General features: G+C 41.3%; 2 protein-coding genes and 1 long non-coding RNA gene across 3 annotated transcripts; 2 read left to right on the top strand and 1 right to left on the bottom strand.

The window, feature by feature from the left end:
- Positions 1-3,672: 3,672 nt before the first annotated feature.
- Positions 3,673-218,316, bottom strand: nrxn2a (neurexin 2a; the record flags this gene model as incomplete). The annotated part of the gene is made up of 21 exons (XM_084075179.1): positions 3,673-4,493; positions 6,016-6,100; positions 8,148-8,476; positions 12,549-12,638; positions 15,271-15,442; positions 32,491-32,672; positions 105,057-105,176; positions 105,964-106,137; positions 108,585-108,775; positions 112,944-113,325; positions 114,214-114,333; positions 126,316-126,342; positions 130,386-130,589; positions 133,610-133,993; positions 137,516-137,948; positions 158,872-159,033; positions 170,319-170,620; positions 178,594-178,635; positions 178,861-178,890; positions 185,472-185,492; positions 217,608-218,316. 21 exons carry the CDS (start codon positions 218,314-218,316, stop codon positions 3,673-3,675), a joined length of 4,980 nt encoding a protein of 1,659 aa, XP_083931305.1.
- Positions 154,701-155,447, top strand: LOC311057981. Its single transcript, XR_014602019.1, has 3 exons — positions 154,701-154,817; positions 154,963-155,059; positions 155,195-155,447. It is a non-coding gene; the product is annotated as an uncharacterized lncRNA (long non-coding RNA).
- Positions 218,317-231,229: 12,913 nt separating the features above from the next.
- On the top strand, positions 231,230-233,786 carry LOC311057200 (putative ATP-dependent DNA helicase Q1; the record flags this gene model as incomplete). The annotated part of the gene is made up of 3 exons (XM_084074149.1): positions 231,230-231,714; positions 232,018-232,097; positions 232,582-233,786. 3 exons carry the CDS (start codon positions 231,230-231,232, stop codon positions 233,784-233,786), a joined length of 1,770 nt encoding a protein of 589 aa, XP_083930275.1.
- Between the last annotated feature and the right edge of the window lie 47,871 nt (positions 233,787-281,657).

Raw genomic sequence — 281,657 nt, forward strand, 5'->3', positions numbered from 1 at the left:
AGCACACACACACACACACACACACACACACACACACACACACACACACACACACACACACACACACACACACACACACACACACACACACACACACACACACACACACACACACACACACATCCATAGCAGTCTTCCTGTAGCATCCCTTTAAAAGATTTAAGAGAGGGAGAGAGAGAGAGAGAGAGGGGAGCAAGATGATGAAACTCAAGTGTAAGAGACATGTTTAAAACATGACGTGCCCTGTAATTTGGGTGATATGGTAATTAATGCAACAGAAGAAAAGGGGGAAAAAGGCATGCACTGCATTCATATAGAAACATTTTGCTGCAGTATGTCTGATCTGAATAACAGCAAGTAGACGTTTTCGGTGCTCAAACATGAGGGGTGAGATACAGCAGTGGGCCAGCGTAGTGCTTAATTTAGACTCCATCGTATGACCGTGTCGCATGCCGAAAATAGCAGCTCTACAAGAATGATGCCCTGTGAGCTTGTAGATGGGCTATTTTCGTGGAGCAACACCGTTGCTGATAGACTGATAGGGAGTACATGACTTGCAGTGTCAGAATAACGCCTGCATGTGTTCTACTTTCTGTTGCAATTTAAAGCAAATCCCCTTCAGCACCGGATGTTATTTCTATTACCTTGGACAAATCGACCTGGATTCACGGATAGAGACAATTAATATAGACACATATTATTTCCCAAAGCTAGAAATAGGATTTTCATATTAAGTGGTTTTACGGGCTGGTACAAAAGGAGCCTGATAATGTCTACACTGATTAAGTGGATATAGGTGCATCTATCTGTAACAGCTGGTCATTTTGTCATACAATATTATGCACTGTCCATACAGTCTGCCAGAGCGTCCATAGCATTGCACTGATTGTAATGGACACTTTATCTTTTCTGTATAGTGCAGGATAGTTGCATAGGTTACAGTCGTTCTGTATTGACAGTGCTTTGTATTGATTGTCTTGCCTTTGTATTGCTGTACACGACTTACTCTGAACCTGCAACTCTGTAACCCTCTGGGCGACTGAAGTTCCCCCACGGAATCAATATAGGCATCTATCTATCTATCTATAGTTAGAGAGTGCTTCTCAGCACTTGTGTAACAAGTCTTGGCCAGGAACAAGCCTGCATTTTGTGTTCAGTTCTTGGCCTGGTTTGAACCACAACCTCTTCACTCACCACCAGCACCACATGGCCATGAGAACCTAAAAAGCCCTACAGCCTAAAAAGTATTCAAAGTTTCCCAAAGGTAATATGGGATTTTTAATTACATGATATAGATTTTATTGAGTTTAATGGCAACTGCCTTGTGAACTTTATTGACCCTTTGAAATCCCTCATTGTGCTTTATTATTAACCCATTTTGGGTGGGAACCCCTTTTTGTAACTATACCTTTCAGGACGGGAACCCCTTTTGGGGTTCCTGTTGCTAAGTACAGTATATAGCAACATAATGTTTTTTGTAATTTTTGAATAAATATTTGAAGTTTTTCAGAAAACTTATGTATAATTGTTACTATTGCAGTAACTTTACAAGTATGGACATTTAATAGTTTTGAGCTGTTTGTTTTGCACCTGTGATCCTTCACCATGGTTTCTTCCTTTTCTTTTCTGCAGTTTCTTTGCTCGCCTAATTTAGTGTCTAATGACAGGGGGTGCTGTTTCATTTGCTTTGTGGAATGTGGGTCTCTAAAGTCCGTTGAGACTGTAACAGTGATTAAGGCCTCTACAAATACATGTGACTTGTCACATGACAATGTAAATCTTGGACTGAATCTATAAAGAAGCAGCACAACACAGTTGCGTACAAAGTATATAATCAAGTGTATTTTCCTCTTTATCCATGATCTGTACACATATTAAGATCCATTTCACAGGAACACTATAGTACAATAGCAATGAGTGAGGACTTGAGTAGACTCTGAATAGTCCATGTTGAATGGCACTTTTATATAAAACAAACAAACAAATAAAAAAAAACAGGAAATCACAGAGATCGAATAAGTAAATGTAGACATATTTCAACAGAGACACCAGTGAGCCATGATTTTTAGCACATAAGATGGCCGAACAAAGAAAACGTTTGCACACTTCCATTGTGTCGTCTCTGCATAACATCAAGCCTGCTGTCATGAAGGAAAGAAAAGAACTATTTGCAGCTGCGAGAGGAAAGTGTGCTTTTTCTCTGGATTTAAAAGGCAACATAAATGTCATGTTTTAAGAGGAGTGGCAACAAGATATACACCGAAATATCAGAGAAATACCAATACAATTCACAAACTTTCAATAATTCATCTCACAGAATAGTCTTTTTAGTAACTGGTAGAAAAAACAATACGTGTTTGGCCGATTTACAAGGAATAGCTATGTCTTAAAGATATGTTGATTTTTCTGTGTGCTTTATCATTTTTCCCATGACAATTTTGAGGAGGAAAAAGTAAAGAGAGAGAGAGAGATAGAGAGACTGCCTCCTGACATGAGGTCGGTAAGTTCTCTCTTTCCAAGGAGCAATAGGAGAAATGTCCTCAAAAGTGATTCCCCCGTTCCACCCCCAAGAAATCCACCGATATTCAGGCTGCAGCGTTTTGACAGTGAAACTGTTTGGGGTGGCGATGGGGGGGGGGGGGGGGGGGCGGCCTCTTTCATGTAATGTCTTTTTCACGCCCTTTCCCTGCATTCTCCCAGAAATGAACATACACGACACTCCTTCGGTCCGCTAAACCTCTATGTACATACAAACAAATTATGTTTTACAGAGAAACACCCACACTAAGAGTGGCATGAATGATGCTGAGATTATTCCTACATTGAACGGCATGGCACATTGACTGTGATATCTCACCGAAAGTAAAAGAAAAGATTTTTCATTCTCATCCATCCAAATATAAGTTTCATTGGCTAGAGTAACGCTGTATAATTTTATAGTCCATTTTAAATTCTGTGTTTTCCATTAAGAGTGCTATACTTCATGCTTCAAAAATATGGTTTATGACATTGTACCAGTAACATAAAGCCATAGCCATGGGTAATCCGAGAGAACTGGGTAGTGACTGGAAAGTTGTAAACCTGCATGGCATAAAATGGAAATTTGTAGGGGCGACTATTCAAGTATGAATAACCAAGTAAATGTGGCTATGGCCTTCTTTTTAATTGTAGTCAGAATTGGTGGATTGCTCTGTGCTTGTCTACCATAAATATTACACTATTCTACATCGAGCCTGTCCTGCCTTATATTATGACATTATCATAATGAGGACATGTAGAAGTGAGACAGATCTTTATGAACAAAAACACTGACACAGAACTGTTCAGTATTTCTGTACTGGGATCATATCCATGCTATATACAAAACCAAAACGGGATATGCTTCTTCTGAACTGGTGCATAACGCAAAATAAATAAATAAATGGTATGCCAGCAAAGATTGGGTGAATTCAGACCAAGTTTTAACCCAGGTGACATACTTCAGAAGAGGCCTTGACCACTTCTACCTGTAAAGGAGCGGAGCAAGTAATACTCAAAACAAATGTAGCCGTTAAAACATCGCTCTTCCCTTTTGTTTTTCTCGTTTTAACCCAGTGAGGTGTATCTGGAAGGTGGACCTGGTAAATAAGGGGCACGAAATGAAGAAAATAATGACCCGTTAAGTGCCTGGTCTCAGACGTAGTACTCCTTATCTTTGTTCTTCTTGCCCTTTGTGGCGGCCTTGGCCACGGCTGCCGTTGCCGTACCCGTCACCGCTTTGTCTTTAACCACCGCCCCGTTGCCCTCTGTGGGGGAGCCAGTGGCAAAGCCGTTGCCTTGGTCCGCCTGGTACGAGCCTTCGTCGCGGTTGCGGTACTTGTACATGGCATAGAGCAGGATGAGGATGCACAGCGCTGCCGCCGCCACGATGCCCACCACCATGCCCGTCGTGCTGCTCGACTCCCGGATCACCTCCACGGCGCCCGGGTGGGCCCTCTCGTCGGGGGCGGTCGGGTCGGCTGTGGGCACATGGGGAAAATTGGGGGGGTACGTTAGTCCCGGCGTGTTTCGGGAGGATGGGGGGGCGGCGGGAGGCAGAAGCACCTGGTCGCGGGTGTTCATTTTGCCCGCCGGGATGTGGAGCTGGTCGGGGTTGGTCGTGGGGGTGTAAGGGGGTATGGGGCGGGGTTTCTGGACTCCACCCTCGCCGGCGGCCGCGGCAGGGGGCGGAGGAAGGACTGTCCTGTCAGTGACCATGGGGGAGTTGTTGCTGTAAAAGTCCTCGTCGTCAGATTCCGTCATTTCCCCGGAGCCGAAGGCCGATACCTCCACGGGGTCACCGCAGTCTTCTTGGTCTGGAGGACAGGGAGGGTGGGGCGGGAGGATCAGGGACTCTTTGGTGGTCTCGAGGGGTGACAGGAGGGTGGGAGGAGGTGGAATAGCAGGGTAATGGGTGGCGATGGACGGAGGCTCAAGGGAGTCCACTGTTATTATGGGCAACACTAGTTCCCCTCCTGGAAAGGGAAACAGAGAAGGTAGGGTAAGGCTACATTAGAGCAGCGTTAGGAAATTCTAGCTGGGAGTAATGAGCAATTGTGATCTGCGCAAGCAGAGAGAAACAATGTACTCATTATGCAGAATATTCCTAAAACATCACATTAATGCTATTACTAAGTATTGCATTTTGTTCTGTGTCATGAAGTATGTTACCTGAACATCTTCTCAGATCTCAAATTCAAAAGAAAAACTTTTGTTTTTGAAAGGAGTAAATATCTTTCATTCTCATGTCTCGTGTGTATTCATTGATCACAGTGCACCTGCTCAAGAGGTTATTTTGATTTACCCCGTTGAACATACACTGACACTAGTCATTATAATAAGAGTGCAATACAGACTTAATACAAGAGGTACAAACATTTTAGATCACGGTTTCTCAACGTTGGATCCGGGGACCACCAAGGGTAACGCTGAGATTATACAAATGAAACCAAATGGACCTGTATTTGTACATTCTCAGAGTAAAAAAACACTGAGAATGTTACAGTGTAGATTGGGCTTTCAGTATAGTTCAGTTCAGTGATTCTCTTACTTTTTCATTTCCAGGAACCCCATTTGATACAATTGTTTATCTCTGCACTCTTCACACGGTAAAATCCTCATTGTTAATTTAAATCTGACCCGTAAGGGTCTATTTGTGTTTATTTACTCTCAGAGTTACAGAACAAACATTGAGAACCATTGCTTTATATGAGACACCACGAGAGCACAGAGGAAAGCAATACGATGTACTGTAACAAAGAGAAAACATAAACCTTTAAAAGGACCATGATGGTCTAAACATGTTGTCTACTCACAGCTTTGCCATGATATATCGCACATGAACACAAACCATTTAACCATTAATTGCTTCATTTTTGGACGTTGTTGTAATTTGATTGCATTTTGTCCAAAGTCATTGAAATGCCGCTGAACAAACCTGAATCATTGTTAACTTAACAAATATGCACGGTAAATAAGTTACTGACATTTGCATTTGTAAATCAATCCGTTCTCCGGGGACTGACTATTTTCGGCTATTCTTTTCAAATCAATCCATGCAGTAAAATGCATTAGAACTCAACTATAATGTAACTTTGATAAGAAAAACTAATGGTGCAATAGATCTTGTATGTTAGATTACCCATCTCAAGCATGTTTCAAGTCCCTGCAAGTTGGTTTTCATATCATATGAAATTAATGGAAAACGTTGGCATCCTCAAAGACAAACAAACAATGATATGCTTTGGAAAATGATCAGCAGTAATGTTAAGTATACAGTGAGTTGTAGTTGATAAGCTTAACTTACCAGACCACCAGTAGTTAACCATTAACAGTAAATTGCAGAGATGCTACAGTATGTGAAAATCACTTTGTTTGAGAGAAAATAAAACAAATATTTATCTAGAGAAAACCCATGGGACATTTGGGCTACAGAAACCTGCATATTATAATAAACCTTGTTTCAGACTCCAACAGGCACAAAGATGTCCGACTCACCTGTTCCTGGTTCACACTCTTCCAGGTCTTCATCGTCACTAGGGCACTCGGCTGACGCTACTAAAATATCATCAGAGTTCTGGGGCTGGAGAGGAAATGACGGGACAATGTGTTACTGTTTATACATTTACACACATTTGTATCCATCAATCTACCTATTAACCTACCTGCCTACCTACCTACCTACCTACCTTTCTATAGCTCTATCTATAGAAATTTGAATGTCACAAAGCTGGAGAGAGATAGGTTATGTACTATGTGTATGAGAGAGAGGGAGGAAGACAGTAGCGACAATCTACATTACAACTGGTAATCACATGCCACACTAGTGTTTCATGGCTCTAGGTAGTAATTGCACATACTGTACATTGCTATAGACGGGTTTCCGAGCGACGTCATCACAGAGCAGAATGCGCAATCTGCGCATGCCTGGGGGTGGAAGGCGCGTTCGAAAATACAGCCCTGAGCGGCAGTGAGCGCACTGGCCAATACAAACTAATAGCCGAGTGTGCTCCGGTGCGTAATTTCCAAACGCACCCATAGGCTTCCCCCCGCAGCTGCGCGGTCATATTCCTCTCAATGTTTACTAACAGGAAACCTGTCTATAGTCATTAGGGCATGCCTCCTGGTGAAGATTTGCCACCTTTCTATTTTGATATAATTTGCAATCACATTACTATAGAATGACTAAGGACATTTCCACTCATGACAATACGCATCACCAAAATGAGTTCACAACTACAAAGGTGGCAAATAAACCGATGTTTTGGTTATACAATGAAAGGAGCAGTGGCTGCTTAAAGCAGTCTTTATTCTAAGCTTTAAAAGGGACCTTTTTCTCGAGGACAACCAACTTTGCTGCATCAAATACTACAAAGCACACCTTCAAAGGGAATTGAATTTCACAGTCCCTTTTTCCAATTTCAATGAGATTTTAATAACAGTAAAGCCTTAGTAGAGAGCTAAATTCAAAGAATTACTTTACTTCTGAAAAGCTTAGAATTTTAATAAGCAACACTCATTTTCAAAGGTAAGGTAAGTCATGGATATGCCTAAAAGGCAGACAAGAACAAATGACAATATACTGGAACTTTAATGTTCTTTTTTTCAAACACTGGAAAGTGATTTGTATCTGTGGCAGAATCAAGAATGATAGACGACCCGCCCCCTGGTGTTTAATGTCTTAAAATAGTGGGATTCAATTAAACACTATACCTGTTCAGTTAATTACTCCCTTAATAAGAGAGGGTGGAACTAATTAGTGAAATCAGTGGTGCAGTTTTGACGTTGGGTTGGGCTGAAACCCTTACCCAATTACACTAATCAATACTAATTAGCCAAGTCACCCATTGTAGTGTTGCACTGAAATAAAAACCTGGATGCACTCAGCCCTTCACATTGTAGCTCATACCTTCAGCTTACTGTACACAGAGGTCTGAGCAATCTAACTGTCAATCCAGCCCTCTCTGGTTTACAGTGTGCAACACCGTGAAAGTGAAATCGCCTGGTGTAGCGTTGTGTCGGAGTGAAAACCAGTGGCGTAGGGTTAGGGTTAGGGTTAAGTAACTAAGTACATGTACTCAAGTAATGTACTTACTTGTAAGTACAACTTTGAGGTACTTTTACTGTACCAGAGTATTTCCAGTTGTCTATACTTTTACTTCTACCCCATAACATCTCAGAGGCAAATATTGTACTTTTACTCCACTACAATTATTTGAAAACTTTAGTTACTAGTTACTTTGCAGATGTAAATGATTACATTATTTAACATACATTAACCACTTTAGCCCTATTTTATACCTAGGCTATTTGAAAATAGCCGATCTACAAGCTCACAACACGTCGCATCGCGACACGTTGAGAGCTTTTAGATCTGCTATTTTCAAACATTTTAGTACTTTTACTTTTGGTACTTTTTAAGTACATTTTGATACCGATACTTTTGTACTTTTACCCAAGTCAATTTTTAATTCCGGACTTTTACTTGTAACAGAGTACTTCTACATTGCAGTATTGATACTTTTACTTAAGTATAACATTTGAGTACTTTTTCCACCACTGGTGAAAACCTGAACAAGAACACACACGCACACACTCCTTCGATGGCCATCGTAAATACACCCTCTGACCTTTGAGATGCTCTCCCTCAGGCTGGGAGAGCGCTGACGTCGAGTGGTGGTGGTCGCCATGGTGGTGGTGGTCTCCATGATCGTGGTGGACATGTCGGAGGCGGCCAGTGGTGTAGCAGAGGTGGTGTCGGTGGTCAACACGGACAGAGAGTCTCCGACCAGACGTAGGTTGCCCTCTGCCAGGACGCTGGGGTCGTTCTCGGCTGCCAGCTTCAGGACCTGCAGGCCATTGTAGTAGAGCCCAGATACCTGACCCTGGAAAGGACGGCCTTTGTCGCTACCACCGATCCTTATGGCCGCCTGACTGTTGAAGATGGTCAGCTGTCTCCCTTTTGGGTTGGGAGAGACAGAGTGAGAAGGAAGGGAGTGGGGAGAGAGAGAAAGAGGATAGGGAGGGAGGGGGAGAAAAAGGAGGGAACGAAAATAGGGAGAGAGGGAGAGAGACAAGGGAGGCAGAGAGAAACAAGGGGGAGAAAGAAAGGAGGGAGAGAGAGACGAGGGAGAAAGAGAGGGAGAGCGAGAAGAGTGAGGGAGAGAAAGAGAGGGATAGAGAGAAAGAGGGGAGGAGAGAGGGGGAGATGGTGACAGAGGGGGAAAATGGCAGAAATAAAGACAGAGGAAGAAAAAGAGCGAGAATGAGAGAGCGTTAAAGAGAGAGAGTGTATGAGAGAGAAGGAGAGAGAGAAGGGGGGATAAATAATAACATGGGACGGTATATTCTTCAACCCAGATGGGCCTCTGAGATTCTAGGTATGGCTTTAGTTAAACTATTTTTTATTTACTTTATAGCTGAACTTAATGGTTCATTCGAAAGACAAACTATTTATATCTGGTAACTGATGAATGTTTCCAACTTATGACTTTAGGTTACAGGTTACAATGACGGGCTAGCCTTACAGACATTATTTAGGTGCCTATTTAAGGGTTTCTAATATAACAACGGTAGTGGTCTGGAGTTGACTGCAGACGTAGTAGGACACATTATGTGCTGGGGAGAAAGGACCAGCATGTAATACCTTTTCCTAATAGGCCGGGAGACAGGTCCAGCCCTCAGGATGTTTTCTGCTACTTTTTTCAGACTATTATTTCCTGTTCACAAGTTGATAACGAACACCCCGAAATCAGGGCAGCTGGGGATTTAGGGCCCTAAATCCCCCTTTTGCAACATGTTTTTGGTGACAATGATGAAAATTGGAAATATGAAGGTACTACAATCGCATACATAGTCATGACATTTGGCAGGGAGTATCCTGAAATAAAGAAAGTAGCTAAATAAGTTTATCGTATTGACTGCCATTCTATTTTTAAAATATCATCCACAACATCCCCACATTTAAAAAAATAAAATAAAGACTGTCTGCTTGGAAGATTGTCAATAAAGAATGATTATTTTCCAGCACTTTATAGTGAACATCACTGCCTCCCTTGTAGTTTATAGAAAAAGTTCATAAGCTTCAATTTCACAAGATGACCTTTCGTTCTTAAAAATTGCAGTATAGTGAAATTCTTCACTATACTGTACCTCGAATCAGAGAAAAAAATATTTTCAGTCACTACCCTTCCAGATGTGAAGCATATTTCTTGCATCTAACAAGTTCATACAGCATACATATTGCTACTACTGCCATTTGAAGTGAAGAACATGAATCAATACTGCGGTAGGGAAACAAATGATATTCCAAATATTTTATGTTGTACACAGTATGCACAGATAGCTTGTTCAAAATTTTAGTTGATGGTGTCACTGGCAGCCCCTCAATTTAAAGAAGTTAATCATCACTGTCCATACCCAGTGATATGGGCACTCAGGTGAAAGTAGCCTTAAAAGCACATAGGCCAGTAAGGCCACCACTAAGGCTTTAGGAATTAAAATGTACTGTCCTGACTGTGTGTCACTCTTCCACCCATCTCTTCACTGAGACTGAGGCATCTTCAGAGGAGGACATCTACATTGCGAGGCGTTGTGAGCTTGTAGATCGGCTATTTTCAAAAACATTGCCTCTTTCTTATATCATTTCTCAATTTGGCCAATGTTTGACCAGTTTTTATAGTATAGTTTGTTGATAACGTTTGATGCAGTAATGGTCTTTTTTCATTTCATTTCATTTTCACTTTTGTGTCTTCTGGGGACCCCTCCAAAATCATGTGGGTCCCGACCCTCAGGTTGAGAACCACTGCTCTATAGCAGCACTGAGCACAGGCTCATTAAGCTTAAGATATGCATGAACGTAGGATTCTGATACAGAAACGTGATCAGTTGCACCTTTCCTTTGCCTTTGAATGCTGAAATGCAGTTGGCACTAGTGAAGGCTGGCCAGCAGAGCTGAAATGTGTTCCTGTGAATAATCTTCAGCCATCTGGTTGATACTGATCAGCATATTTCCCAGGTCAAAGAGGATGTCAACTGTGAATGATTTGGAGTAATAGAAGAGGAGAAAGAAGAAAATGTATTTTGCTTGAGGTAGATAATAAGCCTCAAATCAAGCTATTCATGGTTTGAAAAAGGTAGAATTACTTTTGACATCAATCCAGCATGAAATTCAACGTTGAAAGCTTGACTAGCGTCTGTGAAGATGACAGGACTTAGGAGGATCTCTTCCACCGTAGCTGGTGAACTTGAGAAGTACAGTGAATTAATTCGGGATGTCTTGTTATCATCACTTGTGAGGAAAGCGTTCTAATCCGCAGGTCGGTGAACATCCAAACCATTAACTATAAACCGCTCACCACACGACCGCTACGATCCATTTCAGCTCATTTTGGAGAAGAAAGACGATGCAGATCTACAAGCTCACAACGCATCGCATTGCATTTTTATATAGTAGGCCTATACAAGTATAGTATAAAATAAGGCTTAAGTGATTAAAACCAGGAAAAGACAATACTAATACACATCACAATATTACGATATCCTGTAAAATCTCTAGTCTCATATCACAATATTGATATACTGTAATCAATATATTGCCTTGTCCTATGAACTTTCAACATACAAGGGAGACAGTGACATTCACCACAACCTGCTGGAAAAAACATTTTTTGATGATAATTTGTCAGTAATTGAGGTGGGTAATACTTAAAAATACAATGGCAGCAAGCCCCAGAATATTACTTTGAGAATAGAATCTTCTTTATTTTCGGGATACGCCAAACATTATACTTGATGACTATTTATGCAATCGTAGTTTACATAATTTCACCAGAAACAAGAAGGGGTTTCATATTGGGGAAACGTGTGATGGCCCAAGGTTAAAAGGAACTAATAGTGTGGGAAAAAAAGCAGCAAGAAACATCCTGATGGCTGGACCTGGCTCCCAGCCTATCGCACATTGTCTGCTCACATTATACAGTAGGGCCACCATTTAATACGATGTCTTTTACCATCGACTTGAAATTACATAATTACTGTGCTTCAGACTGAAGCTTTGTCAATTCAAGAACTTGACTGACAACTTGGCCCTCTTAGGCGGGCACATTAAAATGATGAAAATGTTCTGGATGGACTCGCCATTGTTTCTGTTCCCTGGCTGCAGCTACAGCATCTGACACCACTGTTGTCAGCAGCTTTGCTGATAAGAAGTATAATATCATAGGTGGGGGATTGCAGTATTCAGCTTGTCTCACGAGAATACTGATTAGCATAGCTAATAGCTGCAGGACAGCAATCCAGTGTAACAGCCTGTCAGGGCCTGATCCCCTTCGCTGTCGCTGCGAAACTCTTCAACAACAACAAAGAAACATCTATTGGAACTGCAGATGGCTGTCTGGGTACAGGCAGCACAAGGTATGAAATTACAGGGAGGGGAACAGCTGAAGTTAGCAATAAAGATATGATTGGGAGGTTAGGGTTATTAATATCAGTTTAGGAGTAATAAATGAGGCCATGTTAGCATAGTTAAAAGGTACTGCGTATTAGTTTCATGTATGGAATAATGTTACCTAGAATATTTTTATTTTTTACATATTTTACCATAAATGAGCCACAGAGTAGGAATTGCAGCATCTAATTACATACAGAGATTAAGAGGGTTGGAGGGTTAGTCAGGGATTATGTGTTTTTAATTAACAGGTTTAAAATCTCTGAAAAGGTGCAGCTTTTCCACAAGTGGTAAGGATGACAAGGGAGGGCTAACACATTACATCTTAAGGGCATTTACTGCATTATTTCAAATTCTGTTTGACGTTGTCTGCTTTGCGGAGATCAAAATGGACTCTGTCCACATTTACATGAAATATGAGCTGCAAATTGAAACGCTGACATTTGGAGCAGCATTTGGTTGACAGCATTTGGTCCTCGTCACCCTTGTCTCCTGGCACTGCACCTCTCATGGGGGACGGGTGTAAGGGTTTAGGAAATATTTAATGGATTAATTAATCAATTAATTAATTAATTATTTTTACCTTTATCGAGTAGCCATTCGTCAACTACTCGACCGAGTCTGTATGGGATTCTTTGCCTGGCTATAGCCAGTCGTTCATTATCAAAGTGCCCTTCAGAAGAGTTTGGAGAGACAGGTTATAGGTTAATGTCTGGAAGTTGAAAGATCACAAGGTTAGAAACAGGATTATCAAGACTAACAGGTTTAACAAGTTGTACATTTTAACCCAGATCTGAGTTAAAAAGAAACTTGTGCTTTACTTAGTATCTAGTTAGAGGTATCTGTAGCAGCGGTACACTAATTAGGGTAATGTTTAGGCTATTTATAAAATTCTAGCCTAGTTAGTGATGATTGGCTAGTTACAACGTCTTTTAGCAAAGCTCCAGTTTTCAGAAAACACATATATAAAGATGTATACAAAAGTAACAACTAATTGAATAAAACAATAGATTATTACAATAATAGATCATTATAAATGATTATTATTTAGTCACACGTGCATTAAAAATAGCAAGCAGTTCAACACAGTATATGAACAACCAGGAAGGCATTCAATGTTCTGGACAGTAACATACAGTGCATATTTATAACAGCAAAAGATAAAGTGATTTTATAGATACTGACAGGTATGGATGTCACAAACAGGGGAGATAGGTGAGACAAACACAACCAAAGTCCAAACACCCCCCCCCCCCTCCCTTCAGTCATAATATGTGTTGCCTGTTGAGGTATAGATGTGTATTATCCATTATGTCCTGATATTAATGGCATCCCTGAAGTTTAACAACATTTTTCAACAATGGTTTTTAAAATGTACCATTGAAACACAGTGTTGGTCTTGCCAGATGAAGCACTAAAGAGCCATCTTAATACCACTGTCTCTGAAGGAAGGCATGTTATTTTTGATTGGAACTGAGTGTTGTAAAAGAGTTGTTGTCTCAGCTGTTGTCTTGGTCTCGTCATGGGAACACATATAGACTAGATCCAGGCATGATGGTATTTACCACTTGAACCACAGGGATCTGGTCATGTCATAATAGGCGAACATTCTTCAAAAATAGCCAATCTATAAGCTTACAATGCGATGCGTTAAGAAGCTTTTAGATATCGGCTATTTCCGGGAAAGAGGTTTGGTGTGGAGGGAAAAAAGGAGGGGCCAAGTGTACTTCAATGAAGTATATAGGGTTTAAATGGATAAGAAAATAATGAAGTAAGTGTAGGGATGAGGAAGGAGTTATGTCTGTGATTAGTCACCAGGTTTCCATTGACATTGACACTTGTGTATTTTTCACAGAATTGACAATATTCACATGGCAACGATCTTAGTGTCCATTAGTGTCCATTTAGTCCTGAGTTGGTGTCGGCTAGTCCACACCTTTGCATCGCACATGGCGACCATTTTGTGACAGAGGCAGACAGGCAGACAGACAGACAGACAGACAGACAGACAGACAGACAGACAGACAGACAGACAGACAGACAGACAGACAGACAGACAGACAGACAGACAGACAGATAGATAGATAGATAGATAGATAGATAGATAGATACTATTGATCCCAAAGAAAGGACAGTTGGCACACTATCAATGTTGTTTTCATTTAATATGGACACACTGTAGAAAGCAATCGTAGAAAGCAATCCAATTTTCATAGTTGTCAATTTGAATTCACAAATAGAATAGAGACGAAAAACCTAATGTTTTTTGTCAGCATGTATATTCCTCGTTGAGAAAACTGGGTCAATGGAAGACTGTCTACAGGAAAAATACACAATGTCACAGCGAATGTTTTGCAACAAATAAATAAGAAAAGAAGAAATCAAAAACGTCTGCAGAGATTTTGTATGGGTTATGTTTATAAACTCAAGATAATGCCATGAAGTGATAGATACATGCATGCACGCACACACACACACACACACACACACACACACACACACACACACACACACACACACACACACACACACACACACACACACACACACACACACACACACACACACACACACACACACACACACACACACACACACACACACACACACACACACGTGCATTCTATAAAAGCCCATTGGGCAGAAAATTGGAGAGAATAAAGTAGCCACAGAGATTTGGTTTAAGTGGCCACTTTCCAGACGGTTCTGTAAAGACCTTATTCTCAGCCCAGTCTCAACTTAACCACCACCCTTCACGGTAGCAAATAAAAAATAACTGCTAGAAGTACTAAGCAGGGTGACTTGAAGTAAATCTCTTCATTTAAGATAGTTATTTGTTGTGTTGTGTTGTGTGGTATGTCCCTGTGGCTGCTTCATAAAGAGTTTGAAATATATTGGGTCATAAAACGTCTCGCATTAATATTGATCTGTATGTGGGAAACAAAAGAGTGTTGACTTGCAATTTGTCAAAAGGCACATTTTCATTTCCATTGTGACCTTCTTCCAAGTACACTGCGAAACTATCTTCAAAGTTATGAGACTTGTGTGACGAACATACCTAGAAGTCCCTCTCACTATTCAAGGCTGTCACCCTCACTTCTCATTGTACATTCTCTATCTTGCTCTATCTCTCTCTTCCTCTCAGACTTGTCAAGGGTGTTCTCTCTTTATGAGCAATCGTTCTTGTCTCTTTTCCCTGCTTTTTCAGAAACACACCTACCACGTACGCACACGCACACGCACACACACACTCCGACTCGAGGTCATCGCTCTATCTACAGCATAGTTCCTCACTATGATCTTACCTGGTGGATAGCGCTCTATGACTGGCTGGTTGTCCACCTGGAGAGTGGCGTTGCCACCACTGCGCGTGAAGCGCACAACGTGGTACTTGCCATCATTTACTATGACCGCAGGCTCATCGATGGTGATATCATCTGTTCCCACGTTGAAGATAACGCCAATCTTTCCTTGATCCTGCAGGTGAAAGAAAAGGGAAGAGACAGAGAAAGCAAGAGTGAGAGAATGGGTAAGATATAGCAGAGTGGAAGAGATCTGTTTTAAAAGATACCCTCTTTCGAAACAACTAAACAAAAACAAATTACTTGATAGAATGAGATGAAAACAAATGCAGCTTTTTAAAAGCTAGAAGGTCTCATAAGTCCTGACATTTTAACTCCTCTTGCTCCTCTATTATCTAGTTATCATGATTTTTTTTTCTTTCAATAAGAGAACCTAGCATTTGATAACCCTCTCCAAAGAGCACTTGGTCTCAGTTGGCTATAATTACTGACCCACGCAGCGCTCCCATATCTCTTAAATGTGAAAGAGTACCTAGCATTTGGGCAACAGATTGGATGGTTATTATTTCTTTGGACACCATCTAAAAAAAAAGGGTGCAGGCTCATAGGTGTGGAACATAAAGGTTAAGTGAGAGAAGGTTGCCGTTTCTTGGCTGCTGCAGGCCTGGTGAGGCAATAAAGCCACTTCTTGTGTGGAATGGTCTATAGGTTTTCTCCTTTGTTTGGGATTGTCCTCCCAAGGTGGCTAACTCAGATTCCCTGACGTGGATGACTGTTGACAGAGTCCTGCTGTTTCCCTTTTGGTTGGCCAAGTTTACTTTCATCTGTCTTTCTCTCCTCATAGACCGTTAGCAATTCTTTGAAAGGTCAGAGCTGCTTCCCCAGCCAATCCTCTGGGTGGCAGAGAATCCCCTGTTTGTGTGTGGTGGTCCATATTTGCTAAAATGTGGCAACGTTTTAAAAGATTGAGAGCAAAAAGTTACTGCTGTACTTCTAAAAGTTTTGACAAAATAACCCCTGCTTTTTCCACAATGTATATTATATATTTTTACAGATACTAAATGATGAACTTCAGATGGGGTGTGTTTACGATAAAGGACTACTGTAATCCCATGCATCTGATTCTGTATTATTTTATGTACTCTATTTTCTTTTCTTTTTTTTGTCACAAGAGCTATTTTGAGAGAGAACAGAGACGTTTCTTTTTGTATTACATTCACCTCTGATAGTCCCTTCAAATGACTCTGCTACAACTTATGTTTTAATAGCCTTTTCAAGTTCCAGAAATGTAAGAATAAATACATGGCAAATTAGAATAGCAAGTTCCTGACCAGAAATCAGGAACTTGCTGATTTCTGGACACTTAGGTATCATATTTCACTAAGAACTTAAGTACATTACATAAATAGTTTTCTGGTAATATGTTAATACTGGTTATCTGTCTTCCAGTGAGTTCCAAGGATATTAACAATAGATGAATATAATTGGTCCTGGCTTCAATATTTTGCATCCTGTTGCAAAACAGTTGAAAATAATTATCTTAACACTGTCATTACCTTGAAGTGGTAGAATGTGGGGGTGGAGATGAGATAAGAGGAGCTACAATGAGATGAAAACAAATGTAATATGATGAAAGGTAATGAGATATGGTCAAATGAGATGAGATGAGATAAGATGAGGTGAGATGCGATGAGATGAAACAGGATTAGAGAATGTGAGGTGAGGTACAGTTATGTAAGGTAATGCAAGATGAGGTAAACCAACCTAAGCTGAGTAGGAGCCATGGTATGTAATCAGGTTGTTCGTCATTCATAGCATTGAATTAGCATCGAGATTAAAAAGGACATTTAATTCGAGGCATTCAACTGATGCTTTTTATCCGGTGTTTACAGCAGCCTATAAAGTGAACAAGCTAGGGCTGTTTGTCCAAAATGCCCAGACAACATTTGTGTGATCCTTGAACGATCAGGTAAGAGCAAAGTGCCAGGATAAGAAATGTCAGACAAGAGACTGGTAGAGAGAAGCATAAGCTGTTATCGAGACAAGGGGAAATGTAAGTGAACAAAGCAGGATGGTACAGACGTGAGGACTCGATTCAGAGGGGAGCGCATGCAGAAAGATGACTTAAACCATGCAGACGAAAACACATCTCTCTCGCTGTGACAGTGGCACCTACTGGGCTGTGTAAACCTGGCCTCAGTGCCTTACTGTCATCCCGTTATCTCTGCCTCCAAAATCCCACTGCCCTTTTATTCGGGGCTGACAGTAAAATGGAGTTGGCAGGTGTTCCGTATTAAAAACAGTGGCACCGTCGGTGCTCATGGAGACCTGCGGCGTCTCATTAATCACTTTCTAGGCCACAGATGGCACCTTTTGACTTCTGCGGAGGGAGAGCTCTCCCTCCCAACAGTGCCTGTGTAACTGGGGGTGATGCTACACACTGCCGTCACCATGCTCGGCTTCACTTCGCTGGTCGAAACACTCCCAGCGCACCACCTCTTAATTTGGCCTTCGGCTTCAACTGCTAGACTGGATTAGATGGTGCCTGTTCAACCTGCGAGGTCACAAGAGGGGGGTGGGGGGGTGGGGGTCATTTGAGCCAGGCAGGCCGGCCTAAATGCACTGAACACCAAAAGGTGATCATCGGTTATCCTGGCACAATTTCTTAGGGCAGCCACAGGGCAGCTGCAGGCATAATGCCACTCCCAAACAGTGCATGGTCTTTGGGAATATTGCAATATTGCATTGCTTGAATTTCTCATGGCTCTCATGGAAGTAGCAACCACGGGATGAGATTTACAAATGTGCACTTTGTGCATAATGCATGAGCCATGCACAGCTGGTATAATCAGGTGTGGGCGGCTCATATCCAGTCCAGTTCTAATGCAGATAATTCTTAGTTAAATATTGTACAAAACAATGGGTTGCTATAAAAACAGATCATCCATTGTCACTGTTGATGATGTGTGAAAAGAGAGCATGGATTTCTTGTGCAGCATAAGGCAGGTATGCAGTAAAAAAAAAAGTGCTACGTCTACAAGGGCTCTGTCCATATTTAGTATTCATAAGGCAGTAACGGAGCGCTGGGGCCATTAGACCAAGGAGGAGGCCACAGGGTTTCCTTATGCTAAAATGTAGGTCTGTCCTCATTGTGCTGACTCAGTTTCACAGTGGAATCGCAATATGGCCCCAATCCACCTGGTTGACTGCTGACTCAAAGTAGACCCTCTTCACTCCGTTAAAAGCTTGAATAAACAAGTGCCCGGCCTTTTGCAGTTTTCTATTTCCTGGGTACTACTTCAATATCCATGTGTTTTGGTACATTAAGCTAGTCTGGCACATTCTGTCACGGCTACCCAGCCTCCTACCTACTTGTTTTGACAGAGGGCATTAGCTCTGCGAGAGGCATTTCCAGGGAGCATCTGGCTTCCTACTTGAGCTGCATGGAGAGTCAGTGTGAGGGGGTTCTTAGATTTCTGCAACCTGCAGCTTCCCTTTTGATGCACAGCGCTGTGCATTCCCATAGCCGTGGGCCATGACTAAAAACATCGGAATAAATTTGAGAGGGAAAAAAAGGATACCTTGAAACTTAAAATACAGGAAAACACACAGCTGAAGTGAAACACACAGGAATAATGGCTTCTGTTTTGGGCTATGCAGTTCAATTTCAGCATTGAAAATGTACTGGGGACATGATGAGCCTTATTATCATAGACACCGCACACCGTATCTGACTGCGTCCATTTTATGCCATCTCACTGTCTCCATCTACTGAGACTAATTCAGACCATTTTATTTTCCGCTTGATTAGAAACCTGCACATGTTCCGGCTTGTAGTATATCTAATTGAAAACATAAACGTACATGCTACTAAATATACAGTAAAATCCTCATTGTTAGCGGCACCAATTTGTGCTGGAAAGGGTTTACTTCAACCCTTACTTCTTGGTTTTGAGCCGCCACCCTCAGTGGTCATGACATTGTCTGTGTTTACAGACAAATATCGATCTTGACTTCATAAAATATGAGTCAGGATGATGTAATGAATGACCATAGTCCATATCAGCATGCCAGCCCTGTACTTGCCGGCAAAATGCATCATGGGAATTAGGTATACTGAAGAAGGCAGAAAGAGACAGAATGTTGTCTGATTGTTTCGGTGTTCTTGTTAGTGTCTAATGTGTATGTGTTGATATTGACTTTAGGTTATTGCTGTGCTTATCTATTTGTTGTGTGTACTTTTTTTTTATTCAATAAAAATGGACATATGTTATGGTAAATAGCCTACAATAGATAGGGGTGTGCCGATATATCGTCCCGCGATATATCGCGATACGTTTTCGTGACGATATGTATCGTTTTGGAAAAAATAAATATTGTTTTGAAAGAAATAAGTATTTGTTTGCATTAGCTCCCCCCCCCCATATATTTTCATAAGCTTTTTTCCCCCCCATATATTTTCATAATAAAAAAGTGCCATATATCATATCGTATCGTATCGTATCGTATCGATGTCGTGAGCCAAATATCGTAGCTTATCGTATCATGAAATTAGTGTACGGCACATCCCTAATATAGACTATGATAACAATCAACAACTACAGTCATTGAAAGGCACAGCCAAAGCATGATACTGTCCCCTTAATGTAACTGCACATACTGCTGCATGCATTTGAGTATAAGGGGACACGTCTTGCATGCCTCCACAGGCCTGTTATCCTTGGTCCCTCCATGCTGCAGAGGGTACCGCGCTTGCCAGCTGTGGCAGTGTTGGATCTGTCCTGTATTCCCTGGTGCATTCATTTCCCAACTTCCGTGCATGCACTGCATGTACTGCTGTTTAACCAATTCAATCCGGGAAAGCATCTGTGTCATTTTAGATTTCTTTGGCTAGTCAAAAATAGCAGATCAACAAGCTCATAGATCTGATCGAGTGCCGTGCTATGAGCTTGTATATCTTCTATTTTTGAAAAATCGTGTCATTTTTCTTCTGAATATATATTCCAAGATTAGCAAAAAGTTTCACGATAAAAAAAAAGCAGATCTACAAGCTCATAGCATATATATGTTTGTATATCTGCTATTGTTGAAGCCAAATAAATCTGAAAATGACACATGCGTTCCCGCTCATAATGGGTTGAGATAGATACGTGTTATTCGCCAATCGCCAAAAGGAAATTCGGCCTTGTAATGTTCTCGTATATTTTACGTTGTTACGAATTGTTCTTGTCTTCCATTTTAATCGTACTTAGTCTAGTAATTATTATAGGGTTATGGTGTTCTACTCTATCCCATCCTTTTTTCTTTGTGGACAGCCGTCTTCTGTCTCAACCTGGCTTTAACAAAGGCTCTAAAGACAGAGGTCACACAAAGTGCAGAGGGCTAATGCTTATTCCCAAAGTGGTGTTCCTATTAACGAGGCAAGACGACAAGAAACGGAATGCGGAAACTATCAATGACACACATCAGTTCTTGTAAGACTCGGGGATCTTCAGCCATATTGCACCGACAACAGAGTGGGCCTGTGAATGATATGAACAGAGAGAACGAATAACAGTCAGCATTCTGGTTTGAAATGAAATTTGAAGGGCGGTCGGACAGCCATCCAAAGAGAAATTAGATAGGAAATGGAAAGAAGGTGTGGAGAAGATAAAAGCCTTATTTAAATAGAAAAAAGATTGGGCAATTACTGTCAGACGGCTGGCTGGGAGGTGGAGAAAAGATTCGGTATGAATGCTGTAGAGCACTTTCCTGAATGAATCTGATACAAACAGTGTTACACACCAATAAGACTGATAAAAGGAAATGTACTGTATATCAAAATATCTATTGAGCTATGTCCAACAGGCTTGAATTGGTCCATAATTCCCTCTTTGCAACACATCACACCATGACAGCAGAAGCCAGCGGCAGCAGTGTTCCTGTAAGACTTTACTGTAAAATCACCGATCTGACCTTTAATGTTTCATTCCATATACGATGACCAGTCATGCAACATACTCTCACTGCCAAAACCAGCCTAATGAGATACTGACAGCTGTTGAGCCTCAGATGTTAATACTTGCTAATATGAACTAATCACTAAGATTCTCATGGTGACACTGTGATTCTTACAGTTTAGGCATTTAGCAGACGCTCTTAACCAGAGCGACTTACAATAAGTAAGGTAATCACATACATCAAATGCAGGGAGACAGTGTAGTGCCTCAGTAAACTAGGATCACGAGTAAACCAAGAACCTAGCTTCAGTCTAAACAGTTACTATCAAAATAATAATCTGTACATCTAAACTAATAGGATAAAAGGATAACAAACCTAGCATCTGTCTAAAAATAACATGCAATCTTTTCCCCAGTGCATTACTTTGTTTCATACATTTAATTTGTCAATTCTTGTCATTTCATTTGATGCAATCTGGAGACATTTATTTTATTTTATTGTCTTATCATGCTGATATTTTTTTTTAAATCATTGCACCGCATAAGTAAGTCTGAATTATGAATTCACTGGTTCAGTCTATATAAGTTGTTTTCATAGAATACAATAACAGTCGGTTGTCCACTAGATGCCACTCATTAACCACATGTTAACCTTCTCCTGTTACACTCGTTAAGATACCAGCTGATGTAGATCCAAGGGTGATAAAAGTCACATTATCAGACCATGCACATCCCGTTTCACTGTTTTGAACAGTGTTAAATACATCTCTGGAACTTGAGTTATAATGGCCATATGGTATTCTATAAAATGTTCATGTTCGGTAGTTATATATTAATTATGAGTTTATATTAATGACACAGGCCTCTTGTGAGTAAAAAACGAAAAGAAAAAGAAAATCACAATTATGACTGACTAATTTAGAATATTTTTGCACCTCATATACTAATATAAACCCTTGAGATTACATTAACTCACACTGCAATTATTCATCATCTTGCAGCATTGAATAAAACAAAGCCAAGCAGTCCATTTAGGTCAGTTCAGTCCTGTAACAGCTCATCTGAAAACCCAATGAACCCTGACAAGAATCCTTACGTGATTTCCTCACACTGTCCAAAGCCACAAGTGCCAGTAGATAATACTCATATATCATTTTTCTTCATGTTCAACTCTGCCTTGAGGCAGGCTTTATAGAGATTGACCAGTGCAACCTAAAAATCCTTCCAATGTCTTTTTATTCCTAAGAAACAGCAATATGATGGCAATGACATTTTAATGTGACACTCAGCAGATGGTGGTGAATTTTGGACTCATTTTGTGAGCATTTACATGCCTTCTCAAGGCTACATCTGCAAACCGCCTAGTTTCAGACCAAGGTGACGATAAAAAAGTAAGGCACAAAAAGACGCAAAAGAAATCCATATCAAACTCATCCACCATTTTTTGTAAAACGTTCCTCTTTTCCTCGTTATGCTAATTCCCTGATTTCTTCCCCAAATATTAATGTCCTCTTGTCATTGCTGACCCTTACTGGTTGGTCCTATAGGGATGGTATTGAAACCACATGCCTCCTCCGATACACATGGAATCACGACGCCACCACAGCCCGCCAAATTACATTTTAGTCGACTAAATCAACTGTAGATCTAGTCGACTAAAATCCTCTGATATCTAGTCCATGAAAACAAGACTCAAACTAAAACATTTCAGATGACTAAAATATGACTAAAACTAAATTAAATTGTATTCCAAAGACTAGGACTAAAACTAAATCTGAATTTGCTGTCAAAATTAACACTAATTGGAATTTTAAAAATGATACATTTTCTTCCTCCGACCCCCCCCCCCCCCCAATCCGGTCTTCTGTGGTTGTCAAATCATGTAATATATAAAATGGGCAGCATCCAATAAGAGCAGCTCAAGCTTTAGTGCACCTGTCGTACAGTATGTAACTCTACACTAACTCTACACTCAGTCTGTTAAATTAGATTCGATTACTGATCGATTAGATGGCCCACAAAAAGGGCAAAATACAATGCACTTAGAAAGGACAATAGATTCATTTAGCTATTACGGTCTCTTTTCAAACAGTAGACATAGTCTGAGATTTCAGTTATAATTTTTTTGTAAAGAAGTAGTGAGTACTAGTCCATTAGGCATTTTCAGTCAATAATTCAAGCAATTTCTTTTTGTGTTGTGGACTCAGACACACAGAGGGTGCGTTCGGAAATACAGCACTGAGCGCACTGGCCAATACAAGCTAATAGGCGAGTGCGCTCCGGTGCGCAATTTCCGAACGCACCCAGAGTGCGACACAGCTTAAGTGCAAGCTGGCTTACTTGTGTCTCATTTTGGGACTTTTCTACAACTGACAGAGGTACAACATCATCCCACTGTGCACAAAATATTCACAACCTGAACCTACTGTGTATGATACTGAAATGATACACAAACACATATACATAGAAGGTGCTTTCTGCCGCGTTATCAGCATGCCCAGCTTTGCCGATGTAATTTTGCATCGAGGAGTGATGCTTCAAAGAAACAAACTGATTTTGGTAACCAGCATTAGCTGCGTTGTTGTGTGCATGAAATAGGCTCTCTCTCTCCCCCTCTCCTTCCCTCTCACACTTCCTCAGGCCCTCTCTCTCCCTCCATCCCCCTCTCACTCACCCCCCCTCCCTCTCTCTTTCTCTTTCTCTTTTTTGCTGATAAAGCTCTGGTCTGACATCGAAAACAAAATTGTTGCCTAACAACGCTAATTTGTGCCAGCAACACCAATTCCTGGCATAAATTGGGGTATAATCTGGGCCCACAGACAGACAAGACACAGGCAACTCTCTGCGCCTTAAATGGACGTCTTCGAACTCATTTAAGACATAGGTACTGCACTAGTATATACAGTCAGTATACAGTATACTGTATGCACATGCCAAATGCGTATTTCACAACAAGTGAAAACAAGTACAATTTTGTGCAAAGATATTTTCAACTCACTATGCAGATAACGTCTACATTTACTGCCAGCAGCCTTTGGCTGGGAAGGCCAATTGTGCAAATTAGAAAAGTGTAGTACTACTTAAACGAGACCACATCAAAAGAAGTTCAGTGAGGCACGGGGATATGCCTGCTGTGCCAAGTCTGTATAGTTACTTGCGTCGCCAATTAACTAGGAATAGGATGGAGCACGTTTTTTACTGCATTGCCTTGTGTTGTTGTTAACAGCTCCCAGCATTTGCTGGGCTAATTGTGCTGCCTGTTTAATGGCTATTTTTGTTTACATTGATATGGCCATTAAGCTGCCTTGGATTTTCCACACAAACCACTTAACCAGAAAAAAAATGCAAATTCAGATTTGGAAATGAGCTGATCATACACGGCATCACATGCATGCACATAGCCAATGCTACTGTTGTCGACTACACTCACCACCTCACTAAACCAGACATTTATTTTCTCAGTTTGAAGGCCTGCCCTTGTCTGTGGTGCAGTAGTCTTCACTTCACTTCATTCAAGGTTCAAGTTCAACTTGAACGTCTAGACTCTGTCGGAGTCCAAACAAAAAGGAGAACGAGGAGAGAGAGAGAGAGAGAGAGAGAGAGAGAGAGAGAGAGAGAGAGAGAGAGAGAGAGAGAGAGAGAGAGAGATGGAATGATGGAGGTGCACAACAAAGTGGGTGTACCTCTCCCTCTCTAGCCTCTAAGCCTCGATATCCAGGGTTTTATTTTCCTTCATGTTTTGCTTAAAAATTAAAAAAATAAAGTACTCTCTCTCTAGCGCTGGAGAGAAGTAGCGTAGAGAGGCCACCTGGTAATCATAAGGTCCCGCAATGTTTAAAGTGTGCAAAACAAATACCAACAAAATCAGTGCGAGAGCAAATGTCCTTTCAATGCAAAAAAGGCAGTGAACCAAGTAATGTTGCCATATACCCTTTTGAGTGATTGTTGGTTCTGACTATCGTGAACTTTCTTTTAAATCATTTCAGGGCTACTCATTTGTTTTTAATTAGTAGCCTAAAATCCTCAGCACCCTCGTCCTCATCTACCTCAAGAAAAAATTCCAAACAAATTGCAATTCTTCTGTTATTTAACATGGTGATAGGTAAACGTATTAAGCTAAATACCAATGAATGTAGAACTGCTAGTCCGAGTTGATGGTTGCCTTCGAAACGAAATATGCATCACGTGAACCCCCCCCCCCCCCCCCCCCCGCTCTATAGGCAGGGCTTTTTCTTCTTAAGAGGCGGACAGTGTGAACATACCCTAATGCTTTTTTCCTTTTACTGATTGCATTTATATTCAGGCATTTCTACTTTATCAGATCGTTCAGTGAAGAGAGACTTCATGTACGTGTTCAATCAATTAGGTCTGTAAAAGGTGCGCCACCAGGGCATGCCTGTTATCCATTTAATCTTAATGTTAATCTGAATATTGGAAACAGCAGCATCTGACAGCAAGACTCGTATCAGGCTGCAATCAGAAAGCTCTGCAAGTGGTAATGACAGTCAGGAGGTAGAGTAGCCGTCTTGAAATCTGAAGGTTCTTGGTTCGATCTCCAGTTCCATGTCAAAGTGTCCTTGAGCAAGACACTTAACCCCTAACTGCTCCCAATGAGCAGGTTGGTGCCTTGCTTAGTGTGTGTGAAAATGTGGGTGAATGTGTGAAGGTACTTTGTAAAGCCCAGTGAAGAACGGTGCTAAATAAATGCATCATTTGCAATTGTTGTATTTGCTGAGAATGTCTCGACATTTTTAAAGAAGCAGCCATCTAAACTACAGAAGTTCATCCAACTTTGAAAGTGTAAAAATGTGCCCATAAGGGTCATACATGAAGACTTTTGCTGTGCAATAGTGTTATATCCTGACTGGATGCAACATAACTTGGCATGGGAACGGCACTGCCCTCAATCGCAAAGAGCTGCAGAGGGTCGTGCGTAGAGCCCAGAGCATCAGAGGTGTGAGTAAAGCCCGTAGGATTATCAAAGACCCCAGCCACCCCAACCATAGACTGTTTCATGCTGCTACCATCTGGCAAGCGGTCGCCCAGACCAGCAAGTTCTGGGATAACATTTTCCTCCACGCTACCAGACTTATGAACAACAGACAGACTCAGAAGCGGCTGTGCATGCACAATCACACACAAACAGGCAAACAATCACATACAGTATGTACATTCATTAAGGCAGGACCTACACACACACACACACACACACACACACACACACACACACACACACACACACACACACACACACACACACACACACACACACACACACACACACACACACACACACACACACACACACACACACACACACACACACACACACACACACACACACACACACCTGTATAACTCACCCCCAAAAGGCATATTCTGACTTAAGGCCCCGTTTAGACTGCAGTCAAATCCGATTTATTTCTCAAATCCGATCTTTTGGCCCGACTGTTCACACTGCATTTGCAAGTGACCAGATCTGATCTGTCACATATCTGTGTGACTGATTTAAAAAAAAGTCAACCCAAAGCCGCCCTGCGTCGACATATCTGCTTTGGTTACCTTGGTAACGATGTAGACGTCATGACTTTTATCTCTATATATGTGTTCTTGAAATTCTTTATTTTCCTCTGACACTGCAGATAGGACCTTGTGAACCCATTTTCTGCCATACCGCGAGATATGTCTTCATATATTGCATATTCTCTGACCGGAGTCTATTATTTCATACGCGATTACTCAAACCACTGTTGCACCGAGGTCCCTTCCTCACATTGACTTTTCGGGACTTCCGCACTCCAGGAATGCGGAAGTCTCCAGTTCTCAGCGTTTTTGACGGTGCAACAAACAAACTGTTTAAACGACGGAGGCGCCGTCTCACGTGGACTTGAGCCACGGGAGGCACCGCCGACCGAGCTAAGGCGAGCGAGTCGCCCTGCCGAACGTTGCGAAGTCCGCGTGAGCCGACTCACCGCCGTCCGAGTTATGTCCCGATAGGGACAGAATCGTAAATCATATATTCCCCAAAAGTGACATGTTGACTTTTTTGCCCCCCCCCTTCAAGTCACATGTTTTTGGTGAAATTTCTCCCAAAAAGTCACACTATGCCTTTTGGGGGTGAGACAGTGTTATGTCAAGGAGCCAAAACCCAAGAATTTCTCGTATAGTTGTATGAAATGGAACAAGCTAAAATATTGAATATTGATAAAGGTAATCATGGACCATGCGATAAAATCAGGGAATTAATTGATTCCCCTATTGTGTATAAAATTGTGGATGACCTGCATGTGTATAATGTAATTGTCATGGATTATTATGCACATTTAGTGACCTCCACCTTTTTGTATTGTTGTTAAGTTATGTGCCACTGCTGTTTTCTTATTGCTTTGTGTTGTCTGTATGTAAGTATTCGACTTTAAAAAGATAAACAATGAATATAAATTAAAAAATAATCATAAAGATGTATTAATAAACTGTAAAGCCTGTGGGTTTAACATACCATCACAGCCAATCATTTTCAAATAGTTCTATAATCCTCAGTATAGCAAAATGGAACACGTAAACCAGAGATTGTACTACTGTTTGGAGGCCTAGGGTTTGGGAAGAGGTTTGAGTTGAATTATTACACCAGTCACGGCCGTTTGACAGATGTCCCTTCTGGTTTTCATCATATGGCACATCTGTCTCTGGGCTACACGCTGCTAAAAAGGCTGATTTCCCCTGAGAAGGGACATGTTTGCTGCCAGCTGCCAAACAGTTACTGAGTTTACGAAGTCGCATGTGTTTAAGGAGGCTCGTCCCTACATCTGAACCCTGTGTCTACTTACAGATAACAAACCGTCTATTTTATACTGCAGCGGGAGGGTGATGAGTTATTTCTTTTCTTCGAAGCCTCAAGGGATCACATTTAAATGTCATTTATTTGTGAACCATCATGGCTGGGGCAAAATGTTTACTGAAATGTATTGTCTGTTATGCTGGCGCTGCGTTCTGGTTTCTCTGAATCGCAAATGAGATCAACTGGAATTGTCCTCTTCTCACACATCAATGCACAAGCTCAGATATGTTCAGGCACTCTTGACACAATCAGTACAGTTATTATACAAATAATAACATAGTAGCTCAAAAACAGCTCCACTGATACAACAGCCATATGTGCGTCATTCTATAGAGGATGCATCCCATCAAATAAAGAATGAGGTTATAAGCCCTATTTGAGTCAGTTGAGAACATTATTATTATTAAAGTAATTATGTTATGTAATTTAACTCTGAGAGGGTACAAATGGAACCGAATGGACAGGTGGTCCATGTATTTGTACCCTCTCGCTCTCGAATGTTTCAAAAACTTGTTTAAAGGGGCTACACCATGAATTTCATTTTTTTTTTGGTTTTTAGTATTTTTTGGGCTCCCCAGTGTCTCTTGTACCCAAAAAAATATATTTTTTTAACATTCAGTCATTCATACTCATTTCATGGATTTCCTGAATGGGCGTGTCTTAACAGGCCATTTCAGAATGGCTGTGCAAGTGATGTCACTTGCACTGATTTTGCATTGACGGTGGCCAGACAGAATTGCTCAGTAGCTCCCCCCTGCCCAATAGGACGTTTTGGTATTGCAGCTGAAAAAGCTTGGAATGACAGACAGTCAGATTGTGAGAAAAAATATCTGGATGTTTTTCAGGCTTACAACCTGTTTAAAACGTATTAGGGGGCAATATTTATATATAATATATTTTTTTTTAATTCATGGTGTAGCCCCTTTAAGCCACCTGGCACCCGCTCATATTGAACTTCATTCCTGCTATGAACAGCTACTGTACATCAGTTCTGTGTGCCTCTTCAAGGGCTTGTGTGTGTGTGTTGTCTCTTTCCTGTGTTGCTGCTCTGTTGGTTCTCGGTTGGTTGGAGCTGTATGTGTGTATGAGGAGTCAAGTGGCCGTCTTTGACATCAACTCTCACGCTGGTCATGACGACGGCACTTTTTTTGGTAGCCAATGCCCCAACGGCACCTTCCCGCGACCCATATTTTGAGAACTGCTGCATTAGATGATCCAGTGTACGGTCAAGTTTAGAAGTGGTATCATAAGTGGAGCTTCAATGGGTGCTGTGCGTGACTAACAATCTAGACAGTCTAGAATACAGTTTGTTTATGAAACAATAACGCATACTCATATGTTGGACAAATATGCTTTAAATATGCTTTAATTATCTACCATTTTCCATGCTAGAATCGGCCTCTGCTAATTCGGTCTTTAACATTTTTTAGAGACAGAGCTTAATGTGCAGGCAGTGCGTAGGCTGAACACTCTTTCAGCAGACTCTAATACATTTATATTAAAACGTAGGTCTAGCACTCAACTATGAGCATCTCTCAAAGCTTTTGTTGTGCTCTTTTATGAGTGCTATATTCCTATTGCCTGATGGTCAAGATGTTCTTACTGTAATATCACTATTGTAGCTCACCCATTCTTGAGAATTGGGACAAATTTTATACAATATTTATACAATATTTTGGTCTGGTTTCCTTTTTTAGCGGCGCTAGCCGCTCTATACCTTTAGGTATAGAGCGGATCCTGCTCTATACCTGACTTTGTCCGTGTTCACCGTCAACGCTCTGATTGGTCAGACCCGTCAACGCTCTGATTGGTCAGACCCGTCAACGCTCTGATTGGTCAGACCCGTCAACGCTCTGATTGGTCAGACCCGTCAACGCTCTGACCCGTCAACGCTCTGATCCTGCTCTATACCTGACTTTGTCCGTGTTCACCGCCAACGCTCTGATTGGTCAGACCCGTCAACGCTCTGATTGGTCAGACCCGTCAACGCTCTGATTGGTCAGACCCGTCAACGCTCTGATTGGTCAGACCCGGCAACGCTCTGATTGGTCAGACCCGTCAACAAAGTGATTGGTCAAGCTTCACGTGACATATGGCTATAAACACATTATAAACACATATCGATGACAAAATGTATCAAAGGCGCCGCTACCTTCACACAGGGTGTGATTTTTTAACATCTAAACTTGCACTCCCAGAAAACACCCTGGGCTAAGACAAGGAATCACAACTTCAAACATTTTTCTTTTTTTTTGTTAAAAGCATTAAAAAACTAACCATGTGTATTGATAACATAGGTGTAAGAATGTACTTTTGCCTTTTTATTTAAATGTGTTTTTTTAATAAATAAATTGACAACTCACTACGGCTGTGCTGTGGAATGAAAAAAAAACCATAGCATTTTGTCAACTATGCCATTTTATGGAGATGACACCAAAAAAAAACTGTGGGAGATTGGCCCATTACATGGTTTAATAGTCAACACTTTGATCTTTTAAAATATATTTTTCTGGCATAATTGAAGTTAATGTGATGAAATTATAAAAATAAAGGTTTTGTCCCGATTCTCAAGAATGGGTGAGCTACATTTTAGTCGCTGGCAACCATATGCCATTATGCTCGAGTGACCTCGTTCAAACATTTAATGTTCAGCAACTTTAAATGTCAAATGTTGGTGTGAATCTACTCGAATATTCAGTAAGTAGACACTATAACATTTAGTTTAGTAAAATAGTGTATATACCGTTGTTGTCTGGCTCCATATTTAAACTTTTGTAAATGAATGCCCTACTTTGTCAAGTGCCTCATAAAAGTAGCAAAAATAGCAGATAGCACATCGGCATTTTTTCTTTACATTTTTGAAGTGAAAGTGGTTAAGTGTGTTTGTGGGTTTTGGGATTGGATCCATTGGAACGCAGGTTCTTTTTCCAATTTTCTGAAAAGGAACAGTTTTGGACGACATACAAGGTTTCTACCCGACAGCGATGATATGCATCTAGTGACTGACATATAGGCTACGCTATGTTTCATTGACAACATGTCAGTTCAAAGTGCTATAGAACAGCAATCTGATTACATTCTAAACGGAGTGTTAGAATGAAGGTGCAATTAATAATGTTCTAAAGTTCATCAGATAAGCAGCCCGAGTATCCGACACTGATCCAATACTGTCTGTCGGCACATCCCACTTTAATTGGAGCTATAACATTTTCATTGCACATCTGCATATCAGCTTGTTCTCAGCTGCAAAAGAAGAAAAGAAAAAAAGAAAAGAAACGCAACCTGTTCAGTTGACAGTAAGTACGCCTACTGTACTGTAGTTATTGGAATCTGACCCTAAAAGATGAAGGTCTAACAGACCGAAACGTTGTTATTCCCATTTAAACCTTTTTAATTGCATTTGAAAACAATGTGCGGGAGTTTTGTCTTTCATTGGAATCTGACCGAAAATATAAATGAAGAGGCTGTAATTAAATGTGCCAGTAATATTTTTAGTTTTTCATGTAAATACTGTAGCTAATTATAGTAGCCGTCCACCCCCTGAAGCGCTCTGTGTACAGACCCACTAGAGCTCACCCTCCTCACAAATCTTAATTTAACCCCTGTTGATTTGTCGCTTATTTCTCTGGTCTCTGGCTGTGGAAGAGAAGTGTTTACGTTCACAGCTAATGAGTGGTGGGCCAATATGCATCAGACCACAGGAATAACACATGGGACATTTTGAGCGATGTCAGCCCGTAATCCTGTTTTATACGTGACTGCATGCCGGTGTCGTGCACTTCAAATAGAGGGTCCTTCCCTCAAGGAAGGACCAGGGGTCCTTCCTTGAGGGGGTACAGGGGGTCCCCAGCTAAATGATGGATAGTTAGGAACAAAATGGACCCTTATGGGTCTGTATGTTAAATTAACATACTGTAGATTTTCCAATATAAATTGGGGTCACAGAGATAGAAATGTCATTAAATGGGGGTCCGTAGCCCTAATGCATGTCAAACTGGGGGTCCTTGAAACTGAAATGGTTGAGAATCACTGCTAAAGCCGTAACAATCTTCTCTTATCCCATTTTGGGCGGCAACCCCTTTTTGTAACTATATCTTTCAGGACGGGAACCCCTTTTGGGGTTCTTGTTGCTATGTACAGTATAGCAACATACATCTTTTGTAATTTTTGAATAAATATTTGAAGTTTTTCAGAAAACTTAGGTCAGGATTTAGAAGGCGTTTTTAGAATCGGCCCCTGGTCTAAATGGGTTATGGGGGTCCCTGGCATATCTTTTCAAATGGGGGTCCGCGGGCTAATAAGTGTCAATTTGGGGGCGCTTGATATGAAAAAGTTTGAGAACCACTGAAATAGACGATCTATAAGCTGACAGCTTCTATTTTCGGCACGCGGCACCGGTGCACGACAAAATATAAATGAAGCATCAGAAACCAGCGTCATCCTTACAATGTGCAGCTGAAGAAAGTCTCCGAGCCCATGGGTGCTCTCCACCCGCACCAAGATGGCGTCCTTCTGCTGCGTGCTGAACCCCACGGCTAGGCGGTCTGCGCGGGTGCTTGGCCGTTCGTTGGGGGCCCAGGTGTATGTGATGAGAGCCCCTCCTTTTCCGAAGATATATGTCGTCCCAGCTAGGAAGAAGAGAGGCAGAAATGTAAATGTTATTGGGCGATAAGCACTTCATTTAAAAGCTTGTCCTGTTTCCGCTTGGTTTGGAGAATACTGTGTCTTTACAGCTGGCATTAAACAGTCACTTTGTTTTAACCTGTTTTTCTCGAGCCTTTGAGAGTGAGTTTTATGTCAGATGTCACCAGCAACCCACAGAAAAGGACGATAGGATTCAGTTGTAAAAACGGAATATTTGAGTGTTGCGAATTCTATTCTTTTTCTCAAATGCACCCAAGACACATAGCTGATATGATCAACAGAATGACCCCCTAAAGGCGGTCATTTGACCTCATTTCTTAATAATGCGTAAATGTAACGCATCTCAAATTCACACACTATAACTGTGTGGGAAAAAATAAAATAAATGTACGCAAATTCAACTAGGAAGTGCATGTAAAGCGTAAAAGGTAAAAGGCGACATATCATAGTTTAAGCAAGCAGTACATTTCTAAGTTGTAACTTATTACACCATGACTGAAAGATGACAGCAAGGATAAAGCGTCTTCTTTCTAAAGGATATAAATATTACAAGGAAGAGATGAGCGCAGCAATTTGCGTTTTCCCCCCGGAAAGACAGATCTCCCTTCAATGTTTATACTGGGAATGTGGGGTAAATGTGATCTGTAAACACCATATCTAAGCACAATCTGGATACAAGACGCATTTTAACTTTTCTCACCAATATACCACGTAAAAGGTTGTTGCAACACTATGGCTGCCAGCAGGCTGGACTAGCAGGCAGATTCAAAGTGGGCGTGTCAGCAGGGATAGCGAGGGAAGGTGCTGATGGGATTCATTAACACTTTATTTGAAGCACATTGTGGAGAGAATGAGAGAATCAGAGACGCTTCATTGCTAAATATGAGACTCATACATAGAATTAGCCTTGGTCTGTGGCGCAGTGACAACCCACCATTAAGCGTTGATGCAGTATCAACAATGATATGCAGGAGTCAAACCTAATGCAGATGGACATTGCAGAACAAGCGTTAGACAATACTTGTAACTTCAAGACTCAAGCAATGTTTTACTGAACTGTGAAAATGGTCTGCCTTACTCTTAAATTACAGTCAAGTGAAGCCCATTTAAAAACTATTAGTTTTACATTCAAAAATGTTAAATTTGCGAACAAGTGAGCACTTGGTGGTGCAAGATGTTCCCAATAATCATAGCTGTTTATCACAGCATTTGGCTGGCCCCAGACATTGGCAGATAAAACCATGCGAATGATTCTCTATGCATGAGCTGGCACCTCCTGGGGCAGAGCAGGGCTTCACCACGAGCGGGGGTGAACATTTTGTAGTGAGGCCCTAATTTGGAGAAAATGAAACTTGAAAAATGAAAAATTAATCAGATCCTTCAGGGGATATTGGGGAAATACACTCTACAAATAAAACTTGACACGATTTTCTAAATAGCAATTAGGTACACTACAATGGCAGCAACAGAGGAAAGAAGCAACAAAATAAGAAGGGTGTATAATGTCTGCATCTGATGCAGCAAGGATAGCACAGAAAATGTATCTGGGTAAAATATAGGCAGAATTAATAGACAACGTGTTAATAATGTTGGACTATGGAAGTATTGTTGCAGTCTTAGCTTCAACTTCATGAAACACTTAATCAGTATAGTCTTCCATTCCACGTAATGGACCACTCGGCCTCAAAGTTGGTTATAGACAGGAACTTGTTACTGGTTGGATGAATAGTTAACATTAAACAGCTCTTAAAATCCTTACTGCCTCAGAATTTAATTAATGAGGCACCTGCTCTTCTAAACTCCTGGTATTGTTTGTTTCTGTGCAGATTATGCCTTGTTGAAGTCGTCTTAATTAATGCCTGGGATTTGCAGTCAATTGTGAGTCAATGGCCGTAATTAAATGAAGAGTCTCAATGAGTAAGCTTTATTGGTTTCTTCCTCTTTTTCCCTGCGGCTGGGTTTGCTACCTCTGGTCTCCCCGACCCTTCTGTTCACTCAAATCACTTTTCATGCTGTTTGGAGGAGATTATGACTAGACCTGCTCTGTTACACCCAGATTCTGTCATGGACTTTGAAGCAGTGCTTTTAAAATCCAGCTATTTCTGTGTGTTAATCTTAAACATGGATTCCATCAATTCAAAATATATGGCTTTATCAGATATTTCCAAAACATAGCAGTCTGACGCCCCGCTTTTCTAGGATTGCAAAGCATGAGAAAACCTTTTCAACAAGCAACATGACAAGGTCAACAGCTTTAGAGACATTTTATCTGAATAAACTGTTGGAACACATTTCTTATCTCTACTGCCATCCAAACTTTGGTTCACAGCCATCTAAAAAAAACAAGAAAAAAAACAAGATTGGTCTCCTGCAATAGATCATTCCGATCTTTCACCAATGTGATGTAAGAAAAAGGAAACCAGAGCAGAACACTGGCATGTCAGTGGCTATAACTGCACAGCTGAGAAAATGATGGATCTTCTGTTGCCAAAGGAAATGTCTTGTCATTGTTAAAAGTAAGAAAATATATTAAAAAAATATACCTGACTACAAAGAGCGCCAGTATTGGCCAGCAATTATATAAAAATATCACACTCTCCTCTTTTACCGGCGCCGCAGCATAGAACAGTAACAAGGGGAGATAGGTAAAGTGCACAGTACAATCCTGAGTGTTAATGAAACAAGACAGTCTTATGGCTTCCATGTGGATCTCAGATGTCATATGGCCAGTCTCATCAGTCAGATCTACAACTATGTCCTCAGAAATGCATATTAAATTCATTTGGACCGCCATTGACTTTTAGTATAAAATAAAAGGTTAAAAAAGGAAAATAAATCACAATATGGGAAGAAAAGAAAACAACGTTTTTGGGCCTGATTGGTCCAGCTTTGCAAGATTAGTTTTGAACAGACTCACAGACAGACACACATACAGACAGACCTTCTTCTAGATAGCTCGCCCCATATGAGTACATTTTATTTATTTATTTTCTTTCAGAGTCAGTCAAATTAGCCTCAGGATTTAGCAGTGTGGTGGGAGGTATAAAAGGCGACATATGTGCAACAGTAATACAGAGCATGAAATATGGAGGGCTGGTGCACCGATGACAACGTGTAGACACATCTGTGTATCAAAGGCACAAGCTCCTGCATTAGTCATGACATCCCAGTAGTTCATTGACTCCCCCACGCCTTTCGTCTCTCGGAGCATCTCTCAGTGGCGGACCCGGGTCAGATCCGTAATGAGGTTGTAAGTTAGTAGCAGAGAAGGTCAGGATTGGTCAGTGTGGCTGGGTGTGTCAGCCTTGTAGCAGATAGGTCCCTGCCTGGTTCAGTCCTTTTGTCTTGTCAAAGTGTCCTTGGGGCAGGACACACAACCCCTAACAGCTTCTGGTTTAACGGTGTCTGCAGAATGCATGAAATGTGTATGCAAATCAGGCCTATTAAGATTTCTAATATGAACCACAGCGTTCTCCCCTCCTTTTTTTTTTTATCTCGGCACCTCCCTCTAGCTGACTCTAACTAGGCGTCCCGTGGGAGTACACTGTTCTCTCATGGTCATGCAGAACATCTGAGCAAAAGAAATACGGTGCCCTTGTTGAGTTTCTCTACTGCAATATAATATGTATATTGTATCATTACCAGCAGGAACCTTGGGTCTTAATTAGATCAGTATACACATGTGTTGTAATACTCCTGCCACTGGTCGGTCTCCTGTAGCGGAGCCTGTGCTCGAGGTGGCCCCTCAAGTGCTTGAGAACATGGTTTAAGCATTCTCTGTGTATTTTCTTTATGTATAATATATTGGACCAACATGTGTATCACATATGCTGTCATCTCCTCTGATACCTTTCTGGCTGGTGTTTTGTTTTGTTTTTTTGTTTTTCCCTTTTTGTCTTTTTTTCCACTTTTTTCCCTCTTCATTGTACATTTTTATTTGATGTCAATTGTATTATTATTACAAGTAAGACGCGCGAACGCTGGAAGCGAACGCAGCTCGAAAATATTGTGTATTTACGGTGTGTGTGTGTGTGTGTGTGTGTGTGTGTGTGTGTGTGTGTGTGTGTGTGTGTGTGTGTGTGTGTGTGTGTGTGTGTGTGTGTGTGTGTGTGTTTCCCCCCCCCCCCAGGAAACTAGAAGGGTTTCTTTTTATGACTGTAAACTGTGACAATCCTTCAATAAAAAATATGTAAAAACATAATAATAAATAATCCTGCCACTTAGTTAACAGAAGGGTGATAAATACTGCATGGGAATGGCATGTGGTTGCATTTTTTATTCAAAACTGTAATAAGAGTGGGGTTTTGTGGAGTTGGTTATGGAGAAGTAAATTCAACTCAGTCAGTAGAGTGGTATAGCAGATTTATGCTCTTTTGCAACAGTCCCTATCAGGTTCCCTGCAGCTTCCTAAGATGTGACTACAGTTATAGCAGATACTATAATGTCCCACTACCCGCTGATGTTTGCACAGATAGATAATCCATAGGTCTATACTACCAACCTCTTAGTTCTCGTAATAAAGCTCTTCAGTACATGTTACCTGGCTTGCTGGATACAGCAATAGACACTAGGCAACATTCTCAAAGGACTCTATTTACTGGCTATTAGGTGATAAGTAGCATTACATTAACTGTTTGGGGTGTGGAAGACCTTTAATGAAGCAAATGTAAGTGTAGTCGGTAGGCTTAGTGTAAGTGAGAATTAGAGATTTTCTCTGGCTTTCGCTTTCGAAAAGATGTCTGATTTGACGCAAGAAAGGTTGCACATGCTCTTTAATGCAAATCCTGTCTTTTCATGCAGTAGCAAGTAAACAGCAAATGTCAATGACTGCTAATAATATGCATAACATTATAGCTCTGAAGCTGTAGAACAAACAGTGATTAACTCTGATATCAGATTCCTGATGACATTTAGATCATTTCAATGTTTCTGATGATGATAATTAACCCCACAGACTGGGGAAATACTAAGTACATTATATGTGGACTTGGTGCTTTATAAACATTTGGCCAGTAAATACAAAACGGGTGTAATGTGCTCTACCGGCAGCCAGATGTTGTCAGTGGTGTTTAAGAGGAGCTTTACTTGGAACAGCATTAACATTAATGACAGATTACTGTTCTAGATTATACTGTGTATATAGATACCATAAAGAGCTTTTGATGCGATGGACCATAACTTATTGCGACAATTTTACACATAATACTGTCACTTGGCTACCATGAAAGTTAATTGTCCAATAGTAAACAGCATGTTTTTGTTAATAGCAGTTTCTCAAAGGTATAACAGTTACATTGTGGTGGGTTGACACAACTTTGTATATGCCAGCATTGTCGGCTAATGTTCTGGTCTGTGTGGTGAGATACAAACTTATCTGAGCTTTAAATGTAAGGTGACTACAGCCTAGATATTGTTTTATGTATTCTTATTTCAACTCATTACGCTGTTTCTTGTCTATTACTGTTAGATAATTAGCCTACTGTGATATTATGTGTGGATTGCAATTTGCAACCCAGGAAGATGAGCTGCTACATGAGTAGTAGCTAATGGGGATCGTAATAAACAATAAACGGGTGTTCTCATCAAGACAAGTTGCCTGCTGTTGAGTGCTATGAACATGAGTCCATGCTGTGGTAGCTGATAAAACAAAAAATATATTCTGAGGGAATTAATAAAGTAATAGTTATTCCACTAATCAATCAATCTATCTATCAATCTATCCATCCATATACATACATAAAAATATACTGTAAGCTACTAATACTAGTGTATGCTAAATGGACATTGATTTATTGGTCACAGTTATTGTTTGACATTACTCTTTTCCTCCCAATTTAGTCGATATTCCAATGAAATCCTCCCCACATACATTTGTGTGTTGTCACTACTGTTGTATCCTACTGGCTCACCTCCCAGTGAGGAACCCCCACCGGGAGGACGCAGAGCCTCCGTCCTACTCCTCCCGCCCAACACTCCCTGCTGACAAGTGCCGCTCCCGCCCGTAGGAGTACATGCAGTGACAAATATCACCCTCCCTGCCCGGCTTCCCTTGAGTTCGTATAGCCGGATGCACCGCGGTGGATTCGAACCCCTAGACCCCTAGGTACTTTACCACTGCGCCACTTGAGCGCCCTGATATTACATTTTTGAGTGAAGATTAGAGGGTGCTGTGACAGCCACACAAACACAAGCACACACACACACACACACACACACACACACACACACACACACACACACACACACACACACACACACACACACACACACACACACACACACACACACAATCAGATGAGAGGGCGATACACAGCATTACAAAGATGGAGAGACTGGCATTGACGCATATGACAAGCACTGTGTGGGACTATAATGAAAAACGAAATAAAAATCAGATAAAATGAAAGCTGTGCCAAGAAATTGAAAGACAAGTCGTAAGAGCAGTGGATTTGTTTTTAAATATGCTTTTGGTGAGTCATGCACATCCCTTCTTTCAAGTACTTAATACACCACTAGACACTATGTGCTGTTCAAAACACATACCAGATTTTGTAATAAAGACCAGCAGCAAATTGGGCTCCTAGCCTTTTAATGATGTTTACATCTTGTAGGCCACATTTCAGAGAGATACGGCATGTGACATTGTGTATCAACTGCCACCAGTCTCTGGCTTTGAAAACTCATTGGGCTTATGCTTTAAAGTTCTGAGTCTGCCAACAAACTCTATCGATGAGTCCTGCCAATCAGGGAGGCGGTACAGAACAGAAAAAGTACCCAAAGCAGTCATGAGGACAGCTCTTGACAAACTCGTTAGCTCACTACACTAAATCTTTCTCTTCTAGCACGTAAGCTTCGATTCAAAAGAAGATTACTGTATGTTACTTCAACTTAATTAGGAAATGACATTTACAAGTTATAAAAGATAAGACTTCAAACAAAACCAAAAACCTCTCTGCATGTTTCCCCCCACATCCTGACAGGAAATCTTGGTAGGAGGTCACAGTTGTAAAACACCCAGCAGACACCTTGAATGAAGATAAAAGTAACAGTTGCAAAGCTGGGTATGGGTTTCGGAGGTAAAGGTGGCAGACAGACTATAATTTTTCACTCAAGTCCCAAAACCTGTTAGCAGCCGTGCACATAAATACTGTATAGTTTTCAGGTTAACCACTTGAACCCCAGAAACCATATACTGGGAGCAAAAATAGCAGATCTACAAGCCAGTGGCGTAGCCAGAACGCTAGCGTAGGCTGGGCCTAGGCAGGAGCGGGTGGGCACCATAGACTGGTGGGCACGCATGCACGCGCGCAATTTTATGCGGGTTTTGGGTACTTTTTTTGTGGGTTTGTGGCCCACAAAAAAAGTATATATATATATATATATATATATATATATATATATATACAGACCACCCGTGGCTACACCCCTGCTACAAGATATTTTAGATATTTTTGACAAAGAGATTTGGTATAGACGTAAAAAAAGCAGTGTAAGTACATACTATTTTTTAGGTTACTAGGTTTAAGTGGTTAATGAATTAGTCCCTACAGAACAATAGGAATTAGGGGCATCCGCTGGCCTAGCGGTCCAGGCACATAACAAACCATTGCTGATCTGATAGATGTGCTATTTTATTATTACTATATATATATATATATATATATTTTACCTTTGCATTATTTATTTATTTGTAAGAAAGGTAATAAAAACAAAAGAAAGAAAGAAAAACAGCATAAAAATGTGTCTGTATCCCAAAATGGGTCATGACCCTTTGTATGGGAAACACAATAGTGAAGCTTTTACAGGAGACACACTAGGCTGGTGCAAAAATAGACCTCAGATGCACTTAGACTGAAAAGCCCTTCTGAATTACTCTTGGCAATATGTCTGAACAGTCAATTAGACTTCACAAGATAGTGTGCCTTAACGGCTTTCTCTCAAATTAAAACAATATTTAGGCTTTTTCCATCTTCGTAATCTAATGAAATCATAGTCAGTTTTCTGAATATCTGGACGAGGCTGTAAATTTAATGACTCATAATCTGAAAAAGAAGAGAAGAAAAAAAAAAGATCACATAGTGCTTCTGGCTACTGCAGTGCCTTCAACATCATTGAAATTAAAGAAAACATAATCACTACCATTTGAAAAGAACAGCAGTTACATTTCCAAGTAAAGGGGTCCTAACACACATGTTTTTGTGCGACAAATTCTCAGGAAAATATATTTTTGTTGTTAGTGCCATATGACTCACACAGAATGTGAATATTATGCGCTGATAAAGCAACGTAATTTTTATTCTGAACATGTTTGACTTTTCTGAGCTTCCGCACCACAAATAAAGACATCATTCTGTATGAGTAGTTTTGATGCGAAATATTTGCCGGCGTGTATTTTGCATTTACTTATAGTTTATTCATCCCCAGATGTCTTCATTTTTTAAATGTGTGACCCCAGTGGGAATTCAACCCCCACCTGCCTCGCCGTATTAAATGAATGCACTGACCCTTGAGTTAATGAGCAGCACAATGGGGGGGTTCATGTTTGTGTGTGAGTGTATCTTCTGCCATTTTGTGAGTCAGTTTTGTGAGATTTGTTTGAATCAATATCATTTTAAATGTATTCATGACTGTACGAATTTTAAAGGAATAGTTCACCCCCAAAATGAAACGATTCATTGATTTTCAATCGATTAGTCACCCCATGGAGACTTGCATTCATAGATATTTTTTAGTTTTTGTCGCATTCCTAAGCTAATCAATTGATGACCACAGCGGACCGGTAGGCAGCGGTTCTGGGAGACACAATTTTTACCTTTATTTATCCAGCATAGGTTTGCTGAGCACAAACAAATATTTGCAGAATAAATACTGTTTGTCTTCACTTCAGTGCATGTCCTATCCACCTGTTTCCTAGGCTTTTCACTGTGTTCCACTTCCTGTCTCTTGATCCAATGAAATCCAATGAAACCGGTCAGATGACTAATGATATCCAATGAAATCCGACAGGAAGTGGAACACACAAGGCCTAGGAAACAGGTGGATAAGCAAAGCATTCCTTGTACCTGCATTGATGGGTGTGAATGAATAAAAGTCTTGAACATAACTAGTTGACGTTTTATAACATCAGCTGGTAAACAGCACAGATCTGTATATTTGAACTGACATACTTTGTCGTATGATGGTGTCTCGTTCCAAAGATAACTTACAAGCCCACAATGCGTTGCAAGCTTGTACAGTAGATCTGCTCATTTTGTTTTGTTTTGTTTTTGAGACACTGAAGTATAACTACATGTAAACATTAACCAGTGAAGAGGGAGAGAGAACGAGAGACAGCCCACGGATGAAAGACTGAATACCTTTAATGGACCACAATGGAAACTAGCTTAGGCTTTTTTGTGTTCAATCCATTTGGCGCTTTTAATTGGCGATAATGTGTTGTTTAATCGTTGCCAATAAAGTATTCCACTCAAATACACTTCCAAGCCAGTCCTTCCGTTTTCACGTTGATGGATACAATATTAACATCACTGTGAATGTGTGAGGAAATCTCCCACATTATAAGTCCTAAACTTGCGGGAATCAATTAAATAACACCCACAATCGATTCCGCACTGAAATTCAGGACATGAAGGCATAGGGAGCGCTCTATGGGTGGAGCACAAATTCAAAATGTCAATAATCGGACGTTCATGTTAATTCAATCATGGGAAGCCAAAATCGTGATCCCGCTTGAAATGGGACTAATTGTGCAGCCCTACCCTGCTTGTCAGGGTAAGCGTGGTTACGGGCAATACTCATGGTATATTGCCCATAACAACCACAGTATGTTACTGTTGGCCACTTAACAGCTCCACGCGCAGTTGGGAATTAAAAGTGCCTTGCCCGAGGGCACTACAGCAGAGGGCATCCCCACTAAGGTTTTTCCTGTCTGTCAGGGATCAAATCAGGAACCTTGCGGCCACAAGCACGCTCCTCTAAGCTAAATGCTATATTCATTGTACAGTAGGACTGTGACCAAAAATACATAAGCAAACACATTGAAACATAACAAATATAAGTTTCGACTACAATGAATATGCTTCAGAAAGATTTCATGCTCAACAATATTACATCAATTTAAGAGATGCTAGTTGCCCACATTGACAAAAAGGTGAATGGATTCATCATACTGCAAATGTCAGACGGTGTCGGAGGATGCAGGCACTGACATTGTGTGCAAAATCAGAGAGGGGCTAATACAGCTAGCCCTTTAACAGTTAGGCTAAACCATAAGCCAGAATTTAATTTCAGTCAATGAAGGGGCCCACAGTCAAGGTGACTCTGTCATGTCCTTCAGTCACTTTTTTATTCACTTTATTATTTTAGGAAACCAAAGAAAGAAATACTTTCTCAAAAGAGCAAAGCGAAGGAAACATCTGTCACCTCCAACCCTAAAACAATCTGTAGAGAAATAATGTCAGTTTTGGTTGACCTATGTTTGTTCACTTGAGTTCTCTGAGAGGAAAAGCGTGGTGTCAAAACACCATAGAAAATAAGTCTGTGAAAACAAGCCAATTTATAAATAACTATGTTCACAGATGGTGTTGTGCACACACAGTTGGCTTTTATCAGCATCAAAATTCTAGAATGTTAAGTATTCCGGCCAAATAAGGTCAAACATTACTAAACAAAAAATGATTAAAATCAATTCCATTTAATTGACACAGTCGGTCAAGGACAAACTCTTTCCCGCGTTTTTCCAGGCTTGCTGTTCAGCATTCAAATTAGTTAAGTGTTTAATTCTGAGAATTATTTGAGCAAATACACAATATAGAAGAAAATAAAGAATGAAACGAATTATCTATTCATGTGTCTGTTTCGTTGTGTTAGTAAAAGCAGATAACAGTTTTATTATATTTTTCCTCTTTCAAGAGGAAATCCTATTACAGCTAGATCAAAACACTGCCAGGGGTCAGCAAGAGGTGTAGACCTGATATGAGCCATGTATTTATTCTCCCTTTGTAGCGAGCGAACATGACACCAAACTCCATGCTGTAATGTGGCACTTTAATGTTAACATTGCTTTTTAGCAAACATACATAGCTCTGAGAGAATGACCTAATGGGAAAATAAATGTGAAAAGATCATACATATAGTTGGAAAAAATATCATATTGGCTTCTGTGTATTTCTCTGCGAAATGCATAAATGTACTCCCAATGATGTCCAACGTGTCGTTTTGGCCGACCAAAAAAAAACAAAAGTCCACTGGTGAGTGTAGCAATATATGATCAACCGAATACCACTCAATTCAATGAAATGTTAGCCTTTAAATTAAGGGTGCGTTTGGAAATACAGCACTGAGTGCACTGGCCAATACAAACTAATAGGCGAGTGTGCTCGAGTGCGCAATTTCCGAACGCACCCTAAAACTGATCTGCATTGGGGCGTCCACGTGGCACAGGGGAAATTTCCTGCCCAGTGCCCACCACCATGGAGACTGGTGTTAGGATTTGGCAAGGCACTACAACAAACATTGTCCATGTTATTGTTCAGACTAGAGTCAGGACGCATTTTCAGCAGGGAGCTGAACTGGGGTAGTCCAGTGACACTCCTCACTGTCAGGTGAAAATAAGTGGCTGGTGATGTCATATGTACCAGAGTGGTTGTCTACAGTGCCCGAGACCAACAAGTAGGGGTTAACTATGACCGGGATATACACTTGGTATGAAGCACAACTCTCCTTTCCCCACAGTGATAGCAGTTGCTGTTGGTTTGCTGTTGGTTTGTTTGTTTGAGGCTAGTTATTACAACCACAGTTAGAAAAAGAGGATGTGCTTCAACAGTGGGATTCTCAGTGGAGTTCTAAACCCAAAATCCAGTAAACATATTCCAAAAGATATGAAAAAGGTAGCTGAAACCTCAAGTCAAAGAGGACAAAATATTCACATTTCCACGTATTTATTTGGCTCACATGGCACACACTTATGCGTTTCGGCAAACAGTCTTCCCAGAGGGCTCTTTGGCTTTCTCTGAGCCTTTGAACGCTCTGAGGAAGGCTGTGAGCGTAGGCCTAAGTGTTAGTTTTTGGTGTGTGATGTGAAAATGTTAACATTTTGTCCTCTTTGGCTTGAAGTTTGAGATGTGCTACCCTTTTCATATCTTTCGGAATATTATTTATTACAACTACAGTTGGAAACGTTTCCAAGAGAGCGACTTCAACAGATTGTTGCTAATTGTATGTCACTTCGATTAAATCTATTTATTTTAATGCAAGAGTCGTTTTATGTCTTCGCGGCTTGATTATTGCCTTGTCTTAAGCAAAATACACGCAACAGGCTCCAAACTGCATTGAACACTGCTGCTAGACTTTTAACTAAAACCAGGAGATGAGAACATATCTCCTATTTTAACTTCCCTACAATGGTTTGCCTGTCTCTTTTAAGACTAAAGGTTTAATGACATCAAAATCAATGTTTACATGTTTTTTTAATCCCTTATTTCTTGTGCTACTAGACATAATATCTGTCTGCCCCAAACGTGACACTTTAAAAAAAAAAGTTTTATTAGGTAGCTGCCATTGTATTTAAAAATTGCCCTGCTAAAAAGGAGATAAAATGCAGCTTGCCCCAAATTTTTAATTTGGGGTCCAGTTGAATATTTTCATTGCATTATTATTGAATATTACATCCTGTCCCCATTTATACTGTAAACTCTTATCTGTGGCGACATCAATCCCCCCTCTTAACTATGGCTCCACACACCAGAGAAAGCATTCTCCCCCTGCCTGCCGCCGTACCCCTCACACCCCTTTGTGGCAGCGGTGGCCTAGTGGTTAGAGGGGCGGCCTTGATACCGGAAGGTCCCTAGTTCGATTCCCCAATTCATCACATCGATCATGAATCACCGCTGAATAGCCCTTGAGCAAGGCTTCCATGCAGGGTCCGGCTGGAAACAAGTTTCGTACTTAGTCCGACACCCTGGGTAAACAACAAACTTTGCTTTGCTTTGCTTTGTACAACACTAAAACCAGGAAATAAGACTTAATCTGTGTATATAAAATATATATTCCCTAGCAAATCTCTCTTGGCCCTGAACAGAGTAACTACCACACAAATGTACTGTGCAAAAGTATCTCAGCTACCAGGTGGGAGATGTTACTCATCCAACACATTTTCACCTGTTCTCCCCTGCCGGCAAATGGCAACACCTCGCACGATACTGTACGCAGAGTGATGTCAGCTCTGCAATGCACAGCGTCATTTCATCGCTGCCGGGTGGAAACCTAGCTTGTACTGTATGTCCAAAACTGTTACTTTTCAGGGAATGGTAAAAAATAACCTGTGTTTTAATGGATTCAATGTAGTTATTACATTGGTTAAATATTTATAAACCCCACAGACACACTTGCACTTTCAACTTAAAACAATTCTAAACAGCAAAAATAGTAGAGCGCCGTGGTGAGCTTGTAGATTGTCTATTTTTGCTACTTTTGTGTGAGGCTAGTATGACGAAGAAGGGCATTCATTTACCCCCCAAAAAATTGGATACAAGGCTTCTGCCCGACAGCAACGATTTCCTTTTGCATAGGGCCTAACCAGGCTGTCAGCTACATTAACATCTCTGCCTGGTATGTATTGTCGGAAGCTGTAAGCAGAATTTGGGCTCTATGAAGATTTTCAATTGTGCTCAGTATAACTGATGTGGCTTTGAGGCAGAGAGAAGAACCATTGCAGCTTTCCCAATAGTCTGGGACATGTAGGAAACTGGGGCACTAACATAGGTGTATTGGAACCAGTTGGAACTACTAAATTTAATTGAACCCTCTGGAAGTGTGAGTGACATATTTGATTTTCTATTTACTAAAGTGCTGGAGAGACAGGGAGAACCGTGTTACTGAACACTCTATGCTATCTATAAGAATGTAGAGCTATTTAACACTTTTAGAAAATATCACTTACAGCACCTTTAAATGTTTTGAGAAATACCTTATGGGATCTCGAATTACAACCAATAGGTTTTTTAGCTTATAGAAACAAAGTGAACTAGACAAAGTGCTCCTCGGAGCACAGGTCTCCGCCAGATCAGTTGGTTATTGTGGCCTGCTGGTTCCGCTACAACAGGCCAATGTGAAAAGAGTGGCATTTCTTCCTCGGCCTAGTGGGAATGTGCGTGCAACATTTCACGGAAATTGCACACTGCGTTCATGATTTGAGACTAATCCTGCAAACTTTGGCAGCCAATCTTAGCCAATCAGGATGGAATATGAAAAATCTGACAGATCCGTCTTGATCACATGACTATAGAGATACTGTGTACCGATGTGCGTGCTGTTTGCACAAAATCTGTAGGAGTAATAAAAAGAAATGTGTTTTGCGCTTGGTGGCGCTGTAACAGGCCGATCTAAACAATTTGGGCCAGAGGTTCTGCTCTGGCATCCACGTAGTGTGTGTGCACAGTTTCGTTGCGATCGGGCCAACCGTGCCGGAGATTAGCTGCTCGTAGACAGACGGACGGACGGACGGACGGACGGACAGGGTCCAAAACTTAGTCTCGGCCATGCCTTCGGCCTGGCGGAGACCATTAATAGGTGGGAGCTACTAGCCAACAGGTTAGTTGTGGTGGACACTGTAGCCAGCAGTTTAGCTGTGGCAGCTGCTAGTAAGTTAGCAGGTTAGCTGTGGTAGCCACTACTTGCCACCTTGTACTGTATGTGGAGAAATAAGGGACGCCCAAAATCACAAAGATTTATGGGGCAGGTAACAAGCACTGACATTTAAATGATTTGCTTGTAAATACACAACCAGATAGGAAATCTAATTGATCAGAACAAGATGTTCAGTCTAGTTAGATGCTTGGGGTATAAAGAACTGTGACACTGCTGCTTGGGTGTTCTGACGTTATGGGAGTGTTGCTCTCCAGGTGTGCTGTGCAGTGACAGTCCACCATGCGCGATGCAATGATTGTTCCCACTAGCACTAATGCCTGTACCTTTGCATGCGTTTACTCTTCAGTTGTAGACGCGTGGTGGAGCTGGGGCTACTAGATGTTCTAAAATGCCCAGGCAGACATCGGGCGTACAGCACTGCCGTCTGTAACTAGGGGCAACCCGACATTACAGGGCAGCAGGCACAGACAGGATTTGGCACAGATAATATTTTTTCTGTTTTGTTCATTATTATTGTTCATTCAGTTGTGATGTGTGTGTGACAGACAATGGGGGACGTTAATGACAATACGGAACAAAGCGTGTCCCGTATTGGTTCAAAACTGGACGCAAGATTTCATTGTCAATTAAAGGACGATTCCGTATTTTTCGGGCTGGGTTGTAACCCTGCTACTATGAGCCAAGAGATACAATGTGGTGGAGTGAGCAACAAGCTACTGTAGGTTCAATTAACAGCTCTTGGCAAGCAGCTCCCAGTGCTTTTTTTTTCTTCGTAAGTATGAGTTTTAAGTTCCTTTCACCTCGGCAGGTATACACCCTGGTACACTTGGGCAGACAATCAGTGTAACCTGACCAATCACAGATAAGGTAAAACTATGTTGGAACACTGCTTGTTGGAACTGGGGAGGACCGTCTAGAGGAGGCCCACGAGAGAAAAATGAACAGGTGTGGAGAGCTGGTCATCGACTGTCGAAAGCAGGGCTGGTAGGCAGAGTGCATCATGCATGCCCATCGAGGTTAGCTGCTGAGGGTTTGCGGGGCAAACGCTCTATGAAGGCTTGAGAGCACTGGGCATCACCGTAAATGGGAGGAAGAGAGCCATCAAGAACACCCCAGAAGCAGTCTCCCGAGACAGACTATTGGCTCACACAATTTACAAATGCTTCCGCCATACAGTCGGAAGCGCTGAAAAAACACAGACTGTAAAGCAGAATGTCCATACCCCCACCCCCACTTCCATTTCGTCTTTGCAGTTGTGTAGAAATTGAAAGATATTTTAAAATATATATTTGTGAATGGAAATGACGAATGATAACAGCTTCCTGTGCGCTGCCGACAGGGGGCGTAGTTACAGACTCAATATAGCATTCAAAAATCTAGGAATAACTGGCTTGTGAGACTACCAGAGGCAGCAGGGAAAGCATCAAAATATCCCTGGATTAGGAGAGGAGATCCATGGGGAGTAGAGAAAGCCACCTGAACACAGGCCGGGGTATACTATAATCAGCCTCGGCTGGGTCACCTGGGCGAGAGCGTCTGATGTGGAAAGACCAGAAACACCCAGGTTCCTTCACTGACGATGTGCTCAGGAACATCAATAGATGTATGTTATCAATCCTCAATATTCAGCGATGTGGATGTTAAGTTTACATTTGGCCTTGCCCACATGTCTACCACAGTGGGAGTTAACCACATGAACCTCGTGAAGATATCTAATGTAGAGGGAATAAAGGAGGCGGCCTACTATACCCATGGGAGACTCCCGTCAACTAAGTATATACGGTTTAAGTGGTTGAGTAATTACATACCACAGTTATATTATATACAGTGGTCCATGTAATATTATACCTTTAATGGGGATCTTTTTTCTTATTATTTTTTACCAGAATGAGGGTGTTTGAAATAATGACAATTGTAAGTACATTGGGCAGAGGAACTACATCTATGGTCACGATTAGGAGTAGGAGCAGATTTCCGCTGTGAGAGGGGGTCAATGAGACATGACCACATGGTCTCTGAGGCTCTGACCCTGAGGGAACACAACCATGGAGGCTGCAGAAAAGGTGCATAGATATATCTAAATTGTTCAGCTCACTTAAAATAACAGATGGAAAAGATAATAGATGGTTGTCCTTTCTTTTCTGACCGTCACTTGAACAATTCACACCTCGGGGTTGAGTTGATCTTATGAATAGTGCTATTTATATCTGAACGTCATTATAGCCCTGCTCTTTAAATTTCCTTTGCATAATGAGCAATTTTGCAGTTCAAATCTGCTAATGAGTGGGAGTAGGAGAGGAAAAGAGAGGGAAAGTTTCAGCTGCATGTAATGCAGCTAATAATTGAATCTAGACAGATTTGCAAATCAGTGCTGACATATGCGGACAAGTAAGTGAAGTATAGAAAAGATAAGATATCCTAGTCTCGCTAGGGTAGTGTCACAGCAGGATGCGCACACATTGTAGACTAATGACTTGCTAATCTCTTCTGATGTGTACATAAATCATCAGGTCTACCATATCAGCCTATAGTATAACTTATAGACCCAGTCCAAATGTCTATGCTGTGTATGATAGTCATGCTAGCATAATCCCAACACAGGGCTAACAGCATACCGAGTCATTACATTTCTACCTGCTGGCAACAAAAATGCATTATCAAAATAAATAAAGTTGCTGTTCAGCAATGAGTCGGGCCGACATTTTGAGGAGGAAATTAAGAAGGAGGAAGGAGAAAAACTATGAGAAATACAGGAGGGTCGATCAGCAGACCTGTCTGGATAAAAAATATGAATTAAACCTGGAAATCATGTGTCTCTAATTCCAGCACATATCTTAGTTAATTAACCAATCTTTGTTAGTCATTATGTAGAGTTGGCAGTGCCAAACCAGAACCTATAGTGGTTAGACGAGTTGTCTACTGACTGAGGTACCCGGGAACACATACTGTACTACTAGTTAATGTTCAGTACTGTACATGGATCGAGTGAGAAGAAATATAACTAAGAAAAGAGAAATATACAGCATTGTTTAAGGGAATCTTCTGCAGAGTTGTAAAACACTTTAGCATCAAGTCTCTTGCATTACTCAAGCCATTATATACCACAGTATAAAACTCATCTATACATATTATATATATATACTATATAGTTGACATTCTGAGGGTTCACAGAATTTTCGAACGGCAAGGCACCGACTGCTCAGAATTTCTGTACGACCAGAGAGCACTCCAGATCTCTTGGGTGCGTATTTCTGAATGCACCCATAGTAGTAATAATAACAAGTGCCAGGCAGAGTACCAGAGTTGTGCAGAATTACAGTTAACACCTGTAGTTCTGTTTACCATACGTTATCGCTTACACTAAACCATTTTACATGTTTGACATTTCAAAAGTGTGGCTATAACTATTGTGGAGGACAGTCTGATTTGATGCAGAGTACAGTAGATCGTTTCTTGTCAATTGAGGGAAAGAATTTGTGAGGAAAAAGGTAACATTTGTTTTATACTTTTTGAAAGAAAAAACAAACACAGAGCATGATCTTCTTCATCATTCCTGCCAGCTCAATCATCTGAACATTTCTTGTCACTTGGGCCTACATTTTGGTGAAAGTTGCAAAGTGGTAGCACACTGATAGGAATTTTTAAAGGTTTTAGATGGTTGCTGTAGCACCACCATCAGGACTAATAGCCTACAATGCCAGTTTAAGAAGTTTGGCATAAGACTGGACCAATGGGCAATGTTTTTTTTCTTCTCCTTTTCATTATAGAAATGTGTAGTCGCTAGTTATAGTAGTTACTGTAGATATTTACTTACTTACACATGATATGGAACAGGCAGCAGATGTGAGTTTTTTGCTTGAATATTGTAGGGATTCTTCACTCTTCCAGGGCCAGGTAACAGAATGCTCCGCAAGGTTTGACCCACATGAAAACAGTGTCTCACTGAGGCACAAGGCAGTTAATGAACCAAGCGGCCATAGCTGAATGGGTAGAGAGGCCGTCTGGGAATCAGAAGTTCTCTGGTTCTCCCCGTCTATGTGTTAAAGTATACCTGAGAAAGACACTTAACCCCTAACAGCTCCCCGGGTGCTGTATTAATTGCACCCACTGCTCCTAATAGTTAGGATAAGTAAATGCAGAGGACACATTATGAGCAAAAGTGACAAAGATTCCCCTAAGAAGTTATCAATGTATTCATTATTAATTATTAATATTACCGTACTATTATTATCATTATTATTAGACACCGTAAGCTGGGGTACATCTTTGGTTTTTAAATGTTTGTATCACTGCTTTCTTCCTTACGCCGTAAATTCTAGACTGTTATTTGACAAATCAAAAGTAAGTCAGTGAATGGTTACAATAATGGGGCCAGTGATATTGAAACGCCCAGTGGTAAATTTAACTTAATGTCAAACCCTGCCATTAGATGCAAAAAATATTACATATTGTACCCAATGACCCTGTTACTTCTCTATGCTATGTGGGTATTGAAAAGGTTTCTGTCGTAGAACAGGGAGGCGTAAATGCCTTATTATTGATTCATGAGGCAGCATGGATCTATAACTTTAAAACCCCTGGCCTGCACCTCTGCTCTTAATGTTGACTTTAGTGTTTCAGCAGCTTAGCTGCTGAAACATTGTTTTTTTCTTTAGTGCCAAATAAAGTATTGCATCCAAGCTACGGGTGTGTGGCTACTTTTTTACATTCTTATGCTTGTTTTTGTTGGCTGGCACCTCATCACTATAGATGTGTTTCAACTATTTACAACCAGCAAGCTAACTTCTCAGCAACAAAAAAATAGAGAGTCAACCGTATTGGTCAAACCAGTTAACTCCAATGTTAACTCATCACCATTGTAAATGACAGTCTAGCTTGTTGTGTGTTATGTTCACAGCACTTTTACTGACCACCTAGCTGAGCTTTATGGTCAAGATGCTTCTCTAAGCCTGTCCTCAGTCGGTGTACTATAAATATTCGTCATAAAAGTACCAATTGGGAAAACCAAAATAAAAACACTTGTTCTTTCCCTTCAGTTGACTAAAACTCTTTCATTCCATTAATGACGGCAATACTGAAATAGGCTATTCTCTTTTTAAGCTGTCACATTAAAACATCATTTCCCATGTAAAGTAATCCAGATAAACATTTAATTACTTACTTACTTACTTACTTACTTACTTACTTACTTACTTACTTACTTACTATAAGTAAGTAAGTAAGTATTACTATGTTCTCTGGTAACCTACCCCTGGTTCTTGTAGTCAGTGTGACCTCATCATCTGGAATTTACTTAGCCATCTGGAGAGGCAGATATAGGTATGTGATCAAGAATGTTTAACGATGCTGCTGACAAAACTCTTTTTCCTTTTGATTTTTCTAGATTTGAAGTGCAGAAATCCATCTATTTTCAGAGGTACATTCAGACAAGCTCTATCGTGCAGGTCTCAGCATTTATGTTTTGACAAATCCTCCGCTATGCAACGCCTGTGCTCTTTGAGCCGGTATCATTTAATTCAGAAGCGTAGGTACAACATATCAATCAGGATCCAACTTATTCTTCATAATTGATTATCCGAAACTAGAACACTAAATGAAAGTGTACGATGTGGGCCTCATACCACACACTATAGCACTTACTACTACAACTACTCTCTGTAGTTTAACCGTACATGATCTATCCTGTGCTTCACATAGGGAGTGTGAGGCACTGCAGCAGGGTGTAGGTAGCCTATAAATAGTAATGGCCCTCAGGCCATTAGAAGTCTTTGTCCAGCCCTGACGCACCACACACACACCTTATGTTATTATAAGGACTGTAAACCAAGCTAATGTTTCATTTACTGTAAGCACTGGCAGCAATTAATTGACACCCAGCTTTGTATTGCCACTGTTAGAAAGGTTACTATGCTATTGCATGACAGATCTGACACACAGATATAACAGCGGCTCCAAACCTTTTCTAGATCAGGGTCCACTTGAAAGACTCATGAACATGTTTACTTTACGGATCAATCGATTGGGCTTGGATCAATGGAACTATACAGTATATTTTAAGTACCTATCTATCTATAGTACCTACAGTATATTGAAAACTGATTTTTCAATATTTCAAAATATTTGGGGGCCCGCTTGCATTATCCTCCCACCAGTTGGCCTCGCCCCACAGATTGGGAATAGCTGCATAATATACAGGGTTGCATGATTATGATAAAGTTTATTTAATCAGTTTGTCAGGGCAACACAATCATGATCATACTGTGTGACCAACATTGGAAACTACGATGCTGAAAGAAAGTATGGTAGCCAAGATTATCTTGTATCCAGTGCATTACTGCAAGCATGCATGCAACTAAGAGACATCAAGAAAGCCATGTTGTAAGCTTTCACAACAATTAAAGGATTCATTCAACAATTAGAAATATCTAATTGCTGATACTACACTGTGTTTTACTTGATTGTGTGTCATCCTAGGTTGATAGGTGATATTGTGTTGAATTTCCTGCTCTATGCATATAATTCAGTCTGAGGCACAAAAGCTACAATTAAGGCTGCACTACGTAACTTTCCTCTTCTACCCCGGATTTGAACTTGGTTTCCTGGACCTTTTTGTGTTATGCTTCTAGCTCAAATGTCTGACTGTTCCTCGTGCTGTTTACATTTATGTCTAATAAAGTATTCAATCAATCAATCAATCAATCCTGTGCAAGTGCAGCATTTTTTTGTCTTCCATTGAGCTAATAGACTCGAGCTTGCCTGCTTGCTCAGGGGATCAAATTTAATCTTGATCATCAGGTCAACATTTGTGTCAGATCCTGTGTCTAGGTGAGACATGACCTTTGACATGATCTAAATGTCTCAATAGAAGAGCAGGGAGACAAAATACAACCACCCCAATTGTATAAGTTATATTCTATCTACTAACACAGATTGGATAACATTTTATTCTTCAAACAAAAGTTACATACTGTAGTGCCACTTTAGGGTAATTAATTAATTGCTTTGATAGGGCTTTCTATATGCTTGAGTGATCAGAGTGTTGCATGCAAGGGTACAGTCTAGTACAATATGGCTGTAATACAGACAATGTAATTTATCACATTTGTAGACCCCATTACAAATGTCAGAGCTGCTATTGAGAGATAAGGCAGCACATGCATTGCTCTCCTTTTCATATAGCAGATACAAGTGAGTCTTCAATAGTCAGAGGGAGGAGGCAGAACATGATTTTCAAAGAGCAATACAAAAGAGAGCTATCATTCTGATGCCAGCACTTAGAAAGTGCCAATTCAAGAGCTGGAACAAATTTGGTATAGATTTTCATAGAGGATAAGTCAATACTTTACTGTGTACGACTCAGTCGAAGTGTTCTGCAAAATAATGTTCTATGTTGTACTGTTGTATTGCGGTCAATGCTTTGATTAGTGTTTTATGGATGGAATCATTCAAGGAGAACATAAGATGGATGCTCAAATGTCTTCTTACTGTTTTTAACAGTTTTTGCGTGCAACAACAAGTTAAATGCTATCGATCACTTTTGAAGGACGCAAGAGAAGCACCATTATAATAAGTGAATTATGTTGTATAGGCAGCCAAGCCAATCCCAGAAAGGTCACATATAAGACATAGTGATTGGCAATAATGAGTGGCCACACCAGGCTGATAAGCATTTTCAATACCATCAATCAATCTGGTGATTAAAGAGCCTTTGGAGAGCTGAGCGTCATGAACAGCGACCCGAGGAAAGGGCAACTAAGACTGATGGGAGTTTAACCAAGATGAGGGAACTCACTGATGGAAAGCAGCAATGGCGTGTCCATATAATGCCGTTACTGAGGGATCCGTTAAACCTATCACAACCAAACCATTGGCGCCAGAGCGTTGCCAAAGTAAATGCTTAACAGAGATGGCAATCGAAACCACTTCTATGTCATAACTACACAGTACAATCTTCACTGAGAGGGTACAAATGCAACATCTGTACCCTGTCAGAGTTACAAATGGATAAAGTAACGCTAAGGATTTTACTGTCTACCACAAATAATGCAAGGGCTAGAAGGGTCAGCGACAGGGCCAGAGCCATGCATATGAATTACACTGAGTGATAACTACTTCAAACCCTGAGCACTGACTTTGATCAGGGATCCTGCGTGCACTAGTCTTAAGACAAACTGCTTTTGAAGGGTCTTACCATGGCCCCCCCTGGTGAGGAAAGGCATCCTGTTGATGGCAATGGGAGCTGTGCCATGCTTATTGTGGAAATGGTGGACGTGGTGGGTCGTACTCAGACTGGAAGACACGCGGGCTGACCCCGTCTGGATGGGCAGGACGGTAAGCAAGGCGAACCAGAAGGTCAGTCTTGAATAATGACTTAAGCTTGACCGGCTGGTTCGTCGTCCCAGCACACGGGCACCTGCCGAGAGTCTGCCCACATACGTAAGATCCACATGGACCCACGAGGGCCAACAGGGCCCCTCTCGGGCCTCCCTCGGTCCCGCTCCAAGATGAGAGGGCATCTCAGTTGCAACCTGAGCCCGTTTCCTCCATAATCCACTGGAGTGCGTAAATGTGTTGACAGAGAATCGGAAAGATATCCTCGGAAACTGAGATAAAACACAAAACACACAAAAAAAAAAAAAAAAACACACCAAGAATCCTTTTCAAGAAACCAGACAAAATGTAATTACTGCTCACAGAGAGGAAGCTGGAAGGAGACACGTTCGTCTATTTTGTGGTCAACATTTTGACGAGATGTTAACATTTACGTTGCACAGCAAAAGTTGACATCAGAGCCTGGGTAGAAAAGCATCCCAAAACATGACGTTCAAGCCTCCAAGCAACGCAGACGGTATCCCACCAAAAAATGCAGGATGAACAAACGTCCCGAGTATGGAAACAGAGATGATTCCGATGCCGATTTCAAACAGGCGGTGGGGTGCCTCAGACGCGATATTAGGGCATTAAAACCAGCGAGGACAAGGCTGCATGTGACAGGAATCCTGATAGGAGTCTCCATTGCCCACAGGTAAAGCTGGAGGCTAGCTGACACTGCCCATGAAGACGAGAGGCTCTCTCCCCACCACGGTGGGAGAGATAACATGTCTCCCCGCCACACTGGATCATTTCATTAAGTCTCATAGAAAAAAAACAAAAAAACAATTGATATATATGCATATAAAAAAGAAAGGAACAGAAGAGGAAAAAAAAAAGAAAACCTGACAAGACGACGAAATGAAGGAGAGAGATCCGGGCTGCGACGCGGAGGTCGGGGCGATGCAGAATCCAGCGCTTTTGTTCCCCCCCTTTTCGGCAGAGGAAGAGGGAGAGAACACAGAGACAGAGAGAGAGAGAGAGAGAGAGAGGAGAGAGATAGGGGAGGGAAGCAAGAGGAGAGGAGGGGTGGTGATGGGGTGGGGGGTGGGGGGGAGAAGAGAGAGAGAGAGAGAGACTGAAAGAGAAGGGGAGCAATATCTGCAGCAGCGGCGCGGTAAGGGAAAAATCCAGAAAATAAATAAATAATAGCCCAGCAGCTCCTCGTGTGCTCTCTCTCTCTCTCTCTCTCCCTCTCTCGCTCACAGAACAGACGCAGCAAAAAAAATAATCTGCGCAAATGGTCAGCTCTGTAGCGTGACAGAGCTCTGTCTCCACTCGGCTGTTCTCCTTTCAACAGCAGAGCCTCTCAGCCTTTATCTCATGGCTTCTCTCTCTCTCTCTCTCTCTCGTCCAGTGTCATTGTGACTATGAGACTACACTGCTGCATACCAACATCAACACTGCTGCTGCTCCTCCTGGCTTCATCTTCTCCCGCTATAGATATCTCCTCTGTTCGCTACCATCTGACTTGAGGATGCTCAACGTGACAAATTGCGCGCGCTGTCTGGGTGTCTCTGTAAGAGAAAGGAAGTGGCTGGATTTTGTCCCCCTGGCTAATGAGTTGGATACTGGGACAGATGGCTGAGACTGAGATGTAGACTCAGAATGCTGCAGTAGAAAATATATGCTTTTATTTTTTTTTAAAGCTTAAAAATTGTTAATTAAAAAGCACAGTAGTGGCCGTATGAAAAATCTTGGGAGGGGGTTAAAAAACAATCCTAGGATGAATCCCTGGATGCCGGTGGGGGAGAATAATAACCTTGGGGTACGCAGCGCTCCGGAATAATGGAGGAGAGGGAAGGGCATGCTTCTAAAGGCATACAGTAGTCAGGGACTTGTATACAGCACAGACACAGCAAGAGCCTGTGTATGTATGTAGGGGTATGTGTATGTGAGAAAGAACCTGTGAGCAAATGAGTGAGGAGGAGGAGGGGTAGAACGGGTGGGTGAAGATGAGAGAGAGGGACAGACAGACAGACAGACAGACAGACAGACAGACAGACCAAAAGGGAGAGGGGAAGAGAGAGAGTGAGAGAGAGAGAGAGAGAGAGAGAGAGAGAGAGAGAGAGAGAGAGAGAGAGAGAGAGAGAGAGAGACACCAGACACAGTAAAAATACACAAGGAAATACTGAAGACAGAAAACAGGGTTGTGTGAATAAATACAGGGTACAGATCCACAGCTGACTGGCTCACAGGTCCAGGCAATAACGAGTCACACTCGTGCTGCAGAGGAGGAGCTTGATTTAGGTGAGCTGTCACAGCTCTTGCAGAATGAGTACGCACAGGCCAGTGGAATCAAGGAGTTCTCAATAGTGACACAGAGAATGTTACATTTGTAACAGGTATTGGGGGAAATAAATGCAATGCAGGACACTTCACACTCTGTCTTGTTCAAAGCAGAAGAAAGCCATATGGGCTGCTCTGGGCTCAAAGGGACTCAGTATTACCTTATCGCTCCTCTCTCAAAAGTGGTATGATGGTTTATATATAACATTTGCAATAGGTGACAGAGGCGCACATCGGATGTGCACCTTAGCCCTCCTTTTAAACCAGGAAAGCAGTGGCTGCTCTTTTATTGTCTTGAATCATTTATGGACCAGCCGCGCACGGACACGCACACACACACACACACACACACACACACACACACACACACACACACACACACACACACACACACACACACACACACACACACACACACACACACACACACACACACACACACACACACACACACACACACACACACACACACACACGTGCACACACGCACACACACACACGCACATCTTCTGTGCGTTGCCAATTTGCCACATTCACTTGCCATTCCGAATCAATCCACACCGTTCCATCAGCCCTATGTAGGTCCACCTCTCTATCCGTGCCTAAGCCACCCCAGCCAGTGCTACAGCACTCAGTTCTACAGCCTCTGTGCACTTATGTGGTTTAGCCATGCAGAACTTATTCCTGCACTGTGACTGATCTTAGCACGGAGATATTCTGACAGCCGGAGACCTGCTGGGGACCGGGGAGGGGGTGGCTGGGTGAGTAGGGGTGCGTTGTGTGTGTGTGTGTGTGTGTGTGTGTGTGTGTGTGTGTGTGTGTGTGTGTGTGTGTGTGTGTGTGTGTGTGTGTGTGTGTGGGGGGGGGGGGGGGTGCAAGATAAAGATAAATATGTCGACACCTACAAGGATCAACACCTTAGCGGGGGAGTGGTGCCAGATGAAGCTGGAGGGGGGGTGGGGGGGGGGGGGGGGGGTAAGGGTATGGATGGAGATGGCGAGAGAGAGAGAGAGAGAGAGAGAGAGAGAGAGAGAGAGCGGTAAGAGGGGGAGGGGAGGTGTGTGTGTGTGTGTGTGGGCTGTGGGGGGGATCTGCAATGTTATCAGCTAAATCATGGTCGATAGAGATATCAGCTTGGGATTAGCTGGTTGGCCGAAAGGACACGCATCGAAAGAGGAGCACAGAGAGGCGAGCTGCACAGCATCACCTCTCATAGTGACAAGGAGTCGACGCGGCCCATTACTCAAGCAGGAGGAGGGTGGGGTGGATGAGAGTGTGGGGGGTGGGGGCTGGAGTGGTGCTGCCTGTGGCCAATTAGCTTGGCTGATTGAACAGAAATAAAGCAGAGATGTAGTCGAGTTTACACGAGCGCGTTTGCCAAAGAAGAAAACATGCACGAATAATAACAGGTGCGATACTTATTAACTTGGTGGGATCACATCCAGCCTATTTTAAGGCCCACAGGCTTTTTAAATCCTTTATGAGGTGCTAACCGCTCGAGTGTAAAGAAACAACCTAGAAATATTTACAGACGGGATGAAGAACAGACAGTGCTCCTGGTGCTGCCTGGTGATAACCATGCAGCCACAGTTACATTACTAGTCTCGACTTTCATACAGCATGGATGCTGGAGTACACCCCAAAGCGGACCTGATGTGTAGAACAAAAGTTTTCAGATGTTACAAAGATTGTGTAGTCCTGGAGCAGAATAATTGTGTTCTACTGTGTGGCAGTGGTGTATTGAAAATTGTAAATAACCTTATAGTTTGCAAAAAAACGTTGCATTTTCCATGGTTTACTGAAGTAGGACATACAACTATATGCTGCAGCGAGAGGAAAATAATTACACAGAAAAAGGATAATTAGAATATAAATGGGAGAATTAATTATTAACAGAATATACGCAGCAGGATGGCCAAAGTACTGAACACTCAAAGGCATGCAGTATATATGTGCTGAACTGTAGCGATCGTGAACTAGATACTGTACAGACCAAAAACGAACAATATGTGCAAGGGAAAAATCACAACGGAGCACCTGTTGTGACAATTGACCTGGAAGTTTGGTCATTGTTCAGGGCTTTGATAGCCTGAGGGAAACGGCACATTCTGTGTCTCTCTGTACTGGCTTTGCCTTTACAGGGCTCGCTGGTCACAGGGGGAGCTATTCCCGTACCAAACGGTGATAGCCCCATCGGAAAGCTTTGAGTGGAAGCCAAGTACAAGGATTTCTGGACCTTCTGTGAGACTTTGAAGGCAGTGAGGCAGTACAGGTGCTGCCTAGTCACCACAGTGTCCGTGTGCATGAGCACACTGAGGTATTTGAAACTTCTCACCTCTCCATCGATGTCCTATTGATCATAAGGCGGGGTGCAGGCAGTGGTGTGTTCTAGTTTTTTTCGGAGGGCATACTATAATTATTCCCTCCCACGCGCACGGCACACGCATGCGCACATGCACGTGTATGTACGCGCACGTGGTCGCCGAATTAAGTAACCGCACCGTAGTTAATGTGTGAATTACTTCCAAACTGCAACGGCCGGCGGTCATTATCACCTCAAGACAATAACCACACATAAGCCTTCACCTCAGACGCCACATTATCACATGAAAAAGGCTTTTTGAACTGAAGTTTGCATTCTTGCTGCCGCCAGCCCCTCCTCCATCAGATATGCTTTCTCGGACGTTTTTTTGGATGGCTATGCTTGGCTACAAAACAATTCCGCAGGTCACTCTACGTATATAGTGTAACACTGTAGAACACACCACTGGGTGTAGGTCCTCTGCCATCGCATACAAAAATCCAAGATCGTCTCCTTGGTTTTACAGATGTTCTGGAAGAGGCTGTTTTCCTCGCATCACAGCAAGAGATCACCTCCTCCAGAGAAGTCTTGTTGTTACCGTTTGTGATCGGGACCACCACCAGAGTGTCAGTGTCAAACTTGATCATAGTGTCGGCAATCTGGGAACCCATCGCCAAGTAAAAAATGAAAAACAACGCCCTCTGCTGTTTTTACATTTTCACTTAGCTCTGGGGGGAGCAAAATGGAGCACACGTGCGCAAGGAAAGCGGGGTTTTGGTCTGCCTTCAGCCTTTCACTTCCGGTGGTGCGACTATGTTTTCATTCCCACTAACAATATTTCTACACGGAACACTAACACCACTTCTCCCAGAGAACATGGATCGTTTTGGTTATAAGCCCACTTGTTTCTATGATGAAAGAGCAAGTTAAAATGTGAATATCTTTCTGTTGTTTTGTCTGCTCTGAGGACGCTATTGTTAAATGAGTTTAGGTTTGTTTCTAGTGGGGAAGGATTGGCACACACGTAAATCCCGCCCACTACATTTGATTGGGTAAAGCGCGGCCTGCTTCCTGATCTGAAGGCACGCCCAATTGTAGGCCAGTGCGTACGCGATATGACGGACCCCCCCGACAGATTCAAGCGGAGAGCAGAATCTGTTCTTGAGAGATTATAGTGTTGGTGGAGCTATTCCTGAAACACACATATATGTGTAATAATGATAATAATAATACGTTTTATTTGCATTGCACTTTTCATTCACAGGGAATCCCAGAGTGCTACATGGTAAAAACACATTATCAATCATAGAAGGTTAAAATGCAGGGTTTAAAAACAAATGAAAGGGTTTAAAAACAAGTTGAACAATAATTCAACACGAAAAGCCTTCCGAAATAAAAAAGTTTTCAAGCCAATTTTAAAAGAGTCTAGTGTCTGCGGTGCTCTCAAATCGATAGGAAGGCTGTTCCACAGGTGTGGTGCTGCTGAGCAGAAGGCCCGGTCCCCCATAGTGTGTAGATTGGTACCAGGGACATCGAGGAGGAATCTGCTCGCAGATCTGAGAATGCGGGTGGAAGTTTGTGAGGCTTAATTTGTTTCTGTAGGTAGGGGGCATGTCCGTTTATGCAGTTATGAGTGATTAGTAGGACCTTGTAGTCGATCCTGGCTGAAACGGGGAGCCAGTGGAGTGAGAACAGGATGGGTTTTATGTGATCGTGCTTACGGACTCTCATTAGGATCCTGGCAGCGCTGTTCTGGATGTTTTGCAGCTTCTGAATACTCTTGCCAGGAATCAAAATGAAAAGTGCGTTGCAGTAGTCCAGTCTAGAGGAGACAAAGGCATGGACAAGCTTCTCTGCATCTGACAGGGTTAGAAGGGGGCGGAGTTTGGGGATGTTTATACTAAATGTGTACAGTGAATACAGGAGAGGGCTCAATACGCAACCCTTGGGGGGCTCCAATGTTAAGGCCATGTTTGAGGTCTGTCCGCTCACTTTAAAACCTGGGGTCTGGCAGTCACGAAATGTAGAATCTAGGCACACACAGAGGAATTCAGTCTATGGTCAAGGTCACTTTAGACCTTAGCGTTGGCTATTCAAAAATAGCAGATATACAAGCTCAGCGCGTATAATTATGCTTGACGCTTCTGTGGAGCTTAGAGAATTCTATGGAATAAACCATCTTGATTGAATTATCAGTCAGCGAGTTGCTTTTAATTTGGCTCCGCGTTTCTTATTAGTATTATTTGCAGTCTTATGCACACCTGATCAGCTCAGCGCAGACGTATAGAAGTACAAACGTTGCTTAAATAAAGTTGTGCCTATTGTGCAAGTGTAGACGGTGTGTGGTTGTTTTATTCTATTTTATTAGTATTATTTAAAACGTGATCTTTATCTATCAGAGAGGTATTTCATATTTTTTATGCAACATGAGTATACAATATACAAAATAACAGGTTAAAAGTACTATGGAAAAGGTAAACTACGTATCTCTGCTCCTCGCCTTGATGGGTCTGTCACTGTCCAGTTCAGGGGCAGCCCCGTCTGTTGTTTATCACATAGGGTAATTATTGCTGTGCGAATGGCAATCGGTCACAGCTCGGTTCCTGGGTGCGGACTGTCAAGTTGCAAACCCCAGTTTTAGGATTCTATTGCAAGTAGTTGCAAGTGGTTGCTGCGTTGAAAATATTTGTTGTGGGCCATAGCCTCCCTTGTTGTCAAGGTGGGAGAGGATGGCCTGCATAACCTGGGAGATGTTATGTCGTTGGTAGGCAAACTGCTGTGCGTCATATAGGAAACTAACCGCTCATAAGATAGACTGGAAAAGAAGTCACGGCACTCTTGTGTGAAAATGCTTTCCATCAAACTTTCAGATGCAGCTTTCCTCCCAGTGCGGAGGAAGAAGACTTTATTTACTGTGATCTCTCCCTCTTGAGATGCTCCTTGGTTTCTGTTGGGTGTAAGCGATAATAGCGCTACAAATAACCAGTTGTCCTCAAAACCCCGCCTCCACTCGCTGTAATTAGCCGTGAGAGCCTTGAAGGCAGCGCTCCACTCTGCTTGCTGGGCACAGCTAGCCCAGTGGGCAGTCACTCTGGCAGCATCTCGCTCGGGAGTGCCTTGAATGAACCGAAACAGTTGGAAGGAAGGTGCGCAAAGCATTCTGGTAGTTGTAGTGATATGCTGTGGACAGCAATTCCATCAACCCGACTCAAACCCGACTGCATTTGTTTTCCAGTCATACGCCGCCAATGTTGTACTTTTTCGCTGCCTATTCTGTGCTGTCCCCCTCTATAGTGCTAACTTTGCGTGATTGCAGTGACTTCCAGCAGAGAAGTGCCCCTTTAACTAGCATCCCAAAGCACTTCATGAGTTAACTACGGTCACTAAGGTCAGCGCTACCGGGTGATAGTCATTCAGCCAGGCTGGGGAAACGTTCTTTCATGGGCACAGGGACAATGGTGGGCCTCTTGACCAAGGACTGGGCCAAAGAGAGGTTATAAATGGTGAACACTGGCGTCAGTAGATCAGCGCAGGTCAAGAGAATTGCTCAGCTGGGGTTATCGCTCGGTCCGGTACCAGTAGTGTTAGCCATGTTTACGACAAACAGAAGATGTTACAATCCCTTACCTCCCTAAAACCTTCCATTCTATTATCCAAAGATTGCATTTTCACAAGCAGGATACTGGGCAGAGGAGGTCGATTCTCAACCTATTTTGTGTTTCTTTCTTCTCTTCCCTAGGGACATGGCGTTGTTGGCATTGTTCTCTCGTAGAATCTCTGCCAGCCACAACAAAGCAGTGGATAACAGATCCACCAAGGCAGGATAGATAAAATATAAATGAAGGAAGACCTCTACTTTGGTTACCGATATGCAAAATACTGATGTAGGATGGAGGACTAGATTTACTTGAGTAATGCTGTCCGATAACATTTGGAAATCTTTTCATTTGTTTAACAATATACATTTCTGTCTTTCGTAACTTGACATAAAGTGATAAAGTATATATACACCGCGCGCATACGCATGCACGCATACAGTCTATGCTGCATATATAATGCAATAGGGGTGCCTCTTCTTGTACAATTGTTAGCACTGTATACAGTACTAACATGCAGGATACATGCAGACGACTACCTTTGTATAGTACTACTAATTCAATATAGATGCAGGATGAATGCATGTACAATACAGATTGAATCATCATGACATCACCACAAACAAACATGTATTTCCGGGTAGATAATGCCAGCAGCGTGGCATTAGAGCAGTATTATCAATTAACCTTATTTCTGGAAGAACAGGACATACATTATTATTGACTATTAGAAATATATTATTTTGTTATAAATATCCACAGGATGAGACAAATTAGACATAGCTAATGTTCTGGACACTTTATTTTATATTGTGAAAACGTCCACAGACATTCTACCTGGAAATTTCCGTTTGTTTACAAACATTCTGATCTGGTCTATACAGTGGCAAAATAAAATATGCACTATAGGTAATTCATTCTCTGACGTCAAGAGAAATTCTTCAAATACATTTCTTTCTTTCAAAGACAGAGCCAATGCAAATTTCTGTCGGACTGTAGGTGTGAAGGTCATAGATAAAGCATTGTAACCATGTAAGGCATTCTAAATTATACATATGAGCTGGGAAAGCCATTAATTCATTCAGCATGTCAGGAAGTGCCAAGCGAGGGGACCGGAGGGGTTGGGGGGCGTTTGACTGGAATATTGTGACAATTGTGATTTATAGCCGGTGACTTGCAGTGTCATATACGGCAGCATTTGAGGCATCTTTTAGTGCCAGTGATGATATCTTTGGAGAGCTTGTCTAGAATAAAGGGTCTGCATTAATCAATTTTTCAGCTCCAGGGTTGCTCGACATAATGAAAGCAAAGTGGTGTGTGTGTGTGTGTGTGTGTGTGTGTGTGTGTGTGTGTGTGTGTGTGTGTGTGTGTGTGTGTGTGTGTGTGTGTGTGTGTGTGTGTGCCTGTGTGCGTGCGACGTGCGTGCATGCGTGCGTGCTCGCCAGTGTGCGTTTCTATTGCATGTGTGTATCTCTACGTGCATGTGTGCTTTGGAGGGAGGTGGGGGGACTTGGCACAGGGTAGCAGTGGTGATTGTAACCTTCTGTTGTCCTTGCTGATTCAACAGCTGGCCATCTCACCCTGCCCTTCCTATTAACCACTTTCAACCTGGCATCACTTTATAGGCAAATTGTGAAAATAGCGGATCTACAAGCTCACATTGCATCGCTGTGCGACTCGTTGTAAGCTTGCAGATCAGCTATTTCCACCGTGTGATCATCTAATTTCTGATCTCCGTGGAAATGCTGGACTATCGCATACAGTAGCTTGCACAAATTATGCAGATGGGCATTAAAATGCCAGAATTTCAGCCTTTCTAAACCGTTGCATACATTTCTATAGCGTATAATTCTTTTGGTTACATTAAACATATATATATATATATATATATACACATAAAAGCACAGTGTTTTGTTGTCTTTAACAGGTTTTATTCAGACGTCCAGCCTAGCCCCGGGAGGTAAAGTAGCAGGACTAATCATAGCACTTTCAGATTAATTACTCATAATGCTAGCATCCTCTGAAAGGAATCGCCTGCAGTTGTGATATTTGTGTGAGTTTATAGGGCTTAAAATTACAGCACCTAAAATAATCCTGGGGTTGGGTGGTAGACGTGAAGGACAGAGGAGGGAAGTGATGAAAATAAGGGGAGAGGCAGCACAAAAGAATGTATAGCAAATGCTAAAATCCTGTAAAATGATCTTTATTTAACAGAGTGTAATGGACCCATAAGGGGGCCTGTATCTCCTTCTTGCTGCAATTACTGTTGCGGTCCAAACCACAACCTTCCTTTAATATACCTGCACTATTTTGTGACCCAAAATAACATACCTGATCATTCGAAATGTTTGAATTTTTGTTTCTTCATGTTAGATACAAGTATAGACTCTCAGAGCTATAAAATGAGGTATTACACATTTATATTAACTCAACAGTTTTGGAACCACAGCTGCAAGAATGCGTGTGAATTTAAAACCTGGTAACAGGGAAAAACGCAGTGAATGGTAAAAGACAATCATTCTTTCTTTCTTTTGTGAGCTGTAATGTGTGGCCAGGGCCATCTCAGACTCCAATGCATTGAATTCAAGGTGGGAATTCTTTCCTTTGTTTGGGTTGCACCTACCAGCTGGCTGTGTTGCGCAACTGCCACTTCCTGGATGCTTTGTTACTCAAAAGAAGAAGAAAACTGACTCTTTTGTTTCTAAACTAGGTAATTTTTATCGACTTGACATGACAGAAGGGATTATTTCCTGTAAACTGAGCACTGAGAGGATATCGTCCAGTGTTTACTACCTGGTTACATTTGCACTCTTTAGAGAGAACTGATCCTTGCAAATTGTGATAATCGATAATCAAATTGCTTAAATGCACAAAGGAGAGGATTGCACTTTGCGTGATTACATGCAAGGCCTGCTTAAGATGACAACTAAACGAGCAGTGATGTTAAGTGGGGTATTTTGCACATTACCACAAGGTCAGAGCCAGAGAATCAACTCCAGTTCCTAAATGATCAACATTACAAGCAGTTGATAGGAAGTTTGGTTCAAATGTCAGAGCCATAGTGCTCAGACAATGTTTCTGTGATCCTACAATAATCATATCAGGAAAGGGAAGTGTTGGTGTAAGTTTATGGCCAAAGAACAGGGGTAAAGGGGTATCCTACTACTTTAATTGAAATGACCTCCAAAATATGTCCGGGGTTGCTCAACACACGATCACTCCATTTGCCCCGAAACTTGCCACAGACTGTTGATCAGAGCTCTGGGGCTTCTTTCCCCGCCTTCAATGTACATATTGTACGGTTAATAAAAAAAAACTACATTTCCTACTACATCCTAACATTTTAGCCACAGCAGCATTCCTTTTATCTGGCCGCAGTATCTTTTGATCGGGCCCGAACCTCTAGTTTTATTAATTTGTTTCATATGAAATAACATGCCTTATGCCTGATTATGTCATTTGCCCATGTGTGGTCTAGCCCTATGGAATTTATGGAATGCATGTGCAAAAAAAAAAAAATCAAAATATTGATTTGATGCTCATATTAACCTTAGGAAGTATTAAGTTGTTTTTTATTTTCACATGCATTCCATAAATTCCATAAGGCTATATATACCACACATGGGCAAATGACATCATCAACTTGCGACGGGCATTGCCCCTATTGAGTGAAAGATTATTTAAAATATTAGAATATTTAAGGTGTTTTACTTTTTTTTATTTTAGTTATACAGGGCAATTATAATGTATAAAGGCATATTTGACTTATTAGCCAGGGATCCTTTTAAAGTGTATGGCTACATCCTGCTAAACCATGCTCCTCAGGGAGCATGGTTTAGCTGTTTCACCAGTTTTTTTATTGAGTGTATAGTTTGTCAAGTATATCGTCTGCCACCCACATGGGATAGTGGTCTTTTAACTATCGCAATTAATCATGTATTCGTACAGTGACACGGACAGTGTCTTGTGGTTAATGTGGTTGCAATTTCTAACTTTAATCATCTGGAACATTACTTTGATCCACCACAAAGCCTATGCAGGCAACATATCCAAAAGTGAAAAAAATCCAAAAGTACGTACATACAGAGATTCGGTGCATTTATTGTAAGATGATTGGACACTAAATTGATTAGACATGATTTGGAAAGGCATACACCTATCTAAACAAGGCCCCACAGTTGACAGTGCATGTGAGAACACAAACCAGGCCATGAAGTCAAAGGAATTGTCAGTAGACCTCCGAGACAGGAGGTCTCGGAGTCAAGGCACAGATCCGGGGACGGGTACAAAACAATGTCTGAAACATTGAAGGTCCCAACAAGCACAGATGGTCTAATGGAAGAAGTCTAGAACCACCAGGACTCTTCTTCGAGCTGGCTGCCCGGCCAAACATTTGGCCGAGCAATCGGGGGAGATGGGCCTTGGTCAAGGAGGTGACCAAGAACCAGATGGTCATTCTGACAGAGCTCCAGTGGTCTTCTGTGGAGATGGGATCACCTTACAATGCTCCGCGTTACCTAACTTGCTGGATCCATGGCAATTTGCATATCATCTAAACAGATTCACCTATGATGCAATTGCCATGGCTCATCATACAGTCCTCTCGCACAAGGACAATTATTTACTGTACGCATCTTGTTAGTGGACAACAGCTCCGCTTTCAACAGCATAGTCCCAGCAAGACACATAAAGCTCGGAGACCTCGGGCTGCACCCAAGCATGTGTGACTGGATACTAGACTTCTGATGAACCCGACATGACAGTGATAGGCCGGATTGTCAACAATGAAGAGTCTGCCTACAGGGATGAGGTCAGATCACTGGCACTCTGGTGTAAGGAGAACAACCTCACCCACAACAAACCAAGGAGCTGATCGTGGACTTCAGGAAGCCAGGGAGAGAGCACGCACCTATCTTCATCGATGTCGCAGCAGTGGAAAGGGTCAGTTGCTTCTCCAAACAGGCCTTCGTGGTACTGTAGAGTGGCCAGAGTGGAAGCCACTCATCAGCAAAAGGCACATGAGAGCCCACTTGGAAAAGTGCACGTAAAGGACTGTCAGACATTCTCTGGTCCGATTAAACCAAGATTGAACTCTTTGGCCTGAATGCCAAGGGTCATGTCTGACACTGCCAATACTATGAAGCATGGTGGCAGCATCATGCTGTGTGGATGTTTTTCAGCGGCAGGAACTGTGTAATCTCTCAAGACAAAAAAAAAAAAAGTGAAATCAAAACCTGCTCCAGAGCACTCTGGACCTCAGACTGGGGTGACGGTTCACCTTCCAACAGGACAATGACCTTAACTCATTCAGTGCCATTGACGTGTTTAACGTGATTTTTCCCCCAAAGGCCCTCGGTGCCAATGACGTGTTTTTGTATTTTAGTGGTTTTATAAAAGATTGCGTTGTTCTCTATCACCTTCACCTATCACCTGATCACTTTCACTTTCTACTCAAAAGGATCCGGAAACAACGTCATCCAAAGATTTCCGCCTCTGTCCACTTCCTGTTTAGCTTTTACATGGAAACGGCTGTATCTTGAGTTGACTTTTTTTTGCCCTGGATTTCGCGATACATGTTATTTTCAACGTGCTGCTAAAAGAGAAGGGGCCGTCGCGGTTGAAATGTTTGTTCTCTGGGCAACGCACACGGATACCGTGTGTGTTTACAAACGGTCAGACAAGTGATAATAACGGATATACATTTTCTGTGACCAGTTGAAAAGGTATAAAAAAAACGAAAATCTCTGGCACTGGGCAAACAGCCAGAAATAAGTCTGCCACTGAATGAGTTAAGCACACAGCCAAGATAACAAAGGAGTGGGACAAGTCGGGACAAAGTCTTTGAATGTCCTTGAGTGGTCTAGCCAGAGCCCAGACTTGAACCCTGAAAATGGCTGTGCACCGACACTCCGCATTCAACCTGATGAAGCTGGAGAGGATCTGCAAAGAAGAATGGGAGAAACGGCCCCCCAAAATACTGTAGGTGTGCCAAACTTGTAGCATACTCAAGAAGCCTTGAGGCTGTAATTGCTGCCAAAGGTGCTTCAAGAAAGTATTGCGTAAACGGTGTGAATACTTATGTACATAATGATATTTGACAGTATCTGAATAAAGCTTAAAAAGAAAAAGAGAAGGAAATGTGAGAGGGATTTTACAGATTCTGTAACTCTGAACAAACATTTTTTCATTTCTCAGTTGAGATCGTTGACACCACGTCAAGTATTTCAAGCAGTTCACTCGGTGCATCGAAGGACGAATATATTTTCATGCGACTCATTCTTCCAAGAGAAACAGTAAATAGGCGACACTCTACTTCAGAAACCTAGCAGCACTGAGTATTTCAGTCCAGCCTAGTATTTCAGTCCCCTATTCTGCGTATGTTAAAATAGGCAAACATTTGACAAAAATAGCAGATCTACAACCTCACATCGCTGCACGTTGTGAGCTTGTAGAGCTTGTAGCAACTTTTGGTAAACTAATTTGGTGCAGAAGGAAAAAAGGAGGGGACCAAGTACCCTGGGCGACCCCAGTCAACTAAGTATTTTATATACACTAGGTATTTTCTCCTGGATTCCAATCTAACTTTCCCATGAATAATAACAAAGCCGAAATGCCTACAAATCCTGAAACAAAGAAGAACTCCTACTGGCATCAGAGTCCAAGCCCAAAATAAAACTGTATTGATCCACGACATGAATCACTTTGTGGATCAATAGTCTTATTTTAGTTGGGTATAAACTTTTACTGTATTCGATTTAGATGGGTCTCACAACAGACAGTCAGACCATGCATGTGAGCTATAATAGTGTAAAATCATTCAACAGGGAGGGACACGCTATCTCCTACTGTCTGTGATGTGTGCCTTGATGATTTACAGCTATATACTGCAGATCACTCAGGGCAACTTGTGTCTCGATTGATGAATGTACATGCTTCAAATGCAATCCATTCATAATGGAATGGAGATTACAACATACAGCAACAATAACAACAAAAAAAACCTTCCTTTCACTTTCAAAATATAAAAAAAAGACCCAGAATGACTAAAATATATTTATCAAAATATGGCTATGAAATCAACTTTTGCCGCAACATTTTGAGGTACAAACATATTGATATTATAGCCCTGCTACATCTGGAAAAAAAAAGTAAAGTACATTTACTAAGTACAGTAGAAGCAAGAACTTATATTAGGCCTATATACTGTACTTTTACTTAAGTATAAATGTCAATAGTAATTTCACATTTACTACTACTAGAGTAGTTTTGTGTCAGGGTATTTGTACTTTTATTTCAATAAAAAAGATTGAGCACTCCACCACAGGCTGTATGTGGGTGGTATCCCTGCTATGGCAACGTAGCTAGCATCAATGCCCCCTGCATTTTAGTACCATCACAATAAAAGCAAGCAGGAGCACACTAGGGAGCTCTAGAGCTCTTAGTCGTGCGTAGTCAGACTATCAGAGCTCTCTGCCTACTGATAAGTCTGGGGAATTCTAAATTTAATAATGTAGGGGCTATAACAGTGGCAGGAACAGCCACTAACAAACCAACGCCTACTGCGTTGAAAACTAATCATATCACTGTCTCAATATTAAGAACCACCATTAAGACTTTGCATTGGTTATGCAATGCAGTTATTTTCTAAATCTCTGAATCGTTTCCGGACGGCTTTATCCCCTACGTTGAATTTAGATGTCAGTCACCAGATTTAATGCTGGGCAGAGATCTCTGATCGTCTGGCTACGCGAGACTACAGAATAGTGCCCTGAAAATAGTTCTGCTTTATAAACCTGTGAAGGATTTTACAGATTCTATAAACATCTTCTTTTTTCACTTCTCGGTTGAGATTGTTGACAAACACCATGTCAAGTATTTGAAGCAGTTCACTCGGTACATTGGATCAGAATCGATGGTGAAGGATGAATATATTTTCATGTGACTCATTCTTCCAACAAACACAGAAAATAGGTAATGCGTTCTGTCAGGAACCTTCCAGCACAGAGTATCCCCATCTAGTCCAGTCCAAGCCTAAATGCACCACAAGAGCTCCAGATAGCAGCGTCATATCAACTGGACACTACAGTAGTTGAGCACATAAATCAAATGTACATCTAGAAAGGTACTAAATTAACCTGTTCTAGACCAGTTAAACTCTATATACGTTGTTGATCGGACTCTCAGGGGTCTATGTTAGGTCCCTCCTGTTTCCCTCTACACCAAATCTCTGAAGAAATAGCCAAAAATAGGCGATCTACAAGCTCCGAACTTGCAGTGTTGCGCCCCTTGTGAGCTTGTAAATCTGCGATTTTCGCAGAATATTCTCCCCAGAATAGGGATGCTACGGTTCATATGATTCATGCAGGTAATTCCTCTAACATGGTTAGTGGGTTGTCAGGCCTTCTCTCAGGATCACAGCCAGGCACCCCACATAGATCAGAGAAAAGTGAGTTGTCTCATGTTGTGTTTAGATGACACCATGACGGTATAATGTAGTCATGAGCTAAAACCGTTTGACAATCCACAGCTTTAACATACCAGTGACTGAATGCATTACTAAACGTGTTTCCCACAGCAGAGCTCATTCAGTCTGTACTGGGCAGGGACCAGAGTGGATCAAGAGAAGAAAATCAATTCTAGTGCCTCTCTGTATGAAATATGCCAATTATTGGTCTAGTGTACCAGCAATGTGGGGTGTGCTTGAACGTGACGACTCGAGATTAAGGGGAAATGTGCTTCCGTGGTCCAGAACTGCAGAATATCATGGGTTTTCCTTCTAACTGTTCAGCTTTCCATCAGAACCTGGCTAGAACCTACACAGCAAGCTCGTCTGTGTTAATTTAACTCAGAGTATGAACATTGTTATACAAACTCATACCAGTGTTCACATTCAGTACTAAGGACACACCATTAAAGTTAATTAAACACTTATCATAGCCACAACTCTCTTGAGGAAGCCAGCCCTAGAGCCGTATCTATGAGTAAACAAACAACACTCACTTCAACACTGGTCAGCTCCAAATAATACAGATGCAATTTGCTGTGTAGGAGCTCTGTTTATCCCAATGGCATACATTTGAACAATGGTACGAAGCACTGTAAAATATTCCTCTAACTTTCATTTATCAATATCCTCATGGTCCTGGAGAGGCAGTCAGACCAAGATTGCAGTTTTATATCAATAATCTGTCACGACACATGGCAAATGGGAATCAATGGTTCATCAGGAACACACCATCTGGTGTGTGCACATGCGACACTTGGCCTGCGCATGTTAACTACATATTTACTACTGTATACATGGCTGAAAGCATTCACAAATAAAAGCCAACACTGTGTGTGTCATTTTCTATGAGCCAGTAAGTAAAAGCAATCATTTTCATTGCCGTTTTTAAATAGCGATGGTGCAGTTTACTCTATGTGAGAGCTTTTACTTATGTGTCAAAAGTAGGACAGGTTGGATCCCGCATGAATAATAGATCAGTACATGTGTCATGAATATATCATAATCCTGACTACAATTAGATAAATCTATGGTATAGAACAACAGCCTAATTCAAAGCAGTGCAAGCTTAGCACAGCCCTTTATTATTCATTGGACATAGGGAGATAGCAAGGGAATGATCCATCAAAATGAATTGGCAGCGAAGTGGAAAATGTAAAGGTTTTCTTTTGCTGAGCACGCAAAGTCTGGTGAATTGTTGAATAATGACCAGTTTCTCAGAGAGAAAGACAGAAAGAATGAAAGAAAGAGGGAGCGAGAGAGAGACTGACTGATTTCAAAGCCACCTGACATGGATTTAGAGATACATTTTCAACATCCGTCGACGCAGGGAGGACTTTACACGCTGAATTGTACATCTGCTTCACAAGTTCCGTTGGCTGAATGCATACATGCGCGGTATGTCCGGTCATCTGTTACAGTATGAGCCGAGTAGTTTTTTTCTAAAGCCATTATAAGTTTGTCACTTGAAATTCAGTTCCCACTGCGGGAACTGCCATCCTCTCAACAAAGAATTACCTTCCACTACTAGACCATACCCGGTGAAGTGCGCAGGCGAAAGTAGTTGCAAACGTGGGGTTATTGCACGTCCTGTCGCGCGTCGTCCCCCCCCCGCATGTCCCGTCAAAAAAAAAAAAGAAGAAGAAAGAATGAATTCAGTACAAAACTAAAAACATAGGAGCAGAATTCAGAACGTGGTGAGACGCAGAGTTGACATCTCATTGTTTCTACTGGACATGATGAAGGTTGTGGGGAAGCTGGGGGGTAGGGGGTTGGGGACATTTTTCAAAACATTGCAAACGTTGCACAAAGCTGTGAAATGCCACTTTAACCTGGCTAATATTATTCTACTTGAATATTGGAATATTGACTGCCTGCCCCATAGGTGCAGGTGCAGTGCAGTTGCACAAAGGCAGGTAAGTCAAGTTTTGTCATAAAACAGGGATTTATTTTCTAATGTGATTTTGAAGATTAGGTTAAATTATACAACTTCTGTGAATAATACAACAAGCCGTATTTACAAAAAATAATCTCAGACCTTATGATCAGTTACTGAACCGGTAAATCATGCTTTTGGAATGGGTCTTTAACACTATTAATTAACACAAGCCATGGTCACTAAAACTGCTACTTGCATTTATGATATCATATCATTAACATGTCAAATCCAGAAGAGTTCCATAGACATTGAATGTTTAACTTTTTATACTCCTCCATAGCGTTCCTGCTCCCCTTCTTTCTCTTCGATTTTATTGATTTCTTTAAGGTTCTGCTGGTAAAACAGGATTCCTTCATTTAGTGAGAACCATGCTGTACCTTTATCACTTTAAAAAAAACATACTGAACAAATCAATATCTAAGTACTTCACTGATTCGACAAGGAGCACAAGGTAATGACTATGTGGTATAAGAGTTTTTTGACAACTTTTTGTGTAATGACAGATGATATCAGTTGCTATAGTCCCGGTCTACCCCACAAACTGAATTAGATTCTGTTGGTGTGGAGTGTCCCCTTGTGCTGTATAAAGTTAGATAGTGCATCGTCCAATATCTATATATTGCTTGTTGATACAATGTGGTTTATGAGCAGATGATGAATCGGTCATTTAACGAGAGAAGAGGTTAGGGGGGAAATTACTTTTACTGCTTCTCCCAGCAAGTGGCTGCATACAATAGATGGCTCAGACGGAGTTAAGTGTCTTGCACGGGGACACTTTGACACATAGACCTCCTGATTCCCAGAGGGGCCTCTCTACCCGTTGAGCTAAGGCTGAGTAAAGGTTGCTCTGTAAACGTTGGCAAAATGCAGTTTCTCACTGACACTTCAGTTCTTCAGTGAGCCAGTTGGATTGTTATGTTGAGAAATGGGCAAGGTGAATGCAAACCAAAGTGTACCGTAAGTGTCGTGCAAATAACCTAAAATCACACACTGCCAGCAGTCACGGCCACTCCACAAGTTCTGTTCCCCGAATTTTGTCTTTCTCTCTCATGAAAACATGCAACTGAGGACGAGATTTTGATTTGGTGAAAGTGAATATGCATGATTGCAAGACCGAGTGGGAGAATGAGACCGAGGAGTGAGAGAAAGAGAGAGGGGGAGGCATATGAGGCTAGAGGGGCAGACAGAAAGCGACCCCTTTTACACAGGCTGTTCAAGGCAGGAATATACAACATTCATTCGACAGCCATTATGCCGCCTCGACATTCAGCATGAAAGGTATACAGACATGGATGGGGTGCATTGAGGTTCTGCCGTAGAGCCGGCAGCGGAGGTGCGCCGACTCGACCTCTGTGTAAAAAGGGCAGGGCAGGACAGCTGCTTCTCTTCCATTTCTCCTCCAATGTGTTTCTGATCACCAAAGATGTTACTCGCACCCATCCGCCCTTGTAATGGTTGCGCGGAATGGGTGCCATCAACATGTTGTCCCTCTCTCTCGCTCACACACGTACGCTAGTGATTCAAAGTTCCGTGTTTTTATTTATTTTATTTGTTTGTTTGTTTGTGAGAAAATGGTTGAGATGCGCGTCAGTCCTGACCGTACGTACAGTAGCAACAACAGATTTTAATCACTTACTCTAAAGGAATAGGCCTAATAAATAAACAAATGCGTGGGGAATAGGCTAGTGTTGCAAATGTCTACCAAGAGCTGTTATCTCAAGTGTGTGTGTGTGTGTGTGTGTGTGTGTGTGTGTGTGTGTGTGTGTGTGTGTGTGTGTGTGTGTGTGTGTGTGTGTGTGTGTGTGTGTGTGTGTGTGCGTGTGTGCGTGTGTGCGACAGGGAGAGAAAGAGATTGAACGTATACGAGACGAAGGGAAAGAGTGAAATACGTTATGAAGCATGTTTTGTAACTTCAGAATTGAACTCTTTGACAGCTGAACGGGTTAAACAATTTTTGCATGCTGCTCTTATATGGAAAATAAAAATAAAAATGCTTCAATAGTCCTGAGATGTTATTACTGCAGTCTGCTACGTCATCAGTCCATTTTGTGTCTGAATTATGTTAAACTAGAAAAAGTGCTCCTCGGAGCACAGGTCTCCATCCGGTCAGGTACGTTATTGTGTCCTCCTGGTGGCGCTATAATAGGCCAATGTGAAAAGGGTGCCATTTATTCTTACGCCTTTCACGGCAATCGGACACTGCATTCATGATTTGAGGCATTTTGTTCCAAAAATTAGTGGTAGCACTTTACAATAATGACCCGTTATAAAGCATTTATAAACGTTTATAAGTAGTTTGTAGACTATTAACAAATCATTAACAACCTGTTTGTTGACATTTGTAAATGATTACTAAAACCTTTATAACTACAGTTACAAATCATTTATAAAGTATTAGTAAGTAGTGAACTATTCATGAATAAGCCATTTATATACATCTGTAAAAGATTATTAAATCGTTTGTAACGACCCATTCTAAAGCATCTATAAACGTTTATAAGCAGTTTGTAGACTATTAACAAATCATTAACAACCTGTTTATTGACATTCGTAAATGATTACTAAAACCTTTATAACTTCGGTTACAAATCATCTATAAAGGTATTTTATGACTATTCATAAATAAGACATGTATAATACATCTGTAAATGATTATTAAATCATTTGTAACTGATGTTACATAATATATACAAGCTATTGGTAGCTTGTTCATGTTTAACATATGCTTTGTTAAACATTCCTAAAGTATCTATAAATCCTTAATACATGTTATTATGTGCCCTATAGTAAAGTGAAGACAGTTCATCATTTACAACTGTCTGTTAATGTGTTTGTTCATGTTTAACATGCTTTGTAAAACATTCCTAAAATATCTAAGACTATGCATTATTATACTCTACCAGGAAGGCTGTACTTGTCAGCCATCTGTTAGCTCAATGGGTTGAGACGCAGTATTCATGATCCAGAGGCCATGAGTTCAAATCCCACTGATGTCATTCCTATGATTCTTTCCTTTGCAAACTGGCTTCCAGAAGATCAACTGAAAACTACCAGGAAGGCTATATTTGTCATCCAACTGTTAGCTCAATGGGTTGAGACACAGTATACATGATCCAGAGGCCATGAGTTCAAATCCCATTGACGTCTTTCCTATAATTCTTTCCTTTGCAGACTGGCTTCCAGAAGATCAACTGAAAACTACCAGGAAGGCTGTACTTGTCAGCCATCTGTTAGCTCAATGGGTTGAGACGCAGTATGCATGATCCAGAGGCCATGAGTTCAAATCCCACTGGTGTCTTTACTGTGATGCTTTCCTTTGCAGACTAACTTCTAGAAAAACAAGTTAAAACCACCAGGAAACCTGTAACTCTCAGCCAACAGCTTAGCTCAACTGGTAGAGCGTCTGTCCAATAACATGACTTGACTTGAGTGGGTTCGATTCCCACTCGAGTCAAGTGTCCCCGGTAACTTGAGGCAACGGATAAATTGACTGATATCCTTAGTGATGCTTCCCTTTGCAGAATAACTTCTAGAAAAACAAGTTAAAACCACCAGGAAAGCTGTAACTCTCAGCCAACAGCATAACTCAACTGGTAGAGCGTCTGTCCAATAACATGACTTGACTTGAGTGGGTTCGATTCCCACTCGAGTCAAGTGTCCCCGGTAACTTGGGGCAACGGATAAACTGACTGATATCCTTAGTGATGCTTCCCTTTGCAGACTAACTTCTAGAAAAACAAGTTAAAACCACCAGGAAACCTGTAACTCTCAGCCAACAGCATAGCTCGACTGGTAGCCAATGAGGTAGCCCAACCTTAGCCAATGAGGATGGAACATGGGAAATCAGACAGATCCGTGTTGATCACATGACTATAGAGATACTACCAATTTGCATGACGTTTGGATAAAATCTGTAGGAGTAACATAAAAAAATGGGTTTTGCACAAATCGGCCTCCTGGTGACGCAATAACAGGTGAAAAATCTGGGGCAGAGGTTCTGAATTGGTATCCAGCGAGTGTGTGTGCACAGCTTCACAGCGACCGGGCCAACGGTGCCGGAGATTAGCTGCTCGTGGACGGTCAGGACACACGGACAGGGTGCAAAACATACTCTCTTGCCATGCCTTTCGGCCTGGCGGAGACAATGAAGGCTTATACTATAGATATAAATGTATATAATCTACCAACAACTGCCTCTGATTCCAGAACACTGGCATGCTATGTAAAAGCACACGCAGGGGGGGCGGCACTCTTCGGCCGGCATTAATGACGGATCTTATTTAAGCCGCTATTGCGAGATCTTTGTATAAAAGTGGCTTGTGAGTGCCTCTGTACTTCCAGCCTTTATGATGTAAACTGAATGTAACCCTTCTCCCCTTACACAGCTCCTTGCAGTTGAGGGCCAGGAAGCCCCCAGCCTCCTGGGAGCCCGCCCAGAGCAGCAACTGCATTCATCTGAGCTCTCGGCTGCTGCGTGGTCTGAGTGCAAAAACCCCAAACCCTTCCATGTATCTGTGCAGAGCGGGGTGCAGAGGGGGACAGGAGGTAGGAGAATGGCTGGGACTGTTTGCTATGTGTTGAAGCCTAATTTATGCGTTTGGCTCGATAAAGTGGTGGTGCAACCAGTGGTGTAAAGTAACTAAGTACATTTACTCAAGTACTGTACTTAAGTACAATTTTGAGGTACTTTTACTTTTACTGAAGTATTTCCAATTGTCTATACTTTTACTTTTACTCTACTACGTCTCAGAGGCAAATGTTGTACTTTTACCCCACTACAATGAATTGAAGACTTTTGTAGATATACATTATTACATTATAAAACATACGTTAACCACTTTAGCCAATATTTTACACATAGGCTATTTGAAAATAGCCGATCTACAAGCTCACAACGCGTTGCATCGCGACGCGTTGTGAGCTTGTAGATCGGCTATTTTCAAACATTTTAGTACTTTTACTTTTGGTACTTTAAGTACATTTTGATACCAATACTTTAGTACTTTCACACAAGTACATTTTGAATTCCGGACTTGTAACAGCGTACTTCTACATTGCTGTATTGATACTTTTACTTAAGTAAAACATTTGAGTACTTTTTCCACCACTGGGTACAACATGTCAGTTGACAAAAATGTACGTATTTTTCAACTGAAGAAAGTGTCAATACAGAGTACAGAGGGACGGATGGCCAGAGAAGGGTGAGGATTGTGCGCTTGTTGGTATTAGGGCCCTTGCACAATATCAGTCAGTCACAAAACTGGACATTGTCTTGAGGACAGGAATCTGTACTTCTTTCTAATTAGACGGAGAGAAGACACTGTGGCAGCTCCGACTTGACACAATTTCACAACTTTGTCCTCACATCACGAAGCATCGCTGATGCTCACTCCTTATTACAAACTCCCACTGACAGCCTCTGGCCCCACTTGTCTTTCACACCATTTATTGGCTTAACCACTTTCAACCGAAGAAAGGAGCTCACACGTGTTGTGAGCTTGTAGATCGGCTATTTTCGCTGTTTTTGTGCAACACCATCGTAATGACCAAGTAAAAAATGTGTCTTAACCACATTCAAACTGGCATCCCTATTTTAGGCATATAATTATAGGCAAACATTTAGTAAAATATGCCAAAGAAATGCAACAATGTTGCTTTAAAAAAAACGAAAAACATTTGCAACCATCGTATATTAAAATTGGCTAATGGGAGGGCGGGCCAGCGGGCGGATCTCTGACATCACATTGACTCAGCCATAACCATATAAGGAGTTCCCAATGCAGCAACGCCCAAATATGGAGTGTGTTGTCTAACATCAATGTGTCGTCATGGCATCGGCCGCAAAACAAATCAGTCAGCTCAGTATATGGGCACAAAAGGGGGCATGCCAATATATGTCATCGGCGATTGCCATATATGGGCATAAAAGGGCCAAGGACTGACAGAAACAGAGATCCGGTCGTCCAGAGCCACAGATCCGACCGCTATGTGCAAATATGGGACCGACCGACTTCAGTTGTCCAGAACCAACCCGATCCAACCAATATGCCCATATATGGGCATTACAATATGGGAACTGCACTGCACCTGCACCTATGGGGCAGGCAGTCAATATTCCAATATTCAAGTAGAATAATATTAGCCAGGTTAAAGTGGCATTTCACAGCTTTGTGCAACGTTCGCAATGTTTTGAAAAATGTCCCCAACCCCCTACCCCCCAGCTTCCCCACAACCCTCATCATGTCCAGTAGAAACAATGAGATGTCTACTCTGCATCTCTCCACCTTCTGAATTCTCATCATCATCATCATCATCATTTATTTAACTCACGACCATGTTCACATGGTATGGAGCACAGATATCATAAATCATACAATACATACAGTAACACAATGCATACAGACGTAGCAAAGGGCATGGCAAGCATTATTTGAACAGAGGAAGAACATTTTTCAGAAAAGCACCCAATTTATAAATAACTTTTGGCTTATCAGATTGCAATAATACAATTTATTTCAGCATAGATGGGTGAGTTATATTATAGCTAAATTTCATAATGTTAGTATTTTTGCACTCAAACATAACGTGAAACTTGATCGTCATTACATAAATTGCATAGCCTCTGGCTTCTTTCCAGGCCTTTATATTCTGCTCCTATGTTTTTAGTTGTGTACTGAATGAATTATTTCCTCTTCTTTGACATCAGGGATCTCCATATATGGGCATGAAAGGGACAAGGACTGAGAGAGAAATTCTCCATATACTGAATGGGCATAAAAGGGACACAGGTAGACAGACAGATGGGTACAACGGGTACTCTGACAAGGCTCCCCAAACTAGACTCAGTATTGGTCGGATCGGCAGTGCGACGTAGGCGTGAGGGCTGCGAAGCCCGCACACAAAAAAAATTGCAAAAATAGACGATCTACAAGCTCGTAAGCTTCTACTTTCCTCTGTTATTGCAGCATCTGAACCTGCCAGAAGCTGCTTCAGTCTGTCCTCTCACTGAGGCTGTTTGGAGCTGATATATTATGGCTGCACCGTTTAGGATAATTCCTTACCTTTGTTATTCATTTGCTGTACCACAGTAGGGGCTTCACTCACAGCTCTCTCTGACACACACAACGAGAGAGAGAGAGAGGATGAGATAGCTCCCACATTATGCCCTTTTCAGAGCAATTTCGACTGATATATATATCTCATCTACTTTTATCAGTAGGAGACATTCTTTGCCTCTCATTTTGAATATCTATTGCAAGCAATATATGGGTGCAGCAGGTGGCTGCCCATATTTCAATGCAATACAAGCCCATCCCACACCCATACTGCTATTCCTAGGAAGGGCCATTAGGCATAGGTAGAGCCAACAGTATTTATTTGAGTGTATGCATAATTATACAGGATAGCAGTAGATCAGAAACTATCAAAGCAGTGGGTTGGGACCCAAAATGGAAATCCCAGTTAAAGAAAAACAGATCAACTACAAAAAAGAAAAGAAAAGTACAGTACATCCTACCTTCAAAAAGAGAAAGTCTCTACTGTAAAAACACTCCAAATGTGAAGCTTATGCAATTCAACGCTATAGACCTGTAAGCCCCAACGCTTACAAGTCTGCCACAAACCAGTAATCACGTTAGAGAGGGTAACTGTACTGTATTTTGTATATACATTTCCAAAACTCTTTAACCTTAAAATGCTGGAATTGTCTTTCATATCAATAAGCGCTGTACTTTCTAGACCAGAGCAGTCCTGGACCAACTACACTCCGAGCTCATTTCAGCCAGTCCTGGACCAACTACAGTCCTGGACCAACTACACTCCAAGCTCATTTCAGCCACATCATAAAAACGCTGGAACCTGCATATTTTCCTCGGTTCACAAAATTAATCTGTCGGTTGCTTTTTTCTGAAAGACCATATCGACTTTTGTCCCCATAAAGTACATTTTCTGCTATTCAGCCTCGGTCTATATCAACTTGTCACCTACAAACAAAAGCCTATTACTGTAAGTGGCTACTGCTCTGATAGAGCAAATAACGTTTTTAACTATTTATAAACCCATAGTTGATACTGCTGGCGGGAACATATCAACTGCTGTAAGTGAACAAAAGCAGATATTTACTGCAATTAGCTTACAGTAGAAAGAGTATTGCAAACATGGAAATCAATAGAAAGGCAAAAAAGAGATTTGAAATCACATCCTTGCTCTAAATCAGTGGTGTGTGTCAGTTGGTTCATGCAGTTCAAGGACCAAGCCACGCAAGTGCTTGTGCAACCAGGTAATCTAACTGACACAGCAGCGTTATAAAAAATACCCTTTTTCTCCGAGAGGAGTTGAAGAGGGTGTTAAAACACGTTCACAAACACACATTAGATATACTAGTCCACGTAAAAGCAGTTAACAAGGAAAATCTGCATTCATGTATTATGCTCCACACAAATGGAACAAACTTCAGGACTCTCTGAAACTGGTGCGATTGGTCTCAATAGAGACATCCAGGGTGCTTCTTGAGGACACACTACATAGTGACTGCACCTGTTTCATGTAACACTGTTTATTTGCATCTGATTTTTAAATCTCTGTGTTGTTATCCATGTCCTCACTGTATTGTCTGATTCACCACCTTTTGCGATTATTTTAATGTTGTTTTATGCTTCTGCTTTTCTTTTTTGCTTTATTGTTAAATTAGACATTGTAATGTGATTTGTTTGTTATCAGGGCGTCCTTGAAAAAGAGAGCTTGCTCTCAATGGGTTTCCCTGAATAAATAAAGGAAAAAGAAAGAAAGAAAGAAAAAACAACAATACAACTGAATCAATTACTCCTAACAAACGCTAATAGAGAGTTAGAATGAACACTCAAAGCTTGGACATGTTCTTTATTACCACAATTGCTGTAACTCAATAATTGTCTGTATGTTTTTTATATCTCTGCTGGCGGGCAGAAACCAGCTATGTCCAAAATATGAACTCTCAGGAAATGAAAAAAAGAACATTGTTTTTAGAACAACACAATACTGCCTCATCAAAGTTGGTATGGTGACTTTATACATTGTCAGATACTTGAATGTGACCTTATATTATCATCACTTTACCCAAATACAGCTCAAATGGAGTTAGGAGGTTTTTCAACATTAATGTGGAGTTTTTTTTCCCCCGTCTGACTTCATCATTCTAATCAATGATAGACAAAACATCTCCAAAGTTGGAGTTAGGTGTTTTCTGTTTCTCACACACACACACACACACACACACACACACACACACACACACACACACACACACACACACACACACACACACACACACACACACACACACACACACACACACACACACACATACGCGTAAATGTGTTCAATAGCACTGATTTATTTTAGAAAATAGAAGCGTAAAAAAATGGAGATTTCTGCCCGACAGCGACGATTTATAAATGATATATACAGTATAAACCACAATAGATAGTGGCGGCTCTCGATAATAATGCTGGTCCAAATGTAGTGCTTGTGGCAGGTTTTAGTTTATCGCTAACCTGTTATTATTATTATTTTTAACTGCGCTAAATATGACCCTTGAGCAGCCATCATCTGGGTGAAGCTGAAACTGAATTTCTGAAGGTCTATAATTTATCATTATTATTACTGTCTTGAGATGCATTCTTAATGACATGTTACAATTGGTGCAGAGACTACTGCTGTTACAATAGGCTTTACGGTCAATGCAAAACCAATGAATTAGATAGGACGGAGACAAGGAAGAGAGGTAATATAGTGAGGGGGTGACCTGCGATAAAGGCTTTGAGTTACAGTAGAGTACATGGGAACTCATGACATTGTGATGTCTGGTGAATGTACCTTTATCCCATTCAACCCGGGGACGCATGATCTGTCGTTTTAGATTTCTTTGGGCTATTCAAAAAATAGCAGATATACAAGCTCGTAGATCTGCTATTTTTAATGTTTTTTTGTTTGTGTTTTTTAATATTTGGATATCTGTTATTTTAGAATGTTTTAAAGGTTTTTTTGGCATATTTCTTTATTATTTTATGTGAAAAATCATGAAAATGTGTGCAAATCTTTGAATATATATATTTTTAAGCGAACATTCGTAACTCAAATCTTTGCTTCTGGGGGGGGGGGGGGGGGGGGTCCCTGGAACGCAAATATTTTACAAATGTTCGCTTTAAAAAATACAAATATTTAAATATTTGTAAAAAATGCATGATTTAAAAAAAATTAGCAGATCTACAAGCTCATAGCGTGGCACTCAGTGCCGTGCTATGAGCTTGTAGATCTGCTATATTTGAAATCTTAAAATGACACAGATGTGTTCCCGGATTGAATGGGTTAAGAGGCAGAGTCACCAGAAAATGCCTGTTTCAACACAATAGAACATTATGGCCCTACTTTGCAAAAACAAATTTCCCCAGGTCAATTAACTTTGGCTTGCTTATCTCTTATCTTGTAATAAAGAGAGCCTACATGAGGAGGAATTGGATAAGCAGAGATGAGTTCACTGCAGCGTACGATAAAAAAAACATTAATCAATACCTCATTATGTCATTTGCATTTCACATTTTAGGCATTAAGCTGATGCCCAACAACAATTGACGCCATAGAATACGCTTCAGCTCCCAGGAGTCCAACGATATAAATCACCAATAATAATAAATTCAAGGGTCAATCCATACAAACCATACTGCTCCCACAATGCATCCGAGATCCCAGAATAATGATAGCGACAAGAACTAAGCCACTCAAAGCCATAAAAAGTTATGTGTATTTTATCTAAAAGGGTTAGTGAAAGTTACAGGTATGGTGTATGCGATATGAAATGTGAGCTTACCATAATCACAGTAATCCTTAATCATATTATTCCATCATATTCAAGGGCTTTTGCAGAGAAATGAGACAGCCTCCAGTCACTTTAGAGCACTGCAGATGTGCTGGGGAGGTGTGTTTCTTTGTCCAGCTGATGCTCGTTGACGCTCGTTAATGTCAAGGCACTTATGTTTCTGCACTGTCAAATAGGCCAATACATCTATTCTAAGATTTTTACAAGCGACCCTCTCTGGCTTATAGATATTTTGTTAAAGCTGTTGTTAATAACGAGGCTACACTTGGTTGGTAAAGTCCAGATGACAAGAATATGACTATGACATTAGCGGAATTTATATTTATGCAGTATTTATATTATATTTGTTATTAGTGTCTATATGTCCTCTGAAACAATGTGGTTTATAGTGAGAACTTACTCCACTTGTTTATGTACTTTTAAACTGAAGATGATGGCCAATGTTGATGATAATTTGGGGAAAATAATAATAATAGTATCGTATCGATATTGTGAACCTAATATTGTGTATCGTATCCTGAAATGAGTGACAGCAATGGTACAAAAAATACATAATAATAATAATAATAAGGGTAATAATAATAATAATAATAACAGTATTCGATTTTCAGCCGTTTTTCAAGTGTCTCCCTTCCTGTCCAAGAATGTTCCGTTTAGTCCTAAAAAAACGCTGCTTATCAAACCATCGATGATTGATCGATATGGTTATCAACTATCAATTAATTTCCCTGTCCCGACGTGCACTGGAGGAGTGACACATGCTTAATTGATTTGACCTACTTTAGTGCAATGTAGCCTAATTAATTATTGGAAGCAGCTGTATTCCAGAATATTTGGGGACACTCCACTCTGTCTGTATTCCTACCAGGGGCGGTTAACCATGATTAACCCTTCATGGTGCCCACTGGCCAGTGCGTTCTGGTGCCCCTTTTTCCAGCAGGACTTGGCACGAGGGCTGGCAACTACCTGAAATTCAAATAAGAGACACAGTTCCGGGCATCCCTTATTTCCAAGAAAAATAAGGGCTGTCAAAGCTGTTTACAGCAGATCCAGTGATTTCCAGTAAATTACTCTCTAAACACAAGTCAAAGTGAAAGTTTTCAGCTGTCTGCCTTGTTATGACAATACAATGTTCAGTGTTCATTACACAACCTCTGCTTTACAGCAGATCAGGCCATTTCCAGTAAATGACTCTCGACACAACAAAAAGTCAAAGTATGCAGTTGTTACTGACACAATGTACACAAAGTATGGGCTAGATACTCCGGGTCAGTACTTCTCTCCAAATAAAAGTACTGGAGTATGGTCATCAATGACCATACTCCCGCGCACGGGGCCCAGCGTGGCCGCGTGTATATTGGGGTACTCAAATTGCTGGAGTAAAACTGTGGAAAAGTTAAAAAAAAAAAAAAAAAAAATTGAAAAAAATATATTTTTGATGTTTGAGGGGGACCCCCGCGGACCCCCTGCTGGTCGACGGACCCCCTGTGGAGTGTTGGGATGCGCGGGGACCCCCCTGGAACATGGCGGACCCCTTCGGTGTTTTTTTTTTTTTCATGAAGGTGGTTGCTTGTTTCTGGCGCTTGTTTTTAGAGAACCTGGCATGCCAACCTGAACTTGGCAACCCGACTTGTTTGTTTTTGTGTTTGGGATGAACATGGCACGTGAAGGACGGACATAGTGTGATCGAGACATGAGTGAACTGAAAGTAACGGCCTGGGTGGAACAAAGGAGGTACGTAAGAAGGGGGGGGGGGGGTTGAAGCAAAGGAGCTGCGTGTGTGTTGGTGTGGAGGAGATGGGCAGAGTGCAATGGCGGCGCAACCCAGCGCATGCTGGCGGTGGCGTTACACCAGAAATGGTTCCTGGAGAAAATGGTGACCAAAAAAATTTTTGGGAAAAAAAGGAAAAAACTCCCGCACCGGCTGCCTGCTGTTGTGGTGATTAGGTCGTGCGCACGGTAAACGGTACGACATTTGGCGAGTAGAATTAATTATGTTGCGCGGTGGAAAAGGTGTAGTGAGCAATGAGATGTCCCCTACGCGACGCGTAAATTCAGCGCGGCCGCCGTGGCGACTCAGTTGGCGACATGTGGTCTGGCGGTGCGTTGTTTATTCGATAACAGAGCTGTGGGGTGTCCGCACCGAGGGTGCGGAAGTCGGTCGCCATTTATATAGTTAGATATATATATTTAGATAAAACTGTCTGTACACACGATGACCACAATAAAAACAAAATTAAAAAAATTAAAAGTACTGAAGTAGCCTACTTACTTAAAATATTTAGGTATCCAAAAGTATAATAGTTTTAGTATCAATGAATTGCTGTATTGATAATGCAGTTACTTAATAACCCTCTGAAACCACCTTCAGAGTGAGTCAATATTGTCCTTATAAAGGTGTGACATAGATGCTATAAGCTTTTAGAATGCCTATAAAAAAATACAGTCTAATCAACAAAACAGCATGGCCATGTTCTGAGGGGGGGGGGGGCTGCAGCACGGAAAATGTACGCTTCACCGACAAGTTTCACTGCCAATTATTTGGGGGCCCACTTGCAATGTCCTCACGGCCCACAGGTTGGGAATTATTCTTGCCTCTTGTAAACAGCTCAAGACACAACAGCTTGGCGAGCAAGGCGTCTATCGGTAGCACATGGTGATGTCTGCTTCCTGCCACCAGTGGAGAGTGGCAACTGGCAAGGCCACCCCACAGTTTACCCATTCATTAATTCCCATCTCCCTTAATCCATTAAGACCGGGAACGCATTATGTGTCATTTTAAGATTTCTTTGGCTATTGAAAAATAGCAGATCTACAAGCTTATAGATCTGCTTTTTTGAAAATCTTTGAATATATATACTGTATTTTAAAGCGAACATTTTTTACTCCGATCTGTGCTTCTGGGGGTCCCTGGAACAACAAATACATATCTAAAACGCTTTCTAAATCCTAACAGTATGTTGCTATATATTTTCCATGTGAAGGACCCCCAAAATTATATCATATTTAGCTGCGGACCCCTCATCTGAAAATATTTAGTTCCAGGGAGGGACCCCCAGAGGCAAATATTTGAGTTACAAATGTTCACTTTAAAAAATATATATTCAAAGATTTGCACACATTTTCACTAAAATGACATACTGTAGATGCGTTCCCGGATTGAATGGGTTAATATGGATCAGATGTGAGTGTGGCTTCATGCAGAGTGAAGTGCTAGTGAGGAGAGACACCTTTTTGTGGCTCATATGAGGGAGTGACAAATAAAAGAACACTCTCGATTCTCTTGATTCTCTCTCTCTGTCAGCAACAACCAGTTCTTCAGGGAAATAGTCATTGTTTGCATCAATCCCTGGTTGTTTGTGTTCCCTCTAAGCCGATGTCGTGACAGTTATTTAGATGATAAATGGTTAAACAAAACTGTTAAATAGCAACGCCAGCTTATAGCATCTATGTCACACCTGTATAAGGATAATATTGACTCCCTCTGAATAAAAATAACTGTTGACTTCAGCAGCGCAGACAGCCGCAGCAGTGTACTCAGAGATCAATGACTAAAGATAAGTACAGAAAACAGAGATATATATTATCACACAAATATGTGCCAGACTGGTAAACAAGGTTTCATTTCAGATTTAAAGAGAGAGGAGTTACATACAATGGCAGACTCTACAGCAGTGATACCAACAACTCAAGGTCTTTACTAACTGTCACATGATAAATGGACAGCATACATGTAGCAGTTTTTCTAGTCTTCTGGCCACTTAAAATTCCTTTGCAATGAATGCCGCACGCACGCACGCACACACACGCAAACGCACACGCACACACACACAAGCGCACACACACACACACACACACACACACACACACACACACACACACACACACACACACACACACACACACACACACACACACACACACACACACACACACACACACACACACACACACACACACACACGAAGGGCAGCCATACAAGACGGCAACTTTTCTCGTTGGGAGTAGTTAGGGTTTAAGTGTCTTGCCCAAGGACATTGCGACGCAATGCCATGGTGTAACCAACCAGGAGTCATGTAATTCCAGGATCACCACTCTGAGCAACTGCTTTCCCCAATACAAATACAAAATAAATACAGGGCCTGAGTTATAAGGAGCAAATAGGGATATCTTGTCCCTTTCCGTCTCTAAGACAACCTGGCCAAAAGTACTACTAAAAGTAGCCAAGACTCTTCTCCCTCCTGACTTCCAAGCTGTGAACTGAACCTAAGTATTAAAGGACTGCACAATCACTCCCCATCTCCCACCGTAGTCTGAAAGCCTCCTCATCCACTAGCACTCCCTATTTCTTAGCGTCTGCAGATCTCACCTATTAAGATAGATGCTAGTTATGTTCTTCAGATGTATGCTTGTCCACGGATGCTAACGTTATGTTCCTTAGATTCTGTTCTTCAACTGGGCTTGCATTGGGACCAACAAGTATGTTAAATCACTGGTTCTCAAAGGGATTTAATAACACAAATCCTCTCTTATGGAGGCTCCTGGCCCAAAATCTTTTCAGATGGGGGGCCGTGGCCGTGAGGGGGTCCTAGACATGACAATATTTGAGCACCACTGTGTTGAATACCCCTGAAACCCTGTCAGATCATTACAGAATCATCAGGATGAATACAAGAAACTGGAAAATACAAGGAACATAGAAGGAACTGTGACCCAATTTTGGGGTTCTGACCTATTGATCGAGAAACACTGGTTAAGAACACACATGTTGTATCAACTCAGCCCTCCGACATTGGTACAACATTACAGCCTGCCTCCAGCTGTCAGTGCGTGAAGACTGAAGACTGAAGTCTCATTTATGCTCCAAAAATAGCAGACCTACAAGCTCACAAGGCATCACATCCGCAACGCCTAGTGAGCTTGTAGGTCGGCTATTTCCGACACGCGACACTGTCATGTGACAAAGGATGAATCGGGCTTGAGTCACCAGCATCTGTCACTAATTGGGAAATAATCCTGTCTCATATGAATGTGAACACAGGCTGTGCAGCTTGTATTTTCCAATCTGTTTAACACTGCCTCCGCCTATCTGCACTTTAATGAGCTCTCAGGCTTGTATTGGCTTGCAATGCATTACATTATTTCTACCTGTGACATTTTAACCAAAGTTTCGAAAATATCTATATGGAGTGGTATTTGGTATAGCTCTGCTAATGAACAGGTTTATTTGTGGGCGAGGAAATTCTCACTTCTATCAAAGTGCAAGTGCTGTATAATGCAAGCATTCTGCCTTATTCTGCTCTTACCTCATGTGTATAATTAAAATATAAAAAAACATGTGTATAATTATCTACATGTGTATAATTATATACGTGTTTAATATACAGTCATACATATGCATGTAATCACATGAAGAATATACATGTGTCACACACACACACACACACACGCACACGCACACGCACACGCACACACACACACACACACACACACACACACACGCACTCACACACGCACGCGCACGCACACACACACACACACACACACACACACACACAATGTGACAACAAGAGCTCAATACACGCTGTATCATCCCCTCAGCCATCTGAAGAGGATTGAATTCAAGTGGTGGACTGATGTATACTTCGTCTGAGAAGTGAGTTTCCACCACCAGGAGACTACACCATGTGATCTCAATCACGTTACACAAACTTTGCTCCTACAGAGATTCATCTCTGGGGACGTACACAAACAGGCTCTTGAGCACAGAGTGAGCAGAGAATGGGAAAAAAAAGAGTTCATTTACACTTCATCGCATGACCACGTGGCTTCATGAAAAGACATTTTCTACTGGGGTTTCAGCTGAAAACCAATAGTCATTTCATTTCATTTCTGTCAACTGAAAAGAAAACATATCTTTGAAAAAGCAGTCTTTGTTGAGCGACACGGTCATGCGATGACGTTTAATATAGGCTTTTTTCCCAAAACAATTTAGTCATGCTAAAGTCGCCCTTCTGTCTACTGTGGTCCCTGCCAACCCCCCACTGTTCACCTGGCGAGGGTGTGGAGTAGACAACCATATGTCTCCTCCGATACACATAGACTCGCCCGCCATTTCTTTTCACCTGGCGGCGGGGAGTTTCACCGGGAGAGTGTAACACACATGGAGGTTCACGTTAGCTCCCCCAGTTCCGTTCCCTGCCGAACAGATGCCCTGACTGACCAGTAGGAGTCACTAATGCAGCGACACGCACACCATCCCCTGCCTACCTCCCATTATGTGAACACTGTCAGCTGTGTTCCTTTGGATTAAAGGTTGTTGTAATGTCCTTTGCTCACTGGCACAACTACAGGAAGAACATACTGGCCGTTGTGGGGATTGACTCTGTGACCCTCCAGTTTTGGGGTTGTACTGTATCTCGTGTCTCTAACCCCTAGGCCACCCTGGCAACAGACAGCCTTTACAATGAACAAAGCTAGCAGAGAGGGACAGGAGGCTCACATACTTAATAATGGCACTGGTGAGTGATGGAAATGACCTAAAGAGACACAGTTTGAAATTTGACATTGGAGTTTGCACACAGTTCCTCAGACACCTAGCTTGTTTGTGTGGGTGCGGGGGTTATAAACAACAGCTCTTATTTTGGATGAAGCATTACTTAGGGTAAGCGGTTTATGTACTGTACATATGCAAATCCTTGTTGTGTGGAAATGATTGAATAAATGAATAAACTCAACATTCTGAATATTAGTATGGAAATTGAACTTGCATGGACAAAAAACAAAACAATACTAGGGATGAGGTGTATGCAAACATAAGGACCCTGGACAAGGTCAGTTTATCACCGTATTTTATTTACATTTATCTTCCCATAGTTACTGCCACTGGGTTACAACATTCGCATGCACCAACCACAAAACTAAACCCCACTTTTGCCATATATAAGTACACTTATTGAGTACATGAGCCAGTTACTCACTGAGGGCATTAAGAGGTAAATATATCTTGAGTTTGAATGTTATTTGAGTTTGATGGAGCCCAATAATGGCTCTAGCCTCGGGATAATGTTGCGAAGATAAATCTCAGCTATGTAATAGGCATCGATCGGACGACAGCTCAGACACTGAGGTACTGTAGAACAATATCAAGGATCTTGGGCAATAATAACACTGGGAACAAAAGGGATGACATTAAGTATCGTACTCTTGTAACATCGTGCTTACAATTATTCAGTTTGGGTTTACTACTATTCTGTCAATCCGGTAAACAAAGATGTTGTCTTGTTAATGCCTATGTATATATACTACAGTACAATTGAATATCTGTCTATCATTTCTGTATGTGACCAAACCTATTAAGACTTACATGAGGGCTTTTTCCATATTTGAATCAGGTTTTCCAATTTATCAATGCAAAAACATTAGTTTTGGCTTGATAACGGAATACACATTATGTGGAAGAAGTTTAAATCTCAAGAGTTCAAAACTTAGATATTACTTTATTAATCAAACTTATATTTCTTATTGACGTAACGTTTGCTGAGATAATTCTATGATCACAGATCGGATATCAAAGTGATCCCAAATGATGCTGTTTTTTGGTTTTGAACTACCCGATCTTGATCGTCTCAGATAAAGGTTTTGAACTCTTCAGCCCTGTTAAAAGAAGAAATATATTGATATAAAAAAAATAACTGGTCATCTTTGATATTTGTATTGCAATTCCCCATACCCCCCGAGGGAGGTGTGTGCCCCAACTACGTGTACTTGACAAAATTGGCAATAAACTGCTTACATTTGGGAAAATGTTAAATTCTGTTTTGTCAGTTTTACCCACAGTATGCCAATGCTCAATCCCCATGTTTAATTTCAGATTGTTTGGCCAACCCATTGAGGAGAGATTGTTACAGACGGACAGACAGAGTTTTGTAAATTTTATAGTAGAAGTAACACTTTTTATCCTCCTATAATTTGACTAACCTCTGTGGCGGTGGTGGTGTCTTGGGGCGCGCGACTTGGAGCGCGCGACTTGGGGCGCGCGACACACTGTTGCCGTGAGTGTTTGGTGCGCCCGCTCGCTCCCGACACACTGTTGCCGTGTTGCCGTCTGCGTGGTGTGTGTGTGTGTGTGTGTGTGTGTGTGTGTGTGTGTGTGTGTGTGTGCCTGTCTGTTCGCGCGACGGCCGTGTGTGTGTCTGCGTCGCATCTCCGTGGTGTGTGTGTGTGTGTGTGTGTGTGTGTGTGTGTGTGTGTGTGTGTGTGTGTGTGTGTGCGCGCGCGCGCACGCTCACTCGCGACGGCTCGTGCCTAGCAGCAAGGTCTGTACTTTCGCCTGTGCCCTTCACCGGGGCTTGGGTGCTCATATCCCCCTACGGGTATGGTCTAGTTGATTTAACTACTACTCATTTAGAGTTCTTGCAAATGTGTCTTTCTGAAATGACTTCCAAATTCACTTCTGAATCCATCAAATGTCCCAAAAGTTAAAAGCTTAGGAACAGACAGTGACATCTTAATAAAGAAAACCAACCAGATATGTTATATTTCATTGAAAACAAGATATGGAGCCTATCTCTGTGGGAGCACAGGTTTAAAAACAAAGTCTGGAAAATCGGTTATAGTTCAGAGAGACATATTTATAAAGCAGAGCGATCTATAATGCAGCTCAGCACTTTCTAGGATAACGGGAACATTATCCGTATGACCTCAAAGTAATTACTTTTGACTGCCGGTAATTTAGGCAATTTAGTCATTGAAGCATTCTTCAGTTGTCCTGGCTACAGTAGCCACTTTGGATAAGAGCACCTGGCTAAATTCCAAAATGTAGATAGCAGCTAGGAAAGTAAATTTACAGTACCAGCGTGTAAAGCAGACAGTTGATTTCAAATAGCAAAATCAATGTGAATGTGATTGAATGAACGTGTCGCCCCCTTCTGAATTCTTATTTTGCCATTTTCAGAATGGCCAAGATAGATGAGAGCCTATTGTTTTTGAAACAATTGGTGTGGAGTGTTGTACGGGGACCATGTGGACAGAGAATTGTCTATTTGTTGTTGAATTTGGTTTAGAGTTCAGTGGTACACACAATGGTTACAGGCAGTAACACAGAAACATGTAGGCATATCGCCACGAATATCAAATAGTAAACACATAGAAATGTGCAGAGGGTACAAAGACCTATCCCCACGCGCACGCACGCACACGCACACAATGAAAACAATTAGGTGGGTGGCGAGGCATAGGAATACGCCAAGAACCTTGAGCACAAAGAACCCTGGAAAATGCTGTATCTAGCACAACCTCTTTATCACATTAAAACACATTTTGTGGCCATTGACCATATCACTATAAGCAATGGTACTTCCCACGCCGTCGCTGTCGGGCAGAAACCTGTATCTCCATATTTCAACTTTTGACCGCAAATTAATGCCCTACTTCCTCTATGACAGTGTCGCGCAAAAGTAGCGTAATTAGCCGATCTACAACCTCACGCAACATGTCAAATCACGACACATTGTGAGCTTGTAGATCTGCTAATTCCACAAATGTTTTTGCAAAGATTTTTAAAGTGAGAAGGTTTTCCGAATAGTTAACCAATGAATATAATTAAGCGCTTGTGACTAAATAATAATTACATTGGATGCATTGGAACAATTGTTTTCCATTTCCTTAAAAACAGTGGTTTTGGACGTAAAAGGTTTCCGCCTGACAGAGGCGACGATGTGATACTGGTTGTGTTGGGCCTCGAGATGATGTGTCAGAACCTTTTAATTCTAGCAGGTCTCCATGTGACACGAATAGCGGTCTGCTCTCAGAAGCCACGGTCCCGGGGCGAGAGCTTATTTTTCTCATTTAGATCCCTTCTTAAAATAGTTTAATAACGCTCTCCCTAGCTAATCCCGCTGGTGGCCTTTGGGACATACAGTAGTGGTAATCTGGAAAGACACCACCTGAAAGGAAGGTCAAAGCTAAAGTGCATTTGAGGAAGTCCTCAAAAGTTCTACCATTAAAAAAAAGAACTGATCTTTACATTTAGGTATAATGGTGAATAGCCTAGGATAGGAAATGTTGCATTTATCCCATCCAATCCGGGAACGCATTTGTGTCATTTTAGATTTTAGCTATAGCCATTATTCTATACTTTGGCTATTCAAAAATAGCAGATATGCAAGCTCATGGCGCGGCACCGAGTGCCGCGCCATGAGCTTGTAGATCTGCTATTTTTGAAAAATCATGACAATTTGTGCAAATCTTTGAATCTATATTTTTTCAAGCGAACATTTGTAACTCAAATCTTTGCTTCTGACAAGTTCTGGGGGTCCCTGGAACAAAATTATTTTCTGATGGGGGTCCGAGGCCAAATACGTATCATTTTGGGGATGCTTGACATGGAAAAGTTGGAGCGCCACTGATTTCTTTAGATAGAATGGTGCTGCTGTGAATCTAATCTAAGAAAATGAATTAAGAAATTAACTGAAGAGAGTGCGGATAATCCTTTCATTGTATGTATCTCAAGAATCTGCACCCAGTTCAATTACAAGAGACTATATTCTTCAAGAGCACGCCTTCTCCTGACGGTATTATCCGGTAGGAGAGTTGTCCTCATAGCACCACTGATAAAACATACGTTTTTCAGAAAACTGTTAGGATTTAGAAGACATTTGTAGAAGCGTTTCCCGGATTGAATGGGTCATGTATAGCGCCTTCATCCAAAGCGCTTTACAATGTGCGTTACATTCACACAAACATTCACACACCGACAGCGGAGGCAACAATGCAAGACACCAACCTGCTCATCGGGAGCAGTGAGAGGTTCAGTGCTGTGCTCACAAAACACTTCAACATTAACCCAGGGGAGAGCGAACAGAGGAAGCGGGACCCTGCCGATTCTCAAGCAGCCGCTCTACTTCCTGAGCCACATATTTTCATGGGGGGGAAAAAAAACGAAACGAAAAAAGGACAGTGGCAATTCAAAGTGTGTTCAGGATTTTCTGACATCTGGGGGTTGAGTGAACATTGCATTTATCTTTATCATACGCCATAGCTGAATGGTTAGTGAACCCGCCTAGGGAGCCAGAGGGCCTGGTTGCCCCAGGTTCGATTCCAGGCCAGGTCAGCAAATGTGTCGATGAAATGAAATTTGTCCCTGAGCAAGACTCTTAACCCCTAATTGCTCACAGGTTCTCATTGGAAACAAGACCGCAAGGACTTTCATGAACGACCTGTTAAAAGGAATTATCCTTATCCTACATGTACGTAGATAGCATCTTATGTAGACTAGCCAGGTTCATTTATAGACCTGCTGGCATTCTATAGTGTGTATAGTTTCAATGTATAGATTATTTATTTTTAGATATTATACTGTTCAGACTGACGATAGGTTCTAGGTTTAACTAGACCACTATTTCTATGCATTTGATGTATTACCTCGTATTACCTGCTTACTGTAAATCGCTCTGGATTAAGAGCGTCTGCCAAATGTCAAAATCGATGTAACATATTTTGTACTGCTGATTGCAGTTAACAGTTCAACAGGAATATCAACTTCAAACTTCAAAGAGCAAGCGAGATGGCGTGCTTGTTAGAGTGTCATTCAGGTCTTTTACAGAAGTGCAACAACATTAGATTTTCACCACCAAAAGAAATGAAGGCGACACACAAGCAGGAACAGCTGCATGTCAATGTTATCTTAGCCACACGCAGAGGGGCTACAGGCACAACTTACATGGCTGCACTTGCTGGTAAAGGGATTTAAACAAGTCAAAGATGTATTTACTTTAACCACTTAAGCCCTATTTTATGCTTCACCGTGCAATGGTGCGGCATGGCTGAAATAGCCAATCTACAAGCTCACAACGTGTCCCCATCATGATGTTTTGTGAGCTTGTAGATCTGCTATTTTTTGAAAATGGCAAAAATCTGCTGTCCAAAATAAGGACGCCAGGGTTAATGTAAACACATGTATACATTTGAACCAAACGTATAATATATTCTCTCTGCTTGTGAGAGGCACTAGCGTTTTGTCCAGAACCAGCTACTGTAAGGCAGGATTTGCAAGGCTGATTAAAAGGGTTCATGATGGGAAGGCAGGCATGCATGTTGTTCTCTTGCAGCCTACAGTCCCAGAATGTGTCACACAGACAAACAAGTCATACCCTGCAGAGCTTCTTTTTTTTTCACACATAGCTCCTTGTGATGACAGTAATGGTTCCATTTGTTGCCAGAAATGTGAAATTTGTTGCCAGAAATAGTTCAGCATTATGCGCACGCAAGCATGAACAAACACGCACGCATGCACACAATGACAAACACTCTCACACCCGCAGTACACACCCGCTCTCGCACACATGGACGCACACACACGGACGCAGAACGCACGCACGCACGCACGCACGCACGCACGCACGCACACACACACACGCACACGCACACGCACACGCACACACACACACACACACACACACACACACGCGCCACATCTCTACATATTTCTTAAACACACGTTGATGAGAGTTTCAAAGTCATAATAATGTAATCATGGAGGTTAACTAGATCACTGCAATTTCCATATTTTCACTCTACAGAAACATTGGTGCAGAAAATGTGGCACGGAACAGCATTATTTGGAGGGCATTGGCGATGAGACGAGGATCCAAATTATTTATACAGATGTCTGCAGCATACCCGCCACATATGGTATGACTTCATTTGCAAAAGCACTATAGGAGCAAAAAAGGCTTTCAGATTCCTTCAGATGCTCTTTGAAGTCTATTGTATCTGAAGTGCAGGCGTTCCATTTCATTAATAGTCTATCACGTTTCATAAACACTTGAACAATGAAGCACATATTCTTCTCTACCGACGGCTGTTTTGGAATAGGTAATGATAATACATAAGGCAGTAATACATTTCATTTCACAACAGTAGAGACGTCAACATAGAAATCAAGCCAAAGAATGACTATTGCAGCCACTCTGAATGTGGTGGGTCCTCAAATGACATGGCAGTAGAAACACAAAGGAGAATTGGGTTGTCTGCCAGGCCTGCAGGGTGTTTGTGGTTTATTCAAGGAAACAGTGTTGGTGTATGATGCATATAATATAATAATAATACATTAGTATTAGTATTAATACTAATAATAATAATACTAATACTAATAATAATAATAATACATTTTATTTGTAACGCACTTTTCACAAATGTCAAAGTGCCACATATGGGACAAGCTTTACATCTCTGGTAGGGTATGAACCACATACCAATTTTGCTTGATAGAAAGCCACCACGGAATTTACAATACGTTAACTTCAAAGGCAGGGGATAGGCGGCTTTGTTATCTATTCTATATATAAATCCCACTCCCAGTTAGGTGTTAGAAGTGACAGATGACTAACTCTATTTGAACGCTGTTCCTCTTGTAGGCCCCGTCTGCTCACTGCAGTCAAGTACATCAGTTGCTTCATTTATGCTGTTGGTGCGTCAAGGCTTGTGATGAGTTATATTGCGTTAAACTATGTTACTTACAAAATAAGTCTTAAATGTTATGAAATATTCACTTTTCAATACATATTAAATTAACAACACTGGTTTTGGGATAGGGAATAGCTGCAAAATAGCTGCAACACGTTATTTAACACCGTATTTTCGGCGAGGATGTTTGGTGTAGAGGGGAAGAAAAGAAAAAAAGTGTCCCCCCAGCTAATGTGGTTAATGACCCTCAAACATAGAATATTCTTCAATTGCCACTCAGATTGGACTCGCTTATATTCTTGGGACAGTTTAAATCTATGATTTTAAATATTGGTTGCTGATTGTTGTTGTACAGTAAGGGTATCATGTGATAATTTGTCATTTTCACTGCAACTGTTTTTGTTTTAGTTTTCTGCAGTTATTATTGTGTCTAAACTTTGTCATTCTGGCACCGTTGAAAATGAGGGCTCAACCTTCTATAACCTCATTTCCATTATCAAGTGCCTGGGCCGCGCTGGGCCATGCAGGGCTTTTCAGGCTGTGCAGGGCTGTGAGGGGCTGAGTCCATCATCATATCATATCCTTTATTTTACCAAGTAATACTCATTGAGATTAAAATCTCTTATCCAAGAGTGACCTGGCCAAGAGAGAGGCATGAAACACTATTACAATAATAAACAAACAATACAACAAAAAAACATATTTCCATTACAATCATGGAAAATGGGGCTGTCTTCAGTGCAATGGTGTTGCTATAACTCAATGCCGCAGACAGCTGTTATCTATGCTAGCCGGCTAAATGTGAGCTTATACTTCGTAGAATGTCTTTGCTGTGTGACAAAATGACTTATTTTCAACCGTGTGGCATTGTGACTAATGTTGACACTTTGAAAAACAGTAAAAAAAAATATATATATATGACGTTTTTGACAAGCGACGTAAGTGTAACTGTGTATGAGTTAGGATTTAAACCTCGCCTTCACAGCCCCATTCTAAAAAGTCCAGCACCAGGAGCCAAGCGGGGCTGAGAAGGACTGAAATCATTCACAGTTGGAATCTGTGCCCAAGTGGACTGATTATTGTGATTTTCACAACACAGCATGGCATGGCACTGCCCTGTAGTGGAAACGAGGGTAAACGAGTCCTCCAAGAGTCCATTGTTCAGGATCATTTACTCAAAAACGAATTCTCCATCGACATCTCTTGTCTTTCCCCTATCCTTATATTCATATAGTCTACCCCAGTGGTTCTCAAACTTTTTCGCGTCAAGGACCCCCAAATTGATAAATATTTGTCCACGGACCCCCATCTGAAAATATGTTGTGCCAGGGACCCCCAGAAGCAAAGATTTGTGTTAAAAATGTTCACTAATGTTCAAGATTTTTGAAAAAAAATATACAAGCTTTTTGAGCTTGTATATCTGCTATTTTTGAATAGCCAACGGATAAAAGGTTAAAGTGGTTAAAATGATTGTGATGCTATGTTAACTACTTTTGCTGGGGACCCCCTGGAACCCCCCCAAGGACGGACCCCTGGGGGTCCCCGGACCCCACTTTCAGAACCAATGGTGTACCCTACATCTTGGGTTATACTCTAAGATGACCAGAACACTGCCCTAACACTGTAGCTCTGACCCCTATATTACTATAAAGTAGGTTGCTTGTAATATAGAAACTTGTTTTCACTTGTTGAAAGTTACTCTGGAGAAGTGCATCAGCACAAAAAGCCTAAACTGTAACACACAGTACCCCCTGACACTGAGGACTCACCACTGAAGACTGGCCTACATGTACAGTGTGCAGGCCTATGTTTACCCTGTTTGTTTTTATTTTGATGACTCACCTTTCTACAATAAGAAACCTTGAATGGAGAAAGACTCCTCTGAGGAAGGTTTCTAGAGCACCATACTATTATTTCTTATAGTATAGCATGTATTGTGGTGTTTTACAGTACAGTATGTACTGTATGTATTGATGCTTTACAACAGTATGCACTGTGATCATTTACAGCATAATAATAATATTTTTTAGAAAGGCTATTCAAAACTGGGTCACAACGTGCTTTACAATAAAATACAGCCAGGTAAAAACAACAACTATAAAGTACAAATCTAAAGGTAACATTAAGTAACGGTAAAAACAAATGAAGACAACAAACCTGAAAAAAGTATGCAAGGAAATAAACGTGGATAAAAGAGGCAGTACCTGTAGTATGAACTGTGTATTCCCCATACAAGATTTGTGTTGTTAAAATGTTTCCAAACGTAAAAAATAGCAGATCTACAAATTGGCCATGTATATAAGATTAAAGTTATTAAACATACATTTTGCAGGGGACCCCCTGGAACCCACTTTGAGAGCCTCTGACCTACAGTATTCAATCTAAATATCAAGCTGTGAGTCTTACCAAGTCTCAGTCTAGTTTTGGCCTTCATTTTGCAAGGTGCACTGCACTAATGAGAGTCTTGTATATTTACTAATTCAGCAATCTGGGAACCAATTCAGTAAAAAAAAAAAAAGGGACACAAATACTGTATGTATTTTCCCCGTTTTTCTCCTTTTTTTGTGAAGAAACAGGAACTCGGTTTGGCCCCTTCCCTTTCTTTGTCCACTTTCTCTCTGGGGCTGTTAATTCCTATTGACAACAACAGTACATGTTTAGGGCAGTGGTTTTACTAATTCAGAGATGAACCACATGAACCTATGTGCCCCTATTCTGGGTACGTCGTAATGTGCGAACGTTCGGGGCAAAAAAACACATATCTACAAGCTACAGTGTAGTTCCGCTATTTGCATCGTAGAGATTTGGTGTATAGAGAAAAAATGGTTTATAGGATTTAAGTGGTTTAAATACAACACCTTGTGCTCACGTTATCCGCTGTTAACTAGCAAAATAGGAGTTGGCCACCAAGGCATTTGCGGCATGCATTTTAGACCATGTCGCAAATGTAAACAGGGCCACAAGGGTGCAACCCTACATTTGGACAGGAATATCATAAAGGAACTAACGCCTGCTGAAAAAAAAAAAAAAAAAGCTTTGATAGAGTATCCAACGGGCTTTCCTGTGCTCACAAAATTGAAATGCCACCCAAGACATCAAAATCTCAACGATAAGAAAATGACAGCCTGGATGATGTTGCAGCAACTTCAACTTTGCACTGAAAGCAGTGAGATAACGCTGTTGAAATGTCATCCCTTCCCCTCTGTGTATACATTCTCCGAGTGAGCTTTCCTTCAGCTGATGTTTGTCAAGCTGAAAATGCTGCAGTCGTACAGCAGAAAATGGAGGAGAGAGTGATATATATTTTCTTAAAGATGATTTTAAAGGCATTTCGGTCTTGTTGATAGCATAGCACGGAGACAGACAGGGGAGGGAGAGATTGGAGGTTGGCGAAAGTGGTAGACATGGGAAAACAGGGCCATGAGCTAGATTCAAACCCACGACGACAGTGGCAGAGCTCTGCCTATGTGGTATGCACACTAAGTGGGTGAGCCTCCATAGCTCAGCTGCTCTGCAATGTGCCACTGCAAAATTTAGTGTCGCTAATGGCTGAGTCACATGTAATTAATTACTCCCCAACACTAATCTACAGTATGTAATCAAACATTCAGATTGATCTTTTCACGGGCTGTCTCTCGAGGGTTTAGAGCTACTCAGACTCCATCAACAGAAACGCTGTTTAAAGTGCCAAATGCCCCAAATTCCTGAGAATGTGACTTTTGTTATCTTTTTTTATTTTTTCCCCCCTTCATTGTTTAAGAAAATGACCATTGATTGTGGACATTTACGTAATGGCCCTACTCTGTGTATAAAACTGTGTTTAATACAGTATTAAACATCCTATTATTAGGATATGGGCATTAACACATTGTTTAATTATTTCTGAACACCTCTGCAACAAGGGGGGCTCAATTTGTCATGAGCACACATTTAATGTTACCTTTTTCTTTCTGTAGCAATACTTTATTTTGGACAAAAGTGGTCCTTAAGAGAAGTCACCTTAGTTACACATTGATCCTTAAGAGAAGTCACCTTAGTTGCACAATGATCAAGTCACCTTAGTTGCACAATGAAAGCAGAGAGCATTGGGTCTACTGACTCAAGCAACACTCACTAAAACACAAACTAGAATAGGGTCTTTGGCAGGTCTTCGCCAGAATGGGTGCCCTACCTATGGCTGTGTATACGAGCATGATTTATACTTAGTTAATCTTAGCCAATCTACAACCTGACCCGTGCAGTGCACCGCGTTGTCAGCTTGCAGATCTGCTATTTTTGGTGCGCGACACCAGCGTACAACCAAGTATGAATGAGGCCTTAGTTGTGAGATGCAGCCGTAAAGACACGAGGAAGCGATGGGGGACAAATGCCCTATGACAAACGCTTCAACTTTTTGCATTTGTGGCACTCCCTACGGGCAGAACAGAAAGTGCTATTGAAGGTGCGCTTTATAGAGGCCCCTCAACATGCAGTTCCAGTGTGGGGTTGATTGAATGGTTTTGTTCGAAAATGTATTCAAATGTTTGAAAGGCAATTACAGGCAAACAGCATGGAGCATCAAAACCCTGTTGACTGTCATTGTCAAATTACAACTAATGTTAACCCAAAAAAAAATCATGTTTCTGCTACAAACTGACATTTATAGCATTTGCAAATTGGGGCGCATGCACCTACTGTATGTGGATGTGAAATTGCTTTTGACTCTGCGTTGTTGAGAGGACCCTCAATGTGTGATTCCATTTGGGGTAGATTGGATGCTGCTTTCATAATTGCTGCCATTTCTATTGGAAAATGGGCTACTCCCACAAATCCTGTAAGCCAAAAATCTGAATGGTATGTTCATCACATTAAAAAAGCTAAAAGTGTGTTATGATGAAAAAAAAACTGTGGTGGAAACAAGCAAGGCCTATTATAGAGCTCAGAAGTCCTGGAGTCACTTGAGTTGTGGGAAAGCGAGTTGTTTTCCCCATTCTAAATCCAATAGACTGTTTTAACATCACTTCTGTGTTGTTGTTCCACAATTAAACCAATGAGTTGGGCAAAACTGTCAGGGAGATGATTCTGTGTCGTTTATGATATTTAGTTATATTTGATACCGTGGGATTAAGAATGGGGTAAATAACTCTGTGACTTCAGGGGGTTATGGAAGTGACGGTTTGACCTACAGGGAGTGTGCATACAAAGTATTTCAATCAGGATCTAACATAGCAGACACATCACACAACAAAGCAGATCACACATCACAACATAATGGTTTCATCTTACCTGCTGAGGTGTTTGTCGTTCTGGAATTTACCGGTGCAAATTGACTGAATAAGATTGTCTAAATCCAAGTCCTTGACTAGTTTCATAAAACATTTGATTCTGTGTCAAAACATATTTGAATATTTAATAATTGTATCCACTATATTTAATAGATTTTTTTTTTGTGGTTTTCAAATATGTTTTGACACAGAAAATGGCCGCCATTGCTATGCCCTATAGTCATGATTAGAGCGAGGGAGGGAGTTTGGTAGCCTAGTCTATTTCTATGCAGCGAAAAGCGGAACTTACTATACATGGGTTTCCTTTTTCTTTCTCTTTTTTACTCACAGTCACGTAGGCATTGGCGGCCCCCATGGCCCCCTTTGGCATGCAGGGTGCCTGTGCCCAGGTTGCCCTTTTGGTAGATGCAGCTCCCAAACCATATATTCCATGCTGTCAGAGACTTTCTATTGTGGCTGCTATACTGGGTCTTCCTCTCAGCTTTCGTACTGACAATAATACTAAGACGAGTATAGTGGAATGTCCACTTCCTATACGTAATGATCATTTTAAATCTTCCCTGTCAATCTCCCTGTCTCTTCAGGGAGATTGACAGAGAGTGACAGTATCTTCACGCTCACAGGGAAACTATATTTTCTCTTCTATACTGTGTTTCAGAAGACAAACAAACAATCAACCAACTTCATAAACAACCAACTGTCCAACAAACCAACAAATCACCTAACCCACTGTTTCTCAAACTGATTATATTGATTATTATTATTTCAAAAGATTTTAAAAACAAAATATTAATTATTCATAATTCTTCATGAATTAAAAACAAATTTTTCAAAAGAATTCAGAAGAATTTTAATCAAATAAATTCCATAAATTAGAAAACAAATGTTTAAGAAGTAGTGAAAATAGCCGGTCTATAAGGCGATCTGCTATTTTCACTAGCTTGGGTCCTGGGGTAGACGTCGCATTTCACTTTTGGGTCTCGAGCTAAAAGGTTTGGGAACCACTGACCTAAAACCAACTGATCGACCAAAGCATCAACTCAACGGGAGCACTTCAAAAACCATGAAGATAAAACCATACGAAAAATAATGGCAATTCTATACTGTTGCAGTCAATATAAAATAAGGCAGTGTACTCACGGTCATTGCAGAATGGACCTCCATAGGTGGTCATGGTGCAGTCACAGGAGAAGCCCTCCCACAGCTGAAGACACACCCCCTGGTGGTGGCAGGAGTCCTCTGTGCAGGTGGTGCTGGGGCCTGAAGGAGGAGGAGAGGTGGAAACAAGGCCCAAGAATCACGTATTTCAGTTACAGTTTTGACATTTAACCCCATTAAGGGGGGTTTAATAGCCCATTTCTTTGGCTATTAAAAAAATAGCAGAGCTTGTAGATTTGCTATTTTTGAAAGATCTTTGAATATATATATTGTTAAGCGAACATTTGTGAACTCAAATCTTTGCTTCTGGGTATTCTACAAATGTCTTCTAAATCCTAACAGTTTTCTGAAAAACCTTATGTTTCTATATCAGGACCTCCCAAAATTATATGTATTTGCCCGCCGACCCCCATCTCAAAATATTTAGTTCCAGGGACCCGCAGAAGCAAAGATTTGAGTTAAAAACGCTTTAAAAATATATATATTCAAAGAGAATTTTTCAATTTTTTTTTCCAGATCTACAAGCTCATTGCACGGCACTCTGTATATAATAATGGTTATAGATAAAAATCTAAAATGAAACAGATAGGTTCCCGGATTGAATGGGTTCATCATTTTCAAGGGTACATCAGCACTATGGAATATATAATTAATTTCACTTAGAATGTCTTCTGTAGGATAATAATAATAATGTAACAAACTACAAGTCAAGTAAAATAATCATGCTCTGTAAATAGACACTGTGATTAATAACCCTGGCAATAGCAAACTGACCACAATTATAAATGTAGCCATAATCATGCAGCCCTAATAGAAATGCATACCCTCCACCCCTTCCAGCTAGATTGTTGTTCAACACCCTCCCCCCCAGAACTGGACCCTGTCTCACCTCCACAGCCACGCTCCACCTGCCCCACCTTGTGTAGGGCATCGGCCAGCAGGTCTGGGAGCCTCCCGTTCATGTCAACAGATGCCAGGCAACCCTGGTATCCCTCTCTGGACGCGATCAGCCTGGGCAGACTGTTGTACATGCCCTTACCAACACCACCTACGTACAGCTCCCCTGTGGAGGACAATAAGGAGCAGTGATCATCACTGTCGCGAGCTCAGAATGGTATTTGTTCATTTATAGATGCTTGTTGAAGTACTGCTGCACTTTGACACCATCACCAAGAGGAACAAATACAGTTACTGCCCCTATAGAACAGAGTTAGAGTAGAGCAGTGGTTTTCAACCCTTTTCACATCAAGGTCCATTAATTATTGGACATTTGAGCCACGTTGATCAAAAATAACAATTCTTTCATTAAGTAATGCAGATGTTTAACAGAATGTAACACTTGAGAGCATAAAATGACGGGTCCATTTGGTTTCATTTTACACTCTCAAGAGTTAAACATCTAATAAGGGTCCATTTGGTTACCAACTCTCCATCATTTAGCTGGAGACCACCTGGAATCCCCTTAAGGTCCACTGGTGGTCCCCGGACCACTGGTTGAGAACCACTGCACTAGAGTAATATCGGCACAGACAGACAAACAGACATACAGTGGATAGATAGATTGAGATCAATTGATCGATCGATAGAGTACATATCTGTAGATAGATGCAATGATAGCTAGATAGATAAGACCGATACAGACAAATGTAAACCCAAAATAAAGTGTCTTGTCTCATGTTTCTGGAACACTACTGGAAGTATTAAAGGACGACTTCACCCATTGAAGATCAATCTATCTTCATATAATAGGTTCTCACTAATGCTCATGATATGATACCATTTTTGTCGACTCGGTCTGTGTCTCAGAGGAGGGCTGTGGACAGTTCGCAATCACCCCTCCCAGTGATATCATCGATGGCGAATCCAAGCTAATAGAAAATGCAGGCTTTCTATTCCTGGACATTTTTGCATGCTACAATGAAAGCCATTGATCGTGCGTTAAAGGTCGGGTGCAATGGCTTTTTCGGTCATTTCATTTTGAAGTCAGTTTGAACCGTCGTCTCAACCAATCAGAAGGTCCCATCCCTTCAGGCTATGGGACGTTGGCATCTCGATCACTGCACCCGTGTGCAGCAGAGTTTGTGTTTGTTTAGAAGAGAAAGAGAGATGGCCAGCTAAGCATTGCTATATGTGGCTTATTTCTAACCTATAGTGTTTTCAGATACATGTTTTAGTGTGTTGATTAAGTTTAAAATGAGTAATACACCGTCTGGATGTCATCTTGACAGTAGCTCTGTAATTAAAATCAGCTGTGTGTGAAGAGTGTGCAGCTATGGGAATCACACAGGTGAATGTAATCAAGATTCATTTATATTCATAAGAGTGATCTATGTCATCACGCAGTACGTTTTTGTTTACAGGAAGTAATTAAGATTGGCTTTTTAGGGACTTTTGATATAAAAATACACAAAAATGGATCCTATGAGACACAGAAAAATTGTAACATTACTGAGGACCAATGATATGAAGATAAACGGGTGAAGTCCTCCTTTAACACTATTCAAACGCTATTCCTTCATTTGGCGTTTTGGAGATGGTGGTGGAGAGAGCGCTCTCTTAACACGTTGGTCCCACAGGTGGGTTGAGACATGATGACTGTGAAGGCCACGGCATACCTCATGCCTTATGGATGGGGGGACATTGTCCTCCTGGAAGAGACCACTACAATCAGGATAGAAGTGATTCATCATACTGTAGGATAAAGGTGATCACTCAGAATAACTTTGTATTGATTTGCAGTGTGCCTCTTCCCTATAAGAGAACAATTGGCTCCCCAACAGCATAACAGAGCCACTCTCAGGGTCAAGCATTCAGGCCTGTACTGTTCCCTGTGTGTATAGTACACTACACACACTCGCCCACTTGTGGAGGAACAATGGTGAAGGATGACTCATCATCGGACCAGATCACTTTTTTGCACATCTCTGTAGACCAGTGCATGTTTTTTTTGCACCACTGAACTCTCAAATGTGCATTTGTCTTTGCAATGTGGGTCAAGCACTATCTCTCTATGTAGTTGTTGAAGGACTGTTCTTGTCTGATCATGTCCTGCATTGACCAAAGGATGCATTAGTGTGATCATGTAAGTTTTTCCTTACATATCACACTAATGCACGAGCATCACAGTCATCAAATGTGCACTTACGGCTGCAATTTCCAACCCCATTTACTGAAGCATTTGCCACAGATCGAAACACAGATGTCAACTTTTGTCACTTTTTCCTATTGAACCATTAGCAGTCTCCGTGACTGAAGTTGTGGCACATGCCATAGAGAATGACTGGATGTTAATTGCTTAATTGTATCATGCGGTCCACCTGTGTGGAGGCATCTGCATTCATTGTTTCTCCACTCATTTATTCCGATTTGTCCTTTAATGTGTCACCTGTCGGTCGATCGAAAGACAGACAGACAGACAGACAGACAGACAGACAGACAGACAGACAGACAGACAGACAGACAGACAGCTACTGTAAAATAGAATAATTTAGAGCAACCATTCTACAGTACCTTTCAGGTCCAGGTTGCGGGCTCCGTTGGCGTGTTGGGTGACAGTACGGGAGTCAATCTTAAGGATGTGTACATTGTTGTTGTCACGTGAAACCACCACATTGTGCCACTGGTTGTCGTTAAGGGGCTTGTCAGAGTTCCCCTTCATTAGTGACGGTCCGTTGCCCAAGTCGAAGACATAATGAATGTACCTGCAACAAAACCATTTCAAGGTATGGATTGATTACAAATTAGGACAAATTAGCAGTATTTTACACTGTGTATTTGTGTACTATTATGCAATGCTTTTTCTACACACAAAGTATCCTTACATTAGTACACAATTTAAAATATATATATTTAGCAAAAATGTTGCTATAATATCAGTGGTTCTCAGGTTTTTTCATCTGACATCCTCATTTTGAGGGTCACCACCCCCAAAATGTATTTGTCCGCGGACCCCCCCCTCCAATCTCAAAATATTGTGTTCCAGGGACCCCCCTGAAGCAAAGATTTGAGTTAAAAATGTATATTACATATTCAAAGAGTTGCACACATTTTCACGTTTTTATTTTTGAATAGCCAAAGAAATCTTAAAATGTCACACAGATGCGTTCTGTTCCCGGTCTTACGTAATGGGTAAAGATAAAACAAACTAAGGCGGAACAGCTCCTCCTGTAGTCTCTCATGTCTGCAGCGGTGTCTGCTGACTAAGTGCTTACTGTGTGGTTGAAAACCTCAGAGAAAGTGTGACTGTGGATCAAACACTAACTGTTATCTCCTACGCCGGCTTCCTCTGGATAGAAAACACTTTCTCTCTCAAAACCAAATTATTTGCCAGGAATAAAACTTTTTTTTAAAGGATATGCCTGTTTCATTATTTACACAACAGAGCTGCGAGAGAGAGAGAAAGTGTGAGAGATCTCAGGGAAACAATTACCATTTCACTCTAGGAGAAAACATCGAATCACAGCGTACGGCACTAGCAATACTTATCTAGGGCTGACAATGAGCTCATCGGGGAGCTTCAACACAGCAATCACATCATTTACAGAAAAAAAGCACGGCGAGCCTATTATGCACTTTGAATAGACATTTCTAAATTCAATCCCCCATAACAATTTGGCTTAAAATATTTCAATCCTCTATTCAACTGATTTTAATGTATGGCAATGAAGTCTGGGGACCTTTACTAAAGAGTAATTACAAAACATGGGACAAAAAACCCGCCAGCAGAATTTACTGCATCTAGAATTCTGCAAGAACATTCTGAGTAACAACAGAACCTGGCCAGACCTGGCAACCAGGGCTGAGATTTGCAGATTTCAAGTGATGCTTGCGATGGAGAAAAGAGCTTGTAAAGTAAATGCTACTCAGAAGGCAATGTTAATTGAAATGAATAACAAAAGTGACTATAGCCATAATTGGCTAAATCAAATTAAACACAACAAATTAGAATATACATTTACAAAGAGAATATCAGCCTGCAAGTAGGCCTGTCACAAATATTACATAATCGTCTGGTCGCAATTATTTGAGATAATCGTCATAATCGTTTCCAAATGTTCACACATTTTCACACAGTTTCAAATGCAGAAATAGCAGATCTACAAGCTTATATCTACAAGCTTATATCTACAAGCAGATCTACATAGCAGATCTACAAGCTTACAATGCTTCACTTTGTGACGCATTGTAAGCTGGTAGATCAGCTATTTCTGCGTTTTTTACATCATTTTTTTTACATAATTATTAATGTCAATAATTTCTTTATATGTTTAAGTTATTTGTCATATCTTCCTTGTGCATTTTTTTATTACGAAGCCTGAAGGGCTTCATATGTTCCAATGTTTGATGCCAAACACACAATTAAATCGTTAATCACAATTATTTGAGTGACAAATAATCGTCAACTTAAATTTGTAATCGTGACAGCCCTACCTGCAAGCCATCTCGTTAAAATAAAGATGCTAAACAACGGCAAAACTTTACAAAATACAGGGTCAGTGACCTCGGTCTCGCCATTGAGATGGCGTGGTAAAAAAACATGGTTAGCCAAAGAAAATAGAATCAGGAGATATAAAACAGAAAGTCACTTCTCGTTACATTGCGAACAGCAGAACTACAAAAAAAGACACTCCCATATACTCCCAATTGTAATTTGTTTAGGTGTGCTCAGAGATAACAACAAGAACAAGAAGAATGCGGGATTAACACTTGCCCCCAATAGTTCCCAAAACTACTGTATAGTTCCAAACACTGAATCCTCATAATCGGTGTTTAAGTACGTGCAATACATGAACCACATGATCACATTGCAGCAACATCAAAGAGTGCTCCAACTCTCTTTTTCAATGGGTCTTGTGAAAAGTATCAGAAAGCCGGCGATTTCCATCAACCAAACATTATGGTAAAGATTCCAAATATTCTCTTTACATAACAAAAAAAGCTATTAGGAGGGAATATAAACACCGTGGAACTTATTTAGAAGCCTTTGTTTATTACTTTGTCATCAGATGTGAAAAGAAATGTAAATGCAAAAGTAATACCCTTCTGCCCCCTACCACTGTATTCGCCTATTCTTAGTTCTTTTTAGTTTTTATGGAGTTATTTTAACACCGTGGCTAGCCGTCTATAAAAGGGTCTGTGTGGGTGTGTGTGTGTGTGTGTGTGTGTGTGTGTGAGTGTATGTGCGACACATTTTCCGCCCACGTATGTTTTATACTTCTACTAAATATTAAACTTTTATTTCACCTTTTTCTCCCCAATTTGGTGGTTATGCCAATTGTTTCCTCCCCGCACACATTTCTGTGCTGTCACTGGAGTTGTATCCCACTGACTCACCTGCCTGTGAGGAGCCCCCACCGGGAGGACATAGAGCCTTTGTCCTATTCCTCCCGCCCAACACTCCCTGCTGACACATGCCGCCCCAGCCCATAGGATTACATGCAGAGACAATTATCATCCTCCCCCTGACCGGCTTCCACCCCCCGAACAAGGGCCACTTGTGTTTGTATAGACACTCGACAAAGCCGGATGCACCGCGGTGGATTCGAACCCACAACCTCGGCGGTTGGTCGGCGGGCTCTTTAGCACTTGCGCCACCCAAACGATCTAAATATTTAACTTTAAATGTATAACAATGGAGCTCTGGTCTGGTTGAATCCTTTGCCCAATTGTTTTTCTCCCCTTTTATTATGGACAACATTCTTTGTTCTATCTTATCAAATTAATTGCATTGCACTGTTTTTAGCAGCATTTGATTATTGTTGTTGATGATTGTTGATATTTTGTAGAACCATTTATTGCAAACACATTAATTGGTTCAATTGCCAGGGGCAATGAATCATTTTTGACATTGTTGTTCTTAATATGCAGCACACTGAATAAGTCATTAATAGTGAAGAAATAGGTTTGAGTGGTAGAAAGAATGATAATGGTACTATGGCACTAACTGTTGTTTATCACTGCTGCTTCCACTCTGGCCACTCCCACTCTGTGCTTCATATCAACTATTAATTTGTGATAAACAAAACATTTATGACATGTTTTTCTTTTTAATATATGGCAGGCCCAAATAATGGAGATATTAATCTCTATCTAAGAAGATGCTACTTATCCCTTCAATCTGGGACAGCATTTGTGTCATTTTAGATGTTGCTGAATATATAGCAACATAAGTTTTTCAGAAAACTGTTAGGATTTAGAAGGCGTTTTTAGAATCAGCCTCAGGTCTAGATACTAGATTTGATTCTTTAATAAATATTGGTGATCCATTGTGCCATGTTGTTATAGGGCCCGGAATTTCTAGTGGCTTCTCTGCATGAGCACATGTTATGACAGAATACAATGCAGTGCTTTACTTGGCCCAGTTCCACTGCCTACTACTCTTACTTATTACCATTCCATGTCCTGTAGTGAAGTAATATCCTACAAATAAACGCAGATAAAGGGTTTATCTAAGCTGATCAGACACAAGTTTGGCATTTGGTTGACATTTTGATTCGGCAATCAATTCAGTTTTACTTTGTTTACAACAATTTTTCTTTTGGTTTATCTTTGGTTTTGTCTTTTTGTTTTTAGAGAGAGAGAGAGAGAGAGAGAGAGAGAGAGAGAGAGAGAGAGAGAGAGAGAGAGACACAGAAACAGAGAGAGAGCGAGCAAGACAGAAACAGAGTGAGCGAGAGAGAGAGAGAGATATCTCTATCTCTTGGTTCTCTGCACAAATTATTCATTTGCTTTTCATCATTATTTTATCATTGCTGTATCACTTTGAGCGCATACTATTTATCATCTTTCTGCTAAAAAAAACGAAACAATAAAAAACCCTTCAAGTTCGAATTGATTTCCACATTCCAAGCCCCTCACAATACAACTCACCCTTTAACTAGCTCCACCACTATAAAGTCGCTGCCATCTCCGGAGTTGTAAAGTATGAGCCCGTCTGTGCTGGTGGTCTTAAACTGGAAGAACAGGTGCATGGAGGCGTAGGCCTGCAAGGTGGAGAAGGCGAGGTAGCTGGCTTGGGTGACGAAGCTCACAGGATCGGCCACGATGCTCCGCATGCCGAAGCGGGCGTTCAGCTCGCAGTACGAGATGTCCCCGTTCTTGCACTGGTCCAGATATGGCATCCCGTTGAAGACGAGGGCTTGCAGGTGGCCAATGAAATTGGAAGGTACCACGGAGATGAATCTCCTCTCCGTCATGATGCCGGTCTCGATGCTGTTGAACTCCAGTCGCGTGTGGGCACCGGTCATAAAACCTATAAGTGCGAATAAATGCATGTTAAACTGCAAATATACACACATCATTGTCTACGGCAGCAGTGGTACGAGGTAGATGCTAGGAACTGGGAGGTTCTGCGCTATGGGCTTGTAGATCTGCTATGTTTGAAAAAATCGTGAAAATGTGTGCAAATCTTTGAATATATATTTTTCAAGGCGAACATTTTCCAGAAGCAAAGATTTGCACAAACGTTCAAAAATTGTAGATCTACAAGCTCGTAGCGCGGCACGCTATGAGCTTGTAGATCTGCAATTTTTGCAAAGCCAAAATATAAAATAATGGTTATCGCTCAAATTTTAAATGACACAGATGCGTTCCCGGATTGAATGGGCTTGCATAGTTGCCTCTGACGTTGTTGTTGTGTGTGAATGTGTGTGTGAATGGGTGAATGTAACGCACATTGTAAAGTGCTTTGGATAAGCAACATTTGCTGTATATAGCTTGGCTAATGCTCCCCCTTCAGCCTCAGAGTCAGGAGGGTCAAGCATTGGCCAGGAGATGCAGAGAAGTATTTATGTATGTATTTGCACACACAAGGACTTTATCTCTGAGACCCAAACTCTAATGACTCAGTATGTAGCGTGACAAACTAACGCACTGAAATGATGCCACATGAGCTAACGCTGGCTTAAAAAAACCCAAAAGCATTTGGACTCTCGCCACAAAAGGGGAACAGCGTTATTTGTGGGATTGCTTTTGCTTTTTTTTAATTTTTGGTCTGGGGAAGAGTGCCAGGAGGAGCACCCGTGGTGTGAGGATTTATGCTGGCCTGTTTTGTTTGGACAATAAAAGGCTCTCTGCTAAATCTGAAGCCATTTCGAAATGTCATTTCCTTGCCAAGGCTGTTAGGGTGCTTTCCACTTACCTTCCACGGTCACATTGTCCACAGACAGCTGCAAATTCTTCCCGCGGCGCACCACCTTCACCGTGTGCCACTCATTGTCATTCAGCTTCTGGCCTACCAGGAGCATCTCTGGTCCCTTGCCTGGGAGGCACAGTAAGGACATTCCCAAGTGACTACAAATCAGTTCTTTATGGATTCATCTAGGGGTGCAACAGTTAATTGAACTAATCGAGTTGATTGATTATAAAATACAATCCATTTGAATGAGATAATAGATTTTCAAAAATAAGCCGAATAAAATAGCCGAGCTCACAACGCTTCGCGATGCAACACGTTATGAGTTTGTAGATCGGATATTTTCACAATTTTTGCGTGACACTGTTGTATAAAGACTCTAAAAACAAATATTTAAAAAAAAAACACGTGCTTCTCGATTATTCAAAAACGTAATTTACAGAATAATCGTTAAGAAAATAATCAATAGTTGCAGCCCTAGATTCATCCTCTCAGTAGAGAAGCACCTCCTAGTCCTACAAAATATAATATAATATGTTCTGTATCACATGCACACAGGCATGAATGAACCAGTCAGCCCACTGCAAGTCTCACTTTTTGGAACCACTCAGAAATCAGTATACTGTAGGTGCAATACCAGCGAGGTGAATAAAAGCTACACATTGTGTCTTACTTCTGACGAGCCATGTTCATTTCTATTGAGAAATATGTCTCCTACTCAACATGAATATCACAATATCTGCGCTGAACAATCTCAGCATGCAAATCAATTTTATAGATTGATTTGACGGAATGTCTCACTAGCAAAAAACACTGGTATATCCTTACAGAGAACCAGAAAATAAACACATCTGCACAATGCCTTGGTTTAGATTTGTACTCTAGAAGGTTTGATTCTGTTCCTCAATTATTCCTTTTCTTTCCTCAACCCAAGGGTGCTTGAAGATCCAGACACATTGAAAAAGTCTTGTGTTGTTCTTTTCGCTATAAATTATTCCGGTACAGTACTCCTTTGCCCTTTTTCTACTGGTCTTAAGATTATAAAATAGGTCACAGCGCAAAAGCTTGCCACTGCAGCCAGCACCATCAGCCACAATCAGTGCCGATGCAACAGGCCGACGCCGCAGTTCAAAGGAGTTCTGACATCGCTTGGGAAGCTAATTGGCCATGCCTAAGCCAGCTGGGCCTTTAGGGGTTTGCCTGTCTAATTGAGCTTGGGGTGTAGGAGAATTCCAAGGGACATCGAAAGGACAAGTGGATGCGGCTGAAAACAATAATAAACAATAAAGGCAGTGAAATTGGCTCTAACGCAGGTTCTTCATACTGTATCCTCATCTGATGTGCATTTTTGCAGGTGTCAGGGTCCAAAAACTCTGCTCTGTTTACCAGCTAAATCCTCATGCAGAGGTAGAAAATTGTTTAGATAGTGGGCAGTTCATTATATTTTCTTTATTTGAACAGTAGGGAGGCTGAGAGGGAGACACAGTAATCACAAAAGTATTACATTCTAAGCACGATCAGGAACAGCTTCCAGACACCTTTTGAAAAAGCAGTAAATGCTAATGCCTCTCTACAATTTGGAACTTTTCTCTTTTAAAACTGTTAACACGCCACTTCCAAAGTAGAACATTCTACATTTCAGTAATCCAATCAACACCTCCTTTTTCTAAACAAAATCAGTTGTATACAGTTGTACTAGGGGTGTAACGATACAGTAACCGTATCGATGCATCAATTTTAATTCATCGATTCAACTGTATCAATATGCAAACAGCAACAAATTGTATCGCTTGACTTTGTATCGTATCGTAATGCAAATAATCGATTGAGTTGATACTAAGTACTTGTGTGTTTTTATGAAGAAAATAATAATTAATTACTTTTCCATTCTATATCGCTATACTTGGTCTATCGATAAATGTGTGTAATCTGTCAAGGTGCGAGTTTGACCATAATGTGTTCAAATATTACAATGTCCATGTATTTGCCAGATAATCACCGTGTTTGCTTATATCCATAATAATATTGTTTTCCCTTAAAAAATATGCACTATCCACATTGTTTTAGTTAGTAGTCACTGTATTAATTTCAAGTCATTGAATCATATCGTATCACCATGAATGAACCAATATCATCCATGTATCGTATCGTCAACGAACTATGTATCGTGATGCGTATCGTATCGCAGTTAAAATCATTACACCCCTAAGTTGTACACAGTCAACTGCTCCCAATAAAGAACACTACCAGTTCTATGAGCTAAGGCCATAAACCTTACAGAGGCAGGTCCTTTTTAAGAGTAAGTAATGAGGCAAACCAGCTGTCTTTGGCGGCATTGTTTGATCTGGGCACAGATTTCGTGACATTAAATAATTTAAACTAGGTCAGCCTGTTGGGTGTAAATTTGTACAAAAAGTCAATTGTGGATCCTTGTTATTCAATCCCTCTTGGTACTATCAAACAAAAACATTCTGTATAAATCAAGTCACTGATTGGATGCACAATGAATTCAAACTATTGATAATTTGCATCAGCTAACAGATAAAAGACAAAGATCATTTCCATCAGCTAACAGATAAAAAGACAAAGATACTTGTTATACAATCAGAAAAAGAGAAAGGAAATCCCTTTGCACTTAGGTTTAATGTATCTAAGTGATTCAACATTCTACAGTCACAACATCACAATGATTCTATACTATGGCAAAAAAGGTGTTCTCGTTGATTCGAGAAACAGAAAATTGTTGTCATTGTCAATGAACATGAAGTGCAGACCCAGACAGAGCATACAGTACGGATGACAGATTAGTAGCCTAGCTATTTTAAGTACTCCTTATCGGCACATAACTTTGCATAATTTGTGCACATCTTTGTCTGCAATCTTTTGAAGTATGCTGATTTTTCCTGTGCGTACCATGGCCTATACAAATTGACTTATGCAATATTTTAACGCCTATCTACTGTACTAACCAGCATTTTTTGGCGCTCGCCGACAAAGCCCCCGATCTGAGGCAGATAGGGGTTCCAAATATCTGGCAGAGATGTGCTACGAGGGCACAGGACAGGTGGACATGGGTGCTTGTTTGATTGTATAAACTATTTTCTTTTTTTTAACAGACAAACTGTCTGTCTGTCTGATAGATTTATAGAATAGACCTTTATTGATGAGCAGGTGTCATAAATATTGGTAGCAATGTTGATAATTGATATTGCAGTGATAGTCTATAAGACTGGCTGGAACACTGTGCCTACAATTGCCCGCGTGTAATTATTTGGGAACGTTTGTCCTGCGCTCAAACTGCACGGATTGCCAGATTCTGTGAGGGGATAAATTCTTAAATCGGCACCTACAGTATGGTAGTAGCCTACATAATGTTCGTCACGATTGGCATCCTTTTTGAATAATAATTTCACTGAACACAGACCGAGAAAATTACTAAGTCCCTTCCCTATATGGCACACTAGGTTGGTTGAATTAGTTCATTAGATAAACGTTGCACAAATCATTATCCTCGACCCACATGGCCTTAATAATGCAAATGAAGAGGGACAAACTAATTGAACTAATAGAGCTGTAATCATTATTCAAATAACAATCATTATATAAGCAACTGTTATATTTACATTAAAAAAAAAGGAACAAATTAAAGCGGGAAATTGTATAGCACAGTTGCTCTCATCAAGAAAAACAAACATGCAAGACAATAAGCAATAAGGACGTCTGAGGACGACCTAGAGAGAGAATAAGGATGGAAGTACATTAAAATGCACTAGAATAAAGACAATAGTGTGATCACTCATGCAGTTTCAGAAACCACAACGACTTAAGACACGCTATTTCAAGAGAGTTGTGTAGTGTGAACTGCACAGCGATCTGACGACTTTGAATGTCGTGCAGTGTATAGGTGACATTTCCTTACCAGAGGCAGCTACTGTATATTAAAGATTCCAGTTTAATCTATACAAATGTAATGTGTTTCACATAATATATTTAACAAGATACACTTCAAAGGCACCGCAATGTTATACAGTTCAGAATAATGAGTGAGCTGAGACTTTGAACAGGAGCTGGGGCGCGTTAATCAAAGCATGTTAATTATGCTATTTTGTAAAACAAATGCCTCATTTTAAATTGGAAAATATAACAATGCACTCAGTATACAATTCCACAGATGAATCATTCTTGACTCAAGGACACTGCTGTAATATGTGTTCTTGTAAATTGCAAGGCCCCCGCTGCCCTTTTGTTATTGAGCTGATCATTGCTCTGGGCATCTCCTTGGCAGATGCTCCAGATGGTCTGCATCTCTCATTCCATCCCAAATGAAGGCCGATTAAAGACAATAATGCATCGTATAAACTCATCAGAAAAGCTAGTTATGGCTGCATCCTTGAATTTTCAATGCCCTAAACAGAATTTTCTGTCCAGTCTTGGCAAATGGCACTGAACAATTTGCACCAACTTCCTTTGAAATGTGTTAATTTTCCTTGCCTATGACTACATATTGAATTGATGCAAATGAATACAAACTAGGTCAGCTATAGAATATAGCTCATGAATATTAGGTGGAAGTCACGAAGACACCCACCTTACTGCAGACTTCAACACTGGAATGATGTGCCATTGTAAATGACAGCTTATTCCTCAACATGCACCCAAGTAATCAATATCAACTCAATTCAATTAATGAGTAAGATAACATGTCCAACAGAGCCTAGTACAGCATTACAAGTCCGAATTTCTATGAATCAATGTCTTGTTGTTCCTGACAAGTCCCTTTCATAAACACTATTTCTCTTGGGTCCCACCCTGTGCAGCTATGGCATAATGATGTTGCAATGCCATCTGCTGGTAGGTACAGCAAGTGGAAGAGGCAAAGACTAGAAGCCATCTATGACAGGGTGGGCGTTTGTCCGTCCGTCCGTCCGTCCGTCCGTCCAGAGCAAATTTCACAAACCGCTGGACCGATCAGTGCCAAACCGTATATATGCACACTACCAGTAGACAGTTCAAGTTTTATACTTTTTCAAATATTTAACATAGCTAAGTCATGGATGACTGCCATCATAGTTGACATAATGGTCACATGAAGTCCAAGATCCACACTGGAGCCACACAGTTTCCCGAGCTCCACATCATTTCCTAGTTTAAATATCATGTATCAGATTTGTTATCAGTCCTACTGTGGCAGTCATGTTATAAAAGTGTCTTGCCACTTAAGTCACCTCAAAATTATTTAACATACACATGGGTTTGCTTGTTTGTTTGTGCAGGACTCTTTTGATTTTAACATATTAACTCATCATTTTAGCTGGGTCTCACCGCAAATGAGGCTTGGACCTCCCTTCATAAATTTTGATTTAATCTGATTTAAATTGGCAAAGACTGGGGAGTCATGTGGCATAAAACAACGCCTATTTTTGCACAACACCGTTGTACAACAAAGTATAAAATAGGGCTTAAGTGGTTATTCCGAGTAGAGTAGTTGTATTGTAGTTCATTATAAAAATTCTATTTGAATGTTTTTGTGTTGATTCGTTATAATTATATTTTGTAATGTATACAGTAAGTATATACTCGATGTATACTGTATACAAAAAACACACACAAAAAAAGTAACCAATAGAATAATCACAAAGACAGTAAACAATAGCTGCAGCCTTATACTTCTTCTTTTGGGATGTTTTGTCCAATATGTATGTTGTACACTGCTATTATAATGCTAACAGGGTAAGCAGGGTAATAACATGTTAGCATCATGAACTCTGTCCTATACAGGCAGAAGATGGAATTTTGGGAGACTTGTGAAAATAACTACGCCCTGACTATTCATTTAAGAATACAATCGATAAACCACAGCTTCTTGGAAACCGCCCGTCATTCACAGGACAGAGGCCCCTTGGCCGACAGGGGATTTCAAAGACGTTGTGGTCTATTGATTGTACCAGCCAACAATCACTGCTTTCACACACAACCACCCACCAACACCCACACCCACACACACTCTTACCCTATCTAACCCAGTGGTTCTCAAAGTGGGGTCCGGGGACCCCCAGGGGTACTTGAGGGGGTTCCAGGGGGTCCCCAGCTAAATGATAGATAGTTAGGAACCAAATGGACCCTTATGGGTCTGTAACTCTGAGAGTGTACAAATGGAACCAAATGGACCCTAACGGGTCCATTTGGTTCCATTTGTACACTCTCAGAGTTAAATTAACATTGATTTTACAATATGAATTGGGGTCCCAGAGACAGAAATGCCATTAAATGGGGGTCTGTAGCCATAATGCATGTCAAACTGGGGGTCCTTGAAATTAAAATGGTTGAAAATCACTGCTAGAGCCGTAAAAAAAATCTTCTCTTATGTGGGTCCCTGGCATATCTTATCAAATGGGGGTCCGCGGGCGAATAAGTGTCAATTTGGGGGTCCTTGACATGAATACGTTTGAGAACCACTGATCTAACCAACCAAGTTCATGTCCAGTCTAATTTTATTCATGATGAAGTTGCTTATTTTAACTTTACTTCACTTTGTATTTTCTTGTACACAGTGAGTAGAGTAAGGACCATCCACACAAAGCACTGTAACTATGGTCCTCGTTATAGTTGTGGTGTGGTCTCTGCCATCCACTTGAGCTAGAATTACTTAAAACAACATCTTTAAATATTTAGTTATAGTGTTTGGTGTGCAAGAACTCATAAAATCCACAACTCACGCTAATGGACTCAGATCTGAAGTTTAAGAGCCACATTAACACAATTACAAGTCAGCCCATCACCATAAGAACATATCAAGGATTACCAACTGCATTCATCTTCAGTAGACTGAACTAAGGTAAACCCCGATCAGACGACTAACGTTGATTCAAACCTCTTCTGCTCGAGTCCTTACAAATACTTACTAATCGCATCGCTCTAGAGCTTTCTTAGATCTTTACACTGGCTGTCCGTCTGTCAAAGAACTGATTCAAAATACTACCGTTTGGTTTATAAAGCATTGAATGCTTTAGGGCCAATCTACAACATGAATCATCCACACGTCTCAGGTTGCCTGGGACAGGTCTGCTTTCATCCCAGGAATCAGAACTAAACGTGGAGACGCAGCATTCCGTTTTTATGCACCACATTAGCTGGAACAAACTCCCGGAAAAATGCAAGTCTGATACAACTCGCAGGGCCCTATCTTCCGCCCAGCACAAAGCAGTGCTGGCCGCAGCACAACTGCCATTGCTATTTTCCAACCGATGCAGTTGTAATTTTTACACCCAGTGCCCATGTTATCTAAATACCAAAAGATTTTGCGCCTATTTAGCAGTGGTGGAAAAAGTACTCAAATGTTTGACTTAAGTAAACGTATCAATACTGAAATGTAGAAGTACTCTATGACAAGTAAAAGTCCGTAATTAAAAATTTCCGGAATTCCACGACAGTCACCATTCTTTAATTGGTGGTTTAATTAAAGAAGAAAATAACTGATAATGTGAGTGATTTTTAAGTTGATATGTAAAGATATTACGGATGTGACATTACAATACTGCTAGATGGTCCCAGACTTTTTAACAACAGAAGATTATCTGTCATCGCGCATCATCTCGTAAAGGGAAAGGGAGAACACTCTCTGACTGGTTGATTAATGATCAAACCACACTCATGACTAATTCAGAGGTACAAACCCTTAACACTGTGCGCCGACCTCAGCGGCCAGATAGCGCGCCGTCTAACTAGCAAAATTGGCGTGGTGGACACACCCGATGCGCTTCGACTGTCTAAATAGACATAGTTCTTTTGAATCAAAGCTAAAGGACCTCTCTTTTTGTGCCTTTTTAATTAGGTTTTATAATCATTTCTTCAACACAGACATTTTATTCTCTTATTTTTCTAAGCACAAGTCCACTGAGCTGTGTACAATAAATATATGTCTTCATTTAACTCTGATAGTGGACAAATGTAACCAAATGGACCCGTCTCGGTTACAAATTAGATAAATTAGCACTTAGGATGGTAATGCACTATATGGACACTCAAACCATGTCCTACAAAGCATTAAAAGAGAAAAATACATTTCATTTAGTTAGCATTTCAGCGCAGAATCCATCCTGATGTGTATTCCACACATTCATGTATCCTGAGCTACTTGAAAAGAACTATAATGTAAAATCCAGCCACAGATAACAAAAGTTATCATCTTCTCAAATCAAAAACGCAATTTAAAAGGAAGGAACAGAAACTCTGCTGGTGATGATGATGGATGCACTGTATGAAAGGAGAATCTTACCAAGTGTTGACAAAGTAGTGGTTCTAAATTATGTCTCTGGGGACCATGACTACTGTAGGTTTTCATTCTAGCTCCGGGTTAATTAATTAGTGATGAAATAATCACGGATAATTAATCTGGGATTAACTTTACACCCGAGGCACCATATAAACTGAACTACATGTTACAAGAAATCTAGTAACACTCTCCGTCTCCAGTACTGAAGTCGAGAACCACTGATGAGTAAATACTCATCAAATGCTCTTAATAGAAAGTATGCTCAGGCAGTTTCAGTAGTTGACAGTCTTATGTTTTGTTCGGCTATTCACCTTTTACTCAGGAATGTGAGCCAACATCAATGTAATGGCTCTCAATTTGTTTGGGACCCAGAGTTTGGATTGGTTATGTGTCTAGCACAATACTCTCATATTCTAAGTTCTTTGTCCACAACCATGTCAGAACATCTCACAACTCGCTTATTTTGGGCAAGTGACTTGGTCCTACAACAAAGTATAAATTCCTGTATATAATACTAGAGTTTCGGGGGGCTACGCCCCCCTCAACCCCAGCCGCGCACGGGGCCCAGCGTGGCCGTGTGTATATTGGGGGACCCAAATCGCCGGAGTGAAACTGTGGAAAAGTTTTTTTGAAAAAGGAAAAAATTTGAAGAAATAATATTTGTTATGTTTCAGGGGGTCCACAGGGGGTCCGCGGACCCCCTGATGGTCCACTGACCCCCTGTGGAGTGTTGGGACGCGCGGGGACACCCCTGGAACATTGCGGACCATTTCGTTTTTTTTTTTTTTTTCATGAAGGTGGTTGCTTGTTTCTGGCGCAGGCTGTGCAAACCTGGCAACCCAGCGCATGCTGCCGCACGTTTAAGTGGCGTAGCGTCATGAGGGTCAGTGGGGCCGTGGCTCGGTCAGTGAAGACCCTGTAGTGCGGATGATATGTGGCATAGAGGGGCAGATTGTAAATCCACAGAGGAAACATCCGTGGGCTACCATTGGTTCAGCGATGTGTGCGGTCGCCCTGCGGCCCCTCCTCCTCCACCAATGTGCAGTATTGAGAGCCCTGACGTCACAACAATTGGAGCGATGGGCACTGCACTGTGGTTGGTTAGGGTACACCTAGGGCCCAGGTAGAACCCAGTTAAAGCCTGCATGGGCAAACCCAGTTAGGACCCGCCTTGGTCCCACATAAACATGGCTAGTTGGGGCGCACCTAAGGGGCAGGTAGAAGCTACTTATAGGCTGCATGGGCATCGCAGTTGGGACTGAAGTGGATGCCGCTGACATTGCTGACATGGGGTCCATATGGTTTAGGCCACCTTGAAACCATATGGGAACTACGCTGGCATGCTGGCTGTAATGCAAACGCTGCATCATACCTGCAGTGTGTAGTTTGATGTTGTGTGTGTAGCAGATATACCTGCAGTGTGTAGATCAATGTCCATAGGAAAGTCAATGCCCAGCAGTGTTTTTTTTCCCCAGCAGAGTTTCTAGTGTCTCTGTGTCTCTCTGGAAGAGGTTGCACATGAACTCTGCAGCCGCACTGAGGCGCTCCAACACAAACACTCTGACATTAAGCTGCTTCACACAACAAACATCAGCACCACGCTGCTGTTTGTCCAAAAGACACAATGTCTCCTCTCCCACCGACGTCATGTGTTCATTTATCGACAGCCGTACAGACTCCTTTTGACACATTTTACGTCGTTTATCCAGCTCTCACTGACTCTCCACATGGGGCTGTTATTTTGCTGCGATCAAGTCAACGATGTGAGAGATTAGCTATCACAGACGGACGGACAGGGGGTGAAACATAGTCTTGCGCCATGCCTTTCGGCCTGGCGGAGACAATAAAAAAGCGAAAGTAAAGGAAATGGCCATTTCTGCAACAGAAGTAGTCAATAAACTATGCTATGAAAACATGGGCCACATTGGCAAAGAATGTAAGAAAGAGGCAATGATGTAGAAAATAGCCGATCTCCAAGCTTACAAAGCCTCTCAACGTGAGGCGTTTCGAGCTTGTAGATCGGCTATTTTCACAATATTTACTTGTGGAACGGAGTCAAACAGAATGGGGGGGTCCCAGATCAAGTACGTGTATTTGGGGGGGGGGGGGGGGCGGCGTGAAAGGGTTGATAAACACTGCTCTAATCGGAGCGAAATTATCTGAAATTACTACATGACCATAATGCAGGCTAACATGCGTTGCACGGGGCGGTCCTGCCATTACGTTAGTTACTGTAGTTGCTGTGGAGCTACATAGTTCTCCAGAAGACACACACAAACATACAGCATGTACAATGGACGAACTGAGCAGCAATATAGACATTCACCACACGAACGTGCATTGTTGACAAAGTGATTGCACAGCCGCTGCAGGCATGACAACCAGGTTAGCGTTAGCGACATGGCAGCTATCACAGCAGCCCTGTCCGTCGTGCTGCAACTGCCTGTGATGGCTACAGGAGTAACAGCAAGCTGTCTGCGATGCCATTGTCTGGAGACTGCTCTTAGCGTGACACGACCAATGAGAGTGAGCGCTGTAGTTGTTGCTAAGATAAGGTGGCGTCTCTGCCCCATAGCTTGTAGATCTCTCACACATGATTGGCGTAGGCTGCGTTGCCAGGTCTGACTTTGTGTCTAAGCAATGGTCGGCTTATTTTTGCGCGCCTTTGGGCTCGTTTGCATTGTGCGCACGGCAGCGCTTGTTTAGCGTACGTCAGCGCGACGTGGCAACGGACGTGGCAACGTGAAAGGTCATTGGCTGGTGAAAAGAAACACCCGACGTTACACCAGAAATGGTGCCTGGAGAAAATGGTGACCAAAAAAAAAGTTTGGAAAAAAAGGAAAAAAACCCCGCAGCGGCTGCCTGCTGTTGTGGTGATGAGGTCGTGCGCACGGTAAACGGTACGAAGCTGCCTCCCCTTCCGTTTTGTCCGACATTTGGTGAGTAGAATTAATTATGTTGCGCGGTGGAAAAGGTGTAGTGAACAGTGAGATGTCCCCTACGCGAGGCGTAAATTCAGCGCGGCCGCCGTGGCGAGTCAGTTGCCGACATGTGGTCTGGCGGTGCGTTGTTTATTCGATAACAGAGCTGTGGGGTGTGGACACCGAGGGTGCGGAAGTCGGTCGCCATTTATATAGTTAGATAAAGTCCTGTTTGCCTAGTTGGGAAACACTACAAAAGACCTACAGTTCGGTTAACCACGTTCAACTGGCCCTATTTTGGGCATTTCATTATATATCGTCTGTTTTCGCTCAACATTATAATATACTACAAAAAACAACAACTTTTAAGCAGAAACTGCTATTACTGCATAGACAGAGATAAATTGCATACTGCTGTTCTTTCAAACAGCTTATTCAGGTGAAACCGAATTATACAATTCATTCAATTAAGTCAGGGCAAAATGAATGATATGCCTATTTTAGGAACACAGTGGTATCCTTCAAATTCCGTTACATTTCATCACTGTACAATTACACAGTACCAAATGGGACAAACGGAAGGGTACAGCATATCACATTTTCTTCTCCTTAATATGAGGAATACAGTATAGCTTGTGAGCCGACTACCAGCATTAACCACTTAAACCCCCAGTGTCGGTATTGTGGGGAAAGCTTCCGCTGAAAATAGTAGATCGACAAGCTCACTGTCCAGCAGATCGAGCTTGTCGGTCTGCTATTGTGGGGAAAGCTTTCCCCACAGTAATATTTTAAGATATGTTTTTGGTGTCACACTGCAGTGGTGCGTGAGGCAAGGTTGGCACAGTGATTTTGTTTTCAAAATGTAGTTTCTTAAAATCACAGTAAATAATCAATAATCAATGAGAAAACACTTACTGAGGTTACAGTCTATCCTGATACAATCTGGCGAGAGAGAGAGTGAAATGGTGAGATTAAAAGGAAGAGAAAAAGAGCAGCATAAAAAAGGAGAGAAGAGACAGAGAACAGCATTTCACATCCTTCAAGGTACATTCTGCAGACAGATGAAATCGTTTTTCTAAACCCACCATCCGGGGACAAGCTTGAGAGCCTAAACCACCCTTTACTCTCTTTTGGTGCACATGAAAGCCCTTGCATGCGCATACACAAGAAGAGCGAGAGGAGGACCTCAATATTTGATGCTGTCTCGTACAGCAGGATATATATATATTTTAAACAAGCAGAGGCTGTCCACTCCTCGTGACTGTATCCTTTTCTTTACTCAGACAAATCAGCGGTTAACCCATTCAATCCGGGAACGCATCTCTGTCATTTGGCAATTTAAAAATAGCAGATCTACAAGCTCATAGCGCGGCACCGAGTGCCGCGCTATGAGCTTGTAGATCTGCTATTTTTGAAAAATCGTGAAAATGATTCAAAGATTTTCACAAAAGTTCCAAAAAAAAAAAAAAAAAAATCTGCAACCTCGTAGCTTGAGCTTGTAGATCTGCTATTTTTGAATAGCCAAAGTATAAACTAATGGTTATGCTGTAGCTCAAATCTAAGATATCACAGATGCATTCCCGGATTGAATGGGTTAAAGAATAGAGGGGGACAGAAGGGATTGGACAGAACACTGTGGCCGCATTTAATCCTGTTAAGTCTATCAAGGGTACGTGATTCCAGAGATAGAGGTCTTAACCCTGACATGGTCTCTCTGGGCTCACTGCGGGAAGCATTATAGTGCAGTAGGTTAGGTCTGGATTAGGTCTGGGCTGAGAGATCAAGTTGAATTAACTCATCACGCCCCAACCTTGACTCCCGCCTTGAATACAAAGTGAATGGTGGACGATTACACAGCGTTTTGCCTTGCTTGAACAAGCCTCATGGGAGTAGCATCTCTAAGTAGAAAGACAGAGGTAAAGGGTGATTTGCACACCTTCAGCCACAGTAGACCTTACACATGGGGATCTACAGCACAATGTATTTCCTATCAGTTTGTTAATGGTTCTAAGGGCAATACATTCACTTACAATCATTTCTACACCTTATTATATGTTTCCATAATTAGCTATTGCTGCCGTTTACAGAAGATGAATTTTGCCTGTCTCTATGCTATGTCAGCTGAACATCTGTGTCCACTTTGTATGAATTATAGTTCTTCAGAGCATACTGGACTCTGTGCGGCACCGTCAATTAGCCTCAGCCTAGCATAAACATACATACACCAAAGTCTGCTATTGGTTGGTTAAAAGAAAGTGTCTGGCGGAAACTTGACTATGTGCAGGTAATGTTTTCACTATTGTGCGCAAAACAACCCTTGTCCTAGGACAGCGGTGGGAATTGAACTTATAACACAGTGCTGAATTATGTTGTGTTAACATCACCCTAGGACCTCTGCTGAAGTTATGCTAATCTCTAATATGCTAATACGATTCCTCCGGCTTGACCTCTAACAAGTAGGACCTGAGGCAGAGGAATCACCAGACGTCTGAGGACGGACAGATAATAGCGTGTCTTCAGTAAGACAGGACAGGGGCTGGCCTCATTAAGCTGACTCTACAGGGGGCACATGGTAAAGTTGTTGTGGCTGAGGCGTGCTCTCAAGCTGTCAACCAGCACAGACCAGTGGATGCAGACAGCCAGGGACCAGAGCAAATGTCTCGTTTAAAGCCCGACCGATGCCAGATTTTGGATTGTTCGTAGATCACTGCATAATTGGCAAAACCGATGGCGTCAAAAAAGTCAAATAATGGCCAAAATATCGGCCAGACAGATAAATCAGTCTGGCTCTAGTCAAGGTGCGTGTGTGTATGTGCGCATGTGTGAGGGAGAACGTGTGTGTGTGTGTGTGTGTGTGTGTGTGCGTGTGCGTGTGCGTGTGCGTGTGCGTGTGTGTGTGTGTGTGTGTGTGCTGTGTGTGACAGTTCCTCATGGCTGGCTGCCAGTGCTTAATGAAACGGCTGTAAATTGATGGACAGGCCAGTAACTGAAGAACAGCATGGTGAGCAGCATGTCAGCGTCATGGAGAATGACAGCTCTGGTCTCTGACTGTCTCCTCCTGGAACTGCAGAAGACGAAGCCCTTGAAGGGCTGAAAGGGTTGAAATGGTCAGACTGGGTCTGCCCAGTGGAGGAGGAACTGATAAGGAGGGAGAGGGAGAGAGAGAGAGAGAGAGAGAGAGAGAGAGAGAGAGAGAGAGAGAGAGAGAGAGAGAGAGAGAGAGAGAGAGAGAGAGAGAGAGAGATAGAGACGTGAATAGTGAATGAGCAAGAGAGATACATACAGACAGACCGAGAGGAGAGACCAGAGCAAAGACAATGATAGAGAGAGGAAGAAGACTGAAATACATAAAGATACAGAGACTGGCAGTGGGAGAGAGAAAAACAGAAATAGCAAGGGAGAGAGTGACGAAAAGAGTGAGAGAGAAGAGAGACAGACACACTGATGGACATAGAGTGAGAGTGAGGGATAGATGGAGAGAGAAACAGACATACGGTATATACAGTAGAGAGAGAGAGAGAGAGAGAGAGAGAGAGAGAGAGAGAGAGAGAGAGAGAGAGAGAGAGAGAGAGAGAGAGAGAGAGAGAGAGAGAGAGAGAGAGAAAGTGATGGTATAGTAAAAGGAGGAACAAGGGTAGTATGTATGTTTGTATGTATGTATGCAGCACATACAGTCACTCAAAACTGTGCTTGCCACCATCAGGCTTTTGACTCATTTTGTTAAAAGAAAAGAAAAGAAAAGAAAAGAAAAGGAAATTACAATGGATTACATTTTATTTTGTCTTTGATTTATTCAAAGTAGTTTATTCTAATGAAAAAACAGAGCTAAATAGAGTATACTGTTTTCACTTCAAACCTCTGTTTGTTTGTTTGTTTCTCTCTCAAAATGTGCAATTCCTTTTGCCCTCCATCATTCGATGTATGCCTATTTATGCACTGAGTAGACAGAAAATTCTGGTTTATTCTGCCAGAAGACCAATAAATTGGAGTTATGTCACCCATAGAGGAAGCACCTACTCCACACTGATCTACAGTACAGATGACTATCAAACTAATCTTATATCACATCCTAGAATCCCACTGACGGTTGAAGATTACTTAAAATAGGGTGTATTTAACAAAATGTTGCAATATTTACATTTGGCACATGGCTTAATGCTTGGCTGATACTTAAATGTAAAACTACTACTGTACCTCAAGAAATCTGAAGGAACTGGATTAACATACTATATGAAATGTTGACGTCTGTATTACAAAAGATTAGCACTGCTTTCACTTGCAGATTAAACAGCCAGCTTCCTTCAAACAGCTGGCAAACAACTAAACAATTTTCCCTTGGCTTTTTATGTGCAGGTCGAAGTGCACAGTTGTTAAACAGCCATTGTTTGGTTGTTTGCCTCAGATGGCTTGCTTTTATCTCCCAGTTGAAGTGCCTTGGTATTGATCTTTTGAAATACAGCCACAGCCCTCGCAGACAAACAGCATTGTCTTAGCATGACACCCAGCCAAGTGTTCTTGAAAATTACATGAATTCCACTTAGTTTTTACAGCTATTAGGTGTTTCCATAATTTTGCATAATCCTATACTTTCACCTTAAATTCAATTAAGTTCTTTACATAAATTAAACGCAAAACAAATCCGCAAGAGCAGAACAAAATGGGATGAAATGAAAGGAGGGGCAGTCCATGTTTTGAGCGACTGTAGTCATTATTAATGCTGACAAGTATGGGAGGAGTTGGACCGAACTGAGAGCATTGTAATAAGAACTGGCTAAATGACGAGACAAGAGAGGTCCTGAGAGGACCAAACGTATGCTCCATCGCACGAAAGCATCACGCCACGAAAATAGCCGACCTACAAGCTCACAACGCGACGCGTTGTGAGTTTGCAGGTCGCCTACATTTCCGGGCCGCGACGCCCGTCGTGCGACTAAGCGTGAATCGGCGCTCGAACCCCGCTGCCGTCATCACTGCGGCGACATTACCCAGGTTTACGGTGAGCTTCACCCGTCCGCCGTCCAGCTCCAGGCGCAGCGTGTCGGCAGACTCCTGCGAGGTGGTGGCCATCAGCAGCCCGTAGGCCCTCTGGGACATGAAACGCAGCGACACGTCCTCCGCCTCCATGTGCAGGGTCGCCGGCAGGACCACCTTCAGGTACATGCTGCCGTCGTAACTCAGCACCGTGCCCTCTGGGGTGAAATCCACGGGATAGAGAAGTGTTAAGAGATCAGTGGTGTAAAGTAACTAGGTACATGTACTCAAGTACTGTACTTAAGTAACATTTTGAGGTACTTTTACTTTACTGGAGTATTTCCAATTTTCTATACTTTTACTTCTACTCCACTACATCTCGGAGGCAAATATTTGAAAACTTTAGTTACTTGTTACTTTGCAGATATAAATCATTACATTATAAAACATTATACATTAACCACTTTAGCCCTATTTTATACCTGCGCTATTTTCAAACATTTTAGTACTTCTACTTTTGGTACTTTAAGTACATTTTGATACCAATACTTAAATGTTTTATTCCGGACTTTTACTTGTAACAGAGTACTTCTACATTGCAGTACTGATACTTTTACTTAAGTAAAACATTTGAGTACTTTTTCCACCACTGTACCTAGGCAGGGACCTTCTTTATCAGGGAGCTGATTTGTCCGAAGGGTTTAAAGAAGAAAACCTTCTTCTCACAGCAGCCATTTTTACAAAATAACTTAAATAGTGGGGTAAACGCAGGTGTTAACAATGCTGCTAATTAAAGTTACGCTCCATTCAAGGTGAAACAGAGCCAGGGTGCTGTTATTTCACATTTTGGCTCAGCAGAGGGGTTCACTAAATGGAACAGAACTTTAATTAGCCTCAAATGGTAACATCTGGTACCCTACCGTGAAAAGGGTGTATTGCGGGTTGAACTTCAAAAAGACAGGTTATGTTTTCTTCAAAGACATCACTTTCTTTCAACCAGAAGGCATTGAAGATGACTCATAACTTTCACAGCAGTGGTGGAAAGTAACTAGAGTAAGTACATTTACTTAAGTACTGTACTTAGTAATTATTTTTGGTAATTGTACTTTACTTGAGTATTTCCAATTTCCAACACTTTTACTTCTACTCCACTACATCTCAGAGGCAAATATAGTACTTTTACTCCACTACAATTATTTGAAAACTTTAGTTACTTGTTACTTTTCAGATATGACTTATGATATTATGAAACATACATTAACCACCACTCAGCCCTAATTTATACCTAAGCTATTTGAAAATAGCCGATCTACAAGCTCACAACGCGGTGCATCGCGTTGTGAGCTTGTAGATCTGCTATTTTCAAACATTTTAGTACTTTTACTTTTGGTACTTTAAGTTTTATACCATTTTGATACCAATACTTTTGTACTTTTTTTAAGTACATTTTGAATTCCGGACTTTTACTTGTAACAGAGTACTTCTACATTGCAGCATTGATACTTTTACTAAGTCAAACATTAGAGTACTTTTTCCGCCACTGTTTAACAGTAACTAATTTATATTCCATGTCCAGAATCAGTAGGTGTCAATTTCAAACCGGTCACTATCTCATTTTGGGACGCAACTCCATTTCAGACTGCAGTTTTATTCTGCTGCACCAGAGGGCAGAGAAAGCCTGGAGCATAAAAACAATCTGCCGAGGAGATAGATGATGAAGACAGAGTATCATAATCTTTTCCAATGATTCTTTTTTTCTCTCATATCTCAATACGATGGATTCAACACATCCCTCATGCTATTAGCAGGCAGTGTTTGTTTGCCTCTGCGAGAGAGGGATCCGATTTAAGCTGAGGAGGAATCATGGCATTTCTATTGGTGCAATGATAGGCTCCAGGCGGTAGTTCCACAATTCATCAGTTTATTCAGCCACCACGCTGACAGCTCATCAATAAATCACTAAAGGAATGGTCCTGTAATTTAACTTTTAGATGCCTCACGTAAAATTCTTCCACTTTCATTGTTATTTGAGGATATATCCCAATCAATCCTATTCGCTGATGTATGTGAGCTGTATAACAGTGTTTTTGTGTTTCCTCCCTTCCTTTAGTCCAGTGGTTCTCAACATGGGGTCTGGGGACACCCTGGGGTCCTTGAGGGGGTTCCAGGGGGTCCCCAGCAAAATGAGGAACAGTTTAAACCGTTTTTAGCATAAATAAGCTTTGAGCTTCAGCCTATGCCTTTTCGATCAAACAACATGAATTATTGGATTATAGTGTGGTATTTTTTCGTGTAACTGTTGATGTGGATCGAAATAAACTAAACTAAAATGATACGTAGCCTGCAAGTTAGTTCAGGCAGCATACACTCCATGTGGCTGTATGCAGCGTCATGCAAGACCCATACGTCATACACTGCCGTGGCTGTCCAATCGGGCGGGTTATTTAAGCTCACCTAAATCTGCGTTCTTTCCGCTTTGTGTGTTCTGGTTTGTTGTCATGTGGCGTTTGCTCCCACCACCACCCCAGCACCCCCATGGGGGTCTGTTCCCCATGGGGGGTTGTTATTATATATCTATCTAAAAATATAGCAGAGCCTGAACGCCAAGATAAAATATTACATCCACACTTGTATTCTCATTCTATATATTTGTTCAATACATATTCGGTCTATAATATTGGTTCAATCTATTCGTGAGTTATCTGACTGAACTAAATTAAACACTTATGCACAATTCATTTTTTTGCCTATTTAAAAATAGCCGATCTACAAGCTCACAATGCGTTGTGATACAATACGGTGTGAGCTTAATAGATCTGCTATTTTTGAAAAATCGTGAAAAAAATTCTCTTATGGAGGTCCCTAATAATAATAATAACAATAGCTTGAATTTATATAGCGCCTTTCATAAACCCAAGGACGCTTTACATCAAAAACAATGAACAACCAACAAACAAACAACCAAACAAAGTACCAAAAGAGTCCGATCATTAAACTGTGCAAATGATCCAGATGTAGAGTGACATTCGCAGTGAACGGATCGTTGAAAAGACACCAAAAAAACACAGGTTTTAGCTCAGGTTGAGGAGCGGCGAAATTCACGCCAGCGTCCCCTCACGAACATCCTTTCAAATGGGGGTCCGTGGGCCAAATACATATCAATTCGGGGGCCCTTGACGTGAAAATGCTTCGCGAAACCACTGCTTTAGTCAACGCCGCCTCAGCAACCACCTCTTACCATTTTCACAGCTGGGCCCCAGGAAGCCGGTGCCGGCGCAGTCGCAGATGTGCCTGTTCCAGCCTTCCCTGCACTGCCCGCCGTTGGCGCACGTGTCCCGGGAACAGCGGACGTGGGTCTCCCGGGTGCAGAAGCTGCTCACGCCGGCGGCGCTCTGGACCTCGGCCAGCTTCCACAGGTTGCGGCTCTGCCCGTCGATGAAGAGGTCCCTCACGCAGCCCACGTAGCCCAGGTTAAGGGTGGCCGACCACACCTCCGGGGGCAACGTCAGGCCCGGGTTCTCCTCGGGCAGACCGCCCAGGTACATGTCCCCGTCCAGGTCTAGGACCTCGCTGCCTTCGTTGGCAGTGAAGGGGCTGCTGTGGCCGTTTACGGAGATGAAGCCTGCGGGGCAAGGTGGTGAGTTAGCGTTATATGAGTCAATCTGATCTCACGCTGCGAATGTATCGCTTTGTTGCGAGAGTAAGCGAGGACAGGTGGCTGTGTGGGCTGTATTAAGTATTCAAGGGAGACTGTGTTAACAAAGGGTGAGATTTGAGGATGCCGGAGATGCTTTGCCTCTGCGTTGTTTTGTTTTTTTCCGGGAGAGAGAGCCACTGCCTAGCAACCATCAGACCATGACCTTATGAACGGAACAGAGACTGGAAACTGAAACTTATCGTTAACCCATTAAGACCGGGAACGGATCTGTGTAATTTTTTTTGATTTCTTTGGGCTATTCAAAAATAGCAGATACACAACATATACGAGCTTGGAGATCAGATTTTTTTCATTTTTAAATTGTGGAATATTTGTGAAAATCTTTGAATATATATATACATTTTTAACTCAAATCTTTGCTTCTGGGGGTCCCTGGAACAAAATATTTTGAGATGGGGGGGTCCAAGGACAAATCCATTTTGGGTGGTCCTTGACATGACAAAGGTTGAGAACCACTGATATTATAGAAACATAAGTGAAAAGAATAAAACTGTTAGGATTTAGAAGACATTTGTAGAATCCCCAAAAGCAAAGATTTGAGTTAAAAATGTTCGCTTTAGAAAATATATAATTATATTCAAAGATTTGGACACATTTTCACGATTTGTCAAAAATAGCAGATCTACAAGCTCATAGCACGGCACTCGGTGCCGTGCTATGAGCTTGTATATCTGCTATTTTTGAATAGCCCAAAGAAACACTGATGCGTTCCCGGTCTTAATGGGTTAAAGTAAATCTACCCGGATCTTTGTGACAGTTTCCCCCCAACATGAAGTGGGTGTCTTCCGTAATTGGCCACTTGTGTAATAGGTTAAGACAATTTTCTAAAATGTCATACATAAGATTACGGTGACTAAAAATAATTCTGTAATTAAAACTGGATACGCATGCATGTGTCAAGGCGACTGAAGACAACGCAAGAACAAGCCAATGAGCTGGCACAATGATTGCGATTTCACAGCTCAGAGCGCTCTCTACTCCAGCATTCAGCATAGGACCAGAGGGACAAGGGGACACAAAGAACAGTAGGCTTCAAACAAACGCGTAACAGAAGGCTTTCCCCTGTTGCGTTCGTATTTTTAGGTGTTTAGCAGATGCTGTTTTCCAGTGCAACTTGCAACTTGTGCGTTGCCACAGTCTGACAACTCAACACTCCAACTCATCTCCCACGAGTCCTTACAGTATTTCTTCTATTTAGATAAAAGCTAGTTTTGTTATGCATGTTTTGCTGTGTGTTTGTTTACTTGTTCACAGATGCCATGTATGTTATTTAGATAGATGTGTGTTGTTTGCTTGTGCTTAGATGCAAAGAAGGCCTACAGTATGTTATAGTACTGTATGTTATAGTATGTTATTTGGATAGATGTTAGGTTTGATGTCTACTAGCAATGTTAGTTAAATTGTAGCACTTACTTTATTTTTGGCAAACTATTTATTCAGCCGTTTTCCTGTTGATTAGGGGACGTGTCGCTTCACTCGAGTGTTGCACTTCCTAAGTCGCTCTGGCTAAAAGCATCTGCTAAATGCCTTCATTGTATTCGTAAGTAACTCTCTCACCACAATAATGCATAATAATTACTACAACACCAAAATTACAAGAGAACATATCCGCGGAATTAAACCTACCCTACAGTGCTTCCCAAACAGTGTGCAGAGGCACATTGTTGTGCCTGAAACAAGTCCAAGTGTGCCTTGGGCTTTTGTGACAACAACATATTGTTTAAAGCGTATTTATATGCCGTTTTTATTGGTGATAGAATGCACACAATACCTACGCCTCTATTTCCACCTACATGATGGCCTATATATGCCATCAGCCATCAGCGCAGAGGGCCATATCGCGCAGAGGGCCATATCGGATGTTAAGTCATATTTTACTGCCTTTTATGTTATATTGTTATCCTATTTTTACTAGTGTTACTACTTAATCTGTACTTCTCTACCCTTACCTTTTCGTATCTTTGTTTCAACCTTCTCTGTCTGTCTGTCTGTTAGTCTGATTGCAATATATACTGTAAAACTTGTGCGCACTCATTTCCCAATACAAATTCTATTCCCTACTTCTTTCTTCTCAGTACTTTATCAAAACAAACCCAAGGTACCGCTGTTCACACATAGTTGTCATTGTCAGTGCAATCTCTATTCTTAGCTTGATCTCTCTCTTCTTGCATGCACGCACGCACATGCACGCAGACACACGCACACGCACACACGCACCCACACACACACACACACACGCACACGCACACACACACACACACACACACACACACACACACACACACACACACACACACACACACGCACAGTCTCTCCATCTTTTAATTACCTCATATTTAAATGTATGACCTGTCCGGTAGAAATTTGTTTTGTTACTTCTTTGAAGTCATTTTGAAAGTTTCAAATGTCAGCTTTTATTTGCCCAGTAAGTTAGTAAATAAAAATAAACGTTTACAGAGTGATAAGTGAGATAACATGTGTTATAGAGGCTATTTTGACATGAATACAGGTGTGCAGAGAGATTTTGACTTGCCCTTTGGTGTGCCTTGGGCACATAAAACCACTGAGCTAGAATGATGATGTAACACAGAGTCACAGTAGGACAGGCTACAGGGTCGGAAAAGGTAGAAGAGGGTGGAAGTTGTTTTAATAACGGCTGAAAAGGGTCACAAACTTTCGGATTAATTCCGGGGCACCTTCCGGTAAATTACCATGGAAGGTTCTGCTTGGAATTATTATATTTATATTTTTAATTTTCACATTTTCAGTAGAACATTATTTTGTTTTGTTTGAGAGGAAAATAAACATGGCTTGATAGGTTAATCACTTAAACCCTATATACTCCATTGAACATCACACAGCAAAAATAACCAATCTACAAGCTCACAATGCAATGCAATGTGTTGTGAACTTGTAGTTATTCTATTTTTGTAGAATGTTTGCCAAATGTTAGTCAATTTAGCCAAATATTCATAAATTGTTGCTGAATGTTAGCCTAGTATGCCCAGAATAGGGATGCTAGGGTTCAAGTGGAAAAAATCTCAATAGGCTCTATGCACAGCAGCCATATTGGAAGGAAATTGGGCCTCTTCTTTACTTCCTTCACAGGTTACCAATGATACTAATGAAGGCTCTGTTCTATTTCGTGTAGCACAGTGGTTCTCAAACTTTTTTTTATTTCAAGGACCCCTATAACTCTGAGAGTGTACAAATGGGAGTGTACAAACTCTGATAGTGTACAAATGGAACCAAATGAACCCTTACGGGTTCATTTGGTTCCATTTGTACACTCTCAGAGCTACACAGCAGCAAGGGGCCATTTTGGAACCCCCTCAAGGAACCATGAGGATCCCTGGACCACACCTTGAGACCACACTGGTGTAGCGATCAAATATTCCACGATTGGAGAACACACAAGGCTCTTACCTTTGCGTCCCTCCCTCTGGAAGTCCACGTGGCACCACTCGCCGTCGTTCAGCCTCTTGTTGCTGGCTTTCATTTTGAAGCCGCCGGAGCCCATGTCCAAGAGCAGGTACAGGAACCCATCCATCAGCTCCAGAGCAAAGTAGTCCGCCCGGGGCTTCCTGTCGACGAGCTGCGGGCCCTGCAGTCGGCCCTGGCTGAATAATAGCAGGCCGCTGGGCTCACTGGTGCGGAAGTCGAAGGATATGGAGCCTGTTCTCTTGACGTTCCACCGGGGCAGAGTCAGGTGAGCGGACGGCGTGTCAAAGGTCACCGGCTCCAGGGCTTCCACGTCTTCGCAGTGGAAGATCAGATCGCCGTGGCTGCTGACCCTCGGGTCCTGCGTGGCGGCCAGATGCGACAACTCCAGTCTGAACTCATTATTCTTGTAGACCACCTTGAAAAAGGGCAAGAGAGAGACTTCACACTGAGACGACTCCCGGAGAGAGACTTACCGGAGATTAAAACCGGCCATTTAATGTCTCCGGTTTCTAAACGTTGAAACCGATACGACAGGGTTATTTACCAGGCATTTCCCGGTTTAATCAAGCTTGAATTCACGGCAGAAATTGAAATGATTCACATGGATTCACTTCATTGTCATGCAGCGAGCGGAGTCGACCAAGCTGAAGCTATTGATAAGATAAAGTGAGATGCCCGCCGTCCCCATGCTCTGTAAAGGAACATGCAAGTCACATGCACGCTGTGGCCTCACATTCAGATAGAAGCAGCAGGCAGGCAGAACTGAGCGTTTTTCATTTTCACACCACTCGCATTTGGCGACAAGAGACTGACTGACAGGCCGCTCCAAACCCCAGGGTGTGAACATAACTAGCTGAAAATACACCAAACAACTTTAGTGCAAAGCAAACAAACAGTGCTACATCACAGAGATCCCACAGGACGACTGCAAAACAGCGGTATTAAAAGAAAACACAATTGCAAATGCATTATTTCAGCGCATTTACATTTTCGACATTTAGCTGATAGCCTTTTAACAAACATAAACAATAATTACAATAATTATAAATTCCTACAGTAGATGACAAACAGCACAAGTACCCAATAATACAGAGTACATGGATCGTAAGCCATTGAATACACAACTAACTTTAAGGGTGCAGGGTGCAGCAGTTAATCAAAGTAATCGATTTCATCAGAAAAAAATTGTGATTCAAATCAAATAATCTACAAACAAAACAAGCAATTACAAAAAAAATACTGAAGCCCATATACAAGCTCACGATATGCTATATTTGCTATTTCAGTGTAACACTGTTGTACAACAAAGTATAAAATATGGCTTAGGTGGTCCATCAGACAGATTTAGTAAAAAAAAAATCTATTGACATTTTTTCACGTTAATTCATGTGTAATATGTATATGTTATTGTTACAGTACAAGCGCGAAACCAGTAGGATCGAAAAAGGCTTGCCCGTTTTGCCCGCCGATGGCCGCAACCGACGGAATAAAAACAAAAACGTCCAATTTCGTCAGCTCGTTTACTGCGTGCGACGCCATCGGTGCGGGTGACAAAGCGAAAATTCGGGGCTTATTAAAACAAGCCGCATGCTATCCGGCGGCTAAGCCGACAGCCAACTGTTCAGGGTCCGTCCGTCCCCCGGCCACCGGGGAAAGGACAGGCTTTTCTTTTCCGACCGCGTCTGCGCGAAGGAGGGAGCGTTCGTGTGTCTCGTGGCCGTGAGCCCCGCCTGGCAGCGTCGACTTGCGCCTAAAACGAGCACTTTTTCCCCCATCTTACTGATTTCTCGAACCTACTGTAACATATCGTTGCTGTCCGGCAGAAACCGGCTCCATTTTGATGCTTTTTCATTTTGTTCCATAAATTAGTGCTATTGAACTTTAGGTCTGTGTGTTGGTAAAAAAAAAGTGCTTCTGTTGTAGCTTCATGCAGGTTTCACAGAAAACTGATCACCACTGGGAGGCACTTACTGTATGTATGTAGCGTAAAACGGTAGAACACACAACTGCCTTAAGCCCTACAGCATATACTTTGTTGTACGACGAATAGCGAAAATAGACGATCTACAAGCACACAGCACGTTGATTGTAGTTATTTTTTCGACATCTTCACGTTTCTTTTAATTCTTTGAAGAATTTTGAAAAATGTGGTCTTCAAAGCCAGAGTGGAAGTGGTTAACACTTAGTGAGCAGAGTGAATGGGGAAAGACAGGACAGGAGGTAGAGGGAAGGGGTTAGGGGAGCAGGGGATATGAAGCACGTCGTGAGCTCATTAATTCCAGCATGGTGTTATGTTCATGCATCTTTTTTTTACGCTTGGCATCTCAATTCTGTTACACGTGCACTGACACCTATTTTAATGGGATTTCCACTCAAATAAAAAGGGAAAAGGGATTAAGCTCTGGTTTTGACATGCTTTTATGTCAGTCATGTGAGAGCTTTGCTCAATGAGATGCCCCGCGCTCTCACAGGTGAATCTTGTATGAATTTGCCAGCGCAATTTTTAAGGGTAATTTATACTTTGTCGCATGACCCCTTTGACAAGCGCTCCTCGACAGAATTGACATTTTCAACAGCAAAGTGTCGCGCTGTACTTTTCACTCAACGACTACAAAACAAAAGGTTGCAACCGTCGCGTTACCACTTTTTTTCCCCCCATTGTGGTGTATTGTGCTTTTGTAATGTGGGGATGTTTTCACTATAATTCTCCAGGGCAAAAATGTAGAAAGATGCTAGGGCTCCCTGACGTGTAAAGTATTTTAGTTTTTTAATTAAGCACTGGAGGTCCAGAGTACTATGTTTGTCGCGGGGGCCACAAATCCCACGCAAAACGAACCATCTAAATGTCTGCCTTTACATACATTACGTTGTTGCTTCATGCAGGTTTCACAGAAAACTGATCACCACTGGGAGGCACTTCCCATTCAACATTTGCCAGCATTCAAACAGGAAATCTATTTTATCTGACAACATCATATGAAAAGCATCCAACGCGGGGATTTATCAACCCAGAGAGGATTTACACTAGGTGCCACATACTGTAGTAAAGAAAAAGATGAATAACCACTCTCTCAGCTCCATAGAGATGATTTATTCACCTCACCAACGTTTTCTGTGCTTTCCATCAAAACACCTTGACAAAGGACAGGTTTTGGCTAAAACGCTGGTGACATGAATAAATCATCTGAGACCAGAGAGTGTGGTTATTTGTCTTTTCCTTTATTGGTGCTCACAACATAACAGCACCTGTATTAGATGGTACAATGCTTTTAACACCTCACGTAAATGCAACATGCAAATTTGGAGTATACATTAACACATTCATATTTCTACATGTTTAACCCATTCTAACGATTCTGTGTGTCATTTTTTGATTTCTTTGGCTATTCAAAAACAGCAGATCTATGAGCTCATAGCGCCGCACCGAGTGCCACGTTATGAGCTTGTAGATCTGCAATTCTTTTTTAAATCATGACATATTTTGCAAATCTTTGAATATCTATATATTTTTAAAGAGATCATTTTTAACTGAAATCTTTGCTTCTGGGTATTCTACAAATGTCTTCTAAATCCTAACAGTTTTTTTTTTTTAAACTTACGTTGCTATAATCAGTGGTTCTCAAACTTCTTTCATGTCAAAGGGTTAGCCAAAACCCAAAATGATATGTATTTGGCCACGGACCCCCATCTCAAAATATTTTGTTCCAGGGACCCCCCCAGAAGCAAAGATTTTAGTTAACATTTTTCGCTTTAAAAGAAAAAAAATATATATATATTCAATGATTTACACAAATTGTCAAGATTAAACAAATAGCCAAATAAATCTTATGATGACACACAGATGTGCTCCCGGTCTCTATGTGTTAAGAAAGGTAAGTAGTCCAGTACCTGCCCTGTAGACCTGTTCGCAATTTGGTGTTGGGGGAATTTCTTACCTGAACATTGTCAGTGGGTCCCTAGACATGAAAAATCACGGAGGTGCTTGTCCGCCAGAGTGGCACGAATGGCGCAATGGCCAAATCAAAAATGGCCGCCATCGGCTATGATGAAAATCCAACTCATTTGTTTTTGAGTGGATATACACATGTAATACCTCCATTTTGACTAATTGGGGTGTGTGGAATTCATTTTTGATATTGTTATGACCATTCTGGGTGATTTTGACCTTGGAAGGTCATGGTCACGGTCATTTTGCTATTCCAAAGACATTGGCCATAACTTGGCCATTGTTAGGAGTAAAAACAGGTGCAATAAGTCTATTTCAACTAATTCTGACATTTAGAATTCCTTTCTGATATTGTTTTGACCATTAAGGATCATCTTGGCATTGAAATACCAATATCAAGGTCATTATTCAATAACTCCATTGGTTTCTTTAGTCACTTTTATTGTATTTCTTTCATAATTATTTGTTTTATTTATAACAAAAGACATGAACATGAAAAATATAACAATTCTAAATACCCCCCTTAACTTTTATTTCATTTGGGTGCTTTAACTAGAAAATAAGACAAGATAAGAAAATAAAAGTGATATACAAATAAAATCATATATTTTTTTTACAATTTCTCTTACAGTGCACCATATATGTGTGCATGCTGGTTAGTGTGATGGGTTTTTACATGAAGGCTTTTCCAGTTTTCCATGGCAGAACATGATGCACGGAACTCCAGCAGCACGGCAGCCACATCGCCGAGTGTCGCACTTGCCTGCACACTTGCATACTCGGTGGTAAGGGCTTCAGACATTTTGATGGCAGTAGCGTACCAAAGTGCTCCTACCATCCATGTTCCGCTCTAATATTGCCTCAGGTTCCTTGGCTGTCGCAAGCAGGTGGCAAGCCCTATGCACCAGAAAAGCACCATGTTTGATGTGACCTCTGATCACACTACTTGTGGGAGGGATAGCATCAATTCCAGCGTTGGCACTGGTATAGCTTTCCCTGAGGTCATCAAACGTCTCAGCAGTTGTACTTGACCTGGCCCCTGTCCGGACACGTACCAAGTACTTCTCTGCCAACGCTGTGTCTTATTCTGTCAAGGTGTCTGCCTCTCCAAAGTTTGTTAAATATTGTACTGGGTCAGAAGCCATAGCTGCATGTTTGGTCCCCGCCTTGCTCATGCAGTCTTCTCCAGTCAGGATATGCGCCTTGATCACTGTCTTGGCTCCACGATGAGAGACTGCTTGATGCAGTGGAAGCATGCGCCGCTTCTCACCAGTGCTATACTGCTGCCAGATCTCCTTCACCCCCAGTGCTTGGAAGTATGGGGTGTGGTATAGCAGTAATGCGAAGGTGTCTGTATCATTGGAGACTATGACAACTCTCTTGCTCTGTTTCACACGAACACACCACTCCAAATGCAACACCAATCTGGTCTCAGCATCCTCAATCCAGTTCAAGAGGTCTGGGATCTTTTCACCACCAGCCACCTTTGCTGGGAGCACCTCATCTTCAGAGACAACAGAGCTGACAATGATGGTAGCATTGCCACAGGCTTGACTGGCTTGACTGCGCACCATATCCCGAACTAGCAGTTGGAGATTCCGCTTGTTCTCCTTAGACGCCCAGAACTTGTCAAGTTGCTGAGGGATGGGTGTGTCTCTGTTCATGCCAATGATGTCGATTCCTGTTCTTGAGTCTGTGTGCCGCATGCGCTCCCCTTCCTTTAGAGACATCTCAATGTAGGAATCGAGTATGAGATGGATGTACCCTGGCTCTTGGCAGAGGGATAATGTTGAGCTGATGATGGCGTTGATGACAGCACCTAAAGTAGGGAATCGTGCAAGTGGCATCTGCTGCATTTTCGACATGAAATCTACCACAACATGAGTGGCAAGAGTAGACTTTGGACTCCATTGGGTGAGGTCAAGTTCAGGCTTAATCTCACTGACAAGTTTGGACTTGTTGACATGAGCTGGAAGGTCACCATCAAAGAGGGGAGATGCTGATAGCATATCATGAGTAAGTATCTGGCGGATGTTCATGCCCCGCTCCTTAGCAATGTCCAACTAACTTCTGCTCCTTCAGAATGGTTGTTGGCGTCTTCTGCGGTTGCTCGTTGAACTGAGGTAACTTCCGCTTTGGTATGGTTGTGCTCATTTTCTTGGTCTTCTCAACTAACCTCTCCTGTCTGTATGAGCTGTAGACACGCTCCCCATTTTTTAGACAATTGAGCTGGCGTGGAGTGACCCCCTCGGTCAACAGCTTGCTTTGTGAGTAGATTGTGCTGTGGCACAGGCACATTGACCATCATTGAGTATGGATTCTGACGCTCTAGCACGAAGTCCAGCAGCTTCGCCACATTCCGGTTGAATGTAAGGCAGCGAGTGGTACTCAGTGCATGCTGAAGATGGCATTCTGTATCTTTCATGGTGTGGTTGTTGGTCAGAAAGTTGAGGACATTGGTGATTGACCCAATCTCGTGGAACAAGAGCTCGAACTCTGCCACAGAATTTGCATTGTGTGTGGCTCCTACTACAGAGTGACCCAGCCTGGGCGATCCCGAATAACCCACTGGCCTATAGAGAAGCGCCGGTAGAGCTCAGGATGTGTGAACTCTAGCACCTTGATTTGTTCAAGATACCATGAGCCATGACGCAGGTAGTTTATGCAATCACATTCTGCAAAGATTGGCATAGAGTCCGCATGTAGATTCCAGTTTCCTTCTCTTTCGGAGACTACAGCATTCTTGATGACGGCCACCAACAAAATTATTATTTGATTTTGTGGTATGGTTTTATTTGTATATCACTTTTATTCCTACATAGTCTTGTTTGCTAATTTCAACACCCAATTAAAATAAAAGTTAAACAGAGATGTTTAGAATTGTTATTTATCTCATGTACATGTCTTTTGCTGTAAATAAAACAAATTATTATGAAAAAGAATACAATAAAAGGGATAGTAAAGTACAAAATCGTAATTGAATTATTGAAAAATGACATTGACATTGATATTTCAATGACAAGATGATCCTTAATGGTCAAAACAATATCATAAATGAATTCTAAATGTCAGAATTAGTTGAAATAGACTTATTGCACCTGTTTTTACTCCTAACAATGGCCAAGTTATGGCCAATGTCTTTGGAATAGCAAAATGACCTTGACCATGACCTTTCAAGGTCAAAATCACCCAAAATGGTCATAACAATATCAGAAATGAATTCCACACACCCCAATTAGTCAAAATGGAGGTATTACATTTGTTTATACATTCAGAAACAAAAAGGTTGGATTTTCATCATAGCCGATGGCGGCCATTTTTGATTTGGCCATTGTGCCATTCGTGCCACTCTGGCGAACAAGCACCTCCGTGATTTTTCATGTCTAGGGACCCACTGACTCAGTTCAGGTGAGAAATTCCCCCAACACCAAATTGCGAACAGGTCTACAGGCCAGGTACAGGACTAAAGGGAGTGTTTTCTGCTTTTACAGCTTCAGCCAGCTCATGGCTGCTCAGATGGCTATGATGGGCCGGGCCGGGGGCCCAACCTTCTGATTCCCCAATGGCCTTTCTACCTACTCAGCTATGGCTGCCCTTTAAATCTAAACGTAAATAGTAATTTGGTGGTGATCAGCCTCCTCCCAAGCCTCAATTTGTTTTTTTTATTACCTATGAAATGTAGCCTACACTTTATGTTACTACAAAATTGACTAAACTAAACTAAACTAAACTAAACTAAACTAAACTAAACTAAACTAAACTAAACTAAACTAAACTAAACTAAAACAATAATAATGTGCCAATTTACTGTATTTTAGCACCATCACTCATCTCATTTTCTTTCTCTCTGATCACGTTCGCTTTTTAGCTGGCATATAAACGCTTGCCATTCAGGTCACTAACTACTGTAGTGCCTTTGAATTTTCGACGATCACAGGCGAACAAAGTAATACAAAAAAATATTATAACAGTCATCACTGCAAATTGAAGCCAAGTCAGAGACGTGTGTCACCAGCACTTCTGCTACTGGCACGGTAAAACCAGATCCCCATTCTTTTCACTGTTGCAGAAAAGACAAGAGAACACTGTCCTACTTTCCCCTCTGGCAATACTAGTCTAAGAATCTTTTTAAATAACATGGACTAGAAGAGACACACGCTCAACCTGTCAACGGCACCTCACACATGAATTAAGCCTGATTTATACTTAGTTGTGCGTCGGTGTCCCGCACTGAAAATAGACGATCTACAAGCAACAATATGTCACAATGGGACATGATGCGATCTTGCGGGACACCTTCATATTAACTCTTTGCCTGCCAACGACGAGATTTCTCGTCAAATTCTGCCAAGGCGCAGCTTGTTTACTTCCTGTTTAATTCCTGTGGGGAAATCGCTATACCTCCGTTCCTCTTACTTTACGGCAAAAACAAGCCACATTCAAATGGCCACAGCTGTGCAATGCATTACCACGAGCGGACAATGTTTTCCCCTCTATACTACGAGAACCCTGTGCGTGTAATGAGGCGATGTCCGTGAGCACGGAGGTCACGGAGAATATTCCATGATTTTTCAAAGGTACAGTAAAATCGCTTGTTTTTTGCTGGCAGCACTATTACACTACTTACTCTGGAAGTTAAAGAGTTAAGTATCAATCAGGCTTTACATGCCTATGCAATGTAGATGGTGGTCACTAGGCACTGAGCTCGGGTTTCCAGGCATCAGAAAACCACAACGTTACCTATGTGGACAGTTGACTCACTTTTATAGTTTTGTTGTTTAGTGATTTTGTTTTTACATTCAGAAAGCTGAGAGGGAGGCACTGTGTGGGAGACACAGGAGGAGGCCTCTGGCGGATTTCAATTCTAGGCCACAATAGATAAATATGACTCTACAGGAAAGGACCTTAGTCACTGTACTATAAGTCACTATATTGAAATATTACATATTTGCGAAACTTATTTGGCGGAGTTTCCCACATTGAGCAGAAGTAAACTATTTCAGTCCTCTACCTAACTGGTACCGCATACTACTTGTTCTACATGTTGTGCACATACAGTATCTTGTAGCGCAAGTTCTATATACTGGTATATACTACTTGTGCACTTAGTAGTGTACATGTTTTACTGGTATATACTACGTGTGCACTTAGTAGTGTACATGTTTTACTGGTATATACTACTTGTGCACTTAGTAGTGTACATGTTTTACTGGTATATACTACTTGTGCACTTAGTAGTGTACATGTTTTACTGGTATATACTACTTGTGCACTTAGTAGTGTATATGTTTTACTGGTATATACCACTTGTAAACTTAGTAGTGTACTGGTACATTACATACTACTTGTGCACTTGTGTTCTATTTTGTATTGATTGACTGATTGATTGATTGATTGATTGATTAATTATGATTATAGCAGAGACATACAGAAAAATATAATCAATACTACATACATTCATAAAAATGTACTAGACAAGTAAAATAGCAAAGAACAACATGAGTACTGTCTGTAAACAAACCTGTTACAAGTAAACAAATTCATGGTTAAGTCCAGCAGCTGCTATCCTGTCAGCTCTTTATGGAGGACTTGAAGTTAACAATGGGGCTAATCGACTTTTGGCGTGCAGGTAACCCATTTAAAACCATGTGTAATATACACTCAGGGTTCAAGCCCTGGCCGAGTCATACCAAAGACTATAAATATGGGACCCAGTGCCTCCCTGCTTGGCACTCAGCATCAAGGGTTGGATTGGGGGGTAAGTCCATATATACAGTATAGAAACCTAGATACCTCATTGGCCTCTGCAGTTCATTGGAGCGACCTGTATCGCAATACCTCGTATTGCTTCCGCCCTCCCTCGGGAGGTTTTCGCGTGCGTCACAGAAGGGGACGTTCGCTAGGCCTCTGATTGGCCTACCGAACGTCCCCTTCTGTGACGCACACGGAAACCTCCCGAGGGAGGGCGGAAGCTGGTGCGCGCCCGAGATACAGACGCCTCAGAGCCGGAGGAGGCGTCTACCTTTATACTGTATGTCTATGGGTAAGTCCCTGTGACATACTAGTGTCATGTCCAGGGGGTATACGTGTACATCAAGCTGCCTCACGCTACAGAAACAGGAGATAGGCTCCTGACCTATGGGCCGTTGGTTCCCAAATCCCACGACTACTTACTTTCATGTTCTACTTCATATACTGTATCTTGACTACACTGCAACCCCCTCCATGCTGCAGCATTAACCCATTAAGACCTGAAGCCCATTCTACAAATGTCTTCTAAATCCAAAAAAAAAAAAACATATGTTGCTAGATCAGTGGTTCTCAAACTTTTTCATAATTATAATAATGTATTTAGCCCCCTATCTCAAAATATTTGGTTCCAGGGACCCCCCAGAAGCAAATATTTGAGTTAAAGAATTTTCGCTTTAAAAGAATATATATATTCACAGATTTTCACACATCTTCATTTTTTTTTCTAAAATAGCAGATGTACAAGCTCGTAGTGCGGCACTCGGTGCCACGCTATGAGCTTGCATATATGCTATTTTTGAATAGCCAAAGTGTAAAATAATGCTTTTTTTAGCTCAAATCTAAAAATGACACAGATGCGTTCCCGGTCTTAATTGGTTAATTAATTACATATTGCACCTCTGAGGTGGTTCTTTTATTTATTTACTTTTCAAATGCTTTGTTAGTCTTACTGTACTTATCTACATTATGTTGTTGATTTATTATCAATATAGCCAGGTCAAAGGCAAGAGGGGAGAATATATTGTTTTGCCCATGTCTGGTTCTGTTTATCTGTCCGGTTTGCTGCAAACCACTGGACCAATCGGCTGCAAATTGCTTGTGCATGCTGCCAGTAGACTGAGGAAGTATCTCCACACATTTCTATATCGTCTCTGTCGGGTGGAAACCATGGATGTCCAAAACTGTTCCTTAAAAAATAAAGTCAAATATTGAAAATAACAGATCTACAAGCTCACGGCACATCACATTGTGAGCTTGTAGATCTGCTATTTTCACTACTTTTGTGCGACACTCTTGTATGACAAAGTAGGATATTAATTTACCACAAAAACATAAAAAGTTGTAATGTGGGGATACAAGGTCTCTGCCCGACAGCAATGATATATATTTTTTTATACTTAAAGGAGCTATAAGTGATATTTGTTGTTAAAGCAAAAAGGGTTTTTGTTATAAAGTTAAAGCTTCATATTCTGTAGTAATAATGACTATAGAGTGTTTGTTCGGGGTCTCCACATCTCTCCAGCTCTTGAGTAAACAGAAAATATATATTGAGGTGTTTCAATTCCAAATGTGTCTGCTCTTTATGTTTTTGTTTCATCACTTCCAATTTCACTTGTTTACTATATCCTGTATGAGTTGTCTACCTCGCACGCACACACGCACGCACGCACACGCACACACACACACACACACACACACACACACACACACACACACACACACACACACACACACACACACACACACACACACACGTCTAAGCCTTCTGCAGAGTCGCACCATTAGGATCGGCCGTGTAGTGATATTGTTTAACAGGTGTGAAGTGATGATGGGGGATTCAAGGACAATACACAATTGTTTTGGTTTGGTTTCTAGCAGAAACTCATATGTTGCTTCCCTGCGCAGTGTGCCGCACACACACGGTGCTGCAGCCTGACAGCTACAGAACATGTTCCTCTCCTTCACACACTGTAAAGAATCAATACCGATACAAGGGGTGATTTCCTACATGCAGTACTGCACATGCTCTGCTTCTAGGAAGGGGCCGAGTGTGCTACCTTCAGTAAGAAAGAGCAGATCGTGTTTCCAGTCCTCTGCCGAGGTCAAGGACTGAGTGCGCACACAGACTGTGTTCACAGTCCAGCTTTATCCTGCCTATCTGGTGGCTGCAGTGTGCACGGACTCTGCTGCTGTGAAAGCATCTGCTCCCCACTCATTATTATCCATTTTCAACCCATTCTGAGCATAGGTCAATAGGCGAAAATATTCAAAGGCTAGCGAGTGCCGCGCTATGAGCTTGTAGATCTGCCATTTTAGAAAAATCGTGAAAATTGGTGCAAATATTTGATTTTTATTTTTTTTGTATCGGATATTTGTAACTCAAATCTTTGCTTTTGGGGGGGGGGGGGGGGGTCCCTGGAACAAAATATTTTACAAATGTTGGCTTTAAAAAATATATTTAAAGATTTGCAAAAAATTACGAAATTTTTCAAAAATTGCAGATCTACAAGCTCATAGCGTGGCACTTGGTGCCGAGCTATGAGCTTGTAGATCTGCTATTTTTGAATAGCCAAATAAATCTAAAATAACAGAGATGCGTTCCTGGATTGAATGGGTTAAGAAAAATCAACAGCACATCAACAGTATGCCAGCTTGTAGATCGGCTATTTTCGCCGTCATACGACACAATCATACGACAAAGTATAAAATTGGGTTTAAAGTAAGTGGTTAATCTATCAATTCTTATTTTCAGTAATGGCCACCGTTGTTTTTCGATTGCGGCCACCTCACATCAATGTTAATCTGTGTCCAACCCATTAAAATAGTAAAGGCCAACTTCTCCGACTTTAGCCTGAATTCCATTGCTCTTTTGGCGAGGAGGACGTGAACATTTCAATGTGTTCTACGCGTCGAGTGCTTGCTCTCTCGTCACAGTGCTGGAGAATCTCGGCCAGCGTAATCCATTGAGACCGGGAACTCATCTGTGTCATTTTAAGATTTCTTTGACTATTAAATAAAAATCACACCCAGTGTGAAGTGGGCGGTGTGTGGTCATCACAACATGACTCACTTGAAAAAGGATAAATTACTTTTTTTAAAGTCCATACTGCTATTCATAGGGCTGCACATGTGTCATGTGTTTCGCTAGCCAATCACAGTCCTGAATTTGCAAAGTCAGCCAATCACATTACAGTTAGTGGTGATGACACTAGCTGTAATGTGATTGGCTGATATGAAAAAAAGTATCGATTTGCATTAACAATGGAAGGGTTAGGGGGTACACAAATTTTTTGGTCGGTGTCCAAAACTCACTTATAGGGGGCGGCTACACCGCCCCAAAAATAGCAGATCTACAAGCTCATAGCACGGCACTGAGTGCCACGCTACGAGCTTGTAGATCTGCTATTTTTGAAAAATCGGGAAAATGTGTACAAATATTTGAATATATATACATTTTTAAATCAAATCTTTGCTTCTGGGGGTCCCTGGAGAAAAATATTTTGAGATGGGGGTCCACGGCCAAATACATATAATTTTGTGGGTTAAGTAAAACGGCGCATTTTTGCGCATCTTTACATACAGTGGGTTGGCAGAGATTTTCTCCTCCACACAACAGAACCATATAGGACAACCCACATGGAAAGAATCTATATGTTCCATATATGCAACTATATGTAACCTATATGCTACATATAAGGATCATATATGTGCATATATACCACATATATGCCTGGTATAAGCTCCATATAGGCTGCATATATCTCACATATAGGTCAAAATCAGGTGCATATATGTGCATATACAGGGTATATAGGTCTCCTATATAGCTTGTTTATACCCTCATATAGGTCATATATGTTGATAATACAAGCCATATAGGTCTCCTATATAGCTTCTTTATCCATATATAGGCTCTATATGTTCATAATACAGGACATATAAGTCTCCTATTATAGCTTCTTAATATGTACCCAGAGGAAAGCATAATCCAAGTTTGAGCTCTCATCTCGTGCATGTCCCGTTGCAGGCCAGCACAGTTGCCTGGGAGGCTAAGCCCCCAACCTAGTAGAGACCTAGCGACGCGTCTGCTATCTATCTATCTATCTATCTATCTATCTATCTATCTATCTACACTGTAACACATTTCTGTAATTTCTACAGTAAAAATGTACAGTAACTTATTGTTCTGTCATTTTACAATGTTTAACTGTATTTTGCAATGCATCATGGAAAACAAATCATTACAGAAACTTACTGCATTTTTACACAGTAACATAATGTAGAAATTACAGTCAGGTTATAATCTAACTGTAGAAGTTAGTTTTACAGTAATGTAAAGTATACATAATAATGATAATAATAATAATAATACATTTTATTTATAATGCACTTTACATTTTTGGAAATAACAAAGTGCTACAGGGTTTAAAAACAAAAGGCACAACAATTTAACAAATGTTTTACATGATGTGAACATCATCATCATTATCAGTTATTTTTATTGTTATTAATTTTATCCTTCAACTTCTTGTTTATGCCCCAAAATGACTGCTATACAGGTTTTCTTGCAATTTCTAGCAATTATAGAAATATTAGACCTTAATTGTCAAATGTTTAAGAATGTTCTAATCATGTATACTTTGTTTTGAAACATTTTCCAAATATTTCATTTTTTAACATTTTGGACAAAATTGCCAATTTTACATTGAGGTGTGCAGATGTCCGAGTGCCCACCTATCCTGTTACTTCACTGGTTCTCAACCTTTTCAGGCCACGACCCCCCAAAATAATCATATTTGAACTGGGGACCCCCAACCCTGATATGCACTTGTAATGTAGGAGTTGAGGCATTTAATTTGATTCCGTTCCACAGATCAATATTTTGAAAATAGCCGATCTACAAGCTCACAACGCCTTGAGTCGATGGGCTGTTTTTGCCTCTTTCTTATATTATTTGACAATTTGACCAACGTTTGACCATTTTTTTTTGTATAGTTTGTTGATTACTTTTGATGCAGTAATTCTTTTTTTTTTAGGTATTAAAAGGGTTACTTAAATTGTCATTTCACTGTCACTGCCACCTACAGATCCCCCCAATCATGTGGGGATCCCCCTGCGGGGTCCCGACCCACAGGTTGAGAACCTGACCAGACCTACAGTTACGTCACGCAGCTGCTCAAGGCGGAGCTTATCAGTTTGAACCGGGGAGCGCGAGAAACGGAACTAACTAACCGTCGGCTAAGCGAACATTTATTTACAAACCAGTTGCTTCCGTGCTACTCTACCATATAACAGGTAAGTTTAATTAGTTTATGGAATTAAAGTGTTATCCAACTTGTTAGTATCGTAAACGGTGTGCAGTTGTCGTGTATTAGCTATGGATCACACGACGCTCGTCCGTCACGAGCGTCACGGCCGAACTTCAACCGGTGTTTTGCACTTTCTCCATTTACAACCTGTACATCTGCATAAACGTTCAGATTTTAAATATAAAGTGCTTACTCTATGGTCACGGATGTTACAAGTCTACTCGGCCACTCAGCAATACCCGTATCGTCTGTATTGTTCAATAAAAAGCATTTAAATTCGATCGATGGCCATTTTCTCCGTATTTCTGTACGCTTTCAACTACTTGACCCTATCGGTTGGGAGGAGTACTGCACTCTGTTACATTATAACTCTATGACAAAATGGCCACCGATCGGATTAACATGCTTTTTTTTTAACAATCCGGAATATACGGGTACTTACACCGACCCAAAGTGAATTGTAACATCCGTGGCCATGGGGTAAGCACTTTATATTTGAAATCTGAACGTTAATGTAGATGTAGGGCTTTACATGGAGAACGTGCAAACACCAGGTTGAAGTTTCGTCATGACTGTCATAATACAGGGGGTTATAGAGACTCGCTCTGGTTCTAAAGCGTCTATTTGTTTCGTCGTAAGACTGTGTTGCATGCCCAAACATCACTGATCTACAAGCTCACAGCGACGCATTGTGAGCTTTTAGATCAGTTTTTTTGGGGGTGGGGCGTGCAACACAGTCTTAGACATGGCATTAGCATATTAATTTCCATGTGGTGCATGATGTCATTGTTTATTTCAGGTATAAATCAGACCACATCAGTGAGAGCTAATGTTGGCCTCGTTTGTTTTGACTGTAATTCATTATTATTATTATTATTATTATTATTATTATTATTATTATTATTATTATTATTATATCTATGAATTTTGTTTTGAACCTACAGTACAAAGTAAAATCATTTCATTTAGGGAAAGAGAGTACAAATGGTATGGATCCTTAAGACCAGGGGTCTTCAACGTTTTCAGGCCATGGACCCCCTAGCTGAGAGAGAGATGAAGCAGGGACCCCCTCTATATTGTATAAAATTGTGTTTCAGATTCAACTTTTTTTCTTTACTTGGTCTGCTCTTTTTCCCTCTTTGCCAAAAATAGCAGATCTACAAGCTCACAACGCCTTGTTGTGAGCTTGTAGATCTGCTATTTTTGGCTAAAGTTCTCCTCAGAAAAGGGATGCTAAGGTTCAAGTGGTTAAGGTAAAATAAATAATCATATCACACAAAGATTTGGCGGACCCCCTGTAGTAATTCTGAGGACCCCCTTGGGGTCCCGGACCCCCTGTTGAAGACCCCTGCTTAATACAGTTAAATTAACACTGAGTTGCACACTTTTTACTGTTTTTTTTACTGTTTTAAAGCATTGCAAATACGGATACTATATGGAGGTCATGTTTTAGTTTAACAGTCTATTGTTATGTGGAAAGCAACAGACAAACACTGTTAACATGCAAACCATATATGTCAAATTATCTTTAGGTGAAGTTCTCACAGCTACACAATGGATGCTGAGCATTGAGGTCGGTCGTTGTGGCTCCACAGATCAACTTCCTGGCTGGAATGGCAGCTTTTCCAGTTATTACAACTTTGGTGTACCAGGAGGAGCACGCCCGTTACACACTGGAATTCATTCAAAGGTAACTTTCTGCTTTAAGTAGAACCATCATGTGTAACTCGAATGATGTGCTCTCTTGTAGAACGGCTGTGAGTGCACCTTTTCCATTTGTGTTTTGTGATTTCAGATGTTTCGTTGGGATCAACCCATTGGCGGTGGCACCAAACAACAAAGCTGCTCAGCCAGAAAAGTGGGTTTGTCCTCCTGTCTCCTCCCTCCTGAAGCAATTGATGGACTTTGATTGGCTTTGAGTGTAAGTTATGTGCAAAACATTTGGACCATTCTCTTCCCCACTATATGAATGACATTGTCATGGTCATATTTTAGTAAAGTTTTATTACTTATTTAGTTTTTTTTAGATCTCTATCTCAGGCTCTGATTTTAGGAGTTGTTCAGAAGTAAAGAAGTGGTCAGAACACTGTCTTAAGGGGTTTTCTATCTAAAATCCACAATGCATTGCATAAAGGCATAGCTATTTTTTAAAGATCTTTGACAGACTACAAACTAAGGTTACTTTTCTATGTCTCTGCAACCTTGTGATACCTTTTACCCCGATCTACAGCCATACCCTCCAGCCTCTTCTACACAGGCCTGCTGACCTGTTGATGAGGTATGTTTTCTTTAGATTTAACCCATTTAGACCTATAAGCTCATAGCACAGCACTCGGTGCTGCGCTATGAGCTTGTATAGTAGCCTATAGTTTTGATGATTTTTGACCAAGTACAATTAAGGGCCTTTTCTCTTTTCTGCACAGCCGTATGCAGCTACATATATGGACTTGGATCAGTGGAACCAAGAAACACCCAGTGTACTGCAACCTCCATCTCCGTCCAGTGATGCTCCAGTAGAAGGTGTGGTTCCTCAGCTAAGTGTCAGCAGACTTGCACTGTTGTCCTTCAAATTCAGGATTCATAGATGAGTTTTGCATTCTACTTTTTTTTTTTTACTTTTCTTTACAGTTTTTGACGTGCTTTCAATCTTTCTAGGTCAACCAAATCCATCTGACCAGAGCATACCAGAGGGTCAAGGGTGGCAGCCTTGCGACTCTTGTCGGTCTGAGGTGGAGAAGCTCCAGCTCCTGTTGAGGAGGATAACCACTGTGCTCTCCAGTATCAGTAAGTTTTATTGCCTGTAATGTTGCAGTTTTCAGTTGTCTGCTAATTTCTTTGTCTCACTTGAAACTTTACTTTATCCTGTACCTCTTTTGTGAGTTCTCTGACATGACTGGAAAACTTTGGTATCCCAAAATAAAACTGTTTTCTGTTTACTGGGAAATCGACCCCTGCTACTGAACAAATACTCATCAATGACTGCTATCAGAATATACTGTAGAGCTATATAGAACAGTACTCAATCTTATTGTTTTACAAATACACTCAGTAGACTCTGATTTTTTTGTCTTTGTTCTAGGCTCTGAGCAACTACACGCACTGAAGGGCTTTATCACCCTGGTCGGTGACCTAGAGTCTGGAGTGTCCAGTCTCAGGCAGCAGGAGCTATATCCAGGTATGGATGTATACGTTTGCCATACATTTCACACTGAACCTGACGTTCTTGGTAGCGAGTGATCCGTGTTGTGAGCTGCAACTAGATAGTGAAGTTTTCAGAAGGTCACAGTTGTCTGTTTTCATGGTGCACTGAGCGCAGAAAGGGGTCAATGTAGCTGAGCCTTACAAGTGCAAAACTGATGTCTTAAAATGCAGTTTGTTAATTGCTCGCTGTCTATTCACAGGCTGTGGACAGTTGATTTCCTCTGTGCAGCTGGCAGCCATACACCAGCGTGCCAGGAAGGACTGCAAGAGGCTATTCCACGCGTTGTTCGAGGTGTTCTTAACCCATGAGGAGTGCCACAATGCCGTCGTATACGGAAAGCATGGTGTCATCCCAGAGGGGAAGAACAAACTGGATGAGGCGAAGAGGGATGCACTGTTCAGTAAGTATTTGTCACACCACTAGTTCCTCAGAGTAGTGTTATAGATGGCCAGTCAGTGGAGTTGGTAACCACTTATAGATATCTTGGGACCATAATCGACAATCGTCTGAAATTCGATTCCAATACTGAAATTGTTTGCAAGAAAGGCCAGCAGTGCCTTTTCTGTTTAAGGAAATTAGCCAGGTTTCAGGTAAACAAATCAATGATATAGAGCCTTCATTGAATCTGTCATCTACTTTTCTGCCATTTGCTGGTATGGTAATCTAGGTATTAGACAGAAAAATGCCCTTAAAGGAGAATTCCATACTAAAAGGCTTTCTTACCTTTCTTTGTAGTTGTTAAGTACACACCAAAGAGGTCCAGGTGTTATTTTGTGCAAAAGCTCCTTATTGGCTATGTCCCCTACCATGAGCCCTAAATGAATTGCATTGAATGGGGCTATGGGGTGTTGTGCTAATTCGCTTATTTCTTTTGCTCAAAATTATTATTATTTTTGTATATATTCTCTTTTCATAATGTAAATAATATCCCAAGCGGCACACTTTACTACTTATTTCGATGGAAATAAGCGAATTAGCACAACACCCCATAGCCCCATTCAATTCCCATTCCATTCAATGCAATTCATTGAGGGCCTATGGTAGGGGAAATGGGCAATAAGGAGTTTTTGCACAAAAAAACACCTGGACCTCTTTGGAGGGGACGTAACAACTACAAAGAAAGGTAAGAAAGCATTCTAGCATGGACTTCTCCTTTAAGGGGGCTAGAAAGATTGTGGGGGGTATCTTGTGACAATGTATACACATGTCTGTCTTACTGTATTGTGTTTTTAGGGCTTTTATTATCTGCTGTAAAAGGCCCAGCTAGGGACATATAAATATACTTGATCCTTGGCAAATCTTGGTTTTGTAAATGATATTCTCAATTTATGATGTCACCAATACATTATCATTGGGCAATTTGGCTGCCTTTGTGCAGTAAAGAAATGCAGGTTCCAACATGTTGCGCTGGTGGGACGTACAGTACACTCTGAACCAGGTTGGCCTCATTTGTGGCTATGCTGTGCTCAGTCTGTAGAGAGTCATATAGTCTTTAAATGTATATATTTAATCGGGGGAAACCCATGTTGACTGACTTGTGTCATGTCATCTTCTCTGTCTGCAGACTACGTCTTGCGGTGTTCCTCTCTGGCATCATGGACCAATGTTTTCACTGCAGAGGGCTTGAAGAAAGCCATGACCAATAAGTGCCGAAGCCGTGCTGCAAAGGACTAGGTACTCCCCAGTGTTTTTGGCAGCAGATTTTTGTCCACTAGTCCCTTCCTAACATTTTAGTCTAGTTATTTGTTGACGAAATTGTCAGTACATTTAGTCGTCATAGCTTTTATTTAGTTTGTCAGTGGAAAAAGGTAGAACATTTTTCGTCTTAGTTTTAGTCGACGAACAACACTATGTTAAAAAAAAATGCACTGTTTTGGTTGTGGCCATTTGTTTATTACACATGCAAAATGTTAAACATGATGCACTTTTGCACTTAAAGGACCACTTTTCAACCGGCTTTCATAAAATTGGTCCTCACTAATGTTCATGATAAAATACTACCCTTTTTTTCCTACTCGGTCTGTCTCAGGAGGGCTGTGGGCAGTTCAGAAACCTGTCCACCAGTGACATCATCAATGTTGAATTCAAGCTAATAGAAACTGTAACTTACTATTCATAATAATATTTGTGAAAAGTTGCAATGCAATAATGGAAGCCATCGTTCTCACGATAATACAAATCTAAATGTGTTTTAAAAATATCTTGTTTAATAAAAAAAAACGGCCAAACGATGATGTCACTGGTGGATGGGTTTCTGAACTACCCACAGCCCTCCTATGAGACACAGACAGAGTAGAAAAAAATGGTAGTATTTTATCATGAACATTAGTGAGTACTAATTGTATGAAAAGTGGTGAAGTGGTCCTTTCAACTTTTATGTCAATTTTGATGCCAATACATTTTTGTTTTTTTATATACTGTTAAAGCTGCCTGCTATGTTTGTTCATTAATAAAACATCAATGATGAGTAACTAACTTCTGTCTGTCTATTCTCTTGGGTCTGTGTCCTTCCTGGGTTTTGGCATTTCCAAAAGCCTGGCAGGGGAAAAGGAGTGTTAACCATGTCCCGGAGCTTAATTTGATTTAAATTTTATATATATTTTTTTTATCCAGCTGTTTGCCACTTTAAAAGCCATAATGTTTCATGTTTGCATATTATAACTTGTTTAAATAAAGTGTTAAAGTTCTACATTTGGGTTTCTATTGGATTTGATTAATGTGTACATGTAAAACAAACTTATCACCTATTTCACCTATTTTATAGGTGATATAGGTATCATATAATTATGTTTCATTGCATATATGTATATAGGTACATACAGGTCATATATGTACCTATATGTTACATACAGGTCATATGTACCTATATGTTACATACATAAAATTGGCACCTTTCCTATATGTATATGCACATATATGTACATATATGCACATATATATATACATATATGCACATATATGTACATATATGTACATATACATATAGGAAAGGTGCCAATTTTATGTATGCGGTCCTATATTACAAACATATATGACGCATATAAGTTCTTTCCATGTGGGAACAATCTGTAACATAACCATAACCTGTTAACATATCATTGTTATCATTATTAGTAGTAGCAGTACTCACGTCTTTCAAACAACCCATGAAGTTGTTGCTGACCGGGGAGCCTGGGAGGTCAGCTGTGCTGAGGCTGCCCCCAATGTAGAAGAGGTCATCGGAGCCCAACATGGTGTAATCCTCCTGAGTGTAGCCTGTAGTGGTCAGGATCCCATCCACCAAGATAGTGACCTTGAGGAATCACATGGAGGGAGGGACACATAGAGAGAGAGAGAGAGAGAGAGAGAGAGAGAGAGAGAGAGAGAGAGAGAGGGACAGACACAGAGAGGGAAGATGTCTGAATCAGTCACATAAGGGATCGCCATAAATATTTCACACCTTTTATTTATTTATGAGAGCTGGCGGTCCACCCCCGTTTGTATCGCTTTTTCGGTCCTTTTATTGACAGCAGGAAAGGTGAGAGGGGGGCGCTGTAAAGTGAGCATGGCAGAAACGTCTCTGCATAGATTGGATCCTATAGGAGAGGTACTTTCTGCAACTCTACCTTCCAAGTGGCTACAAGGCACGATGCCTCTGCCTTTGAGTTAACATGAGCTTCGCTCGATGTTGAATCTGCGCGAATCGACGCGTTGTGAGCTTGTATCTGTTAAATCAAAAATGTTCACCTGTAATGACAAAACAAGGACCCCAGGTTGAAAGCGGTCTTTAACACACCGGGGGTGTGGCGAAGAAACAAAACGAAAATCATTGGCAAGTATTTCGCATCAAAACTATTCAGATGTCTCATTCATACAGTTTGAACCAGTTTGTGAAAAATGTAAAACCTTCAGAGTAAACCTTGCATTGCTTTATTGACGCGTAATATTTACGCTCTGTGTAGATGTACTCATGACTAAAACAACAGTTTGAAAATATGTTCTTTTGGGGCGAATTACTCGCACAAAAAAAACCTGGTGTCAGAACCGATTCCTATTTCCGATTATCTGTTTTACTCATTTATTTTATTTCATGCATAAATAAATGCAGCCAATATTTTGGTGCAACAATAACAACTATGAGCTTTCTACTCTCATAATGCATTAATTTGAGATTAACCACTTGAACCCTACAGCACTTTGTTGTACAGTATGTCCTCAAATAACTAAAATAGCTGATTTAAATTGGTACAGAGACGAGGGAAATGAATTAACGGGACTGTAAATGAAAACAATATAAGAAATAGAGACTAAAGGTACAGTTGCTCATTAGATAACATGGTGTCCTCTGTAAATTATACAGCCTTCCTTCTGGGTGAATCTATGACACCAGTAACGATTTCCAATACAGGTACAGAAGGAGACTATAAAGACATGATTTCTGGAAAATTGTAATGGGAGAAGCTTATATTTCTTAACCCATTAAAAACGGGAAAGCATCGGTGTCATTTTAGATTTTAGTGTTGGCTATTCAAAACTAGCAGATCTACAAGCTCACAGCTGCGAGCTTGTACATGTGCTATTTTTGAACATTTTTTGAAAAATCTTGAAAGTGTTTGAAAAATGTTGAATCTTTTTGAATTACGAGACCGTTTGAGAACTACTGATTAATGGTCTTAATGGATTTTAAGGAGTTATTTTTCTTTTTCCTGTTCTGTTCACTGCTTTAAAGTGGACACCTCGTGACAATCAGTGTAATTTAGTTAAAGGGGAAATCCACCCATTTTCAATATTTAACTATGTCATTAATATAGCATAAAGGAGTTGTGTGGAAATAAGAAAAAAGTTCCCCCCTTTCCGTGTTGCCTTGAACTGGAGGATTGATTGTGGGTTTAACATTGCAAATTACAACGTGATGACTCATCATGTTGTAATTTGCAATGTTAAACCCACAATCAATCCTCCAGTTCAAGGCAACACGGAAAGGGGGGAACTTTTTTCTTATTTCCACACAACTCCTTTATGCTATATTAATGACATAGTTAAATATTGAAAATGGGTGGATTTCCCCTTTAAAGGGACTACACCATGAATTTTAACTTTTCCTTCTTTTGAGTGTGTTTTTGGGCTCCCCTACCTCTCTTCTATCCCAAAAAACACCCCAGTTTGAACACTCAGACTTTCACAGCATCTGGAGTTTTCTGTAAATTGGTCTCAAAACAGACCAAACTGATTTTCACCCGAACGTGACGTCATGTTCGGTTCAATCCCTCCCGTTTTTTCAGTTCCAACTAAAAACATATATATATATATATATACTAGAGTCTCGGGGGGCTACGCCCCCCTCAACCCCAGCCGCGCACGGGGCCCAGCGTGGGCGTGTGTATATTGGGGTACCCAAATCGTCGGATTAAAATGTGCAAAAGTAAAAAAATAAAAATAAAAAAATCAAAGAAATTATATTTTTTATGTTCCTGTGGAGTGTCGGGACGCGCGGGGACCCCCGTGGAAGATGACGGACCCCTTCGGTGGTGTTTTTTTTTCATGAAGGTGGTTGCTTGTTTCTGGCGCTTGTTTTTAGAAAACCTGGCATGCCAACTTGGCATGCCAACCTGGCATCCCAATGGCGGCGGCGTGTTGTTTTGCCTCGGTGGTGCGCACGGTAAACGGTACGAAGCAGTTTCCCCTTCCGTTTTGCCCTATGCCACCCGTAAATTCAGCGCGTGTGCCGTGGCTACTGTGTTGGCGAGATGTGGTGTGTCGGCGTTGTGTTTACTCGATTACAGAGCTGTGGCTATAGCGTCAGCGGCGCGCGGAAGTGACTTGCCGATTATATAAGTACAGTAGATGTCTTTTTTACTTTTTCCACACAGAACCAGGAGATAACATGCATACAAACTGGCTCAATAGCGCCCCGTGCCAAACAGGACAATGTGGTATTGCAGGTGAAAGTGCTTTATAAGTCAGAGAGAAGTTAGTTGGAATGAGTATATCTGAGGCTTGATTTAGGCTTAAACCTTCTGAAAAACGTTTGAGGGACATAAACAATATGATAATAAATATTATAATTTATTTTTTTTATTCATGGTGTAGATCCTTTAATTCTCCAAACTCAATGGTAATCCATGTCAGAAAACAATATTTCGCAACGGGTTAAATCTAAATCAGGCTCTGCAATGTTAGAGATGTGAGTGAGAGAAAGCACAGTGTCAATCAATGTAAATTGACTTCATCAGCGTGGCAATTATGAAATGGGTGCTGAGAGACGGATGCTTTCAGCGGGAATAATTTCAAAACGTTTTAGCCCGTAATTAGAACAGAGTTTCATTTCAATTAGTGGGGAAAGGTGAACCTTGCTAAGTGAGGTTACGGGAGGATAACTTTCAAACATTTCCGCACCACAATTCCCCAGGCGACTATCTGAGTGGAGAGAGGTGCAGGCCCATTCACTTTGAGAAGCTGCCCCATTATCACTGGCATTTATCAAATCCTCCAGACAGATAATAGCTTAACCCATAAAGGCCTGAGTTTACGATTCTACAAAATGTCTTCTAAATCCCAACAGTATTCCGAAAAAACATATGTTTCTATATCAGTGGTGCTCAAACCTTTTCATGTCAAGGACCCCCAAAATTATATGTATTTGGCCGCAGACCCCCATCTCAAAATGTTTTGTTCCAGGGACCCCCAGAAGCAAAGATTTGAGTTAAAAATGTTCGCTTTAAACAATATATATTCAAAGATTTGCACACATTTTCACGATTTTACTAAAATAGCAGATCTACAAGTTAATAGCGCGGCAATTGGTGCCGCGCTATGAATTTGTATATCTGCTATTTTTGAATAGCCAACGTGTAAAATAATGCTTTTTAGCTCAAATCTAAAAATGACACAGATGCTTCTCGCGGTCTTAATGGTTTAACGTACACTCGCATTGCCTGCTGATGTCATTTAAAGCAGGCGCTAAGATTGAGGGCACGATTTGGGAGAAGAAATTGATAGGAAACTGCATGTGTTTATAGAGTGTACACTGTGTGTGTTTGTTTGTGTGTGTGCGTGCGTGCGTGCGTGCATGCGTGGTGCACCAGCAATACGTTATATAGGGATACATATTTATGAATGAGGGTCAAAGAAAGGGGAGGGCAGGAGCAAGCAGGCGTCGTAGATAGGGCGATAGAAGTGTAGATAACATTAGCGACAGGACGAATTCCTCCCTGACAAAATGAACCACCGGATCCTATAAAATGTTTCCAGTGTCTCTGTGGCAGGAGGTGCATTTCGCCCCGTATCTACATGTCAGCGAGGTAACTTATCTGAGGGGAAAGCAATTTACACAGGGATCAAATGCATGGCTTGAAAGCAAGAGCGAGGCGGTAAGCATTGGATTGTTGCTCCACTGGGACTAGAGCTAAGGGGGGCCAGGGGGGTAAGGAAATAAGAGGAGACGAAAGAGGATGGCTGAGAGTCATACGCAGGTTAGACTGATAGGTCAAAGGATCTGTTGGCGACCGAAGAAAATCCTGTATTGGTTTGATGAATCTACTGTAATCATCAAATGCATAGTATTTTGCATTTAATGATCTAAATTTGAGTATAAATATTCTATTCATGTGTTTTTTTTTTTGTTTATGTTCCTCTAATTTAAAACGTATAATTCCTTGCAATGGACAAACCATTTGTGGACTGTGACAATGAGATGTTGTAGGTTTGGTGCATTTGGAGTTGAAAATATAAGAGAAAATTAAGAGAATGTTGCTTATGTTGTTGTTGTTTTTTTTGTTTTGTTTACTGTGTGTATACAGGGACTGAGCACATCAATGGACGTTGTTGTTAATGTGTCACTATTATTCAGCTGGATAGGTTTTAACTGTAGTCTCTGAGAAAAATGGAAAGGCCATTAAAATACAGGTAATCAGAGCAAAACAGTCATGGCGAACATAATGAGGTCACCAAAAGACATCACTCTTCAGTAAGCACAAATATCACCGAAGTGGCATAGCAGACGAGGGAAGACAACAGCATACGGTTAATATGACTTTAAGCAGACAAGTTTAGACATGCACAGCACAGTGTACAAAGCTAAACGGATAACAATGACGCGTAAAGAGGGAGACGGAGGAAGTCGACTGGCTAGTACGCACATAAGTCAAATTGCATGCCCACAGACGTGACTGCGTTTAGCGAGCATTTTGAAGCGGCCAGTGCACTGAGTGAGTTATAAGTAGTAAGTAAGTACTGTAGTACAATGACATATTTCTAGAGGATGAGTGTTCCCAACCTGAGAGGCTCTTACTGAGAAGGATGTCTGACCAAAAGCGATTCGCCTCTAATAATGTCTCTGCACATGGCGGACCTGTTACTCTGAGCTCTTTGTGTGATGAAGGTGTTAAGTGGAAGATGTGCAAGGCCATGAAGGACTTTGCATTATCAGACTGATCCTAGGACATTTTATGAAAATGTCCCAGCTTAACCACTTGAACACTTGCATGCCTGTTCTGGGCATGTCATAATGAGTGAGCAATCGGCGGAAATAGGCAAACATTCAGTATTTTTCGGTGAAAATATCTGTGAGATCTACCATCTCGCTGAGCGTGTAGATCGGCTATTTTCGGCAAATAAATGTTGTGTAAAGGGGGGAAAGGAGAGGGTCAAGGATAGAGCCCTGGGGAGGCACACCATGGTCAACAAAGTATAGGGTTTAAGTCGTTAAAAGGCCATATTTAGTTAAGATGTTGTGATGATGTTGGCTTTGTAGTTTCTTATCTAATATAATAAGTGTATAGATATGGCACAACGATATGGATGTAACAATATACTGTGTTAAGGTATACTGCAGTAAAAACGAATACTGCGAAATACCGTATTCTATAGCATTTTGGTAGATATGGTACAGTGACATTTCGGACCTTTAGTTTACATCATGAGGCACAAATTCTAAGTTTGTAATAATAGACGTTTAGATTGGCATGTTTTCGTAGGTGTTGAGGAAGTATCTTAATCATCTTATGACTCACTCGCATTGCGGAGAAGTGAAAAAGGGCAAAATACACAACATAAATGTCAGCATTACAGTACATAGATAGACAATGCAATCGGTGGTATAATGTAGTCTCATGCAAGACAATAAATGTCAAATCATTAAATGATATGCACAGTGAACCCGTTTATCCAGCATTGTGATTTGCATTCTGATGCAGTAGGCTTGGCTTATCATAATAAGAAATGCTACTGTACTGTAGCTCACATGGAGACAGACTAAAATATTATTTTTTTGTTGTTGTTGCTAAATTTGGGATATGATTGAAAGAAGAAGAAAAAAAGAAGAAAAAAACATTAAAGTCAACTTTGATGTTAAGGCCATCATCTGGTGATGATTCTTAACAAAGAAAGAAAATAAATGTGTTTTAGGAGAAGAAAAAAAAACACAAAAAACAATGCCATTCGAACAATGTTATTTATCATGCCATGCCTGTGCACCAAATTGAAAGCCAGGATAGGAGATAGGAGACAAACTGAAGGAAAAGAAAGTAAGAAGAGAAGAGAAGAGAAGAGAAGAGAAGAGAAGAGAAGAGAAGAGAAGAGAAGAGAAGAGAAGAGAAGAGAAGAGAAGAGAAGAGAAGAGAAGAGAAGAGAAGAGAAGAGAAGAGAAGAGAAGAGAAGAGAAGAGAAAAAGAAAATAACAAATATATCCTGAGCGATTTAGTTTATCGTATCATCAACTCCAAATATCACTGGAAACGCACAACATACAACTGTTGAGAGGCAAGCCGTTATAGGGCCTCAAAGTCCAATCAAATTATATTGAATTTCTGAAGAAGCACAAATCAAAATTGCAGTTTAGTACCCAGGTATCTCATCACTTGAAAATGCAGCAGTATTGGATGTTGATACTGTATATACAGGAGAAGACAAGATAATATTCGTCTCACTTAGCCAGAGATTTCTCCACACTTGGTCTAATCACAGGGCTAGCACAGGAAAAGTCTGGCTGAACCCATTATCCAGCCCAGACAGAGGGGGTGGAACAAAAAAAAGAAATTGAGGCTATTTCTATTACTGGAAACCAATAATGTCCAACGGATTTTCCATTAGGATATTAAAGCCTTAGTTGTACTTATTTCGTACGCGGCGTTAAACACCAAAAACTACAGATCTACAAGCTCACAAATTGTCGTGACCTTGTAGATGTGCTTTTTTATGGGGCGCTTCAGAATAGTGTCAGGGAGGGGATAATGTTACAGAACACATATATGCACGGGGGAGACTAGGCTGACATACTGTATGGTGGCATAGCATTAAACCCAAGTTGAGTACAGACAGGGCTGCAATGGATAAATCGCTGCATCCCTGAATTTCCAGGAGTATATGGCTTGCTATCATTAGCGAGGATTGCCAACAGAGCTTGTTGGCACAATAGGACATTTGTGTCCCTGTTCTTTTTATCCCTTTGGCCAACATTCAGTAAAAAGTTGATCAAGTTAAAGCTGCAATCCGTAACTTTTATGCCCCAGTCGGGATTCAAACCCAGGTCACCCGAATGATTGCCCACATTTCTGCTGTTCTTATGCAATATCACTTGTCAACTTTAGTAATCTTATTCAAATGCCACTGTATTTTAGTCTGTTCTTAAAACAGACGGCGACTGTTATTTTAAGTCTAGTTTTATTCATACAGTACATTGCACATGAACTTACTGTACTTGTTGTGTATTTGTTTTTACCTTGTATTTGTCTTACATTCTGTGCTATTGTGTTTTCAATATTAAATGTCAGGGACTAAGGTTGAAAATTAGCATTCTAGCTAACTCCTAATGTATATATTTACCCTGCATTCCTAACTGTACTGTACAATAAGTAAGGGATAATTGTCGCCGTACGTTTACCCCCTTCAGGATGATTAAAGACCTCGGCTTCGCCTCAGTGTTTAATCATCCTGCCCGGTGTTATTTCTCAACAACTACCGGTGTGGCGACAATTATCCCGCTTATTACACACCTACTTAATAAATAAATACACAAATTGACCCAAAAGTAACAACAAAACAAAGTATTTCCTTGCTTACGGTAATGAAAGTATTCCATAAGTGTTGCACTGGCCGTCTGTCCAGCGCAACCCGGTCGCCTCAGAAAACAAGGAAGTGTTGATCGAAAATAGAATTAGTTTTCGGTTACTGCATTGTGTATTTCTCGCTTCAAATGTTTTCAAAAACATTCTTGAGAGCAATGTTTAGCTGTACATTGTGTGTTTGTTTACATGGCTGTCATGTTGGATACAGCATAAAATTCAAGTAGCACAGCAGGTGCTCTGAGTCTTTGATTAGACAGCGGTCTGTTATAGGGCTCATCTGTAATTATCCAGGAATAACACACCACCGAATTCAGTGATTGACCAATCAGAATCAAGCATTCAACCAAGCAGTGTAATAATGTACTGTATTTGAAGGCCTTGTTCATTAATATGTACTGAGTATGTACTGATTCTGAAAATACCTTCTAAATCCTACCCTATACGTTTTCTGAAAAACGTATTAAACGTATTCAAAGTATACATTTTTTAAATCATGTTGCTATATATCGTTGTTGTCGGGTGGAAACCTTGTACTGTATGTCCAAAACCGTTTCTTTTTTATTATAATTTTAAAAACAATTTAAAGAAGTGAAAATAGCCGATCTACAAGCGCACAACGCCTCGCGAGCAGATAGACCAACTACAGCCACTGCAGCTGTGTTAGTTATATTGTTTTAACAGACTGGATACATATTGGTTAAAATGACATTTTATTCACTATAGAAATGTCTGTATTCTAGCTTTAATACAGATGCAGACATATTCATACATGTGAATGATTACTGCCGCATTTTTGTTCTTTCCATAAAATGGACTGCATGGATTGATTATTATCAAGCTCCCTCCAAAGTCATTGAAAGTTATAAGGAAAGATATATTTAGTTTGTTGAGAAGCCCCAGTTTTGTGTTGTCTTTATCTAATTATATAATCGGAAAGTCACTTCCACGCGCCGCTGACGCCATAGCCACAGCTCTGTAATCGAGTAAACACAACGCCGACACACCACATCTCGCCAACACAGTAGCCACGGCGGCCGCGCAGATTTTACGGGTGGCGTAGGGCACCTATCATTGCTCACTTCACAGTTTCCACGTCGCAACATAATTTATTCCACTCACCACATTACGGACAAAACGGAAGGTGAAACAGTTTCGTACCGTTTACCGTGCGCACCACCGACACCGAACGGCGACGGCTTGAGGCAAAACAACACGAGCGGCCGCCATTGAACTCTGCGCAGCTCCACAACACACAAGCAGGTCCTTCGCTTCAACCCCCCCCCCCTTCTTACGTACCTCTTTTGTTCCACCCAGGCCGTTACTTTCACTTCACTCATGTCTTGATCACAATATGTCCGTCCTTCACGTGCCATGTACATCCCAAACACACAAACAAACGGCGACGGCCACAGTACAGCACGTTCTCCAGCTAAATCTGGTAAACAAACCAGCGTAGGTTTATCCCACCATTTTGGTAGCCCTAAATAAGCGCACCCTCACAGCCCTAGAGCCCCGTGCACAGGTGGGGTCGAGGGGGGCGCAGCCCCCCGAGACTCTAGTGTACTATAATACTGGAAACATTATTACTTCAAGCTCAATATACAGTACATGTAGGTGGATCTATTCTCTAAAGTTATTACATCTCCTGCACTGGGCTTGAATGAGGAGTCATGTATTATTTGTTTTCTATGACTTCTATCTGAAGTTATATTGTAACCTTTTCTTTTCTTCATCTTACTTTTTCTTAAATTATTAAATATCGAATATTTGAAGTTTGACCGTAGCAATCTTTGTAACCAACAAAGAACTAACTTTCATTACTAGAACATTCATGAATTAATTGCTGGTAGTACTAATGCAGGAAAAAGGCTTACTACAGTGGCTGTATTACAAATGAATGCGAGCACAACACCAATTGCACTGTCTAGAAAATGTCCTTTACATTTGTGGAGTATACCAGCATTCACAGAGATGTTCTTCATGCACTTTGATTCAGTTAGCATAGGTGAGCATACAGTACAACGAGTGTGTTTTGTACCTATGCCAACTAAAAAAAGAGCATAAAGAACATTTTCATGAGTGGCTGCTCTTCTTTACAACAGTGGCTACTGGCTACCATTGTTGCAAAACAATACAAACACTTAAAAGTTTTACAGCAACATTAGAGTGCCTCAAATTGCAGTGCCTTGTCATCTAATATAGCCTATAGGAGAATATAATGTGCTTCAAACAGTTTCTGTTTTTCATATTCCTGTGTGCTCCTAAGTGCTCAAATCAGCAAGTCAAATTAGAACATGTAAGCCCTCCATGAAGGACAATTTTCATAATCCGGCTCTCGGTGTAAGGTACATGTAGGTGAACTGCTCCCAGTGGTGTTTGGTGGTAAATTTGGAGAGCAACTGGAGAGTGGTCAACACAGCAGTGTTGCTAATGCAGCACAACATTGGTACATTATGACATTTATATAAATGAGTTCCAAAAAGAGGGAAGCTAAACTTAAGATATGTTTTTCAATGTTTTTCATTGTGAAACCTTGTAGCCAGGTTTGACTTAAATGAAACGCTACAGACATAAGAGGAATAATACTGCTGTGCAGCCAACAACAACATGACATGACAGGTAAAGTGATGACTAATGCACTGTGATAACCCAATTTCTCTTGAATGATTGCTACAATATTGGTTCACCTCACTGTCATCCGAATAATACAAAACAATGGCTGACAGCTAATTGTTTGGGTGCCTCGGGTGTCTTATGGCACAATGCAATTTCTGACAACGCAGTAAGTTGAAATGGCCAATGCATTAAGGCGTGATAGTAATGTATGGATGAAGTCTTTTGTGTCGTCCATCTACAATTTAATAGGAATCACACACAAAAGAAAACAGACCCTCAGACCATGATTCTTAATGACAATGACGAAAAAGCAAGATACACCGCAGTCATTTCCAATAACAAAGCAATATCCTTCATAATGACGCGGTCAATGACCTTTGTGGAAGAAAATGGAAGTTAGGATTATCTAGCGAAGAACAGGCTCCCATAATAATAATAATCATACTAATAGGAAATATGGCATCTAGGCAGCAGTTGTTCTGCATGTACTCACAATCGCGGTAATTAAATGCTCATTAAGTGTACCTTAAGACGTTGTGCTATGATTCACTGAGGTACAAATGATGACAAATGGAGAGCGAGGGAGAAAAAAATATAATTGTGATGATAAAGTAAACATTGTAATTTGCTTGTTTTTCATTAGCTTTGTTTTCCAGTTCTGGGAGATGAACTGATAAGTCACAGGCAGCAACTAATTCAATCACAGCATGACTCTATAACAGGTCTCTCATGAATACGTCCAATAGGAAACATTTCTTGGCAACCAAGTGCCGACATAATGACCGTGTTGCTGTGAAAACAATGCTGAAATCCCCCCCCCCTCTCCCTTGATGAAGTGCAAGCCACTATTTTAATGTATTGAAAAGCGCATGGGTGCGAGTGAGTGAGTGAGTGAGTGAGTGTGTGCGAGTTTTTGTACCTGGCGGAGGTTGCGTGTCACGCGGACATCGTGCCAGGCGTTGTCATTGAACTTGCCATTGGCGGGTTCCACCAGGGCCTCGAAGGCACCGGAGCCAAGGTTGAAGACCAGCCACACCGCACCATTCCTCAGGGACAAGTTGACGTAATCGGCCGACTTCCCCGTGTGAAGCAGGAGGCCGTTCCTCTGCAGCGTACGAAAGGACAGCGTGATCTCGTCCAAACTGCTCTGTATGGGCGTCTGTGACAGGTTGTAGCTGAAGAACTCGTTCCCTTTGAAGGTGGCCACGGACTCCTCCTGCCCTGGGGAGGAACAGCAGGAAAGGACAAATATCTCAGAGACCGATGTTTCCAAAATCGTCGGGCTCAAGTTTAGCTTACCTTTATCAACAAACGTACTGCCATGTTGAGGGAGAATGGTGCACTTAGTAACTACCACTGGACTACATTGGATGAGAAAACATGGAGATAGAAAGGGCCTTTTTAACAGTAATCTCATCAGTAGCGATCTTGTAGAGTTCTTCCTCACTTGTGCTAATGCTGCACTCCCTACGAGAACGCATGCATCTCACACGTTATGCAGTAAAGAAGGCTTACAGCATACTGATGACTCTCACCCAGTGGAACAAGAACCCAACGGTTGGTCTTGAAATAACCTGACAGGGAAGTGGACAGAGAACAACTTCAGGGCCACCCCGGTGTTCCAACCAATTATTGTGTGTATCACGTATACTGTAGGGTAAGCAAACACCTTACTGTAACACTATGGGTTTGCATCCAGTTCATGACCTGTGTTGTCTCTTCTCCTCACTCTCAACCGTTCTTTTAGTCTAGGAATGCTGGTACAGTGTTGTTCCTGAACTGCTGAGTGGGCGATTTCAAAATAACAGGGTCAGGCGTCCCAGGAGCCTGTTGCTGTTGAGATTTAATTTGAGTTTGGAGATCTGGGTGATATTCTGTGTGTTACAGTACATACAGTAAGTGTACAGTACGTGCAGTGGCATTACACAGGTGAATGTACAGTACTTGTAGGTCTGAATTGTGTGGATAAGATTGGTTCTTGGATGCCACCATTTTTTTTTTTAGCTGAGTCCTCTGAAAGTGTTTTGGACCTAATTCAATGAAAACTTTGATGGGGAGGTTTGAGCTGCGAAAAAGCTGCTCTCAGCCACTGTGCATTATCTCAAACATCCAAAGTTTCTGGACAGGGCATAGTCAACATTACTACATCCAGTGCATTGGCCTTAAAAACAGTTTCATGACTGATCTATTCAACCAAGGATTTGTATTTGTATTATGATGAACGGTGCAAAAACCAAAGAAAAAAGTCACAGTATATTGATATAACACAAGGCATTGAACATGCAGTCAATTGTCAGTTTAAAAAAAAATTCTCTTTGGGATATCTTTAATGCACATGAAATAAAACAAACAATCCTACACTTGTGTCTATGAGAGTAAATGTATCTGGTGAGTTCTGTTTATCAAATCCTTACAGTCGATTTATGATAATGTTTTTGAAGTTTCCAACTCAGCAGTGACAATGATTCACATTTAATAGCAAACCTACATGCAGGCCTTTATTGGTTATTAACAACTACTTAGTTGTTGTTGTTGGGTCATTTGTCAAGTACATTTGCACATACCTGAAATTAGGAGCAGTGGATGCTATTAATACAGCACCCGGGAAGCAGTTGGGCGTTAATGTCATATTCAGGCACACTTCGGCACATAGACTGGGTGAGCTGAGGGTCAAACCGGCGACCTTCCGATTCCCAGATGGCCTCTCTGCCCACTCAGCTACACCCTGCATTAAAAACATCAACAACCTGGTGAAAAGCGTTGTATGGATGTTGACAATGTGGTACAGCCGACACCCACCAAAGTAAAACTTCTCCAACATAAAACCATTCAACATTGAGTGGAACCAGAACCACAGCACTGAAATGCAGTAGTACACACTGTATAATACACTAACAGCCTGTCTGCTGTCAATATCTGTTCGCTCCTTCCTTCCTTTCTTCCACAAAGGAATCCTGCCTTATTGTGCATGCATCTAAAGACAAAGTTTTCAATTGTCAAGTTGGATAAAGCACATTAGTCCTGGATTTGCTTATATTATGGTCTTTGTTCTTTTACCTTAGGCAATGACAGGCATCATGGCATTATACAAGTAATTAAAAATCATCAGAAAAGCTGATGGTTATTGTACAGTAGATGAAATAAGCGTGTTGATCACGTCAAGGCTCCCGTCATCACCATTTACAGATGCCCAGTTTAAATGTCTTTGGCTAAAACGTGGTTGTCAATTATGCCACATTTATGTCAGCCTCCAAAAACCCAATATACGCTCGCTTTTGTTCGTTTAAATTCACCATGGAAAGTGTGGAGCCTCGCCAATAATAATCCTCTGGCAAAAACAATGAAAGGAACAAAGAATAACTTTCACTTAAAGAACCGTGGAAAATCGTAACAAGAGCATCTTCCTAATAGCATTGGCCGTGCTTCATCGTTGCCTGGAGTGTTTTCTCACTGTTTGAAAGGAACTTTCATTTTGCAATCAATAACTGTCCAGGATCTGTCATTAACTGATGCCGTAAATCGCGCAGTTTTATTACATTTACACCTCCTTAGACTCCTTCAGAAGATTCTGACAGGTGTTGGGGAGGGGGGGGGGTGTATTTATGACAGATAAGAAGGTTGAAGCGGTAGAATAACTTACAGTATTTAGCAGCATAATTTTGGCAGCATACGCATGAGCTTCGAGAAGCTCATATGAGTGAATAATGTTATCTTTTGGCTTGGTTCAACCCAATCACCATTTCTCAAAGTGATAAACTCTATCCTTAAGCTAGTCTCCATAGTACCAAGACTTTAATCTATTATGTCATACTGATGTACAGCCCAGGGCCTCTCCAGTGATGATGAATGGCTGAATGTCTTTGGGGAATCGTACAATATTTTTCTCAGAGCTTTTCTGTCCAAATGAGGCTTGTAGGAGTGTTATCTGGTCTAAAGCAGAAAATGGACCCTCAAGCCCAGAAGGAATCTCACGAGGGGTGCTGTGGCATGTCCCTGGTGATTCTATTTCTAGGGAGTTGGTCACCGATGTGATACACGGTATTATAGACGAGGATGTTGGCGTAGTGCCCGTTCAATGCAACCTCTCAGACAAAACCATAAAAAAACGGAGTAAAACGGGATGAATTCTGTGGGTTTCATAAATATCTATCCAATTAAAACGTATTAACAAGAGCTTGTGACTAAACAATAACTACACTGGATTCATTGGAACAACGGTTGTTTTTTCCCCTCCCATTTCCTGAAAAATAACAGTTCTAAATGATGGATAGTTGGGAACCAAATGGACCCTCATGGGTCTGTAACTCTGAGAGCGTACAAATGGAACCAAATGAACCCGTTAGGGTCCATTTGGTTCCATTTGTACACTCTCAGAGTTAAATTAACATTGATTTTACAATATAATTTGGGGTCCCAGAGGTAGAAATGCCATTAAATGGGGGTCCGTAGCCTAATGCATGTCAAACTGTTTTTTAAAATAAATTAAAATGGTTGAGAATCACTCCTAGAGCCGTACAAATCTTCTCTTATGGGGGTCCCTGGCATATCTTTTCTAATGGGGGTCCGTGGGCTAATAAGTGTCAATTTGGGGGTCCTTCACATGACAAGGTTTGAGATCCACTGATATAAGCTTTCCACCCGCCAGTGACCATATGAACATGTACCCCTTCCAAAAAGTGGGCAGCAGCACATCCCTGGTGTGACACAAACACTATTTCAGTCTCTGAGGGAGAGAGAAGTGTGAATGTTCACAAAATTAATGCAGAATGTCACATTGTGGGTGTCAGGCAGAAAACTTGTATATTTCATCTTTTTTTATGTTTATTTGATAAATGAATGTCCTACTTTATATTCAAGTATGACAGTGTTGTGCGAAAGTAGCAAAAATGGATACAAGCGCGACAAGCTCTACACGTACTGTAGCTCTACTATAATTAAACATTTTAGCCTATAACGCCATGCCCAAAATAGGGATGCCAGGTTGAAAGTGTGTCTGCGGGTTTTATAAATATTGAACCACTGAAAAGTATGAACCAGAGATTGTGCCTAAATAATGCATTAGATCATTGTAACACAGGTTCTTTTTTACATTTCCTGAAAAGTAACAGTTTTGGTCATACAAGGTTTTCCCACCGGACACCGACACAACATCTAGTGTATAAATTAGTTCATGGAGAGTTATTATACATTATGAAAATAATGAACGGGAAAAACTGACCATGCAGATGAGTGTGACCTGAATAAATAAAGGCTGATAACTGAGTTGAGGTCAGTTCAGTTATCCCCAGTCTATTGAAATGCAAATCAACATTTGACAATCAATAGTGTTCTATAGTCTTACTGTAATTGCAAACATCATACGTTTAGAAAAATTAAATAAAACAGTCGCCATGGAGACAGGGTGTGGATTATTTTCATATCATTATGCTGTACGGAAGCAATGTCTAAGGGGAGGGATACTTTGATCTGGTGGAAACAGATGTAATGTGGTTTGAACATATGAAACAGTGTAATGAATGGCAATAATAAACACACCAGAATGACTGAATATCACACATATTCAACTGTGAATGAATACAAAACCTTTGGGGGGGGGGGGGGGGGGTATTTAGAAATAATTTATAAATGATGTATTTAGAAACAATAATAACTTTCTTTGTTCAATATTGCAGTACATGTTTTACATCATGCATAACAATTGATAAGGGGTATTTGCATATCAGTCTTGTACATCTTTCCTTTCTGCTATCCGTATAGAATATGCCAAGCTTATACATTGTACATGCTGACCTATTTTTATTATCCTATTAGTATAAAACAACATTATTTTTGCCCTTGTTTTTCTTTTGGGAAAACCTTCCCTACTATTTCAGCATTTATGGCTTTAAGTGTTCATGTTTCTTTGACTGCATCCATTCAAGCATGATGTCTGTCCCTGGTGGGGTTCACCTACAGTATTATATTAATATGGATAGTGTACTACATCTGGGCTTACCAATAACCATCCTAACCTAGCCTGGAAACCAGACTAATCTGCCAGTACAAAAAATTAAGAAAAATGCCCTTGGCACATTTGGTCTGGCTACGCTCGGTTGTGATTGGATTTCGCTGCCCCCTAAGTTGTGGGGCACCAATCAGGGCCCAGTATGCAAATGTGGGGCGGGTTTATCACCAGAGGCATTTTCTAAAATCAGCTCCTTGGAAATGCAGGTTCCACACAGAGATTCCAGACTAATATCTACGCAGTGATATAGTCTAATCCTAACCACTTAAGCCCTATACGTTCATATACCGTAGTTGTACAGTATGTGAAATAATGAAAATGTCAGACCTACAAGCTGTGTCACAACGTGAGATCGTAGATATGTTATTTTCGCAGTATGTTCATTTTCACTAAATGTTCTTCTATTTTTGCTCAATGTTCTTCCATTTTTGCAGAATGTTCTTTTATTTTTGCTGAATGCTTTTTTCCCCCGAAAGTTCCTCCATTTTTGCCAAAAGTTAAAACTATTTTTACCTACTATGAATATTCAGGGATGCTAATCCAAAAAAAGAATAAAAAACTATAAAGAAAAAAGAAAAGAAAAAGAATAAGGATTCCAGGGCTCATGTGGTTAAACTGTAAAAGAGTCCAAGAAAATGCATGCATTCAAATAGAGTCACAGCAGGTGGTGGATTAAAGAAACGCAGTGGTGAAAAGAGATGATATCCTCACATTGTTTAGAATGCTCCCAAGCTGAATTTAATGTGCCTCACTGCACATTAACCTCGCCGCACATTAAATTCACCTTGTGAGCACTCTAAACAGTGTGTGGTTATCATCTCTTTTCGTTAAAACTGTAAAATACCCATCTGTCCTTTTTCTGCGTTCATTTCTTTTGTCTTTGTGCAAATGTTCTGAAAGCGTATGGATGTAACGGAGCAGCACCACCAGAAATCCAGGGGCCAGTGAAGCCCCCCACAATCGCTGGAATTACTGTACATCTCTTTCAAGCGAGACATGGCTTTAAAAAGAGAAAGAATATTTTTAAGGGAGCAAAAACGGGGGCCTTACTGTCAGATTCAAATAATATTTGTAAATAATTATCTCTGCCATAATATCATGCGAAATCTATGTGTGTGTGACATTTTTAAAATTGGTAAACGACAACCATGTCAATTTTTGTGAATTACTAATCGGCACAGCAGTCGTCCCTCAAGTCTATGGGATATGCATCTTGTGGGGCTGGTCACAGCAATGTAAATATGCTGGCACAAGCTACTGTACATTCATATATGTGACATACTGAACCGCAAAACTCGCAAATCACAAGTCTTAATGTCTGTGCACATTCAAGTCGGTCCAAGCTGTTTTACTTGCCAACGATTGCCAACGCATTCACCAAAACGATGGAATAACACAGCTCCGTCTGGAAATCACAGCCATGAAGAGTTGCCGAATGAGCATGCCGGATTTGACAATAACATGTTTTGGGTGACGGTACATTCCTACTGAATTTGATGGTAAATATGTCAAGCGGGCTGGGAGACCAGTCTGTCTATTTTCTCTCTCCCCATCTCATGCTGTGTGTGTCACACACACAACACACACACACACACACACACACACACACACACACACACACACACACACACACACACACACACACACACACACACACACACACACACACACACACACACACACACACACACACACGTCTAATGTCTCTTTCCTGAGACTATGCTGGCATGGTCTGCCAACTTTCAGATATAGCTGTGTACATCTCATCCTACAAGCCATTACTTTTCAGTTTCATGTACAATGGACTGTCAACGTGTGTAGCCGCAATGTCGATGACATTTCAGATCTCTCTGTGACTGCGGGACAGTGAAAACACATTTCAAATCGCAACCTTTGATCAACTGGTGATACGGACATAATTGACACAAGGAATTCTCTCATACACTGTATGAGAGAGACAGAGGCAAACAGTAGAGTTGATGTACAGCACAACTGCTAATCGCATGCAGTGCTACTTTCATGGCTGTATCATTATTAGGGGCATGTCTCCTGGCGAAGAACACCTTTCTAGTTGGTGTATATTATAACGTACTGTCTGCAGAGCAGGACACAGGTAAAAAGGTTTACAGCATACTGGGCAATTCAGTGCCACTTGAGCTGAGACCACAGTCTATAATATTATAATTAACACAAAAACATTTTTATTTATAGTTTAAACTTAAATGTATCTATTTATTTTTCTCAGTATAGGACGGCAGGAGCATTTTTTCCCACTAGGCTTTTTAGGATCCTTGTTTCCTTGCTGTGTACTAGTTAAACCAGTTTAAAAGCTATTTTTGTACCGGCACATATGCTTAAATTTCACATTCCAGTGAGTGCACTACAGTTGAAAAGTGCCATTAAAAATGCATCAAAAAACTCGGTTCATGTCTCTCCTAGTATTTCCATCATTGCAAATCAGCTCACTCTATTTACAAAAAAGCAGTTTACCAGCAGTTACAGCTAACAGGGATGAGCTTCTGCTGGCATGCATCACCGTGGCAAAAAAATGGCTAACCCAGATTTCATAACAGGAATTGGGAACATTTCTTGAGTATGTGAGAATGTGAGAAGTATTCGACCAAGCAGCAGCAAAACATATTGTCAGAAATTATGGATAAATGCAATGCAAAGGGTCCTATATGAGATGACTCAATTTCACCACAAAGCTTTCCTCTGTAATTGTTAGGTGGAAGTAGATGGGCTGTCACGGAAGGTGAGCAAAAAACTAAACAAAGAAAAAACGACTTGACACTATCGATATCCCTTATGTTTATGGAAATCAGATGCATGTGTGCATCCCAGGTATGCATAATTAGACGAGAATAAATAATGTAACAAACACATTTCTTTCATACAAAGACTACTTGCGCTTGTGATAATTTTAACAAGCAAAAGAAAATAGTTGAGAAATCACAATTCGTAGTAACCCTGGAACATTTGAATGAAAGTCAACATTACACTTTGCCATTTGCTGACAAAACACATTTCCTTCACAGACAATAAGGACTTTACTGAGGCTTCTGATAGCTCCTGCAGTGGATATACCTGTAGCCTGCCTTGACTAGTGTTGACGTATATGTTCCCTTTGAAAACACCACATGAAAAACCAAGCCGAGGCCAGGCTGTGAGCATAGGTGCAATGCATTACCTTTGTGAAACACTGCAGGGGTCAATGGTGACGTTCCAGAGGCTGGGTCAGTGGTCAGGACAAGGGTGTGAGGGACGGGGGAAAAAAAGTCGAGTGAGCACAGACAACACAATATGACAGGAAGCAGGAATGAGGAGGCAAGTATATGGAAGAGAGAGGACGGGAAATACTGGTGCATCACACTAAAACTAAAATGACTGCAGGGCAGGGAAGATGAAGGTTAACGGGTGATCAGGAAGCAAAAAGCAAAACTGGTAGGCCCCATACCTTGGCGTTTTAACATCAGGTGCGCCAGACCTTGAGGGAAAGAACAGAAAAAAGGATACGAAAACAGGAAGTTCATAACAGAGGTCCGGGAAGAAATCAAAAGCATTGTCACAATGTTGGACTGCAGTTTGTGACAGACATCCTGGGGTTGGGACGGATGTCGGAGGTCAAAATAAAACAGAGGACAAAAATCAAACCAAAAACAGACAAATACCTTGAGGGAGGGGAGGAGCAAGGTAAGAAAAAAAAACATCTTGCTCAGTGCAACACCTTGAGGCTGTTGCTCACAGAGATGCTTTTTTTCCCGAATGGAACACATATGCTTACTTGAGGCAGACAGCTTTCGCAGATTGTAATTTTGTTACAGTAGTTATTGTCATTTATCCAATTCATAAAAAAAAACACAGCTCTTTGACAAGGTTTTCCCCCACCGCAAACGTCTTAAATGGAACAGACATTCAAAACTGTACCCGTCAGTAATCTGCAGGATTCTGTTCAATTCAGCAACAAAATGGCTTAATAAGAAAAAAACTGTGTGACAGGGAAAATCAATAACCTAGTGTGTGAAAGATAATTATTTGACAACTTAAATGCTTTTGGGATTCTTGTGTCAATAATAGTCAACATTTTAAGGCCTCTCAGTCGCCTCAACGCCGACCAGCAGCGAGGTGTTGAGATGCAGCCAAGTGTCCTGTAAATGCTTCTAGAAAAGAATTGAAGCTGACATCTTACCCAGAGAACACCGTGGTAATCACAGGCGATTCGAATGCATAGATTGTAGGAGGAAGCGAGGGCAATTAACTTGTGGATGAGATTGATCATTTCATCAGGGGCACCCTATGGGGGATTTATAACGCTGATCATTTGTTAGTGAATTGGCTACTGTGCATACATTATGCCCCTATTCCTCTATGGTACAGTACATCCAATGACCTTGCATGAAACAGGAAAGCAAGGTTGAACCTAGGCATGTTAAACATCCACGTAAACTGTATAGTGATGTTTTTTCCGAGGCACCTCAGCAGGCTGAGCCACATAAATAATCTACTGTTCATTCAGTCGGATCTCCCTTCTTTCTCTTCCGTGATAAACTTTAGCGAGATTTTAATTTCGTTAAGGCTTTTTGAGCTTGCAAACCTCCACAGGGACATGATGCCTGTTCTGCATTGAGATGTACTGTAGGGCTGCCGTCTCTTGTGTTGGCATAGTAACAAGCTTATGTTTCCTCCTTCATGTTGGTGATCCAACTCGCCAGCCCTCTCTCGTCTCCTCTGTCTCTCTTTTGTCTTTCAGTGGCCACTGGTCACTGCTGGACTGAGGGCAGCATACCCGTGACAATTGGCTGTTCCGTTTCGCCCAATTTAGTCGTTTATGCCAATCTCCCGATTCCCTGCGCTTTCTAGTCCCTTGTCACGGCTAACTCCTATACCGCAAGCACAGAACACCGGAAAGCACAGACAACCTCGTCTCTTCCGATATGCGTGACGTCAAAGCCTCTTCTTTTTTCTTTACCTGACAGTGAGGAATTTCACCAGGAGGATGTAGCGCATACACGCTAGGGCTGGGTGATACTGTATGACTGCAAATCAATATCACGTTTATTTCAAACCTTTGCCTCGATTACTATTAATGAACCTTTTTTTAAAAGTATATATATAGTGAAAATAGTAGATCTATAAGCTCACAAAGTGTCATGGTGCGGCACGTTGTGAGTATGTTGGCTATTATTGTATGCCACCACTGTACAATGAAGTACAATACAGGGTTAAGTGGTGAATACAAAAATCTATTAGAATGTTTTTGATTCGATTCGTTGATATATAAGAAAAAAACTACAGTATACATTAAACTGCTTTATTCGATTAACCTACATGAGCAATTAAATGGATTATTGTTAAATATCGGTTTCGGTATATTTTCGGTTAATTGCCCAGCCCCAGTACACGCTACTCCACTTAGTTCCGCACCCCACTGAAAAGGCACCATGACCAACCTGTAGGAGTGAAGAAAAAGGTGCCTTTTGTTGTTTTTCAGTAATATCCGTTTATTTCAGCATTATAAACACAACAGCGAAACGACAGCATTACTGTGGAGAGATTCCTATTGATATGTTTTGATCAATCTTTAAAGTGGGAATTATCATAATGTGTTCTGTGAGATACGCAAAATGAGGCTAATCATTCTTGTCAGGGAGACTGGTCAATAAGGAGTCTCTAAGTCTGAAACACTTACACTAACAATCTGCCAGCAGGCTACATACTGTAATTCTGAGTGACACGTAATAAATCATTTTGGGTGGGCTGGGTGTTAATGCGTTCTTTATGCCAACTGACAGCGTTTCTAAAACAGCATTTCAAATCAAAGTGGCATTTCAAATCAGACAGAGGGAGCCGTCCTTTAGTTTAAGGCCAAATAAGAAAAACAAATGAACGCCGATTAGCTACTGTATTCACTGCACTTTAGCCTCAATATATTTAACAAGAGTCCTAGATGCTCCTCGATTCTGGGAGGAGGAGAAGCCCATCACACCAGGGTTTAGAAACGTGCTAAGTTTGGGGTTCCATGAAGAGTACTGCATTACAGAGGTTGGAAAAAGCCTGCTGTAGAGGGATTACACCAAGGTCACTGCTGCCGAACGATGCTAGCCTGCTAGTACCAGCCCTGTCCTTGTCTTACAAAGTTATCTGTGGTTGTGGTGAACAGTAACTAAGTACATATATTTAGCGTACTTAAATAAACGTTTTGAGTATCTGCACTTTACTTGAACATTTGTATTTTTGGATACGTATGACTGAATTAACCACTTTAACCACGCTCTATTTACAAATATAGTGAAAATGGCTATTTTCACTATTATTGATTTCGTTTTTTTATGTTTGTAAAAAGTCTAAATTTCAGTACAGCAATGAAAATATCTAAAGTCTTTTTTTTAAAGCATGCACTTTTGAATTCTATAACTCAAGTACAAATTTGAGTGAGCAACTTTCACTTGTAGTTGAGTATTATTTGACAAGGAGTATCTATACTTTGACTCAAGTACTGGGGATGAGTACTGTACTTTGCCCTCCACTGGCCACAGCTAGCCACCTTTGTCTCTCTCCCTCCCTCTCTCCCTCTCTCTCTAGTTACCATAATTGATTGTTCTCGCAATCTTATTATTGACTATTGACACTTGACACCCGGCATCTCGTGTGGAGGAGGAAAAAAAGGGCAAAACTAGCTGATGTCGCTATTGTGGGCTTATGTGGCTGAATGCAGCACGTGACCGTGTGCTTAATATTACGCCTGCCTACGTTTCCAGCCGTCGTCAGTGAGAATTTTTCTATATGTGTGAGGGATTTTCCGTCTTTGTTGTTCTGTATCAGTTGAGCGTGGTGGCCGGTCCTTATCTCGTTTTCACAGGCCCGTTTCCGCCCTGCACGACAAATCAAGAGGATGCTACTGCGCTCCTCTGGCCCGCAGACCACGGCCCCGCCACGGCCTTCACGCCTGCCTTCGTCATACGAACGGGAGACACCGCTCACGGACTCACCTGCAGCACAAATCTGATTTCAAGGTGTTCCCTGCTAAGCAGAAGTTCCGTCGGAACAAAGAACTGTTCCTGCAGCACTCATTGTAAACCCCTTCGTTCAAAGTCCAAATATAGCATATGGGTTACCATCGCCGCTATCTTTGCCGGAAGGGGGGGGGGGGTGATGTTAAGCTATAATGTATGGAGCAGTCTACTGTGGCCCCAAAGAAATAAGAACCACAAAGACTTGCTGCCGGATGTCACATTGAATTGTGCCCTGGATAGAGAAAAAAGAGCATCTGAAGAGAGGCATTTTTTTCACTGTCATCATTGTTTTCATGCATTCTGCACAGAGGATTGTCTCCATGTCACAGCTTTAATCCAATAAAGATTCTGATGCGCTCTCTCTTTGCAGTGTGCCATTTAATAATTCCTGGCTATCTGCTGAGCGTGTGGTCATACCGTCTTTTGTTTGTCACCATCGGAATTAACAGTGACTAAATCCTACGTTTTTTGGAAACAGACCTTCTGAAACGAAACCTATTACCTGTTACTGAGGCATGTCTTGTAAACACATAGACGCCTCGATTGTTGTGCTCAAGCCCTTATTTTCTCTTAGGCATATTAAAACATCTCTAAAGCAACTCTGGTTTGGTTTGCTACTGCAGTTGCAGGATGGATTCTGCATAGCAATGGAGTTGCGAGATGTTAATGCTCCACAACGTTCGGTAATGTTTTTTTTCTCCTTCCTTTTCTGTCACCTGCTTCAACACGGAACTGTCATAAGCAAAAGCAAGATTTCACATAGCATAGGCCTGCGCGTGTGTGCGTTGTTTTTTGGTGTGTGCGTGTGTGTGTGTATGCATGTGTGCAGACCGGGCTGCTCTTCAAGTCAGGTGCAGTGATTTATCATGTGCAGTGGTCCGGTGCACCTATCACGGGTCTCCTGGGCTTGTCGGTCGTCCTGTCACTGCAACCTGAAACCCTTATAGGGGGTGATGGATGCCCCGCTCTGCTGCAGACTAAACAAAACTCTCCCTTTTTCAGTGGTGGTATAGCCATTGTAGAAGTCCACGTTTACAGATGTATCCTGTATCTATCCCACATCATTACTCTAGAGGTGGCCAATGTACTGCAGAGGTCCCCCATTCATGAATGAGTCGGGCATCTATCCTGCATTAGCAGTTCTAATGCACTGGGTAGTTACCGAACCAATCCTCCTCGTGGCTGTGTGGACGCCAACACTAAAATTCTCCCCGTCAAATCCGCTTGGAAGCAGAGCAGAGCAGAACAGCAGTTTAAAAAACATTCAGTAAGAAGTGGAAATTCTGTGACGGCTGCATCTGTAAATGCTGGGTCCTCATTTACAGTTCAACGTGCCTCAGCTGAGACTGCTGATGTTTAATTATAAATGACTTCAACTTAGCTGCTAATTAGGAGAGACAAATGGCCCTATCCTTGCCAACAAAAATAAGTCAAGAAGTTGAGAAATCATTTCTAGTGTGCCACATGATGACAATTTCATTACCACAAAAGTTTTGAAAATACATTTGAAAATAACTTTGAACTCATTCAGTGCCAAGTAAATAAATAAATAATTGCCAATAGTGCCAGCGATTTTTCGTTTTTCTTACCGTTTCAAGTAGTCACCGAATATTTATCTCCAGTATGATCGATCCCCCGATCGCTGCTAAACACGGAGGGTTTCACAGTGCTTCCGCGAAAATAATTGTAGGCCCTTGAATATAGCATGTCTCGTCAAGAGTAAAACCAGGGAGGCGAGATACAGGCGTTTTTCCAAATGGAATAACAAGGAAGTAAATGGTGGAGGAAATCTTGAGATCGTGTGATCTCCTGGTTCTGTTTGTCTGAGAGTGAAATGGTGGCTCATAGGGCGCCATCTAGCGTAAACACTGAAAACACGGTTTGGACATGTAAGACGTCATTGGCACTCTGGGCTTTGGAAAAAATGGACGTGTTACACGTCAATGGCACTGAATGAGTTAATATCTGACACACTGTTCACTATTGATATACTGATCAGCCAGATCACGAGGACATTTTACATCCTTGCAGCAGCATAGACATAAAATAGTGCTAGTCAATGGGTAAAGGTCCTCATTTGTGTATTCAAGCACACCTGTGGAGCTGGCTTTTCCAACACTGTCTCACTCCCACAAGTCATATTGTGACTTATTGACCTTAATGTCAAACAGTGACTTGAAGGGAGTACCCTTTCTGTCAAACGGTGCCTTCCCGGGCACTTCTGCACTCCAGGAATGTGGAAGTCCAGTTCTCAGACCCAAGCCGGTCCGGCAAAAAAAAACAGTTAAAACGACAGAGGCACCGTCTCAAGCGGACTTGAGCCAAGGGAGGCACCACCGAGCGAGCTTAGACGAGCGAGTCGCCGTGCCAAACTTTGCGAAGTCCGCTTGAGCCGACTCAGCGTCGCCCGACTTATGTCAGAATCGTAACTCATATTCCCCAAAAGTCAACATCATCAACGTGTGCCTTATTTGTCCCCCCCACACACACACTTCAAGTCACAGTTTGACGTTTGGTCTCTATATGCCTTTTGGGGGTGAGAAAGCGTTGGCTTTTCCCAGTGTAAACAAAGAAAGCACATAGTAATAATTTGACACAGTCACTCTCTGGGTTAAATATGAATCTGGAGATGCAGATAACATCTAAAACAAAACAGTTGTGGCTGTAGGCAATGAGCAGTGAATGTCCAGACTTTAACAAAGATAACATAGAAAACAACAAACATACATTTTACGGCATAGACATTAAGAATATAATTATCTAAGAGCCTTCAGTCATTGCTAGTGTGTACTAATTCCTTCCCATTTGTGTGAAACCCACTTTGTTCCACACGTCTCCAGCCACCTCAAGCATACTTTATGTACATTGCGATGCTTCAGTAGATTAAGTGTGTTTGCGTGACTGACCTAATTAGCAGTGGTAATTTATCTCAATTCAACTCAGTTTAGTTGTCATAACTGCAGTCCAAACCGACAATTACAGCCAAACAGTCAACACCCTGATAGAACCCATGCTGTGATAGCAAATTGGACAAAGTCGAATGAAACAGACTTACCTTCCACTGCTTTCTGGAGAGCTGCAGGAGGGCAAAGAAAAATACAAAACAGTGTGTTAATTGCAAGAGTAGAATAGAATGTTAACCAGTTATTTTATACGTTCAACTTACCCCATTAAAACCGGGAAAGCGTCTGTGTCCTTTTAGATTTATTTGGCTATTGTTTTTAAATAGGGATTTTTTTTTTGCAAATCTTTGAATATATATATATATATATATATATATATATATATATATATATATATATATATATATATATATATATATATATATATATATATATATATATATATATATTATTTTTTTAAATATACATATACATATATTTTTTTTAAATATATATATAACATTTTAAACTCAAATCTTTGCTTCTGGGGGTCCCTGGAACAAAATATTTTGAGATGGGGGGGTCCGCGGCCAAATACATATCATTTTAGGGGTCCTTGACATGAACAAGAATGAAAAAGTATTTTTAAGAGTCGGCCTCAGGTCTTAATGGGTTAAGATAAGAATGAAAAAAATAGCAAATAGCTGATCTACAAGCTCACATTTGTTTTTAACGTTTGTAGATCTGCTATTTTTGCTATTTTTATTTGTTGAAAAGAGTTTTTTGTTTTTAAGAAATTGCCTATAATGACATTCCTAAAATAGATCAAATCATCACAACAACCATAAATGTATTTCAGGGTTTATAACGCTGGCAATGTGGCATTGGGGCAGTATTATCCATGGTATATAATCCATGTCTTTTAACATTATTGTTTATATGACCGTCTCTTTTTCTTTCAATTCCTAGTATGAAGAAAGTTTGTTTTTGCAGGCTGGCCACGTTTATAAAGTACTTGATATGACACGGTAACAGTGACGGAATGAATGCGCACAGAGAGCGTGCAGTGTACTTTCCGTTCTGTGTGTGTATGTGGAATGACTGTGTGTGTTTATACTTCAAAGCAGATAAAATGGAAAACTCCAGTCCGAATTCATTACCTACAGAGCTTTTGGCTTTATAGCCCCAAACCCAGCATGATTTCAGTATAATTGTCAATGTTTTGTTCAATTTGCTTGCTGTCTACCGCTGCAGGGCGGAGGCTGGCCGGATGCGGCATACACACCCAGAAATACACCCCCCCCCCCCCCCCACCCGAAATCCCCCCTCCCTGTTTGTTTACAAACATTCTTATTTGGTCAGGTTTAAAGCAGTAAACTTGTATCATAGTTGCTATCGGTCAAGCACTGCATCTCATCACTGCATGCCCAAGGTTAAGTTCATGAAAAACTAAGTATACACACACATTTTTTAGGTTTTGCCAAAGACCTCAGGAAAAACAACCAAAAAAGACATTCAACGATTCTACATGCACACACATTTAACCTTTAAATCCTGTATATATATACACTTTGCTGACCGATCTCCCCCATAGGTCTTTACTTGGCCCCTTGGTGTAGACTAGAACAAAAAAGGTCTACACCAAGTCTCTTCGCTTATTATGACATGGCCAGAATAGGGGCGCTAAAGTGTGGGATTTTAAGTCCTCCTCCAGACGCATTTTAAAGGAGCTACACCATGAATTTAAAAAATAATAATAATATTTGATATCATATTGTTTATGTCCCTCAAACGTTTTTCAAAAGGTTTGAGCCTAAATCAAGCCTCAGATATACTCATTCCAACTAACTTCTCTCTGGCTTATAAAGCACTTTCACCTGCAATACCACAGATAGCCTATGAAAGCCTGCATGCTCGAAGTCGGGTATTTGTTGGAACAGAAGAGAGGTGGGGGAGACCAAAAACACACAAAAATGAAGAAAAAGTTAAAATTCATGGTGTAGACCCTTTAATGTAAAAACACCTCTACCATGTTTAACATGGTTTACCCAAGTAAAAAGTAATAACCTAATAATAATATTAAAACATGCAAAAGTCACAGGCCTCGCCCACCACTGCTACTCAGAAAAGTGTCTAATTGTCCATGGACCATGGTTCAGGTTTGCCTGATTGGTGACATCACAGCCGTCTCTGTTTTAGAGAAGCTCCCAACCTCCGGCGGAAGAATGAACTTTAGAAAGAACCCATTTCTGAGTAGAGGGGGACTTTAACCCCTTAAGACCGGGAACTGCATCTGTGTAACCACTTTAACCATTATTTTATACTTTGGCTATTCAAAAATAGCAGATATACAAGCTCATAGCGCGGCACCGAGTGTCGAGCTACGAGCTTGTAGATCTGCTGTTTTTGAATAATCGTGAAAATGTGTGCAAATCTTTGAATATATTCTTTTAAACCGAACATTTTTAACTCAATATCTTTGCTTCTGGGGGTCCCTGGAACAACATATTTTGAGATGGGGGTCCGCGGCCAAATACATATAATTTTGGGGGTCCTTGACATGAGAAAGTCTGAGAAACACTGATATTATAGCAACATAAGTGTTTCAGAAAACTGTTAGGATTTAGAAGACATTTGTAGAATCTTATCTCAGGTCTTAATGGGTTAAAGAGTTAAAAGAAAAAGCTGAGACACAGAAAGCCAGGTCTGATTTAAAACAAAATGTGCTAGACTGTTTGCATAGACTCCCAGTGTAAGAAAGTCTTGAACCACATGAACCCTATCATCTCTATTCTGGGCATGTCATAATGGGCAAAGAGATTTGGTGTAGGTGATAAAAAAGGAGGGGGCCAAGTAGACTCCTGGTGGACCGCGGCCAATGAAGAATATAGGGTATTTAAGTAGTTAACTCTGTGGCAGAGCTAGAGCTTATGAGAGTGTGACAATACAATGGACATGTCTTTGTGAGTGCCTTTGTGAGTGACCTTAATGTGTCATTATGATTTCAGAAGTGGGACTGTGAAGAACAATACAAAAATGACCCGCACACTGCCTAACCTGCACGGTACGGAAGAACATCTTTATTAGGAATGCAACGTTTTGGTCACAAAAAGACCTTCCTCAGGCATCTGGGGAAGTGGAACTGTATCAAATCGTGTGATAAAGATACCAGACGCCCTCCTGTGCAGATATCAGAGAGTGAGGTGGCCTGTTGCCTCTCACACTTTAAGCCCCATTAACAACCGTTTAAGACAGCCAAAAACTGGCTAAAACAGACTCTTTAATAATAGAAAGATTTTATTATTTTTCAAAAGATCTAAGTAACAGCTTGGCTATTTCGGAGTCCTGGGGCCAATGCAGGGAAAAAAAAAAAACATCACTTACTATAACAGCAGGGTTTAAGGGGCCTTAAATTAGCCTACTTCAGTCTAACACGGTCAATACTTCTTCTGTACCAAACAAGTGGAACCATTGTTTGGATTGACAACATAAGTGGACACCATATGCACTTATTAAGCAAAACCATCTATAAAGGTTATGTCTGGGTGGCGTAGAGTTAACCTAAAATACTTGCCCAATGCCCACCACCACAGAGGCCGTGGCATGAACACAATGGTACTGTAGTGTTTGCAGGTGGAATATCTATAGTCGCTACCCTATTGAACCCTACTGGTTGTCAGGGCATCCGTTTATGGAGGGGTGATCTGGTGACATCGTTTTTAGTGGAGGGGGAGATAGTGTGAATCGCTATCTCCCCCAGAGTGGGATGTGTTGTGAGCTTGCAGAACTGCTACTTTTGCAAACTGTGAAACGTTTCGAATTATCTGGAACATTTTCGCCTATAATGACATGCACAAAAAAGGGACGCCAGGTTGAAAGTGGTTAATTGGCAGAGACTAAATTCAGATATCGCTAAATAGAGCCTCCGCTTGATTACAGCCTGGCCAATGATAGCTTAGCAACCATTGCCCTCAGACATTGTTGTTTTTCAACTGGAGTCGATGTGGTCGCTTCGTGACTGAACACTGGTTTATGCGGCTTTTGAGGAGAAAATGGTCTAATATGTGCATGGTGATCATGCGTCACTAGTACTGAGAGGCTGCACTTTTCTTTTCTTATTTTTTCTTTTCCCCAAACAAAACAGAGCAAAATGTCTCCCGTGGATCAAGCAGTGTGCCAGCCCACGCTATCAGCTCAATGTAGAGACAGGCTCTGTGCCAGCTTAAGTTGATGAAGGGGGCGCCTGAAAAGGGGACGTAACTTTTTTCGTAGGGCACAACTTTTTAGAGTTTATACTCCGACTAAACCCCCTGAGCCATTGTCATGACATGACAGCGGCTTAAACCCCCTGAGCCATTGTCACGACATGACAGCGGGTTAAACCCCCTGAGCCATTGTCACGACATGACAGCGGGTTAAACCACCAGGGACATTAAGAGGGTTAATATCTTTTTGCTACCTTTATTGTGATGTTTCTTAGTGAATCAGAGGAAGGGTGTAGTCTCAGCCAATCACAGTGATGGGGGCAGTGGGTGCGGGTTTAAACCAGAGTTTTCCAGCTCAATGTTTCATCTCCACAGAGTGTGCCTTTGTCCCCGCAGGCTATGGGATCTAAACTCCAAGATGTAAACACACAAACTGCAACAAGGCAGTGCTGAATCGTGTTTATGTTCCTGCATTGCCTGCATCTCGCCTCAAATGTTTTTTTCATTGTATGTACAATGTGTTTTGTGTGTATAAAACATAATAGTGTACTACTGTATTTCGACATTGTTTGTAACGCTACATCCACCGTGTTTGTTCCATTCAACAGGGTAGCACAGCCTGTGTCTCCATTTAATTAATTAGCACGTACCGATGTGGTCAAGCAGTACATGTTTGTTTGACAGGTAATTAAGAATGTACTTTTGGGTGGATACTTGTTTAAACCCGCAAGGCTATAGTCACTTAAAGGTAGGGTAAGTGATATTTTTTGGTTAAAACAAAAAGTATTTTGTTAAAAGGTTAGAATACTATATTCTGATAGTAATCATTGCTATAGAGTGTTTTTTCAGTAACAGATGTCTCCCTGTCTCTCCAGCTCTTTAATAAACAGAAAATAATTTTTTCGGTAGGTGTCAAAATTTCAGCCAATCAGGAGAAAGTACCCATTTTTAAGCTTAATTTGTATAGTGTTCCAGTTCCAATTTTGTCTGCTCATTTCTTAGTGTCATCACTTCCAATTTCACTTGTTTAATCTGTATCCTGATTGAGTTCTCTGTCCTGGTTGGATAAAATTGGAAATTAAACTGAAACTGAAACGAAAATGAATTTTCTGTTTAATAAAGAGGTGGAGAGACAAGGAGACTCCTTTTACTGAACAAACACTCTATAGCAATGAGTACTATCAGAATATAGAGCTATTTAACACTTATTTTAACCAAAGCAAATCACTTACCCTACCTTTAAATTACGAAATCAAAAACACAGAGCCTAGATGTCACTTTTCGTTCATGATGTAGGCTACTACACAGACGCTCAACACACACTCATGTCTCTGATGTTGTAATACCCATATGCACTGTTGATAAATAATGGACAATAATACTAGCTTAGATCAGCTTTCCATGGTTATTAGGATTTAGAATTTATAAAGCAGTCATATCCCAAATTGAATGAGCACACGCTATTATTCATGAAGAAATAACACATTTTCCTACTAAAGTTGTTTTATTCTGTTTCTGTAAATCGACTTTGAGTTCCTAGAAAAGCGCTATACAAATTGTACGTATTTATTATTATTATTATTACTATAGGCCTTGTTCCAAATGTCCTGCTTTAACTAATCACCATGGCCTCCAAGCTACAGTACCAGTTAAATATGACCCAGTCGGTCTACACAGCCACCGGCAATATCACTCTCTGTTCAGTACACTCTAAATGTTCTGTGTGCGACACTTCTTATATTGTTAAGGTAGTTGGAGAGGGTGAAATTAGCTAATGGTGCAGAGCAACAACAAGAGTACATACTATCTCTCTTGTTTTAATTCTTTGGCAGGCGCACCAAAAGCAATACTAGCTGTATATAGGTAATCTTTCAGAGCGCATCATGAATAGGCCAATTAATATAATTTATGTTTATTCCCCAATTACAGCAAGCCAGATTTAATAAAAAGTAGCTTAAGAATTCTTTTCATTCACCAGCTACAGTACGAACAACAGAGTTATGTCAAAGCGTTCCTCTTCCTGGCTTTATTTACCGTTTTAGCTGCAATTAAAATTGCCTGCTTCTGTCTCTTTCTGTTGACATTCGGGGGGAGTAGGCGGGTACTAACTAATGACTAATGCTTCTTCTAAACATTGTGCTTTATGGTCTCACAGCACAATGTTACATAGGATTCATTTTATCTTATTTATTTATTTATATCCGTACAGTGTCTACTGTCTATCACTTCTGTCTGTCATCTTCTCTGTGGCTGCCTGCAGCTTCACTTTCCGTGTCGTTGCGACTGCAAGTTGTGCAACTTCCACCATGTGGAATGTTACAATGTCATGTCAAAAATGCCATTGCGAATAGTTGTTTATCAGTTCACTCACTGCACTACTGTAGTACTGTACAAGGCCAAAAAACAAACAAACAAAATAAAACTATTAGGCTATAACTAATTAAACTGGTTTTCAGGACAGGATTCAGACAGACCCTTTTTTTTTAAAGTCTGGTCGCCATAGAGAGGGGTGAAAACATACATATTAATTTGCCTACAGTATATAACCTATATGAAAGCTGTTAAAAAACGGCGAATAGTTGTTTATCAGTTCACTCACTGCACTACTGTAGTACTGTACAAGGCCAAAAAACAAACAAACAAAATAAAACAATTAGGCTATAACTAATTAAACTGGTTTTCAGGACAGGATTCAGACAGACCCTTTTTTTTAAAAGTCTGGTCGCCATAGAGAGGGGTGAAAACATACATATTAATTTGCCTACAGTATATAACCTATATGAAAGCTGTTAAAAAACGGTTAACTTTTGCCACCCGATATCATGTAAGGAAGGTCTCTCTCTCTCTCTCTCTCTCTCTCTCTCTCTCTCTCTCTCTCTCTCTCTCTCTCTCTCTCTCTCTCTCTCTCTCTCTCTCTCTCTCTCTCTCTCTCTCTCTCTCTCTCTCTCTCTCTCTCTCTCTCTCTCTCTCTCTCTCTCTCTCTCTCTCTCTCTCTCTCTCTCTCTCTCTCTCTCTCTCTCTCTCTCTCTCTCTCTCTCTCTCTCTCTCTCAGGGGCAAATCAAATTCTGCTTAGGGCTGCAAAAAGCCTGGCGCCGGCCTTGGTCTGGGGTTGTAGTCCCCCTTTAGATAATGGACCTGATGAACTTTATAATCTTCACCAATATGTACAAAACTGCTTCATAACAACAATTTTGGTCTAATACATTATATATATTTGTTTTACATGCATAGATTATCAACTGCAATGTAATGTTCATCTACAATTCTTAAGCTAAAATGAAGCTAAAATGTAATGTAACTTTTACTCAAGTACATTTTGAATTCCGGACTTTTACTTGTAAGAGAGTATGTTTACATTGCAGTATTGATACTTTTACTTAAGCAAGAAAATTGAGTACTTTTTCCACCTCTGGCTACAGGAATGCTAATCCTCTCCGAGCAGGACGTGCGGAGGGTGCAGAAAGGGTGAACATCAGGAAAGCGTGACAAATAATGCTTCTCCATTCTTGACTTAGCATTTCCTGGATTCACACAGATATGATACAGATTTGTGTTTGGATGATGTGATTTGACTCATAAGATATGAGTTAAACCCAGCTCAAAACTAATGGAGTTTAAAACTCTTAAACACTTTGGAAATCTGGTTGCATTACACACTACAGGTTAATCTTACAGGATTATCTTCTCTATAAATTTAAACAGGCACACACTACAAGTTTAAAATGGTGGAACATCACACACTACAAGATTTTATTAAGATCACCATGCTTAGCTGAGCAATACAGCTACCTCGCGTGATCTCGTCTCACGCGATCACATGCCAAAGCAGCCTTTAGCCGCGATAGCTTTTGTAATCCACTCAGGTTGTAGACCTACCTATTTAATTAAGACCGGGAACGCATCATCTGTGTGTAATTTTTTGATTTCTTTGGCTATTCAAAAATAGCAGATATACAAGCTCATATGAGCTTGTAGATCTGCTATTTTTGAAAAATCGTGAAAATTTGTAGCAAAATCTTGGATTATATATTTTTTAAAGCGAACTTTTGTAAAATATTTAGTTCCAGGAACCCCCAGAAGCAAAGTCGGCACTCGGTGCCGCGCTGTGAGCTTGTATATCTGCTATTTTTGAATAGCCCGAAATCTAAAAATGGCACATAGATGCGTTCCCGGTCTTAAAGAGTTCACAAAAAAACACAAGAGAGTCATTTGAAGAGTCCAATGCCTCTTTTTACTATATTTTCCACTATATTCCCAGTGGAGGAAAAGACTCTTTCTGATCGCACTGAGGATCCAGGGATGGTGAGATTTTGCCAATGTTAGGGTATCTCCTAGAGCCTGAGGTTTTCCACCACGTGAACCGATTTTGTAGAGCAGGTATTGGAGCCTCTTGTTCGTACAGCACATCAACATCTCTTTTTGAAGGAGCAGAGTGTTTGTCCTAGTCTGGCCTGTTTGTGCAATGCATGTCCCTGAAGAGATCCCCCATCGCAGCTAGAGTAGTTTTCCCAGTGGATTACTGATCACAGGGTTTGTCCGGTACCGGGCTTGGTCTCCTGCCACGCTCTGTTTCATCTCCTCCATTTTGCCCCTCTTTTAATTTAAGCCTGGATCCAGGTTGCTCGCTTTGTTCAGTTAGCATAAATGGCCTTTTCCTCGCTATACCGCTTCTCCAGGTGCGCAATGGTCTTTGTCTTCCTCTCTGTCAATGTGGGTGGTTCTAGATCATCTGGCGTCATGGTCAGCGGTGTGCTCCTTCCATTCCGACATCTCGCCACTCCGACTAGTGGCTTCCGCGTGCGGTTAGGGTTAGGGTTAGGGTTAGGTATAGGGTTCGTTAACGTCGGAAAGGCGACATGTCGGAAAGGCGACATGTAACCATGGTCAGCTGAGAGCAGAACAGGTTTTAACGGCAGTACAGCCGATGCAGTTGGACAAATTTCTTCTGTTGTCACCGTGAAAGGTTTAAGAACCTTTTGTAAAAAGAAAATGGCCTATGCATTAATATTATGACATTTGTATACCGTGACTTAGCATTAGGGCCACTATTCTACCTATTTTTAGAGACTCATGGCTTTTCATACAATCTGTGCTCCCCTTTTCCATGGCGACCATTCACTTGTTCTTCAAATATAAATAAATATTTCTCAAATATAACAGCTGACACAGCTGCTTGCTGCCCCGATAGTCCGATCCCCTGCAGATCATGTCACGAGTGCCGTTCCAACGCATCGGACAGCCGTTGATCAGCTTCTCTTGTTTTCAATCGCAGCAGTTCTTCTTTATCCTGTGGGAGGTAGCTGTCGGTGGTAGATTTGCTGAAATGTGTTGCCGCCACTTTCAGCCTGCTCATGGGGGTTTCAATGGTTCTGACCCCAAGCCCTTTTTACACACTGCCAAGTTGATGGTGTGTGCCACACATGATATAATCACGGTACGGAGACGTCTTCCACTGCATTGACATCATTTCTACCATTGTCGTCTGTAATGGTAATCACAGATTTCCTTTTTATGCCGTAGTACATTGGTTCTCAAAGTGGGGTCCGGGGACCCCCAGGGGTACTTGAGAGGGTCCCCAGCTAGATGATGGACAGGAACCAAATGGACCCTTATGGGTCTGTAACTCTGAGAGTGTACAAATGGAACCAAATGGACCCTAACGGGTCCATTTGGTTCCATTTGTACACTCTCAGAGTTAAATTAACATTGGTTTTACAATGTGAATTGGGGTCCCAGAGGTATAAATGCAATTAAATGGGGGTCCGTAGCCTAATGCATGTCAAACTGGGGGTCCTTGAAATTAAAATGGTTGAGAATCACTGCTAGAGAGCCGTAAAAACCTTCTCTTATTGGGGTCCCTGGCTAATATTTTCAAATGGGGGTCCGCGGGGTAATAAGTGTCAATTAGGGGGTCCTTGACATGAAAAAGTTTGAGAACCACTGCCGTAGTAGTAGACATCCAAAATGCCTTGAATGCATTTTCTGCCGTCTGGCTTTCCCTGTCTTGTTTCAGTACATACTGTAGTTGTGCATTTCCCAATCATCTGAAATCCAGTGGGATTGTAACTGCTATATAGGCTGTTGTTGCTAGCGAGGTCCACCTCTCCATTTAAGAGCCACATATTTGTCTTGTGATTTGTCGAGGGATTCCTTTATTTCGTCTGAGGTGCCGTCGTACAGTTGTGCAGTTCTACAAGCACACAGTACCTTGGCTCCAATTCCCGACAGAACTCTCTGAAGCCCGTCCCCTCAATTATACCGATCGGCCTCATGTCCTTGCATGTGAATGAAGGTTTTTAGTGCAAGCCTCTTGTCGTACTGCAGATAGCGAGCTTGTCACGGCCCGGTGTAAAATATGAGTCCAAACGTGCTTGTTTTGGTGGCGCTCCGGACACTGCACCATGCTCATTTTGGTTGGACATTTTCAAAATGAGGCTTCATGTTTGTTGTTGTGGAATGGTAGGATAACTGTAGCAACTTTATCTCCAAGTTCCACAACTTTGCTGTTTACTGACAGAACCCGAAGTGGTTGAGGCGCTTTTTAGATTGCCTCGACTGAATATCACTTTGTCTATTTTGGTCAACTGTGACCTGTCTGCCTCTGCATGGATCGCCCGCGTTTCAGTTTTAATCATTTAAAGTAATGTGTGACTTCTCCTGTGTTATTTATTCTGTGCAGCAGCCCTCTGCAAGACAGTCTCTAACTGTCAGCCATATGGTCGGAAGAAGGTAACGGTGCTGCTGGTGCTATTGGTTATAGGGGCTCAGAGTCTGGGAACTTACGAGCACCGACTCTTTAAATCAGGGGTGATGCAACTTTGATGATGGAGAGGGCCACTATATTTCCACACTCACTCCAGAGGGCCACATTGCATATACTGTCGGGAAGACACCTAACTTTTTTTGTACCTCGCCATTCTATTTCACTCAAAAGTAGCAAAAATAGCCGATCTACAAGCTCATAATGCGTCGCAGCGCAGCGCTATTTTGTTTGTTTTGTTGCTATTTTTTAATTGGAATCCTGAAAAGTAACATTTGTATTTAATTTCAAATGCATTTAGTTATACTTATGTTAACTCATTTTCTGCCAATCACGCATAAATGCGATCTATTAAATAGCGCACTTGGCCGCCAAGATCGCATAAATGCGTTCTATTGAAAAAATTGAAAAAAAATTGCTCCTTGGTCTTTGACCCAAAGACCAAGGAGATATGATTTTTCGAAGGAAAAGACTCCCATCCACTTCCTTGTTAACGTAAAACTTAAAAATGATGTATCTCGGCTCCTGAGTACTTTTGAAATTTCAATGAAAAATATCTGGCAGACAACAGCAAAAAATCGGAAATAACTCTGGCAGGTGAAGTGTTAAAGGTAGGGTAAGTGATATTTTGTTAAAAGGTTAAAGCACTATATTCTGATAGTAATCATTGCTATAAAGTGTTTGTTCAGTCACAGGACTCTCCCCGTCTCTCCAGCTCTTTAATAAACAGAAAATACATTTTCCGGTAGGTGTCAAAATCTTAGCCAGTCAGGAGAAAGTACCCATTTTTAGCTTCATTTTTATAGTGTTCCAGTTCCAATTTTGCCTGCTCATTTCTTAGTGTAATAATCACTTCCAATTTCACTTGTTTAATATATATCCTGATTGAGTTCTCTATCCTGATTGGATAAAATTGGAAATGAAACTGAAACTGAAACAAAAATGCATTTTCTGTTTTATAAAGAGCTGGAGAGACAAGGAGACTCCTTTAACTGAACAAACACTATAGCAATGAGTACGATCAGAATTTAGAGCTATTTAACACTTATTTTAGCCCACTTATTTTAAAGAAAATCACTTACCCTACCTTTAAAGGAGACACACCATGAATTTAAAAAAAATATTTGATATTTAATATCATATGGTGTATGTCCCTCAAACCATTTTCAAAAGGTTTGAGCCTAAATCAACACTCAGATATACTCATCCCAAGTCAATTCTCTCAGGCTTATAAAGCACTTTCAGCTGCAATACCAAAACGTCCAGTTGGCTAGGGGGGTGCTGTACTGCGGTACTGAGCAATTCTGTCTGTCAAAATACATGGGCAGAAAGTTTGGTGAGGTAAGCAAACTTGCCATTCTGAGATGGCCTGTTCAGACACGCCCATTCTGAAAATCTCTGAAATGAGAATGAATGACTGAATGTTAAAAGAAAATATTTTTTGGGGTACAAGAGACACTGGGGAGCCAAAAAAAGAAAAAAAAAAGAAAAAAAAAGTGAAATTCATGGTGTGTCTCCTTTAACTTTATGAACTTAAATACAAATACATTGGTCAGTCATTAAGCTACTATTATAGACTGAAGTAATTAAAGCGGGTCATGTTTACATGTTTGGAGTTGCAACAGCTGAAATCATTCAATAACGGAATATCAATATTCCGTTATTAATATTCCTGCGGGCCGCGGGCCGCCAGTTGCCCATGTATTTTAATGAATGAATTAATATTTTAATCTTAATTTCTACAGTGGTATATTTCTTTATTTTTTATATTCAAATATATGTATATTCATTATGGAATATTCATTGACAGCCATATGTAACATAGTACCATCACAGACTATGATCACTTCACTAGTGAGATCACTCACTAGTGAAGGCCGGTTGACACTGTACTCTCTCATACATTGAACCGATTCTCAAAGATACAACAAAATGCATACTGTATGCCTTCAATATGAAATTAAGTTTTTACTTCAACCTTTTTGGCGGGCTTCTAGACACAATCGCATCCGTCTGGCTCCAACAGAAATCCTCTAGGGGTATAGTTTTGAAAATATTAATTATATTATTAAAGAGGTGGTGCCATGGTTTTGCACTTTTTCTGTTTTTCATGTGTCTATGAGGTTGATAGAACTTCATTAAGCCCCCTGGTGGTGTTTTTATGGTGTCTTCTCTGACTATTTAGAGTTTCTTCCTGGAGGCTGAAACCTTGAGGGTCAAACGTGCCAATAGAAAAACAGCACTTTAATGACAGTAAAATTATACCCTCCCCCTCATTATCATAACACAACAGGTATGGGCATGAGGAGGAGGAGGGACTAGGACAGGTGGTACTAAGGTGGTGGAGGAGGTGCTAAGGTGAGAACCAGGTATACTTAACTCATTAAGTGCCCAGCTTATTTATGGCAGTTTGGCTCTGAGTGCCACAGCCAAAATTCATTGTAAAAAAAAAGTGCTTAGGAGCCGAGATACTGTCTTTTTCAGTAAGAAGTTAAACAAAGAGTGAATGGAGCAGAATTTTTTTTTTTTTTTTTTTTTTTTTATGACGTCTTTTAGACGTCATGTGGCGCTCAGGGCGTCAGGCCACGTGACGTCTTAGACGTCATGTGGCACAGAATGAGTTAATGAACTGGAGGCGTGTCCACATAAAAACACAATTTTTACACTTTCTGTACACTTTTTTGAAAAAAATCTTCCTCCTAGTATAACCATAATACCTGATGATTATGTTTTAGGGGGGGGGGGATCACTGAAAATCACGGCACCCCGTCTTTAAATAATATTACAATTGGGGACAACATGACAATAGCAAAACAATTGTTTAAAAACAACACCAACACATCTACAAATAGGTCTATAAGTGGATCTTTCTATCTTTTCCACCTATATTCAGTGTCCCTGTGTGAAACATGTCCTCGATTATTACCTTCCCCTATAATGGGGACTGAAGCATTAAAATGCTTTAGTGCTGTGACTTCAAACCATGGTGTGGGAAAGAGTATTCAAAGCTTTGTAAGCAACCATTTTATCTCATCCATAGCGGGCCATCTGGATCCTCTACAGCTTGGTTATGCAGGACACAGTTAAGGACATGGGGTGGAGGGGTGTTAGAGGACATACGGTATTGGAAGTGTACTGTAGACTCGAGTCTCACCATTATTGAAAAATAATCTCTAGCCATTTGCCGCAGACCAGCATTCTGTAGAATCTTTTTCATCGATTCATTAATTCACAGATATTATACAGTATATTAACCCATTAAGACCGGGGACGCGTCTGTGTCATTTTATATTTCTTTGGCTATTCAAAAATAGCAGATATACAAGCTCATAGCGCGGCACTCGGTGCCGCGCTATGAGCTTGTAGATCTGCTATTTTTGAAAAATCGTGAAAAAATATTTTTTTATATATTTTTTAAAAACTTTTGGGGATTTAGAAAACATTTTTAGAATCGGCCTCAGGTCTTAATGGGTTAAACACTTTCAACCTGGTGTCCCTATTTTGGGCATGTCCTTGTAGGCGAAAAGAATCTAAACATTTCAAAATGTTAATTTTCGAAATTGTTGAAAAAGCAGATCTACAATCTCACAATGTGTCGAACTGCAAAACACATTATGAGTTTATAGATGGGCTATTTTTGCTTTTTGCCGTACGACAAAGTATATAGGGCTTAACCCATGAAGACTGGGAACGCATCTGTGTCATTTTTGATTTCTTTGGCTATTCAAAAATAGCAGATAAGCTTATCTGCTATTTTTGAAAAATTGCAATTTTTTTTTTTATTATATTATTTTCAAAATGTTAGGATTTAGAATTTATAATTGGCCTCAGGTCTTAATGGGTTAAGTGGTTAAGAACTTTTTAACAGATTAGCCCACGCAAGGAACATCTGAAAATAGGCTGACCCCAGGTTGAGGTACTACTTGTTACCCTCGTTAGTTTTGAGCACATGCTAAGCACTTTAATTAGTCCACCACTTATCCGATTGTTGGTCGACTAACTTACAAGTCATTTACTCCGACCTTGCAGTTTGTAAGTTGTTCTGAATAAGAACGTCTGCTAAATGCCTAAATAGTACTAAATAGTTTTTCGATTAATCAATTTGAAGTCATGGCAAATAACCAGCTTTAAGTAGAGGCACCACGCAGGAATGCCTTTTATTTCCCATATTATTGAAAATGGGGATGAGTGAAATGAGGTGGAAATACGACGCTGTAACTTTGATTAAATAACTAATTAAGTGCCTTTAATGGCTTCTTTTCTAAAAGATCAGGTGAAGGCTGAGTTGTCGTATTTCAACTTGCAAAAGACCTTCAGTCATCAATGTATTCAATTATCCAAAACATTACATTGTCACACACATGAAATGTACAAAGAATAAAGTTGGGACTGGTATCATGTGCGTAAGAACTGTAATTACTGTTCCGTGTGTTTATGAGAATGAGAATATTATCCAGATCACTCACTAGTGAAGGCTGGTTGTCTCCGCCAGGCGACATTGTTTTCACTTTCCACATGTCAAGCTAACATTGGTCAAGCCTCACGTGACACGTGACAATACGGTGAAATAGTGTGATCTGATTGGCTAGTGACGTATAGCGGCCTATAAATACATGTGTCACTTTGAAAGAGTCTTAGCCTCTTTCAAAGTGAGGTAAGACAGGAATAATCACGAAATGGCGGATACTGTAACAATTGGATAGGACACTTACACAGACAGGACAGATAGGACACTTATACAGACAGGACGGATAGGACACTTATACAGACAGGACACTTACACAGACAGGACAGATAGGACACTTACATAGACAGGACGGATAGGACACTTATACAGACAGGACGGATAGGACACTTATACAGACAGGACGGATAGGACAGTTATACAGACGGATAGGACACTTGTGTCATGTTACTTTGACACAGTAACATGTTCTATTTTTTGTAAGAATTAGAACATAAGAATTAGAACATTCCCAACATTCCCAACACAAGTCTGCTGGCGGAGACTTGTGCTCCGAGGAGCACTTTTTCTAGTTGAACACTGTATTCAGTCTTATATTCACTGCTGATATCCTACATATCTGCTACATATTATACATAGCCTGCGAGTTAGTTCAGGCAGTATATACTCGAGAGGTTACACACTGCGGTTATGCAGGCGCATACGGAGCTTACTACAATACTATTACACAGACCATACGTCATAGCTGACGTGACATCAGCTGACCAATCAGCGGGTTATTTAAGCTCACCTCAAGTCTCGGTTCATTCTCTGCTGTCATTTGTCCCCTGGTCTGTTGGTATGCAACTGTTTTCTCTCACCACCACCCCAGCACCACCAGTGGGCTCTGCTTTTGGTTCTGTTCCCCATGGGGGGGTTGTTATGTTATGGTCTGTCTATCTCCCTGCTCTTAAGACCTGAGGCGATTCTTTAAAAAAATCTAAATCATAACAGTTTTTGGAAAAAAATCTTAAAAAAATGTTTTCAAGATTTTTCAAAAATAGCAGATCTACAAGCTCATAGCGCGGCACTCGGTGCCGCGCTATGAGCTTGTATATCTGCTATTTTTGAATAGCCAAAGACATCTAAAGTGACACAGATGCGTTCCAGGTATCAATGGGTTAATGGTTAATGATGGCTGTATGATTGTGTTGAGCAGGGAGAAAATAATGTTGCAGAGCCTGAACGCCAAGATAAATTATCATATCCACACGTGTATTCACATTCATAATAAAACGTTGGTTCAACTTATTTGTGAGTTATCTGACTGAAATCCTTTCATTTCGTATACTGTCATACCATATCTTGTTTTTCTTCTTTCAGCTGATACAGGGGTCACTACAGCGGATCATTCGTTTCCGTCTGTTTCTGTTTTCTGCATCTTCCTCGGTCCCTCCAGCCACCTGCATGTCCTCTCTCACAGCATCCACAAAAACTCCTCTTTGGCCTTCATCTTGCCTGGGAGCTCCATCTTAACCCATTCAATACGGGAACTACATCGGTGTCACTTTAGATAGCGCTGCACCGAGTGCCGCGCTATGAAAAAAAAATCTTTTTTTCAATGAAATAGCAGATCTACAAGCTTGAGCTTGTATATCTGCTATTTTTGAATGGCCAAAGTATAAGATAATGGTTAACGTGGTTAACATCTAAAACGACAGATGCGTTCCCGGTCTTAATGGGGTATGAATCTCTCTCTCAATGTACCCCTCATCCCTCCTCCACACATGTCCAAAACCATCTCAACCTCGCCTCCCTTGCCCAATCCCCAAAGCCTCCAATGTAGTCATTTCTGATCTTGTCTCTCCTTGTCACTCCTAATGCAATCTGGGAACCCATGGGCAAAAAAAAAGGAAAAAAAATCGGTTGAATTTGACTCTGGTGGCACCGCCCAATGCCCTGTAGAGACCGGATGTCGGCCCGTTCACTCTCCTTCAGCCCTCCTCTTCTAGTGGTGCCTATGTTTTCATTCCTAATAAAAACAACTCTACACGTTGTAATGGGAGGTGCCGACAGATTCAGCTGCGGAGCTCTGAATCTGTCTTGAGAGATTACTCCTAATGAGAATCGCAGAATTCTTACATTTTGAACATTCAGTGGATTTTCTGTGGTCTGGGGTTTTCTGAATAATTCGGCTAAAAAAAGTGCTGGGATTGGCCCCTAGACTTTGATGTCGCAGTCCATTAATCCCGCCCCCTCTCCTCCCCGCCCCTCCTCTCCTCCTTTGGGGGGGGCGGAGCAGAACGATGATTGACAGGCAAAATCCCTCAACAGCGACACCCGCAGGCAAATCGTTTTTTTTTCCATTGCAGCTGAAAAGCCCTCAGAACACAGAGAGAGAGAAAAAAAACCTGCCATGGCTCACTGGAGTGGATCTTTCAGTTAAAACCTTTTAATACACGTTTGGAGGACCATGATAAAGACTTTTAATGTTTTGTAAATCGGAATGTCATGGAACCTTTCAATTTTGCCGCCTACAGCTCCGCCTCCTGTCTTTTTGTCAATGCCACGGTCTTAAACATCTTCCCTCTCACTAAAGATGTACTGTAGTGTGTATTCATGTAAATTAATGTATTCACTGGTGAATACACCAGTACATTTACAGTATATATTTTCTTATTAATAGAACGTACATACATTAGCTCAGTTAAGTTTACTATCAATTATGACACCTGAATTCCCCCACGAGGATGAACATATCTTATCTTAGATCTTACAAGAGAAGTAATGGTTTATATCAGTGGTCCTCAAACTTGTTTGGCTTCAGTACCCCTTTTCCCTGATTTCTGAATCTAAGTACCACCTTTACCCGAAAACAATATTTTGATAAAGACAAAACCATGCTTTGAATTATTTGATAACCCACCTTTACATATAAGAAATGGAGTTAACACTTTACAGATCAGCAGGTTCACACAACGTCTGCCAATTTCTATTCTCCACTTTCTCTCAAGTACTCCCTGAAGTACCTCTGCGTACCCCCATTAGAGAAACACTATATGATATAAACCTCCAGTAACACAGAAAGAAAGAGAATGATTCACACACAGTTATGTATGTGAGGCTGTGATGCACCAAAACATTCACATTGAAACTAGAGTCTAGCCGATGCCCGATTTTTTGGTCCAATGCTGATCCCGATTTTGGAGAGCTATAGTCCACTGATTACCGACTCCTATTTTGTCAATTTTCAATTTGCTGAAAATGTTCACCTAGAATGAAATGCCCAAATTAACTCTTTCACTGTCAAGGACGACATTTACGCCTTTTTTCCCAAAGGCTCAGCCTGCCAAGGACGACTTCAGTGAAGCGACCGTCACCCATAGGAATGCAAATTTATGTCTTTGTCTCATGGGGATATCACCTGTACTCGCCTGGCAGGTACTCAAGGGTGAAAGTGTGTCGGAACGGGCCGGTACGGCGTTCTGTTAACACATTGAGTGCCAGGGGTTTTTCAAAACAGGGTACCTCCAGTGCCTGGAATTTTAACCATTTTTGGACCTTTTTCAAGTAGTCACAAAACATTTTCAGTGATCACCGTCCTCACGGTGATCCCCTCATTACACACATAGAGGTCTCGTACAATCCGGGGAAAAAGATTAAAAACATTCGGTAATCCGTTCCATAGTTGCAGCCAGTTGAAAATAGTCGAAAATACATCGTAAAAACAAAAAGTACACAGGAGCCGAGATACAGGCTTTTGAAGTCATAACTCAACCAGGAGGTGGATTGGAGTCTAAATCTTCGTAAAATGATATCTCCTGGTGCTGTGAAGGAAAAAAAAAAAAAAACGAAAAAAAAAAATATATATATATATATTTTTTTTCATATTTTTCCCCAAAAACGGCCATAACCGTTTTTGGCACACCATGTTAGGATTATGAAAAACGGTCCGGACCGTTATTGGCACTCAATGTGTTAAATGATTCAGCGCCAGTACGCTGTACCGGGAAGAAGAGGGGAAAGCAATGCTGTCAAAAAGAATACCAAAACGTTCGCCCCAAAACACAGTCGCCCCGGGCGCAAATCCGGCGACCAAAAACAAATACAAGAATACTGCATGTGTCCGCAACAATGCTATCAGGATCAGTTCACAGTTGATTTTTTTTTTCCTATATATTATATCAAGTGCTTTATGTGGTTGTAATTTCAAAACAGTTTATTTTGTAATTTCAAAGAAAAGTAACTGTTGAGTTTAGGTTCAGGTTTCTATCTATATTATTACATCAAAGCAAAACGTTTCCAAAAGTAAATAGGCGAAACCGAGGCACTGTCTCTGTCCTTGTTTTTCTTTTTAAAGTTATTTGTTTATTTATGTATAGTACTGTCATAAATATTTGTATTGTATATTGGGTTTAGTACCAAATAAGTTTTACTCTGGGAAGGTGAAACCAGACTCCTCCATTCATTGCACTGACCCAAGTTTATATACTGTATTTGCAGGCCAAAGACATCTTGTAATGTTCAAGGTTTCTTTATAATATCTTGTGTACGTGAGAGTACATTTTTTGTTCTGGTTCCTCATACATTGTAGCAGCAATACAAAATATAGCCTGCCCTAACGGTTGGGAAACACTGCGTTTAGGGCACTTGTTCAGAGGGGAGCTGAACTGGGAAGAACAGCATGTCCCCCCACATGTGTTATGTCCTCCCAGGGGGGGGGCAGTGGTGGAAAAAGTACTCAAATGATTTACTTAAGTAAAAGTACCAATACTGCAAAATAAAAAATACTCTGTTACAAGTAAAAGTCCAGAATTCAATATTTACTTGAGTAAAAGTACAAAAGTATTGGCATCAAAATGTACTTAAAGTACCAAACGTAAAGGTTTGAAAACAGCCGATCTACAAGCAACGCGACGCGTTGTGAGCTTGTAGATCGGCAATTTGCAAATAGCCTATGTATAAAATAGGGCTAAAGTGTGTTTCATAATATCATCATTTATATCTGAAAAGTAACTAGTAACTAAAGACTTAGTTTTAACCCATTAAGACCTGGAACTGTGTCATTTTTAGATTTGAGCTAAAAAGCGTTCTTTTACACTTTGGGCTATTCAAAAATAGCAGATATACAAGCTCATAGCACGGCACCGAGTGCCGCGCTACGAGCTTGTAGATCTTCTATTTTTGAAAAATCGTGAAAATGTGTGAAAATCTTTGAATATATATATTTTTAAAGCGAACATTTTTAACTCAAATCTTTGCTTCTGGGGGGTCCCTGGAACAAAATATTTTGATGGGGGTCCGCGGCCAAATACTTATAAATGTGGGGGTCTTTGACATGAAAAAGATTGAGCACCACTGATATAGAAACATACGTTTTTCAGAATACTGTTGAGATTTAGGAGACATGTAGAATCGGCTTCAGGTCTCAATGGGTTAACTAAAGATTTAGGGGGGCGGGGGAATCTCCCAGTAGCAGATTAAACAAACAAATGAAAAATATTTCCTGATGGTGATTTAAAAAATAACAGTTTCATCTGATGCCTTTTGCCTAGGCAGGATGTATTGCTAACAAAGGGAACGGCATGGGTGCAGATGGACCAACATTGCAGCACAGGCACTATCATTTGGCAGACCTCCATATCAGACATCAGCCACTCGTTGCTTTTAGCTGCAAAAAAATGGTGTGCTCTCAGGGAATGTGCTCGTTATGCAAGGTCGAGTGTGTCAAATCCCCTACTAAAGTATGTATCATCCACTATCCAGCTATAGGCCCTTTACACTGTAAATAATGTGCCCACTCCTACCATTAACATTTTATGTCAATCATCAATATACTTAACAAGCAGGGGTCATAGTTTGACAAGTTCAAATGATGTTGTTGTTATCCCTGTGCTAACATTGAGCAGTATAGAAGGTCTAGATAAGCATGTAATACATTCTGGAAGAAAAAGAGGTTATTAATCTGTTCATTTAGAGGATTTCATTAACTCATTCACTGCCACGGACGTAAAAAACATATTTTTTTCCAATTACCGATTACCGATTCTTACCATAACCACTCCAAACCTAGCATCCCTTTTCTGAGGAGAACTTTAGCCAAAAATAGCAGATCTACAAGCCCACAACGCCTCGCGCTGCGAGGCGTTGTGGGCTTGTAGATCAGCTATTTTTGGCAAAGAGGTATACTGTAGGTGTAGAGGGAAAAAAGAGCAGACCAAGTAAACAAAAAAAGTATAATTTACTTGAGCACCTGCCCCTCAAAATGACTGTGCACGCCACTGCGCACACACACGTACCCTGTGTGTTTACAAACAGTCGGACACGCGATCATAAGGGATGTACATTTTCTGTGTCGAGCTGAAAAAGTAAGGGAAGCATGCATTATTGGCGAGAAATGGTGTGTTCACATGGGGCTGCAAGAGAAGGAGCCGAGACGATTGGAATGTTTGTTGTCTAGTGGGCGACACACACACGTACCCTGTGTGTTTTCAAATGATCGGCGATCGTAATGAATATAATTTTTTTTGTGACCTGTTGAAGTAAAAAAAAAAAAAAAAAGGAAAATTGCTGGCAGTGGGCGAACACAGACAGAAATAAATCTGTCAGTGAATGAGTAAATAATTATGTGTGCATGCTTGGTCAAATTTGTGCTTAACCCATTAAAGGTATTGTAGGGAACATTAAGCCTAAATTTAAAAAAAAAATATATATATATATATATATTTTGCATTTTTTCCCCTCTATCAGCCACTATATAATGATGCTGGGGTGTTTTCCTGCATTGAAACACAGTCCTCCTTCTGAAATCCGTATTTTCCCTAATGTTTATGTGTTCTATGTTTATGTCCGGTACGTAAATTAACGCACACATGTGCGCGTCCGTGCGCGTCCGTGTCCGTATGAACGTTTACTTTCGGTTTTAAAACGCTCTCAAACTTCGTTTTTGAGGCACAGAATTTACTTTTAAGATAGCGTGTGGATAGAATTTAGTTGTTTAACTTCATATATGTGGTCAATTTATCATGAAAGAGCCTATTTAAAAATAAAAATTCAGAGAACCAGCAGGGCGGGAATTTCCGCATATTGTATCCCAATAAAGCAACCTGTTTTCGGGCACCATCCCTTCAAAAGTACCTCTCTATGGAAGTCCCTCCTGCGTCACCCCCTGGTGGTCGGGGAAAAGTACTGCTGGTGTTTATTTACCTCTGAACTCGCCGTGTATCCCTTTAAGACCTGAGGCCACGGACACCCATCTCAAAATATTTGGTTCTAGGGACCCCCCAGAAGCAAAGCACACATTTTCAAGATTTTTCTAAAATAGCAGATCTACAAGCTCGTGGCGCGGCACTCGGTGCCACGCTATGAGCTTGTAGATCTGCTATTTTTGAATAGCCAAAGAAATCTAAAAATGACACAGATGCGTTCCCGGTCTTTATGGGTTAAATCTACGATTTGTTTAACTTCACATGTTAAGTTAACATTAAGTTCGCGGTGATGAGTCCTGCATTTTGCTTTGTTCATATTCATTGTTCATGCATATCTTGTTTGCTCAGGAGTGATAGCATATTGCGCATGCTATACTACGGAGATGATTTGCATCAACCTTACTGATCCCATACTAGTATGGTTTTTGAATCTCATAAAACTTAGAGTAGCTCAGTTAGCCTGGATTGATGAAATACCTGGCATGTCTTTTTTAAAGGACAGCGGGCAGTCCGCTGACCTTTGAATAATTTCTTTTATTGAGGCAGACAGTGGGAAAGCTGCAAAGGTAGGGATGGCAGGGTTCTACCTTGCAGGATTCAATCCGAGCCCAGCAGGGGCAAGTGTGCTTTCTGAGGTGATTGTCTTAACCCGTTAAGACCGGGAACGCATCTGTCATTTTTAACATTTTCTTTGGCTATTTGAAAAAGAAAACTTGAACATTTGTGCAAATCTTTGAATATATATATATATTTTTAAAGAGAACATTTTTTAACTCAAATCTTTCTACAAATGTCTTCTACATCCAGTTTTAGTTGAACAGTTTTCTGAAAACAATTATGTTACTATATATATATCAGTGGTTCTCAAACTTCTTTCATCTTTCATTGTCCCCCAAAATGATGTGTATTTGTCTGCGGGCCCCCATCTAAAAATAAAAAATATATTGTTCCAGGGACCTCAAGAAGCAAAGATTTGAGTACAAAAATGTATAGGCTATATATTCAAAGATTTTCAAACATCTTTTTCTTTTTTTTTTCAAAAATAGCAGATCTACAAGCTCATAGCGCGGCACTCGGTGCCGCGCTATGAGCTTGTATATCTGCTATTTTTGAATAGCCAAATACACAGATGCGTTCCCGGTCTTAATGGGTTAACCTCTGCTATATCAATGGACACACGGCTGGCATGTTAATAGACCCGGGCACAGGGAAATGTAGGTTTTTGGGGATGAGGCAGCTATTCATTGGAAGTCTCTGGTCATGGTCTCTCTTATCTCCCCTCTCTGCTGCTCGGTTTGAGACGTTCCCCTCCAGCTGACACTGCAGAGCTCTTGGCCAATAAATCTCTGAGAAACTAAGGAAGAGATGGCATTCTCTGTTTGTACTGCCATCAGCTTCCAGAATAAGGCCAAATGGACTGAAGTGAGATGTCAGGTAAAGAACAACCGACTACTACTATGATTACAGTCAGTGCTGCTACTAACCAGTGGTGGGAAAAAGTACTCACATGTTTTACTTAAGTAAAAGTATCAATGCTACAATGTAGAAATACTCTGTTACAGTCCGGAATACAAAATATACCTGAGTAAAAGTACAAAAGTATTGGTGTCAAAATGTACTTAACACATTGACTGCCTAGATCGAGTTAACTCGATATTAGCTTTTCATCACTTGCCTGCCAAGATCTCGATTTTAGCAACAAAAAAAAAATTCAAAAATATATATATATATATATATATATTTTTTTTTTACTTTTTTTTTTTTTAATTTGACCCAAAGACCAAGGAGATATGAATTTTCGAAGATCTTTACTCTCATCCACTTCCTTGTTAACTTAAAACTTTAAAATTTTGTATCTCGGCTCCTGAGTACTTTTTTTTTTTCATTGAAAAATCTCTGGCATGAATAACAATAGGCAGTGAAAATAATTCAGGCAGTCAATGTGTTAAAGAACAAGAGTAAAAGAACTCATTGTGCATAATGGCCCATTTCACAAGTTCAAAATGAATAACAAATCTTTTGAAAATAGCCGATCTACAAGCTCACAATGCGACGCATTGTGAGCTTATAGATCTGCTATTTTCAAATGGTCGAAATACATAGGGCTGAAGTGGTTATTGTGTTTTGCGATAATAATCAAAGTCTTAAAAGTAACTAGTAACTAAAGTTTTCAAATAATTGTAGTGGACTAAAAGTACAATATTTGCCTCTGAGATGTAGTGGAATAGAAGTAAAAGTACTGAAAATTGGAAATACTCCAGTGAAGTAAAAATACCTCAAAATTGTACTTAAGTACAGTGCTTAAGTAAATGTACTTACAGTAGTTACTTTACACCTCTGCTACTAATAGTACAGCTACTGTACCACTAACTGCATGTATAACCTACTACTTTTCAGATGTAAAGTCCAATGTCCCTATAAAAAAACAAAAGGCAGTAAAATAGCATGGAATTGCAAATGTTTTAAAATCACACCAAACAGCAGTCATGAGTTAATCAATTCAGACCGGGAACGCAGCTGTGTGTCATTTCTTTGGGCTATTCAAAAATAGCAGATCTACAAGCTCATAGTAACTTTTTGTAACATTTGTAACTCAAATCTTCTGGGGGTCTCTGGAACAACATATTTTGTGATATTTCTGTTTTTTTATATTTTTGCATTTTATATATATATATATTTTTTTTTGTGTTTTTGGTATTTTTTGTTTTTTTTATAAATATTTTATATATTTTTAGAATCTGCCTCAGGTCTTAATGGGTTAAAGACAGAGGATGACAACAAAACAATAAAAAGGCTCTATACCTAATTACTTACAGATTATTTTGTAAAACGTTAAGGCGTGTCAAATGATTGAATTCAGTAGTAAGCAAGCAAGGTTGCAATGTTTCTATGTCAGTGGTGCTCAATCTTTTGCATGTCAAGGACCCCCAAAATGATATGTATTAGGCCGCGGACCCCCATCTCAAAATATATTGTTCCAGGGACCGCCAGTCCCTGAGTTAAAAATGTTCGCTTTGAAAAAAAGATATATTCAAAGATTTTCACAAACTTTCACGATTTTTCTAAAATAGCAGATCTACAAGCTATGAGCTATGAGCTTGTATATCTGACGTTTTTGAATAGCAGTTAGACCTCACTAGCCAACACACAAGAGGAGGTTGAATGAACTGAAACCAGCGCACCCGCAAACAATATGTTGGGAATTGATTGCATGAAACAATCACCTGTGTGTCCTGTCTCAATGTTTGTAAACTTAATGATTGGTCTATACAAACTAATAGGCGAGTGCGCTCCCGCCCGGTGCGCATTTCCGAACGCACCTACAGATTCTGGAAATGCATACTACATTTTGTCACTGGATTTTATTATTCTGTATTTCTATTTTTAGTTAGGCCTGTTTATTTTTATATTTCTACATTTAATGTATTTTTGGCAGTTGAAACAACTAAATGTCCCCATCGACATTCGTCAACGTTTCATCTCATGCTGTATGGCTTATCTTGCTGTTGAATTTACAGTATGTTTTTTTCTCCCCTCAATATTACCTAGAAAGCAACCGACCAAGATGGGAAAGGCAACTGGCCAATAAAATTGATTCTGACTGATGTGTGTATCCAGAGGTCGAGGACTTTCCCTCCACATCAATGGGTTCTGTTAAAAGGAGATTTTCTAAAAACTCAACATCCAATCAAATCGCATAATGAGGGGCCTCTACAGAGTGCACCTCCATAAGCACTTCCGCTTCTTCCCATAGGGGGGGTCACAAATGAAAAAAGCATCATAAGTTCCATTATACAGTATGTTGTATTATGGTATATATGCCATTTCCCCCTACAGCTTCCTCGGGTCCTGGCAGCGCCGCCAACCCATGACTTACACAGTCCTGGCTAAGCAACCCAGCCTGGCGGAGATATGCCCAAGACATTTTTGTCTTAGTCTCTAAAGCCAGACAACTATTCCACAATCTTCGAATGCTATACTAAGAGTCTGTAACAATGTCCCCTGAAAGCTATGCACAGGAAGCTGTCATCTGTTTGTCATAAATATATTCTAAAACATCTTTAAAATATATGTTTGAATTTCCATTTCAAGCTATATAGGTTTTGACAAACTTGATTTACAGTAGGAAAAATGTATGCGTCTGTCAAGATGAAAGGGAAGTTGGGGGAGGGGTGCTGACATGTTTTCAATTTGTGCCTTTTCAGCACTTTAGTTGTACAGTACGCTGCATGGCGGAAATTAAGTTTTAGGTTTAACCACTTTCAACCTGGTTTTATGTTTAACCACTTTCAAACCTGGCATCCTTGGGCATTTTTGGGCAAAAAAAATGTTTTGTCTGTCTTAAGAGAGCAGAGTTTGGAGTCACATGTCATAGATAATTCATACATATCTGATATCATAGAACGGCCACATGAAGTCTGAGACCCACATGAAGCCATGCAGTATTTCGACCTAATTTAGTTTCGCAATGGGTCTCAAGCTGACTAATCTAACTATATAAATGGCGACCGACTTCCGCACCCTCGGTGAGGACACCCCACAGCTCTGTTATCGAATAAACAACGCACCGCCAGACCACATGTCGCCAACTGACTCGCCACGGCGGCCGCGCTGAATTTACGCGTCGCGTAGGGGACATCTCATTGCTCACTACACCTTTTCCACCGCGCAACATAATTAATTCTACTCACCAAATGTCGGACAAAACGGAAGGTGAATCACTTTCGTACCGTTTACCGTGCACACCACCGACACCGAACGCCGACGGGTTTCGCCGAAACAACACGAGCGGCCGCCATTGCACTCTGCCCATCTCCTCCACAACACCACACACGCAGCTCCTTTGCTTCAACCCCCCCCCCCCCTTCTTACGTACCTCCTTTGTTCCACCCAGGCCGTTACTTTCACTTCACTCATGTCTCGATCACAATATGTCCGTCCTTCACGTGCCATGTTCATCCCAAACACACAAACAAACAGCGACGGCCACAGCACAGCACGTTGCCCAGGCTAATGTGGTAAACAAACCGTTCTAGCTTCATGACACCAAAGGACTCGACAGTGATGTCATCATTATGCAACCCGGAAGTACAAATACCAAGGATACGTCAGTGATGTCAGTCGGGTTGCCAGGCATGCCAGGTTCTCTAAAAACAAGCGCCAGAAACAAGCAACCACCTTCATGACAAAAAAAAAACACCGTAGGGGTCCGCAATGTTCCAGGGGTGTCCCCGCGCGTCCCAACACTCCACAGGGGGTCAGTGGACCAGCAGGGGGTCCGCGGACCCCCTGTGGACCCCCTGAAACATAACAAATATTATTTCTTCTAATTTTTCCCTTTTTCAAAAAAACTTTTCCACAGTTTTACTCCGGCGATTTGGGTCCCCCAATATACACGCGGCCACGCTGGGCCCCGTGCGCGGCTGGGGTTGAGGGGGGCGTAGCCCCCCGAAACTCTAGTGTATAATATACCAGTAGCAGCTTTAGCCACAGACAGATGTCATGTCATCTAGAAGCCTTTAAATAAAAGGATTTCTGCATCCTTATGGTAATCAAGACTCTTTTAAGGCTCCTTATGTTAATCAACACATTTTAACATTAGACAAACGATCCAGAGGGCTTAACAAGGAGAGAGCGGGTTGGGGTTCAGTGTCTCGCTCAAAGACAGTTAGAAAGGACATCTCTGCCACGGCTCTGGGAATTGAACAATGGATGACAACAGGGTGATAACAGGGTGGTGACACTGTACTAGGCCACCCTGTCACATGGAGTCCAAGTTAGATGATTTAAAGGGCGTTGAACTATGAAGGACGCAGCAACTCGGAAATGTCATTGGGCGCTGCACCATAAAGCCTTATATCTGGATAGTAAAAAATGAAAATCAATTCTAAAATTAATTGGCAGCCAGGAAAGAGAGCCCATCATCAAGGATATAATGTGTAATGTGAGTTCCATAAGGCTATTGAATATAGTCTGTGTACTATCTGTGTCCCTATACTGATGTAAGGGGTGATGAATCACTTTATCGTGTGTTTAACTATGGCTGAGGACAACCTTCAAACCTGACTGGACAAAAGGTTCTATTCTATCTACTCACACGTTCCTTTTCGCCCACGATCATTGCCTAAATTCATTTTATTGTTTTAATATGTTAACCACTTTCAACCAAGGCATCCCTTTTTTTGGGCATGTCATTATCAGTAAAAAATAAAAAATAAAAACATTATCACTTTTGCGAACTAATGTGCACATATTTGTAGACCTAGATATGCATTTGTACAATTCATGTGGAAGGGGGCGTTTTAATCCTTTTGTTTGCATGGTCAACTCTCACTTAGCTTTCATTAACATACCTTTTTATTGGATGCAATTGTGAACAATATAGCCAAGTCAGCTAAATACTGTATATCCATTTGGCCAATCATATGCATTCGGCACCTAAAGTTGCATTAACCCATTAAGACCTGGACCGCATCTGTGCCACTTTTTGATTTGAGCTAAAAAGCTTTGGCTATTCAAAAATAGCAGATATACAAGCTCATAGCGCGGCACCGAGTGCCGCGCTATGAGCTTGTAGATCAGCTATTTTTGAAAAATCTTGAAAATGTGTGCAAATCTTTGAATATATTGTTTTAAAGTGAACATTTGTAACTCCAATCTTTGCTTCTGCGGGGGTCCCTGGAACGAAATATTTACAGATGGGGGTTGACGGCTAAATACATATAATTTTGGGGGTCCTTGACATAACAAAGTTTGAGAACCACTGATATAGATTTTTTTCTACAATCGGCTTCAGGTCTGAATGGGTTCATGTACCTTTCTAATAGGCAGGTAGCACACCATAGATTCAGTTTCCACATGTCTAGTTCTTTGTACCCGGTACTGTACATATTTCATCCTCTATACATTATTACACATTTGGTATAATGTCTCTGTGTTGGCGTGTTAGGGTCAGGTGGGAAGAGGGAGAGTGGTGTGAATGATAACTCTAGTGTAGACAGAGGACATCCTCTGTGACCTGTTAAGATATGGTAAAGTGGAGCTGGTGGGGGGAGAGTCTGAACCTGATGCCAGCATCAGACAATACTGTACTGTATCGTCCCAGTACACCGACAGGGAGCATTTTGCATGTTGTAATTGACCCAATCTTTAAGCCCTGTTGTCAATTCCATGAGGTTGTACCCTTAAAGGCATTGTAGGGAGTTCAGACATAATCAAAGAAAAAAACTGTTGTCAAACACCGCCCCTCCAGCAGTTCTTTTCCCCGACCACCAGGGGGTGACGCAGGGGGGACTTTTTAAATGAGTCATGCCCAAAATAGGTTGCCTTATGCGGATACAATTCGCGGAAATGCCCGACCCTACGGTTCTCTGAATTTATATTTTTAAATAGGCTATTTCATGATAAATTGACCACATATATGAAGCTAAACAACTAAATTCTATCCAAACGATTTTTTAAAAGTAAATTATGTGCCTCAAAAAATAAGTTTGAGAGCGTTTTAAAACCGAAAGTAAAAAGTTGATACGGGCACGGACGCGCACGGACACGCACATGCGTGCGTTAATTTACGACCCGGACATAAACAACATGAACATAAACAGAAGGGAAAATACGGATTTCAGACAGAGGACTGTGTTTCAATGAAGGAAAACACCCCAGCATCATTATATAGTGGCTGATAGAGGGGAGAAAATGCAAAAAATATATATATACATATTTTTTAAATTTAGGCTTAATGTTCCCTACAATGCCTTTAAAGGTAGGGTAAGTGATATTTTTTGGTTAAAACAAAAAGTATTTTGTTAAAAGGTTAAAGCACTATATTCTGACAGTAATCATTGCTATAGAGTATTTGTTCAGTAACAGATGTCTCCCCGTCTCTCCAGCTCTTTAATAAACAGAAAATAAATTTTCCGGTAGGTGTCAAAATCTCAGCCAATCAGGAGAAAGTACCCATTTTTAAGCTTAATTTTTATAGTGTTCCAGTTCCAATTTTGCCTGCTCATTTCTTAGTGTCATCACTTCCAATTTCACTTGTTTAATCTATATTCTGATTGAGTTCTCTATCCTGATTGGATAAAATTGGAAATGAAACTGAAACTGAAACGAAAATGCATTTTCTGTTTAATAAAGAGCTGGAGAGACAAGGAGACTCCTTTTACTGAACAAACACTCTATAGCAATGAGTACCATCAGAATATAGAGCTATTTAACACTTATTTTAACAAAAAAAAATCACTTAACCTACCTTTAACAATTACAATTTGCAATTTAGGAAATTAGCATAGCGACCAGCAAAGTGCAACATTAGAGTAAGTGGTATGAACCCTAGCCAGCAAACGACAGGGTACATTGTGAAGTAAATAGAGTGCAAAGAAAACAATTAGCTATGGGCTACAAAGTAAGTAGGATAACAAATATCCTAGGCAAACAAATCAAACCTAGCATGTGCCTAAACATCATGCTCTCTAAATCTATTCTTAGAATTTGCGGCCAAACAAACAGTGCAGCATCTATTGAAATAGCTAGGCAACAAGTAGTGATGATAAACAGGAAGGAGGGGTGCTAGGGGGTGAGGTTGAGTCTTAATAGGTGAGTTTTCATACTGCGGCAGAAAAAAGGAAGCAAGTCTGCAGTCCTGACTGTATTTGTGTGTGTGTGTGTGTGTGTGTGTGTGTGTGTGTGTGTGTGTGTGTGTGTGTGTGTGTGTGTGTGTGTGTGTGTGTTGGGGGGGGGGGGGGTCATTCCACAGCTTAGAGCCAGGAGGGACACTCGGCGTGTTGGCGAAGTTGTCATAGGGAAGGGAGGGACAGACGTCCTGTGTTATAGCTGATCTAAGTGTGCAGTTAAGTCGAAATTAAAACGTTTGATGGTGCCTTTGAGATAAACCATAAAAAACAAGCATTGTGCACGGACTGCTTTGTCAGCCTTAACACGGCGGTATCTCACTTCCATATGAGGTTGTGTAATGGTGCTGATCAACCCATGGGCTACATGCAATTCTAAATGCCATATATAAAAACAATTACGTAAACAATCTCCGAAACTCCCAATCACACAGCAAAAACTTGAGTGTTAATGTAACTCTGTAAAACTGTAAAGTGAGGCCCCTTTTTTGGTCAGTCGACGCATGAGTCCACGGCCAGGCAAACGGTATAGGAGCCTGGCGAGCAGTACCACCAGATTATTGAACAGTTTTTACCCAGCAGCAATCCGGCTGCTGAACAAAAACTAACTGAAAAACAGACTGAACTGTGAAATGTGCTTTAAAGGGACATCTTTTATAAACACATTCATGACTTTTTATTTCTATGCACTCACTCACATTATTGTATATGTAGATTAGTCATAATATGCTTCTCCTTTCTCTCTATGAGATGACTATCTATCCTTTTAACTGCAATGATGAGCCTGCACAACCAAGAATGTCACCCACCTTACAATGTGACATGTCTGATGAAGATCTAAATTTACACAATTTGACAAATTACTGATTTTTACTGTGCACCCACAGAAAGCAGCACCTCAAATATAGATGCCCGAAACTGTCCCCCGCACAGATAACGATAATGGAAGTCAGCTGAGACAGTGGCAACGTGTTATAATTAGATCCCCAAAGGATTCCTTAAAAAAAAACACAACTTTGCTTCACGAAAGGAAGATGTTTTTTTTTGTGCGTTTCGCTCACCTTCATAGCAGTACGTCCCCCTGTAGCCGGTGTCGGTGCAGTCGCACAGGACCTCTCCCCTGTGGATGGAACACAGGCCTCCGTTGCTGCAGGGAGAGTGCGTGGTACACAGATAATCCAGATCGTTATGAAGACCCTGACCGTCCAGCAGGACCGGATCGGCCTCCCCCACCTTCAGGCTGGCGATGAAGCCCCGGAACGGCGGCTCGTACTTGACCGTGCTGGACGTCAGCGCCGACAGGCGCACGTCCGGCGAGATCCCGCCCACGTAGAGGTCGCTGGCCACCGCCATCTCGCTCCGCTTGGACTTGACCTCGGCCACCTTGTCCTCGTTGTCCACCACCAGCCGGGTCTGCCTGTGGTCGCGCACCAGGAGGACGCGGTGCCAGCGGCGGTCGTCGACGCGCGTCTCGGTGTGCAGCGAGGCCGGCTCGGCGCAGTGGATGGTGAAGCGCAGCTGCATCCTGCCGTCGGCGATCAACAGCTCCAGGAAGTCGCAGTTCCCGCCGTCGTCCAGGTAGAGCACGAGGGCTTTGCTGACGTTGGTCTTCAGGATGAAGCTGAGCTGGCCCGAGGCCTTGGCGTCCCACTGGCCGTAGCGCGCCCACTGACCGGGAACGCCCTCGTACTCCAGCGCCATGCCCATCGCAGTCAGTACCAGCCCGACTAAGAACAAAGATAGCGAACCCTGGCTTTGACACCTCCTCATGATTCTACACTACTGGCTGATGCCCCTTTGAAGTCAAACGTGTTATAAATCCACCCCAGGTGACAGGAGGCGCAACCTGTGTAAACGATTTTGTGTTTGTCTGTTGTTGTTGTTGTTTTTTTTACCACAAAACTGTGCAATGTGTCTCTCCAAAACTCTGAGGTGAGTTTCTTCAGCACTCTACCCTGATTCTTTTGGTAGTCTCTCCATCGGGCAACATGTGAAAGAGTGAATAAATTAGAAGACGCATTGCAGAGACGACTATCGAGAATGTACCTGCGACATGGCAGAGTCTTGTGTGTATATATAGATCTAGAGTGCAGGGGGCCTCAAGCTGGAATGGGAATGTTTCTGGATGTTTTGCTGATCTAGTTGGGATGTGGCTGAGAAGTGGAGCAAACAATGGAACGGATCCTCAATACTCTGTTTCTTCGTCTTCTCCATCCACCAAGTACGCTGGCCTCCATCCAGCAGTGTTCCAGTCAGTCCCCCAGTGGTTCACTAGGCATACAGCCAAGCAGAAACAGGTGCAGACTCCAACAATCCTCAGCGTCACACCACCGCCCTATAAGACACCAGAGCAGAAAAATGTGGAATGAGCGGCTGGGGAAGTTAATTGACAGTTTAGTATAGCACAAATCCTTTGTTACTGTTGAAATAATCTTTACTCATTGTGAAACAAATTGGAGGACAAAATAAAAATGAAACAACAACATACTAACAAATCATCGAAATGGCACTTAGAAAAATACAGAAATGATAAATGGGGCGGTTTAACGCTGCCAACGTTTTGTACCAATTAACTCCCAAAGGTGCCCTGTTAAAACCAGATCCAAAGGTTGGCACGACAAGTTTTTTTTTTTGCTGCAGAGTAAGAACAGCACTTAGGATAATAAAGACATGTAATGTCCTCTTCTCAGTTACAAAACTCAATAATATACTGTCAGTACACAAAAAGAAAAAACTGTTCATTACCTTACTTTACTCTATGCAACCAAACACGAAATAGCTCTTTAGGTTATATTCTTTTTAAAAACTTTGACCTTAATCGGAGGTCATCTTTCAAATGAAGCTGAGCCCCAGGATGCTGTCATAGTTTGTCCCATATCCAAGGGCATGTGTTTAAGTAGGGGAAGCATGCTAATGCTACAGCTGTCCTAAGGCACTTCATGCGGCCTCGGTGCAATTTGACCCCAATTGGTCAGATGGAGCGGCCTCACGGGTCACAGTGGGCCATCACCACGGGTCACAAAATTGCCTGTTTGATCTGAAGTCTGGCATATTTGACTTATTATTTTAAGGGTGAGGGAAATGAGGGTGGGGGGGGGGGGGGGGGGGTTGACATGCAGCCCAGGTCTTGAGTCAGATTCATTGCCATAATGAACTTTGCCATAAATGGTAAAAGCATTAATTGGCCAAGTCATCTAGGCTAGGGGTGTTCCCACAGGGAATTGCTCACAATGTTTTTTTTAACTCATTAAGACCTGAGGCGATTCTTAATTATTATTATTATTATTTTAACTCAGGATTTTTCGTTCTGGCACTGAGGGCATTCAGAAAAAACTCGGGATAACTCATGGTTTGGCACTGAGAGAGTTAAAAATGTTTTCTAAATCCTAACAGTTTTTTGAAAAAAAAATGTTTCAAGATTTTTTCCAAAATAGCAGATCTACAAGCTCATAGCGCGGCACTCGGTGCCGCGCTATGAGCTTGTATATCTGCTATTTTTGAATGGCAAAATAAATCTATTGGGGACACAGATGCGTTCCAAGGGTTAAACAAGACAAATAGTTGGTATAGCCAAACGATACACTTAGAAGTAGTCTGTATAGTTTCTCTGAATATCCAAACGACTCCCACATGTCAGAAACTCCAGTACTACGCATTTAGTTATTATTATGCAAATCAACTCATATGGAATGCCACAAATGCTAGTCTATTACATTAAGCAATCTTTTTCTCTTCAAGAGAAAAGAGGAGTTATCTTTAATGCATGTACAACTTTGTGAGTAAAACACTTCAGACAGAGAGGAAGATTATCTCGTGAGATAAAGACCACACAGAACCAGAACAAAGCTCTGTGGACCGCTGTGTGTAAGCCGAGGAGAAATCTATGATGCTTATTATTCAAAATAGAAGCAAATCCGTGCAACAGAGATACAAACAACTAGGCCTACTGACAACGACGCATGATACACTGTAGCAAAACAAAGCGAACTGTAGCATGAGGGCATGGTAGAGCTCTGGTCAGCAGTTGGAGAGAGGTGTGATAAAATCTAGAAACTATAAATCAGTGGTTCTCAAACGTTTTGATGTCAAGGACCCCCAAATTATTTATCCATTTCACAGCGGACCCCCATCTGAAAATATCTTGAGCCAGGGACCCCCATACAAGATTTGTGTTTAAAAATATTCCAACGTTTTCCAGATTTTGAAAATAGCCGATCTACAAGCTCACAATAACTGGGTTTCCATAAAACGTTTCGAAAATATGAAGCGCATTTTCAGAAAGAAGGAAAAACTAAATGCGAATTTATGCACGTTTCCATCCACTAATAAAATGGGATTATTAGGAGATTCATGAAATAATCAGTAGGTGGCACTCTTTTGCTAGTCAAGTGAGACGCATATTATTGGACATGTGTTTGACTTTTTGACATTCTTATAGGCTATACAAACCCTAACCCCCTAATGAGCACTGTCTCTAACTACCCCCAAGGGACAGTGGGGGCTGTAGCATGCTACTTGGGACACAGGCCGGGGTCTGATCAGCCTCGGTCGGGTCGCCTGGATGCAGGCAACACCCGAAACACCCAGTGACTCCAGGTAGCACTGATGATGTGTCCAAGTGCATCAGTCGATGTTTTATTGACTTCAAAACTATTTTACACGGCTTGCCTGGCTATTGGGCTGCAAGTCCTCTAGCTATGCAGAGGCTGTATTTCAATCAGGCTGTCTGGTAATAGTACTAGGCCTATTCATGAACAACTCATTCTGTGCCAATGACGTCTTTTTTCTGGGTTATTTTTCCACAAAGAACCAGGAGATAACGCAATCCAAAGATTTGCTGCTCCATTCACTTCCCTGTTAAAATAATAACAGAGAATAAATGCCCTTTTTTCCTGTGTTTTACTAGGTATTTTTGAGTGAAACATGCTATTTTCAAATATCAAACAACAAATGTCAACGAGGAAGCGATGGCCTCGTTGACATTTGTGAAACCACACCTGTGAAACCCTCAGTGATTAGCAACCATCAGGGGATCAATCATACTGGAGATAAATATTCTGGGACTACTTGAAAAGGTAAGAGAATCACAAAATCCTGGCACTGGGACCACACAGCCAGAAATAAGTCTGGCACTGAATGAGTTGCAGACATGCTTGAATTGGGTCGGACTTGGTACCAGTTCTGCCATATTTTGCCCAACTTGGATACAGTTATTAACTGCTACACATGAGGACAGAAACCATCACAGAATAAGAGTGAGACGTTAATTTATGGTAGGGATGCACCGAATATTCGGCCACCGAAACATATCGGCCGATAATGGTTAAAAAAAACATTTTCAGCTTTCGGCCGAAAGGGTTTTAACGCCGGAAAAATATCACCGAAAGACACCGAAACATATCGGCCGATAATGGTTAAAAAATGCAACGCCGAAAAATATCACAGAAAGAACAGGTGCTGAATAGAAAAGTGCTGAATATATGTTTTATGGACCCATAATAGTGATTATTATTTAAGTTAAGTTTTGCCATAATCATGTATTTTGCCATAATCAGGTAGCTGATCATCCCTAATTTATGGAGCAGCAAATTGTGCACATTAAAACTCATTCTTACTGTAGGTGAGTCATGATGAGATGATCTTATTAAGATATTAGCTATCTTAAAGTGTACTTTATAGATAAACATATGCCGGTCAGGTGAGACGTATACTATACTATTTGACATGAATTAAAGCCATGCTGTGCACAACGATAGCCACAGCGCTTTGGCTTGCCCACAGTTTACCTTGGTCCTTGTCTCCTTGACTGAAAATAAAGCCAAAACTAGAAAAAGTGCTCCTCGGAGCACAGGTCTCCGCCAGGTCAGGTAGGCTATTGTGGCCTCCTGGTGGCGCTATAATAGGCCAACGTGAAAAGGTTGCCATTTCTTCTTAGGCCTTGCACGACGATCGGACACTGACTGCATTCATGATTTGAGGCATTTTGTTAAAAACATGTTTCGCTAAATTAGACCTGTTGGTGGCGCTATAACAGGCCAATGTTAAAAGGGTGGCATTTGTTCCTCAACATAGTGTGAATGTGCGTGCAAAGTTTGAGCGCAATTGGACGGTGCGTTCATGATTTGCGGAATTTTGTTCAAAACAAGCCAATAATGCAAACTTTAGATGCTAATCTTAGCCAATCAGTATGGCATATGAAAAATCAAACACATCCGTCGTGATCACATGACTATAGAGATCATGTGTACCGATTTGCGTGAAATTTGGATAACATTGGAAGGAGTAGTATAAAATAATGTGTTTTACATAAGTCGGCCTGCTGGTGGCGCTATCAAAGGAAGATGTGAAAAATGCAGGGCAAAGGTTTTTCCTTGACCTCTAGGGAGTGTGCATACAAAGTTTTACACAGATCGGTGCAACTATAGGTAAAAACACGAACCGGCCTGTTATAGCGCCACCATGAGGCTGATTTGAAAATTTTCAAATGGTAGTTCTTCCTCGGCCTAATGGGAATGTGTGTGCAAATTTTCACGGATATTGCATGCTGTGTTCATGATTTGAGGCATTTTGTTCAAAACGGAGCACTCCTGCAAACTTTGGAAGACATTTTTAGCCAATCAGGATGGAATATGAGAAATCTGAAAGACCATTTTTGTTGAATAACTACAGAGATACTGTACACCGATTTGCGTGATTTTTGGACAAAATCTGTAGGAGTGCTGTCAAAAAATATGTTTTGCACAAATCGGCCTCCTGGTGGCGCTATGAAAGGCCCATGAGAAAAAATTGGGGCAAAGGTTCTGAATTGGCATCCAGGGAGTGTGTGTGCACAGTTTCGCTACGATCAAGACAACGGTGCCGGAGATTAGCTGGTCACAGACGGACGGACACACGGACACACACACGGACACACGGACGGACGGACGGGGTGGAAAAAATACTCTCTCGCCATGCCTTTCGGCCTGGCGGAGACAATGATGGACTTTATTTGGATCAAAGTTGCACCCGAGTTTCATAGATGGATCCAGTTATTACCTTCTACATGTGAGGACAAAAAGCATCACAGAATAAGTGCAATACTTTAATTATTGGAGCAAGGTGAGTATTATGATGAGAGATGATCTTATATTAAAGTGTACTTTATAGAACGTGTCCACAAAATTACAGCATTCATTTGAATTGGTAGGCTTACAGTTGAAATGTGGGCTCCATGCATTCGCAAATGTGTTTGGTTATTAAACCCGATGTGGCTTCTACTTATGAATAATAAATATAGGCCTACTTAGTTATAATACTACGCTAATTATAATACAGAATATTAAGATATAAACTGTGAAAAATCAATAGTCATGCGAGTTCAATGCTTTCTTTCTACCTCAAAACCTATTCGGCATTTTCCATCCCCCCTTATCATTTTTTTGATACGAAAATACACCTCCTTCAAGCGTAAAACCTTTTAGCAAAATATCAAATTTTCCAGTGTTTCCATTCAGGAATTTATGCGCTAAATCTAAAATGTGCAAAAAAAAAGGGGTTGATGGAAAGGCAACTAATGTGTGGCATCACAACATGTACGAAGATCGGCTATAGCTGATGCATAGGGTTGTATAGGGTTAAAGTCATAGATATAGAAACCTAGATACCTCATTGGCCTCTGCAGTTCATTGGAGCGACCTGTATCGCAATACCCTTGTATTGCTTCCGCCCCTGGTCCAAGGAAGTTTTTCCCTATTCGTGTGTGTCACAGAAGGGGGCGTTCAGTAGGCCTCTGATTGGCCTACCGAACGTCCCCTTCTGTGACGCACGCGACTGAGGGCGGAAGCTGGTGCGCGCCCGAGATACAGACGCCTCAGAGCCAGAGGAGGCGTCTACCTTTATATGTCTATGGTTAAAGTGGTTAAAGTGAAGCTGGGGACCATCTGGAACCCTCTCAAGGACCCCTGGGGGGACCCCACTTTGAGAACCACTGCTATAAATAATTACCGTATGAAATATAAAATGTAAACTTAAACTATACACTGTATAGAGGCCGGTATAGTGGCATGGGTGGATAATTGCGCTTATTGAACGCGTACACAGAGGGTAGCAACATAATCCACCCACATACTATACTTTAGAAGCATAGCGATCTGGCAGTGAGGAACAGTCGCGTGACCTTTTGCACAAGTTGACAAAATGTATTTGTATTTGTCCTAACCCTAACCAAAAAAAGTTTCTAGCAACGGTTGAAAATGTTTCATTTTGTTTGGCGAGCCAAATTGTCACAGACAAAAGCAACATTCTTGCTGCTACAAAAACATACTAGAGTACAGAATGGCAAAAAGAAAGGATGAGCCTACACACTGTCACTGAACAAGAATGAAAGGTTAGGAAGTTGCCAACACCCTTGGGGACTGTCTTTCCACATGCCTCCTCTGCCTGTAGCAGGGCATTTTGTTTGTTTCTCATTCACTTTGTGATGGACACATTGGCCGAGAGACATTGTGCAAGGCAATGTAGCAATTCTCTCATGAGATGCTGCTTCAGCACTTCAGCTTCGGCACCCCTAGGTAGCTGTGGTATGCGAGACCTTTTCCTTGTTTTTAGCTAGTTTTTCAGATTTGTTGGCAGAGCAGAGACAAAATAGAAAAAACTTTATTACTGTATGCATTCATATCGCTGATTCGGGAATTTCAATTGTCGCATTCCTGTGGCGATTAGAAATTTCCTGTGGCGATTAGGTGATTTGGAACTCTTTGAGACACACATCCTACACTACATCTGCCTGAAGCTCGATTAATATTTCATCGCACGACGGTATCACGTGTCGAAAATAGCAGACCTACAAGCCCACAACACAACGCGTCGAATCAGCGAGTGGCACCGTCCTGAGACGGAGCATAAATTAGGCTTTACACATTTTACCGTAGCGGTCAGAGCCCATGGTCAGTGAGGAGAAGGGATCTGTCTGTGTCTAGAATACTTTAATGGCATGGGATGAACACACAGGCTGTTGCAGGTTTGAACCTGTGGCACCGCGGTTACAGACCGTCTACACACTACACACCTGACCGGCATGGCAATGACATCTATAATTTTACTTTTCTTTTTACCAGCATGCAATGCAGGTCTTCAAAGAGACTGAGCACTAGTCATACTCGACATATTCTCGACATGTTTTCGATCATTGGCTGTCTTTTAAGCCAATGGGGAGCCGCTAGCAGTGTTGCCAGATTCTGCGAGAGAAATAAGAAACCAGGTCTAAGCCAATGGGGAGCCACTATAACCTGACGCTGCCAAATCGAAAAAGCTTGTTTCACATTTGTTTCACAGCTTATTATGCTGTCTTGAGGAACGTAGTTACTCAATACCGCCCCCAGCTGGCAGAGTCAGGTTAGAGCCACTAGCAGTGTTGACAGATTCTGCGAAAGAAATAAGGAACCCGGTCTATGAAAACAAGTCCCACACGCACGCGCGCACACACACACACACACACACACACACACACACACACACACACACACACACACACACACACACACACACACACACACACACACACACACACACACACACACACACACACCCACACCCACACACACACACACACACACACACAAAATTAAGCATGCTGGTATACATGACTGTGTCATGTTTTAATACAACAACAAGAATAAACATTTACCCAGATTTACTGGATACAAATGGAAAGTAACTGAAGTTACAGACAGATAAGATTGTACTGAACTAGAGGTGCGGGTCGCTACGCGACCCTTCCGTCTAGTCGCTGGCGCGAGGCTCTCGTGAAGTGGGCTGTAGATGTTTTGGAGACGCAAACCAAAAGCGAGAGCAACAGTGTTTCCAGACGCAAACCGAAAACGAAAGCAAACTGAGAAGCAGCACCCTCAGCCCAGCGAGACGGCGCGCGCTGCGTTCAACCCTCTCAAAGAGTCAGACAGACAGACAGTATTTGGATGGGGGGCGTGGTTGGCGGGGTTGCCATGTCCAGGAGTTGTAAGCGTGAAGTGGCGTGTAATTGGTTAGGGAAAGTGCGTCCACGCATGCGCAGTGCGCAGCGCGGTGCTGTTGGATGAAGCTGGTTGCTTGTTGCTGGCGCGCAAGTGTGGCAACACTGATGCAAGTTGCCCACAGACAACCGTCGTGTTGGCCACAGACAACCGTCGTGGCGCATGACTGTAGATCCCAATTGTAAGGTAGATGGACTAGGTGCTCATTTGTAGCCCAACTACTAGAGGCGTGGTGTTACTTTACACTTTCTTCTGTGCTCTTTTGTACACCTACTGTATGAGCACCTTTGAGCACATTGATGCTCCCAGAGGATGAACTGCTAATCATTTAATCGACCCTATGACCTAGACTGCAGGCTAGAGTCAGTGCAAAAATGCCAAAGCAAGATATTTGTACATAAAATATCTAATATTCTGACAGCTTTACAGTATGAAGACTACTGATGTTAGTGCCCTCGTGGCCTTTCCTCTAGCACCCCCTTCCAGGAATATACAATAGGTACCCCCCCGCACACATTAACTTCAGGATGGCCATATTAGTTGTTTCGAGCCACTTTGGATTGGTTCGTCTCGGAACCACACTAGCAGAGCCTTTGGTATTACAGTATGTGGGGACCTCGTGTAATTGGTAACGTGAGCTGTAAATGCGCTAGTGCTAGCATTCCCAACCCATGGGCCAAGACCCACTGGTGGGCTGCGAAGGTATTGCAAATTCTGGGCTCCCAAATAATTGGCCAAAAACTACGATTTTAATAACAACATTAATATGAAAGATTATGACGTGACATGGTTAGTTTTTCTTGAACTCTTTAAGACCGGGAACGCATGTGTGTGTCATTTTTAGATTTCGTTGGGCTATTCAAAAATAGAAAATATACAAGCTGATTATCATTAATATCAATGGCTCTGAAAATGCATGCGGCCCACCCATTTGGCCACTTAACACTGCGGGCCCTGATCCAATAAAAGGTTGGGAACCACTGTACCAGTGCTTTGGATATGGCTCTTAGCATGAAGCATCTTAGATTAAGATATTCCTGAAAGATGCAATTATATTCAATACTAACTAAGGATGTTTGTGCAAATCATCACTCTGTTTTAACAGAATTAACCCATTGAGACCTGGAACGCATCTGTGACACTTTTTGATTTGAGCTAAAAAGCATTATTTTACACTTAGGCTATTAAAAAATAGCAGATATACAAGCTTGTAGCGCGGCACTCAAGCTTGTAGATCTGCTATTTTAGAAGAATCGAGAAAATGTGTGCAAATCTTTGAATTATATATTTTTAAAGCGAACATTTGTAAATCAAATCTTTGCTTCTGGGGGGTCCCTGGAACAAAATATTTTGAGATGGGGGGCCACGGCCAAATACATATACATTTTGGGGTCCTTGACATGAAAAAGTTTGAGAACCACTGATATAGCAACATAGGTTTTTTCAAAAAAATGTAAAAGACATTTTGTAGAATCGGAGCCTCAGGCCTTAATGGGTTAACAGAATTAAACATACTGAGTCATAAAAGCAAGTGAACAAGAGAGGAAACTGTTTTAATTGCTACTGCATGGAGTGAACTGAACTTTCAGCAACAATTTGATTATATTTTTCATAACCAGCGTGGGAAGATATTTATATGGATATTTATACACTCTCCAATGTGTTTATGAAACACATTGGAAATGGACTAAATGCAAGATAAAGTTTGAGCAGAAACGCATTAACTCCACCACTCTATCTATGTAGAGACCGGAGGAAAACCGCATCACGAAAGGCAAAGAGATAATGACAAACATGAGAGTTTGCCTGGATGATAAGCATAACTAGTGCGGTACGAGGCGCAAAAAAAAACAGCACAAATAAAAAAAGACTAGGACTCTACTAGACTCAACAGAAGAGTGACTACATTTTGTAGAATACTAAATCAAGGAAGCATCATTAAAACATAATTAGGCAGCTGACATGTGTGTTAGGCCAGGGACTGCTTGAGTATTTATCTATGGACAGTCATTTCCTTATGGTTGTTGTATAAGATACCTTCAAAGAACATGCTCAATCACCTGCCTTGCACTCCCCTCTGCAAATGCTATGGCGGAGACTGTGCAAACACTATAAGGGAGGACATTCCAGATAACAACGATGATGAATAGATCACCCTATGTATTTCTGAAATTACTTTATCAACACCTGTGAACAAAAATGCCATAAACTGAGAATACTAATAGCACTTCAAAATGACTTTGACACTTTGTGAATTGGACCGTTAGTGGCTTACATAGCTATGGTGTCTACAAGGGGTCCAATGGTGAGAAGGGACTGTAGCTGGTGCACTGAAATAGGTAAAAGACACTTCTAGGTGCTTTGAAAGTACATTAAACTAGGAAACAGGGTCTCCGCCAGTCTGCCAGATAGGGTTGCCTACCCAGGGCCCGCAAGCTTTGGAAAGCAGGCATAGCCAATTGTAATGAAATATGAATATTTTTGAAACATCTTGATCACAATACACCATAGATTTGTGGAGGAAATTAAATGTGGGCCTGTGGCACCTAGGCTACATTTCCCGTGTCATTCCCCATCTCTCTCCCCCGTTTCCTGTGTAACACACTTCAAGAGATAAAAGGCCCAAATAATCAATCTTAAACAAGAAATGACTAAAGTCATAATATAGCCGCTAGCGGCAGGCTTTTTTTGCCCCAATCTGAAGCACAAAATGTAAAAGTGGTCTGTAAAATGAAAAATGACATGTGGGCCTATATGGGGAGTAGCGTAATGATCCAAGGAATCCAGGAAAAATAAGGGTTTTTAGTTATAGGCCAAGATGTGAGGCAGCCTTTTATAGCGCCACCACGAGGCCGATGTGAAAAATCTGGGACAGAGGTTTCTTTGGCCTACTGGGAGTGTGAGTGCAAAGTTGAACACTGATCAGTCCAATTGTGCCGGGGATTAGCTGCTCACAGACTGACACACAGACAGACACAGGGACCGACGGATGAAAAGACAAACGGACGGTCAGGGGCGAAAACAATCTCCGGCCTTCGGTCGTCCATCCTGCCGGCAACAATAATCCCAGTATACTTAAATACATACAAAGTTTCTATTCTAAAAAATGGTTAGCAAATCGATGCAAGAATAGCTTTGAGTGGGTAAAAAACTGAAGTGATCCCGCCCAGAAAATGAGGGAGGGGGTCTGAAGATTTGAGCCCCGTCTTTTTCTGACAGTTTGGTCCCTATAAAAGCTAAATCAGCAAAAAGAAATCCTACGGAAATACATATCGTGCCGGACGTAACCGTTTCAACCATATCCAATGTTGTATCCGTTCTATTATTGCTCCAAGATACTAGAGGAAATCTACAGATTAGGGCAGTGGTTCTGAAAGTGTGGTCCGGGGACCCCCAGGGGTCATTGAGGGGTTTCCAGGGGGTCCCCAGTAGGGCATTAACAGAATAATCGAATATTCGAATATTCGACTATCAAACCGACTATTCGACTATCAAACCACTATTCGATTATTCGATAAAAAAAAAAAAATTAAAAAAAGTTTTTTTTTATTTTTTTTTTAGATTTTTATTTTTTTGTGTGGCTTTTCTGCAGCAGACACGCAGCTGTGAGCTCTGGTGTGACGTCAACTCGCATTCCTTGAGTCCAGTCATCAATGTCATTGAAAAAAAAAAAAAAAAAAAAAACTTTTTATTTTTTTTATTTTTTATTTTTTTATTATTTTATTTTTTATAATCAAATCGATTAATCGAATATTCGAATACTTATAGGTCGAATAATTCGAATACTAAAAATCACTATTCGTGAATGCCCTAGTCCCCAGCAAAATGTGTTAATATAGCATCAAAATGAGTTTAAAAGGATCCCTGGCTAATAAGCCACATATGCCTCAATACAATATAATTGCCCTCTATAACAAAAAAAAAGAAAAAGTAAAACACCTTAAATAGAGGGGGGGCAATGCTCTTAGAGGGGGGCAATACCCGTCGCACGTTGATGATTGAGTAATGAGTAATTTGCCTATGTGTGGTTTAGCCCTATGGAATTTATGGAATACATGTGCAAAAAAAACATATTTAAAATATTGATTTGATGCTCATATTAACCTTAGGGAGTATTAAGTTGGTTTTAATTTTCACATGCATTCCATAAATTCCATAGGGCTAGACCACACATGGACACATTTGACATCAACTTGCGACGGCCATTGCCCCTATTGAGTAAAAGATTAACTATCTTCTAGAATAAATAAAATATCTAATTTTACATTTTAGTTATAGAGGACAATTATAATGTACTAGAGTTTCGGGGGGCTACGCCCCCCTCAACCCCAGCCGCGCACGGGGCCCAGCGTGGCCGCGTGTATATTGGGGTACTCAAATTGCTGGAGTAAAACTGTGGAAAAGTAAAAAAAAAAAAAAAAAAAATTTGAAAAAAATATATTTTTGATGTTTGAGGGGGACCCCCGCGGACCTAACCTGACCCTGCCAGAGGTGGCGGTATTGAGTAACCAGGTTCCTCAAGACAGCTACATCTGAGATCGCTCAAGGGGTTGAGCTAACACCGTACCGCTCCCGGTACGGACCAATCAGCGTGAGCTAAGGGCGTGATCTGGGCAAAAACGGATGTGACGCCATATAGACGCGTCTGTTGTTTTGTAGTTTCTTCACTAGTCAACATGGCCGCTACCATGAGCAACACCGATATGACGATAGATGCTGCAATAACATTAGTTATTTCTCAACTGGACAATATTTCTTCTTTGAAAGAAGAGCAAAGTTTGGCACTGAAGGCTTTTCTGCGTGGAAAAGATGTTTTTGCTCTCCTCCCGACTGGCTTCGGCAAGAGTTTAATTTACCAACTAGCTCCACTGGTAGCGAAAGAACTGGGGACGAAGCCGAAGCCTATATTGATCGTCGTATCTCCTTTGACTGCCCTCGTAGCAGATCAAATCAAAGAGGCTACGAATCTGGGACTCTATGCTGCGCAACTCGTAGATAATGCAGCACACACCGACATCCTCGACGGCCGATGTCAGCTGGTCTTTGGTAGCCCGGAGACGTGGTTACTGGAAGATAAATGGCGTGATATGCTTTCCTCACAAGTGTATCGTGAAAACCTACTGGGCATTGTCGTCGATGAAGTTCACGTCGCATACAAATGGTAAGCTAAACGCCGTTAAATGGCTGTATAGTGTAATTGTTACACTACACATACACTGTAATGTTAAACTGTAAAACAAAACAGAGCAGCGTGTTACGGTTACAGTAGTTCAAAGACGAAGTGTTTGTAACATTTATGTTTTATTTAGGTCAAACATTATATTATAAACAATAAGCTAACACACACAAACAGACCAAATGTTAAACACAGATCTTACTCTAACTGTATTGTTGTAATGCAACTATGCACGTTACTATTGCTGCTACCTAGACTCAATGTAGGATTTCTTTTTCTTTCAACCAGGGGACTGGGAGCAAACGGAAAGCCAGCCTTCAGAGAAGCCTTTTCCAGGCTGAATGAACTAAGATCCATAGTCAAAGAAGGTGAGTTTTGAAACACAGTAATGCTACATGATTAAATACATGATTAATTAATATCAATCCATAAAAGGGGGCTGCATTGTGCTGCTACCTGAGGGGGTTAATGTTGGGGGGGGGGGGGGGGGGGGGTTGTGTGTGCATTGGGCTGGTTAGGTTAATCCCCCTATTTTTAATGTTAGGGGGAGGGGTGTGTTGTGCTGGCAACTTGGGCAGGCTGTTAACCCCCCTGTTTAGCCAGGTTAGGGGGAGGGGTGTTTACACTACAGGTACAGGAGCAGATCATAGAAGTTGGTGCTGTCCAAGTGTAGTTATTTGTCATGTAAAGAAAATACAGTATGATATGTGGAAATGTCAGTCTTTACCTGAAGCTACCCGATAACATAAATAACCTAATTATTTCCCCTTTATAACACTATAGAAAGTGTAGCCTACAGCAGTTCTTCATTAATGCTTCTTTGCTGATATATGTGCACTTATTGTCTTTCAGGTTTACCTGTTTTAGCGTTGACAGCATCTGCTGATAACAAGAACAGAGGCCGTGTGACCAGGATGCTGAATATGGAGGAGGCAACTCTCGTGACTGTTAGCCCAAACAGGAGAAACATCCGGCTGGGACTGAGTCGGGTTCCTGCTGATAACTTGAACTGTATGGACTGGGTAGTAAAGGAGGTCAAAGATAAGGGTCTATCAATGTCTCCCATCATAATCTATTGCAGAACACTGAAGTTAGTTGGGAGAGTGTTCACCTATCTTAAAGCAGAATTGGGAGAAGATGCTTGGGTTAACAGAGACCAGGATCAGAAGGCTGAGAACCACCTTATAGGAATTGTCCACAGCAACACACTGTCAAAGTACAAAGACAGAGTTTTGGCCTCCTTTAGTGGAGAGGGAGAGGGGAGCTGCCGAGTGGTTGTTGCAACAACAGCTCTTGGGATGGGCTTGAATTTCCCTAATGTTTCTCATGTTGTAATGTATGGTTTGCCAGAGGATGTTGAAGACATTGTTCAAAAAGTTGGAAGGGCTGGCAGAAATGGGTTACAGTCACATGCAATTTTGTATGCTATAAAAAAAACTGTAAGTGCTGGTCCAGAAGTGAAAGAACTGATACACACTGGCACTAAGAGCTGCTTTAGAAAAGCACTGTACGGCCATTTTGAAAACCAGCCAACAAGTGTAGAGCCAGGGCATGTCTGCTGCAGCTATTGCCACTCTGTATGTTCATGTGCAGGTGAAGATTGTGACGAGCCTAGCCCCAAACATGAGGTAATAGAACAAGATGCTGGCATGCAAGGGAAATGTAGAGTGGTAACACAAGAGGACAAATCTCTTATCGGGGAAATGTTAGAGGAGTATATGAGTTGTTTAGAAAAAGACACAGCACATGTCTACACTAGCAAGTCAGCATGTACTGGTTTCAGTGCTGAGCTCATTGATGCAGTAGTAGAACGCTGCACACACATATTTGACTTGTCTTACATTCTTAGAAACCTTCCCGTATTCAGAAAAAAACATGCAAGAGAAATTCTGCTAATCATCAATGAAGTCTTTGGTGACATTGAGGATGTAGAGCCTTCTTCTCAAGAGGATAGCTTCACTGAGCCAGACATCGATTATACAGGGTATTTTGATGAAGATGATGAGGACTTTGAGATGGAAACACAGCACAGCAGCTCAGAATCGTCTGACGAATAAGCAGTTGGCCATTAAAGGCTCTTATAAGACTCACATTGGTTGTCAATTAAAGCTGTGGAATATTTAGTTGACTGAATGCTCATGATTAAAATGGTTTTGTATGTAATTTGAACATAAGCAAGTGATTAAAAGTTTGTCGCTGCAAAAAATCTGGTGTCGTTTCTTTTCCAGGTATGCAAATATATCACTTTTAGATTGATAACCTTTTATCACAAAATAAGTACATCATTGTTTTACATCTGTCCTGGTACTGTATGTCACCCTTTTCACTATGCATGATGACTCTTAATCCCTGCTTTTCTCCCCCATGTTAAAATTGATTGTTTCAAATCATTAGGCTATAGAGGCATTGATCAGTTTGCCATTTTACACATGGGATCCAACTTTGATACTGTACAAACATGTTATGATGTTGTTTTAGAAAGTAAACATGAACGAGTGAGGCAAATTAAAATATTTATTTATAAAAAAACAACTAAATGCTATAGTTGCGCATACTCAGGTAGGGGAAAATCACAACAATATATATATAACAGGATTATAAAAACAATACAACATGCGTAGCCTATATTCAATAGGGTCCTAACTATGTACACTCTCATATCCCTTTCAAGTACCCTTTGTTAAACAGTGCAAATTCGAGATACATATTTTCTGTGTGTGAAAGTAATGAGAAAAATAAAGATGCACTTGGTCCAGTCATTGATGAACAGCAACAGTGAATTATTGCAACATTTTTGACTACTTGGCAGGAGTTATTGCACAGACTTTTATAGCACAATGAGATTTACGTTATCTAAAGTGTATCGTGGACATGTTGAAAGACTGTAAGGCTATATTATTGACTGACTCAGACTCAAGAGTAAAACGCTTTAACGCTGAGAGGAGAGTTTGGTGACCACAGGCAGGATGCCTCAGGTGACGTCGGTGTTTCTGCTGTAGCGGTAGCCGTTTCTGGAGGTCTTCTGTCTTTGTCCTCTTTTTCCCATCGCCTTAAAATGGAAAAATCGTCTTCCATTCTTTGAAGCAAGCGAAGACATGACCAAACATGCGACACGATACGGAGGGGTCTTTAAACAGTGTTAAAGCTAACGCTATCAGGCGTTCGTTAATACTTGTTTCGTTTGCAGGCTGAGGCTTATCAAATATCTTCCTTGTACCCGTTAAAATACCTTTTATGCGCAGATTCGTGTTACAAAATCGGCAAAAATCTCCGACCTCCATGATAACTTTTTTTTAGCAACTAATTGAGAGTTCTTGTTGTTGTGGTGAAATACTGGACTACGATGGTGATTTCCTAGCCTGGGCAGCATTCCTTTTCGGGTATATGATCCGGTCGGAAAAAAAAAGAAAAGCGACCGGATCGCGACAAACCGGAAAGACGTCTCACCCCAAAATAGGTCCGTCCCCAAAATCCTTGATACGGCGTAGTTTAGCTTATTTTTTAAATATAAATGTGAGTGTACTTTCCAGAGACTATTTAGCGTCTGTATTATCCATATTATCCCACGGGGAAATTCTATTCCATTTAAATAGGGATTGGGGAACCAAAACAAAGCGGCACCGCAAAACCGGATCGCGACAAAACCGGAAAGAGGATGCTTTTTTTTTTTTTTTTTCAGTAGGCGTGGTCTAGACCGGATCATATGGGCCTTCAGTAACGAATACCAGGCTTTCCTCCGAGGTGGAAAGACTGGTGATGCGAGGTTAGTGATTTCCTGGTGTCGCTCCTACCATACGTCACGTAGACACATCGATATGATTGGTTGTGTTTGCACGCCCACACGGTGATAGACAGACGGTCCCATCCAATCATCTACCAAGTATCTTGAAAAAAAGGAACAGCCCCGTCATCGAATTGGCTCCCGAGATCCCAGATCCAAATAAGCTGTGAAACAAATGTGTGGAGCAAGCTTCTTGGATCTGGTAGCGTCAGGTTACCGCGGACCCCCTGCTGGTCGACGGCCCCCCTGTGGAGTGTTGGGCCGCGCGGGGACCCCCCTGGAACATGGCGGACCCCTTCGGTGTATTTTTTTTTTTCATGAAGGTGGTTGCTTGTTTCTGGCGCTTGTTTGTAGAGAACCTGGCATGCCAACGACTTGGCAACCCGACTTGTTTGTTTTTGTGTTTGGGATGAACATGGCACGTGAAGGACGGACATAGTGTGATCGAGACATGAGTGAAGTGAAAGTAACGGCCTGGGTGGAACAAAGGAGGTACGTAAGAAGGGGGGGGGGGGGGGGGGGGGGGTTGAAGCAAAGGAGCTGCGTGTGTGTTGGTGTGGAGGAGATGGGCAGAGTGCAATGGCGGCGCAAGCCAGCGCATGCTGGCGCACGTTACACCAGAAATGGTGCCTGGAGAAAATGGTGACCAAAAAAAAAGTTTTGAAAAAAAGGAAAAAACCCCCGCAGCGGCTGGCAGCTGTTGTGGTGATGAGGTCGTGCGCAGGGTAAACGGTACGAAGCTGCCTCCCCTTCCGTTTTGTCCGACATTTGGTGAGTAGAATTAATTATGTTGCGCGGTGGAAAAGCTGTAGTGAGCAGTGAGATGTCCCCTACGCGAGGCGTAAATTCAGCGCGGCCGCCGTGGCGAGTCAGTTGCCGACATGTGGTCTGGCGGTGCGTTGTTTATTCGATAACAGAGCTGTGGGGTGTCGCACCCAGGGTGCGGAAGTTGCTCGCCATTTATATAGTTAGATTAAGGCATATTTGGCTTATTAGCCAGGGATTCTTTTAAGAACCCTACTTTATAATTTTGATATTTTTTTTTTTTACATTTTGAAAGATATTGAAGCATTTTTGAAACATTTTGAAGAAGTTTGTAAAGCTTCAACACAAATCTTCTCTAGTGGGGGTCCTTGGCACAAAATGGGGGTCTATTTGTTGTGGGGGTCCTTGACATGAAAAAGTTTGAGGTATTTCTGAAATAGGCTCTATGCACAGCAGCCATATTGGAAAGAAATTGGGCCTCTTTCTACTTCCTTCACAGGTGTTACCAATTATACTAATGAAGGCTCTGTTCCATTCTGGTCAGGGTGCTGATATCGTGCATGTTGGCTCACTAGAAACACTCCATTTTGGTGCCCAAATGGCCCCTTATGGTGGGTGTGTATTCTGTGTAACTCTGAGAGTGTACAAATTTGTACACTCTCAGAGTTATGGGGGTCCTTGAAAATAAGACAACCATTATGCCACACTAAATGGAACATAGCCTTCTTCTTCTGTCGTATGTCCTTAGACCTTCAGCTCCGTTGCAGCAAGCCAGTCCAGTGTGTCATTGTCTAGGTCAATTAAACCACGATCACCATTAGAGGACGTTGTGAAGACATTTGTTTCGCTTAAAGGGCATGCAACCTTGCAACTACTCTTTAGCTACTTACAGGGGAGGCCACGTGGAGGCTGTCTTCTTCTCCCCCGAACATAGCCTTAATTAGTATCATTGGTAACACCCGTGAAGGAAGTAATTAGAGGCCCAATTCATACCCAATATGGCTGCTATGCATGGAGCCTATTGGACCACTGGATTTGGGGGTATCTTGGGGCATAACTTGGGAGGTTGAAAACGTTTGCATCAGCGACGCGCAGAGGGTCAGGACAGGAGAACCCAGTAGTCTTTCATCAGCGCATATTGAGCCCTGTAGGCCACCCTGCGGAATCCTTTTAACTTTGGCTGGACGGGATTCTGAGGCAACCGTGCCATCAGCCTCCTCATTACCGGCTGCATTCAGTAGCCTCATCATCCTTAGCATTCCGGCGCGTCATCGTCATCATCATCGCAGTCATTATTCATCGTCCTCTTGATCTTCGCCTTGACACACACACAACCCTGCATCGCTGCATCAGTTCTTATACGCCGACGCTGGTTATATACAGCCTGTAGACATTCCACACACCACAAAGAGGCAGAGAGAACTCCAGTGTGAGTGGTGGTGATGATGATGTGAAGAAGGAATTTCACCTGTACTCTTCTTCTTCACACTGTGCTTAACCCATTTAGACCGGGAAAGAATCTGTGTCGTTTTTTAGATTTTTTTTGGCTATTCAAAAATAGCAGATATACAAGCTCATAGAGCGGCACCGAGTGCCGCTCTATGAGCTTGTAGATCTGCTATTTTTGAAAAACTTTTTTTTTTGCAAAATGTTTAATATATATATATATATATTTAAGGCAAACATTTGTAACTCAAATCTTTGCTTCTGGGGGATTCTACAAATGTCTTCTAAATCCTACCAGGTTTTTGTTAAAAAGCTTATTTTGCTATAATCAGTGGTTCTCAAACTTTTTCATGTCAAGGAAAAATGATATGTATTTGGCAACGGACCCCCATCTCAAAATATGTTGTTCCAGGGACCCCCAGAAGCACAGATCGGAGTTAAAAATGTTTCGCTTTAAAACATATATATTCAAAGATTTGCACACATTTTCCACGATTAAAAAAAAAAATATGCAGATCTACAAGCTCATAGCGCGGCACTCGCGCTATTTTTTTGGAATAGCTCAAAGTATAAAATATGGATAGAGGGGTGGGTTACACAGATGCGTTCCCGGATTGAATGGCATAAAAGAGAGAGAAAGGAATGCTGCATTCTCAGTGAAAATATCAAGCTAGCCTGATTATAGTTTTCCTTTCCAAAAGGGGGAGTGGGCAGTCTCCTTTTGTGCTTTTTCCCTTTATTGAGAGACACAGCAGAAGAGCTGAGAATGAGGCAGTGTGTGAGGCAGACACAAGGAGAAAAGCTTTGGGAGGGTTTCGATCCTTGGGCCAAGCAGGAGAGCACAAGTCGTTCCGGAGATAAGCGTCTTAGCCGCTATGCTATGGGTGGGTGATACGATGACCTTACACCGTCAGCAGTTTAGAATGTGACCATGATCTTCCTTCAAAGAGAGAGAGAGTGTGTGTGTGTCTGTGTGCCTCATAGTAGCTTAGTATAGCCTACAATCCACTGAATTAGAATTTTCGGAATATTCACCTGCTGCCAGCAAAGTAAGTGGAAATGAGCTCATCAAATGAGATATAATAAGAGATATAAATAAGATAAACCAAAACAAACCCAAACAATGTCTTTCAGCATTGTAAATTCAGCAGTGGTGGAAGGTACATTTACTATAAGTATTGTACTTAAGTACACTTTTGTATTTCCAATATTCAATACTTTGACTTCTACTTCAGTACAACTCAGAGGCAATTATTGTACTTTTTACTCCACTACAATTATTTGAAAACGTTAGTTACTAGTTACTTTGTAGATTTTTACTATTATTACAAAACATACATTAACCACTTCAGGCCTACATGTACGTCGACTATTTGAAAATAGCCGATCTACAAGCTCACAAAGCGTCGCTTAGCTTGTAGATCTGCTATTTTCAAAAGATGTTTTAAACATTTTGAACTTGTGAAAGCTCTGCACAATGGGTACTTTTACTTTTGGTACTATAAGTATTTTTTGATGTCAATACTTCTGTACTACTTCTTCTTCTTTTACTCAAGTACATTTCGTATACAGGACTTTTACCACATTGCGGTATTAATACTTTTACTTAAAACGTGTGAGCACTTCCCATCACTGGAATTCAGTGCAGTTTTTTTGTCTCCGTGAAACGGTTGGAGTGCACTTTCACGAACGCAATCTCCTGTGCAATTGGGCCACCTGGCCGTGCTTTTTTTGTTCCAGGAAGTGACAGGTGTGAGGCAGGGGGAAAGGCAGTCGCTCGCTGCAGCCTTGGCTCTGCTGCCTCTGCCTTTGGACGTTGTGCTCACGTGCGCAAGTCACATTATCACACTCCATTTGCTCTGCCTTGTCAAGGCATTGTTTGAATAAAACGAATGCACTGATTTTTCAGCCAGATTGCACACACACAAAAATTAATAAAATAATAAAATCAACAGCCACCAGCTAGTGTTAACCCATTCAATCTGGGGACGCGTCTCTGTCATCTTTGGCTATTCAAAAATAGCAGATATACAAGCTCGTAGCGAGGCACATCTGCTATTTTTGAAAAATCGTGAAAATGTGTGCAAATCTTTGATTATATATATTTTTAAAGCAAACATTTGTCACTCAATTCTTTGCTTCTGGACGTCCCTGGAACAAAATATTTTACTTTCTATTTTGTTCGCTTTAAACATATATATATATATATATATATATTTAAAGATTTGCACACATTGTCACAAATAAAAAAAAATAGCCCAAAGAAATCTTAAAATGACACAGATTCCTTCCCGGTCTAAATGGGTTAAATCCCTGCTGTGGTAAATTCTGCGTGCATGTATGTAAACTAGGTCTGATAAGAATATCAATGATGCTCATGCATGGCAATGAGAGTAGTGCAACAGGGATGAGAGTGAGGGGTATTGCCACACCCTGTGTCTGTTTATACGTCCCTTTGTATGGATGTTTATTTATTTTAATGAAATAAGATGCACGTCCCTCTTGATTTCTTATACAACAGGTACATTACCTCTAGTCATGTGTAGCCTAGGCTGCCCTGGCGTGTATCATATCTGGCATAGAGGGGCGGGTTCAAAATCTCCTGAGAAAAATTCTGTGAGATCCCATTGGTTCACCGATCTGTCCGTCAGCAAAAATTAAAAAAATTGTGTAGCCATACGATCAGATATCTCTGATAATCTGGCTACATTGCACCTGATTTATAATTTGTGCACCAGTGCCACACACCAATACATTGCCGACCTATGCGTCGCATTGCAACATAAATCGGCTAGTATAACTCAGGCTTTACATTAAGTTAAATTATATAATTATAGTGTAATTTCCATGAGCACAGGCTGTTCTAATGTTTATACAATAACTAGTTGACTGTTCAATAACTAAGCAAAATGGTATACATATAATGAATGTATAAAATAGGATTGTAACTACTGTATAATATAGTACATTGGCCATATCACACCCTACTTTATTCCACTGATTCAGACTTTATGTTTAACATTTTGTTTTGTGCTAATACTGAAGCAATAGGACATGGTACTGTATATTTGATTATATCAAAGCGTGCCCAACGCAATGCAGAATTCCCCTTAGCTGTGATACAATCACAATAGTGTGTTATTAGGTTTCGAGAGCCTATCAGGCTTCGAACCCTATTACATCTGTAAGAGTTCATTATTCTTCCGCTGGTTTTGCCAGTTCTGGCCTAACCGCGTGGTCACTTTTTATGAAATTCGGCAATATGGTAGAGGGCTATGCCAAACGGCGAAAACCCGAAACTCACAAACATTGGCCAAAGGGTGGCGCTGTAGCACTCAATTGAAATATGCCAACTTTGAACAGGTACAGCTCATGCCCTGTTCGACCTACAGCCATGAAACTTCGATACACACATGCGTCTCCTCATGCCTAACAACTTTCACTGTTTGACTTTTGACCTCTGACCTTTAGATCTCCCACCATTTCGAATTCTATGAAAAGCAGTAAAAAGCAGTAAAAAGCCTACTCCTCCTGGGATTTATGAGCAATCTGTACGAAACTGTCTACACATGAACTTTGGACCAATGCCGACAGACGTAACCAAGCGGATTTTCCATAAGTGAAAACGTTAAGCTTTTATAAGCCAATGAAAATTGCAGCTTTTTTTAAATTATTCATCTGCCCCTAACACATACATGCAGACTCACATTTGTTTGACACTTTGCAATATTGTAGAGGGTCCTTCCAAGTATCACTGAAACCAATCTTACTCCAATTGGTCAAAGGGGGGCGCTATAGCAATTTTTTGAAAATGCAAACTTTAAACAGGCAAAAGTCATGCCTCGTTTGGCCGACAGCCGTTAAACCTGCTTACACATGTGCCTTGACTCATGAGGAACACATGTATCACTTTGACCAGTAAGCTCTGCCCTTAGATTGTCTGCAATTTTGAGCAGTTTGAAAAACATTTAAATCCAGGATTTCTGAGCAATTTGCATGAAACTGTGTCAAATACATGTTTGAGGCCCTTTTTCACAGGTTCAGGTGTGTTGGTTCAATAGCTTGATCGCTTAATCATCTGCCTTGAAACCATAGGGTAGCCGGTTTGAATCCCACCTCAAGTAGACTTAATTATAATTGCATTGCACACAACATGACTATATCAATGAATACATGTGCAATTGTTAAAGATGACGAGAAATGAATACTTGAAAGTAGTTATTTTCAATGTATGACGTACTTCATTCGCGCTTTTGTTTTGTTTTGTTGGATTCTCCCTTTTCACTGTCTAAGGCTGTGTATTGGATAGCTCCACCAGTAGAGTGTGAGTCTCATGTGCCAAAGGTCCCTGGTTCGAATCCCACTTATTACAGTTCACATTTAAATTGCATTGTACAAAACATGACCCTGTTAATTCAGACATGTGCAATGTTTAGACAATAACACGAAATGCTTTTGAGAGTAGTTGTTTTTTATGTATGACATACTTTCTTGTGAAAATAGCCGATCTACAATCTCACACCTTTTTAGATAGCAACGCGTTGTGAGCTTGTAGATCGACTATTTTCCACTAGTTTCCATTCCGAAATATATTGAGCAGTTTGAAAAACATTTAAACCAAGGATTTCTGAGCAATTTGCGTGAAAGTGTGTCATGTGTGTAAACTCCCTTTTCACTAGTACAGGTCTGTTGGCCCAATGGCTTAATCATCTGCCTTGAAACCACAGGGTTCCTGGTTCGAATCCCACGTCATGTAGAATTCATTATAATTGCATTGCACACAACATGACTGTATCAATGAATACATGTGCAATTGTTAACCAGTAAACTCCGCCCTTAGATTGTCTGCAATTTTGAGCAGTTTGAAAAACATTTAAGTCCACTATTTCTGAGCAATTTGCGTGAAAGTGTGTCATGTGTGTGAACTCCCTTTTCATCAGTTCGGGTCTGTTGGCCCAATGGCTTAATCATCTGCCTTGATACCAGAGGGTCGCCGGTTCAAATCTCACCTCATGCAGACCTCAACTCAATTGCATTGCACACAACATGACTGAATCAATGAATAAACATGCAATTGTTAAATGAAATGCTTATTGAGAGTAGTTGTTTTCAATGTATGATGTACTTCATTCCCTCTTTTTAAGGTTTCGAGAGCCTATCAGGCTTCGAAGCCTTATTGGGTTCCTTGGCTTTCACTATTATTAAGGTTTCGAGAGCCTATCAGGCTTCGAAGCCTTATTGGGTTCCTTGGCTTTCACTATTATTAAGGTTTCGAGAGCCTATCAGGCTTCGAAGCCTTATTGGGTTCCTTGGCTTTCACTATTATTAAGGTTTCGAGGCCAATAGGCTCGAAGCCTTATTACATCTGTAAGAGTTCATTATTCTTCCGCCGGTTTTGCCAGTTCTGGCCTAACCGCGTGGTCACTTTTTATGAAATTCGGCAATATGGTAGAGGGCTATGCCAAACGGCGAAAACCCGAAACTCACAAACATTGGCCAAAGGGTGGCGCTGTAGCACTCAATTGAAATATGCCAACTTTGAACAGGTACAACTCATGCCCTGTTTGACCCACAGCCATGAAACTTCGATGCACACATGCGTCTCCTCATGCCTAACAACTTTCACACTCTGACTTTTGACCTCTGACCTTTAGATCTCCCACCATTTCGAATTCTATGAAAAGCAGTAAAAAAGACTCTTCCTTCGTACAGATTGAGCAATCTGTACGAAACTGTATACACATGAACTTTGGACCAATGCCGACAGACGTGAGCAAGCGGATTTTCCATAAGTGAAAACGTTAAGCTTTTATAAGCCAATGAAAATTGCAGTTTTATGACAATTATTCATCTGCCCCTAAAACATACATGCAGACTCGCATTTGTTTGACACTTTGCAATATTGTAGAAGGTCATTCCAAGTATCACTGAAACCAATCTTACTCCAATTGGTCAAAGGTCAATTTTTTGAAAATGCAAACTTTAAACAGGCAAAAGTCATGCCTCGTTTGGCCGACAGCCGTTAAACCTGCTTACACATGTGCCTTGACTCATGAGGAACACATGTATCACTTTGACCAGTAAGCTCTGCCCTTAGATTGTCTGCAATTTTGAGCAGTTTGAAAAACATTTAAATCCAGGATTTCTGAGCAATTTGCGTGAAAGTGTGTCATGTGTGTGAACTCCCTTTTCACTAGTTCAGGTGTGTAGGTTCAATAGCTTGATAGCTTTATCATCTGCCTTGAAACCACAAGGTTGCTGGTTCGAATCCAACCTCAGGTAGACTTCATTATAAGTGCATTGCACACAACATGACTGTATCAATGAGGAACATATCTATCACTTTGACCAGTAAGCTCCGCCCTTAGATTGTCTGCAATTTTGAGCAGTTTGAAAAACATTTAAATCCAGCATTTCTGAGCAATTTGCGTGAAAGTGTGTCATGTGTGTGAACTCCCTTTTCATCAGTTCGGGTCTGTTGGCCCAATGGCTTAATCATTTGCCTTGATACCACAGGGTTGCCGGTTCAAATCTCACCTCATGCAGACCTCAACTTAATTGCATTGCACACAACATGACTGTATCAATGAATAAACATGCAATTGTTAAATGAAACGCTTATTGAGAGTAGTTGTTTTCAATGTATGATGTACTTCATTCCCTCTTTTGTTTTGTTTTGTTTTGTTGGATTCTCCCTTCTCACTGACCAAGGCTGTGGATTGAATAGCTTGATCAATACAGTGTTAGTCTCATGTGCCAAAGGTCCACGGTTCAAACCCCACTCGTCACAGTTTACATTTAAATTGCATTATACAAAACATGACCCTGTTAATTCAGACATGTGTAATTTTTAAACAATACCATGAATTGCTTTTGAGAGTAGTTGTTTTTTATGTATGACATACTTTCTTGTGAAAATAGCTGATCTACAATCTCACACCTTTTTAGATAGCAACGCGTTGTGAGCATGTAGATCGACTATTTTCACTAGTTTCCATTCCGAAATGTATTGAGCAGTTTGAAAAATATTTAAACCAAGGATTTCTGAGCAATTTGCGTGAAACTGTGTCAAATAAATGTTTGAGGCCCTTTTTCACAGGTTCAGGTGTGTTGGTTCAATAGCTTGATCGCTTAATCATCTGCCTTGAAACCACAGGGTCGCCGGTTCGAATCCCACCTCATGTAGACTTATAATTGCATTGCACACAACATGACTGTATCAATAAATGCATGTGCAATTGTTAAAAATAACGAGAAATGTATACTTGAAAGTAGTTATTTTTAATGCATGACGTACTTCATTCGCCCTTTTGTTTTGTTTTGTTATATTCTCCTTTCTCACTGTCTGATCCTGTGAATTCAATAGCTCCACCAGTAGAGTGTGAGCCTCATGTGCCGAAGGTCCCTGGTTCAAATCCCACTGATTACAGTTTACATTTAAATTGCATTGTACAAAACATGACCCTGTTAATTCAGACATGTGCAACTTTTAAACAATAACATGAAATGCTTTTTTGAGATTAGTTTTTTTTTTTTATATACAACATACTTTCTTGTGAAAATAGCCAATCTACAATCTCACAACTTTTCAGATAGCAACACATTGTCAGCTTGTAGATCAACTATTTTCACTACTTTCCATTCCAAGAACACAAAACAAAACTTTATTGCTAAATATTTGTCAACCAGTAATCTAGAGTAGTTAGCAAAACAGAGGCTTGGTTCATAACGGACTGAAAAACCTATAGATATCAACAGACACCATCAGGGAGGCTATATTTCTAGTTCAATAAGAAGAGAGGCAGCCTGTGAATCCAAAGGTCGCTGGTTTGATCCCTGTCCCCAACAATGCATGAGGTGATCATTATTTGGAATTCTTACTTTGTTACAAACATACTCCTGGTAGCCTGTCTGTCTGTCTGTCTGTCTGTCTGTCTGCCTCTCTCTCACTCTGTCACTGTCTGTCTGCCAATCTGCCACTCTGCCACTGTCTGCCAGTCTGCCAGTCTGCCACTCTGTCACTGTCTGTCTGTCTGCCAGTCTGCCAGTCTGCCACTCTGTCACTGTCTGTCTGTCTGCCAGTCTGCCACTCTGTCACTGTCTGTCTGTCTGCCAGTCTGCCAGTCTGCCACTCTGTCACTGTCTGTCTGTCTGCCAGTCTGCCACTCTGTCACTGTCTGTCTGTCTGCCAGTCTGCCACTCTGTCACTGTCTGTCTGTCTGTCTGCCAGTCTGCCAGTCTGTCACTCTGTCACAGTCTGCCAGTCTGCCAGTCTGCCACTCTGTCACAGTCTGCCAGTCTGCCACTGTCTGTCTGTCTGCCAGTCTGCCACAGTCTGTCTGTGCAGTCTGCCACTCTGTCACTGTCTGTCTGTCTGCCAGTCTGCCAGTCTGTCACTCTGTCACAGTCTGCCAGTCTGCCAGTCTGCCACTCTGTCACTGTCTGTCTGTCTGCCAGTCTGCCAGTCTGTCACAGTCTGTCTGTCTGCCAGTCTGCCACTCTGTCACTGTCTGTCTGTCTGTCTGCCAGTCTGCCAGTCTGCCACAGTATGTCTGTCTGCCAGTCTGCCACTCGGTCACAGTCTGCCAGTCTGCCAGTCTGCCACTCGGTCACAGTCTGCCAGTCTGCCACTCTGCCACTCTGTCACAGTCTGTCTGTCTGTCTGTCTGTCTGTCTGTCTGTCTGTCTGTCTGTCTGTCTGTCTGTCTGTCTGTCTGTCTGCCACTCTGTCACAGTCTGCCAGTCTGCCAGTCTGCCACTCTGTCACAGTCTGCCAGTCTGCCACTCTGTCACAGTCTGCCAGTCTGCCACTCTGTCACAGTCTGCCAGTCTGCCACTCTGTCACTGTCTGTCTGTCTGCCAGTCTGCCACAGTCTGTCTGTCTGCCAGTCTGCCAGTCTGCCACTCTGTCACAGTCTGCCAGTCTGCCAGTCTGCCACTCTGTCACTGTCTGTCTGTCTGCCAGTCTGCCAGTCTGCCACTCTGTCACAGTCTGTCTGTCTGCCAGTCTGCCACTCTGTCACAGTCTGCCAGTCTGCCACTCTGTCACAGTCTGCCAGTCTGCCACCTTGTCACAGTCTGCCAGTCTGCCAGTCTGTCACAGTCTGCCAGTCTGCCAGTCTGCCACTCTGTCACTGTCTGTCTGTCTGTCTGCCAGTCTGCCAGTCTGCCACAGTCTGTCTGTCTGCCAGTCTGCCAGTCTGCCACAGTCTGTCACAGTCTGCCAGTCTGCCAGTCTGCCACAGTCTGTCACAGTCTGCCAGTCTGCCACTCTGTCACAGTCTTCCAGTCTGCCAGTCTGCCACTCTGTCACAGTCTGCCAGTCTGCCACTCTGTCACAGTCTGCCAGTCTGCCAGTCTGCCACTCGGTCACAGTCTGCCACTCTGCCAGTCTGTCTGTCTGTCTGTCTGTCTGTCTGTCTGTCTGTCTGTCTGTCTGTCTGTCTGTCTGTCTGTCTGTCTGTCTGTCTGTCTGTCTGTCTGTCTGTCTGTCTGCCACTCTGTCACAGTCTGCCAGTCTGCCAGTCTGCCACTCTGTCACAGTCTGTCTGTTTGTCTGTCTGTCTGTCTGTCTGTCTGTCTGTCTGTCTGTCTGTCTGTCTGTCTGCCACTCTGTCACAGTCTGCCAGTCTGCCAGTCTGCCACTCTGTCACAGTCTGCCAGTCTGCCAGTCTGCCACTCTGTCACAGTCTGCCAGTCTGCCACTCTGTCACAGTCTGCCAGTCTGCCACTGTCTGTCTGTCTGCCAGTCTGCCACAGTCTGTCTGTGCAGTCTGCCACTCTGTCACTGTCTGTCTGTCTGCCAGTCTGCCAGTCTGTCACTCTGTCACAGTCTGCCAGTCTGCCAGTCTGCCACTCTGTCACTGTCTGTCTGTCTGCCAGTCTGCCAGTCTGTCACAGTCTGTCTGTCTGCCAGTCTGCCACTCTGTCACTGTCTGTCTGTCTGTCTGCCAGTCTGCCAGTCTGCCACAGTATGTCTGTCTGCCAGTCTGCCACTCGGTCACAGTCTGCCAGTCTGCCACTCGGTCACAGTCTGCCAGTCTGCCACTCTGCCACTCTGTCACAGTCTGTCTGTCTGTCTGTCTGTCTGTCTGTCTGTCTGTCTGTCTGTCTGTCTGTCTGTCTGTCTGTCTGTCTGTCTGTCTGTCTGTCTGTCTGCCACTCTGTCACAGTCTGCCAGTCTGCCAGTCTGCCACTCTGTCACAGTCTGCCAGTCTGCCAGTCTGCCACTCTGTCACAGTCTGCCAGTCTGCCACTCTGTCACAGTCTGCCAGTCTGCCACTCTGTCACTGTCTGTCTGTCTGCCAGTCTGCCACAGTCTGTCTGTCTGCCAGTCTGCCAGTCTGCCACTCTGTCACAGTCTGCCAGTCTGCCAGTCTGCCACTCTGTCACTGTCTGTCTGTCTGCCAGTCTGCCAGTCTGCCACTCTGTCACAGTCTGTCTGTCTGCCAGTCTGCCACTCTGTCACAGTCTGCCAGTCTGCCACTCTGTCACAGTCTGCCAGTCTGCCACCTTGTCACAGTCTGCCAGTCTGCCAGTCTGTCACAGTCTGCCAGTCTGCCAGTCTGCCACTCTGTCACTGTCTGTCTGTCTGTCTGTCTGCCAGTCTGCCAGTCTGCCACAGTCTGTCTGTCTGCCAGTCTGCCAGTCTGCCACAGTCTGTCACAGTCTGCCAGTCTGCCACTCTGTCACAGTCTTCCAGTCTGCCAGTCTGCCACTCTGTCACAGTCTGCCAGTCTGCCACTCTGTCACAGTCTGCCAGTCTGCCACTCTGCCAGTTTTCTCGAAACCGCTCATTGCTGCTTGCAGCTATATTTGTTTTTATAATGGTTACCAAATATGACATGAAAACGATAGAGGGAAATGATTTCCGCACACTGCACAGTACTGTAGCTCCAAAATAAATAGTTGACTTTATCACCGTTTGAACCACACCTACAACATCAACCAATCAGTTTGTTTGTATGATTGGATTTTGTTTAATTGATCAAGGCCAATGTACAGTAGGCTACAGAAGCCAGTATTCAGCCTGTGAGGCTCTCTTTTTTTCACAATTGCCATTTATGGCATGTGCATATGTACTCATGTGACTGTATGAGCATGTTAATGTTATGATTGCATAACTTATGTTTCAATGAAGTACAGTAAAGTACCTGTTTTGGTTACATATTGCCACTAATGTCATGCTAATGCAGCACTTTGAATGTACTACAGAGGAATGTTTGGTCGCACCTTCACATTGCTGCACAATAAATGCAGACAAAAAAGGAATTGGCCAATAGTTTGAGCTAAGCACAGCAGAACTGATTAACTTCCTATGCGCTTGTAAACCATAAAAGGACATTTTGTTCATTTATTTAACGGCTGACAGCTGCATAAGCCAGTGGTTCTTACAGTTCACAAACAAACCTCAAGTCATTTATTTCATTTTATTTTTGCGGGCATTTCAGTCATCTGGAAAGTGAGGCTATAGGAAGGAGGAATGAAATGCTACACAGGCCTGTGAGCAACAACTGAACCGGGGATGTTGCAGTTGTGGGGGTGGACCCGCTAACAGGTTGAGCCACTGTGGCACCTTGCAACGGAAATAATCCACTCAACATTCTAAAATGGAGGAGGCTGGCGAGGAGGAGACAAGCAGAGAAATTAGAATTTAATAAAAATGCAAACGCTGGCTGAGTGTTTTAGCTTCTGCTTGTATCATCACACTGGTATGTATGGTGTTCCTCTAAAGAATCTCTCCTCAACCTGTGCATCAAGGCAAGGCAAGTTTATTATTATAGCACATTTCTACAACGAGGCAATTCAAAGTGCTTTACACGAAACATTAAGTGCATTGAGACGAGGCGGGCCACCGTATCCGTTTGATCTACCAGTCTGGGAGATCAGGACGGGCTTCTCAATGGATCAAGCAGACCATCCTATAATAAACTTGGCTAATGTGCGGGCGGGCGGGCCTGGCCAGCCGGCGGTTCATGGTTATGACTAGACATAACCATGAACAAACCACGGCCACGCCACTATGACTCATTGTGACATCATTATGCAAACCTGATGACTCGTTGTGACACCATTATCCAAACCCGATGACTCATTGTGACATCATTATGCAAACCCGATGACTCGTTGTGACATCATTATCCAAACCCGATGACTCGTTGTGACATCATTATCCAAACCCGATGACTCATTGTGACATCATTATGCAAACCCGATGACTCATTGTGACATCATTATCCAAACCCGATGACTCATTGTGACATCATTATGCAAACCCGATGACTCATTGTGACATCATTATGCAAACCCGATGACTCATTGTGACATCATTATGCAAACCCGATGACTCATTGTGACATCATTATGCAAACCCGATGACTCATTGTGACATCATTATGCAAACCCGATGACTCATTGTGACATCATTATGCAAACCCGATGACTCATTGTGACGTCATCATGACGACAGGGGCAAACAGAGCTGAACTATATAAAAGCCATATGTCGGCCGAGGGGAGGGTGGTTGGGCCGGCGGACCACGTCGCCCGTGTCACTATGACTCAGCCATAACCATATAAGGAGTTCTCAATGCAGCTACGTCCAAATATGGAGTTTGTTAACGTCATGGCTTTGCATCAGGCGCAAACTAATCAGTCAGGACCATATATGGGCACAAAAGGGCGCGTGCCCATATATGGAAATAATATACTGATGACTTCAGCGATCTACATATATGGGCATAAAAGGGACAAGAACAGACAGATACAGAGACGGTTGTACAGAGCTCGAGGTGCCCGCCGTCAAGTAGTTTGGATATCCAGTTGTCCAGAACTGCCGATCCAACCAACATGCCCATATATGGGCATTCCAATATATGGACATGATGACAAACACAGAGATCTCCATATATGGGCATAAAAGGGACACAGACAGGTACAATGGGTACTCTGACAAAGCCCCCGACACTATGACTCAGACATATTGGTCGGATTGGGGATGCGATTTAGGCAAACCTCTCTAGTTAAAATACAAGAATAAAATTACAGTCTAGCCCAATACATGAATACAAACTTCAGTAAAAGGTAGTGTATATGAACAGGAAGATCTTTAGCTTGGATTTAAAATAACTGAGAGTAGCAGTCCTGCAGTTCTCTGCGAGTTTGTGCTGGTTATGTGGTGCATTACAAACTGAAAGCTGCTTCTCCACATTTTAGTTCCTCTGACTCAGGGGACATAGAGCCGACCTGACCCAGACGACCCGAGAGGTGTGGATGGTTTAGAATGTGAACAGGCGTTCATCAGCACCCAAAAGGGATTCACAAGATGTTCTCAAAATGGTCACGGACAAGGATAGGAATATTGTGTTTGATATACCATATATACCATAGGGCAGGGGTCTTCAACGTTTTCAGCCCAAGGACCCCCTCTCTGAGAGAGAGATGAAGCAGGGACCCCCACCATATATTGCATGAAAGTAAAACTGTAAAAGCTAAAAAGCTTTTTCATAGATGTTGTATTCATGTTACTGTGTATCTTCAGACATTTAACCACTTGTCTTAAACCGTCGATACTTAGTAAACTTTCACTCTGTACTTAGTCTGCTTCCCCCCCCCCCCCCCCTCTCTTTGCCGAAAATAGCAGATCTACAGGCTCACAACGCCTCGCGCTGCGGACATTCTAAGTTGTCCTTAGAATTGGGATGCTAGGGTTGAAGTGGTTAATGTAAAAAACTAAGTTCATATCACACAATGATTTGGTGGACCCCCTGTTGAAGACCCCTGCCATAGGGTTCTGTTATCAAGGCCAAAGTATGAATTTTGGCTCACTCTAATCCTAGTTAAGAAACAATGGTTTAAGGGTTAAATAACTTGGCCTTAAATGGAGCCGAAACAAATGAATCATATAGTGACTGGGGAGCTGGGGGATTTACATATCAAAGAGGAGAATACAATGGTTTTAATACTGTATCGTAGTCTTCAGAGGACAGTGTCCACTCTGGCAGCTGTTCGACTGCAGCTAATAAAATATATATTGATAAGAAAAAGATCCATGAGTCCAAGTATTCCCCTCTTATAATAACATCCATAAGAGCGTTGGACTTTCATCATACAAGGGATTGAAGCACGGTAAATGTAAAGACTGTGTGAGCTTGTAGATCTGTTATTTTGGGCGCAGGGCGCTGTCATACGACGGAGTGTGCATTAGCCAACACAAAAGGAACCGACACTGCCTTTTCAGTGGGGATTTACATACAGTAGCAAGTCTGTGGAGATGATTAAGCGTCAAGTGCAGGGAATGGATAATGGACTGGAAAAGAAAAAAAGAAAAAGAAACTCTTTTAATCTTCCTTGTGCCCATTTTTATCCTGGAACTTCCCTCTTATAATCTTGTCTTCTGGAGTAGTGATTCTAAACCTTGTTAATTTCAAGGATCTCCAGTTTGTGGGTGATGCATTAGAACAGTGGTTCCCAAACGGTGTGCCATGAGACCAGTCCTGGTGTGCCTTGGGAGTTTGGGACAACCACACATTTGTTATTGCAATACATCTATACAGAAAGTTGTCAATTATCTTCAATTCATAATCAACACTTTGTGCACACACATTTTGCCAATACAAATCTATAACACACACACACAAACACATGTTGACGTGTTTTTTTGCTTTACTGGAGTATTTCAAATTTTCAGTTCTTTTACTTCTACTCCACTACATCTCAAAGGCAAATATTATATTTTCTAAAAAATATTTATTTTGGGGCTTTTCTGCCCTTATTGATAGGACAGTATGCTGACAGGAAATGGGGAGAGAGATGGGGAGTGACACGCAGCAATGGCCGTCGGGAGTCGAACCCGTGACACGCCGTCAGGCTACTTTAAGGCTAGCCTGGTGCCTGGACCACTACGCCAGCTGCCCATGCCCAAATATTGTACTTTTACTCCACTACAATTATTTGAAAACTTTACTAATTACTTTGTATATTTTGAGTATTATTACAACACATACATTACCCACCTCAGCCCCTATATACATTTCAGCCATTTGAAAATAGCCAATCTACAAGCTCACAATGCGCCATGAAACGCATTGTGAGCTTGTAGATCTGCTATTTTTATACATCTCTCTCTCTCTCTCTCTCTCTCTCTCTCTCTCTCTCTCTCTCTCTCTCTCTCTCTCTCTCTCTCTCTCTCTCTCTCTCTCTCTCTCTCTCTCTCTCTCTCTCTCTCTCTCTCTCTCTCTCTCTCTCTCTCTCTCTCTCTCTCTCTCTCTCTCTCTCTCTCTCTCTCTCTCTCTCTCTCTCTCTCTCTCTCTCTCTCTCTCTCTCTCTCTCTCTCTCTCTCTCTAAACCCATTAAGACCTGAAGCCGATTCTACAAATGTCTTCTAAATCCCAAGAGTATGCTGAAAAACATACTTTTTCATGTCAAGGACCCCCAAAACGATATGAATTTGGCTGCGGACCCCCATGTTTGCTTTAAAAGAATATATATTCAAAGATTTGCACACATTTTCACGATTTTTCAAAATAGCAGATCTACAAGCTCATAGCGCGGCACTTGGTGCTGCGCTATGAGCTTGTATATCTGCTATTTTTCAATAGCCAAAGTGTAAAATAACACGTTTTTTTTAGCTCAATACAAAAAGTGACACAGATGCGTCCCAGGTCTTAATGGGTTAACCACTTTCAACCTGGAGTCCCTATTTTGGTCATGTGTGAAATCTGTATGATGCGTGATCAGAGTGATACAAGGGATAACATGTGTTAATGTCTTCACACACACCGGCTAATATTCAGCATCAAACCTGCCCTCTGATGTGCCTGGGGCAAAAAGATGGAAAATCACTGCATTAAAGCATGGAGCCCCATTTGATGCGGATGCAAGATTTTTTGTTTTTTTCCCCCTACCTTACAGGTACAGCAGACTGACAGGAAACGCGGAGAGAGAGATTGGGGAGTGACGCGCAGCAAAGGTCGTCGGGAATCGGAAGTCGAACCCGCGACACGATGTCAGGCGGCATTAGCAGCCTAGGTGCCCAGACGGCTACGCCAGCCGCCCGGGCCATGATAAGATTTTTTTATCTCCGCCAGGAGGGGCTGGGAGGTGGAGATTAGGTTTCACCCCTGTCCGTGTGTGTCTCTGTGGACAGCTAATCTCAGACACTGCTGGACCGATCAGTGTGAAGACTTGCATGCACACTCCCAGTAAGCCAATTTCAAATTGCCCTCATGCTGGCACTATAACAGGCCGCCTCACATGTTGGCCTACAGTATAACTCTTGAACTGTAGGTCATACAATCAAAAACAGATTTTCCCTGGCTTCCTTGGATCATGATGCAATTCCCTACATACGTCATACACATTTCTGGTCATTGCTCATTCTGTGGCTATACTGTGTTTGGTCATATTTGATGCTCTAGAGTCAAATAGGCCTAAAAGTCAAAACTGCAAGGTAAATGATCTCATTAGACAATTTCTATAAAACAGTCTATTGCGTACCACTTGTGTACTCCGTGTCAATTATAATTTATAAAAAAGTAAAAAAAATAATTTAAAAAAAGTCAATGTCCATTCAATGCCAGTTACTGAATAACAGACACCAGGTGGCAATTGTTCAACAGACACAAAGAAGGAGCAATGTTATTGTATTAATTTATACAATTCGCTTTAGATGATTAATGCACTTCATTTGTTTTTACACTTGGGCACAATCTACAGCTGCTATTAAATTATATATCCTTCCTTGGTGACAATTTTAAAATGCAGCATATGTCTGATTACCTCAATGCGCATTAGTATCTATTACTTGCAATCTGCTAAGTGTGACCTATGGGCATTTTTAAATGTATAATCAGTGTATGACTGCTATTGGATGGCACACTCAGTACCTGTATCAATTGCATTTAATGTTATTTCATTATATTTTATTGTTGCACTATATCATAATACATTGCTACATAAGAGTGTATACAAGTGAACACATACACCACCAGACTGCAATGAATTTTAATGATGTATTGTACAAATGTTATGATGACATTTACCACCTTAAGAATAAACCTGCCTCACCCACCTGTTCACTTCTATTCATCAGGCTCAATGCAACAGCCTTAATTGTCATACTGTGCAAATTACATCTCTCATCTGCATAATGGCTTGCATTGTAAATTTACATTTAGCGGCAATGGCTACAACAGTCTAAAGGCTGCAGCATACAGTGCTTCCTGCCAAAACTAAGCTTGGTGAGGTATTAACTAGGGGTGTGCCGATACACTAATTTCACGAAACGATACGATACGATATTTGGCTCACAACTTCGATACGATTTCGATACGATACGATACGCACTTTTTTTTATTTTGAAAATATATGGGGGAGGAAAAAATAAAATGCAAACAAATAATTCTGTTTTTGCATTATTCAGATATGCAAACTTGTAGCTTTTCAGCTACAATAGCCGTTTTGAATCCAAATAGTGTGACACCTGACCCAAAAAAAAAAAAACATATTGTCACTCTTTTCACTTCGGGGCCGTTTGCATGCCTGATTATTATGATTGTAAAAAAAAAAAAAAATTTTTTTTTTCAAAAACGATATTTTTTTCCCCCAAAACGATACATATCGTCGCGAAAACGTATCGCGATATATCGCGGGACGATATATCGGCACACCCCTAGTATTAACACATTACCCGCCTTGATAATGAACATCGTTTTTTTATCCCCTTGCCAGCGTAATTACCTTAAATAGACGATTGTTGAAACGACGCGGAAGCCACGTTGTGCGGAGGTATCTGTATATCCACTGGAACGATAACATTCCGCCATTTTGGGGCTATGGCCCGTTGAAAACGGGTGGTTTTCATCACAAAAAAAAATAAACTGAGTTAGGAGTGTTTTTCTAAAAATACTATAGTTGGGGCGGACGGTCACATCCGTCTACTGCTTCTCTGAGTGACGAGGGATCATTCCAAAGCTGTGTTAGAGCGCCCCCTGTGGAATTTTCCCAAAAATAATAATTTGATAACAGAACACAGATCTGCGTTCTTGGTGGGCAAGTGACGCAATTAATAGAACGCAGATCTGCGTCTTTGGCGGGTAATGTGTTAAGAATAAAATGACGTCATTGCGGAGACCGAACAAATGCACTGCCTTGCCGAAGTTTGTTTTGCACCTTCACGATTTTCTAACCAGCCGAACATCCCCGCAGAGACTAATGTCAGACACACAAGGTGCTCATGATTCATATTCTGTAATTTCCCGCAATCTGCCAGCAACGTGTCATGGACAGTTTTGAGGAAAGGTTGGCTGAGGAGGTTAGAAGGTACAAATCTCTATAATCCCTCTCTGAGGGACTGCAAACACAACCAGATGGCTTTTAATAAATGGAGAGAGATAGCACACGCTTTGTCCACTGTGTCTGTTGCCAGAAATGGTGAAATCTCCGAGACAAATTGTGTCAAAGTGAGTCAGAGGATGATGAAAATAAACAGTGGAGTTTTTGCCGTTTCAGCACTGTATACAGCGGGCGGGCTCCAACGTTCAGAATCCAAGTGGGGCTGCATCGATTATAAAACAATTTCATCCGCAGAAATCTTGTTTTGTTTCCGCAAATTGAAAAAAGTTTGACTTCTTTTGAAGCATGCTGCCAGATTTACTCAAGCCAACTATGTCACGATCCTGACTTTCCTCCACAAACAGCAGCTGTGTCCACTTCCTACCCAGTCACTGTGATTTGATTGGATAGGGCTCAATTTAATACCAGTAACTTTGACCATTTAAACAAACGTTCCTCTAACAGGGAACTATGTGACTACACAAAAAGTGAGAACAAAAGAATTGAATGGGTGGAACTCTGCATCATTTACTGGACCCTGACTTTATGGACAAGAACACAACCCTGTGCAAAAACATAGCGGGTGGGATATGACAATATGCCTTAATAATGTATTTTTACAGTGGAAATACGTGCTGCATAATGCTATGACGGCTAACACCAATATGCTCACCCTTGGTGGCGAGGGTGGGGGTGGGTTGGAAGCCCTAGTACCTTGAATGTATTCAATTCAGACGTATTACATTTACACACTCACATAAACATAAATTACAGGTTTGAGGGCATTCCCATGGCGGTTAGAGAGAGTGCCAATTATAATCACAATGACCACGGAGTTCAATTCTGGGTCAGGGACCTGCATCGCAGGGCACCCACCTCTTTGCCCTTATAAGGGACCACCTGCAAATCATTTTAATTTCGTAGCTTCCTGTCTATCTCTCTCTACTCTGCTACTCTATACTTCTGACAGAAGAAAAAGAGCAGATATGCTGATAAAAAAAAAGAATAAATTATAGGTTTGAAATATGGTTCTCTGGATAAGATAAAATGTTTAATGTGCAGTGTCAAAACACACACCGATACTAGAGAAATAGAGGGGGCAAAAGCCTGCTGACTGACTGGGAGCTTGCATTTACAGGGGTCGATGTGGTCCGTCTCTTTGTGGGGAAACTCCACAAAACCGCACATCCTTCAAACTGCTATTTCAGCACTGTGGATAATATGCAAATAGCCAAAGCTTATGAACCGGCATTTCGAGAGAGAGATGCAAGTAATTTTCAAATGAGAGTATGAAACTCTCCAGAAGGTTTTCAATGAACAGTTCTCCCAAAAGAGAACATTCTGTCATTATCTACTCACCCTCATGTCACTTGGAACACAGATACAGTTTCTTTGTCCACACAACCCACAAGGAGTTCACCGGCTAAATGTCGCAGCAGCAATCCTGTCCTACAAAAGGGTATTAAAGTCTAATACAGTTTCTGTAAACTGTCAACACCTGAAGAGAATACTTTTGAGGTTTGCTATCGTGCGTAAGTGAAATTTCTCGGTGTCATCAATCAGCAGTGCTTGTTCAAGTATCCATCCTAATGTACTGTACACTACAGTACTACAACTGTACTGTATGTCTGTCCTTGAAATCTCCCTGTTAATCAGATCCGCGATGATCCGTATGCGATGATGACACACATGACTACAGAACATCCCCCCGGGTGTCAGATCTCATCCTGGGGAGAATGCCACCAGAAAAGGAGTCATCAACGGAAGCTAAGAGACTTCCTATTCCCTTTCCTATTCACGCACGCACGCACGCACGCACGCACGCACGCACGCACACACACACACACACACACACACACACACACACACACACACACACACACACACACACACACACACACACACACACACACACACACACACACACACACACACACACACACACACACACACACACTTCCGACAACTGTGCAACGGAGGAACTTGGGCAAATCTCAGGCAGTGGTGGAAAGTAACTAAGTACATTTACTTAAGTACTGTAGTTAAGTACAATTTTGAGGTATGTGTACTTTACTTGAGTATTTCCAATATCCAATACTTTTACTTCTACTCCACTACATCTCAGAGGCAAATATTGTACTTTTACACCACTACAATTATTTGAAAGCTTTAGTTACTAGTTACTTTGCTGATATAGATTATTACATTATAAAACATACATTAACCACTTTAGCCCTATTTTATACCTAGGCTATTTGAAAAGAGACGATCTACAAGCTCACAACGTGTCGCGATGCGACGGGTAGTGAGCTTGTAGATCTGCTATTTTCAAACATTTTAGTACTTTTACTTTTGGTACTTTAAGTACATTTTGATGCCAATACTTTTGTACTTTTACTCAAGTACATTTTGAATTCGAGACTTTTACTTGTAACAGAGTACTTCTACATTGCAGTATTGATACTTTTACTTTAAGTAAAACACTCGAGTACTTTTTCCACCACTGATCTCAGGCAAGCGCATCTTTGCCAGGATCTAAGAGTGTCGCTCAGATCCAACGAGAGGCGAGCTGACACCGATACGGGCACGAAGCCTCCCAAACACAGGTAGGAGGACTCGCGGGGACAGGCCGCTTCAGACGAAGACTGCCCGAGGCAAGGACGAGATTGATTTTTACAATGCAGCATTATATGAGATTTTCAATGCGTACTCTAACAAATTAGCATGAATCCTCTTCCTACGAGAGAGACAGCCTGCAGACAGAGAAAGCGAATGGAAATAAATGACTGCTCTGGCGGTGTTGTTTACCAACCCCCCCTATCCCCTCCCCGTGCAGAAGTCAGTAGGCCATTTCAGAGCGACAGGCCCCGGTTTAACCCTTTAAGACCGGGTAGGAAACGCATGTGTGTCATTTTAAGGTTTCTTTGGCTATTCAAAAATAGCAGATATACAAGCTCATAGCGCGGCACCGAGTGCCGCGCTATGAGCTTGTAGATCTGCTATTTTTTTTGAAAAATCGTGTCCCTGGAACAAAATATTTTTTTAGATGGGAGGGGGTCCGCGGACAAATACATATTATTTTGGGGGTCCTTGACACAAAAAGTTTGAAAACCATTGATAATAATAATGAGCAACATAAGTAAAAAATATATATAAAGTAAAACTTTAGGATTTTTTTTTTAGCATTTACAAGACATTTGTAAAATGTTGAGTTTTTCTTTTGAGTGAATTTGTAAAAAGATTTAAGTTAAAAACTTTCGCTTTAAAAAAAGTATATTTATATTCAACCTAAAGATTTGCACACATTTTCACAATAAAAAAAATAAATCGCAGATCTACAAGCTCATAGCGCGGCACTCGGTGCCACGCTATGAGCTTGTATATCTGCTATTTTTATATAGCCAAAGAAATCTTAAAATGACACAGATGCGTTCCCGGCCTTAAAGGGTTAAGGCATGAGCAAGGGCTCAGCGTGATAGATGGACAGCCAGACGGCAGCTGGCTGTCCATCTATGTCTAATCAAATGTCTTGATTTACACCCAGACCAATGCGCCGGGGCGGTCACTGATGGATTGCATCCGAGTAAATCTTCCGCCAGCTTTAATGTGACATGATGAGAAGGAGAGGCAGGAGATATACGAGATTGTGCTGTGTTTTCTTTACCTTTTCTTTTTTTTTTATACCTTAAACCCTGTAGCTTGTTTGGCAATGATTGAATTCCATTTCCGCTCTCTTTTCTAACATTAAGTGCACTTTCACCTCCATGCTCCCTCCTACATACATAATAGCTTCAAGCTCCTTTATTGACTAATGCTGAGGTATGATGCTGGATCATTTCATGGAAGGCCTTAAAAATAAACTGCATATATCACTGCATGTGTATGCGCGTGTGCGTGTGCGTGTGTGTGTGTGTGATATATATATATATAATATATACCGGTACTGTATTTATTCATTTATGTATGTACTAGACCATACCCGGTCGGCGCAGCCGTGGGGGGATATACGCACATGATCTGGCAACCCGGGAGGCAGTTTGTCCCATAGCTGGGCAGCCGCAGAAAACGCTAATAAGAAGCTGAGATTTGATGAAATTGAAAAACGGGCTTCACAGTTAAGTTCAGATGGTAATGGTAATGGCTGTGTGCAAAATCAGAGCAATTGGTCCAGCCAGTGGGGAGAACCGGGTAGCTTCACCACCACCACTACAAACGCACGCACAGAGGTTACTAGAATTATAGTAGGATAGTAGGATAGTAGGATAGGCCTATATGTACGTATATATTTGTGTGTGTGTGTGTGTGTGTGTGTGTGTGTGTGTGTGTGTGTATGTGTGTGTAATTTATTTTTCCCACCCAGCTAGACTTTCATGAACAAAGTCTCTGGAAAAGCAAGACTCTCCTTTGGCGAAATTGGCGCAATATCAAACAATGCTGTCTGGGCCCACTTTGTAGACATTGTGACAATAACAAACAGTGACTTTCCCCCCCTTCAGACCTGTTAGCACTGCTTTGAAATAAAGCTCATTATCATCTAAAAGTACAGATAAATATTCCAACAAATATTCTACAGGCTTGGAGGGCCAGGCGACATGCCAGCTCCAGAAACTGTTATTAGGTTCCAGCAAGTACGTTAGCTTCATTCTACAGTATACCACTGCCAGTGAAGCGCATTCTACTGCGCATATCACAGTGGTTTTCTGTTATTAGTAATTGCGCTTTGGATTGAGAACATTAGCACCACATTGAAAAATACCCTTTTGGATCTAGACCTGCATGATAAGCTCAAACAAATATTTTAACCCTTTAATACCTGGAATGCATCTGTGTCACTTCTTGATTTGAGCTAAAAAGCATTATTACTTTTTTATATACTTTGGCTATTCAAAAATAGCAGATATACAAGCCCATAGCGCGGCACCGAGTGCCGCGCTACGAGCTTGTAGATCTGCTATTTTTTGAAAAAAACGAGAAAATGTGTGCAAATTAATATTTTTATATTCTTTTAAAGCGAACCTTTTAAACTCAAATCTTTGCTTCTGGGGGTCCCTGGAACAAAATATTTTGAGATGGGGGGTCGGTGGCCAAATACATATCATTCTTGGGGTCCTTGACATGAAAATGTTTGAGAACCACTGATATAGAAACATACGTTTTTTCAGAAAACTGTTGGGATTTGAAAGACATTAGCTAAGAATCGCCCTCAGGTCTTAAAGCGTTATCAAATATACGGGAACACTCAGGAGCCAGATCACACATATAATCATATTTGGGGATAGTGACTAGTCTGTTGGGCACAGCAATAGCTAGACAATTCTGCCGTGACAATCATAGTTATTTCAAAAGCAATCTTGGATGTGCAATGTGGCAAATTAACTCACTCAAGTATTGTACTTCACCACGGCCTAAGGACACATGGAATTTAACACACTACTATTACTGTATGTACATCTCCATTCCTCCAAGCTAATCAATGTCAATTTGAAAATCAACGTCAGTGTTTGTTTAGGATTTGTATTTTCTACAAATTAGCACGGTCCCTGCCAAGACATATTGACAACACAGCGGCTTTATACGCTCCGTCACCTAACATTCACTATGTCCTCATTCAGCACACATTCAGAACAACCTTCTGATATATAGGCTCCTTGTATTTCTGCTTTTCACCTCATACGGAGTCACAGTGTGTCTCATTTCCTGTAGTATAACGCTTGAATGCTGTGCGCGAATACTGATGTTGATTACCAAAACTACAAGAACATTCTCTGCACTATTTCAACAGCCTCCTGCCATCGTGTGACAAAACCTTCAATAGACTTGCTGCGGTACGTCAACTTATTCCACTCTTTGAAGTGTCTGCCTTTTTTTTCAATCAATAACATTGCTTTTTTCCCCCCTCAAATGTCACCACCAGGGACATTAAACCTTTTATTCTTCAGTCACACTGCCTGTCGGCTTGGAAATTTGATTCAACATGACGGCTACTTTCACAACTTATTTTTTTTTTTTAGAAAAGGAACCTCCAGATGATATTTGGATACCTATGGTTATTAGTTATTCACACCCACGCTATGGGTTCAGACACACAGCATAGATAGAGCATAGTACAATATGTCTTTCGGGCTCATATTCTATGCACATTCGCTTTTTTTCTTGGCTCACTTCAAAAGTCAGCCACATTGAAAATGTACCAACATTCCCCCAGTGTCTGGTGTTAAAGTCTCAACCTGTTTGCGACATACAGTATTGTACACTATGTTGTAGTGTTCAGCTCATTTCAAATTGGCCTCTTAGCTAACCCCCTTCCCAAAGCACCCACTTGCATACAGGGGAGGATTTACATGTCTCCTCTGCTTCTCTCTTATCTGTGCTGCATGCGGAAGAGGAGGCAGATATTTCCCACTCTGTCCCTCTTCCCAGACATCACAGTGTCGTAACAATGCCTGGCATGGGGGGGGTATAAGCCATCCAATTCTGCTCTAAACCCACTGATGGTCCAAAAGTTGCCAGTGTTTTAGCCATTAAGCCCAAGAGTATATACTTTGCTATATGACGAATAGTGAAAATAGCCGATCTACAAGCTCACAGTGCTGATGTGTTGTTATATGCTGTGATCTTATAGATCAGCAATTTTTGCAATTTCTTGCAAAGGGTTTGACAGTTCTCGCAAAATAGGGACACCAGATTGAAAGGCGTTAAAGCTGAGAGATATAACCTGTTGTTCAAGTATGTATTGAACGAGAAGCTAAATCAATTACATTGACTAATCTTAATACACATTCCATGGCCTTCAAATAATGTCATTATATTTCAAGATTGTATTGGTAATTATTGTTTGACGATTTGCAAAAAACGATCTACAAATAATGAATCCATACATCCAACAATATTACAAAAAGACAATTAATCACTTGCTGGATTAGAGTGCACAGAGTCAAATAATAATAATATGATATTTATCCCCACCAAGCTACTAGGCCTATATATATATACTGTATATACTGTACATATGATGTTTTCACCCCTGTCCGTTCGTGAACAGCTAATTCGGATGCCGAATCCAAATTTGATCTAACCTGAGTCCGCCAGATGGAAGAAGCTTGCTTCACACACGTGTTTCACAACCTACTTCCATCTGGGATCTCGGTAGGCCAACCGCTGAAGAGGGCGGTCCCTTTTTTCAAGCTACTTGGCAGGTGATTGGATGGGACCGTCTGACTATCACCGTCTGGGCATGCTCCTGTAACTCCAACCAATCATATTGACGTGTCTACATGACGTATAGTAGCTGCGCAACTTGTAGTGTTGTTGTTCGTGGTAGCGGCCATGATGAAAGGTGAAAGAACTACATGGAACAGGCGCTTCCCGATGGCGTCAGACCCGGTCTCGCCAAGATCCCGCCCGTAGCTGCCGCTGATTGGTTCGACTGGGCACGGGTCGGTTAAAACTCCAATCTCTGAGCGATCCCAGATGGAGGCTGTATTGTAAACTTGTGAACTCAATACCGCCCCATCTGGCGGAGTCAGGTTAGGACCGATCGGCATCAAACTTTGAATCGATTTGAATGCTCTTTTTCCTGAATGAACGTTACCTATGAATTGCTGTGGTATAGCAGAATAACTATACCCATAAGCCATAATATCTCATACTGCTGCTGTTTGTTGTGTTTTATAACTGATGTTGTGTTTTCATTTCCTGAACATTGTCACAGTCACTAACTGCACATGATACTGTGATTTTCTGAACATTGTCACAGTCACTAACTGCACATGATACTGTGATTTTATATACCTGCTGCTTTTTATATGCTGGACACGTTTTCTACCTGCACAAGGACATTTCTGCCTTCCATAGTGCCATCTATTCATTGCACATTTTTGCATGCACCTTATAACATTTATTTCATGCACCTTATGTATACACTGGACTTTGTATATCGATTTGACCGATTTGACTTCCCGGTATTTTTGTTCTGTGTACCTTTCTTCGCTATTCTCTAGGGGAAAGTTCTATTCTAACTCCTGTAACTGCAATAATGAAATAACTTCACCCACCGTTTTACACTTGCAATCGTGTGATGTGATAATGAAGATAAAGATAAAGATTCTGATATGCCTCTGCTCTGCCAATCACGGCTTAAAAACACAACTGTGCTTTGTTTCCAGTCTCTCAACGCATTGGTACAAGTACAAGCCATCACAAACGATCACAGAAGCATTTTGCGGATATGGGACTGGGGTGGGACTCACAACACAAGTACACTGTCCGGAGACACAGTGCAATTAGTTATTTTACACCTCTGATGGATTTTTAATATCTCTGCTGTAGACCAGACATGGACCACTAGCGTTAATGCCTTTTCTGTTTGTATTGCAATCTTCTGAGTACTGTAACTGCATAATGTATATCCTGACAGGGGGATATCGCGTTTCATATCTCTAAGGGCACTGATTGTGCTGCCTGGGCACATTTTGTTCAACAGTACAGTTTCAACTTCCCCTCTCTCCGCTGCTGTCATGCAGTCACAACGATGGATCTGCTGAAATAGTTACAATTGCAATGTAATGCTACACCGCAGAACGCAAAAGAAAACCTGGATGGAATAGGTTTGTCCTCTAAGAGACAGCTGTTTTGTTTTTCGTTTTTTACGAGTCAGGGACCGATGTACCATCAGTCTGATACATGTTTGGTAAAATAACGCTCAGCTTGAAAGACGTGTGCTCTAAAGTGCAGTATTAAAAACATATAATGTTAGCACTATGTTAGCACTATAAAGATACAAATATTACACAGAATCCTAAGCGATTAACGGAGCTCTGTTATATTCTTCTTGTGGTCAGCTACACTCCAAACCACTCCAGCCATTGAACAGCTGAAGGCAGAAACCAGAGAACTACGTTTCAAATGTAGGTGTTTACAATCAATCAATTGATCAATCAGTCAATTATTCATAAACAACACATGTTGTACGTTGAAATGCATTTCAGTGTGCCGTCTATGCAATGTACTCTGTAGTGTACGTGTACACAGAATTTAAATATAGGTACCACAGCAGCCTGAGAGATACGACCTTACTATGTACGGGTAAATACATTATTAAAGGGAATAATGTATAATGTATACACTATTATTGTTATTCATGTGGTCTAGAAGAAAATGAATAGTGAAAGTTTCATGTATAGGCCTAATAGTGTGTGGCTTGTTCTATGTAAGGTAAGATTTTCTGATTCATAAAAGAGAACAAAATTGGCTCCTATGGGTATAGAATCTCAAACAAACAAACTGGTCGTCCACAGAAATAGCATTTGCAGGCTTAACTGTATGATTGCATCATCGATTTCAGCCTTCATTCTCTAGTAACTAGCCTAGTAGCTTTGGGAGAACTAGACCGGTGCCCGGGCCGACTCGGGAAAGATGCACACAGGGAATGCATGCCCCACACACCCAGTGTACTTATTGTCAGAGTACCCGTTGTATCCATCAGTATCTGGCCATATACTGTATGCATATATATATTATTATATGCACCAAATATCCAAACGACTCCACCTGGGTGCTGCGGACAGGGTTGCCAGATCTGCATATGTTAAAGTGCTCATGTGGCCCAGAGTCGCTTCTTTTGGGCTGGTTTTCCTAGACCTGGTTGCTTGTTTCTCTCACAGAATCTGGCAACACTGGCTGCGGACGATGCGATGCGTGCACCGAGTTCTAAGTCAGTCGGTCCCATATGTGCGTATAACCATATATGGGCATAGCCGTCGGTTCTGTGGTTCAGGACAACCCGATCTCCATACATGCCTATATATAGGCATATCGGTAAGATGGGCGGTTCTGGACAACCACCTATCCGACCAACGCGATGCCGGGAATATAACTCGAAGTCGGTCGGTCGAATAATTCTCAAGATACGTGAACTATACAGACAGACGGACGTGCATTTATTGTACAATTTCTCTATCTAAAATGAGTGGTGTTTTCCTTTAGCAATGCACACACAGTATCAGTATGTGGTACACCAGATGTAACTATTCCCTGTTCTATTTAGGGTGAGGTGAGCACCTACGTACTAGATACGTGGCTTGGTTATTATTATCACAGGAAAGTTAGGCGGGTTTCAACCGTACATTTCAAGCATCCCAGAACCAAAATCCTGTGAACCCCCAGTGTTAATTAAACTCAGAGTGCACAAATGTAACCAAATGGACACAATTGTGCAAACTCGGAGTTAAATCCATTTGACTGTATGCTCTCAACACGAACACACTAAATAATCAATAGCAACATTCTTTTAACTACAGTGATGATGTCATGCCCTGTGTGAACCCGGGAAGGGAATCAACAGTAAGCTACATGAGTGTGTTTGAGGTGCAAACAAAGGTACTACTTTTTGTGGCTCGGAAGCATGACAAACAAATATTTTGTCTTTGTCATTTGTCATTTTCCTTGTTGCAGTTACCTGCACTGCAAATACAATACTTAGTAAGGTGCTACGCCATGAAACAAGATATCACTGTATACGATCCGTGTCACAAACTCAATGAATGTGTTGTTTGCACCTCCTAAGACAATGGCAGACTTGGTCACCCCCCAAATACCTGTATATGTCTTATACCTGTATACACTGGTGTAAAGTAACTAAGTACATTTACTCAAGTACTGTACTTAAGTAAAACATGTTGGTATTTTTACTTTACTAGAGTATTTCCAGTGTTCAGTACTTTTACTTCTACTCCACTACATCTCAGAGGCAAATATTGTACTTTTCCACTGCAATTATTTGAAAACTCTAGTTAACAGTTACTTTGCAGATATAAATGATTACATTATAAAACATACATTAACCACTTCAGCCCTATTTTATACCTAAGCTATTTGAAAATAGCCGATCTACAAGCTCACAACGCGTCGCGCTGTGAGCTTGTAGATCTGCTATTTTCAAACATTTTAGTACTTTAACTTTTGGTACTTTAAGTACATTTTGATACCAATACTTTTGTACTTTTACTCAAGTACATTTTTCATTGCGGACTTTTACTTGTAACGGAGTACCTTGTAGTATTTGATACTTTTACTTAAAGTTGTTCTGTGCAAATTTCCAAAAAACGACTTTTAGCAGCCTCTGCTGGTCATTACCGTCACTGCAGGCCGTTCGTTTATCCTCTGTTACCCAGAATTCCATTCGTTTTCACCGGAAGACGGAAGTGTTTCAAAAAGCGTTCTTTTAATTGTTTTATACGATCTGTGGATCGTTTCTCTTAGCCAGTGGAGCTTTAGTTACCGTGAGCTGTGTTTTCTTTTTCTGTTTTTTTTCGTTCTTCAAATCATACAATCTCTTAAAATCAGCGTGAGTTTCCTTTTGTTATTAGCGCGGTAGTTCCTGGCCAAACAGGAAACCGGCGCGGTAGTTCCTGGCCAAACAGGAACCCCGTGGATTTCCGCTTCCATTTTCGAGGGAAAGTCATGCTCGACGGCATTCAATAGAAAATATATAAATCAAAGGCTTTCGGGGGTGAAATTCTTGGAGTGGGTGTTGTGAAACATTTGCCACTCACAAAAGATATACAATTTAACTTTAGTTTTACTGAAAACGTTACCTAGTATTACTTTAAGTAAAACATTTGAGTACTTTTTCCACCACTGCCTGTATAAGAATAGTGACGTGCGGTAGAACTACCACTCTTGAAACACGTTCTGATCTCACCATCACTATGAACAACAATTAGCCTAGCTAAAGTATCTTATTTTGTCTAGCTCGATACCAAATCTCTCTCATCTAACCAAATTGCACATTTTTGGTTGTTCATTACTGCTACAGTAACACGAGTTCCAGCAAAAGAGAACAGAGAAAAAGGGGTATTAGTAGTGCATATATATCAAACAGCATTACAGTATGGGCTTAATGACGCATACAGTAGCTAGGTTATTACAGACATGGTGATCATCACATCTCCATGTATCACAGCTCCCACAAAGATGATGCATCCCGGGGAGAATTCTATTTGCAGAAAATTACAGCTTCTTTAACCCATTGAGACCGGGATCTGCATCTGTGTCATTTTTAGATTTCTTTGGCTATTTAAAAAATAAAGAGCTTGTATGAGCTTGTATATCTGCTATTTTTTGAAAAATCGTGAACATTTGTGCAAATCTTTGAATATATATTCTACAAACAGTTTTTTGAAAAAAAACTTTTATGTTGCTACTACAGTATGTAACAGCGGTGCTCCAACCTTTCTATGTCAAGGACCCCCAAAATGATATGTATTTGGCCGCGGACCCCCATCTCAAAATGTGTTGTTCCAGGGACTCCGAGAAGCACAGATCAGAGTTAAAAATGTTCGCCTTAAAATATATATATAAATATATATATATATACTATATATATATATATATTCAAAGATCTGCACACATATTTTGCAAAAGATTTTTCAAAACATTGCAGATCTACAAGCTCATAGCGCGGCACTCGGTGCCGTGCTACGAGCTTATAGATCTGCTATTTTTGATTAGCCAAATAGATCTAAAAATGACACACAGATGCGTTCCCGGTCTTAATGGGTTAACATTCCCATTTCACTTGACTCATACAGAGAGAATGATGGCCAATTGTACTGACCCTTATTTCACAATTCTATAGAAAATATCAATCAACCACTTCAATCATGCATGTGCCCTCTGTGGTGTGGTGGGGTTTTTTTCTCCCGGTGCCTGCCCTGTAATAATGTAATCACACTTCATGTGCACCGACTCGCTATTCCTCAACATAGTGTCACAATGACCCAGACGGTAGCTTAACTACCAGCGGGGGGCTACCAGTGTCAAAACTCGGGCGATAATACTCCCTGCTGGAATATGTCTTAAGACCATTAGATCCATTGTGCACATTGCAAAGGCTGGGAACTTAACTAGGCAGCCTGTAGCACCCAGCAATTAATTTCAGTTCATAAACGTGGCACAACAGAGCTGGCACACACACGCGCACACACACACACACACACACAAATAAATAAATAAATAAAAAGAATAATAAGCCAAGCCGGTCAAATATAGAAACATAGATCTTAACAATGACCCCCCCCCCCCCCCCCTCCCCCCACACACACACACACACACACAAACAACCCCCCTCCATCCCACTTTCAACTTCATCGCGCAGGGGGCACAATTTTTTTTCCCCGGCTGTGCAGCTGGAACGCAACTGAGTCATGCGTCAGCCCTGATTAGAAGCAGCAGTGGTGGTCCGCGGGCCCCCGTTCCCTCTGCCGGCGCCAGAAGTGGAAAAAAAGGCCAGAGCCACCACCCCTCAGTGTGTGGGAACAAACGACCTTGATGGTGGCATGATGGAGAGGAAGCGACACGACTACACAATGCCACACAATATCTATAAACCCTCTCTATACATCCTCTGCGCATGTCTAAGTAATTGAGATTTGACATACAGTAGGAGGTCTAACTGTACACAAACACACGCACACTCACACACACCCACACCGTTTCAAATTTGCCTTGGCTGTTTCTGCAAGCACCCCCGCCCACCCACCACCCACCACCCACCACCCACCAACATTGTTTTCTTTTCTTGGCTCTCCTCCACACTGTTAAGTTCCTCAGCTTCCGCCATGCCAATATAAAAATCACATAACTGTTGCTCCAAGTGAAAATGCCAATGAGAGTGCACATTCTAGATACAGCAAACGACTGATGTTCTTTGCGCGGGTTCCTTTGTTGGCAATCTGATCATATAAAAACTGTGATTACAGCAAAACCATTTGCTTACACCATGGAAAAGCATTGCACAATTATGCTGAATTTGAACAAAAGGTGCATGTTTCACAGCTGTGATGTTTTCACTGTTACCGTTATAATAGTCTTTTAAATGCCTATACACACACACACACAGACTCCTATACCCAAACAGCTGTTAATTAACAAAGAAGATGTTATGCAAATGGAAAAACAAGCATGTTAATTATGAAGACCAGTAGAAGCACTACCAAAATATTAGGTGCATTGATTTTGTGCACGACCCGGAAAATGGCCCATATTGTCACAGGACAAGCCTGGTAAAGCTAGAACAAAAAAATGCATGAGACTCACCGGGGATTTACCCATGCAAATTAAACAAGGCAAGAACACCACGCGGGCAAATGAATTCAATTGCCAAGAGAATAGAGGAGAAAACAAGAGCAAATATTACAACAAGATGGGCTCGTTTTCTCGTAGCCCATGGCCAGCAGAGACCTACACTACAGTATTGCACACAAAAGGCTGCATGACAAACACTTGCACTAACGCTGCAAGAGTTTGTCATTCTTCATGCTTCTGCCTCTTTCATACTGAGGCATCATTGCAGGCCACATGGCTCTCTCTGTCCTCAAGCCAATCGGTTGAGTGAAGAAAACAAGTAGCATTGCACAGGGGTCTGTCTGCCAGTTGCCCCGTATGGCAATGGTTCTCAAACTTTTACATTTCAAGGTCTCCCCTTAACTCTGACAGTATACAAATGGAACCAAATGGACCCGTTAGGGTCCATTTGGTTCCATTTGTATGGTGTCAGAGTTACAGACTTGTAAGGGTCAATTTAGACCCCCTTAAAAGGAACCCAGAGAGAGTCCCTGCAATCCACTTTGAGAACCACTGGAGCACAAAAAAAAAAAAAAGAACCACTGGAGACTGGTATGAAGAGCATGTGCAATGGATCTGAGACAACATGGCTATGTGCTGCTCTCCACATATGTGGTGCTGAATATGTATTGAACAGCAGTATGTAGCTGGAAAAGATCCTGTAGTCCACTTGTTCTGTTGTTGTTTAAAGAGAATTTACAGTGACCTCAGGAGGAAAAAAAGAAAACATGCATTGGTTTTGTTTTGGTGAATACTGCTGGTGAAAATCGCAAAATAGAAGGCTATGTACGGGACAAGCTATTATGAGCAATGGGGCACGGTAGGCTACATTCAAAATCTCCATGGGAATCAATCTAGTCTTGAATCACCACAAAACAATCCCGAGGACGACAATGTCTTTGATTGGCTTTATAGGCGAGCTATTCTCTCAACATCACCCCGTCATGAACATCATCAACTGCCGATTGGGGATTCAGTACGTTTTAGTTTTAAATTTGTCATCAAAACGAAGCAATACGACTTCTCCTAAATGGAGAGAACTGGCTGTGTAAACCAATCGTTAATCGACACATATTAAGCTGCTAAACGGCATTTAAACACTGTTCATCATTCATTCATTCGCCTTGGTTCATTTGAAAGAAAAGAAAGCCACTGTAACTGTATGAGCTGTAGCCGAACCTCAGGCACGTCTTCCGGCCACACAATTATTAAGCGACCTTATCCGCTGCTGCGTTAGGCTGTAGACAGCAGACTCCATCTGTCTCCCTGCCTAGCCCACCTTAACTGCCAGTCTAAACAATGATAACAAAGAAAAGGTATTCACTATAGCACACGAGCCCTAGTGAATGGATCTTTTTCTTAAAACAAATACTATACAAACAGCCACCGTCCACCCGACAGAGAACAAGTACCTATCATCAATAATTGGTGAGCAGCCACAACATCCCTGATTTTTTGGGGGGGATACAGGCAGATCCCACCAGTCTGACATTGACAAGAATAAATCCACGTTTTGATCGTTTTATGTGTCTGCAGCAGATCTCAATTCAAAAATAGCAGATCTACAAGCTCATAGCGCGGCACTCGGTCCCGACTATGAGCTTGTAGATCTGCTTTTTTTTTGGAAAATCGTGGAAAATGTAATATATATAAGCAAACATGTGTAACTCAAATCTTTGCAGTCTGTTAAGACTCGATCGCTTTTCCCTAACGGATCCCGAGGTCATCTTTTCTCCCGTGTGCAATCGAGGTGGTGTGCGAGGCGGTTAGATCATTACCTGTGCAATCCGGCGATCCGACACATGGATACGGCGAGCTTTTATCATCCCAGGCTTGACGGTGTGTGTGTGTTGTAGAGAGGAGGGGAGAAAGAAGAAGGAGAAGGAATAGAGGGGTGGTAGGGGGGGGTGGGGGGGTGAGGGGGGATCCTAAACTGAGCAGCAGAGATGGATGCGGCAGATGAGGAATAACACGACCTCTGTCTTCACACAAAGATAGCCCCGATCTTCAGATAGACAGCCAGCGCCCGATAAGGCGAGGATGATCCAAGCCTCCTCCCCAAAAACCCTCCTCAGACCTTCCTCCTCCACCGACCGCACCGAGAAGGAGCATCAGAGCCCATCGGTCCCTCGACACTTTGCTGCTAATAGTTGGGTAGGTAGTACAGCCTGGATGGGTTGAGGGCGCGGTCAGCAGCCAGTTGACCAATCATGTTTACTCACTGTCAAACTAACATTAGCGTTGCCATGGAGGATTAAGTACCTCACACACGCACGCGCGCGCACACACAAACACACATAGGTGTGCACACACATACTGTAAGTGTGTGTGTGTCCCACCACGCACGCACACACACACACACACACACACACACACACACACACACACACACACACACACACACACACACACACACACACACACACACACACACACACACACACACACACACACACACACACACACACACACACACCTTTTATAATTCATCTAGGCATTCTGACTCATTTTAATTTCAAGGACCCCAAATGTATCTCCATGACTCCCCCTCATCTTCAATTCAACTCTGGCTACAAAGGAACCAAAGGGTCCATTTGGTTATAGATACAATGTTACAGGTGTAGCCCTGAGAATGTATTGTGTGTACACATTTTGTATACATTCTCATAGCTAGACCATTTTGGTTCCTATAAAGTCAGCCCACCCCCCGAACCCCCTGGGGTCCCCAGACCCCACATTGAGAACCAGCTGCACCCACCCCCCCCCCCCCCCTCTCTCTCACACACACACACAGCTTTTATACCTTAATGAATGTTCTGCTATTTTCGCTGTGTCTCTGGCATCGTTTTAATACCTCATACTGTACCATTATTTCCTAGACCTTTTATGCTGAAGGTTGGAGTGCCATCCCATGAAATAATTTGTTTCAATTAAAATGTAACCTACATCTATCAATGATAACAGGATAACAAAATGAAGCCATTCAACCCTTTCAAACAGCGAATTAAATAGGCATGAGAATTTCACTTTTTCAATGGTTCAACGCTAGAACATAAAATGAGGTCTGTGGGTCTTTGAATTATTTAACAAAAAGAGAGACGTTTCGGTTTAAATGCTCATTATAACATTTTACTTTTTATGTGAGAAGATAGTGTCAGGCAAAAGACAGCAAATCTATATTCAAAAAAAGCACCCCACCACAGCCAAACTTCTCAGCTCAGCGAAGATTTCTAGTTGTCTAACATCTCTGCCGTGCAGTCCTGTCGCAATGACAGTCTCCTGCAGTTCAAACAAATTGCTTACTGTATGTCTGGGCACAGGCATGTCCTCGAAAAACCTAATTCACACTTCTTCAAGACGTTAAATGTCTACAGAAGCCTGTGCTGAAAGTATTTAGCACAGAGCTGAGGATTGCCTTTGAGCTATCTGTTTGAATTCCCTGTTTAGCATGCCGTTTAGCTCAGGCAAACCTCCTACAGTATACGCTACAGTACTGTATATCTCATTGTCACATTCTTACTGCAGCGTTTCCTGCATTTCAGTACACTGTATCTCTGTATCCGCTATGAATGTACTCTCTACCTGCTTCAGAATTAGATGGTGTTGGTATGGGCTATATCCTATATGGTTGAACATGTTGAACCAAGTCCATAATTTCACCGTAGAAATGGCATAATAATTGCATTAACCTTTGCTGTTAGCCTATAGCAATTGACAGATTATTTATCTAATGGAAACTTACTCCAGAAATCATAACAACACCTTATGTCAGGGTATCCTTGAGTTTTTGACAATGTCATCATAAATAAAGGCAAAAAACAAACAAACAAACAAAACAGTAGTGTGTCTTGGTGCGGAGCGGACCCTTAACCAATGGTGGGCCCTTGGCCAGAGGATTTCTCTCAGAGGTCTGAGTTATCAATCCAGCCTTCAACCATCATGCTGCAGCATTGGGGCTTTAATGCACACATGTTTATGCAGCTGGTGCAGGTTATTGTCTATAAATACAAAATTCTACAGTGAACAATCCAAAATGTTCTACATTGTAGATGGTAGGATGGTAGAACACCAAAGGTTGTCATTCATTCATTCATTTATTCATTCACCTATCCACAGTTAAAATATACACCCCAGGATGCGCTCCTTCCCCCCGGCGAAACCCCAGTTTCACTAAAGTATTGCATTTCAAATTGTGCACTCCGAGATGGAAAATACACATTGCATCCTCTGCCACAGTACTATCCATGATCCGTATTTGCAATTAGAAATGAGGAATGGTGCCCATAGGGCACAATGTTAAAACCCTCTGGACTTAAGTTAAGTCTGGACATAAATACTGAGACAGTGTCTGCTTTCTTGACACTTGCAGGAAGATGGTTCCTGGGGGACGGAGGGGGTCCTGTAAGCAAAGACTTCTTTCCAGCCCCTGGCTATTTTTTGAGGGAGAGAATATAGTTTCTGATGTATTCTTGCCAGAGGGCACACAATTGCCAAGTAAGCAACATTTATTACAAGCATTTAGTTGGTGCTTTTTCCAATTTGCAGTAACAAGGAGTGAGCAAGATAGCTTCAGAGTGTTGCACAGTCAAATCAGGACATATATAGTCGTTGATGGACACACGCTAGTAGGGCTGCAACTATCGGTTATCTTCTTCCAGACTGACTCGCTACGTTCATCTTTAGTTATTTTTCCGCTCAATCGAATAAATGAGAAGTGCTTTTTGAAATTTGTTTTAATAATTTACAGAATCGATTAGTTTGCTTTACAACTGACGCCCTATTTTATACTTTGTCGTTCAAAAGTGTCACGCAAAAAGAACAGATCTACAAGCTCACAAAGCGCCGTATTACGATGCATTGTGAGCTTGTACCTGTATCTGCCATTTTGGCTATTTTTTGAAAATTCTGAAAACTTTTACAGACTTAAAGGTAGGGTAAGTGATTTGCTTTGGTTAAAATAAGTGTTAAATAGCTCTATATTCTGATAGTACTCATTGCTATAGAGTGTTTGTTCAGTATTAGGAGTCTTCTTGTCTCTCCAGCTCTTTATAAAACAGAAAATGCATTTTCGTTTCAGTTTCATTTCCATTTTTTTCCAACCAGGACAGAGAACTCAATCAGGATATAGATTAAACAAGTGAAATTGGAAGTGATGACACTAAGAAATGAGCTGACAAATTTTGAACTGGAACACTATACAAATTAATCTTAAAAATGGGTACTTTCTCCTGACTGGCTGAGATTTTGACACCTACCGAAAAATGTTTTTTCTGTTTATTAAAGAGCTGGAGAGACAGGGAGACTCCTGTTACTGCAAAAACACTCTATAGCAATGATTACTATCAGAATATAGTATTTTAACCTTTTAACAAAATACTTTTTGTTTTAACCAAAAAATATCACTTACCCTACCTTTAACTACTTTCAACATTCATTATAAGCCACATAAAAAATAATGAAAATAGCGGATCTACTGTAAGCTCATCACACAACGCATTGCGACATGTTGTGAGCTTGTAGATCTGCTATTTTCAGTACTTTTGCGTGACACCGTCATACTACAAAGTATAACAGTTGCCATTCATTTATGACAACAAAACAAAACAAAAACAAAACGATGAAATATGGAGATAGAAGGTTTCTGCCAGACAGCTACAAAGTCCCCAGACGTATTGTATTTGGTAGGCGGAGATGTCCGATCTAGAAATCGAGACTAGACACACCGGCGCCACAAGGTCACCATGCCACCTGAGGCTGCGTACAGTAATTGCTAATTTTGTGGTCTTTAGCTCAAACATGCTGATCCCCCAGCTGACAACATTACTGTGTGTTGAATCGGGTTGTGCTTCTATACAGTCTGTCATGTGGTCCTCACTGTTAACTCAGTGTAATTAAGGCGGCATGGTGGCACAGTTGGTAGCGCTGTTGCCTCACAGCTAGAAGGTCCTAGGCCTATACAGTTCAAGAGTTATAGGCCAAAACGTGAATCTGCCTGTTACAGCGCCACCATGAGGCTGATTTGAAAAATGTAGGGTGGCATTTCTTCCTTGGCCTAGTGGGGATGTGCGTACAAAGTTTCACGGAAATGGGAGGCTGCGTTCATGACTATGTATTTACCAATGGACCAAATACCCCCGCCCCCCAGTTAAAAATCACTAAAATCACTAACGATAGAAAGCAATACATGATTTTTTTTAACACTCATCTTTTAATTATTATCATTACAAACTAATGAAATAACCCTTGTTGTCAAAAAAACAAAGTTGTCCTTTAAGTATAATTAAACCAAAGCAAACATTTGCATGAAATGGGCTGAACACTACACAGATTCTGAGGGTCCCCGGTTGAGTTCCTCAAAGACACCTTGGTTTATAGCTTATTTAAAGCTGCAATCCATAACCTTTTTTTGTGTGAATAAATCATTATTTTAACCAATCTGTAAGGTAAGAGTTAATACAATATAAGTAGCACAACTGTGGCGGTTGTATTTTGTCTCCCTGCTCTTCTACTGAGACGTTTAGATAGTGTGGTCGGGTAGGACCACTACAAGAGGTATTGCATGAAATTCAAAGGAGTTATCTCATCGTCCCAAGCAAGCTCTCTCCATTATAGCTCAACAGTAAAAATGTCAATGCTTGCGCTGGGGACCTGGGTTCAAATCCCGGGTCGGACATGAACGTTACGGATTGCAGTTTTAAGAAGAATTTGGAGTCCAATATGTAAGTTGTCATGTAGCTCAGAATACCTATCGTCTTCTAGAGATGGAAGAGAACGGTGTCTAAGCTGTATTTAGCTAATATGTATAATGTTTTACCTTGTTGTACAGTATGTATGCAAGTAGCAAGGTAATATTGACTAATGATCCAGTAGGTGTAAATGTTCAGGTCTTTCTCTTAGCACCTTTTTAATTCATTTTTAATTTAGGCACGTCTTCATCTGTTGATAGTTAATTTGTTTTATTTTCTTATTTTCACATGTCTTATCATAGAATTTTAAACTGTTTAGAATAATGTTAATTTCCTTCTAAACGTAGTTTAAGGTGCTGATTGTTTTGACAAGAGGTTTTGACCACAAGATGCCACTGTTGTTGCTATGCCAACAGTTTCACATAGCAGAGCCTGCAGGCAGATCCCTGTCATTTTTGCAGCTTTAACGCAACTACCTTTCTCAATGTGGGGTCTGGGGTCCACCAAGGCTTATAATGGTTCCATCTGTACGCTCTCAGAACACTGAGGAGTTTACGGTGAATTTATCCAAGAGATAAAGAGTGTATCAAAATTGGGGTCCGTGGCCTATAATGCAAATCAAACAGGGGGTCCTTGAAATGAAAAAGGTTGAGAATCACCCCTTTAGAGATTTGAAGAAACATCTTACTCTTACTCTATTGGAGTACCGATGATTGTAGTGTCTCTTAATGAGGGGTTAATTCATTACACCTGTGAGTAAGGTGAACACAATTAATTAGCACACCAGTAAACAGGATACTAACAGTAATCAAAGTTCCCATGACCAGAGTGAAGAACCACTCCAGTAATGATGCTCTGGTGATTTACTGCCAGCAAAATCTATACATGAGCAATGAGCTTGTGGATTGGCTATTTTCACTATCCTATATTATATCCTATATTAAAATTATGGGGGGGGGGCGTGCCGACCACGGCCACGTCACTCTTGGGTGCGTTCGGATATATAGCACTGAGCGCACTGGCCAATACAAACTAATACGTGAGTGCGAATTCCGAACATTGCCGGCCCACACTAACCTACCTGACCTGGCGGAGACCTGTGCTCCGAGGAGCACTCTTTCTAGTTCATGATGTTCTTTTCACTCCCTTCCTAGAAGGGAGTGAAAAGTACAATATTTGTCTTTGACATGTAGTGGAGTTAAAGTAATAACTATCCAAAAATACAAATACTCAAGTAAAGTACAGATACTCAAACAAATTACTACTGTAAGTATGGTACACAAGTAAGTACTTTGTTTGTATTTTATGGTCCGATGTAGGTATGAGGAGTTTCAATTAAGAAAAAGTACTTTGTTACCGTCCACCACTGATAAGTGTGTGAGCGTGATGCTGGGCATTGGTGAAAAGGCCCCAGGGCCCGCTTGTAAATGTGATGGAAATCTCAATGTGATTTATGCTGGTTAAATAAGGAATTAGAGAACGACAGAAGCTGTAGTCGATTTAAAGATGACTGATTCACTCAAGTAGAAAGACCAATGCAATAATCTAAACTGGAGGTCAAAAATAGGAATAACTTTCCCTGTGTCTTGAAATGACAAGATGGGGCAGATCTCTGCGATATTCCTGACACGAAGAAGCATGACTGTACTGTGATTTGTATAATGCTGATTAAAATGCAAACATGAGTCGAAATAAAATGAAATAAAACAAGATATGACTCAGTCATATTATACCAGGTTGCTCTATCCAGCGTTCCCGCACGGAACCCAATGGACCCGTGGTCCTGTACCCTTTCGCTCGTGGACGAACAAAAACGGCCAAAATGGCAGTAAATAGTAAATAGTTTATGAACAGAGCTAAATCAGTTTGTGTGCCTCAGTAAGGGCTTGTGTGCGTTGTCTTGTTTTTCCTGGGTCGCTGTTGGAGGCGGCGCTGTATGTGTGTGTATGAGGAGTCAAGTCAATAGTTTGCTTGGTGGCGACGATCACACTGTTTTTTCACGCAACAGCGCCACAGACCATAGAGATACATACAGTGGCCGGACACAGTATTGTGGGTCGTCTTTAGATCCCATAGTCTGAGAGGTCTTTAGATCCCATATTCTCAGAGGACATTGAGCATTGGCTAAATGACCAGTCAATGAGGAAAAAGTCTTGCAAAAGTCACACAAAAGGACAAAAGGACCAGCCAATGAGGAAAAAGTGACTACTAGCGAGTGTAGATGTAGACCAGGTTTGGCAACCTGGTGAAAATAAATGTAGACACCGGCATTACATGACAAGATTTTACAGCCTATACTCTAACAGAACAGTTTTCCTTGCCACAGATTGCCTCAAGTAATGCAAGCTCTTAATCGTTCAGAAAACTACTGTAGCATCCTCTATTTAGCTCTTTTTGTTATTTGTTTGACTGCTAACTATAAGACAGCTTTAGCTTGTCATTTCATGTGATGTACTGTACATCATAGTTGTAAAACAAAAGTATTAAAGTACTATAAGATTTGTGCTTACAAATTGATAAGGAATTCATATTGTAGCATCCTGATGGACTTCCCAGCATGCCTCCCTCAGGGCGTGTCTGTGTCCTATCGTTCTATTAGTTGTTGCTAATAGTTGTTGGGGTATTTGTGACTGTACATAATAATTATCGTGTGAAATTTGTCCTCTGCATTTACCCATCTTAACTATAAGGTGCAATGGGCTCTATTAACACAGCACCCATCTTGCTAAGGGACACTTCTACACTCAGGCCGTGGGTGAACCAGTGGGAATTGGAAAGTCACTGGACTGGTTCATTCTACTATGTGTTTGTAATAGAATGAACGCGTTATTGTGTTATCATTTGCTATGAGGCTTGTGTTTGGGGATATTTGTGTTAACTGTGAGTAATGTAGTTTGTGATAGAGGTAGTGGTGTGATATGGTATGGTGTGGCGTGCTGTCGTGTCCCGCCTTGCTGCCGCCACAAATAAAAGAGGGTTCCTATTGCAGTGATCCTTTTAGCCCACTGTTCTTCACATTAGCAGACTGAGAGTTTTTTTGTTACAGCACAGTGTAATATATATATATATTTTGTGGTCTGAAAGTGACTCATTGCTGCGAGTCCCTGCAAAAGGTCAAAGATGTATTATGAGACTTTACCAGCTGTGCCCCAATTTTGTGGCAAAGAGACATGAAAGCCAAGCGCATGATTTGAAAAAGCACGGAGCCCTCACGCATTAGAAGGACGATATCAGTCACCAGAACCAAGGACGGGTGTTTTCAATGACTCTAACATGGTACAAAATGGAGTTTGAAGTTAAAATGGGTTTATATAGGAAGGGGACGTGTCTGATCAAATTAATATCAAATATCTAAATACTGAATCAAGCAACTTCAAAATTGTATGGGGTGCTCACACAAGTCTGAGTAGACATTTAAATGACCCCAAACTTTTATAGCTAAAATTTGGGAAAAGTGAAAAATCACCTTTGTCGCTAATGCCCAATATAGAACGTAAAAAAAAATATGGACAACGTTACGCCATTGGTTTCTACACACTGTAAATGAAGCCTATTTTTTAAATCCGCCTTTCTATATCCGGTCCGAAATGCAAACGGAAATTAATGCTATTGGCTGCAAGGAACCAGTAGAAAGCCTAGAAGAAACATACCCTACTTTATCATTGATTAGAACAAATTATGGATTATTGGATCATTAAAAAAGACTTTAAACTAGCGATTGAAAACATAAAGTGTTCATGAAAAAGTTTTAAAAAGTAATACAATCAAGTGTAAAGTTCACCCAAAACCTCATTGACTTCTATTGAGATTATATGTATTACGACCACCGAAGGTGAAATAGTGGCATCTGCTCGGCCATTAATAGGAACAGCAGGCTGAACGAGAACCCGGAAGTGAGCTTCAGTTCCAGCGCAGTGGGTTTGCCCCTTGATGCCCACGTGTCATTTCAGACAGTCAACCCACTGGGGAGAAAGATGCAATGAGAACGGCCACGTAACCATAATGTTCCCTTCCACCGATTGGTCATGATGTTACCCCAACCAATAAAACCACGCCATAGCCATCCATCTAGGTCATACATGGGCAACTGGCGTCACATGCGGCCCCCACCTTCAATTAATGCGGCCTGCAGGTTAATATAGGAATACTGATATATTATTGATTTCAGCTGTTACAATTTCAAACATGCAAACATGACCCGCTTTAATTACTTCAGTCTATTAATAGCTTAATGACTAGTGTTAAAATTCTATTGTCTTTTCTATGTCCAACGTATTTGTATTTAAGTTCATAAGTTCATAAAGTTAAGTAGTATAAGTAGTATAATGCATTTGAAATTAAATAAAAATGTTACTTTTCAGGATTCCAATTCAAAAATCTGCAAAAAATCTACAAAAAGCTACAAGCTCAAAAGGTGTCACACTGCGACGCCTTTTGAGCTTGTAGATCGGCTATTTTTGCTACTTTTGTGTGACATAGAATGGCGAAAAAAGTTAAAATACGGAGAGACAGTATATGCGATGTGGCCCTCTGGAGTGAGTGTGGAAATATAGTGGCCCTCACCATCATCAAAGTTGCCTACCCCTGATCTAGGCTATGGGACCATGACTACAGAACCCATAGCCAAAATGCTAATAAACAGCTTAAATTTGTGAAAAGTTATAAATCAGTGCAGTGACAGATCAATTGGTCAACCCACTGAGGAGAACAATGCATGAGAACGGATTGAGGACAAACAGACAGACTGACTGATTACAGACAGACTGAGTTGACTCTATTTCATAGTAGGATGCA

This window comes from Gymnoscopelus microlampas (assembly GCF_963454915.1).
Source record: "Gymnoscopelus microlampas genome assembly, chromosome: 12".
Taxonomy (NCBI): domain Eukaryota; kingdom Metazoa; phylum Chordata; class Actinopteri; order Myctophiformes; family Myctophidae; genus Gymnoscopelus; species Gymnoscopelus microlampas.